The following is a 239,840-nucleotide window of genomic DNA, read 5'->3' on the forward strand; positions in this document are numbered from 1 at the left end:
TCAAATCCTCCGGCCTCCCTTCGGCGGACAGCTCGTTATAGCCACTAGCCGGACCCACCTAATCCGCAACTCCTCTCCCGAGTCCACGGGCCCTGCGATACGGCGTGGCGGACGCCCTCGGGCCCCCCTTCCAACCACTCCTGGGAGGATTTCAGGGTCCAGCCGGGCCCGTTTTAACGCAGCGTCCAGCGAAAGGCAGAGCCGGGGGCCGGGCAGCACAGCAAGCGATGAAAAAGAACAGCCTGAAACTGTAAATAAGAAACATGTTTTTTTTTTCCATTTAATACTAGAATCTCTCAATATTTGAGACGCAGGCTTTTTTTCTTCTTTTTATGCAATTACATCCAATGTTAAAATTGGTAATACATAATTTACAAAGATTAACATCAAAACAATGGTCTATTTAGATATGCTTTTGTAAAAAGGAAATATATTAGCAGCATTTCTTCTCAGCAACCACACGGCCTGTCCCATGCAGACTAAAAAGAGTTTTCGTATCTATCGTTTGCCATAAACGTAGTGCTTTTTCGTTTGCTCCGTCTTCCTGGGCTTCGGGTGAAACACTGTCTGTCTCCTTGGTTAATACAAAATAACGTCCCCCCCCCCGCCCCACAATCCCGATTTTTCTTATTTTTCCCCTCCCCCCCGTAAAAAGTCAGCAATTCTCTACACCGGTAAGAAAACAAAGCCAAAAAACTTTTTTTTGTTTTTGTTTTTTAAAAAGAAAAAGAAAAAGAAAAAGAAAAAAGAAAAGGAGAGGAAAAAAAAGAAAGAAAGAAAAGCCAACACAAATTCTTCGCGCTTCTCTAGAATTTGATTGTCTAAAAATCATCGGCTTTATTTATTTTATTTATTTTATTTATTTATTTACTTGCTTGCTCTTTCAACAAAAGAAAGATTAAAAAATGGCAAAGTTAGTGTCTCATCTCACTTCTGGGCACACTTTTCATCATCATCATCATCATCATCATCATCATCATCATCACTCTTCTTCATCGTCATCAACATCATTATTACTTTCTCTTTAAAAAGGACTTTTTCATCTCTCCCTCTTTTTAGTGTTTAACACCAGCTCGAGACAATTCCCACCCGCTCCCATTTTGAACCAATTGGCGCAACTCAAAACAGCTTCCCCCCCCTTTTTTAAACATGCGGTTTTTTTCTTCTCACTCTCCCCCCCCCACCCCCTACAACACATGTTGAGTATTATATACTCTGGGTTCTCCTATACAATGCTTCTCTACAGTAAGAAAATATTCCAAACAATTTTCTCATTTGTCTTTTTGTTTTTTTAATAAAATATTTTTTTTTATTTCCTCAAAGGGCGTTTGCTTTTCCTCCCCCGTTTTCACCCTGACCCCCCCAACCCCCCCCCCCGTTTAACCGTTTAAATCACCAGGCAAGATCTGAATGGAATGGTGCCTTCCCCCCCCCTTTTTTCTTTTTTTCCCTTTTTTCCCCCGTTGTCGTTTCAAACTAAGGTTAAAACAAGAATTATAGAGTCGACAAGAATGTACAGTGGTGGACAAGCTTGGTCCGTCCGGAAGGAACGTGGAGAGAGAGTTTACCATATTGCTTTACAATCACGCAGGAAAAGGAAGGTTAAGATATATACAACTTGGCACATTTAAAAACAGGATTCGTTTATAAGGACACCTAAAACAGGACCGTAATATGCTTATGAACGCCGAAGAGAGACAGAGCGTGAAGCCGCGTTAAAGAGCCAGTGTAGAACTCCAACCTGTTCGCCGTCGGGGAAGGGGCCGGGCGGGCAGGAGGTCTCCTCTCCCCATGCCAGCGTGAAGAGTCCGGGCAGAGGTGGGCATTTGCGTCCAGCCAGGGGAAAACGAGAAAAAAAACAACACAGAAACGGTTCCTTTGTTCCAGCCGGTGGTTTCCTTTACTTTTCCCACCCCCTGGATGAAGAGGCGAGAGAGAGAGGCGGAGTACAAAATACACTGCCTCTTTAAGAGGCGGACGCTTTGAAGCTGTACAGTTTTTCTCTTAAAAAAAAAAAAAAATTAAAATTAAAACACGAGTAGTGTTATCGGTGGATAAGTTGTCTACAGTTTCGCAACAGATGCTCGCTCGGAAATACTGTTCGACGGTTCGTGTAGTGAAAGGGCTCCCCCCCCATCTTTTGCTGTTGGAGTTTCCCCACCCCCTTTCCCCCTCCCCCCCTCCCCAAATTTTCACGACACACCGGACGCACGAGAACGACAGCTCATTACAAAAAAGGCCGGGAGGGAAGAGATGATTAAAAAAAAGAGGGGAAAAAAAAGGAAACAAGAGGGGAAAAAAGAGAAGAAAAGGAAGATAACCCAAACGGGGTGCCGTTAGGACTGGACCTGCTTTAGAAAAATTCTCTGCAGCGGAAAGAATTGGAAAAAATAAAAAATAAAAATAAACAAAATCACCTTTCCCCATCCCCCTCGAGTTGCACGATGTGGAACCAAGTGCTTCCGAAAAACCAACCATGGTTTCCTGGGGGCATCCATAGGGACGGGACGCCTCCTGTGCAAAATGTCCGGCAACCAAGTTCTTCCTCCGTCGCGTCCGGTGCCAACCAGAGACCGGCTTACCAGTGCTCTGGATGCAAGAGACCTCTGGGGCCGGGCGGTGCCACACGCCGTCCCCTTTCACCCCCCAACTCGGCTGCCCGCTGGAAGGCAGGCAGGGGCAGAAGCAATGAGGCGTACGGGCAGGAGGGCAGTTCCGAACTCGGTGCTCTGCCGCTGCCCCCCCTCCAGGGTACGCTTCATTTTCCTTCCTCTGAACGCGGCCGTCAGAGCGGGGTGGGGCAGGGGGGACCAAAAAAAAAAAAACCCAATAAATTAAATTAAAACTGTGACCGTCCCCAGGACAAAAAACCCCAAGGTTTTCCTTTAGTACCTTAACAGGGACAAGAAGGCATGCCGGGCTCCCCGCGCATCGCGCTGCACGCTCCTTGGGGGGGAGAGCGGCGGCTTGCCTGCCCAAGCGCAGGGCCTAAGTGCTACAGAACCGTTTCGTCAGTTTCCTTCTGCTCCGCCGCCTCCTCCAAGCTCGCTGAGAGGCGCGGGAAGGCGGTCAAAGCCTTGCCCAGCGGTCAGTCTCACGCCCGGCTCACAGGAGAACTCCACTCGGCGTCCTGCATCCGGGGCCACAGGCTCACTTCCTGCAGCTGCTGTCTGGGAGGACCAGCGTGCGACGCCGCAGCTTCCTCCCCGATCCTTCCTCCAGCAGGTAAGTGACGTCGATGGCTGCAGCGGGGAAGCAGAGACCGACCGCAAAGGCTAAGAGGGCTTCTTGTAGGCTGGGGTGGACCTCGGGAGCCCTCGAGCGGAACGGCGCCACGGCCTTCCGGGGTCTCTCCCAGCGGGAAACGTAACCCAGACCTTCGGCAGGCAAAGGGGCGCTTGGGGGGCGGGGGGCTGGAGAGTCCAGCTGGAATTCGGAAACCCTTTTTGGGGGCAGGCGCTCTTCCCAAGCGGTTGGGAGGGACGGGAGAAGTTGGCTCAATTGCAGCAAATCGCAATGAAAAGGAACTTTAAGAAAAGCAAAGCCAGAACCCCAAAGCCGGTGGGTCACGGAACCCAGGAGGGGGGGACCCAGATTCCTTTGGGGAGTCCAACGGGGACTTCAGGAGCATTGCTAGTGGCCATCTCCCCAAACGTATTGCTGGCAAGGGGGCTGCGGGGAAAGGAAGGGAGGGAGGGACATCGGCAGAGCAAACTGCGAGGCGCTGGTTTTCGAAAGGGTCTGTGGAGAAAGGATGGGGGCCTGCTGGAAACCTTACCGTTTTTTCCTGGGATTTTCTCTAGGAGGGTGAGAAGTATTTGGTTCAGCCGCTCACGCTGCATGTGCCGGTGTTCTTCCGGGGTGCAAGGCCCTCTGGGCACCAGGCTGCTCTCCTCCACCTTTTTATCCACTTCGCCGTTTTCCTGGGAAGGGGCCTCTTTCTCCGGTTCCTCTGGGTGGGCCGGCTGCTCGCCAGGAGGCTGCTCGGGGTTGGCGATCACCTCTTCCAGAAGGGGAAGGGGCTCTTCCTCCTGGGTCAGGTCTTTATTTTGGGACTTGGAACGGTCGGACTTCCAAGAGGACCTGGGGAGGAGAACATGGAGAAATGAGGCCGGAGGGCCTCCAAGAGCGTGGGGGGGACTTTCTTTCCAGTTGGAAGGAGGTGATGCGTGGCCCCCCCAAGGGTCACCCAAGATGGAAGAACTGAAGGTGCTCTTGAGAACCTGAACCTGAGAGCCTTGCAAGAATGAGACAGGCAGGAAGAAGATGTGGCGTGAAAGACGCAAAAGTCATGCGCTGTGAGAATAACCTTGGGGGACAGGAGGAAGAGCCACAGCCTAGACCAGTGATGGCAAACCTATGGCGTGCATGTCCAAGGTGACACGCCACGTTTTGGGTGACCCGCCAGCGTTTACCAACACCCGACGACTGTTCTCCGTTTGAGTTACTCAATAAACTGAGTTTGTTTTACTCATGCTTCATTTTTGCAATTATCTGACGTTTCTTTATATAATACATAGCACCCCACGTGATTGGACTGCATTTTTTTAAAATAAATGAACATGTAAAGAATGGTTTCTCTTTTGTTCAGGGTGGGGCGTGTGTGTGACATGCCAGCCGAGTCAAGTCAGGCATTTTCTGAATTTTTGACATGCTGAGCCCAAAAGGTTTGCCATTCCTGGCCTAGACAAAGTTCTGATAAGAGAAAGCTAAGTCCGAAGGAGGCATGGGGGTGGAGAAAGCATCTCAGAATTTGGTTTCCTGGCCTGGACTACCTCGAAGGGCTGACATCAGCGCACGACCCTCAAGGGACTCACCTGCCTCCGTTCCTCTTGTAGTTGTCTGGGACGTAATGAGGCTGAAATGGAAAAAGCAAATCGCGGTAAACCTCCATGGCGCTTTGGGGTTCATCATTTAAAGAGAGGTCATCCCAGGGAGGGCTGGGCTAGGGAAAGCTCTGGTCGTAGACCAAGGAGCATGACTGCCTAGGACAGCTCCTCCGAACATATGGAGGAAAACCTTGATGAAGATGGCTATTTTTTAAAGGAACGAATCAGACTGATTAAAGGGAGAGGGTCAAGGGGCCCGGTGGCTTCCTTGCTGAGGGCCACGTCGGGCATTACAGGAGGGCGCCGCTTACTGAGAAGTCTCTCTTGGGCGTCAGCCTTTTCGGGAAGTGGTCGAAAGCGTACGATTTGGTGCACACCGGGTAGCGGTTCCGGTGGATCTTGTAGAAGAGGTGGGCCGACTTGTCGAGGCGGTAATCGCAGATGTACACATCCTGCTCCTTCACCCCTTTTGGTCTTCCTGCAGGGAGAAGCCCCGAGACCATCTCAGCCCCAAGTCCACAGGGCACCGTTTCAGGCCCTTCCTTCTACTGGTGTGTGTGTGGGGGGGGTGACTGCTCAAAAAGCCTTTTTCCAGGCCAGAGTTTAAAGTGTTTGATTCATATTCTTCTTCCCCTCGAGGGTCTAAGGGAGCTTTCACAGGGATCAGCCTTCGTTTGCAACAACAGTGACTTCAGGACGCAGGCTGCAACAAGAGAGACCAATGGCCAACTGCCCCCCTTCCCCAAGTTACTGGGGCTAAGGGTGGTCTTGAACCAGGTATCCTAGTCTGACACTTTAACCACTCCACCACACTAGTTCTTAGGAGTGTTGGAAGAGCTCTGATAACTCACTCAGAGCTCAGGCAGGCTGTGTGATGGTATGTGGGAAAGACCTTGGGAGACTAGGCCAAGAGACGCTGCCTGGGGAACGGTCAGATAAGAGACGGCTTAGCCCTCAGCTGCATAATGGAAGGAGAACGAAACTCAGAAGGGACCCTCCCTAGTTTCTCGGGCTGTAAAGGAGACGGAGGGAGAACTGTACTTTCAGACTTGCAAGATTCTGTCAATGCAGTTTTACCATAAAGTCGAATTAGCTCATCCGGTTGTGATTTGTATCTGGTTTACCCTGCAAGGCCGACAGGCTGGGAGCAAGTGCAGTTTGGAGAAAGCCCCTCCTGTGGTTCTGCTGACTTGCCTTTGCAGTAAGTATAGAGATCCAGCACGCAGCAGGTCCCCACCACGGCCTCCAGAGGGATGATCTCGTACAGCGGCACCCGGAAGAGCTCGTTGTGGTAGAACTTCCGGGAGGGGGAATGATGCGTTTCGTGTGGGCGGAAGTAGTGGTGGCCGAAGGCGAACCGTTCCCCCCTGCAGGAAGGCGAGAAACAGGGATTTCCCCGTAAAGCTGGTGCAGCATAAGAGGAGGCTCCTTTGTGCAACCAACACAGGTCTTGGAGGAGCTTTTTAAATTAGAAGTGAGAGCTCTTGGTTACTGATCATTGCTCTAAGGCAGTGTTTCTCAATCTCAACCACTTTAAGATGTGTGGACTTCAACTCTCAGAATTCCCCAGCCAGCCAAGCTGGCTGGGGAATTCTGGGAATTGAAGTCCACACAACTTACAGTGATCAAGCTTGAGAAACGCCGCTGTAAGGGATGAGGGCAAATTGTCTATCCACTAGGGGAAGATTTTATATCTTCAAGAACCGCTATCTGCTGGTCAAAAGAAACAGGGAAAATTCTCCATGTTCGTCATTCAACTCCAGCCCGGCTGAGAGGCACGGGATCCGACTCCTTTTCCTGCAGGAGAGGGACAGACTCACTTCTCATTTTTCCAGAGCTTCTCAATACGGAAGATATCGAGCCTCTCACGGTTGATGTGGGACAACAGGCGATACGACTGCCGGACGGGGTGGCCGTCGGGGGTCCTTCGGCTGTCTCGCATCAGGTACACACAGTCTCCTGCGGGCAGGAAACAGAGAAGGGCCTCAATACCCTGGCCCGGGTATAAAAAAAAAAAAAAAGAAATAAAAAAAAAGGGAAGGTGCAAGACAGAATCCCAATGGGATCAGACTACGGCTCCATCTAACCCAAAAGCAACAGAAGAAGGTGGCCACCTTCCCCATGCTGCGTCCTTGGGGCTGGACGTGGAGATGCCATTTACTGAGCGGTCTCTCTTCTGTCCAATTCTGGTTTTCCCGTGTCAAAAGGTCATCCCTCATGTACAAGAGGGAGGCATTAGAGAAAAAGCATGTGTGGGGGAAAAGAAAAAAAAGAAACGGACAGTCGAAAGAGAAACAACCGAAAAGGAGAGACGCAGCCGTTGCGTTCCCGGATGAGTAATTCCTCGGCTCAGACTACCCGGCCTCGTATCTAGGTAAGCTGAGCACCCTGTGCCCACGTTGGCGCACAGACTAAGTTTGGTTTCCAGCTACAGTGATCACTGTTGCTCCCGTAGCCGAACCAGAAAACCAAGGAACGCTCCTAGTGGGCAAGTCTCAATGCTGGGGCAGGCCCAGCGCTCCAGGACACCCTGTTAAAGGCAGCTTCATATTTACCTGTGCTTGGACACCCTCACCAGTGAACGAGACAGGCTCAAGACCCGAACACCCTGGGGAAGGGCAAGAGATATCCCAAAGCCCTCCTGGCTGTCTCTCACTCCCCGAGGGGCAGACACCCACCTTGGCGTAGCAAGAGATCATCCCGTAACAGACAGATGAAGTAAACGCAGCCGGGCTGAGCGTAGTGAGGCCGGGGAATCATTGGCACTTCCTGCAGGGAGGCAAATACCAGAAAGGGCCAGTGAGAAAGTCGGCGTTTTCCCATCCCACAGAATTCAGTTGTTTAGAGAGAGGGACAGGTGATCTCCCAGACGGTTCGCAGCCCTGCCACAGGAAGTAATTCAAGTGCTGGGCCAGGGAAGAGGAAGCTGCTTTTAGGAGCTCTGTTGTGAATCCAACAGAGAAGGCCTCCGTGCTCTCTAACAAAGTCAGGCAAAAGCTCCTGCTTTTAGCCCGTTTAGCTTTCAGGTGGGTTTTTCTTTTGCCCCCCTCAATCTCTCTGCTGGTGGCAGGCCAGCAACAAGGAGATGTGACCTTTTGGCGCCTGGGAGCTGCAATGTTTTTGAGGAACGTGAGGGCTGCAGCGGAAATAATATTTAAAGGATTTTTTCCTGGGTGCTTGAGTTTGGTGGGGTTCCCCCCTCCGCTTTGTCAAATTCAAGCTGGGTTTACAAGGCTGATGCTGCAATTCTGCTATGTTTCCTGCCTCCCCACAAACGGGCTGGAAACCACAGAACTGATTTTCAGCAACTGTGCTTGGAAGGGGGCCTGTTTGGCGCTGGTTTGTTCCAATGAAGGGGTGTCTTCTCTCCTGGCCACCCCAAAGACCACCATCTTGCAAAGCCTTCTCCAGCAGGCAGAAGTTTACAATTCTTAATGATTCTTGCAGGGGAAAAAGCTGTTGGACAACCCGGGTCCCTTGTTCTCAAACCGCACATTCGTGAAACCGAAGGATGAGACGACGCTGACAACCCCCTTGGCAAGGTGCACTGGCTGAACCCAGCTTACCCTATCCACCGTGCGAGGTTCGCACTGTTCGCACAAATAGTGCTCAACGTCCGAGTTCACTCCCATGCAGTCACAATGCTGCCAAACCTACAAGAAAAAGGGAGGGATCAGAAAAAAAGGAGAAAGAAATCTTGCCTCTCTAAAGGGTTGGCATAAAAGCCACGCTTAGGGACCGCAGCTCATCCTTCTGCATTTCAAAGCCGGACTTCCCAGGCACAGGGAGAAACAAATAGCAAAAGAACAGCAGAATCTCCCTGCTCAGAAGCCTGGGATATTTCAGGCTAATTTCAGCCGAAGCTGGTAGTGCTGACCTAGCTGCTTCGGTTACTGAAGGCTGCTGTATCTTGCAAGAAGTTCAAAAGAGATTCCACCAAACAGGGTGCTGCCAACTCCTACATTTCAGAGCAGGGGATCCTGCTGGTTCCAGTGAGGGTGGAACCCTGGGGGCTGGTCTCTCGTTTGGAGATCTGTAGCGCGAAGCCTGCCCCTCTCCCGAGGGCCCGGGGAGGGCAGAAGCTCCTTGATGCGCTCACCATGCACTTGTCGCACTGGATCATGAGCCCTTCGTCTTTGTACAAGCCGCAGATGCAGCGGATGACGTCCTCGTCTTTCTCGTGCCCGCTCTCCTTCTCGCACATGGAGGTCTCGCTGCTGTCCGCCTCGCTTGCCGTCTCTCCCACAATCTCGTCGATCTGAGTGGCGGCTTCGTGGCGGGCGTTGTAGTAGGCCTTCCGCAGGCGGCAGACGTCCCGCCCAATCGGAGACTTCCTGCCGTAGTATTTCTGCCGCAAAACAAAAAGCCGACGGTCGTCTCCTCCGGGGGAACGCATTCCCAAATTCCTGGCTTTCCTTGCCATGGAATTCCCTTGCGTGCCCCTGGTCACACTAGACTCTCTGCTCCTGGGGCCCATGTTATTCCTAGCCCTAAAGGGAAATCTTCCTGGTTCCGTTAGCATGGGAAAAAAAGAAGCTCAGGGAATGGAGGTTCTGGGGGAAGAAAATACCTCTAGGCAACCCCGCGGCCGACTCACCTCGGCATTGCGGAAGACCTTCAGCATATCCCCGTCAAAAGCTTCCACCGTTTTGTAATACCCCGTCAGGATCTGCTTCTCAATGGTGGTGAGGTCGAGGGGGTCGGAGATCTTCTCATAGTAATCGGCATTTCTGAACCAGAGAGAGGTTGGAAACACAGAAAGTGACTGCCGGCTCGCTTTGGACATTCGTTCCACATGAATGGCAAGGCCGCCTCCGCCAACCCAGTCACCTTTGGCAAGAAGGCAAGAGGACTTACTTTTTTTTCGGGGGAAGAATCAGCAAAGGAGTTGCCAGGACTTGCCTGGAGGAATCTGGAAGTAAACAAGGAAAGGAGCCGTGAGGATGTTGGAGAGATACAAAGCCTCTGAGATGTCACCAGATGGGCTTCAGCCCAGCCGGCATTCCTCTGAATGCCATGGGACTGGAACTCCAGTTTAGGGTGGCTGATGACCGGGGATGGAAACTATAAATTGAACCATGTTGGGGAGGGACGGAGGAATGACTGCTTAAGCCCTGATTTAGAACCTTCTACCAGGACAACCTTCTGCAGAGACCAGCTCCCTTGAGAAGTCTATAATGCAGGAAAAGGTGGAAGGAAAGAAGAGAAAAGGACGACCAGCAGCAAGGGGGACGGATTCAATCACAGCGGCAGTGAGTACGCTGTTGGGGGACCTGAAAGACCATCCAGCCCCAGATCCTTACAGTGCTGCATAGTCTGTCAATATTTATTAGGAAGGGCAATGCTGAAGACTGGGATGGAGAAAATAGCACGCATTCCCCAAAGGCCATCAGCAGCAGATGAAGAAGAGAATCTGATCCCATGACAAAGTAAATCAGTAATCTGGATTTAACAGCTCCAGAAGAAAAGTAAAGAGTTACAGCATCGAACCCCTGCAACTCAACCTGTCCTTTCCTGTTTCATGCCCTGGGGAACCTGTGCTGGGCTCAGGGAGACCCTGCCAAAGGTGTGGGTCCGACCTCAGCTCCTCGGCTGCTGTCACCTTTGTACGCGATGATGCCGTCGCAAATCTCCTTGAAGATCTGCGCAAGGCGGGCTGCCCGGGCAACTTCGAGGTTTTCTTCGGCGGCAGCCAACCGTCGGGTCCTGACCGAGCGGGCCGTTTGCAGGGCGGAGAACTGGGTCATGAAGACATCTGAAAAGGAGGGGAAAGAGAGAGGATGTTGCATTTTACTTATGAAAAGCCCCTTTTGGGGGGCAGTGACTTCGAGGTGCTCGGAGAAGGGGGTTCAGAGAGCTGACCCTCACCGGATTTGATGTTGCCGTCGTCCCGACACATCCCATTCCAGCGGGTGTACAGCGAGGGCGAGTGAAGGTTGTCGCTGACGTGCTTGACTTCCTCCTGCTTCTGCCGGATCTTATCCCAATTGCGCACCAGGAAAACGTGGTGCTTTAGCACAAAATTCCTAGAAAGGAGGGGGGGAAAAGTGAGACAGCGGAAAGGAGGACTTCCTGAGAAACGAGGGCAAGTGGGGAAAAGTTTTAGCCGTTGCTGGAGACGGCAGTAGTAAGGGGTCGCTGCTTTCGAGGGCTTACAGCTTACAGGAGGAAAATTCAGGCTAGGGAGAATCAGCGGCCAGGCACAAAGACTCGTTTCCTTTTAAAGGTTTGATTCCGACACGCAGGCTGTGGGTTCTCCATCTCTTGACAGTGTTAGGGGGAGGTTGGACAGCTCCCTCTCAAGCATGATTAACTGCTTTTCCTACACACTGGGCCAGATAATCCTTCTGGTTCCTTCCAATTCCACAATTCTAGGACAGCAGGCAAGCTCCTAGTGCTAACCTAGTGTGAACTGCTTGGCTTCCCTAATCTATTGCTCCACAACTTTTGGGCTGTAGAGTTAACTTGCATATTAGAACCAACCAACCAGCCAACCACGTTTCCCACTGCTGGCCGGCTAAGCTGTCGCAAACCAGGACTGGTCAATCCTGATGCACCGTGCTGAGGCTCGAGAGTTCCTTAGCCCATAGCACTGTTGCAAGACACACAACCTAAGTGGCAATACAGCCCTGATGAAGGATTTGCTCACCCTGGTGTTGAGGCTGGAAAGAGCGGAGGCTGAGAAAAAAACAGCCCTTCCTTTCTCCTCACCTTTCCCTGTTGGACATGGGCTTCATCTGCAGTTGGGGAGTCAACCGAGTTGGGGGGCTTGAGTTTTCACTGGGCTCTTCAGGAACGTGGCCCTTCTGAAAAACAAGAGCAACATCTCTTTGAAGAGGGAATCTTGGGGGGGGGGGAAAAGAATCTCAAGGTCTAGAGAGTTAAAATTTATGGTTTCACTACGCTACAAACAAAACAGCAGTTTGGGGGAACTTCTGAAACGTTCATGGGGGCAGTTGGTGATCGAGGGGAAGGGCAGAAGTGCCAATGGGAGCTTCCTGCTTTCCCACATTGGCTCCTAATTCAAGCTACCACTGGGGTGATATTTAGGTGCAAATGTGTCCCATGTTAGTCATTTGGACTGGATGAAGCGACGCAGGGAAAGGGCACACGAACGTACTGTAATCCCATCTGCTCCCTTTCGACAAAGGCAGGAGAAAGGTCTCTCCGTGGCACTGATCAACCAGGACCACGATCTCCTGCAATCGGTTGGGAAGATGCTCATGCAGTGAAGGAACGTTTAAGGACAGAGCCAGGTCAAAGCAAGGTGTGAATTTGGCATTCCCGGGAAGCCAATCTGCGAAGGTCTCTGACGAGTACCTTTCTCTGAAATGCTTTTGGGATGGAACCGGAGACCTTCAATCGACACGCCGGGACGGCGTCCTTGAGCCTCGCGTACCTCCGACCGAAGCTAAAAGCCAATGGTGAACGTTTGGGGCACACTCACCCTCTTTTTCAACTTGTGCTTGGATTTCCTCTTCTCTTTGGACCGGCTTGGCCGCCTCTGGGCCGTGACCGTCTGGTTGGCTTTGCTGAGCAGGCCGTTCATTCGCTGGCTCTTGCCTCCGATGATCCCCCTGCACTTGTCGAAGCCGCACTTGCAGAGTTGCTTGGGAAAGAAAAACGTGGCCTGTGTTTAAGTGGGTGGCCCTCCGCGAAACAGGGGAGCCCAAGCAGCTCCGAGCAATAGACCAACCTGCGCACTCGTGTTCAACCGCTTTCTGTGTGGCTGTTGTGAAATAGACCCACCATAACCAGCACTGGTGGAGACCCCTAAAACCCCTTGGTTGCTCCCTTTGGCTAATGGGTTTTACTGGTTCTTCAACTCCACTCTTTCGCCTCCTTTGGATTTCGAATTCGGGTGAAACGTTACTGACAAACCGCTGATGCGTTTTATGGTCAGACTAGATTTTTCCCCCCCTTGCCACCTTTCTTGGTGGAACGCTTTGGAGGTTGCGAGTTTGGCTTTGCTGTGTTGCCTTTTGGAAGAAGACATGGGGTGCAAATGAGACGAAATGACTGTGGGCTCAAATTGCTTAATTCCCTTCAACTGGAGACCTTGCGGAATCAGGAAGCATCCTTAAGTATGATCGTTGGAGTTTAAAATTTTGGGTTAGGGTTAGAAGAGTCCAAGGCTGGGTTTCAGTTGCATATAATTCCCCATCCCTACCGTAACCGATATCAATATCGATCAATATCTACAGCTTCTCCATACATACGTGGTCAACTTCTATTTACAATTTTCAAGACATTCTGGAAGGGCTTAAATTCAGTGCAAGGATCGCCCTGGCAACCTCAGGGGATGCAGAAGATGATCTGGAACAGAGACCCCAAGCCCTCACCTGCTTCTCCACGTTGAAGGAGTGGAAATTGTAGTCGTACGTCAGCTCGGTGCCAGCAGGCATGTCCTTCAAAGCGTAGAGCCCGATTCTGTAGACGCCGTTGACGGACCTGTAGGGAAAGAGGGGGAAGGAAACGGATGGGTCGTTCAGAAGTAAAAACTCACTAAGGCGTTTTGATGGACTTCTTCGCATGCTTTCGAGCGGAATGCTCGCGTCTGCGCTTCGATTTGTGTTCCCGCGCGCCCGAAGACGGGGCACAGTTTCCGCCAGCAGCCGTGGCGCACTTACCACTTCTGCATCTCGCAGTTGGGGTTGCAGCTGTGGTTGATGAAACGGGCCTCGTTGCCCATGCGATAGCTGTCGATCACCATCCCGCTGTCCAGGTTGAGGCAGTAGTGATCGCTGTGGTTGTGGTATTGCTCAATCATCCGGTTCCTGAAAAGCCAACACTCTCGGCAGGGGCAGCCTCGGCATTTCTCTCCCCGCCGTCCTTTCCTGCGCAGGGTGGCTCCAGAACGATCCCTCGTGCCCGCAGCCAGCTCTTACCTGAATTCCTGCTCGCTGACCACCTCTCCCAAATACTCAATGATGAACTGGCCGGCTTTCAGGGACTCCTTGGTACGGATGCCCCAACCTTTCTCCTCAGCCCGGAAGCGTTCGAGGCACTGCACCCACTCGTGCCTCTGAATCCGCTGGTTGCAGCATTGCTCCCCGCAGGGACATGTATTGGGGGAACACTCAGCAAAGATCATCCTGGGGGGCAGAGAGATGGGTCAGGGAAAGCAGGTGGCTTGGCGAATATGGGCAGGGCTATCCAACGTCAGTCCAGCTTCCAATTTCTGCTTATGATTTTTTAAAAAATGATCTTGGCTACATATGCACAGCCCCTTCTCCATATCCTCCTCAGAATCACTCTAAGAAGATGGGGAGGCTGGGGGACAGCATAGGGCCAACTTCGGGTTGGTGTTTTCAAGCAAGAAGGCATGTCTGAGCAGAGAACACCTTCTGATGGCCTGGGACAAATCAATGGGGGGAGTTTTTTTAAATACATATAATATATGTGTGTGTATGTGTGTGTGTGTAAATCCAGTTTAAGGAAGAGAAGGTTGCACGAGACTATTGGATGTCCACTTTCAGGGGAGCCTGAAAAGGTATCTGCAGAATAATAGCTTCGTTTTGCCAGGGACTGGGACTTTGCAGATTTGCTCGTGCCAATTACAAGAAAGGCCTTAAATTAAGCTTTTCCAAGCAAAACATTCCAATCTGAAATTTAGATTTGGGAATCCAGACTGCAGAACCAGCCCTTGAGAAATTGAGAACAAACGGGCAGACTTGGTTCTCTAGAGCAGCGTTTCTCAACCTCGGCCACTTTAAGAGGTGTGGACTTCAACTCCCAGATTTCCCCAGCCAGTGTGGGAGGGGAGGGGACGGAAATGGGAGGAGAAAGCATTCTGGGAGTTGCTTTCCACCCATCTTAAAGCGGCCAAAGTTGAGAAACACTGTTCTAGGGTCCACTGAGAAAGCTTATGCCTTTAAATAAAATCTTTCAGTTGGAAAAGGTGCTACCAGATTCCTCCTGATTTGCAATTAAGCAGGTCAATTTTCCCGCCAAACTCATTTAACTAATTAAAAACAAGCCCCATGTTAGAGTCCATTGCTATACCTGTTCAAACAGTCATCCAAGCATCCGCTTTTCCTACTGTCTTCAGGTTTTTTGCAGTTGCAAGTGGTGGCTTCGTAACCAGACAAAGGTTTCACGTCCACGTAAACGTCTGCAGGTGGGGGGGAAAAAGGGGTGGGGGAGATCCTAAATCAGTCTCAGGATGGGGGGCTGCCAATTTCAAGGGCTCTCCCACCCTCCCCAAATCTCAAGCCATCTGCCGAACAGAGAGCCCAACGTGACACAATTGGGGCCTGTGTACGTAGGTCAAGGGGTGTGGGTTCAAGTGAAGCGAGGGGGCTGACATGCTCCCTGGTTCTGCGGACCCCTGAAAGCCATTATAAACATAAGCGGACTTACTCGAACGGATTTTTTTATAAAGTGGGACGTCTGGCTTTTTGTACAGCTGAAACGAAAAGAAGACAGGCTCTTGTTATTACACTGCAGAATGAGGGCCTCCCTAGAAAAGAAGCACGTTTTTAAAAAAGGAAAGCTGTTTGCATTTTTCATAAAAGGGAGATTGGACTGCTGCCAGAGGGCCGAATATGTCAGTTGAGATACAGAGCCCTGATTTTTGCTGCCGTTTGTTAAAAAACTAAAAACAAATATAGATTTTGAGCAGCTCGAGGAAGGGGAAAGAGAAAAGGTCTTTGGCCTGGACTGTATATTCATATACAAGAGCTGATGGAAGATTCCTTGTCCCACCCAGGTAAATGCGTCTTGCTTTGCATTAGAGGAAGAGAATTTGGGCGCGTAAAGACCGAAAACAGGATCTCAAAAAGAGCTTGGGAGTGATGACATTTTTCTTGCACAAGACCAACACAGCTTGCTCCACGCAGCATGGTTATCCTAAACCAGGGTTTACTGCAATGGCCAACTACAATCCTTGTTGTGTGGATCTGATCCATGGCTATAGCTCATTACAGTAAACCCTGGTTTACGTTAACCATTCTGTGTGGAGCTAACTATGCGAACACAGCGAACAGTGGTGTCTTTCATCAACCAGGCTCAGCCAAGAACCGCTCGGCTGAATGGCCAAACCCAGGTCTGGAGACAGGATGAAGGAATCCGGTTCTCCAATCAGTTCTGCTGCTCGCCTGCGTGGAATTCTGTTACCTAGGGCTACCCCATATATGGTTTAATACACAGCTGGGTTTGGTTACCCAAAGGACACACAAGGATGTACCCCATCATGCCTGGATCTGGTGACCTTCAACTGTGTTGAGATTGCTGGCTGGAAATTCTCCCCAACATTTTGGAGAGAGCCAGCTTGGCGAAAGCAGAGCGAAGCCATCATGATTCTAATTTTGCAGTGAATTATCCAAGGGAGAAGGAACTTCACACTCATTTTTTTTCCAGCAACACTGTAACATCTGCTGGCTGCAACTGAGCAAACTGATTCCCCCAGGCAACGGGCGGGAAAGGACAGTGACAGCAAGCAGGCTGGGCAAAGCAAAATCTTTGGGACGGAGAGAGTTTTTTCCCTTTCGTGTACGGACCCCCGAGGAGGGTTCTGAATCAACACAGAAGGAGCTGCTCTGCACGCTCCTTCTCCTTTCGAAAACTTCGGCTTTAAGGTGGAATAAATAAAATTAGGAAAACGAAAAAAAAAGAAAGAAAGAAAGAAAGAAAGAAAGAAAGAAAGAAAGAAAGAAAGAAAGAAAGAAAGAAAGAAAGGCCTTTCTGCTTGGGACTCGATCCAAGAAAAATAAGGCCTGAAATTTTTCAGGGCTGTTGGCAGAACATCTGAATTCTCCAGAGGGGTGTCTCACTCTCACTCACTCACACACACACACTCACACACACACATCCTTGCAGAAAGCGCTATCAGAATAAAAGTCTCCAGCAGGATGAAGAACCAGCACGTTTGCCAGGCGAACAACTGCTACGCTGCACGGGAGTCAGGTGGGAGGGGGCCGAAGGAGGCATGGCCAGAGGTGATGGAAATGGTTTGTGTTAAATATATATCTTCAAGATTTTCCCCTCCTTCTCCTTTTCTTCACCACCGCCGTTAACAAAAGGCTTCTGAACGTACGGCTGAGTCCAGGGCAGCCCCAGCAGAAGCCAGGTGGGTCTGCAACCTTCTCCAAATGCAAGCAGAGCACCTGGGACATTTAAAAGACACCCCGGTCCCTTACCTGATTATGTTTCCACTGCCAGAGAATGTCATAAGGCAACTGAAAGTCTATTCGCTTTTGGCGAAGGTATTTTCCTGCAAGAGGGGAGGGAAGAAATGCATGCAATCATTTTATTTTATTTTTTTGCAAACACGGTATGCTTTTTCTTTTTTTTTTTCTTTCTCTCTCGCCCATGCACACAGACACTGAGCTACCAACAGATGTGCTCTTGGAAAGATCTTCCAAACCTTTCTCCTTCCCTGATCTAATGACAGCGGCATACGAGCAACCAGGAACTAGTTCCCGGGCGCACTGCAGGGAAACCCACAATTCTTCCATTGTAGGAAGGGTCGGCTCAAACCACCTTGCCGTTCCCTCCTTGAAAGCCGAGAGACAGCTTAGAAAGGGAGGAGGAGCCTTCTTCCTGGCCCCTTGGACTCCTGAGGCTGGTTGCCAAAAGCAGACGTTTGCCAGGATGAGGAGAAACCAAGAATGTGCCACACATTGCTGAATTAACATCCCAGAAGGCCCAGCCAGGGAGACCGCACCGAGAGGAAAATGAGGAATTTGTCTGGCCACAGCTGCTGATTTATACCAAGCCTGGACAACTGAGAGGTTTAAGGACTAAGACGCATTCTTACTCCTTTCCCACCGTCCCTGCAAACGGCTCTGAAATCAACCGCCTGCGGTCCTCCATGTCCGAATCCCGCTCTTGGATTAGGTGCTTCAACCCCAGTACGTGTTGCAGAATTACCCAGCCGAGTCTCCTGAGAAAGTTTTGATTGCAACTTGGCACTCATTCAACAGGCAGCTGTTCCACAGCAGTCGTTTTCTTTCATTTTAGCAAGGGACCTGCAGCTGGAGAGGCTCCTTTAAATGAGGCGCCTTGTGCTTACGGTTCCCAGAATTCCCCAACCAAGCTGGCCGTGGCTGAGGATTCTGGGAATCAAAGCCCAGACACCTGGAGGGCGGAGAGTCATAGAGAGGGACGAGGATCAATGAGTGGGACCTGTTTACAGTCGTGGCTTCGTTAGGAAAAAGGCAAACAGGAGGAGGGAGAGCAGCTGACATGTTGTCTTTACAACTTGCTCTTCAAATTTGTTCTTCTTTTTCAAAGCCTCAAGTTGTGCTTGGCAAGTTCCAGGAAGCAGCCAGGTCCGCTGGGAATCTGTTTTCACTTCTATGACCTCACTGGATGAAACAAAAGGCTCTTTCAAGCGCCTGGCAGCCGGCCCGGAGAATAGGGAACGCTCTTTCTTGCCCTCAATAAAGGAGCCACCCAGACAAGCTGGCCAGGCAGAGAAATAATCCTCGTAACGTGATTCGGGGAGGCGAGACAGGGTGGCTGTTATGCCAGGCAGAGAAACTCATTAAAACTGCCTTATCTTTCGTGTATGCATTTGTTGGTGTCTCTTGGTCCAAGTAAGTGGCAGGCTGTTCCCGGATGAGGGCTCCATCTCCCCCCCCCAATTCACAAATTCCCCTATGGGGAATTCTCCAACAGGCTGTTTAAGCACAAGGGGGCAAAGAAACATTGTCATCAGGTCTCCTTGCCTGCTGATGCCCCTCGGTCTTTTCGTTGCTGCAAACAGGTACGCTCAGCTTTGTTCATCAAGGCCTTACGAAGGCCAGCACCTAGGCAAGACAGCTCAGGGGAACCAGGACGTGCTGGACCCCGATGTCAGATGATGGGCAGAAGCAGCAGGGAAAACCAGCTGTTTTTCCCTCCAAGGCTGTTGTTAATCTGGGGGAAGGGAAGGAAGCTTATGGGACTGTGCGAGGCAGAGTCTCGGCTGGGGGAGAGGAACCTCAGACTGGTGTCCAGGCCGTGCCTCCTCCATGGCCCCGTTCCAGCTTATTGTTATCATTGGCCCCGTGCCTCCGTCCTGTAACTACAAACCTGGTGGAGGTGCTTTCCATAATTGGGGAAGAAAACTGGCTGGGTGCAAAAGTCTGCCCCCCCTCTTCCACTGCAGGGAAAAGTCATGCCCACACCCACTTCTGGAATGCAAGGACAAGCTTCCTCTCTCATCCACGGCTGCAAGCCCTTTAAGGAAAATTTTTACTGAATGCAACGAAGCACTACGCCGCTGGGGTTTAAAGTGGCCAACTGGGAAAACGGGGACTTGCTTTACCCCGTAGCCTGCCCTGCTGAGCTCAAAAACACGCACGTTTCCCATCCAAACCCCTGGAGAAGGCCAGATGGGGGCAGAATGTCGTTTCTGCCTGGAAATACAGCCCTGCCTGTAGTAAAGGAAGGGCTGGGTGATCTTGGGGGCCCTGCCTTGATGAACAGCAGTCCTCTGCTAAAACCTGAATCCACCAGCCACCTCCTTCATGAGACCTGGCCCCCTGCTCCAAAGAAAACTGGATCCCATCTCGTAGCTTGTAACTCCTCTAGAGTCAAGTCAGAGAAGAAGGCCTTCCATCAAAAGCCAGAGAGATGGTGGTTCTCACTCACCTACGTGAATAGGCGCAGGGAACAAGCCGTACTCATGTTCTCCGGGCGTGTACTCCAGTTTCTCTTTCTTTAACTGGATCAGGCGGCTTTTGGGGCTAAAGAGAGAGAGTGTGTGTGTGTGAGAGAGAGAGAGAGAGAGAGAGAGAGAGAGAGAGAGAGCATGGGGGGGAAGACATCCAACTCTACAAAACAGACAGGCAGGGCGCTGGCGAGTCCTCTCTTGGACATTTCTTTGGGTGGTGTTAAGAAAGGACCCAACTAAGTGAAGGGAGGCTGGTAATTGCAGAAGGATCCAGGTAGTCTCCAAAGCTAGTTTATAAACATATTCGTGCATTTAACCGTCAATATTTTGCGAGACTTCCATAACTGCACCTAGATGTTCCCACAGGAAATCTCTCAAGATTTCAGAGATTTACATTTTCAAAAAGGATTATTGTATCGTTTGCTGACAGTCCGTAAGAAGGTGGTGGCCAATCCATCCTTGATGTAGATGTTAATTTGTTAGCATTCATGCTCTAGGTTAAATTATCAATCAATCAATCAATCAATCAATCAATCAATCAATGGGATTTTCATTAGGACCGCAATTTGTGAGATGTTGAGGTCTTTTTTCTCCCTAGCTACGTTCCTACAGAAAATCCCCCACTGTAAGATGCCAAACAAGTATAGCAAGCAAAGTGTCCCTGCTTCAGATGTTTCCGTTTCCCTGAAAACTGTCCCTCCATTTAGGCATTTTTTATTTTTAAAAAAATATGCTTAGGGTGCAATCAAATTAGCCTAAGAATCTCTTTCCTAGGCATCTGAGGAGTGTTCTAAGGAGCACTTTGGACATAAGATGACAACATGTGCAAAAGCTCAAAAACAGAAGCACTGTCACTAGTGAGTTAACAGAGCCAGCAAGGCTGGAGTAGTGTGGTCAAGGTTCGATTCACCAAGTCCTTCTAAGGGCTTTTTCTTAAAGAGATGGGCATGTCATCAAAGGATTCCCGGAAATGCAAGACAGAAGGGCCAGTTTGACTAGGACCTATTAAGATTTTGCCAAGGGTACGAAGTTCCTTTCACACTTCTCGGTAACAGACAACGTCCTACAGTAGAGTCGACACCAACTTGACAGCACATAATCAGTCAATTAAAACAGATCAATATCACGTCTACCAGCACCAATCCAGCATTTTCACAGTATCAGGTCTGCAGGCTTAATCTGCTATATATAACTATGGAAGCCTCGCTGTCTGTTTCTGCTCTCTGCTGACCAACTTTCAATGGCCCATTCACAATTAATGGTGCAATTAACTGTACTGCCACTAGAGGGCACGCTGCCACAGCAACAATTGTACACATGCACACCCACCTAAGTGTGCCTTGTGTGAGGAGCACCACATCTATTGCTGGTAAGATGAAGAATGCAGCAAACTAGGATCACTACATAGGGATCACAGCCCCGCATCTCTTATTTCTATTCCTGGACCTCCAATGTAAAACGTTCCAGAGAGGTGCTATGTTCGCTCTGAAGCACCTTTCTGGAATTAAATCCCGAGGGCTGCAGAGTCTGGCATACCACAATAACCTTGTCCTGGAAGATCTGCTTCCAGAACACTCCTGAACCAGCCCTACATTTATGCATTTCAGGAGAAAAGCGAACAGCTCCACTCCCAGAACAGTGAGCTTGGCACTCAACTGTTCTGTGGGTGCATATATGTGTCTGTGTGCCTTTGAGTCAATCTTGGCTCCTGGCAATGGCCTGGACAAGTCCCTGAAGTTTTCTTGGGCAAGGTTTTTGGAAGCGGTTTGCCCTCACCACCTTCTTCCTAGGGCTGAGAGAGAGGGACTGGCCCGTGGTCCCCCAGCTGGCTTCGTGCCTAAGGCAGGATTAGAACTGGTTTTTATCTCCGTGCCTTTAATCATGACACCAAATGGCCTCTCCCTCAACTGTCGGACCTGGAAAAAGGGCTGGGGAAAAGAACGGGGAGCCAACGGCAATGCCTGACCCTGCAAACGGTGCTCTGCTCAGAGGTAGCCGGATCACTAACAGCCCAAGCGTTTCAATCAAGAGTCTTTTTCAAGGTCATCTTGGGCACGCTGAGGTTATCTCAACAGACCGGCGCAGACACGATGCTTGAGAAGGATTCTGCACTTCCCCAAAGAAAAACAATTATTCACAATTATTCTTCTGAAGGAGCTGCAAACACACTGACGTGAGCTCTCTCTGCTCTGCCTCTATGGAAGACTTGCATTTCAGACACTGTGAACTGGAATGATTCCTCCAGCAGCCATTTGAAAAGTGGCGGGGAAGGAAACCGAAGGTTGAAAATGTTTAGCACATTTATTCCTCAACATACACATGCCTTTAACGGGTTATCCCAACGCCATCCTTCTAACAGAAGCAACTCCGAAGTCTACGGATGATTAAAAACACACGCAACGACTACAGCCCCAACAAAAGCCACCGTATCCAGAAAGAGAACATTACATTCTGGAGCAGATGCCATACAGAGGCTTTCTGTTTCGGGGCGGGGGGAATCCAAGTCTGCTTTAACTTGTTTCACTCTGCAGCAGGCGGTGCCCCTCCCTCCCTGAAAACCACACTGCTGCCAAGGAGTAATCAGAGGCCACATGATAAACCTCTTCCTCACTCAGGGGAACTTCTTTATATGAAGGAAACATTCCTGAAAATGAATTGCTTTCTGGTCCTAAAGGAGGTGCTTTGGAACGATCCTTGAAAGAAGAGGGGCGGAGGGGAGATAAAATCAAATAGGAAACGCTGATGAGTCACACATCTTGCGAGCAGAGTATTCTTTAACTTGGATGTAGCTCAGGAATTTTGTGTGTGGGCTCCAGAGAAGATGGCAAGTTGCATCCAAGAGCATGTCTACACTTGATGTCCCCCTTGGGCTAACAGGGGTTGGGGGGGGGAACACAAACCAAACAAACTCCAATTCGACTGTGCAAACCAGCAAATGGAAACTGCATGCTAAATGCTCCAATTATCGATTATACTGCATCCTTTTCATTCTACAAAAGTGCATTGGTGTGTCTTGGCCTGGTGGAAACAAGATTTATGTAAAGTCTGGGGCCTAAACCAGCCGCCCCTCCCCTGGAATCGTATTTCAGGCTGAAAATGCAGGGCCCAAAAAGCGTAAGTAAATGAAATAATATAATCGGCCTCTGTGATTGCGTCAGAACAGTTTTGCAACTAGGAACGAGAGACTTATGCAGAAGCTAGTCATTGAATGCAGTTTTTCTTCGGTTAGCTTTGCTTTATCTGTATAAATTTATGCACAGGCATAACTGTGTTTCGGACAGAATGTTTTCTAGGAAAGCATGTTTACTTGTGAATATAAATTTGGTTAATGTAAGGAACGGGAAAGACTGAAGTTGCAGAATGATAGAATTAAAGACTGAAGTATTGATAGAAACTGTTACAGTTGAATGTATTTTGCGAGGAAACCGAAGTCGAGATCCATTATCCCTCTGCGAACAACCCAGATCTCATTAAGAGCATTAACAGGTCCTGAGGAACGGTTGATCTCTACTTCATTTAATAACAAGGGATTCTCATCCACGTTAACACATACTTTTTATATTAAGCCTGACAGATTTTCCTGAAGGTCTTAAAACAATTCTGGGATTGGGGGATTGAAGGTGATGCAGCTCCCTGACGTTTCTCATGATGCAGCAAGGCTTTTGTGTCAATGTCACCAGGCACTGACCACAAAAGAGAAACCTAGCAATTGTCATCTTTCTGGATTGGTGGGCACGGAAGCAAAGGGGAACACGCTAACTTCTTAATCAACAAAGGGAGGTTCAGGGGAACGAGCCACTGACACAGCATTGCGATGAGACGTCAGCAGATCCAACTTACTCAGTGGTCTTGTACACGTCCGAATACAGCCCAGCCTTCTGGTACTTCTTTTTCGGAGGACGCGGAGCTTTCTTCTCACGCTGGACAAGGGGGGCTGGAGGCTGTTCGACACTCTCCGGCTCACGTGGCTTCCCAGCAGCCTCCACGGGGGGAGGAGGGGGAGGGAGGGGAGGGGGAGGATGAGGGGGAGGGGGAGGGGGAGGAGGAGGGTCAGGGGCGGCTTCCGAAAGGCTAGAAGAGGAAGTTTGGGAAAAGATCAATGTGCTGGAGGTCAGTTTCTAGGAATCTGGTGTTACCCATCAGCTACTGCAAGCCTCTGCCAGAGAGAGAGGGGTGTGTGTGTGTGTGTGTGTGTGTGTGAGAGAGAGAGAGAGAGAGAGAGAGAGAGAGAGAGAGAGAGAGAGGATGCTACAATCCAACCCGTCTAGAAAGCTGCCCACGCATGACAAAAAAAAGCCCAATCAGAAGGAGTCAAACGGCTGCTCTGCACTGCGGGCATTTCCACTTAAAAGGGACCCATCCATTGGTACTGGGAAAGGCCACTGGGTATGGTCATGAGGTCTACAAACTCTTTCCTCCCAGCCTCCCACAGTTCTATTCCCAGGCAGCCCTCGCCTCCAAAGGGCTCACCTTTTATGGCTCTCCTGCTCATCGGTGGGGAGAGGCTTCTGCTTCTTCCGGGCCTGCTCCTCTTCCAACCACCTCTTCCTCTTTGAGCCTTTCACGTTCACGCCCTGAACCACCGACTCGATGGCATCAGTGACGGTGTCGGGGCCCCGGTGGAGGAGGCAGCCCGGTTCCCGGCTGCTGAGGTCCGGGCTGATGAATCGGCTGGCCTGGAGCACGTGCGCAGAGACCGCTGGCGTCGAGGGGTACTTCCTGGGCCTCCCGGGTCGGCGCTTCACAAAGTTATTGCCAGTCCGTGATTGTCGCTGTAGCTTCTTGGCCTTGAGGATCTTGTTCACGTGGTCCAGGTTCTTCTTGGTGGCCAAGATCTTGTCATAATTGCACATCTTCCGGGCCTGGCACTGCATGGCTTCCACCATGCTTCTCTTGAGGTGGTGTGGGGAGCAGCCGCTCGACAACCGGCTGGAAAGGAGCGAGATGCCCTCGCTGCCTGAATTCCCGGGGATCAAGAGCTCGCTCGACTTCTCCCGGCTGGGGCTTCGGCTGGGGCTGTCCAAGGGCAGGGCAGGCGCGTTAGCCATGACAGACTCGAGGGTCTTGTCCAACGCCCCCTGGCTCTCATGGTGAGTCATGCGTTGCAGAAGATTATCCGCAGGATCCTCCAGGCCAGGGCCCAGTCTTGTACTTCGGGCGGGGATCCCAACTCCTGGAAAGAGAAAGGAACGGTCAGGAAAGGTATGTGGGTTTTGTTCAGGTTTAACAAATCACTTCGCTGGGTTTCTCTCTTCAGCAGAAGTGGCAGTGGCTCCTGGTTAACGGCCAAACTGTTAGAAGTACAAGAGTTTCGAAGGACGTCCCCACAAAGCATCAGCTATGAGAGCAACACAGACTGAGACTTCTCCAAAGTCTCCTTCACTGGCTGACCAAAAGAATCAGCAACGGGGCCAGGCGGGCTTACCTGGAGAAAGCACTGTGCAACAATAATTGAAAGAACCCGCTGTCTTGTGCCCCACACCAGAGCAGGGGGAAAAAGCAGTATTTCGGACAGGGACTTAAGTATATTAAGGAAATGAAACCCAAGGAGATGTCGCAAGATGAAAACTGCCGACAGCACCAGCCGGGATGATGAATGGTCAAGGATGCTGGCAGGCCACAGGTTCTCCACCCTGAGCTTTAGAGGCAAAGCCAGGATTTTGAATTAGCTCAGGAGACCAACAAGGAAGCAGCGAAGGTGGCAAAGGTAAATAAAGGCTCTGTTAGGTCAGCTCCCGTTCTGACGGCCAGCAAACAGCATTTTGGGGCAACTGGACATTTTGAGGGCAAAAATAAGGGAAAGCAAATTGGGATGGTTTGAGTATCTCTAATCCAGTGTTTCTCAACCTTGGCCGCTTGAAGATGTGTGGACTTCAACTCCCAGAATTCCCCAGCCAGCCATGCTAGCTGGGGAATTCTGGGAGTTGAAATCCACACATCTTCAAGCGGCCAAGGTTGAGAAATGCTGCTCTAACTTCTGACTACGCTCCCTGATAGAGGGTGAAACGATTTGGGATTCTCTGTGGGTGTACCATCTGTTGAGGAAACAGAGCTCCCCAACAGCTGCATGAGCGGAGGACGGTCTTGCTGCACAATATCAGGGGTGGGGAAGGACACGAGTTGCTGACGGGGAGGTACAGCGTGTTGACAGTCTCGTCCTTGAACAGATGCACCGGTTCTTGGAAACGACCCAAGAGCATCAGGCAACCGAAGCAACAGCTGTGGCTCGATCTGGGCACAACCAGAGGGCCACTTCATTAAAAAGAGAGGAAGACATGAAACAACGTAGCAGTCTTCTGGTTTTACTGACAGCTTTCAAGCATGCTGTTCTGCTCCCATTTCTACCCCACCAGCCGTTCTCCTCTGCCCCTGCGTGGCGCCTATGGCCAAAATGCCACTTCTGCTCCCTTTCCAGGGAGAGCTCAACCACTCTCTCTCCTGGGAGTTAGCTGTCAACCAACAGCCGGCAGAATAACTCTTCAAGAAGGCAGCCCTGGGAAGTTTCTGTGGTTAGTTCATCTTTTTGGTTGTGTCTGGGGCCAGGAATGGGAGAGACAGAACACCAGGCTAGGATGGTGATGAGAAAAAAAGGAAGGAAGGAAGGAAGGAAGGAAGGAAGGAAGGAAGGAAGGAAGGGAGGGAGGGAGGGAGGGAGGGAGGGGGGAATCAGGCAGTGTGAAGAAGCCAAGGAAGAGAGTGGTTAACCATCTGGGAGAAATGACCCTTGGCGTATGTGGCTTTTAGGCAATTAACCTGTTGATCTGAGAGAAGCAGCAATGGCAAATATGGCTGCTCCTGTCTTCCTCTTCATCCTCCTCTTTAAGGCTAACCAATTTTTGAAGCTGGCTGGTAAGAAGAGAGCCAAAAATTAGCCCATCTTTCCCTTCTTAAAGGGAAGACAGGACATCCAGTGATTCAACCGAGGCCAGCACGCTGTTGAAAACCCTTCTCTAGTGAGGTCCGGTGGCTGCTTCTCTTTTTATAGCACAAGGGAAGGGCATTTTTACTTTCTCAGGCCTTTTCGTTTGCTAATTCTGCAATGCTGTGTTCTTTAAATACTTTTATCCATCTGGCCTTTTAACGGGTGTGTTAGTCCCTGCTGCTTTCTGCAAATTGCTATTTTCATACTGATTGCTCAATTAATCGTCCCGATTCTTATTCTTATTATGTTTTTATTATATTTTATATTATTTTATTATTCTGATTCTGGTTATTATTGTACATGATCCTGAACATTTTTTGTTCCTCACTTTGGGGTGGTGTTCCTGACTTTCTTTACTGTGACAAAGGAGTCAGTAATTTCCTGACCGTTAGAATTTCTTTCCAAATTAGTTCATATTGAAAATCAACCAGGAAAAAAGAATCACAGAATTCACCATGCCTGTAAAACCCACTGATCATTAATCTTACATAAAATCAGGAGTCTGGTGGCACCTTTTCCAATTAACACATTTGATAACTTTGTTTTATTATTTTTGCCATTACAGGCTAACATTACTCTTGCATAGTTTCACTCAAGGGTGGGAGGCTTAAGACAATTGCTACTGATCAATACAACTCTGCAACTATTTGATTTCATTCTGTCTCTATTCTGCAATCCTGCCTCCGGTTGCACTTTCTCCTACCCAATGCCAACACTGATCTCTGGTGAACCAGATTGTCAAAAAGCTCCCCAAATTGGAACTGATCAAGAAAGGTAGGCTCTAACTCAAATGCTGCAAACACTTTCCTGCTGGGGCACTGTTGGGTTAATTTATAGCAGTGTTTCTCAACCTTGACAGCTTTCAGATGTGTGGACTTCAGCTCCCAGAATTCCCCAGCCAGCAACCCCAGTTGCTGAGGGTGAGAAACACTGGCTTATAGTTAGAATTCAGTGAGACCTGAAGAGCTTCCTACGCTTATATTAGAAAAGAAATCAGATCTACCTGTGGAAGATGTGCTCTCAGATGAAGACCTCTTCCTGGAAGGGCTGGAATTGGTGCCCTCCACTGATCTCTGCGAGAGCTTTTCCTGAACTGGAAGGGTGCCTGGTGAAGAAAAAAAGACAGATCAAAAAAGTGGGGGGGAGTTTGCTCTGCTTATCAACTGGCAGAGAGAAAGGTGCAGATAAACATCGCAAACCACCCTCACGTTTGCTGTTTCGACAACCACTGGTGGGAGAAACGTCTGAGGCAGAAAGACAACTCTCTCCAGGGACTGATTCTACCCAGGTTCTAATGTCATCTGCCAATGAACAAAGCTTGAGGTCTAAAAGGTGGTTTAACCAAAGGAACCGAAAGGTATTCTGAGAGTAGGCTTCGCCTCTGAGGGACACCAAGCAAAGTGTCCTCTTGAACAAGCGGGGAGGCAATGGTCTTATCGAGCAAGAGCTGGCGAGCCAGCACAACCTAAAAGTCTCATCCTAAAATGCTTCACACCTCACAGAAAGCCACAGCGCAGCAGGAAGACCTGTAGTCCTCAGGTCTCTTCCAGGCCCCTCTTCTGAGCCCCTGTAACTCGCAACGCACCCCAAGTCTATCTTTATCCATCCCAAAGAACTAAGGTGAAGGTAGAGGTGGGCACAGTGGGAAGCTCACGAGCAGAGAACGCTTGCCAGGTGGCAAGGAGTTCAGGGCTAGGGGTCTAGCAACAGCCAGCATCTGTGGCACCTTATGTCCAGCTGCTGCTGGGTCTCTGTCTGACCTTTTCTGGTAAAACCGCTTCTCTGTCTCTCATGACTCCCGGCTTCCGGTTCTCATCTTTGATCCTAACCAGAACTAGTTCCGATCTTGGGCTGCCTTCCTATCGCACGCTGAGCTTTCGTTTATGCTATTATTCCAGCCCTCTTTTCCATCTAATCAATCATTCCAGGTAGCGGAGGGCGCCCTGACTTCGTTCTCAAATGCTCAGGCCCGTGGCCGGAGCAGCCAAACGGGCAGTGTGGCAGCAGGGAGCGCCAGATGGCTTGGAAGTCTCCCTCGGGGACCTCTGGGGAGATTAAAATGCCAGGTGTCCTCGCAACCCAGCTGACTAGTCTTTGAGGGATCTGTGCTGGGGTGTCGAAGCCTTGGCAACTGTCCAAGGATACTGCACACTGATGCCGCCTCTGTAGGCAGCTAATAGCTGGTCCCCAACCTGGTGCCCTGGTGAGCACCCACTTCCATATTCCGTAGCCAAGATAATCAAAGGTCGTGCTGTTGAAGGAGAAGGAGACTGCCAGGTTGGGGGACGCTGCAATTTATCTGCCCTACCAAGGAAATGCAGGAAAATTCCCAGCTTGAAAGATTCCTCCTCATTCAGGGATTCAGCATCAAGGCTTTAGCTGCTGGCTGTCCTGCTGTCAGGGTCTTTAGAGGATGGGCCCCAGCAGGGTCAGCTTCTAGAGGGGCCCTACGATGGCGTTCAGAGCTCAAGAAAAAAACACCCGCTGCAAGCCGCCTAGCAACCAGAAAATGCAGCTGTGGTTTTGCAAAGCAGAGCAGCCATGGAAGATGAAAAGGTGGAGCTGGCCACCAAAACCCGGTCAGAGGAGCAGCCTGGAGGAGCCTTGCAGATCCAGCCAGGCAGAAGCAGCTCTGAAACCTTTCCTTCGGGGGCAGTGAAAGGGATAACACACTGAGGAAGCCCTCGTGGACATAGGTGCAGCCCCATGCAGATCGGGGAGTCCTCTGCTGAGAACGTCAGAATAAAACATAGGGCTTATACCTAATCGAATGATGGCTTTATCTGGCTAAATCCTGCCTGCTCTGCTGGCAGCAGCATTTTAAAGCCCAAGACAGAGAAAAAAAGCCTTCCCTTTCACCTGCTCCCTAAGTACTTATTTAGATTTTTTTAAGCCTAGATGCGGGGAACTTGGGATCTTCGGCATACAAAATAAGAGTTCTGACATGGAGCTAGAGTTCTTTTGCACGTGCCCGCTTCCCACTGCAATCATTAGAGGAAGCCTTTTGGCCTCTGGCCCAGTGAAGAGGAAGCCCAAATACATATTAATAGCTACTGTTTACAATCAGCTCCCTTGCCCCTTGGACCACTTCTTTCTCCCTGCCTTGTTTTTGCTCCCTCTCAGCCTTTAAATGCCAGCCAACCAGCTTCCAAGCGACTAAGCACCTGCCTCTCTTTACACTTCCTTTTCCACATTTCTGCCTCCATGTATTTTTCCACTGAAATCAACACCTGCCATATTTAATATTTTACCTGCCCCTCAGCTCTCTTTTTGTGAGGCTCCTTCAAGGGCTAGGCCAGATGTGAGGAACCTGTGGCTCTTCAGGTGACACTGAGCTACTGTTGCCAACATCCCTTAGTGGCTGGGAGTTGCATTTAAAATATGTAGAGCAGTGCTTCTCAACCTTGGCAACTTGAAGATGTGTGGACTTCAACTCCTGGAATTCTGGGAGTTGAAGTTCACACATCTTCAAGTTGCCGAGGTCGAGAAACACTGATGTAGAGGGTCCAAGGCTGGCTGGGGAATTCTGGGAGTTGAAGTCCACACATCTTCAAGTTGCCGAGGTTGAGAAACACTAATGTGGAGGGTCCAAGGCTGGCTGGGGAATTCTGGGAATTGAAGTCCACACATCTTCAAGTTGCCAAGGTCAAGAAACACTGATGTAGAGGGTCTGAGGCTCCCCTCACCTTTGAGCTGGGTCAAGACACCCCAGCTTCCTTTCACACAAACTGTTCTTCTTTTCTAAACTATGCCGGGGGAGGGGTCACTTAGCCTTCTCTCAATAATATATACAACAAAAGCAACCCTGAAGTTAAGCAGCACAGGAATAAGAAATCTGACCCATTTCCTTCATTTGTGAACATTGTTTTCAACATCTGGAGAGCAAGCCACAGTAACAGAAGAGGCAGCCACTGTTCTTGCTTGGCTGCGTGCCCCACCCCGCCCCCTTCACATGTACAGCGGGGCATAGGAGAGTCTATTTTTATTATTGTTTTTTTTGCAACCAAGGGGGGGGATGAGGGTAAGGGACAGCTGAAGCCCCTTTTTCCCCCTCTCAGGCACGTTTCCTCCATACCTGTTCGGTTATCTGAGATGAGTCAGGCAGGGCTGAAGAACGCCTGCACTGGCAAAACACGGGGAAGAGGAGGGATGGGAAGGTGGGAGAAAAATGCTCAGCTCTCTTCGCATTGAAGTGACTTATTTTGACTAGGGAAAATTAGATCAGCCCAGCCTCTAGATGAACAAACCAAAACATGGCTGCAGCCAGAACGTGAAGCCAAGTGTTGCTTTTTTATTTTTTTTTTCCACAGATGTGAAAGGTAGCTTTCTTGCTGGAGAACTCACAGACATTTTAGAGTCTACCCTGGCTTTTCTTGCTGGGGAAATGTGCCTGGAGGCCTCCAAGCTGGGAGAATCCATGACCCAAAACTCACGATCTGGAGGTTTTGCTTCATGTTGTTGGCATAAAGAGGTTGAGTTAAACCAGGGATGGGCAATCAGTTGCCATCCAGAAGTCCAGTCATCATCCCCAATTCACTGGGTTGGCCAGAGCGGCCCAGGCTTGGCCAGTCTAGTAGGTTGCTTCTTGGGTTCTGGACTTGACCACCCCAAGCTAAGGTAGCCCGTGGCAAGGCACTGCCGGAGTTGTGCAAAACGAATCTAAAGCTCCAGAGGGGAGACTTTTAAGTCCTTTTGGCCCAATGTGCTTGAGATGTGGCAAGGGAAGGGAAGGAGTAAAGTGCAGGACTAAAACAGCATTTCTGCTAAGAGAACAGATGGTTCCAATTGCTGGGGGGGGGAGAGAGGACGCTTACTGAAAGGCGATACATTTTCATCTGACTCACCAATTAAATGCGCTAGCAGAGAGGCAGTGATTCAGAGATGGCACTCGGTGGGCTAGAGTCTGAAACGTCTCTGTTTTCTTTCTAATTAGGGCTGTTTCTCATCAAATCCAAGTTCACTCACTCATGCTAATGGAATTCCGCAGGAAATTCCCAGAACTCTACTAACCAAGGCAACCTGTTTTCTCCTCCTGCTCTTCCATTTAACCCATTGGAGATGCCACACTCAGCAACACCAGCGTGGGGGTGAGCGTGGGGGCGCGTGTTTATTTATTTGCACAGCCGCCCTTCTTGCACAAGGGATCTCCAAACTGGATGCACAAGAAACATTATAAAAGAAAAGGCTGAAATAAAGCAACAATGGTAACATGACGTTGGCTATGTTCCTTTTTTCTTTTCTTAAAAAGGCATCATAATAACTCGAGCAAGGCTGGCAAATTCCACAGAGGTAGCTGTCTTAAGTCTGTTATATCAAGGACAAAGAAAGAGAGAGAGAGAGAGCGCAAGCACCTTAGGCGCGCACAGATTTATGACAACATAAATGTATCTGTGGGCTACCGCCATGAAAAGTTATGCCCCAATAAATCTGGGCAGCCTTTTCTAATAGAAATGTGAGCAACAGGGGTCAAAAAGGGACCAGTGGGACTGATTAGAGCCACCGGGGTATGGTTCTAACAGTTAAGCTCCCTGCATTAAAAAAAAAACACCAAAAAACTGTTAACCAAAGTTGCTCACCTGCCAAACCAGAAGTTGTCTAAAAGCAAAGGATGAGCAAAGGAAGAATTATAGACTGCAAAGCTGAATGAATAATTGCCAAGGAGCCTGCATCAAACGTCTAGGGGCCTCGGCCATTAAAACACTCAGCAGCCAAGACTGGATCCCTAACGGCGGGGAGCCGCCACCTCCTTCACCAAACCCATTGGTGCTGCACAGTCAGTGTGCTGGCACTGAGCCTTGTGTGACAGGGTAGAGAGGAAAGAGCTAGATGACCAACAGCCCATCTTGTTCGCTCAGCAGACAAGAAATGGGAAGCCTCTGGATTGGCTGGACCAGGTATAAGCAACCTGGTATGTTGAATTTTCTGGCTCTGGTGGCTACCGAGTTGCCAACCCCCATGCAGACACTTGGATCTTGACCACTGCCCCTCGCTTGATCAATACAGCGGCATCCTCTGCTTAATTAATTACGTTGCAACTTGTTTAGCAACAGTGATGGAGGGGGCACTGTTTCTTTGTTTTAGCTCCAGCTCTGTTGGATTTTTAACTCTAGATGAAGGAATTTTGGTTGCTCGGCAATAGCTCCCTTCAGAACTCCAGGTTATGGGACAACCAACAAATACAACAGACACCGTTCAAGTTTCCTGACCCTGATCGATGGGGATCACCTGCTGCAAAACACCCTGCGTTCATCTAGGTTTATGTTCGGCTGTCTACAAACCTAGCCTGTTCCTGAAGACTTCCTTCCCAAGGAGGAAAAGCCATCTATCCCCTCAGGAATCAGTTTAGAAAGCCTGTTTTATTCAGCTTCTAAAGACAGGGGTTGTAAAAGTAGCCTCTTACCTGAAAGGGCTTGCACGGCCTTCTCAATAGGAGGTAAGGTCTCCTTTCGGAGGGGTCGGCTGAGCGATGCTTCTTGGGGGCTGAAAAGTCCTGAGCCCTCAGACAGTTTCTTACGCCCACTGGCACCAGCAGTGCCAGTGGAACGGCAGCTGCCTATTGCACTGGTAAAAAGGTTGGTGTGTTCATCACTACTGGCTGGCTCAGAACTTGGAGTGAACCTCCCCAACGGGAGGTTGGGGGGAGAATCTGAACAGTCTATCTGCAAAGGTGTCGGTAATCCCAAGGTAAGGGGGGTTGCTTCCGCTGGCTCCCTTCGGGCCCACTGCTCCTCTCTGCCGAGCAGGCCCTTGGAAGGGGACAAGTGCGGGCAAGTCATGTGACAGCGATGCTTCTCCTTATGCTTGTACCTCTCGCCCACGGCCTCTTTCCCAAACCGGTAACGCTTCAAGGACTCCAAGACGGTCCGCGAAGAGCCCGTGGGCGCCAAGGCATCGATGGAGACTTGGGGCTGCTCCGAGGAGCGGTGCTCGCGGTGCTTGTGACGGTGACGGTGCTTGTGTTCCAGCATCCAGCTGTAGGCCATCTCGGGCGGGACGCTGGGGTGGTAGGTGCTCATAGAGAGAAGGGGGGCCCGGCTGGCTGTGAGGAAGGCCTCCTGGCGCAGCAGCTTATGTTTCTTCTTGTGATACTTGGCAGGGTTGAGGAGCAGATGGCCCGCATGCATGTAGGATGGCGGGGGAAGTGGGGTCGTAAAAGAGGGAGAGGGGGGAGGAGGGTAAATGGTGGGGGGGTACCGTCCGTAATAGCCCAAGCCAATGGGAGCAGCGAGAGGCGAAGGAGAGTAAGGCATTCCATAGGAGGGGTAGAATCCTGTGCCGGAAAGGGGGAAACTGAGGCTGTGCATGAAGGGCATTTCCGCCATGGCTTCCCGCATTTTGGGGGGACGGCCCCTCTTCTTCTTCAAGTCTGGCTTCCGGATGTAGTGCAAAGGATCCAGGGAGAAGGTGGGGTGGGTGTAGATGCTGTTGAAGTTGATGCGGAAAATGGTGGGCAACAGGTCCCGGGGGATGAAATGGTGGCTCCGGTGTGTGATGCGGATCTCGCTCAAGCGGCTTATCAGCTCCTCCAGCTCAGCGAGGAAACCGGGGTCCTGCCGGCCCCGCAGCTGGGGGAACTTTTTCTTCCGCTTCCGCTTCTGCCTCTTCATTTTGTCGTAGGCCAGGTAGTCGTGGCTCCGGCGCTTACATTTGTGCTTGTGTTTCTCCTTGAGGCTGCTCAAGACAGTCGAGGTCTCCGGGGGCACCAGGGAAACGTGGTCAAAGGAGTGCCGGCGCTTCTTCGGGCCGCCGAACTTCTCGGCCCTGTCCGAAGTGCTGTTGTTGTCCGTCCCGATCCCGCTGTCGCTCGGGATGGTCTCGTCGCTGTGGGATTCGCTGATGGGTGATGGCGTGGCTTCCTTCAGGGAGCTGAGCTCGCTCATGTGGGATGGAGAGTTGGGGAGGAGGGTGGGTGGGGAGAGCCTCCTCCTGGCTCGGGAGGCCTTCCTCATGGCCAGGGTCTGAACCACGCTCCCTTGCCTACTGTGGAGATGCAGATACGGCACTGAATTGGGCTCCACAAAGCTCATGTCGCTGCTGATGGGGCTCTGCCCCCCGCTCGTCCCAGAAGACTGAGAACAAACCGGTGAAGGAAGAACCTCCGAGTTATTACTTGGACCTGAAGGTAGCAACGGAGGCCCCGCTTGTCCCAGCATTCCTCCTGCGGCCTGTTGGGCTGATTTGTCGAGGACAGTGAAACTGGCTGAACCAGCAGCCAAAAGGCTGTTCAGACTACCTTTGGGCTTCCGGCCACGCCTCTTTCCTATATAGATCGTTCCTTTCTTGCTAACGTTGATCTGCTGGCCGAGTTTCGTGCTGAACGTGGCCGCGAGCGTCGAGACCGTTGTGTGGAGTTTGGATTGCACTTTCCCCTTATTTGGTTCCGCTGCTGTCGACGAAAGGATTTGGTTCAAGATCTTCTTCCTCTTCAGCGTCTTCATCTTGTTGATTTTCCGGATGATGGTTTTCACCAGCTGCCCGTTGTTGCGCTTGCTCTCCTTGCAGTCCGGTTCTCCCTCGTGGTCGGTCATGCTGCCGGTACTTGACTCTCCATTTTCCTCGGGACCGCCTAGCTGGCTCGACATCTCGAAGAAGTCTTCGTTCGGCGGCTGGTCGATCGTAGCCTCCATCTTGTCTGCACTCTCGGCAGTGACAAAAGGGGCCGCGGAGAGAACAGGGGGCTTCATCTTGACCCCCGGACGGATTTGCCTTTTCGGCCGACCCCTCTTCTTCGGGAAGGCTTGCCCCACGAGGCTCTGGCGAAGGGAAGGAATTTCGACTTCGGGGTGCAACACGGGAGGTTCTTGCTCTTCCTTTGACTGCACCGAAAAGACCTTGGAGGCAGGGATCTTCAGGGTCCGTTTGGGGGGTCCTTCCAGCTGGGGCATCTCTTTGGGTTTTGACCGACCCCTTTTGGACTTGTACATTTCAGGGAACAGGTCGTCTGAAATGCACCCCATGGAAGTCTGCATGTGGCTGCTGTAAAATTTACTGGATTCCTTCTCCATGCTACTGAGCAGAGAGAGAGACTGCATGCTGCTGGTTTTGCTCAGCTTGGGCAAATGACGCTTGAGGAACTCATGCTCCGCAAAGGAAGGTGGGCCTGTGCTTTCAAAGAGCTTGGCCTGATCCAGGCTACTGTTTGACAGCACGCCGCAAGAAAGGTTTTTTAAAAGCTCGGGCCTTCCTAACTCGAGATCTTTGGGAGACCGACAGGCGCTCCTCGACACGACTTTAGTCCAACGGGGCTTCCTCCCTTTCCTTTTCTTTAAGGGCTTGCTCTGTGAGTCAGTGCTACTGCTGCTCCTCAGGGTCTCCAGGCCTTGCCTCGGTTTCCCTAGTGAACTCACAGCTCCCATCTTTAGAAAGGGCTTACTGTTGAACAAGCTGGAGAAGCTGACCACCGAAGGGGCGATTGAAACGTGGATGTTTGATTCAGTGGCCGTGCTGGCTTTTTTGCCTATAGCAGGACCCAGTTTGGAATCGTCCATGCAGGCAGAGTTAGAACTGCTTGTCTCCCTACAAACCCCTTTGCTGGTCGCGTACAACCCAGGATTCACCAGCCTGTTCATACCGGAGCGTGCACCGTCGGAGGCAGACGGAGTCTTGCTGCTCTGCCCGGAAAGGCCGTCTAAGAGCTCAGGCGTGTTGTTTGAATGCAGCGGGTTGGGAGCTACGTGAGACAAAGTCGTGGTGGGGCTGTGGGTTAAAGTAGTGACAGATGCGGTTGGGGAGGGGGAGGGGAGACCCCCCACCCCCACAGCACTGAACGGGGACTTGGCAGTAGACATATCCGATGCGCCTCCTGCTGTCCTGAACTCAGGAGAAGTGCAATACACTGGGAGATGTTTCTCTTGCTTCGACGATTCGGAAGTCCCCCTTTCACTGGAGGAGCTATCTTGCTGACTGCAGACCCCTTCTTTGCCTCCACCGGAAACTTCTCGTTGTACCGGCAACTTTTCGGGGATGCTGTCTTTATTCGGTCTCGCCGCGTGCTTTTCAAAAGGTTTACTGCCGGCCCCGTCCTTCAGAAGGCCTGTAGGGACATGGCTTTCCAGGGTCACCAGGTTGCTGCCACAACACCGCTTGTAAGGCTCGGCAGGAGGGTTAGCGGTATCAGCTTTCAGAGCCCCCAAGTCCTTGCTGGCTAGCCCACATAAATTGGTGCTCCCTGCCAATTTCTTTCCAGAGTCCTTCGAAGTCAAAGAGACCATAATGCCCATCCCCAAAGGCTTCTTTCCAGACTCTTTAACCATCAACCCAATTGGGCCATTGGCCCCCAAAGGCTTCTTTCCAGAGTCTTTGTTAATCAATCCGCTTGAGGTACCGAAACCTGGCGGCTTCTTTCCAGAGTCCTTGATAACTGATCCGACAGGGCTGTCGGACCCCAGGTGTCTCTTTGCAACGTCCTTATTAAATAATCCAGCTGCACTCCCTGGCAACGGAAGCCTTTTTACTGAGTCTTTATTAATCAATCCGGGTGGACTGACGATGCCTAGCAATTTTTTCCCAGGTTCCTTATTCACCAGTCCGATAGGACTGCTGGTCCCAAGCAGCCTTTTTCCAGCGTCTTTGCTGGCCATTCCGACTGGCATGCTTGTCACAAGCGGCTTCCTTCCAGCTTCCTTGCTGACCAGTCCCACTGGAGAGTTAAGGACCGGTGGCTTTTTCCCACAATCCTTGTTAATGAGCCCAACCGTGCTTGGGCAGGCTCCTGGCTGCTTTTTGCTCCCATTTTCCTTACTAATTAAACCACCACCACCAGTCGCTGGTGGTTTCTTTGCAAACTCCTTGTTGCCCAAATCAAGGCCGATCATGCCACTTCCAGATGGTTTCTTTAGGAAGTCCTTGCCAACAGAAGATGCTGTGGCCCCAACCATTGGCGGCTTCTTTCCGGAATCCTTAGCGAATCCAGATACGATGGTCATGGGTGGCTTCTTCTGCTTTGCTTTGGAAGACTTTGCTGGAGGGCAGGTGGCTATAAGCTGGGCCAGTTTCTCTGTTACCGTCGGTGCTCCGTTGGCCTGGGCTCTCTCTTTCAAGTCTGGATCACGGCCACTGACCGGAGCGGAGAGGACTGATTTCCCATACTCTGCCCCTTCTGAACGCAGTGGGGAAAGCTTCTTCAAAGCTGGGCTGCTTTCTCTTGTTCTGCTATCAGCAAGCAAGCTTTCAACCGTTGCACCAGCTTCTCCGCTTTTCTTGTACAGCTTTGACGGGTCCTATGAAATAAAATTAAAAAAAAACAACAACTTTAAAGCATCCAGGTAATAAAGAAAAATGTACTCATTCTCAAGTTTTTTTTATGTGGGTGGAGCAGGAAAAAAGGTCCAATATTGTAGGGCCAGGGCCGTAAAATATGTACATCACACGGACAGCCTTAGGTATTTTTTGCAAATGGAGCTACTGACGAGGGGAACACAGGTCTTGTTCACAAATACTCTAAGACTGGAAACCGCAGCTGAGGAAAAGAGGAAAAGACCCTGCCACGGCAGGAACTGAAAGCAGAGAATGAAGAGGAAGACCCACTGTGACAGAAGATACAGTTTTACATTAAAAAAAAAAAAAAAAGACAAAAGCTTTAAGCATGATCTCTTGGGGTTAATGAGAAAAGGAGGATAGAAACAAAAATTCTATTCTAGAATGCAGTAGAAATAGCAAAGATTGTGAAAAAAAAAAATATGATACTTGTTACGTGTTAGCAGCAAAGGGTAGTTGGATAACTGGAGGCCTCATATCAAATGTGGCATTCAGCTAGGCCCAAGATTAAAACAGATTGGAAAGGAAGTGATTTACTACTACTTTGTAGGAAAAAGAAGGAGGGGGCAATCGTATGTCCTCAACCCCCTCACCCAGCAAAACTAGTTGCTGGACAGGGCTACAAGAAGTTTGGGAAACCAGGTCCCTGGGACTTTTTCCAATGCTTATGTTTGCTCCTCTTTTCAAAGATCTCTCCCTATTTAAGAACGCACCTATATGGTATAACCAAGATTGTCCAATTATTGACTCAAAGGGATTCCCTCATTTATCCATGTTGCTAATTAATATTTCATTCATAGGTCCTTGAGCATGCTGGGGGATTTCCAGAACAGAGGAAAAAATAGGACCTGACTATTTAACTGGAGACATAATTTAGTGTACGCAGGGAGACATAATTAGGGAAGGAAAGGAAGCACGTAACACACACACGCTACTGGAGCTGGGCCATAAATGCTCTACAATGAGCCACAAGGCTGAACAGCAGACCTTACGTACTGGTAGGCAGATAAAGCACAAATGGAGCAAGTAAACTCTGACCAATGGAACAGAAACCATGAAAAAAGAGAGATACCATAGTTCCTTGCCAAACCAGAGCCAAAACTATGTGGATTGGGAAAGCAAAGTAAGTGGCCTGCAGAGTTCGTTTTTATTTACTTAAAATATTTATTTCTGAACCTTTCAGCCACAATCAAGCTTGTCAAAAGGCTTACAACAAATGATAAAACAATTCAGTTACAACCACAAAGAGAGAACATAAGCAAACAACATTGTACAGACACCAAAATAAACACTGAGATCTTGGGAAAAGAAACGTATTTTCAATAGGTACCTATCAAATGTGAAGACACCTACAGATTTGGGATGTTTGTGATGTTCTGAGTCTGAAGGCCACAGCAGAAAAGGCCTTTCCTGTATTAGCTGTGCACCTCACTTCTGAAAGACATGGAGCTCTGGAAAGACAGCCTCATATACAAGCAAAGTCCTTGACAGCTTGCCAAAACGTCAAATTCTAACTCTTGTTAGAATTCACACCAGGCACAGCAATAAATTTGAACTACCCAGACACTTCACCCTGTATTCTAGAACTTACAGGAGACGCTTCACAGACACAACACAGTTAGATAAGTTGTTTAACTGCAGACAAGATACAAACCATGTACATGCTGAAGATCTGCTACTGCAGAACATGGAAATCAAGCCTGCCATATATGCCTGCTGTAGGGTTTCAAATTCTAGGCCTTTCCTTCCTGCCTTTTCAATTCCGCAGAAATGTGACCATTTTCCTCCTGGCCTTGAGATTGGAAGCTACCTGCTCCAAGCTTACGTTAATGCTTCTCCCTCGTCTGAAAACCTTTGGTTCTTATCTTACCAGCTTCAGCCCTTATCCTGCTTAGAATACTGCCCAGTGTAGATATGTCAAAAATATGGGTATACGCTGGAAAAATATGGGACTAGGTGGTTCTGATGGCGTCCCAAGCATTTCGTCTTCCAGACAGTGGCAACACTGTGATAGCAATCATGATTTTGCTTCAAAGATTTTCCAGAAAAGGTAAAGGGCAGGAGAAAGACAGCCACCTACATCAGAATGCCTAATGCAAGATCTGAATTTTTACTTTTAAACCATGTACATATTGTTTATAAAATTAGATGTAAACAGATTATCAGAACAATTATATACATATATCAGAAAGTGCTAAAAGGAAGAAAACAAATCAATAAGCAAGCAGGAAATAAAACAAACTGAAAGTCTGGCCATGCAGAAAGATCTCAATTCCCTGCTAAATAAGATTAACACACACTGATGTGGGAACCAAACCCACAACAACAAATGGGTTTAAAAAAAAATGAAAAAGCCAAAACCAAAACCAAAACAATCACTTCTTTACTTGCGTCAATCTAATGTTATTTGTGGGGTGAAAAGTAGACCCCTTAAATATTTAAAAAGATAAATTACTGGGGTCAAAACTACAGGCAATCACCTTGGAAAATCAGAAGTGATTACCTGCACGGGAGATCGCCTGCAAGCTGGACAGACTTCTCTCTCAAGTTTCACCCCGTCAGAACGGCAGAATATCACACCAGCCAAAGAACAGTGGCTACTATTCAGAGCAGGAAAGGCAACTTGAGGCGGCCCAGACATTGATGGAGTTCAGGCCCTTGGATCTCTGGCTACTGACCTTAACAGCCGCAGATTACCACAGATGACCTGCCCCTAACTGCAGAGCACTTGAAGGGCTTCCTAGTGTAATCTTTATATTACAACAGCCCACTGAGATAAGCCACTCTTAGGACTCCTGCTTGTTCAGACGGCGAGCCAAGTCTGAGAAAGCAGCAGATTTCCAAAGGGCGCTCTTCAAACTATGGTTCAGGTGGGATGCTGCCAAAGGGTGCTAACAGCTTTAGTCATTATGTCACACCATCTTTCAATTAGTTTAGAATTGGTGGGCTCCACCTGGCAGGCTTTGATCTCTTCTTAAGCTTCCTTTCTCATCTCACCAAAACTCGCCCTGAATCCCAAATAGGCTCAGTTGCACACTGTAGGCCCTGCTGTGACAGACAAGAGGTAGATGCCTCACGGTCCCACTCTGTTGTTTATCTTGAAAGCTTTTGGTCCCACTCTGTTGTTTATCTTGAAAGCTTTTGGCACCGGGGAGGTTTTGTGGTGGGGGAGAGAGAGAGAGAGAGAGAGAGAGAGAGAGGCGAGTCTGGCATTCAGCCGAGCCTCCTTGCAGTGGCAGCTGCTACGCTATGCAAATTTTCATCAGGGCCCTACAGTTGCAGGCCTGGGACGGTTCTCCTTTCTTCACGCACACATATGGAGCCAGCAGCTGAAGAGACAGCCACAGTCTGCCCTGTGGCACTGGAGTTGAAATGACAAGCCCGTGCACATTCCCAAAATAGGCACCCAGAGTGCTCCGGGCTCCCTTACATGGCCAAAGGGACAACTTTCAAGCTGGCGCCTTGGCCCGGCCCAGCGAGGCACACTCTCAGGGGACAAAACATGACTCTGACTGTGCTCCAGAGCTGGTTTGGTCGGGTTTTGTAATTCTTCTGCAGTGCTATCAGCTGCACTCTCTCAGCCTGTGGCTTTCATTTTCTCCTTCCAAACTTCAGAGGGGCCACGGGCAGGGCAGAAGGTATTATATTTTACTTCCTCTTGTGGCGGTTGGGTGGAGAAGAGGAAGCAGCCTTGGCCATCATTGGCATGGCAACGTCTCTGGAAGTTATACCCAGCCCTCCTGAAAGTCATCAGCCACTCACTCAAGAACCCTTGTCAAAAAGCAGCAGATAGAAACGGGGTGGGGGCGAAGGGGGTGGGACCTGCATATACGGGTTATCATGGAAATCCTGAAGGTCTCTATGCACTCAGGATGCAGTCATCTCTCTCTCTCTCTCTCTCTCTATGGATAGCATAGTGGTTAAAGCGCCACCCTTTGATGCAGGAGACCAGGGTTCAAATCCCTACCTTACCAGTAGGGTTCCTTGGGCAAAGGCCCCCTAATGCTTTACCTACCTACCTCAGATACGAGAATGACACAAACTAAGAATCATGTAGGCTCAGACATCGACCAGATTAACAAGGTCTGTGCCAGATGTTGGGGAACCAGGACAATCTGACAATAGGCGGGCTACTGGAACAAACCATACATGGACGAGACAAGAGATCCTGGAATTGATGGAATGCTACCACAACAGTAAACCGAATGAGAGGAGATATATTAAACATATGAGGAAACTATGGATGGACAGAAGACCTACATCCACACTAACTGAGAAACAGCTAGTTACCAACGCTTCAACACAGTGAAGAGGAAGCTGCTCTCACAACTCGAGACAGGCCAACTACACATTACATATGTAAAGAAGCAACTTTCATCTTCTTTACAGTAGTTACAAACACACTTCATTATCTCTCCTCCCTCTTTAAAGTTGCAACATGGTTCTCTTCTTCCCATGTTTAACCTTTTTTAATCGGCAAACCCCCTAGGATGCAGTCTCAACCTGGCTGCATAGCTGCAATTCATCAGGCGCTCCCTCAAGGGACAGATCTTGACCCACCAAGCTCCAAGTGACTCTAGCTGCAACACTGTTTGCAGTCCGGGCAACTTCCTTTCAAAGCCTAAACTCCAATCCTTCTTAGTGGCTACACTGGAATGCTTGTTCTGCTTCTGACCCTTTTAATCCCAGATTGCTGCCCGAGTCTCATCTTTAGTTAGGCTTGTGTTCCAGCTTTGGAACTGCTTGGGTTGGCTGCAAGTTGCCCACCCTAATCTCCCAGTTCCAGAACCTAAACTTTGCGGAGGCCCAACCTTACAACACCTCTTCTCCATACCAGTAATTATGGTAACTAATTACTTAGATACCTTTCAAAAACAGATTAGAGAAGATAATGGAAAAAAGATCTGTTAATAGTTGACAGGCAAGTAAGCAAATCTCCAAGCAGAAAGAATTTTCTTTGGAGTTCCAGCTACTGACTGGAAATCAAAAAGGCTCTTCTGCTCCCTCAAAGACTGGAACCTCAGCAACAGCCGTCCGACAGGTCGTCCCTGCCCTATCCCTGATGCCAAAGTTGGGAGAAGGTGGAAGATTGTTTGGGAAACTGTATGGCTCTATAAATCACCTCGTTCTCAACCCAAAGGAGCAACTGGGGATTAACAAATCTGACCTATCTTACAAATCTGCCATAAAACATGAGATGACAGCTGTAAAACGGGTAGGCAGTATGGCACCAATTAACAAAGGGTAAGCCTCTTTCTCCACCTAACTTTATGCCTATGTTAGCCATTCAGATTTTAAAACATTTAAATACATCAGCGGGAAGCTGGCATGTTATAAAGCAGTTAGACCAGTCAAGACGGCTCATGAGTCCCTATAGAGATTCTTACAAAATGAAACTGGGGGTGTCTGCAGCATAACAGTTTGTTTCATAACAAAAAAAATGATATGCTGGGTGATGGGACAGATAGGGAGAGTGACGGTTCGGACTGGCTCCTGTACCAGGGCAGCCATTTTGTGAAGACACAATCTTCTCCCGTGGCTGTGCTCTGAAAATTCCAAATGCGTCCACCAGCCCAAAAAGGAGTGCACAGACTGGAAATAAAGTGCTTTTAATTCTGCAAAATGCAATCGTAGCACCTGTGTGTTATTTCTGCAGAATTTCCCGCAAACGGGGACTACTCCTCTCCCTGGAATCCAGGAAAAACTTTATGCAGCTGTCCGGGAACGAGAAGCAAATGAACGGAGACCGTCGTGAGCTTTTGACCGGCATCTGCTTCAACACAACTCTTGACTTATCCCAATGTAGTTCAAATTAGCATTACTGAAGGGTGAGGGTGTGTGTGTGGGGGGGGGGGTGTTGCAGGATTGCTTACTATCAGCACAACATCAGCATGAATGGTGTGAAATCCAGACTGTGCTATTAGGACTGACTCAGAATTTTCCCTGCACAAGTTGTTTTATGCATTACTAAGTAACGCCTTTGGAACCCTTTCTAGGAGAATGGTATTCCTCAGCTGAAGTGTGTTTCGCCTTCTGCTCCTCTTAACCCTGAAACTTCTATGTAGGCTGCTCCATGGATAACCGAGGCAGCCTCAGAATCTAGAACATTTGCAAAAAAAAAAAAAAAACCCTTTAAGGATTAGCTTCTAGCCCAAACCTATGGCCTCTCCCACAACTGGCTTGGAATGTATGGATATGAAACAGGCAGGTAGACATACGAACACACCCTACTGAATGCGCTGTATCTTTGTTAAGTGTTCCAACAGAATGTTGGCTCTAAAGAAAATTCTCACATGGTATTTTTCTCAATAGCTATGAAAGCTGAAGGACAGCCCACGGCGGGGGGGGGGGGCGTTCTGCAGGGTTCACCTGCATTATCCAAGGACGTTGCAGGGACTGAAAAGATACCTGCGTTCAGCAGTTTCTCGGGGAAACAAGGAGCTCTAAGAACAGAAGCAGGTTCCATCTTGTTTCACTGCTTCAACTGCATCACGTTACAGCTGTCAGCGCAGAGCTGGCTGCTGTCACCTTCGGGCCTCCATATCATCCCACAGACCGGAATAGTCTCAACACGGTTTGGCTATAAATAGGTGGAATATTCCAGGGACTCTGTGTTTGCCCATCTGTGCCTAAAGCAACTCGCTGCTCTGCCGTTGCCGCAGCTCCTGGATCGTGATTTCCCAAGGAAGCAAACCCACCAAGCACGGCTGAGCATGTTACTAACGGAGACAAAGGAGGCAAAAAACGGTGAGGCCTTGGTCAGAGGCATTGGTATGCAGACAGCAAGCAGTGGATGTGGGTTGTAATAAAAGCCCAGCCAGGGTGAGCATGTGAGCAATTATGTGCAAGAATCAGATGGGAGACAAATTTTGAGCCTGTTTTGTTCTGGTTTCCTGAAGGGCAAACTTCTAGCCCTTGTGGTTGAAGAACCACACAAGAAGTGCTTCGGCAACCACGTGCTGCCCCGGCTCTCCTCTCCAGGGATTTAATTTGAAACAGGGCCTAGCCCTGGAGTGCCTCTTTCACTGAGAGCACTTCTGAGGACATACAAAGTTCTGTCCCTCAGGAGGAAATCTGAGCAGCCAATATCATCTCCGTGATCAGACTGAGGCACTGTTAGAGAGGGGTACAGCTCGAATCAAGCTTGACCAGGGTAGCTACCAATTTAGAAATAAAAGCAGAGAGAACAGGTTGACTGCAAACCTTTAGGAGAAGCAAGATGACTGTAGCAGTCGACATCTGAAAAAAACGCCTAAGACCTTCAGGATTACACATTTTATTGCTGTACGCTGCCACCTCCAGTAGTAAAAAGCAGGAAGGACAGGAAATAAAAGCAGTCGGTAATTCGTGGACAGCTAGTGCGGTGTAGCGGTCGAGAAGCTGGACTAAGACTATGGAAATCCACATTCAGGCCCGTCCTCAGCCATGGCAGCTTCCTGGCTGACTTGGAGCCAGTTAGTACCTGTAAGCCCGACCCATCTCACGGGATTGTCTCATGGGGACAAGGGGTAAACCAGCCATCTTGAACAGGACATAAAACTTAGTCGTAATAATTTGACCCACCCCGTTCCAACTGTTGTGCATATATACTTGACCAATCATACCAAACAAATAATCCACCCCCAAAATTCCACACAGCATTTGAAAAGCTACTCTAGGTAGGCTTGTATATAAAATCTGGCAAGAACTGATTCTTGTATGGCCCACTTCCTCTCTCCCCTGACCTCTCAGATGCCCACCCTTTACGCTTCTTGATGCACCAGAAGGCTGGGACTTCCTTCCGCGTGGAACACGCTCCCCTCAAAACCGAAAGAGACCTATGCAAATCCATCAAGCTCTGTTGCATCACGCAAGCTCCAGATTCTACTTTTAGCTCCATCGCAGACTTGCTCATCGTTAGCAAATTTCACTTTAGGCAAAACAAATAAATAAATCAAAAGAAGCCCTAGGGATCAATGAATAATTCTGACAAAACTGTTGGACAACTTACTGCCCTATTATGTCACACAAAATCCTCGGCCTGAGGCAGCTTTCTTTTTCCTTAGCATTGTAGGTGCACGCCCGCATTTCTCACACTTCGCAACTTATGCTGCAAATTGCTGCACTTTGCAATTTGGGCATGCATCTTGTAGTGATATGCTGCATAAGTCAGTCTTTTAGCTGTGCTGGGACTACAATCTACATCATGCCAGCGGGGAATGATGAGACTGAAAGCTCCCTATATTTGGACAGCCCATGACAAGGAGAAGGCTTATTATGTCAAGAGATAAAGATTCAGAAGCATTCTGGGTGTTACACTCAAAAGATAATTTCACTTTTAATAAAAGACTCCACTTACGCCAATATCCCCAACTTTAGTATTAAAATTCCTTGTTATTTCTTTTAATAACTTATAAAGCACTTCTAAAAATAGCAAGCAGAGGAAAAAGGGAAGTTGCTGCCCCTGAGGTTCACAACACAGAAAATAAACATTCTGAAAATAGCACGGAAGTGTGAGATGACCAGAACGTTACCTGTGAACCATCCTTTGCAAATAAAGATTTTTTAAAAAAATTATTTAACCTTCCTTTCTTCTTCAAATTTCAACCGTGACCATGGCTGTGATTTAAAGGAGGAAACATCCCGATAAACAGTTTGTTGTGAAGCATCCCTGGAGGAGAAATTTGCTCACCAGAGGGGGCCATACAAATAATGGTAAGTGGTGTGTAGAAAAGAACATTAGAAACTGTAGCATTCTGTTTGGTGAATTTATTCCCCAAGATGCCTGCTTGGTTTCTACTCTTGTTACTCTTTACTTATTTATTATTTCAAATTTGTCACTGCAGAGCGACTTTAGGTATCAACCAACCCTTTTTTTTCCAGGCATATTAGATTTCAGCCTACTAGTTTTATTAACTGTTTGTGTTTGTAATGACTGTCTTCGTGCTTTTCCTAAAATGTCTATGCTAAACACTATGATTTCTCTTTGATAAGGGCTATGCATACGTTCCTTAAATCTGCCTTTCTCCCATACATTTACATGCCAAATCATCACGTAGGAGATACATTTATATGCAATCAACAAGAGGTATCAAGAAAATCACACTGCTAATGTTTTGATCTGATAGACTGTTCTAATTTTAGAAGAGGCCTTCCTCTTAGCAGATGAGTGGGGGAAAAAGACACAATTCCTCTTCTAAAATGGCTCTTGCTATGCAAAAGTACAACCGCTCAGCCAAAACAGACATTGCTCAGGGATAACAGGTGGTGACCATCCAACAACATCTGGAGAATGGTAGGTTTCCTCTCCTTGCTCTGCAAAATAATGAAGAGAAAGACAGACCCCTGTCTCAACAGGTGGGCAGTATAAATATTTATAGAGAATGCTGGACAAAAGAAAAAAGGGATGAATGCAAGTATTTTGCCTTTTCTGACAAAATTCCCATTTTGATGTCGCTATCCTTAAAGGACAAGATATGGATTGGTTCTTTTGGCTGGGGGACTTAGATACTGAAATTGTAACAGCGGAGGAATCGGAGTTTTGCTCCTGCTTTCCTACAATGGCCCGGTTACAGGTACAGAAGATAAATCATTTGGCTAATTTTAGCATAGTTACGTATTGCAGCAGTTTGAAGATTGCCTGCTAGCAGCGCTGGTCCAGCTTATATGGAGAAACGTCAGCTAGAGGCATGAATTATGGAAAGCAATTAAACAAAAACTGTCTACAGAGTCACAAGAAGCTGGTGGGCATATTTTATCAGGTGGTTCATTTCTGGAATTAAAACATCTGGATTTTCTGATATTTTTAGACTCACTAAAAATCACAGAACACTGTCATGTCCTAGCAAAGTTCCCAAAGTATCTTTAAAGCATAAACAATTGCATGGGTTCAAAACTGCTCACACAATTAAGCTGTTTTGAGAAAAGGAACACAAATATATGTATTTTTTAAAAAAATGTATTTTTTTTGTATTTAAAAAAAAAGCTTTTTCCAATGGAGCTGGTTTTGTCATCTATATATACTTGGAATCTAACTTTTCATTTTATACGATCAAAGAATCATTCAAAGCTCAAAGGAACCTGACAATTTAGGAATGCATGGCTCGGACAAAGTCCTCTCACATCTCCAATCTTTATAATGGGAATATTAACTTTTAAAGGACTCTGCAGTAATTTTGAAGTATGAAAAACATTTTAGGCACACAAATGAAAGCATTAGATAAATGCCACCATGGGATTACTTTAACAAAAATAAATTGATGGGCGCTGAAAGCAGGGAGAGATAAACTCTAGTCCAATCAGAAGGTATCACAGACATTTGTTTACCAATATATCTGAAATCCAGGTTTCCAAAGACATGGGTATTTTGGTGAGGCCAGAATGAACATGGGTGGAGTTCTGAAGGTGAACCAATGTCACCTGGGAGAAAGGTCAGAATGGAGTTTTAAACCTTACCACACACATATGCACACTCAGCCTCTACAAGACAATTCCCCATTGACCTTCAAAATACAATGATTGGAATATGGGCTTTCACAATCTCCTGTCCCCAGAGAAATGATCTCTATTGCTAGTCAACTACCAAAAAACTCTTGCAGTTCACAATGAACTGATATACGCTACATCATCCCTGTCTTCTTTACACTACATTTCTCCTCTTACAACTCCCACCTGCTCTAATTCCATATACATACACACTTGCCACTGAGCTCTACAGTTTATGCATCTTATCCGGTGGTCTTTAGGAAACAAACGCGCATCATAAGAAGCATTTGTCTTTAAACTAGGTCTTGTTGCTTGTCAAAACTTATGAGCACAGCAGGGCATGCACACAGTTTATATCAAGAAAAGCGAAATATAAATTTAATAAAGAAAGATTATCTTAGTTCTTCAAGCAGCATGATCATGCTCGTTTGCAGGTGCAACTGGAAAGCATAGACAACTGTCTTTGAGAGACAACTATCAACCATTAATTGCGTTTCTTATCAACCAAACCCTGATCAATTGCCAAGATCTGGGGCTACTTGATCAATGGTTAAGAGCCTGAGCTACAAATCAAGAATCTGTCTGTCTAAATTTCATCTTTCTCCTGAACTTAGCAGGAAATCAGCCTCTTCTCAGGTGCTGCATTTTTATCCACAATACTGGGATAATACCAACCAGCCCTACAATGTTATAAAAACTGCAACAAGATAAATGCTGGGCAAACACATTTAACCCTCAAAATCTCTTCTGTTACTATTGCTAAGAATGGGACTCTTGGAATTACAAAACTGGATTGCAGGTCAGTCTAAAACAGAATATAGAACGAGCGCAGCCAACATCAATTTGGTTTTTAAAGTGAAACAGTTGTGACAAGGGGAGGAGAGAGACTGAAGAGGGAGAAAGAGAAACAGAAAGCCAGTCCTGCATCATTAAAAAAAAACAAAAAACACAGTCCTGAAGCAGATCCTGTACAGCAAACTAGAATTTAAACAGAAGCACAACTCACTTGCTTTGCAGATCCAGGATCGTTCTTCTCCTCACTCATCTTCACAACTTTCTGCACCCTCCTGGGTTGTTTAATAGTGGTTTTTATGGCAGGACGACAGACATAATTCTCCAAATTCTTGGGAGGTTTTTTAGTTCTCTTAGCCTGGAGGCCAATTTTCAGTTTTAAATTCCCTTCTGAAAAGTTTGTTTCCTTCACAGAAAACTGCTGCTGGGCATCTGACAGATTTCCATCCTTGCCAACCCCATCGCTGCCACTCTTCTCACGACTCCTCTTCTTCTCCTCCTCTTCCTCCTTTGCATTACCATCTAGCTCTGTTTCTCTCCTAACTCCTGTTGCACCCGTGGCAACTGTAGAGGGGCTTTTCCCAGAAAACCCTTCAGAACCAGAGCCCAACCCTAACATAGCAGTATTCTGAGGGTCCATCACAGTATGTGCCGTTGCAATGTTTCTCTTCTTAAAAGACAGCAGGCACCCAGTCCATGGGTAGGTCTTCCCAGAAGTTTGTAGCCAACATCTTCTCACTGTTGACAGAAAGACAGCACAGAGAATGATTTTCCTTCAAAGAACAGGGATTCAGAATTATTGTAAGGTAGACCTGAAAAAAAGGGGACTAAAGCTTATGTGTACTCTAGCTTCGCAAATACAAAACATTAGCTTTACACATAAACATGTTAAAAAAACACTTAAAATGTCAAAAAATGCTTAGAGACAAATGTCTTGCCCTCATAATTCTGGAAGTATGCTTTGAGAAGGGGAAGATGCAGGCAACACTCGCATGAAGACCCTCGTGTCCTGCTTTTGTAATTGTTTTCCTCTTTTCTGTTGCACACGTCTACATCTAACTGTTGGTACCGATACTGAAACTGAAGCATGAAACTGAGCAAACTCAGGGAGGCAGTGAAGGACAGGAAGGCCTGGCGCAATATGGTTCATGGAGTCACGAAGAGTCGGACACGACTTAACGACTGATACTGACTTGCTTCTCTTCTACTTAAAGCCAATTTTATTTAGATAGGTATCAATCAGGTTAGCTGTTTTTTTTTTTAATGTATAAACGCCATTGGGAATACAGCTGGAATTATGATGCTGTTTCCAAGTGGTGTATTTGGTAATGCTGTGAAATTTTGGGGGCAGCCCCCCTTCATTCAGTCAGATGGAGATCTGATCTTGCTATTGCCCCCTAGTGGTTTGGTCTTAGAGCACCGACTCTCAGCAGGTGAACCATTCGCTCTGCAACACAAGGAGGAAGGTCCCAGTCTCTAAAAGCCTTCCAGCTGCACACCCACATTCAAAAGCTGTGAGACACTCTCCCTGTCTCTCCTCCATTCTTGATGGCTGAAATAGCTGGGGATTCTGGGAATTTTAGCCCTAATAGTTCAGGAAGACCACAGTTCATAAGAAGACAAGATTAAGGCTGTTTCTGACAGTCTATTAACAGGGAAGTAGCTAAGTTTTATTACATATATTGAACCCCAACTAACAGGATTTCTGGGACAGATGGGCAATCATAACCCATCACATCTGGAATTCCCCAAGCTGGGGAAGGCTGGCTTTTTATTCTGTCCAAAAAAATAAAAAATAAATCAAACTCCGAACAATTCAATAGGAAGTGATACATGGTATGAGTGATAAGTAGCTGTAGATCCAAGGATGATAGGAAAAGGAAAACAAGGAGAATCCTTATACATAATCATAATGATAATAATAACAAAAACAACACCTCTGAGGCTTAAAGTTTTGTTTCAGGGACAAATAGAAGGCAAGCTATTTATTCCCACTAGATGAGAAAAAAGCCACACAGAGTTACCAGCCTTGATAGCTTATTTTATTTCCAAGTAATATAATGAGATGACAGTCCTGCTTTCCCCTCTGGCTGGCCATTGCAGGACATACGATACTGAATGTACTTTTAAGTCTTATACAGCACAGCTTTTCTCCTATTTTTTTATACAGCCCAAAATGATCTGCAAAAAGAACAGGCCCATGGGAGCTTACGTTTTGTGGCTTACTAAAACAAACATTGTTAACAATTTTCATAAAACTGTCTGCTCAGGATCTGCGCCTCTCTCTAGGGCAGTTCTAGACAGGTAACCTGATTGTCAAGAATCTCTTTTGCCATATGGGAGCCAAAGGCTACATTTAAATATAAAATTAGCATGCAAAGCACATGTAATCTGTCATGTGTGATGATCTATTGTGGTGTGTGGACACGCTAGGAAGCAGTGATTGGCTGAGAGTTTTCCAACATTTGTATATCAAACAAAACACGTGTGTGTTTATGCATGAGAGTGTGCACATCGCACACTATGCTACTCCCAACAAATGAAATATATTTTATGCAAGATATATGGCAGCTCTGAGGTAATTCCAAGAAATCAATCTTCAGCATGTACATAGTGATCAAGCTGGGAGCACCCAGCAATAGTTCCTGGAAATCAAGTTTACCTAGCAAACTTCTATCAAAGTTTCCAACTATGGAAATGTGTGGTCAAGAGCCACTCCCACTTTACAATGTTCAACCATCTGAATTCCCATCTTATTGATGACCAAAAAGAATTTTTCTAAATAAATTTACCCAATACCTAGAACTAAAAGTCTACACATAGACACACAAAAGAACAAGCACACACAAATACCTCACAATTAAGAAGAGGAAGACTTCACGCAAAAGCAAGAATTCTGGGATCGTATCAAAACCTCCAGTGTAAACAGTGAGGATCCATCCCATTCAACACTTCCACACCCACTTACCTACGATGAGGCTGCAAGAATCCGACAACACAAACTCCCAACACGAGGGAATCCCACAAGGATTCCATGTGCAAATCCCCCTATTGCAACATACCCCACCTTGCCCTCAAAGCTGTAAAAAACCAAGGACAAGTGTGTGAACAAAATCCCAAAATGCTTCACATGCAAAGTAAAGCTGTGAAGCTGCAACCAACTCAGCCAAACTCCCCCAAAGAAGGTAGCCAGGAAGCCTCCCCACCACACCAACACATGACAAGTCCCCCCCCAAGATCCTTTGCCAGAATAGGGCCCCCCCTTCCCCCAAGTGGAGGTCAAGCAGCTCTCTTAAGCAATCCTCTCTGATATATATATATATATATATATATATATGGGGGAGGGATGTATTGTGCACAGGTATACAGGTATACACCTATGCATATATAAATGCAGATACACTCACATGCACATATATCATTGCAAGTACACTCCCACATGCATGTATCAACGGATGCACACAAACGCACACACATACAAATTACACCCCCCATAAACGGGTGCACACAGACATAATATACTCACAACGTGCGCACACACACACATAATACACGCTCAGATAAAAGTGTGCACACACATCACACACACAGGCAGGCACCTCACACAGCGGGCGTGCTTAGATACCAAACCTGCACTTTGGAACAGCAACAAGCCAAACTGGGGCAAATCCAGGAGCTTCCTCGCGGGTTCCACCCCTTCCCCCCCCAAAAATGGGATTTTCCTCCTTTTTCTTCCTATCCCGCCTCTGCAGGGAGCCCCCTTTCCCCTCCCCACCGCAGCCGAGAGGGGCCTGCGGGCGGGCGAAGCAGGTACTCCCTCCCTCGCCCCGCGAAGTCTGTCAAGGAGCCTCCCCGCCTCGGCCCAGGCAGGGGCCTAGCTGTCAGGGCGGTGGCACGGACCCCGCCGCCGCCTCCCCGGCTGGCCCTCACTCACCGTATCACGGCGAGGCCCGGCTCGGGCGCCTCCGCGCCGCCTCATCCCGCAGGCCGGGCCCCCCGCCCGGATGGCTGCTTGATGCCCGCCCGCCTGCCTGCCTGGCGGTCGGGCGAGGCCAGAGCGAGGGCGGCTCGCGCTCCGGCAGGGGCGGCGGCGGCGGCGGCCCGGGCTCGCTCGCCCCTCACTCCGCGCCGAGGGCGGCCGCGGATCCAAAATGGCGGCAGCGAGAGGGGACGGCGGCGGCGGCGGCGGCCGCTTTGACGACGACGGCAACGGCGGCGGCGGCGGCAGCGACGGCGCTCTTGCCTCAGCGCGCGCGTGCGCGCCCCTGCCTCGCGCTCGAGCGCGCCCTGGCCACGCCCACGCCTCCCTCTGATTTTTTTTAACCCCCCCTCTTCTTCCCTCTCTCAACGCCCCCTGCGCTGGATGTCGCCCTGCCTCCCCGTCTCGGAGGGGAGGGGCGGGGCGCGGGCACCTGCCAATCAACGCCGGGCGCCCGGCGGACGGGCACGCCCCCCAGTCCGGCCGCCAACCGACGTTGCCTGCCAGGAGAGCGGAGGCCGTCTTTCTGTGGGAGGCGCGCGCGCTCGCGCGGGGGAAAGAGCCCGGACGGAGGACTTCTGTCCCTTCGGAGGACCCGTCGGTCGAACGCGAAGACGCCGTTCGTCTCTCGCGCGCGGCGGGTTGAGATGGCGGCGCCCAGGAAGGCGGAAAGCTCCTGAGGGAACTGCGAGATTTAGACTTTAACAGCGAAGTAGCACGTCGGTTGGCTTTCCCCCCCGTTTTTTGTGGGCCCTCTTTCGTCTTTCGCGGAAGGCGGGGCCGGCCAGTCCTTTCTTCGGAGCTGTTTTGCTTTTAGCCCAGTCTCTCCTCAGCGTTTCTCCTCAGTTGGCGGGAGGTTTGGGGGCCACAGAACTAGACACCCCCGCCCACCCGTCCTGTCTTTCCGTATAACGTATAGATACGAACGCGCGAGCAACCAACGTCTCGTCCTTGAGCCAGTTGCTATTCTGTCGATCTAGCCTACCTCGCAGGGTTGTTGGGCAGGCTTTCCCAATTTGGGGTCCTCCAAATTGGGGCAGGCTGCTGGGTGTAGGAGCTAGGAAGTGGAGAGTGGACAGCTTTCTGTGTTCTGCCCAGAAGTTCTCGGAGGAAGGGCATGATGCTTCGACGGTGGGTCTTTAGTTGGCTGTGTTCACACAGCCTTAACAATGAAAATGTGGATTGCCCAGGTGCAGGGCCATCCTCAGCTATGGCTGCTCACCAGGTGACTTTGGATCAGTCACCTTTTTTCAGCCTAAAGAACCTCACAGGGATGATGTTACGGAGAAAAAGGGGAGGAGGGAACACTGTGTGGTGTCTTGAGCTCCTGAATGAAACGTGGGTTATGTACATAACCAATCAATAAAATAAAATAGCCTGGGCATGCTGACTTGATTTGCACAATACCCTGGCTGTGTGTTAGAGCGAGTAGCTGCAATGATACTATATGCTGAATTTGGTTAGTTTTCACCTTGGATTGTTTAAGCTGGTTTAGCATGTTGTGTGAATCCCACCCAGTTGGTTAGTTTATGACCCAGTATGTTGTGTGAACCCTGAAAATGAGTGAATTCAATTATCAAGTTAATGCCTCACTTGAGCCACAGATAAATCAAAACCATTTTCACTTGCATCCTTGATGGTCAACTATTGTTTCCATTATTCCTGTTGCACTCCCCAGTTGGAACAGGAAAAGTCTGTACTGGGACTCTATTCACACAACATACCTATTCATGACAGGGTTTACTCAGCTATCTGAAACTTGCACAATACATTCAGCCATGAACTAACCACAAGCCAGATTCACACAACTCACCAAGCTAAAATGTGGCTGGCTGTTTTGTGGTTCTCCAACTTGCATTAAATGTTGCAAGTTTTGTTCTTGGAAGCTATGCAGCAGTTGCTGGTTTTGATGGTTGCATTTACAATAACACATTGCAAATGTTCTAATCTGTCTTCAGATAATAAAGTTTAAGTACGTTTGTAGTGTTCCAGATAGAGGTTATAAACTAGTGGGGTGTTTAAAATGGGCAAACTTAATCTCTCTACCTCTTTGACAAAACAGACATGTAAAACATATTGTCAAAGTTCCTTCTGGCAAGTTTGCACTCAGGTTGAATCCATCATTTTTTGCTCTTTGTAGAAATAATCCTGCTATAACAAGTAATCATGTTTTATTTCTTCCATTATAGGTACATTTATATAACCTAAAAAACTAGTCATCAAGAGGTTAGTAACTTCAGAACTAAAATCTTGGAACTGAGTTTATTTGAAAAAAAAATGCTTTGGTTTGTTCTCTCTTTCTGTTTTTGCTGTGTGAGCAGATGCTAGAAAGTGTATCAGAATTTGGAATTCCCTGCCACAGAAAGTGAATTTAAAATGTACTCTTAAAATATATATGAAAATAGAGCCAAGAGTGGATTCCTAAAGTCCCACGCATAAGAGGAAGGTAACCTTGGAGACTGCAGAAGAAACAAACTTGAAGGGAAAAAACTGCACTAAACAATCCAGCAAGAAGCCCCCCGGAGTCACCCTCTGGGGGAGATGGGCATCATATAAATTTAATAAATATAAATACATAAATAAATTGATAAATAAATAAAAGAACCAAGTATGTTCAGTGCTGGAGGTTGGAAGGCAAAGCACTGAAAACTGAGAGTTAAGCTGCTTGGAAAAGGCATGGTTGAATGGGAGCAGTGCAGAATTTTCTTGGAAAACCCATTGTATATTTTGTGATGATGAAAGGCAATGAAGGAAGACAACTTTTGTTTCTTACATGTTTTCTAAAGGTCGTTTGCTGGTCTCTAGTAGACATGGACACTGACTTTTTCACTTAGGCCTTCAAGGGAGTTATCTAATAGCCTGTCAGTACTTGGCTTTCAGAAGATTAAAAAGTGAAATGCTGCCTAAAATAAATGTTTTGCTACCTTTTGTTCAAAATAACTGCTGTTCTTATTGGCAGGGACAATGTTGAGGAGTTTGAGAAAACTCATCCTTCAGGGATGCAAGGTGAGTTCACCCACCTATCTCTGATCTTGGCACAGGGAATGGCTTTTGGGGAGGGGGTATATTCTGGCTGAAAGGGATCACAATCATGCAGTTCTTTTAGCTGTTCTACAGCTGGAAAAACAGGAAATCTTGGTTTCTTGTGAGTGGCTACCTAAATCAGGTGGCTAATGAGGAATGGAGATCCCCTGTAAAAACAGCTCCACCTTATGGGTTTTTGGTTTCAGAGTCTGCTTGCTTTTGTTTGGAATGTTGGCCCCATCCTTGGCAGCTGTATGAGATTTTCCTTCCAGCAAAAGTAATCTGTCTCCTCCCCTGAAGAATAGGATGGGGTGCAGGGAGGAAAAAAAGGTGGACCTGTCCACTGGTAGCTCTGGACCCACCCATATTAGACAACTTCTGAGATAATGTAACCTTCATTTGGGGGGAAAAAACTCTTTCTGCTCTATTTGAATGCCACCAGAGGGGGGAAATCTAACCTGTACTCTCTGTGAAACAGCTGTTACCTTAAGGAAACTCCTGCTCTAATGCAGAGTCTGGAAATGCAGAATTCTGAGTTGAAGTCCACACATCTTAAAGTTGTCGGAGTTGAGAAACACTGCTTTAAGGAAGGAGAACAAATTGCCTATCTATTGGGGGAAGATTTTATATCTTCAAGAGCTGCTATCTGCTGGCCAAAAGAAACAATCCACACATCTTAAAGTTGCTGAGGTTGAGAACCACTGTAGAGAATAAGTTTGTCCCAACCTCTGCATGGCAATCCTTCTCACATTTTAAGGCTATTCTGTTACCTCCCTTTGATCTTTTCTTCTTCAGGCAAAGCAAACCCAACTACTCCTTTGTTTTTAAATAGGCCATTTTATTTTTTTAAAGAACTAGCAGCTCACTTTTCCTGTTATAGCTGTCATTTTGAAAGGCAAAGAGATCTTCAGTGAGAACCACTCTTTACTAAGGGAGAATTCAGTCTTCTCACTCACGCAAGGCTATTTCTCTCCATAGCTGGAACAGGACGGCTTTCTCTATCCCAGAACCTGGCACAGGACAATGACAACCCAGAATGCCCAGCTTCAGCCAGAAAAGCTCAGAAACATCTTCCTCACCAGTGAGAGTGACCCAGTGAGTTAACATTAGGAGGTGTGGAAGCTTGGAAGGGGTGTTTCAAATGGTTTGTGGACTCCGGCAAGGGTTGGAGCCAAGCAAAGGAGAATATTTATAGTTTGACTAGGCCCATGTTAATTTGGGAAGCTGACTGCCTTACCCAGACTGAGTTGTATTTGTACTGAAGGATCTGATGTAATCCGGCAATCTTTTTAGAACGCATGTAAGCAACCGTATGCTTCATTGCTTAGCCTTTTCTCCAGCATCTTCTTAACTTGGATTGCTGGGGTGGGGATGTCATCCCTTTGGGGTAAACCAGATCAGGAAACACACAAAGACTTGCAAGATTATTATTTTTTTGGTTATGTGCCATCAAGTCGTTTTCGACTCCTAGCGACCGCATAGATAGATTTTCTCCATGATAATCTACCCCTAACCTGTTCTTTCAAGTCTCCCATTGGCGCCCCCATCGCCCCTGTAACTGAGTCCATCCCCTTGCTGCTGATTATCCTCTTCTTCTCTTTCCTTCCACCTTTCCTAGCATTAGAGCCTTCTCCAGAGAGCTGGGTCTTCATGTGTCCAAATCTATTATTATACCCTACCAAGAAAGTAGACTTCTAGTCTTCTTGTGGAGTTGATTTTTGGTTCTGGGCTGCCTTGTGGGGCTGACCCACAGCCTCCAGAGGGTTTGCCTGGGAGATCACCTATAACAAAGCTGCAAGCACCCCCTAAAAAAATCTGGAATTAAGTTACTTCTTTATATAAAGAGCCAAACATGCTTGAGATGTCCTGTGAGTTGCCAACGTGCAGCTTTTTGATGCAGATTTTTTGAAAGTAAGACCGTGGGGTACCTAACAGCCATTCACACCCAAGGTCCCTTGTGTGGCTGTGAAAATAATCAAACAGCCCTGCTGTGAAAAGGGAACATGTCCTAAAAATCAGGAGCTCCCCTTAGGTGTGTTTCTGTAGGGGAGAAGGTGTCTTCAGTCACCTTCATTTTTACAATGTGAGCCACGGCCACACGGAATGTGGCGGGCAAAACTGTCCTTGGGAGGTTTTATAGCCGCCTCTGCCATTGGGAGTTTTTTCCCCCCCTTGCTGAATCTTCTGGGGGTCTCCATGGAAACCGCAACAGGCAGGCAGACCCTGTCGCGTAACACACGCACACACACACACCCTCCCAGCATCTGCAGAAGCACAGGGGCAGCCTCTGCCATCCAGAGTCTATCTGTTGCCAGGCAACTGATCTTGCATGTTGCTTGGAACAAATGAACCCAATGTGGATATAGGCACCCAAAGCTGATGCTGGAAAGGGATTTAAACCTATTTTTCTCAGCTCGAGATTGCCAGTGCATCGAGAGGCAACTCCCAGAAATCTTAGCCCGCTGGGCTAAAGGCATTCTCAGTCCCACATTTTGTTGTACCCCAAGACAGGAAGAATAATTGGATGAAGGCTTAGTTGCTCATATCCAAAGCTCTCTAGATACCCCTACCCTGTGGAAAAATGACAAGATGTCTTCTTCTTGCAGCAACACATTCCAGCCATTCGTAATTCCTTCATGCAGTTCTCCCAGCTCCTGGGATTTCGTTGTAGTTTCCAAAACAAAAGGACCAGAAAACAGTTGGGCTTGATGAGCAACGTGGACTGATTTCAGCCTCACGTGTCCTTCTTTCAATCCTGCAGGCCAAGCATAGTGAAGAGCATGTAGGTCACTATTACAGCATCTCTCCAGAAGAGGTGAAGGAGATTTTCCCTCATGGGCTACCACCCCGCTTCAAGATGCAGGTGACGTCCCTTCCTTTCTAAATTTTACAGCTTGGGCATACCATTAACCCTGTGCTGGGCCATCAAGGGTTAGCTATTCCTCCCTTGAGCCAAAACTTTACCTTTACCTTGCTGAAATGATCTTTCTGAAGGGCTTGACCTTCTGTTTTCTCTTTTCCCGACAGATGAAAACCTTCAACGAAACCTGCATCATGATTCGACAGCCAGCTGTAGAACTCCTCAGCTACTTAAAACAGACCAACTTTGCTCACCCGGCCATCCGCTATCTCATCTGTATCCTTTGAAATAGAGCTGTGACCCTACTATGTATCTTGTTGCTGTTCTTTCACTAAATGAATAAGGCAAGTTTCTTGTCCTCATGATAAAGCAGTTAGACTGAGTGGTCTCCAGGATCCCTTCCAGTTCTAAAGACCTGCGATCCTATAGCCATGATTTTGGATGGAGGACTCAGCTTTCCTTGCCATTCATCATAGAAAAGAGACTTATCTGTGCACACACCACAGATAATATTACATTCCCTCTTCACTCTGCCCTCTTAATGGTATGTGGGGATGACCTTGGGAATCAGGAAAAAGCCACAGATGAGACTCTCATGCAAAACGTATTTCAGCCCACAGGAGGAAAAGAGGCGTGCACATTCTCCCACAGTACAGATGATGGGTACAGCCATGGTTTCCTTAACAGCTTGTTCTTGAAGATGGGGAGAAAAGTACAGGAAAAACCATGGTTCTTTGTCACGCCGTCCATTATTGCGCAAGGCAGAACTGGGTCATCGTTCACATTCCAGACGGTAAGAGCAGCACATCGTCCGCGTTGGCCAGAAGCTGTGGCTTCCGTGCAGAAGCCATAACGTGATGACCCGTAAAAGTACTCTGCATTTTTATGTTCCCAGGCCCTCTAACTTTTTCTTGAGCTTTGTGTTCCGGCCATTAGCTTATAGGGATCCGGGGGCAGTTAAAGACACTGTGCATTTTTTTTAAGGTGTTCCAAATAGTTGTCTTGGAAAGCAGAAACCATTTCACCCACGTGCCTAAGAAGCAGAACCTGAACAAAATGTTCCCCGTGGAAGCCTGATTTTCAGGACGCTGAATTCTTTCTCCTGAATTAGTCCAAGCCTGCTTTTCTCTCTTCTGGAGTTCTTTTCATCTCAAGCCCTCCCTTGGTTGAACTCCACTTTTCCCAGTCCAGCTCCCATGGGGGCAGAGAACTGTAGCTTGAATAAGTTATGCAGCGGGGGGGGTTCCTTTCATATTGTTAAAGTGGACTTAGCTCTGTTGGGCCTCTGCATTTTGATCGTTTGGTGACATACCCATCGATCGATTAAGTGATGGACATTAAGAATAGCTTCCAGAGGGGAATACATCCCTCAGAGTATATTTGGCCATGCCAATATTCAGTTAAGCCAGTTCCATTCAGGCTTTGGAGTGATCTGTGCAGGTAAACAGATAATCCTTCTCTCCTTGAGCTTGGTTATTCCTGCCCCCTAAGACTGCTTGAGATAACAGCAAGCTGCTTAAACCCACCATCTTTAAATGCACTTGATTCCCCAGGTCCCTCTCTTTATGCTTTTCCTGGTACCTCCACTGTCAGCATCACGAATTAAAACGGACCTGCTAGGGCTGTGATCTGCCCTCACTTTTTAAAGTTTGGGAAGTATCCTTGAGAACAGAATCCTTACGAAGCCCAGGGGAAGATTTCTTAAAAAGAAGGCCATTTCATTTGTCGATGCTTCAACAGGATCGGTGTCTTTTCTGCCGACGTGTGGCAGAAGATGGACCTCTGATATTGGAATCAGACACTTGGGGTGTTTCTTGGCCCCACGGTCTGTCTATCTCTTTCTGCTACAGCTCACCTCTGGGTGAAGAATTGTAAAGAATTGCTGCCATCTTCCTACAACAACGAGCGGTTCGACCAGCCAATTGAAGCTGCAGACTGGCTGAAGAATTTCAGAATCACCAACAAACAGATTTTGACCCAGGTTGGCAGCAACTCTGTTAAGCTTTTGGAAGCGAGAGAGGAAACTCCCACTCTTCACTTCCCGTTTATTACATGGAGCCTGATTATATCCCCACCTCCTTTCACAACCCAAAGGGGCATTTTCCTAACAGAAACTTTTTGTAATACATCTGTAATCTTAAACTCACATTCTTCCTTTCTTCATTTCTGACTTTTATCGGAGCAAAAAAACCAAAAAAAACAAACAAACCACCTTCTCCTCAAGAAGCAGAGTGATCAGGTATCTAAATTTAGTGGATTTTCCCCCCCCAAAAATGTAAGGTCCCTTTCATTCTGTGATTTGATGTGGCAAAAAAAAAGAAGATTCCTTCTACTTCTGCCCTAAGATTGTTTTATTCTGTCAGCTTCTTTTTGGAAAACTATAATGGAGCCTCCAGGTATTTCTGGATATCTTTTGTTTTTCACGTCCTGCTTGTGGGCTTCCCAATAGCAACCCTACCTCCAACCTGAGTTGCTTCATAATCAGACATTTCCATTTCATTTAGTGAGACTTTTTTCAATTGTCTCTCTGTACTGCAGATCAAAACACAACAGAGGTACACGTGGGGCAAGCGAGATGTCACAGAAGAAGGCTGTCCTCTGATAGACTTGACTGAGAAGGTGAGGTGTACATTAAAACTGGAGGAATCGTGGAATTCATTTACTATGACTGTTGAATTACATCAAGCTCATATCACAAGGCCTTGGTGGTGGGGAAAACAGGAGGCGGAGGCATTATGGAAGCCACCTTGAGTTCTACAAAATGAAAGTGGGATTTCATCGTCATCCCAGAAACAATGGAGGCACGGGTTTGTAGCACAGTTATGCTAGGTGGCAAGATGGCCAGCCCGTTTCTCTTCTTCCTCCTTAGGGATTGGCTTGGGTGAAATATGCCAGCGATACCGTCGGGGTGATCTTGAAAGAGCTGAAGCAGCAGTGTTGCCAGGGATCTTTCCGAATGCTTGTGGCTGTGGATGGAATCAACACTCTTTGGGGAAGGACAACATTGGAAAAAAACAGGCAGAATGTAGGTTCCCTTGTTGATGTGGCCTGTATATCACCTTAAGTGACGTTTGGTTTAAGTATGGCTAGGCCATGATTCCCCGGGCACACCAGTAACCTTAGTAGCACAAGGTGGAGAATCTGGAGCCTTCCAGGTGATGCTCAACTACAGAGCCCAGGATCTCTTCCCATATTGGCCAAGGCTGCTGGAAGTTGTGATCCAGGAATTGCTGGAAGGCCCACTTGGTTAGGTCGAAACATTTTAAACAGCAATCAGCTTTCTGGGTTGAACATTGAAGTGATGACAGCGTGAGTTTGGGGGTGAATGTCTAACCAATATACTGCAGCAAACAGACATGGTTTCTACCGCTGCTTGGAGAATTAAGGCTCTTCCCCTCACCTCCCCCTTTTTATCCTGGTCTGCCACTCTCAACATCCACCCTCTGCAGCCTCCCAGACTTTAGGGTGGAGTCCTTCACGAGAGTGGCGTAGTGTCTTTTTCCAAAGTTACCATCTTGCTGAATATGTGGGATTTTTCTCTCTGTTCCTCTTCAGGTCTCTGTGGAGGAGCTGACACTGTTACACCATCTAAGGAAGATGGTGGCCAACGATTGGGTGAGGAGAAGGCCTACATTTTGGGGGATAGTGTCTTCCTACCAGGCTGCTAAGGCAATGCAGAGCCAAGGGAGACGCTGCAGCTTTTAGGAGGCTGACCATGGGTGGGCTTGCGGCCCTGACGTGTTGTTTTCTATGTGTTTTCAGACAGGCGGGGCCATCGTGGTCACTCTCAGCCAAACAGGATCACCCTTCACACCCCGCCGACTTTACTTGCCCCATGAATTGCTGGGACAGGTGAGTTGGGCTGGTTTGCCTTCATGGTGGCAAAGGGGTGAGTTGGCAACCAGCTCTTAACAGAGCCCAACTCTCATCACCCTAATTGGCCTGGTTAATGTTCAGAAGGAGCGACTGTTGTAGTCAAACAACGTGGGTTTCCCATTCAAGTTAATTCCACTCATTCTCTTGGACGAGCTGAGAGAATCTCAACTATCTGATCTCAGGGCATTCAGTCATTCTCACTTTTCCCATTCTTTTCCGAACTCCAGAAAGGCTTCGCCGCCCTGGATCCTTTTGTTCCTATCCAGGTTTCCAACTACACAGATCTGGAGTTTGAGAGCTGTTATCAGTATTATCTGGAACGCAAGTGGCTGCAACATGAAAAAGGTGAATTTAGTTCTTTTCCGAGCCAAGCAATCCGTTTGTTCCCTTTTGGTTTCCTGCCCCATGAAAAGGGTAGAGCGCTAAAAAACAGATTTGTTCACCTCTGTACAAAGCCACAGGCTTGTAAGATGATATTTTCTGTGTTTATTCAGGAGCCATTCCTAACCTAACCCTTTTTCTTTCTCTTATATTAAATCGTCTCCATGCTGAAATAGCCAGCACCAGCGAGGGTCGGATGGAGCTCCGTTTTCTTTCTGGACGTAACCCTGGACAGTTTGATCGAATCAGCTCTTTCTTGTAGCAAAGCGTCCCCCTTCCAACACACTGATATCATGGCTCAAGAAATCCCCTTCTAATAAATGTTTTAAAAGCTTCCGCTTTGGCATGTGCTGTTTGTACACTAACCAGGGTTTTGAAAAGGAGGTTGGAGCAAAGTTCTCTTTGTTGACTTAGAAAAGTTACGCTCTTTTTTTCATCAAGCGAATTCTACCTTGTTTGCAGACACTGCCTTGTTTTAAATATTTTTAAATCCGTCAAACTTAACCGAGTGCATTAAGAAGACTTGGCTGAAGTAAAGTTCAGTTATAAGGAGATGGTGTTTCCTCATTTATTTTTATGATACTGTTTTCCTGTCTCCTAATTCTCTTGGATGTTGTTGGCCAGGGAAGGAAAGTAACCTTATCAAACTAAGGAAAACCCAGAGTCACCAATAAAATAGATAATTAGGTAGTGACTAATGGTCTGGTTAGATTTTTAAAAAAAAAAATCAGTTTCACGTTGTTACACCAGAAGGTATGAGAATAATGGCCCCATCAGGCTTTGGACTGATCAATTTTGAGTCTAGCTGCTCATTATACCTAATATTTAGTAGTGGGATCTGAGTTTTCCTTTTCCCTCCTGGTGTTTCTTCCTTTGGGTTGGTAGTTTTAGATGGTGGGCTTGCTGAGAGGAGCTGATTTGTCACTGAACATATTCCGTGTATTCCAGGAGCATTTTTGAGTAAATCATGGAATAAACGTCCATTATTAAATTTGCAATGTGCTCGATCAAAACAAAACTCATTCAGATCTGCTGTCAGCCATAAGCCGCGCCTGAGATCCAATTCGTTCTATTTCAGTTCCTGGGGCTATCATAGAGATGCTCAGGGGCAGAGTGGTTCTCTGCAATTTACAAGGACGACAGTGGGCATAGGGGAGGTCCGGTCCTCACCGGAAGTGCGACGCGAGAGTCCCTCCCCGTTCCTAACCACTTAACCAATGAAGTTGCAATCTACGCCCGAGGAAGCTGCGGGAAGTGACGAGTGGGCTCCCTACGGGTTGGTGGTCAGTCAGAGCCAATAAAAACACCGCGTTGTTTTTTCCCCTCCCCTTCAGGCGCGCGCGGCGGACGGATCACCATCCGCTTTCGCGCCTGCGCAGACTGAGGGTATTTTTTTTTTTAATCCTTTCCCCCCCTTCTCCAGCGGCCGTTCTGCCTATATCGCCACCTTCGTAACTGGAGTACGAAACCAAGCGAGACGGGGGGATGTCGAGGGTCCGCGAGGTGGTGACGCTTCAGTTGGGCCACTACGCGGGGAGCGTGGGCGCTCACTGGTGGGGCCTTCAGGTAACGGAGAGGCGAAGGGAGCGCGGGGCGGAGCGCGCATGCGCCGGAAGGGCCGGGGAACGGTGTTGATGGCGTCACTCCAAGGGAAACGCGTGATTGGGCTGAGGTCTGCACGGTGGGCGGGGCTTATATGTCTGCGCGTCAGCCTGTGTGTCTCTCTAGTGGAACTTCTGTATCAGCAAACGTACGAGTGGGAGGCCAGTATTTGCACACGCACACGTGTATGCACACGCGCATGCATTATATCTTCTAACCATTAGTTTAAGGTGGCATGCATGGTTTTTTTTTCCAGCCCACCACTGTGTTATCCTCTTAACACCCCTGCAAGGTAGTCCACAAGGAGCTTGCCAGCATAACAGGGCTGCCTGATCTGGGCTTGCAAAAGTCCAGGCGGCCACCAGACGGCTGCAAAGGGTTCTTCCCGTGTGTGTCTCCTGTGCTGCCGGCCCCTGGTGGATTTTTGCAACTCAGACTTGATCACCCAAGATTCTAGGCTTGGCCATTGAACCAGCCACTAGCCTTAAAGGGCTGGGTTCAGGCAACACCCAAGACTTGGCTGATCTGTGGCTGGGGTATCCCGGGATCACAATCAGTATGGTTCGCTCCAAGTCCCCTGTGGCTCTTACTGATCCCGGGAAGCATACTCTGTAAGGAAAAGCGGGCTGATGGAGGAAGAAGAACGGGTCCCTTCTCCACGAGGAGCACGGAATGGAAAAGAACTGTGCCTGTGATTCTTGCAGGACAGCAAGGATGTATTCGCCCACGGCTGACCCTTCTCCGTTGGCCTACATCTAACCTTGGTGCCCTATTAACTGTATTATTATTATTATTATTATTATTATTATTATTATTATTATTATTATTATTTATTGGATTTCTCCCCCACCTATCTCCCCCACAATAGGGGACTCTGGGCGACTTACAGAAAACATTAAAACTATAAATATATCTAAAACACATAATACATCCAAAATTTAAAACAATACTAAAAAAAGGAAGATCCCAAGAAGATGGAAAATCAGGCTGCGGAGAGCTGGCCACTATGGAGCTAATCATCCCCCTGCTTGAAGTATTCGCCTGTAGTCAACATCTCTTGAGAAAACAAAGATACGGGGATGGGTCCGCAGCACTGAAGAGATCACAGGGACATCCCAGTTAAGGTGATGAAGGACTTCCTGTAATCTCTGAATGGTATATCTCCTTGAAGCAACAGGTATAAAAACCCTGATCTCTCGGTGTTCGGGGAGCCTCTTTTCATAGAGGGATCCCCTTTATTGCTGCGCATCAATAAAATAATTTTGCTCTAAAGGGCTTCTTGTGTCCGGCAAAGTTATTGGCAGTCATCTCCGAGCCAGAACCCTGTTTTGGGTCCAACATCCACATAATGTTTGCAGCAAACCTGTGAGATATCCTGGGAGGCAGAGAGCGTGTAGTCTCTGGATTCGTACCTATCGCTGAATCCACAAGTCAGCCTGTTGCAGTAACAGACTCTATTCGCTGCTCAGCTTGGAAGCCGTATGTACAGCTGATTAACTTCTTATCCTTCCTTTTTAACTTCTGCATCCTAGGAAGCGCTGTTCTTATCCAGCGCCGCTGCTTCAAACCCAGATGAAGGAATTCTCCACGATGTCCTGTTCCGAACGGGGAAGACTTTGCAGGGACGGGAGACGTTCACGCCCCGCCTCATCCTTATGGACCTCAAAGGTGGGAGTTGGGGTGGTTCGTTCCGTTCAGAAGCAAGCTTAATTTTCCTTCCTGTTAACTATTTACCAGAGGGGAGGGTTAGCTGCCTCTCCTCCCCTTTTGAGAAGAAATCTCAATGGCCCTATAAAATTGATGCAGGTTCTGACACAAGCCTTCTCTAGGAATTCTGTCTCCATCCCTTATTCCACCTCCCCCTTGAGGCGTTGTGTTTGAAAACCCCGGGGGGGGGGGACTGAATGAGCCCCCAGCCAATTCTTCAATGCCTCCAACTTAGATCAGGCGCCTGCAGATGGCTGCTGTTTAACTCCAGCCTCCTAGTTTCCTTTGCGACAGCTGGGAGGACTTAAAATCGCTCACTTTGCCTTGGAGCGGGTCACCAGAGAGACCACATCAGTCCACGAACCAAGGGAGTGGTGAACTGGGTCAGCCACGCAATGAGCATATCGCCAGGATGCAACGGAAGGAGACGCCAGGGGCGTCTTCTGAATCAGAAGGCTCTATGTGAATGTCTTTTGGCCAGAAAATGTCTCTAAAGCGATGAATTTGTTTTGTTTCTGTATAGGAAGTCTCACCACTTTGAAACAGGAGGGATACCTGTACGAGGACCCAAAAGCAAATATCCCCATCGCTTGGTGAGCATACTCTTCCAGGGCTGTTCAGTTATTTTGAACACAAACTGATCTTTGTGGCAGATGGGGTCTGGGTTACCAATATGGACAGTGATCGGCAGGCAAGTGTCGTTGACAACTCACTGAAGGGGAAAACAGGCCATTGAGATTTCTGATTTGAAAACGATCTCGTGGGGTAGGGAGGATTCTGCTAGGCCTTGCACTCCGTCATGGGATGGGGACCTCCTCTTTCAAAGAACTCTTTAGAGAAAAGTCTCCCCATCCTACGAGCACTGAAGTTTCAGCTTGGTGTCCTGCTTTGACACACACACGTTACCCGATTTCACCAGCCTGCTTTCTGCGGGCTCCACGGGAGCAAGAAGCGAGTGAGCCAATCATCTAAGGGAACAGGAAAAGAAAAGCAAGAACCCCAGGCAAATACTCTTAAAGCCTTTTTTTAAAAAATCCTAGTGGCGAGATTTAAGAAATAATTGGAGCGATCGACCCCGCGCAGTTCAGAGTAATAGTTGAACAGCATTTCAAATATTTCCTGCTCTGGTTTATACGAACCTTTGTCTTCTCCCTTCAGGAAGGGGAACCTCACCACGCACCAGCAAGACCCAGTCCCTCCCAGTCCCATCTTGGAAGGACTTGACCAGCCAGAGGTGAGACTCTGTTGCTCCCCTAATTTCCAAGAGCCTTCCCCCCCCCCCAAGTGTGTATTTATACGAAGCAAACGCTTACTATACCTTGGGCAGATTTTCCCTTTTTTTTTCCCGTCCAAATATTTGCACCATCCTTGAAGTCAGGGAGACGTGACCTCTGTCTTTGGGACCGATCCACTGGGCCTACAGATCTGAGTCTCTTCCCCCCTGCCCGCCCTCTCTTTGTTTTCCTCATTTCAGGGCCCCAAGTCTTCCAGCGGCACCGTGGCATCTCAGACCCTCGCTGGTGGTAAAGAAGTGTGTGTGCCCTGCATGGCTGACTTTCTGCAAGGGGGGCTGACCGGGCGGGGCTGTTGGTGAAGGAAATGTATGGACTTGTGGAATAAGGATTGAAAGGGGTGTTGGAGATCATCTAATCCAACCCCTGCCCAGTGTAGGAATCCCGCCCCCTCCACAGCCTCCCCGACCGATGGCCACCCGACCTCTGTTCAAATCCTCCGATCCCTTCAGGCATATCCTAACATTTGGGTTTGCTTCGTGAGGGGTTGAAGGCATCCCCAAACTGCTTCTTCGAGTTGCAAAGAACAGGAGTGGGAGCGACTGACCCTCGGGCTGAGCAATTTCAGAAGGTCTGGGCTTCGCTCTCATGCTCATGATAGCCTTTTTCCCCCCTGGGAGAAGGGCCTCTCCGTGTTTGGGGCCCGGGCACAAAGCCACAGAAGGGTTACATTTACATTGCTTTCATTCACCCTGAATAACGCGAGGAAGACTGTTGTTTGTAGATTCACTCTTTTTCCTCCTGGTAGATTATGCGTTATTTTAGGAGCTGCTCTTTTTGGGGGGAGGGCGGCTGGGGGCTTTGGACTGTACAGAGGAGGAGGAATTTGGTTTGCCAGCAACAGCCCCCGAGCAGGAGGGCTCGGTCACCAGTGCAAAGGCTCTCCCCCCAGCAAGCAGGTAGAGCCCTGAGGATACGTTGCCTATGCAGCTCGTGGTGGCATCTGTTTCCAGGGAAGCAGCAGCAGCCCGCAAAGCCGCTCGCTTCGGAGGGCACCGCGCCCGCTTGGTCGGACTTCCTCCGGACCCAGCTCCACCCGCGGAGCATCCTGACCATCCATCAGTACAACCACGAGGAGTGAGTTGGGTCTCTTGGCCTGATTTTACGAAGGCAGGGGAGGCAGGGGCAGCTGTTCTCCCAGCTTCTGGGGAATCCTCTCCCCTGCCCAAAAGGAGCTTTCAGGATCTTCCTGTCGGCTGCAGGGAGTCCAGCCGGCTGGAGGCATTCGCCCAAGGAGAAAAGCTGCTGCAGGAAGGCCCGTACCTCGAGGAGCTGGAGGACCGGCTCCACTTCTACGTGGAGGAATGCGATTACCTGCAGGTGAGCCGCAGAGGCCGCACAGCACGGATCTCGTCCCTCTGAGCATGACCATAAAGCACAGGTGGAAATCTCCCGGTGTTGCTACGGTCCAACTCCCAGCAGTCCCTGCCAGCATGGCATGCTGGACGTTGTAGTTCAGCAACCCTCGGAGGACCACCAGTCCCTTCTCTTGCCTTCGAGGTCGTCTGGTGCCGATCCTGGATTTTTGCACGTGTTCTCGGCCGCCCCCTCTTGCGCTGCGTCTCAATCAGCACGGTTTGGAAAAGGCCACGTGGCAGGAACTCTCCAGAAATCAACTTCTCCGTCTTTCCTTCTTGCCCAGGGCTTTCAGGTGATCTGTGACCTGTACAATGGCTTCTCGGGGGTCGGGTCCAAGGTGGTGGAGCTCCTGCAGGATGAGTACACGGGAAAAGGCATCTTGACCTGCGGGCTGACCCCAGTACTTCAGTCCAGTGTAAGTGGGACTCCGTCTTCTGTGCTTTTCTTCTCAGCACCGGTGCTGAATAGGAGCAAAAATAGTTCCCAGGGCTTACTGAGGACTAGCGGCATGCGTAGGACAGGCTTTAGGATGCTGACACTGTTGAAACCGGGGCTCACATCCTCTCACGTTGTTGGATGACCTGTCTCATTGTTCCTTTATGTTTTTTGATCTCCTGGGAAGAAGGTTGGGCCAAGCCAGCAGGAGCGGAATACCTTCTGGGGCTGGAGGTTCACGGCACATGGTTCTGCATTAAGCAGCATTTCCTACCAGCAACTCCAAACAGTCTGACTACAGACCGGCTTTTTCCAATCTTACTCCCCCTCCACCCGTACGCTGGGTCTCAACTCCCGCTGTCCTCAGTTGAGGAAACGGGGTACAGCGTGACGGGATCCGGCCACCGTTCTCCCCTCCTGCAGATCCCCCAGCGGAATTTTTACCGGCTCATGAACACGGTCCTGGGCATCGTCCATCTTTCCAGCCACAGTTCGCTCTTCTGCCCCTTGTCGCTGAATGGAAGCCTGGGGCTCAAACCAGAAGCCCCCGTGGCTCTGCCTTACGTCCACTACGAGGTGAACGTTCGTACAGGCAAACCCCTTTCAGGCTACGGGGTGAGGGTGGCGTGGAATTTATTGGGGGATAGAAAGGATCTGGGGCTGTGGGTGGGCCCCCTTTCTCCCTCCCTCCCCCCCCCAATCCTGCTTTTGGATTCCCTGCTTCAGAAGGACACTCAAAAGTAACTTTCCAGGCATTTATGCAGTGTCTGGCACATCAGCTTTTTTGACAAGCAAAAGGTGTTGGGAATTATAGTTAAAGCCATCTGGAACATACTTTGCCCTATCTCTGCAGAAGAGCAGAAACGCTGATGATGTTATAATTCCACCTAGGCCTCTCTGGATTATCACACCAGCGCCATCCTCGCTGCGGCCCTGGACACGCTCACTACTCCCTACCGGCTCCAGACCTCGGCTGTCTCCATGTCGAACCTGGCCGAAACCCTGAATTTCTCCGGGAGAAAGGTACCTCCAGATTTGCCTTGACGATCTCCTTCCTCTAGCTAGCTCCTTTCTTAAAAGCAAGCAGGTTTTGCTGCTGGAGATGGGAACGTCCCATTCTCCCTTTAAATTGCTAGATGTTCAAAACGTAGTGGGTCTAGAAAAGCAAAGAAGGAAAAGAGATCCTGTGGGATGACAGGTGCCAAGTGGGGGGACATCCCCACCCAGGGGGATCCTTCTGAAAACTGTTGGAAGTTAATTGTTTGCAATTAGGCATCAGCTCTCTGGTGCACGGTTTGAAGGCTGCAGAGAAATACTTATGTCTTTAGACCAGTGTTTCTCAACCTGGGCCACTCGAAGATGGGTGGATTTCAACTCCCAGAATTCCCCAGCTGGCTGGGGAATTCTGGGAGTTGAAGTCCACCCATCTTCGAGTGGCCCAGGTTGAGAAACACTGCTTTAGACAGTCTTTCCCGTAAAAAAGATTGGAAGGCACCCTCTTTCTTCAGATCAGATTGCAACCTAGATAGTTTGCTGGAGTCCTGGTTGATACCCTGGTTTTTTCCTGCTCTGTTTTGGGGACATGGGTCCCCAACCCCCCCCGAGGGAGAAATCTTTACCCCGGTTGCTCTTCCCCAGGTAGCAGAGGCAGTAGCTGCCGTCCCTTTCCCTGTGGCAGAAGGCCAGTCGCTCCCCGACGTCTTGTACGGCCAACAGCCCCGGACGGCCTGGAATTCGTTGTCTTCTTGTGGCAACCAAGGCGATGTCCACTGCTTCGCTCAGTCGGTGGTGCTGAGAGGGATCGGCAAGCAGCAGCAAGTGAGGTGGGAATCTTGGCAGGGTGCGCTCGCCTTCACATTCTTAGCATGGGTGTGTTTATACGCCTCTTTGGAAATGACGTTTGGCCTTCCTGCTTGGGGGATTACAGCTTCCCTCCTTCCAGCTCTGGCCCTTGTTTCCATTCAAGCAACAGGACTTTTACAGACCCTTAGAAAGACTGTCTGCCTCCCCCATAAAACCAGTTCCCCAGTGGTTCAGCTGACTTCCGATCAGTTAGAAGGCCTGCTAAGCACATTCGTGGAGGGCAGAGGGTATCCAGCGGGGACTCGCCCTGAATCAGGAAATCCTTTAGCTGAGATGTCTCTGCTACAGCTCAGTTCCTACAATGCAGGGCTCCTGCGTGCCCAGTTTTCATTTTTGACCCCCTGCATCTGGAAAGCTAGCACCCCAGGGAATAGTTGCAGCAGCCTAAAACCAACAAGTGATTTTCCAGTTTAAAGCAGAAGCATTTATTTATGGGGGAGTGCAGCTTTATTGATCTTCTCCTTCCACAAAACAGGGCAACTTGTAAGGCATGCCTTACCTCAGCCGGGGACAAAATCCCTTTGGATTTGCAAAATCGCTTTGCATCTCAGGATTTGCTTCTCTAGCACCACTTTGCACAATCGTCCAGTCCATCGGGGCATTTGCCACTTAACGCCGTACTGCTGGGATTTTAAACACGTGCAGAATTTTACCCTTGGGTTAAACGAGTATCAATTCGCTGTTGAACTAAGCATGGCTAAGTAAGCAAGCCTGCTTAGGACTCTTTGAAACAGCCAGACGATTTGAACAATCCGGTTCTTGGCCACTTCTCTGATTTGGAGATGGTGGATGGGATGTGAAGAGGGCAGATAATGACCCAATCCATTTCTGGGGTCTCTCCGGAATCCCGGTTCAGCCCCTCCTTGTAACTCACGGTCTCTCCCTTCTTATTTTACTTGTAGCAACACCCCCCCGGGCACCGAACCCAAATCTGTTCTTCACATGTGTGAGACCGGCCAGGAGGTGCTGGCCCGCTACTTACACACAGACTCCCCCAGAACCATAAGGTTGGTGGTCCGGCCAGCCAGGGCGAGAGGAGGGGAGGAGATGGGGGTGGGGGAATGTTCCCGCACAAACCTTCCTGTCCTTTTCTCCAACAGCACCTCGCTCTTGCTGCAAGGCCCTTGCAAGCTGTTGCCTCCGTATCCCCAGTTCTTCTCCCCTTTCCTGAACAAGCACGGATTCCTCTCGGAGAAGCCGTCGCGTGCCCCGGCGAGTAAGGACCCTTGGCTTGGCTTAAGGAACGTATCGGGGGGGGGCCACGTTGTGTGCTAGGCCAGAATGTGGTTTGTTGTGGGGGTTGCACGATCCCAGACACTACTGTTTGTGCACCGTGGGGTACATGGCTTCAGCTGGGGTGTTGAATTCTGAGGGTCGCAATGGTGATCAACTGCGGGGGGGAGAGAAGACAGGGACCAGCAGCAACCGTGAATCCTGCAGGTCCCAGGATCGGGAACCGTGTGGCAGGAAACATACGAATGAAGCTGAATTCTGAACCTGGAAGCCTCACCGCGCTGTGATTTCTTTTCTCTTCCAGAGGTCGAAAGCATCCCCATCTTAGCTGCCTTCCAGGCCTCGGCTGGCTTACGGAGAACCCTCGGCGATTTTTACAGAGAGCTGTGTCGAACGGACTTGCGGCGGTGGGTGAGTTTTTTCTCCGCAGGCGTGGAGATGGATGACTTCCAGGAGGCTCTGGACGAGCTGCGGACACTGTCCCAGCGCTACAAGAACAGCAGCTCAGCCGACGACTCGGACGACGATACGGACTAGCCGCCTTCCAGGAACGCCTCGAATGCTTATTGGCTCCGATTGCATTTAAAATAACCGAAATAAAATGTGCCAAGGCTGCCTCCTCTGCGTGTTTTTAAGGGTTTTTGCGTAGTGTTCAAAATGGCGTGCAGAGGAAAACGCCAGCCTCAAGCCTTTGGCTTTCACAACAGGATGCTTTTATTCCTTAAAATACAATCACGCAATAAATATTCACCCCAAACTGGAATTTACACATTCCCCTACTTTTTAAAAATATTTACATCGACTCTGACCCAAGAGGCAGGGGGCTATTTCTCCCACAGAGCAGCTCCAACCCACCTTTTCAGGGGGAGGAGAAAAACCTTTCAACAACGCTTCAGCGTTCTGCAGTCTCAGGTGAGATGTTCGGGAGCAGAGGTGGTCCAACACCCGCCGGCCCTGGAAGTTTCTCTCGGCTGCAGAGGAGTTCTTGTCTCGGACTAAAAGCCTTGATCTTCCCGCTCGTCCTCCGAGATGGCGGGGTCTTTGTCAGAAAGCTGGTCCGTGTTGCTGGTGCTCATCCCGTCCTCCTCGTCCTCCGAACTGACGTCGCAGGCCGTGTGGAACAAGGTCATCAGTTCCCAGAAGCGATGGGCCACCTGAATGGGAAAAACAGCCGTTACAGGCAAGGGGAAATGGGAAAGGCAAAACTCGCAGTATTCTCAGCCGTGTACGTTGGGTGAAGGCGGTTGACGTGGCGTAGGGTCCAAGGCGTGCAGCTCAATGTGCGTGCAGCGCCACTGAAGTGCTCCAGATAAGGGCGGCATTTGAACATAAGCCCCTTCCTGGCCTATGCCTCCTCTGGGGAAAGGCTCCACGCTGCTCTCAATCTACACCAAATAAAGGGGGGGAGACCGCTTTGGCCTTTCTGAGTGTTTTCAGGGTGCAGCAAAATCATAGCCCAGCAACAACAGAAAAAGAGGAGCGAGAAAAGACGCATTACTTCTAAATCACAGGTCATCTTTCCACTCGGTCCAGATTTTGAACTTTGGGTTTTTGTTTTTTTTTGCATTCTACCAGCAAGCAATTTGCAGTGTCTGGCACCCTATGGTTCCTTCCAAGGGACTTCAGGGATCCTCTAAGTTCGTTTCTGGCTCTTTCCAGATTCACTACACTGCTGAGCAACTCCCAGAGACCCATTTGACCCAGATCAGGGTGGGACCGGAGAGCATCAGGAGAAGGAAGGCCCACCTCATCTGGGGTCTTGTTGCGCAGCTGTTCAGAGATGGCGCTGAACGTCTGTGGATGAGCCCCTCGCTCCTGGCAGGTGGTCAGAATAACGCGGTCAGCCTCCCTGTAAGAGGAAGAGTGCGGTTGTAGGAAGGGAGCTCAGCCAGATTTCATAAACCCACAAAAACCCACACGCCGGTTTAGGTTGGTTTCAGGCCGCCCTGTAGTTGAGTGGGTTGTGTGAAGCCAGCCAACCCTGGTGACTCTATCGGCTTAGAGCTTAACGTCTTGTGGGCAAACCACAGTGAGCGACAGGCAAGCCTGCCAGTGTTGCCAAACTACATCTCCCAGCATCTCTTGTGGTGCCCCAGCAAGGACTGCTGGGAGTTCTGGTTCAGCACCTTCAGGGGGTCGCAGACGCATAACACTTCACGTAGAATTTGTCAGGTTCATTTGTTAGCTGGCAGATTGGGACATGTTATACATACTGTCAAGCTGCTTGCTTTTATTGCACCGCAGCCCGCAATTAGTTCTGGGAGTGAAAGTCTGCGTCAGAGGAAGACAGCAACGCATACCGTTCCTTCTGCGTCTTAACAGCCTGCTTGTCCTCCCCAGACCAACAACTTTCCCTTCCCGGTCTTATCTGCGTGCGAGTCTGAGGATGCCGATGAGAAGTCACGCCTGGGTATTTTTGCTACGACTTTCCCTCTGTCCACCAACGTAAGGCGCTCTGCAGAATTCGAAGGCCCGATTATCGGAGGGCAGACGCCGAGCCTGAGTTTGAAGCCAAGGGGATTCTAAAGCCAGCCTACTTCTACGCTCCCAGAGAATGACTCTCCTCTAGGATGAGCATCTGAGCAGCAGGGAAGAATACATACCTGGTCCACAAGACCACCTTCTCCCCTGTGGAGCTGACCTTGATGTTCTTGGCACACACAGTGGGTTCGACTGTTCTCGGCTGCAGGTCTTCTCCTAGGACCGGGCCACTGCGATCCCCGCTGACCGCTACGGGCACCGACTGATCCTCCTTTTGTGAATGGTCACTCGCTCCTGAGACCGCTTTTCCTGTTTGATTAGTGGCCAGGGTGTGCATGCTGCCGGTTCCAGAGATCTCTGCGTCAGTCTGCAGGGCCTCGCTCGCCCCCAAAGTTTTCAGGGCAAGGTCTCTGGTGGGCGCTGACGACATCTCCCTTCCTTTGGACTTTGCCGTCACCAGGGGGGGCAGGCCGTGTGACTCCTTGAGACTCGGTCGGGCAGGAGCAAGGGTCCCCCCTAACTGTGGCGGAGAGCTAGGATCTGGCCCGGCCGTCCTTGAAAGAGCTTCGGTCTCCAAGCTGTCACGGTTAGGGCCCGAAGAATGCTCCCCAGTCCTCGGACTGAGTCCCACCTCCCTTTCACTGTCACTGGTGTAGCAGCTGCTTTTCAGGCGATGTGGTTTGGGTAGAACAGCCCCCCTTGGGGGCAGCGGCGTGGCCACGGGAGGAGCAGGGGAGCTCTTGGCAGAATCCACCCCGTTTTGAGGGCAGGGAGGGGCAGGGAGAGGACACGGTTCAGCTGGTTTGCCGGCTGACGATAGGCCCACGTCCAAAGAGGGATCTTTGGATGAAAGCAGCTTTCCTTCCAGACGAGAACCTGGTTTGGAGACAAAGAGAGGCAGGAGGAGGAGGACAGTGAATTGAATTGGACCTGCTGCCCTGGTGCAGAAAACCCAAAAGACAGCTGGGCCATCTTTCACCCCGTGCCCTGTTACTCTCTGCTCGCTGCTCACTTGCAGGAAAACGATCTCAATCCCTAGTTTGCTCTAAAGCAGGATTTCTCAACCTTGGCCGCTTTAAGACGTGTGGACTTCAACTCCCAGAATTCCCCAGCCAGCATCTGGGAGTTGAAGTCCACACGTCTTAAAGCGGCCAAGGTTGAGAAATCCTGCCCTAAAGAGACTAAATGGAGACAGAAAGGGCTTTTTTGAGCTGGACAATTTGCAAGCCAGCCTTCTAACTCCTTCAATGGTTCCACACTCGAAAAGAACATCACAAATGTTTGTGCAAGGAAGGTGTCCTTGACAGAATCCAAGAACCAGGCAAAAGGAGCCAAAGCATTTTTAACATACCTCCTCCAGCAGAGTCCCCTTTCCGGCCTGTGGCTCTCATCCTGCTGGGGATAACGTCCCCCTCTTCTCTCCGCTCCAAGTTTCCCTCGGGCGGCTCCTTGCCTTCAAGCCGAGGACTTGGCTCTCGCTGAGCACGGCTGTCTGCAAACTCGCAGAGGTCTTTGTTTCTGGAGAGTTTGGTGTCTCCCACCTGCAGGCCAAGCAGAGTTGGTCCATCTTTCAGAAGACCGCTGGCTTCTAAACTCTGGAAACCCTTTCCAAATTATCCCACTCGGCTGGTCTAGGACTCTCCAGGTGGGCTAGATCTTGACTCCCCAAATTTCAAAAGCTTCGGCTCTCTGGGTGTAATGGTATGTGGGAATGACCTTGGGAGACGGGGGGAAGAGATGCTGCCCAGGGAACAATCAGGTAAGAGAGGGCATAGCCCGCAGCTGCATAATGGCAAGGCAAAGAAACTCAGCCTTGCAAAATTCTGTTAATGTAGCCTTACAATAAAGTAGAATTAGCTCATCTGGTTGTGGTTCCTGACTGCTCTACCTGATAAGGCTGACACTGGGTGATGTCAAGGCTTGATTGCATTGACATGAATAATTTTGGTTTATTTGATTTTACTGCCATCTTCCTTTGGGAGTTATTAGAAGGGGAAGGTGGTTTAGATCAAGTTTAATAGAAGTTTGATATATTATTATTATTATTATCCCAGAGCATGCCCTCTCTCTCTCCCCGACACACGGGATCCATCCTGACCTTGCTGCAACAGTGGGCACAGCTCCTTCGCTTGCTTCTCTTCAGCCGGAGGTCACCGCTGTTTTCATGACAGGAGCTGCACCACTCCTTGTTCCCTTCTGGCCACTCGGCCTCCTGAAAATGGATGGAGAATCCAAGATGAGAGATGCAATTGATCAGGCCAGAGTATCTGTGGGAAGGGCTGACATGCTTCCACCCAGCTCCAGCATGTCCCTTGAAGAGTTGCTTTACTCCTTCAGTGAAAGTCTCTCCACTATATAACTACAGGGAGTCCTCGTTTAACAACCCTAATTGGGACCAGTGACTTCATTGCTAACCAAAGTGGTTGTTAAGCGAGATCCTGCGTACCCACCCCGCTTTGTGACAGCAGTTCCAGCAGTCCTGGTTGAGGTCATTAAGTGAATCACTTGCATCATTAAGTGAGGGCCTCATGTGATTTTGCTTGTCACAAACTGGCTGGGATGCTGCAACCATTGTGAATGTGTGACAGTTGCCAAGCAGCTGAATCACAATTACGTGACCACAAGGATGCTGCAATGGTCATAAGTCACTTTTTTCGGTGCTGCTGTAACTTTGAATGCTCACTAAACAAACAGTCGTTAAGTGAGGACTACCTGTATTACAACAGGCATCTCCAACACTTCTTGCCAAAGGAAGCTTGGCAGGCCCTCCAAAATGACCCAGAGTTGAGACCAAGCATTTCCTGCAGAAAGGTCCTGCAGTTGTTCCATTTGTACAGCCCAATTCTCCAAGAACTGGTCCGTGCTTCTACAGCAACTTTCCCCAACCGTGGCATCCTCCAGATGTGGGGACTTAGCATTCTCCCAGCATTCCCCAGCCAGTGAGGCTGTGGCTGTACATACCAGGGCGTCCAGCAGAACTATACAGCTCACAACTATGGGCCACATAGATATATGGAGTCCTCAAGACCTAAAACCTTCACCCATGGTTAAAAGCTAGGATGATGAGGACTCCCAGCTGTGATGGCACCAAAGCAAGTTTTCTTGCCACGTTGGGGCTTTGATTAAGGACTGAACTCTCACCTTGTCTGTATTCTGGCTTCCCAGCTCCTTCCGCCTCTTGTTCTTCGAGGCAGCGTGGATTTTGGGGGGATCCTCATCTTCTTCCATGTCTGGCAACGAGACTTCTTCAAACCCATCAAACTGGAAGAGGCAGAACGAGGTTACCTACTGTAGCTTCATGCTTGCTCCCATCAGCCTCCTGACCTCCACCCTCAATCAAATAACTCTGTTTCCCCTTCCCAAATGGCCCCAAAAAAGGCAGGGGAGATCTCCACCTCGTATTCTTTCTCCTCCGTCCAGTTGATTTCCTCAAAATCTCCCAGGCGGCTGGCCGAGGGGCGCAAGTGATCAAAGAAGACGGAGAACTCATCCTGCAGGTGATCGTGCCCTTTCAACAGCTGCCACATCTGGTTCTTCAGCTAAATCCAGACATTCAAGATGGTTAAAACGAACAAATTACAACATAAATAGGAAGAGAACCATCTACTTTGGTGGGGAGGAAGCGGTGTCCTCATCTGGAAGTCACAAACCGCAAAGAAACCATATGCAAGTTTGTTCCTTGTTTGCCGTGTGCAAAGGTAGGAATTTTCTGGTATTATTATTTTTTTTTTTTTTCCAGGTTGGAAAGTGGGACAACAATACTTCAGGTAAGCAATAAACATTCAAGGTGGGCTGGCAGGGTGTAAGCCAAGCTCTGAGAGAGTGCATTTTAATCCACCGCTATTCTTTGCTTCTTTTCAATCGGTTTTCATTTGGCGGGGACTATTTTTCAACCTATCCGATGACCTCGAAGGTTTCTCAGTTATAACTCCCGTGACAAGCTACTCTGAAGGCTAACTGGAAGAGGGAAAGAGGAATGCACACGGAAGAACACTGAAAATATTGATCAGGATGGGCACGTTTGCGCGCAGCCAAAAGCTTCTAGCCTGCAGACATTATTGTTGACTTCCATAGAGTTAACTTGACCCTACAATAGAGGAGAAGTCCAGCATCTGGGGCAACCTGCTGTGGGTGGCAGGAAGTGGGGGAAGAAACCTCCTTACTTCCATGATCTCCTGGGGTACACAGTCCGCACAGTTCTGCAACACCTTGATGATCTTCTGGTGGTGGGAAGGGTTTTCAGCAAAGCAGATCTCCAGCCGTCGAAGGAACGTCCGGCTCTTCTCAAACGCCTGCTGCTCCTCAAACTGATGGCAACAAGAAAAGGAAGGGGATTTTCTTATCTGCCTGAGGAAGGCCCTGGCGCTGACCAACTGCCCCTTGGATCTAAGGCTGGAAGGGACCCAGGGCAGGTTCAGCAGTTTTTCTTGCCAGCTGACAACCAACGCAGGGCAAATGCTGCGTTTTGCAGGCAGCACCAAATATCAGCTGAGTTTCCACAACAGGCTTAACCAGGTCAGTCAGAAACCTGGCAACGCGCTGAGACAACGTGCTTAGTTTGATTAAAATTGATCTTGCTCGTTTTGGGGTGATTTAGGGTCTCTGGTTAGTTTAGGTTTCAATGCTGCCTGAAAATTGGGCCCACCGAGCACCCAGATTAAACAGACAGGCAACCAGTGACCCACACGTTTGGCCAACCAGATTTAGTGTACTGCACAGATCCAAAAAAAAACAAAACCCCAGGTTAATCTAGTAATCAAGTTGAGCCATTGAATGGATCCCAGAAGTTCTGGGGGCTCCTCCCCCAGCACCCGCCCGCGACACTAAGCTGCCCGCCCCAGCTGACGCACCAGCCCACACTCCAGAGCTTGCTCTGGCAAAAGGAAGGCTGCGAAATCCGTCAAGAGCTGAGGCCAGTCCTGGAGGAGGCTTTGCAGCCGGGCGTAGAGGTCGACGGCCGTCTGCTTCTGGAGGTTACTCTCAAACTCGTAAATGTTGCGGAGGAACTCCTCGTATTTGCCAGGAACAAGGCGCAGGGCCTCACGTACCTGTGGGGTGGGGGTACAGATTAACATTCGCCGGTGGGGTGGGGTCACTAAGATAATTCTTTCCCTGCAGGGTTCTCAGCCATGGGTAACTCACGGAGATGGCCTCTGAAGCTTGAGAGACCATTCAGACATCAGCTCAGCTCTCGGGAAATTTATCTAGTGTTTGTGCTGGCTGGGAGTTAAAGTCCACACCTCTTAAAGTGGCCAAGGTTGAGAAACCCTGCTCTAGAGAAACCGCCCTTGCTCCTGTTCTGGATAAGTCCCTCAATCTGGACCAGGCCTTCTGCGGCCCAGCACCTTCTATCCATTTGGACTGAGGACGACCCCTGCTTCCTAGCCAATCCAGCTGGGGGCGATGGGTGCTGCAGCTTCACCACCCAGGAAGGGTGCTTGTCTAAGCGCTCCCCGGACGTGGGGCTGTCTGGGAAACTGGGCTTGCGCTCAAGGTCCCTTCGTCCAAGCGCCCTCACCCTGTTCAAGTAAGCTTGAGCAAAAGCGAAGTCCTTCTGCTCGCGCAGCGGGTCTCTCTCCAGAATGTCGTCATCATAGAGCAGTAGCAGCTTGGAGGCATCTTTGCTGGCGCGAGTCCGGCCCCGCTTGGCCCGGGCTCGGTGGGAGGCTCGGCTCTTGCTGGCGGCTTTGGGGTTCTCCCCTAGGACGAGGCAGCCAGAGGGGAAGAGCAAAGGAAAGGCGTTCTGTTCAGATCCCTTGGCATAGGGAGGCCTAGAGAGGAGTGGTTGGGTGCAACCTCTCAGGCAGTATGGAGTAACCATGATTGGTTGTCCTAACCCTGCCTACTGGGCTTAGGGGAAAGCCAGCCTCAAGCCAGGATGGTCTCTGCCATCGAGAAGGGGCAGGGAGGGAAGAGAAGAGGGCAATCGCTCAATGTTATAACCAGAGATGCGGGCTCCAACATTTTTCTGGGTTCAAAATTCCCTACTTCAGATCAGTTTGGCTATTCCAAAGCTGTCCGATGAGGACTACGTTGGGGTGAAGCTGAGAAGTTAAAAGTGTGCCGTGATTGCATATTACAGCATTGTCTGTTGCCCCCATGCCCCTAAAAATGATTTTCCTTCACCCATAAAAGCTTTCTGTGTCTTTGAATGGACTGATCAACTCCCATAAAACAAGCTGGATTCAATCTCTCCCCCTCAAATAGCGTAAGCCAAATACCCTGAAAGGCATGTACTAATTGCAGCCGTACAGATTTGCATAAGGGGGTGGGAAAAAAACCCAACTCCATCTTTCTGGACAACTCCCATTTCTGGTCATAACCCGGCATGAGTAGCTGAGGATATTGAGTGAACTGAAACCCATTCCCAAGTAAACCCACGGTGGTTTGCTCCTAGCTTGAAGGGTGGCCCTTCTGGTTTGCCAACTTATAGTTCAGAGGAATGGGAGAACTGAACAAGCCACATTTAAAACAAACCCTGGCTTAGCACAAGCCAGCCAATGCCTCCCTGCTCCTTAGAAGCCCTTGCAAGGGTTTGATGTCCCTGGCCCCACCTTTCCAAAATCAATCCTTTGACGATTCGTGGGGCCCTTGTTAACTAAGAGAGGCCACGCAGCAGATCCTGACAGCAGCTTCATTTTGAATCCCCCCAACCCCGACTCTTCCCCTCCCTCTCTGTCACGTTCACCTGGGGGGCTGTTACTGGCCTCCACTGTGGGCGCAGCGCAGGTCAAGGCGAGAGAGGAGGCCGGCCTGTCTCCTGGATCAGCAGTCTCATCAGCCATTTCATCCTCCTTCTGTTGGTTCTCCAAGTGCTCTCCTTCCCCTTCCTCCTCCTCCTCCTCTTCCTCCTCCGGCTCCGAGTTCTCTTCCTGCGAGTTTTCCTCCTCTGAATCTCCCTCCTGGCTCAGACGCCGCTCAGACGCCAGCCACGTCAGCTTTTCCATTGTCTCCTGAAGACCCCCGAGAGCACAAGTGGAGGCTTGCTGGATCAGGATCAGGACCAGGCCACCCCCAACTTTGCCTACCCCCTATTCTATCCACCACGACTTGGGTGGCCTGCAAGTTCAGCAAAGACACAATATCCCCTTTTCCTACTTATTATGATTTATTTGATTTAATACAGCTGCCCGCTCTAAGGGATTCTGGGCGGCTTACAACATGTAACTCTAAATTAAAACAATTAAAAACAAAGAAAACGAAACCTGGCTAAAAACAGCCATTAAAGCAAAGCTCAACAACTCCCCCTTCACCGGCCGTTAGATGAGCACCCCCCCCCGCCGACCTTACCTGAAGTTCTGGCACGGAGAGCACCGATTCCTCGGAAGCCGACGACATTTCGTCTTCCTCGTCCTGGATGTAGTCATCAAAGTCCTCCTCCTCCTCCTCTTCCAGCCCATCTTTCTCCCCTCCAGCCTCCTGGCTGGCTGACACCACCCCTTCAGTGCCGGTCCCCGGGCCAGCCACTTCCTCCGTCTTCCCCGAGGAGCTGCTGGAGTCAGACGCAGCCGCAACGGAACTGCCGACGTTCGTGGGAGATGTGCTGCTTCCTTCTTCGGCGGAAGCCGCTGCTTGGAGGCCTGTGGCGGGTGCCCCTGAATTCGCGGTCTCCTCCTCCTCCTCCTCTTCCTCCTCGCAGCCAGGTTGGCTCTGCGTTTCTTTTGGCTCCTTTCTGCACTCTGAGGCGGGCTTGACCTCCAGGCCCTGCCCAAGGTCCAAAATCAATTCCTCTTTGATTGGGGAGTCTTCTGGACCAGGCTTTTTTGGAAGGGGGGCTGCTTCAGGAGGAGCCTCCCTCAAGCCTTCCAAGTCAACCTTGACCAGCTCCCCTAACTCTGCCAAGGGGGAGAAGGGAGCTGGGGCTAAAAGCTCAGGGGTTCTGCCTTCACCTCCCTCCGCATAACCCTGGACGCGAGCTTCTGCTTGGACTCCACCATTAAGATCGGAGGACCACGGGCCTGGTGGCTCTTCTGGTTCCGTTTTGGGCTTGGCCTTGACCGGCTCTAGGACATCCCCACCGGATGCCAAGCGGCTGATGGGTTGACTTGACAGCTCTGAGTCTTTGCCCGCTACAGGAGCTGGGGAACTGCCTGAATTTGAGGCGACCACCAGGGGCAGGGCTGGGGAGGCCGCAAGGGGCTGGTTCAGCGGGCACGAGAACGGCGTGGGGTTGACCAGCAGGGTGGTGATGGGAATGGACTGGGTGGCTTGAACAGCGCTGGTTGCCGAGAGGGGCTGTAACATGTTGCACCCGTTGGTGATGCCCAGCACTTTGACGGTCCCAGCAGGAACGGTGAAGATGACTGGCGTTGGATGAAGCACAGGGGCGGCCTTGAGCAAAGGAGCAACTCTGGGGGTCTTCTTCTTCTGATACCCCCTTGGGAGAGCAGGCTTACGGACCCGCGAAGCAGGCAGAGCCGGGAGTATCATTTTGGGCTGAAAAGCGACAGGCAGGGAGGAGACCAAGTTCTGGGGCACCGCTGGCACCAAGCAGGGCTTGGGCCCCGACCGCTGAGCAGAGAGGACACCTTGCAGCTCGAAGGGGGCGCTGCTCCCCAGAGCAGGTGGCAGGTTCAAGCGTGGCACACCTGACAAGGGCTGGACCAGTGAGGCGGGTTGGGACAAGGGGGAGACGTGACCCGCCAATTTGCCGGGAGCTGCTTCCGGCTGGGGCTGCTTGGTGACCATCTTGAGAAAGCTGCCCGTCCCAGCGGGGGGCAAGCAAAGGCCCGGCTGGACGAGGAAGGGTTTGGTGGGGGCCGGCCGCTGCCATCTCCAGATTTTGCGGCAGAACCGGCTGGATAGGGGCCTCAGGATGAGCTGTAAGCCCTCTGGCACACGCAGAGGATACTCAGGGCTGGCTGGACCGGCAGTCTCTCTTCCTCCCTCTCTGAGCTTGGGATCTGCATCAGGGCCCTGGGAAACCTCTTTGACACGCTGCTGCTCTAAGGCCTCTTGGATGGAGGGCAAGCTAGCCTGGACGAAGAGAGGAGAAAGGGAAAAAAATGGGGGTGCATATCTGTGTGCGTGGGGGGGGACTATCAAGCCCCACTGCTGGATAAGACCAAGGAAACAGGAACTAGAGCAAGGTTTCTCAACCTTAGGAACTTTAAGATGTGTGGACTTCAACTTCCAGAATTCCCCAGCCAGCCAGGAATTCTGGGAGTTGAAGTCCACACGGCTTAAAGTTGCTGAGGTTGAGAAACATTGAATTAGGTTATAAAAGCTGACCTGATTCCACCTGGAAGGGCTGACATCAATCTTGAAAGCTGGAAAGCACTTCCCCTTCCCTCCCTCTTACCCCAAAAAGGGTCAAGGCAGGGCAATCTTGAGTTTCTTTCTCACCTTTTCCTGTTTCCTTGGGGTAATCTCAAGCTTTACTAACAGTTCCCCCCTTATGTCCACCAAGGTCTCTCCGCCTAGAGCCGTGGCCTAAGGTGAAAGAAATACCTTCAACCAGAATGGCAGGCGATGTTCTTCCTGTTCTACGGGTGGTTTCCAATCACCAGGTTGAACCTCTTCGCAAAGCCGGGGCAATACCGGCAGCTGCTTTGTCGTCTTATAGTACTGAAAGTCAGAAGGGAGGTCGGGGACAATCAACAAGCCATTATCAAGGTTTATAACCTTGCCCACTATTCCCAGTCCTGCATCAGCTCAGCGATCTAACGGGTCACCTCCAGAAGAACTTGGTCCACATTACATGGTAGGTACAGTTTGGGCTTCAAGGCAAACCGCACCTCTCTGGTCAGTAAACCAGGGTAGATCGTCTTCTGCCCAACCTGAATCCAACCCTTTGGGAATTCATCAGCAAACCAGGCTTTAAGCAAGCTGCAGCAGAAAAGGAGCCAGAGGAAAACCCAGACCACTCACTCTGATGATGTTGTCGGGGACTCGGTTCATGTTACGGTTCTTGATCCGTCCCGTCAGCTGGTGGGCCGTCTTGGTTGTCAGCAGGTACTTGCTGATCAGGGGTTTGGGGAAATCGGTGCCTTCGAAGTGCTTCAGACCCAGTGCTAACAAGCTGAAATGGGAGGCCCAGCTTGGTCAGGAACGACTGGGAAGGGACCGGGGCCAGGGGTCCCAGACCCTCGGGCAAAAACATCTCCATTTGCAAGGGGTGGGGAGATAAAGCGGGGTGAGACCGTTGCAGGCGGGTTGGGAATCCGCAGAAGGAATGGCGATGTTTTGTGGACTCCAAACAAGAGTTAAGCCAGGGCTTCAGTTAGGTTTGAATCTCCTTTTGGCCCTGCTCTGCAAAGCGAGCCTTTGTTTGGATGAAATGAAAAGCGATCACTGAGCCTACACACACCGCCCAGCTAGAATGAAGCTTCTTTACTTTTAACTTCATATCAAGCCCCAAGCCAGAAAGACACACTGCCCTGCACTGTAAGTGGTCCTCTGACTTAATGTGTTCTGCTGTCTGGAACTCATGATTCCTGGCCTAGCAAGATGGGTCATGGTGTTTAGGGCGGTGTTTCTCAACCTTGGCCACCTGAAGATGTGTGGACTCCAACTCCCAGAATTCCCCAGCTGGCTGGGGAATTCTGGAGGTTGAAGTCCGCACATCTTCAGGTGGCCAAGGTTGAGAAACACTGGCTTAGGGCATGGATCAGGCCACACCAGCTTGTTCAAGAAGCCTTGGTTTAAAACCATTCCAGTCCTGGATGAGGCCTCAACAAAATCCTGATTGAGAATAGAAGGACGGAAGCCAGAGGGTCCCCAACAGTTTATTCAGTTGCTGCTTCCCAGTTTATTCTTCTGCTTCCCAGCTCCCCCCAGCCAGCTGACTTCCTAAAGCACGTACTTGTCTTCTCCCTTGGTGAAAACGATCTTGTCCCGGGGTGTTTTCGCCTTTAAGGAGCAGGTGGGCATCAACTCTGGATACATGAAGACTCGCCTTGTGGCCAGGATCCACGCGACTTGCTTCGGCAAGCAGGCAAAATCGTTCACTGAAAGAAGGGTCCCCAGGCAGGCGCGGGAGAGGTAATTGGAAAAGGGAGAGAAAAAGAAAACCAGGTCATTGCCTTGAACTGTCTTGTCACCATCAAAAGGGCCTTCTAAGCAACATTCAGACAAGCAACATCAGGATTTTGGAAGGCCGCTTATATCAATAGAGGCAAATATGTATAGCTCAGGGTTGAACTGTGGAGTCCTTGGGGTTCTCTGAGCTTGGAGGTTTTCTTGCAAACGTTTCGTTACCTGGCTAGGTAACATCTTCAGTGCTAGAAGGGAGTGGGGTTTGCCACCGCTTTCCCCATTCCATTCTAGCACTGAAGATGTTACCTAGCCGGGTAACGAAACGTTTGCAAGAAAACAACCAAGCTCAGAGAACCCCAAGGACTCCACAGTCTTATTTCTTTACTCCAAGAATTCTCCTCACTCTTAGGTGCCAAACTGGTTTTCTGAAGCATCTTAGCGCAGTCCAAACCCTGTGCCTGACTGACACATCCCCCCACGCCATTGCAAGGGTCTGGGTTCGGTTCAGGATGCAGTGCAGATGCTGTCTTTAGAATAGCCTGGCTCCACGGATGGAAGGGCTCACGTTTCTACCCACCCCAACCTCCCAAACGCAAGAGGCCTACAAACTCACTGTTCTTCTTGACGGCTTTACGGGGACTCCACTCAATCTTGACGTGAGTGTGGAAGTCCTTGATAAGCTGTAGAGATTCCTTCAAGTTGCAGGGCTGGAAAGCCGTCTGGAATCGGGGGCTGGAAGTCTGGCTGAGAAGGACTGAGCTCTGGGCAAAATTGTCCAACTCGTTCTGGGGAGTGAAAGAGAGAAACAAGCTGAATGCCACGCCTCAGGGCAAAGCAGAAACCAGAGGGATATCAGGTGAGGCAGTTGTCTTCATCTGTTGGACTCATTCCCCCAGTTTTCCTCAAGCTCCAGAAATGGACTTCATTTCAATCTAAATTATACTGGATAAAGCTCACGGCTTCTTCCTTGATCGCTCTTCGTAGGACTGACAAACAGCTGGATAGGTTAACTGAATGAGGCCTCAAATCCTGACCAGAAATTGAGTATGATTAAAAACAGGAAAACACAAGCGTCCACACAACGCAGGAATAAACAAGTAACTCAACACGCTGAAGAGAAACATTTGGCGAAATAGCCATTATCTATCTCAGTGAGGGCGACCCTTTTGGGCTCAGCGTGTCAAAAATCGAGAAAATGCCTGACTTGGCTCTGCTGGCATGTCACCCCCCACCCCGAACAAAAGAGAAATGTTCATTATTTTAAAAAAAAATACAGCCCAATCATGCATGGTGCTACGTATTATATAAAGAAAGGTCAAATAATTACAAAAATGAAATATGAGTAAAACAAACTCAGTTTCTTTGGTAGCTCAAACAGGGAGAATAGTTGGTGGTGGTGAACGCTGGCGTGTGGCCCAAAATGTTGTGGCGTGTCCCCTTTGACACACGTCTCACAGGTGAACACTGGCGTGCAGCCCAAAATGTTGTGGTGTGTCCCCTTTGACACACGTCTCACAGGTGAACGCTGGCGTGTGGCCCAAAATGTTGTGGCGTGTCCCCTTTGACACACGTCTCACAGGTGAACACTGGCGTGTGGCCCAAAATGTTGTGGTGTGTCCCCTTTGACACACGTCTCACAGGTGAACGCTGGCGTGTGGCCCAAAATGTTGTGGCGTGTCCCCTTTGACACACATCTCACAGGTGAACGCTGGCGTGTGGCCCAAAATGTTGTGGTGTGTCCCCTTTGACACACATCTCACAGGTGAACGCTGGCGTGTGGCCCAAAATGTTGTGGTGTGTCCCCTTTGACACACATCTCACAGGTGAACGCTGGCGTGTGGCCCAAAATGTTGCGGCGTGTGACCTTTGACACACGTGTCACAGGTGAACGCTGGCGTGTGGCCCAAAACGTTGTGACCTGTCCCCTTTGACACACGTGTCACAGGTTCCTCATCACTGAATCTGGATCAAACAGTCTAATGATGGTTAAATATTCAGTCTTCAACCTGACTTTTTCCATTTTGGACTCTCAGGGCAAGATTCAAAGCCCTGCCACTCAAATGACAGGACCAAATCTTTAATTATTTTGGTGAGTGTTTTTCAAATGCCGGCTGGGGAATTCCAGGAGGGGACCCCACGCATCTTAGAGCTGCCGAGTTTGAAAGATACCGCTTTAGATCTTTTTAAAATCTCAAGCAGGCGGTTCCTTTTTCTCACTCCAACTAAAGTACCTGGACTGGATCCAGGGCAAAGTGCAGAATCTATACCAAACCAGCTGAGCTGAACCCATTCAGGAAGAACGCAGCCTTTTCTGCCAACAATGCTACGGAAGGCCTAGCCAATTTTTTTTAAAAAAAAGATAATTTAAAGCACATTCCACCTTGAAAGCCAGAAATTACCAAGAAGAGGCGGGTCGTGCTGCCTTCGGAGCTCAGGCTCGGGTTGCAACTGGAGAGGAGGTGAATCTGCGTCAGAAGTTGCACGTGCTATAAAGGTTGGGTAGAGGAGGTTAGTGGTCAGCATGTACAGGTTCCAGAAAATAACTGCCAGGTTTTGAGTGTGCAGCTTACGGGTGGCGACTGGAGCTCTGTGGAATGGGAGGGACCCCCCCCTTGCAGAGGTCGATTCACCGGGGAGGGAAATGGGGGAGAGAATCGGGGCACGTGAGAGAGAGGCAGAGAGGGACAAGCTCCCACAGCACCTGTTGCATCTGCTGGTGCAACTTCTTCCTCTGCTCGGCGTCCAGGACCAGGGCCTGCGCTACCTTCTCACTCCGCAGCTTGGACCTCTCCATCTCCTGGGGCAGCTTCGTGGCCGACTTCTTCACCCGCAGCTGTTCCAGCTGCTCCTTCACTGTCCGGTGCTGCTCGTTCAGCAAGTTGGCGAGGGGTTCTTCGAACCTGTGCGAGATCAAGGCGGTGCTGGTAGGAGGCTCGGGGATGGCCGCGGCGTGCCCTTCTTCTTCTCCCCCCTCCTCCAGACTGCCAGGACCTGGATTCTGCTGCTCCCAGAATCAGTTTAGCAGCCCCTGCAGAACCACCCTGCCTGACAAACCATGGGGTAGGGTTAGCCGGAGAAGAGCAGGTGGAGGGAGGCCATCAAGACTTGAAGGGCGGCCATGGCGAAGCAGGAGAAGGCAGTCTTACACTCATCGCGGGCTTTGGACTACAGCAAGCCAGCATACCTTGCTGGGGGCCAGGCTGGGATTGCCGGCTGTAAGGGATCTAATTACTGGATTTCAAAGGCCGCCCAACTCCCTAAGGCTCTGGACAGCGGACAACGTTAGAAGATCATAAAAAAGTAAAACGGTAAGGTATGACTTTCATCCTCAGGAGGGCCACTGGCTCCCCATCTTTTTCAAATCACCAAAATCACTGAGCATCTTCCCCTCCCTCTCCCTTCCCCGAACAAGCAAACCGGACTTCCTCTTCTCCTCGCACCCGGTTCTCCGGCTGTAGCTGGGCAGAGGTGATCTTGCCATCCCCTTCTAATACTGCTCGGTCAAGAAGAGATGGCGAAGGCCCAGCCATTTCTCTGCCTCCCTTCCCAAACAGGATCGCCGCTCCTTTCGGCCACCCTGCCCCACAAATAAGGAGACCTCTCCACTCAAACAGGCTAAGCCAGAGCTCAAATCAAGTTACATCGGGGTCAGTGCAGGGCCGGGCAAACTGTGCTGAACTACAACTCCCAACATCACTCCCTACTGGCCAGGCCTGCTGGGAGTTGTAGTTCAGTGGTGTTTGAAGGACCATCGCTTGCCCCCCTGCCCACGAAGCTACTGACTGGCTGTGATTGGCAACAGCTAAATGCTCTCTTGATATATGTATGGAAATGAGGTTCCCTGAAAATAGAAGTAGGGGGAAAAAGTAGAAACGTAGCATTCCCTAAAGAAGCACCTCTAAACAGTGAGCAACCCCCACCCTCCCTTGCACTGATGATGTTACCTAGTCGGGTGATGAAACGTTTGCAAGAAAACAACCAAGCTCAGAGAGCCCCAAGGACGCCACGGAGCACCTCTTACACCCTTTGGGGGAACCCTGTCTGTTAACACAATCGTTAACATCAGAGGCCAGGCCAGACTGTCCTACCTGAGCACCTGTGGAGTATTAAAATTTGGCCGGGCCTCAGCAGCCCCGTCTTCGTCCTCCGGCCCATCATCCTCCACGTTAGAGAAGCCGATTTCATCCTGAAACTGAGCACAAACACACAGCTCCCTAGTCAGAGATGCCCTCGGGCAGCTGGGAAACTCAACAGAGCCGAGATTTTATAACACGGCAAGCGATGCCTCCTTGGGGACCAGCGACTTCCCTGGATTTATTCCAAAGGAAGGCAAAGAGGACTCACCGTTTCAAACAGTTCCTCCATCAGCTCGTTGACTTCTTTCTCTGCAAGACACAAAAGAGAGAGAGGGTCAGCTCTCTGACTGCCACCACATCAATTCAATCACTAATCTTCTGGCTTTGATGTCTGGAACGTCTTAAAAGCCAATCAGACGCAGAATTCAATTCAAACTGGAAACCGTTCCCACACTTAATAGATGGATTTGTACCACATCAAAAATTGGGATTTCCCTGGGTATAGACTCTGTATTTTAATTGCACAGGATGTCAAAAACAGATTCTTACTAATAGCGATTTAATTTATCTGTTTTACTCAGTGGTTCATACTGGGTTGAGCACAGTTCTTGATATTCCTTCTTAGTTGAGAGTTTAATAGTGATCTTTAGTTTGTTAAAGAAATACAGCACACTCAGTTCTTCACAGCTAACTATGCTGTGCTGGAAAATTATAACCTCTGTGACATTTCTAAGCCCTCCTTGGTTCACTTGTATTTTATGTCTGATTCCCTCTTCTTATCTTCTTTTTATGCTTGATCGCATATTTTCTTTAACATTCAATAAAATATTATTCTTAAGCCACAGATTTGGAACCTAGCTAATTAGCAAATGCAATAGGGGACTATCCACAAGGTTGTAAGCTGGCCATAGTGATTTTTTGAATATAATAGCTTTATTAAGTTTTAAAAAGCGGAAGGATAAAAATTAACACAAACAGGTAATCAAGAAAAAGGATAGAAAGAAAGCTAGAGGTAAAGAAAGAAAATGAAAGCGCTGAAAAATAGAAAAAGGAGAAAAACAGAAATACAGAAAAAATGACTTCTGACTTCTTATGCAACACATATAAATGAAACATAAAAGAACCTCTTACTCTAAAACTACATCTTAACATAGATTTTTTTCCATAGTCCATTAATTTTATTAATCATCAAATCCATACGCCACCATTTCATTTTTTTCTGCTTCCTGGAAAAAGTCCAAAAGGGGCTTCCAATTTTATAGACTTTTTATGTACATAATCTTTTTGTATAGTACTATTTTTAGTACTAATTTAGTACTAATTTAATACGGATATTTATATTTTTAGTGTTTTTAGTGTTTGATTTTAATTGTGAGCTGCCCAGAGTCACCCTCTGGGGGAGATGGGCGGCATATAAATTTAAGAAATAAATAAAATAATAAAGTTAGCCCATGTTTTTTCTCTGACCAAAGCTGTCAGTTTCGCCATCTCGGCTGACTCACATCGCTACAGTGGTTCTGAAAGCCTAAAAGAGCCTCCCATCTTTTAGAAGCAAGTGGTTAAGAATAATGGGTATGGTTATCCTGATACTGAGGGTTCAAGACCCCTTGTGCAATGACAACCCCGTAGACTTGACCAGAGGGAGCTACATGCTACCCCAGGAGAACGTACTTGTGATTCTCACGGCACGGTCATTCCTGAAGTCCTCCGTGTCTGGCTCATCCAGATCTTCCAAAAAGTTGTACTCGGGGTCGTCCTCGTCATCAGCCTCGTCTGGAGGAGAAAAAGTGGTTACCTCAAGGAGAGAAGGAATAACTACTCTGTGAAACACTCTCTTCTTAGTCTATCCTAATCCGATTCCTCCTTGTCCCGAGGAGTTAAGAGGGAGCAGCCAGCAGAGATTTCAGAAGGTAACAAGGGATCACAACGCACCGTGATGCTTTGGAAAATGGCTAACGAAGAGGAAGTGAAAGTTCCTCTCTAAATATTTCCAAAGTTCACACCAGTACCTTCTTTCAAGCCCAGGTGTGAAATTCAGAGACCCGCCCCCCCCAGCCCAGCCCAGCCCTTCATGCCTTCATTTTCCATGTTGTCATTCATTAGGCCACTCAGCCATCTCTTCCACTCTTCATCGTCCGCTGTATTGGGGTCATACATGTCCGGAGTGATGTCTGGAGCACGAAGCTCGGCCTCCAACTGGCCAAGAGGCACGTCCTTCAGGGGTCTCTTTGATCGCGTGCGGAAGGCAATTAAGCTGTCTTCCAAAGGCTGGGAAGTAAAGGGAGTGTTAAGCTGGATGGGAGCATCTAAAATTGAAAGAGGTTCTCGCAAGCCCAATTCTCACAGTCTTCTTTAACAAGATTTATTGAGATGAAAAAGATGGGGTTACAAGAATTCCGGCATCTGAACCATTTCCCATTCAGAATGAATAATAGAGCAGAGGCGTTCTGATTTTCTTCCTTACAGCCTTCCTACAATCCAATGAGGCGGCATTGGTGCCTTCCCTAAGAACGACAGCCTGCGTAAAAACAGTCTCCAGAAACTTTATCAATCTGGGAACTGTCTTTTATGTCCGGGTATGGGAGGTGAAACAGCTCTTTCAAGGCAAGCAGGGAAAATATAAAATGGGCAAGAAATTAGGGCAAGAAAAGTGCCAGCATGTTCTTAACATCTCTAGATGGTATCCGCAACCCACTTTTTAATCTAAAAAATCAAAATTGCAGCCATTCTTGTGAGTCTTAAGGTGTGTTACCCAGGTGCTCCAGAAGGTCACTGCCCCCTCTGCCAGATTAGGCAGCATCAGGTTCAGACCCACCTTCCTTTCAAAGGACCCACCTCAAACAAGACAGCATCCCATTTAACAAACGGGACATTCCTGATGGCTTCTTAAGACCTCCTGGACTTGACTCCTACAACATACTAACTGCTCAGCTCCCTTTGGAACGGGCCGAGTGGAAGTTGCACTCTTCCCACCGGTATGACCAAGGTACTTGCTAGACCTCACCTGGTAGGCCTCCATGCAGACGGGACTAGAGGCCAGCTCCTCATCGACGGCATGCAGCTTCTCCATGAAAGTGCTATCCTTGTTTTGCTTCGGCTTGGGGGGCGGGGGCGGGCCCATCGGAATAACTTCCGCACTGACGTGCCGCTGGACGGGAGGCGTGGAACCCTTCTCTGCCTGACCAACAGAAAGCGGAACTGCTTAAGTAGTGATTATAATCCCCTGGGTTTTTAAAGTTTCTGTCCATTCCTTATTTATCGGTAATCCTTTCTGCAGGTAGGAGGAGTGACACTTTGGAAAACTCAAAAGTCTTGTCTTTTCAACTATCCTTCATCACGGTATTATTGGGAACTAAGAGCAAAGCTAAGATCATGCCAACCACAAATGACTTGTAAAAGCGAGTGAATAAACTGAAACATCTAGACCAGCCATCAACAGCTCTCATGGTTACCTCTTCAAGGCTCTCCTGAACAACAGCAGAGTGGGGTCCATCTGGATCTCAGGGAGAACCTGATTCCAGAGGGCAGGCACCACGACAGAGAAGGCACACTTCTGGGGTCCCAACAGATGACACTGTTTAATGGAAGGAACCCAGAGCGCGCCAAGATCGAATTAGCCAGGCAGATATTATGGGACCAAGGACCAAGCGGCTGCATTTGTGCAACATGCAAAATGTGGTTAGGGCTAACCTTGGTTGGTTTGCTCCCGGCACAACTGCTGCACAAACCCAGCCAGTTGGGTGAGTTTATGCGGTGGTACAAATCCAGAAAAACAGTGAATGCAAGAACCAGGACGAGCAAGTTGAACAAAAGCAGAGGACTGAGGAAGTTAAGGGGCCTTCCTGTAATGGTATGTGAGACAAACCTTGGGGGTTGTGGGGGGAGGGAGAGATGCTGCCAAAAGAACAGTCAGATAAGAGAGGGCATAGCCCACAGCTGCATAATGGGTGGAGAAAGAGACTCGAAAGGGACCTTCCCTAGTTTCTTGGGCTGTAAAAGAGATGGCTGGAGCATTGTATTTTCAGACCTGGAAGATTCCGTTAATGCAGCTTTACCATAAAGTAGAATTAGCTCATCTGGTCGTGTTTCCTGTCTGGTCTACCTGGTTAGGCTGGCACTCCCTTACCTCCAGCGGTGCCACTCCCTCCTCGTCGGTCTCCACCATATCAGACTGCCTCGAACGAGACCGCTTGGCCCCCCGCGGCGACGAGGCGGTGCTTTCCACATCGCTCTCCAACAAACTCTGCCACAAAGAAACAGCAGGAAGGAAATCCAACGGGGGAGTGGTCAGCTGCCGATTGGTCTCCCCCGTCAACCTACCTGCGTCGCACTGGGAAATGGCAACAATGGCAGAGCTAATGGGAAAGTTGCTTGTCCCACCCTTTGCAATGCGCACCCGTCAGCCAAAAGCCCCTTGCAGGACAGTGAAGGAAAATGGTACACTACTTTTCCACCATGTGCCCAATTCACAGCTGGTCAAATACTGAACCCTGGATGCCAGTCTTTGCACAGGTAGGTTCACTTCCCCAGCCTGATTTTCCCAAGATAAAATGTGAAAAAATGGATGACTTAAAGCAAAGAATCAATGTGAGGGGAGACTTATCCCATATACTCGCAAATAAGCTGAGAAGTTTAGGTGCCAAGATACACCCCCAAAATTGGGTTCAGCTTATCTGTGGATGGGCTTATCCATGAGTATATACAGTAGGTTTTTCCCATCCGTGGATAAACAGACCCTTGAATTTTTAATCAAAATACCACGCCGATGAGCCCATGGTGAAAATTAAAACATGAAAATTTTGAGGGACAGCTTACCCGCGGGTGGCACATTTTTCAAGGTATTTTGGTTAAAGATTCGACAGTCGGTTTATCCACTGATGGGCTTATACGTGCGTATATACGGCATCCTTCGATTATGGGTTAGAAAGGAAAAGGGCTGCCTGCTTTCCCAGTTAATCGAATGCTTCTGAAAAAAATTCCCTTCCAGCAGAAAACTAGCCTTTTCCCTGTCATGCTAGCCCTCTGAATGCAGGGAGACTTTCTTCCCCCATTGTTCTAGCTGGCCCACTCGCAAAGAGCAAAGGCAAGGCGTACCTCCTCCGCCGTTTCGTCCCCTTCATCCTCTTCTGGCTGGTACTCCTCGTCGGAGGAATCGTCGTCTTCGAGGGGGATGTCCACAAACTGAGGGGGCTGCAGCAGAGAGAACAGAAGGCCAAGAAAAGGGAACAAGGACACAAGGGTGAGTTGGGAAAGCAGCCTTCGTGCAACGGTGAACTGGGCAAGCCAGAGAGGGTGAATTTAAGGCAGACTAACCTTCACTTCATTCGCTTTCTTGATGGGGGAAATATTCCATGTCGGAATCACCTGAGGAGGCAACAAGCACCTCTGTCATGAATACCAAAATCAGGAAGTGCATGAATTTTACCCAGGACCCACCTCCCCATTCATTCATCCATCCATTCATTCATAATCAGTCCTTCCCAACAAAGGCCCCGCTTTTATCCAACACGTTTCAGCAAACAGGGAGAATCCGTTGTCTTACAATACTTTTATACACTACCATTTATTCCAGGGGAGGGGGGAGAAAGAGAGAGCCCTTAGGTATGAATGAATGAATGAATGAATGAATGAATGAATGAATGAATGAATGAATGAATGGAGGAAGAAGAGGAAGGAAGGAAGGAAGGAAGGAAGGAAGGAAGGAAGGAAGGAAGGAAGGAAGGAAGGAAGGAAGGAAGGAAGGAGGGGAGGAAGGAGGGGAGGGGAGGGGAGGGGAGGGGAGGGGAGGGGATATAAATCTTCTAAATATATATATATTCTACTTACCACACCTTTCTCCACCACTTCTTTCAACTTGGAACGTGTCATTTTTGGCTCCTAAATGGGAGAGAGAAAGAGAGAGACACAGGGGAAAAAAGATGTTTAACAACAATGCAGAAGCTGATGTGACTAGATCTGGTGTCTCCTTTTCCTTCCTTCTGGAAAACGCCGCTTTCCACTGCTTCTAATTCTGAGGGCAGCAAGACTTACAAAGACAGGGGCGTCCTCCGTTTCAGTGATCGCAGCTTTCATCATGGCCACCACGTGCTCGTTGGTGATGACTTCCTGCAGTGCGGGGGGGGGGGAAGACAGAGAAATACAGCTCTCAGCTCTCTTACCACCGAGCTAAGAGCAGCCACCCTGTGCTCTCAGCTGCCAGCGAAGGTGGCTGCAGTCAAGCAAGGAAACAGGAGCGCCACGCTGCTAGGGAGCAAGTGGTGAGAAATCAAGCACAAGGACCAACACCGCCCCAGCCAATCAGCCGCTTCCCTCCCACGCTCACGTGAAGGATGTTCCGCACGTTGACGGCCGTCAAATTGTGCTGCTTCGCCCCGTCTTCCAAAGTCCGGTCCAAGGTGTCGTCCAATTTGAGGTCACAAGCTAAAGTTCTTCCTCCTCCTCCTCCTCCTCCATCTTCCTCCGGGCACTTCCCTTCCCATTTCCTTTTAAGTGTCTTCCGGCGGTTTTTCTTCCCTCCTTCTCGTTCTTCTGGAAATAAGGAACCAAGGGCTGTGTGATCATGACAGGTGGGTGAAGAAACCAGAGGGGGCTGGATCAGCTACCCCACTCGCCCCAGAACTTTTGAAGCACTTGGTTTCTCGTAGGGGATGAAATGGAGGAAGACAGAATCTGAGCCGCTAATAAGAGGTGATGTAAGCATGAAACCGATAAATCCACCCCACTTCAAAAAAAATGGTATTTGGTCCATTCAGTACTCACCCACTGGAATAAAAAGGCCCATCTCCTCAGCTTCCTCCTTAACTTCTTGGAGCGAATCGACACTCTGTGTAGCCCCGGGGAATTTCACATTTGGAGAAACTTCTCCCTCCTCCCATTCCGTCTCTGGCTTGGGCAAAAGGGGGCAAGCTAGAAGGAAGAGGGAAAATCCGTGGAAACGCCACTTACAATCGACAGCATTCCCAAGTCATGCTTTGGAGCATAAACTAAGGGGGAACTGACATGTTTCAGAGGGGCTCAGCATTTCTGAGCACAAAGACGACGCCTCCCAGGTCTCTTGGATATCCAACTCGACTTCCCTACCTCATTAAGCTGATTATCCAGCACGGTCCCTGGAAAATGTGATTTGCTGGCAAACCTGCTGTGTACCCCTGAAATGAAGATTCTCCCTGCTTTAGTTAACCCCTGGTTTTGCATCACCTAACATCCTCTCGACAGTAAGAATCTATATGTGGCTACATATAGGAAGGAAGACTAATTATTTTGCAAAGCTAATATGGTGTAGAGCAGTGTTTCTAAACTTTAGCGACTTTAAGATGTGTGGCTGGGGAATTCTGGGAGTTGAAGTCCACACATCTTAAAGTTGCCAAGGTTGAGAAAAACTAGTGTAGAGGATAAGGTGTTGGACTAGGAGCCAGGAGGCCCTAGTTCAAACCCTCTACAGCCACAGAAGCTCCCTGGGGGACCCTGAGCCAGTCCCTCCTGCTCAGCTCTACGGACAGTACAGTTCAGGGGTGACGGTGCTGGAGAAGAATTGGGGACATTCAGGTTCAAGTCCTCCCTTAGCCAAAGAAGTTCCCTGGATGATTTGGCCCGTCAGTCTTCCTCTTCCCAGCCTACCTTGCAAGTTTGTTGTTGGGGAAAACAATAGGAGGGATTGCTATATACACCGCCTTAAGCTCCTGAATGAAAAGGCAGGGTAGGCATCAAATGAATAAATAAATAAACTCGCTTGATCTGTTGGCTCTGCTGGCTGATAGGAGTGGAAGTACACTAAACTGAGAAGGAATCAATTTGACAAAGGGCCTGATCTAGCTGTCTCACTAGCTGCAGCTCCTCTACAGCCATTACAGAATCGGGGGTGATAGAAAAGGGGCCATCCCCAAACTCAGACTGATCAATGTCTCCCCTTTGTTCAAAGCAGAGTTGATCTCACGCCAATCCCCAAGTCGGTTCGCCGCACCTGAAGGAGAAGCCTCCATCGGAACAGGCTGGGCTTCGGAAAAGGGATCCATCCGGATGGCTTTCCTCTTCTTGCATGGCAGCATTGTTGGGGAGAGAGACATTGCAACTAAAGCTTTCTTGATGATATGCTGCAAAGACAAAAGGGTGGATTTGGAGGAGAGGCAACCGCAGCGCAGCACGTACGGGGCCAGCCTCGAAGACTGTCACAGAGCGTCAGCGGATTTACAAAAGGTGGTGCTTTGCGAACATCCCGCTGCTTACAAACAGGCTAACGTAAATAAATTCTATATGCTACTGAGACTTGCCCAAATGTCCTGCAGCGTGCTTTTCCCTAAATATTTTCCCTTGGGATAGGAGATAGCTATTTCAAAGGGGAAAGGTTTCTTAAACACACAAGGTGTTTATGTGCAAGAATATACCAAACGGACAATGTTTGACCCACCATCCACATCGCTTTAGAAACAGTCAGTATAATTATGCTTAAGTTTCAGTGTAATTCATGCTCTTTGCAGAGTGAATTACATGAGAACATTCTGCTAATGGAGTTTTCTTCTTTCTGTTTCACCCCCTTCAGAGCATATGTCGTTTTGCACTTCAGAAATATCAGTGCACTATAATTGTATGTTTAATCCCACTGTACCAACAGGGAGCCTTTTCAACAGAGTCAGGGGAAAAAATACTTCTGTTCTTATGGTCAAGGGAAGAAAACATTCAGAAAGGAAATTCAGTGGAAGAAAATAGCATAGGTCCAACTGATTCTCCTCATAAGGAAGCCAGGCTTGCCTTACTGTTGTTCCACCTTTGCTCTCTTGACTAGGGTTCTTGCCTCAGCAAAGAAATGGATTAAATGACATATACAACCATATACAATCTGTTGTTATTGTCCACTTCACATGCTGGGTGTTCCCCTACTATTTGGGGGAATGAGAGATGTTGCCTCACTGCCCATTGCTCACTTCTAAAGCTAAAGGTTTGGCAATCTCAGAAATGACCCGCCAAGCCAGAAAACTTTTCATTAGGCATCTGAGAGAACCACGGTTTGGTCCCTAAAACTTTGCAGCCACCTTAACTTTTTAAGATGCCACAAAGATCTTCCCTGCTGTTTCCGGCTGTAATACATGGACGAGACCACCTTGCAGGGTCCTTGTGTGGATAAGGATAGAGGGAAGTTATCCAAATAATATAATTAATACAATATAATAAATATAATAAACTACCCTGAACTCCTAAAATGGGGTTCTTCAACCTTGGCGACTTGAAGACGTGTGGACTACAACTCCCAGAATTCCCCAGCCAGCATGGCTGGCTGGGGAATTCTGGGAGTTGTAGTCCACACATCTTCAAGTCGTCAAGGTTGAGGACCCCTGTCCTAAAAGGAAGAGAGTTAGGTGGGTTTGATCACAATTAGACTTGCTGGATGGGGATTATGGGTCCATGAACCAAGGGCACCAGGTTAGGAGACATTTCCAGTAACAGGACGGGAAGGAATCACCCTAGGATGATGGGTGTTGTAGTCAAATGCTTTTAGAGGATGCTGGGTTGGGCGAAGGCTGCCGACGGCTGAAAAAAACCCCATTAACCCCAGCAAGCATAGCAATGCCTGCGGCTGGGGAGGATGGGAGTTGTGATTCATCCCAGCTGGTGACCCCAAACGGGGGGGAAGGCGAGTTCCAGGCATTAGGAGCCCGCCTGCCCCCCCACACCGGCCCCCACCCAACTTGCCCCCGCGGCCTCCAACTGCTGCCCCCCCCAACTAACCGAGCTCCTTCCCCGGCGTTTCCCGCATCGCGGCGGCAGCTCACTCCAGCCATTTTCCAATCCGGAGCCCCCGCTTCTCCGGCCGGAAGCGGAACTGACGTGAGGAAAGGCGGGGAGGCGCGCGCCCGCTCGCACATGCGCGGCTGAGCCTCGCGCCGCCATCTTTGGAGCTGGCAGCGGGATCGGGAGGGGAGGTCAGCAGAAATCGCACTGCAGTTTGAGGGCCGGCAAGGGAAAGATGGTCGTCGTCGGCTGCCGACGAGGCTAAATCTCTTTCACAACCCCGAGAGCGAGACAGAAAAGGGAAGGGAACCTTAGAAGAAGCAAAGGCCACCATGTTGTTTGCTGGCACGGCCCTTTTTTGCGGGTTGTTTTTCGTCCGCGAGCCCCTGGAAGGCCACGTGACGCGAGGGCGGGGCCAGAACTCCGTCCCGCGCGACCTTCGACGTCAGACTCCCTGGAGTCCTCCTTCGAGCGTCATCTCGCAGTGTTATTATGGCTAAATAATTACTTTATCATTATGGACCAAGATTCCTTTGCATTTTAACGCTAACGCACTGCATTAGGGTATAAAGTTTTTTCCTGGGTGGCCACCAGTTTCCGAATATGCCATCTACTTATTATTGTTTTAAATTGCCACAGCGCTGCTATTATTTTTGCTGGATGGCTCCGTAAGAAATGATCCCATACACTGCATTGCCCAAAATTGAAATAATAATAATAATAATAATAATAATAATAATACCACCTGATCCTCAGACCTGGAAAAAAACCTTCCTCGAGCTCTTGACCCAGCCTAATGTGAACCGGTGGTGGCCGGAGTATGCATTTCGTGCGAGACCAGATACAGTATTTCCTGCCTATACAGGATCCTTCTTTATTGAAAAACACACATAATTCCTCTACGCTTCCAGCTAAAATAAAACAACTGCCAGGGAATGCCCTAAACCCAGACCGAGCTCCAAAAAAAAGTTCTTGACTGCAAGGCAACCGGGGAACGGCTATTAGAAATAGGCGTTTTGTCTCCAAAGGGTGCTCAATCTCCAGCCAGCCCATTTGGGTCCCCCCCCCAGACTGCAATCCTCCGCCCCGCAGCGACCTCCCAACCGCCCCCCCCCCGCCTGCTCAGTCACCCTCGGGCGGCTCCGGAGCCCGGCGAAGGCGAGCGCGCTCCGTTCGGCGCGGGCGGGGCCTGCCCGGGCTTCGTTCGAAAGGGGTGGGGCCTGCCCGGGCTTCGTTCGAAGGGGGCGGAGCTCGGGCAGCCGGAGGACCAGTCGCCAGCGCCTGCATCGCGCTGGGAGCCGGAGAGCATCTTCAGCGCCGCGCCCGCCGACGGGGACCTCCTGCGCGCCGCGCCGCGCCTCGCCGCCCTCGCCGCCGCCGCCGCCCCCCCGGCCGCCATGGCAGAAATCGCCAGCGTCCGCCCCAGCTTCGGTGAGTGCGCCGGGAAGAAAAGCCGCTGCGCAATGCCCCTCTTCTCCGCGGCTTTCGCGCCCCCTCCCCGGCAAGGCGCCGACGCCGGGCCTTCGCCCTAGGCCGGCCCCCTCCGCTGGCGCTGCACCCGCCGTGCCCAGCCCGGGCAGCCTCCCTGGCCTCTGGAGCAGGAGCCGGATCCCCGGACCCCCCTCCCCCCAGTAATAACCCTGGGCCCGATCAGCCACCGCGGTGTCGCACAACGGCCTGCCCGCCCGCCCCCCCCGCTGGGCCCCTGCCGGCAGGACCAGCCACGCAAAGGCGATGCCAACCGCTGGCGAGCAGGGCTCTCTCCTTGCCCTCTTCCCTTGCCCTGAGCATCTTTGGATCGGGCTGATCCGGCAGGAGCAAGAGAGGAGGGGGCTCTGAAACACCCACCCACACAGAGCCCTGCACAATCCGAGGACCCCACCACCGAAGACGTCTCCCGCACCCTCGGCCTGCCCGCCTAGAAGGAAGCCCCCCTCAACCCAATCCTTGCTTCCCACCGTACCCCTTGCGGTGTCATTATTAAGGTGCCGTTCAACGCAGAAAAGCATCATGATGTGGAAGAACTCCCCCTTGGCCAGCTGGGCATTGGCCATGCCAGCCTCCCCTTCTGCATTTCCAGCTGAGTTCATCGTCCACCCAGTCGCCCTAGATTCCCAACTGGGGAGGAAGTCCGAATGCACGCCAGGCCAACTCCAACCCCCCCCCCCCCAAATAAGGGTGATGCCTATGGCTTGCGGCCTCCCAGGTCCTTGGTGCTGTCCCTTCATTGCCCTGCTCTCCCCCCCACGGGCGTGCCCGGCTAGGGGAGCAGGAGAGGCCGATCCCACAGTTGCCGAGCCCGGAAGGGGGGCAAGCCAATCCCCTTTTGGATGGATCTCCTCCCTTGGGGGGGGTGCTGGTGGAAGGAGGGGGCAGGTGCTGAGCGGGGGCTCTGAGAAGGCGGGATGACGTGATGTCTATTCTGGGCCAGGCAGCGCCCCGGCCCCTAGTAGCTTGGGAGGCAGGGAAAAAACAGGAAAAGCCTTTGTTTGTTGAGTGTGTGTGTGTGTGTGTGTGTCCCCCACCTTCCCTTGACAGCCATTGTTGAAGGATCTGGGCCTGGAGTGTGGGGAGGGAGGTGATGTTGGGGTGAGGCCAATCCCAGCGGCTGCAATCCATGCATTTCTGTCCCCCCACCCAACTTTCCGACTCCTGATGCCCCCGCAGTCCTGACCCCCTCCCCACCCCCACCCTTAATTGCCCCCAGGAGCATTTGCCCGAGGCAGAATGCAACTTCCGAACCAGCCGGCAGGCGCCTGACGTGCCCAGGGGGGTTCCCGTTGGGAGACTGCTAATCTAGCCCGCTGTGATTTTTTTCCCCTTAATTCAGGAGGGCCTTTAAGTGGCTCCTCACCATTATTAGTATTAGTATTTATTTATTTAAATTTATTAGCCGCCCAACTCCGAGGGACTGCCCACCGACCCGCCCACCTCTTCCACCTGTCCGTCACGGACCACGAGGTCCAGCTCCACCGTAACTAGACGGATCTTCCTTACCAAGTTAAGCAAACTTTCCAGCTAGGATTCAGAGAGAAAACATGAAAAAATAAAACATTGTGGAGGCGATTGATTTCTCAGACCCCTTAAAATACATCCAAACGCTCCTGGGTTGTTGTGTTATATCTCTGGTTGCTCCCTAAAACAGTGTTCCTCAATCTCCACGACTTTAAGAGGTGTGGACTTCAACTCCCAGAATCCCCCAGCCAGCCTGCTGGCTGGGGAATTCTGGGAGTTGAAGTCCACACATTCAAGTTGCCGAGGTTGAGAAACGCTGCTCTAACTTGTTCCATCATTCTCGCCAAAACACACCCAACCTGGCCTCCGCATACAGATACCAAAGGAGATTGGACCATTCATTCACAGAAAATCACTGTGGGGATTATAACTCAAATACGTGCAGCTGGCTTGGAGCTTGGCACATCTGTACGATTGTTTGTCAAGAACAGAAACTTATTCTTCTTTTTTTAAAAAAAAGAAACACCCTCATTCGTTGATGAAAAAAATTGCAGATTTGCAAGAAATGAAGGAACTAAAACAAGCTCCAGAAAAGAATCGTTTAGCATTTCTCATTGCCTTCCTAAAACCCCATTTCAAATTTGGAGAAGTACCTCATGTCTCATTTCGCCTATCCATTTCATAGAAACAGTGACTCGGTCAGCACTCGATCCTAAGTCATGGTTTATTAATAAAGTGACATTGTCTACGTTCACTCAATATGCTGAGCCGTAAACATGGATGTGCAAACCAGACAGGCTGGGTTCAGACGACCTCCCTGCCAACCCCAAATCAAGCAAACCACATTTTGGACGACGTGTGAACATGGCCAGAGGGAGGTTTTGATTTCAGTGATGCATTTTCCCGAGCAGTTTTTTCTCTTTTTGAAAATCCTTTTCTTTTCATTTAAAACCAAGTTTTAACAAAACCCTATTATTATTATTATTATTATTTAAAACAAGTTTTTTTTCCTAATTGTCCCACTATGCCTTGGAGGAAAATCCCTTAAGCTGCATAATTTTTCTTGACACCTTCAATCCCTAAGGTAGAACATGGGGTTAAGATGCATTTTGATTCTGGTGCACAGAGACAAGGACAAAAATCCCCTGCTTTGCCAATGACTAGCTACTCAGAGAATAAACAGGGTTGAAAATACTCATCTGCATTATTCGGTTAGAAATACACATTTCTACTATGCAGAACATCAAAACTTCTTAAAGGGTTTGGTCCAAGCCTGTGTGTCTAATTTGGAGTGTGGTTGGAGCTTACAGACCCAAGGGTTTTCCTGCTCCTGGAAGGAGTAGAGGGCATTTCATGCCAACTATCAGGCTGTTTTGGGCAATGGCACTGGGTTTTGTAGTCCAGCATGGTTTTGAAACAGGCCCAGTTGGAGGAACAAGCTGTCTCCTAGACCTGATGTTTCTTTGAGGAACATCATTGTCTACCTAAGAGTTCTTCTGCTTCTGCTGTTCTGTTCCCCTTTTAACTGAGAGGGAGATCCGATTTCATGGAGGTTTTGCAAAGTATATAAAATGTAGAGATCTTACATATACCTATAGAGAAGAAGGCCCCCCAAACAATCCAGCAAGGGCAGAACGTGGCCACTGAATATTGTCTGGCTGCTGGGATGGTGGGGAAATAGGGGAAAATGAAATGAAGTGGAAGGTCTATCACATTGCAAGTCTACTTATGATCATATGCTCCTGAATATGTTCCTGGGATCTGGCCTATCAGGAGCGATCGCTGCCTCCAGGAGCTTACAGAATAAATGTCTTCTTTTTGGGGAAGGCGGTGGGGAAAGGCGCCAGCAACTCTTATCACCAGGGTAGGAGAAATAGAAGGAACAGAATAATATTACATACATGCAAGTCAACAGAGATCTTCGTCTGCCCTCCGCTGGGTCTTTTTGCAATGGGCAATAGAACCAGAAAAATGAAAAAGATCAGCGGCTTCCATGGAAGTCTTTTTTATATGCAATGCCTTGGCCCTGTTGGTGAGATTTTCTCCTAGTTTTTTCTACTTCTTCTTCGGCCAAATTCCTCCCCAACAAAAACACACGGAAAAGGAAGGGTGCCAATGGGGCGGAAGGGACTGCAAGGGGGAAAGAGAAGACAGAGGCCGTCCTAGTGTTATCTGTGTTATTTCTGAGGTCTTCTGCATTCAATCCATGGTGGTTGGCTATTTTGAGCTTTTAGGCTTTGTTTTTATGGCTTTGGGGGGTTTATCATGGTGGTGACACGCCCAGAGTTGTGCTCTAAGATGGACAGACGTGCAGATCTTTTCAAGAAATAATACCAATACTTTTAATGGCCAAGTATAAAACATACACAAGGAATTTATCTTCGGTGATAACAGCAAAATCTTTGCTGTTCAAGAAATAACACCCTCTGAGTTCAATACAGAGTGCAAAAGTACATCTATTCTCCCCTAGATGACTCTGAAAATGTTGGTCTATAATCCCTGTCCCATTTACTTCCTAATCAAGGTAGCCAAGAACAGACTCCCTTTGCAAAACCTACTTAGTCTGGGTTCAAACCCAGGTCGATCTTGAATTATGGTTCTTCCCCATGTTGGCTGGGTCCCTAACCCTAGATGAGGCTGAAGTGGGGTTTGTAGTTTAACATCTTGCAGGAAACCCAACCCTTAATTTAGCAGGCTGGGTGAACCAGGCTGTTATTCCACCGTAATCAGGTCGGTTTGGGTATCGCATCTTATGAGAAAAGGGCAAGGGTGTTTTGTCAACCTCAGGTTCACACCACCTCCTGGACCAGACTAAAAGGGGATTGGCTGGTCTGGGGTCCAGCGTCTTGAAGGAAATCCAGCTGTTCTTTTAGGCTGTGTGAACCGGGCAATCCGTCTGCCCTAAGGTGGCTTATTTCTTAGGGCATTCTTGATGATCTAAACTCAGCCATTTTGTTTTGCTCATCTGGAATTAAGATTTAGCAACCAAGGAATTGCAAGGTTAACGTCCCAACCATGGTTGGAACGGTGGGAGAATGGTGTGTTTATGTGTATAAACAGCCAGTGGGTTTAGTTCAGGGTTCCTCAACCTTGACAACTTTAAGACGGGTGGACTTCAACTCCCAGAATTCCCTAGCCAGCAAGGCTGGCTGGGGAATTCTGGGAGTTGGAGTCCACCCGTCTTAAAGTTGCCAAAGTTGAGGAACCGTGGTTTAGTTGATGCAAACAGTGTTTTGGGGTGACGGTGGGCGAAGAGTTACTTAAGAGCAGAGGATCGCTTGCTCTCCAAGGCAATTTTATGCGGAAACACCCATGGAATTGACAGTGGGATCCTTGTTTGTGTTGGTAGAAGCCGGAATGCCAAACTAGCTTAGGAAAAAGGCAAAAATACAAGGGATCAAGGAGATGAACAGCTCCTAGAGTCCATTGGCAGCTAGAATCCTCAGCAGACATTGCAGGCATGTTTAAATTAATCGGCCTCCCGAACATGTGCGTTCCTGCTAGGCTGGCCGCAGACCGACCTCACCATCTAACCGGCTGGTCTCTCGGTGTCCGAAACCTGGTTAACTCATTGTATCGATGATCCTACTACCCTAAACTATAAACCAACTGAGTGTTTGCAAAGCCTTTTTTTTTTTTTAAGCAAAGCAAACTACAGTCCAAACGTTCCAGACACAGCACCTGGTGCAAATGCAGATGCTCGGTTCGAAACTCCCCGGGGTTAAGCGTGTTGCACGGCTACAACCGTCACACGCTTTGGCATGAATGTCCGAGCCTTGGGTATTTGGGGATGACGTGTAGAGCCATTATATATTTTCCAACATTTCTTTTTGAAGCTTCATCAATTGTTCTGGAAGTGAGGATCCTTTCAGAACAATTGAATTGTTCACAGGCAGGAAGACTGGAATCTTAATGATTGCAGTGCCCACCATCCTATATAAGGAAGTTTCCTTAAACCAACTTTAAGATATATGGACTTCAACTCCCAGAATTCCCCAGCCAGCATGCTGGCTGGGGAATTCTGGGAGTTGAAGTCCACATATCTTAAAGTTGCCAAGGTTGAGAAACACTGCCTTGAATCAAGACAGACAGTAGCTCCGTGTAGCTCCAGTAATATGACTTTTCACGTGCGAGGCATCTCCTCTAATCCTCAAATTATATTAAGTACTCAGAAAGAGGAAAAGACAGCTGTCTTAGACAGTTGCTTGACTGAATGCAGGTTTATCTGCCCTACTTGGCAGTAGATTTCCCAAGTTTATGATCTGTCCTTCCCAAGCTGCATTTGCAATGGGGAGGTTTCACATGCAAATGACTGAGTTATAAAGAGGAGGGGGCTTTTGGCCTGCACCTGTTCACATCTGGCAGGTGGGGTGGCCCTAGGGTTTTTTCCTGATCCTTTCCCCGCTTCTGCCTCCCCAGATGTCTCCCCAATTGTGGCTGGTCTCATTGGTGCCACCGTCCTAGTGGTGTCGGTCTCTGTGACGGTGTTTGTGTGGACCTGTTGCCACCAGCAGTTGGAGAAGAAGCAGAAGAGTCCCCCTTACAAGTTCATCCACATGTTGAAAGGAATCAGCATCTACCCAGAGACACTGAGTAACAAGAAAAAAATCATACGGATCCGGCGAGACAAGAAGGGCGTTGCCAGGAAAGACGGGAACGGTCACCTTCTGGTGGATGCAGCCGAAGCCGGGTTGGTGAGCTCTGACAAAACGTCCAATGGGTTAAATGCAACTTCTTGCGTCAACCAGCTCCCAATCAAAGTAGAATATGGAGAAGAACTGAGTCCCAATCAAAGCTTGACCCCGGCGGGTAGCAAGACTTCCTCACTGTCTTCTCCAGAAGAGGAGATCATGCTAGGAACCCTAACCTTCTCTGTGGATTACAACTTTCCCAAGAAAGCCCTCGTGGTGACTATCCAAGAAGCCCACGGCTTGCCAGTGATGGATGAACACAATCAAGGGTCGGATCCCTACATCAAGATGACAATCCTGCCGGACAAGAGGCACCGAGTGAAGACACGCGTTCTTCGGAAGACCTTGGATCCCGTCTTCGACGAGACCTTCACCTTTTACGGAATCCCGTACAGCCAGCTGCAGGATTTGGTTCTTCACTTCCTAGTGCTAAGTTTTGACCGCTTTTCTCGAGATGATGTCATCGGAGAGGTGATGGTGCCACTCGCAGGGGTGGACCCAAGCACTGGGAAAGTCCACCTAACCAGGGAGATCATCAAGAGGAACATACAGGTATGGAAACTTGGTCTTCAGGTTTCACCTACAGGTTGTTCTCTGCATGGAACCTGGGAGATGGGTTCGATTTCAGCTCTCGTTGGGGGCTAGGCTGGCTAGGGAATGAGGGGAATTGTAGTTTGACACATCACGTTAAGGAAGGAAGGCAGTCGTAGCTTTTTGGCTCTTCAGCAGGAAGGAAGAGGGTTTGGAGTGAAAGCCTAGCAACGTTGAAGTGGACGCTTCATTTCTAGCCCTGACAAGTCCAGAGCAAGCAGATTAGGATCTGAAAGGTGGAAATGGATGGAGCAAGCTAAGATGGACTGAAAGGGAAGAAGGCAAAAGAAGCCATAAGGCTTATTTTGCCTCTTCGCTCCCAGAAAGTTTGCCCGGTGCAGGGGACCAAGTTGAGAAGCATCCTTATTTAATTAAGATAAGGACGATCTGTAATCATTCTCATCGGATTCTTTCTGGACGAGCGAACAGCACTTTCTCTTCCCAGCACCAAGGAGGGCAAAACTCACAGAGCAAAGATTTTTGGAGGTAGCAATCACATCTAAAAATCTGGGAGCGTGTTGCCAAGGCCGTGGGGCAGACACGCAGCAAAGCCTATCCTGTGGGACAGAGAATCAGACCTGTCTGCCGGCCATTGCGGTTACTACGGATCAATCCAAATTATGCCTTGGCTTCATTAAGTATGCATTAGGTTTTTGACGTATGGCATTTCTAGAGGTGTAGTCGAGTTAAATCTCAGCAATATCAGGGGTTGGGGATCACGCTGTCATCAGATCCACAAAAGGTAATGGAATAATAAATCTTTTAGTCTTTCGAGTGCCCAATCCCCCCCTTTTTTTTTGGGTGGGGGGCTAAATCCATTAAATGGGATTGTGATTTTTCAAATAAAACCCTGATCCTTTTGAAGGATCTCAGTCTCCCCTCACTCCGGTGCCCCCTGGCTAGTCCCAATTACAACTCCAACGGGCTGGGGAAGGTTGGAGTTATAGTTTAAGGCCGAGAGGGATTGTAGTATTTTTAAGACGTCTGGAACCCACCCGTAAGGAGGGCTATTCTGGGCAATAGAATTGCTGTCCCACCCCACCCCAGTCATGAGCAATAACACAAACGGGCTTTGCTGAGAACAGAATTTAGAACAAGGATTGGGGTCAGCAGGCTCAAAAGCCTCGAATGCAATCAGGAGCAATCAGCCAGGTCAGCATTTGGAAAACCGAACGCTGCCTGGAACAGATGCTAAGATTGCAAAAAAAAAAAAAAAAGGAGAATCGTCGTTCGAGCACTGTACAGTCCTCAGTCCCGAACAGAGCTTTCTGCAAAGTGGTCCTGCCTGGGATTAGAATCCCCATCGTCCCCGGGAGAACGATGCCGTAGTCCAACCCCACCTAGCCCAAAGGCCGCTGCAGGAAAATAACAACACCGTGTCTTGATTGCACCAATTGCCTCTATGGAATTGTAGCTGGGGGAGGGAGAAGTCAACGCCCAGGACCTCGAGGTTTTCTGAAGCCGTGATGCTCTCGGGGTGGGAGTCCGACGCGAGGGTTTTCCTCCAAGAAGGCTCTGTAGGAATTGCAAGGTTAACGTCCCAAGCGTGGCTAGAACGGTGGGAGAATGCTGTTTTTCAGATAAAATCACGCGGCACAGCTGTTAAAAGCCTGGGCTGCAATTCAGACTTGGATCCGTAATTAAGCGAAGTGTGCTTGTGTTAATTAGCGGGGGTTGAGAGATGCGGCGGCTCCTCTCTCCCTCCCCAATTAAATCCGCTAATCGGCTCCGCGTATGATATACGTTGCTTAATTTACATAATTTAACCCCAAATTTATGAGCGTGTTTATTTTTGATGACTCCGACCCGCCGGCGAGCAATCATTTGGGGCTGGCGGAGCATGCCAGAATACAAGTTTTTAAATAACTTTTTTTTTTAAAAAAAAGAGCTTCACCTTCTTTTCTTTCAGTTGTGATCGTACCCTTCCCTTACTGTTGGGAGCACCCAGGGCAGCTGATGATCTCGTAGCGTAACCAAATTGTGAGAAAAAGAAATTAAACAAGCTTTTTAAAAAAAAAAACAGGGAAAGGAGACAGAACAGGCAGTGAACAGGAAAACAGCAGTGGGTTTTTCAGGCCTACAATTTAGCCCCCTGGATCCAGATCGAAGGCTCTCAGGAGGAGCCAGAAAAATCCTTAGAAGAGAAATATTAATATTAGGGAGGATTGCTGTTAATCAAGTCAACTGTACCTTCAGATAAGGTGCAATTTACCATAGTTAGAATGACTGTCACGTTTACTCCCTTGTTAATTTCTTAAAGGACTGACACACATCTATAGCACTGTAGCAAGCCATGGGCAGAAGATTCCTTTCATTGCATCAAGGCCACCTTTAGCCTCCTCCAAATTTTCAGACAGGTTTCCCCAACCCTGAGTCTTTCTCCTGCCTTTTCCAGAACCCTCAGCCAACATCTGGAGAAGACCGCTCTTGATAAAACAGCAGCCTTCGGTGCTTGCTCTGTTGAACGGCTCCCGGGCTTGAAACATGCCTCAATCAGAGCTCCGTCTTGGAGGCCAAACGAGGCCATCGCGTTTACACGCACCTTTCTGTTTCAACTGGAAGGGTTTGGGTTTGGTTTGCAAAGCGGATCCGCTGGGAAGAGGGCTGGGGTGCAGAGGAGGACGCAGAAAGCTCGGTGCGAAAAAGAAGTGGGATTTGCATCCGTTCCTTGAGGTCTGTCGAGCTTCCAGTGCCGTACAGCGGCAAGTCTCCAGGTGTTTCTGGAGAAGGATCTGGCTTCCCAAACTCTAACAGAAACGGCTTCCTCTCTTGATTTTAAGCCCTGTGAAAAGTTAAGAAAATGATGGACGTGGGCAACGAAGCCTCCTTGGCATCTGCTGGAGGAGGGGGAGTTTGCCACTGGGCGGCGTTTGAGCGTCTCGCTGGATAATACCCAAACTACGTTTGGGGGCCGTCTCTTCAAGCCAGGGCACTGGCTAAGCCCTGAATGTAGGGCACTCAAAACCATGCCAACGTGGCCACTATTCACAGGATTAATAGCAGCTTTGTAACACTCGGCAAGGTTCCAGTTTAATTCCGCCGGATGAACTCGACAAAACCAGATCCTTCCCTCCCACCTTCCTTCTTTAAAAAAAAAACCAAACTCTTCCAGATGAAAAATTCTTTAACCGTAAGTTTTTAAAACAAAATGTCCTCCTTTCCTACGGCTAGCACAGCCAGAAAGGATTAAGTTTTCACAGGACACTGCAAAGGCTCGATAAAACACAAAGCCTTGGGATGTGTGCCTGTTGTTGAGTTTGGGGGAGATGTAAACACAGTCTTTGGGGCTGGATTCGTTCCTTGTCTTACTGGGCATGAAGGGGAACCTCCTTTGGGTAATAAGGGTCAGATCCTGTATGTAGCCAGATGGAAGAAGGCTGGGAACTCTGTTCTGGGGCGATGGAAAAAACTCCTAAAAAGTGACAAATAGAGCTTTGACAAACTCAGCATGGGGTCAAAATTAAGCAGGTCAAAGATAAATTGGTATGGAGAATGGAGAATAAGCCATCGAAAAGGTTATCACCACTGTGACCAGCACAGGAGTGAACGGTTGTGTTAGGTTTTGATTTCATTTCCTGATTCAGTTGCAGTTGTGAGTTGTTAATGTGGTTCTTTTAGCGGGCAAGCCCTGGTCAGGCCAAGCTGTCCAAATTCCGAACGTGCCTGCTGGTCCAAAAGCTTGGAACAGGCAGACAAAATGGTGGGAGAAGAGCATCTCTGGGACAGGCAGACACTCAACAAGGATTCCATTGGGTCTTCTCCAGAGGGCTGAAAATCCTCGCCTGTTGAACACCCTGGGAAATTGAAACAGGGTAGCAGAGAAAGAAGAGCTAGATAGATGACCCTCCATCTGGACAGCGTTGAGAGGATTAGAGAAACGCAGGGAGGCTGGTGCCATCAACAGACAGTGGTCAATAAGTTGATTTCTGGCATCAGAAGCTAGTTTTGGGAGAACGTGAGCAAGAGAATGCTGTGGTATTCTTATCCAAAGATGCATCTGGGCGGCCACCATGAGAACAAAATGCTGGAGCACATGGGGTGGAGGTCAGATCTTGTCAGGTTCCCCTCCTACCCAAGCTGCAGATGTTCTCCTATGGTTGCCCATCCAGACTTTGAGCGTCAAAGTGACTCAGGATTGCTGGTGGGAGATCTGAAGAAGTTGGCCAGATAGCCTTGGATAACGTAAGGTGGTCATTCAGGACATCAGGTGATGTCTCCTCTCTTTCCAGAAATGTGTCAGCAGAGGGGAGCTACAGGTATCCTTGTCCTATCAGCCTGTCACCCAGAGGATGACCGTCATGGTGCTGAAGGCAAGGCAGCTGCCCAAGATGGACATCACTGGCCTCTCAGGTAGAAGCTATTTTCTTCAGCTCATCCTTGTGTTTCCTCACATGCCTTTCAAAAGCACTTTCAGCAGGTTGCTGCAATGTTGATTTACACCCCTTCGACCCCAGCCCATTGTATGATATTTTGTATTATTATATTATTTAATGCGTTAGGGAAGGATGAATCAACTTGAGCCCAGGTTCTCTGAAGAAGAGAAGCTTCATTAACATCTTCAGAAGAAGCCCTGCTCTTGGCTCCATCGCCAAATCTTGGTGGCTGCTTCCAGATGTTGAAGCTCCCTGCCAAAGGGAGTTAGACCAGCCCTCTCTCAGAATCCTTCTACCAACAAGAAAAAAACATCCTTATTTAGAAAGGACCTGGATGATACCTGAGTGGATTTACTGATAATTGACAGCGCAGTCAATATCTTTAACTGACTGGTGTTTTTAATCATATTTGTTTTAATTCTATTCCTTTAGTCGATCTTGCTTTTATTAATCTGTTTAGCTGCCCATCTCACAACTTTAGCATCTTTGGGTGGCTAACGTTAAAAAGAAGTTAGTTAAGTGCCACTGGTTGCAAGGTGAGATATGAGTCCCATAAATAAGTTCCTTCTTCGTGCCTGCTGGAAACTTAACACGTCCCCCAATTTTTGAGTGAGATGAGCTCTTCTGTTTTCCACCAAAAGGAATCAAGGAGAACCAGGGTGCTGTAAAACCTTAAAACAGTGTTTCTCAACCTCAGGAACTTTAAGATATGTGGACTTCAACTCCCAGAATTTCCCAGCTGGCTGGGGAATTCTGGGCGTTGAAGTCCATACAACTTCAAGTTTCTGAGGTTGAGAAACATTGCCCGAAAATGTGATTAAACAATCCCGATCTTTCCTGCTGCAGGAAAGATTAGGGAGAATAAATGTGGGATCTTTGAAGATGCAAGACTGAATCTGATGCTTGTTGCATAGCCAAATCCTTACTTAGCCACTGACCCTAAATTATAAGCTCCAAACTGAGTAATCTCTTACATCTGTCTTGAGCTCCTCAGATAAACAGCCTTGTTACTGGACTGTGTTATTGGCCTCCTTTTCTTCTTCTCTTCAACAGATCCCTACGTCAAGGTCAACGTGTACTATGGCAGAAAGCGTATTGCCAAAAAGAAAACGCACGTCAAGAAATGCACTTTGAACCCCATCTTCAACGAGTCATTCATTTATGACATCCCTGCCGATCTTCTCCCTGACGTCAGCATCGAGTTTCTGGTCATCGACTTTGACCGCACCACGAAAAATGAGGTTGTGGGGCGGCTGATCCTGGGGGCGCACAGTGTCACAGCGGGCGGAGTGGAACACTGGCGGGAGGTGTGCGAGAGCCCCAGGAAGCAGATCGCAAAGTGGCACAGCTTGAGTGAATATTAGCAGGGTATGCGGAGGGCGCTGGGTGTTGACTCACACCTGTGCACGTAAGAGACTCTTGACTCCCCCCCCATACCTTCTATTTTAGTCGTAGAACTAAAAGTTTCCATAAGAAGCAGCTGATTGGTTCTCTGTTGTGACATTAACATTTACAGGGCGCGCGCACACGCACACAAAGGTTCTACAAACCGAGCTACGAAAAGTGGGGGGAAAAAAAAAGAGTGCATTAATTTTAATAATACCACAAAACATATATAAGAGCAGTGTAATCGCACTATTGCATGCCGAATACAGACGTTTAAAAAGAAAAAGAAAAAAAAAAACAGAAAAAAATTAGCATAACTTACCAATATTGAGATGCAGTTTTTAATGCAGTTTATCTGTCACTATGAAAGTCGTGTTTTGTGATGAACTGTCTTTGCAGGTATTCACAACTGGTTCTATTCAGCTTCTCTTCCTGACTTCGGGTGCCCCCTTCCCTTTTTTAAAAAAAAATTCTGATGTCGACTTGCTGATTCTTTGCTTGCCCTGTCTCGGTTAAGCCTCTGCTGTTTTGTACGATTTGGATGAATTAACTTTGCTTGTACATACGTGCAATGGTCTAGGCATTTGTCTAGGGGCAAAAGAAATACCTTTCTGAAGTGGGTGTAAAATGCCTGAATGGCAGTTGCTGCTTTAAAACCATTTCCTGTAAAATAAATAATGGGATTAACCCAGCAGTGCACATGACCTGAGCTGTTCAAAATCTTTGCCTCGGGTAGGAAAATGTCTGTGGCCAGAATCCCTCCCCCCACACTTTAATTGCTGAACACCGTTCAATTTAAGAAGTCTTTTCTCATTTGCACTCAAAGCAAAATGCGTGCTTTTTAAAGCCTGAAATAGTTGTCAAGGAAACGTGCTCAGGGTAAATAGTTTTAGGGTTATTTCAGGGGTGTGGAACCTGCCAGGGACGGCTGGCCTCTGGTTTCTCCGAACCCGTGCTGGCATGTCAGATAGACAAGGCTGATGGGAGTTGTAATCCAGCCATCCAGAGGACCCTTGGTTCCCCACTTCCAGCTTTTCAGGCATATGGAAACAGTTCTATTCCTCCACAGGAGTAATGGGAAAACGAAGGAGTTCAGATTTTTTTTAAAAAAACCACCACCATCACCATACATGGGAATGCTTTGTGAGAGCTGCTTCGCCATACAATTTCCCAGATGTGAATCATTTTTTTTCTTCTTGTTGTTGAGTTCCTCTTCCCCTTTCTCCTTTTCTTTCCACCTTGTGTCTATTGTAAAAAATTAAAACAAAGCGAAACTTGGAGAAGTTACAACTTTGTGTCAAAACAAAAACAAACGAAAAAATTTTAAGAAAAAAAAATAACTGGAACCATGTACAACTGCATAATGCTGTTATACTAACCTAACAAACATGTAATGCTATCTGTAACGTCAACATTGTTTTAATGCACACCCAAACATTCAAATAAAGATGGAGTCACTTTACATTTATTGATTGCTCAAATTGATCTTAGCCATTCAAAATGTGCAGGGGCAACAGGGGGTGCTGATTTTGTAACTCCCAACAGGGCTGGGGAAGATGCACGTTGTAGGCCGGCCTCCCCCAAACCTGGGATCCCTGCGCTACCTATTTAGCCAGTTTTGTGGAATCAATCACATTTGACTCAGTTTGTGCGAAGCCAAAACCTCTGGTTGACAAACCAGTATGGCTAACTCCGCTCGACACTAAGTCTAAATCAAATCAGCCACCTTAAATCTTGGGGGGTGGGGGAAGAACTGAGTTTTTCTAATTTTGCACCAGAAAGAAAACGGCCAGGGTCAGGATCTCTTGTGCAAACTGAGTGTGCGGCTGCCCTTGGAACATCAGTCACGCCCACGTGACACGCCAACTAACCAACATTTTAGCCCAGCGTCCTGTATAAACCCAACTTGCTTTGTGGTTCAGTGTACCACGCCGATCCAGAAAAACGAGCAAAGGGGATAACCCTGTCTCCATGATCTACAGCCCTGCAAATACAGTCCCTCGGTAGATCTCTTAAAGCATTTAGCTGCAGGGGAGATCAAAAGGGGGACACCTATCTCCTTTCTTCATGCTAGAACTGGGGATCGGGCTAACAATGGCTTAGTTATTACTTTTCCCACCCACCCTGCTGTATTCTCCTTAGCTTGCAAGACTGGTAAGCCACTGATCTGTTTGCAGCTCGCCTCGTGGGCATGCCACCTAGCGGCTGGCTCCAGCCACAACCAGTTATCACATAAAAGCTTCTCCCACCCATTGTGCCCTTGCACGCGGGGTGCGCAGTCTCGCTACAAAGGCATTACCTCATCCTTTCGCTGCTGCCCCACCGTGACAAGAGGCACCGAACTCTCAGAAGAGATGCAATTTTTTTTCCTCCACCCCTCCGCCGGAGACAACAGGAAAAACCTTCCGGGCTTTTGAGCTACGAGGAAGTTTAATATCAGATTGCAAAGGGGCAGATGCACCCCTCGGTTACAGAAAAAAGAACTACAACCGCCCTGGCATTAAATATTAGGAACAGCTTTGCAAACAACAACTATTAATAACAGGATTACAGTGATTCTGCGCACACGCACGCACAAACACACCCCTTTAACTCCAGACATACTTCCTGTATCTGCTGAAGTACACCGTAGTTGACCAAAAAAATAATAAAATGCCATAATGGGTATTTTCTTGACAAGGAAAACAATTTCTTAAACAGCTTTTTAATTTAATTAAAACAAAATGGTTCCAGCTGACTCGCTCTTTACGAGGTTGCTATAAACAGCCAATTACCAAGAAATCAACTGGCATAGAAAGTATTTTAGACTGAAACATAATTACTTAATTACTTTTCAAGAATTTCAATATATCTGCACCAGAGCAGCCAAAAACACTTGATTTTCCCAACTTGATGTTCAGATGCATAAAATTATCCCCCAAATAGCATAGCTGACTAGAAATTACAAAAACAATGTCCAAAGGTCTACTAAAGGACTACAAAATTTCTTGTGGCAAATTAATTGTTTGATTCTTGAGTTTTAATTTTTAAACTTCTTGTTGTGTAGATTCCCAGGATGGCAACTCAATTTCACAATTCTTATTCCACTCCCTTGCACTCCAAGCACTAACGTATGTTTTTATCTTCAACTTTAAAGTTAAAGAAACAAAAGCTTAGGCTTAAAAAAATATTTATTGTATCAAGGGCAGTATATATGTGAACCATAAAAAAATATGAATTGTGTCCAAAGAAAGTGCTTAATATTCAGATGTAATCATGCCAGGAGAAAGATTTCACCATTAGCACCACAAAATACTGTATTCTGCTAAGGCACAAATTAAGGAAGTTTTTGTTTTCAGTTTGGCTTAAACAGCAGGCTTTGAATCCACTACAATTCACACTTGTTTCAAGTCATTTTTGTCTTGAATATGAGAACTTGAAAATGAAAACAAAACAGAATTGAAACTCTGGCTCGTCCTTCCACAAATGTTAGCTATGTTATTTATCTCAAACTACTGTAGTCTCTTAAAAAAAAAAAGATATATCTACCACATTATACAGATATGTGATGAAACCAAACGTATTAAAATTAGATTCAATCTGCTCCTAAATTAATAGTTATGGAAAGTATCCAGCATTGTTCATAAAGTTAATTTACTAATTTTAAATACACCATATATTGCTACAGTCAATAAAATACATTCAAAATAATCCTTGTTAAATGGAATGTGATTTTTTCCCCCTCCCCGACTATCAAACTTCGCAGTAAGAGTCTATAAATACATACATATATAAAACACTATAATTGGTAACATTTGGAAATCCAAGAGCAATAAAAAATTTACCTAGAAGAAATGTCTAATGCTTGTTTAGTCTCTTATGGAAGTAATAAGTTCCATATTTTCTGTCATTCTTTAAATGGAACAGTAAGAAGCTTGGCAAGGGGCTGTTGTATTTCCTATCTGACCCCCCTGTAAACACACGCAGCTTACAATACTTTGCTTTGTAAAAATTGCCCCACAACGTGTCATGGCTACTAGACAGGAAAAAAGGGATCCAGGCAAGACACCAAGACAGGAGACCCCTGGTTTTTAAGAGTTAATTCAATTTAAAGCAATTTATTTTTTGTCAAGGCTCAAAAAATTGAAGAGACTGACTGGGGGACTGATTAACTATAACTTGCACAATTGAAAGACCTCTGAGACACACACTCCTCTTACCTTCTACCCAACCTTTGCTCCATTTCAAGGTGAGCCTCTCCCATTCCGCCTTGCAAGCATCCCGCACAAAGAACTCGCTGTACCAAATCTTCCATATTCATTCATGTGGGCTCCACTTCGGTGCCCATCCACAAGGGACCCCAGGAGAAAACTTGACCCAAATGCTTTTAGGGGGGGGGGGATTGCTGTAATAAAAGCAGATGAGGTGGTCTGGGGCCCTTAGCCCAGCATGGCCACAATAGCTCTCAAGACTCTGCTACCAACACCCCTCATGAGTGAGGCCACAAACTGGGCCCTGGACTCTTCACAAGCGAAGTATGTACCTCCCCCCGAGGTTTGCAAACTACCTCCCAATTCCAATTCATCACTGAATACGACATGCCCTACCACTCTCCAACTTTCCAACACGCTCCAAATCACACACTCTTATTGCCTCTCGGAACCCCTTCCTATCATTTACCAGCCACACAGCGTTATCCCTCAGAAGATGGGTCACTTCCCAACCCACGGCTCTCCCTTGCTCTTGCCTAAGTTACAGAATCAGGGTCCGAGCCCCCAACAAGGTTGCATAAACTACATGCAGTTAATACTTTGCAACTGAACCCCTAGCCCCACCTTTGCATTCAGACACAAGCATGGGGAAGAGGGGAGCAATCATCTTTTCTAAAGGAGTTCCAAGAGGTGGCAATAGAAAGAGAAGCTGCCACAGAGGAAGAACGTAGTCTAGAACAGTAAAGACTGCATGTACTACAGAACGGGCACAACCGCCCCGCGCAGCAACAAGGTCCATTTGCATCCCTTACACTGAATAAAGATTTAAAAACTTGGTTTACAGTATCCCTCTGCCCCCTTGCCTCACCCAACAGCCTAAAGGATTTGAACTGCTTCTTCTAAACAGCGTCCCACCCTCAAAAGCCAAGCTGTAAACCTCCAAACCGCGGCTGAAACGCTGGCCCGCAGATCCGGACAAAATTAGCAACAGCATCAAGCAATGTCAGCCTCCTCGTGAGGCGTGAAGGTGGTTACTCGTTTGCCAAGATGGTTCACGAGTTTCTAGGTCAATGGCTTCTTGTCAAGCCTCCTCCAGCTTGGTAGGCAGAAATTTGAAGCAGACGCTGCAGCACGACAAGGATGGCCTTCCAGGGTTTTGCACACAACAGTAGTTCAGTTCACACACTCAGCAGAAAGAGAGGCTCAAAAGCTGCTCGGCTGCCTTGCCTCTCTGTGGGGCTCCTCACTTCTCTGGCTAAGGGACCCCTTTCTTTCAGGTTACGGAATTTTTCTTCTTCCGGAAGGGAGATCTCAGGGTTTTCCAAACACTTGGGCGCGGCTTAGACTTCTTCTCCAACGCCATGATGATTTCCTTCTCCTTCCGCCGGATCTCCCGGACAAGCGTGTGAAACACGTCGTCGATATAGTAGCGGAAGGCAGCGGAGGTTTCAAAGAAAGGGCAGCCAAATTCTTGGGCCAAAGCTGAACCTTCTTCCTTGGAGACCTTAGAGCAATAAAGCACGCACAAGTGAGAACAGTGAGGGGGAAAAAAATGATTTTACCAGTAAAACATCTGCCTTGACTCTTCCTGTCCTGCATATGCATCACTGTGGCTTCTGAATCACCTCTTTTCACTTTCCATTTCAGTCACTACAAACTCTACTTGGTGCTGATATCCCTGACATCTGGGCAACTTCTAAGCCACTCAAAATGTGCAAATGTGCATTTATTGATTTAAGAGCATGGGGGGCTGACATCTCTTTCTCTAGCACTTCCCTTTACAATAAGCCACATTTATACAAACCCCATGTTATTTATCACACATATTTTCTCAAGTTGCACCTCCTAGGCAGAGAATACTTTCCAGGATCACTGTATGACGTGGCTTTCTAACAGCTGTCTCTTCAGAAGGCCTTTTCTCACAATGACTCCTCTTAGAATTTTTTTCCTAACAGACACCTTCTCTCTGCTCCACCCATCGGTGAGAATATCACACCACAAAGCTTACTGGAATCTGCTTCCTCACATTCTTTTGCTTGCCTCTCATCGGGAACACACGCACAGTTCCATTTGTCTGCTGCTCTGCAAATCACACCAATCAATAAGGCTAGCGTGAGTTTCGAGGCTTTTTACCTGCCTGAGTTGAGTTAGATCAGACTTGTTGCCCACGAGAACCACCGGAGTCTCATCCGTACGCCGGACACGGTAGATGAGCTGTTTAAACTCGCGCACTTCGTGAAAACTTCGGCGGTCCGTGATAGAATAACAGATGATAAACCCTTCACCAGCTCGCATGTACTGATCTCTCATAGCAGTGAATTCTGCCTGTGGGGGGAGGGAAAGTAGGTTTTTGGTTGCTGGACAGAGAGGTTTCGACACATCACATGCTTGCTCCTGTAAGCTTTCTGATGTTAGCAATGCGCAAGAAACAGCTGGGGTTTCAGGATAATCTGGAGGGTTATTGTTGTAAGTAAAGGTCCCATGGAATGACTGTTAATAACAAATAAGAAGCCAAACTATGTAAACAAGTCTACAGTTCAAACCTTGTCTCAACCATGAATTGGATGAATAAATACACTAAAAGAAAGATTTGCTTTCAGCTATCCATGCAAAGCTATATGAATCCACCCCCCAGAGGATTGTTTAAAAACAACTAAAGCACCGAAAAAAACACAACATGAAAGGCTGCGTAGTTGTTAAATACCTGGCCTGCAGTGTCCAAAATATCCAGATTAGCAGGTTCGTCATCAATCCGGATCCGCATTTTGTAAGCATCCTCTAAAGGGAGACACACACTCAGAAAAAGCCAGACACTTGTGCCTTCAAACTTTTTCATAATACACAGACATGTGCAACTGCTGCATTAAGGGACAGATATGCTCAAGGCCTTGTGCAAACGTAATTTCCCTGAACACATCAACAGGAACACTTTTGCCATCTGGGTTAACAACAAATGCAGCTGGCAGAGAAGACCAGCAAACTTGGCTCACAAGCCACTCAGGAACTAAGCCTTCTTCTCAGATGCTTCAGTCTCTGCTCAGTCATTCTGTTCTGCAAAATGCCGTGCCATTTTCATTTCATAAATGAAGGGATACGCTTAGGGTGGCTTGCCAGAGATTAGATACATGTACAATATGAATGAGGAAGAGTCCCAGAATCAAATACAGTAGTCGACAGTTTGAGTTCTGGGGTATTTTGGGGGTCTCTTATTCTGTGATTCTATGTGCACATGTGGTAGTAGTGGTGGATGTATTGACCCCTACATTTCTGAATTACTGTAATGGAAAATAACAGTTCCCTGAGTCCCAAGTTTCTGTTTCTTTATTCAGCATTCATCCTTAGCTCCTCCCACAGAGCTGGATCAGGCACAAAAGTCATCTGTTCCTTTCTTCCTCTATGGCAACCCGTCCCTGGAGAAAGGCATTTTCCTTATCAAGAGTGCCATATCAGAACTGCCTTCTCAGCCATTCACTGAGACAACTTCTGGCAGTGCAGCCTTAAAGGGTAATGAAAAGCAGGGCGCGTCCCAAACTTAACAGTGATCTCGAGAAGAACGTGAGCTGAAGTTTGCCAAGAAAAGGAGGCGGGAGGAAAAAAAACCCAGAGCGCCTTTTTCAATGTGGTAGGACACAACAGCCAGGGTGGACTTCTCCAAATTCTTTAAAAACAGCAGACTCTGAACCTCTTCACTCCCAACCAGCTGTCCAATCCACAGATACTGTAATCCCACATATTTACAGGATGATTTGAGAAAGGCTGGAACTCCCACCAACCCCAGCTAGACAAAGCCTCCGTAACCAAAAAAGAAAAAAGGGGGAAGCAGCAGCCAGACCCACTCACCGATAGTGGGATCGTGATCCTCTGGGAAACGATGACTGATGAACTGCATGGTCATGGCTATAAGGAAGAAACAAACAGGTTAACACCAGACAAGAACAGCGAAGGTGGCGGTCGCTTTGAGACATTGCATTAGGAGATTTTGATGAGAGGTCGCAAATTTAACTTGACTAATAATCAGCAAGTATCTTACTGAGATCTTGTCTGAGTTCTAGAGCTCTATCAGCTGGTAGTTCATTGCAAGCAGTTTCAAAGCATGGGCCGTGATCTTTGAAGTCTACATAATTTAGAGTCAAAGTTCCCCCCAGGGACTCCTCTCTTGCTCAAAACACAAACCAAATATGAGAAACGCTAGCTAGTAGGGTCACTGGGGAGAGAAGCTGGAAATTGTAACTCAGCAGCATCTGGAGGGCCAGGAATAACCCAAATCTTGGAATAACAGAATATAGCACCATATGAATTAGCCCTGATATAAAAACTAAGGGAAAGAATGGACGGAAGTTTGCAGATCTTTCATCTGGTCAAAAAGCCCAGCAAAACGCTATTTGGGGCAGGCAATCATACAATCCCACTGAGAAAAAGAGGAGGAAAAAACACCATAGATGCCTTTTTTTGCTCCTGAATGGCGGGATACAAACCTACCAAATTAATAAGCAAAATTAAAGAGGAAGGCCTTGAAAACTGGGTTTTGTGCCCAAGCCTGGGGCCCCGCTGGTGTGTGTGTCAAACCCTGTCTCCTGGCTGTGTTTATTTCATTTATTTATTACATTCACCTAGTCGCCCATCTCACATAGCGACTCTGGGCGGTGTACACATTAACCGTTGAGAGTTCTTTGATCGTGTTGATAGTTGTTTGGATAATGCCTGGCTGTGATGTGTTTTAGTTTTCTATTCTATATTTTATCCATCTTACTGTCAGCTGCCCAGAGTCAGATGTGAGATGAGCGGCTATATAAATCGAATGCATATCTATCCATCCATCCAGGTCATCCGGCTGTAAATAAAAACGGTTATCCTAAAAAGCTTCTGGCAGGTCAATCTCAGGAATCAATTGCAGGGTTTCAGCCCCAAATAACAAATACTCAGGTCTTCTGGCCGTACGTAAAAACGGCTATCATGAAAAGCTTCCGGCTTGTTAATCTCGGGAATAAAGCACGGCTTCAGCCCATAATTCCCATTTTACCGAGGCAACCCCCTTCGCAGCACGCCCGGCCCAAACAGGGGTTTGCCCGGCTCTCATTTAGCGCGTCGCGCGAACCCGGCTCACTCTGGCTTAGGGGGCCCATCCATCCTGGTTTGTGCAATAAGCCAGGGTTTAACCGCCCCGGCCCCCCTTCAGGGCCCGCGGTCGCCTCCCTCAGTGCCCCCCGAGACCCTCGTGCGCCGCGGCCGCCCTCAGGGGGGCTCGAGAGCGACCCCCGGCGGGCCTCCGGTGGCCGGGAGTCCCGCGGGCCGCCGAAGGGCCCTTCCCCGCCTCACGTACCGCTCTTCCCGACCCCGCCGGCGCCCAGCATCACCAGCTTGTACTCCCGGGGCTGCCCTGCCGGCGTAGGCGGGCCCGTGACGACACCCGCCGGGCCCCGCGGCCCGGAGGGCTCCATCCCGCCTTAAAGGCCTTCCGCGCCGCCGGGGCCTTAACGAGCCTGGCTCGTCCTCCCGCTCCGGCGCGCGGCGGCGGCGGCGGCGCTTTTCCGCCTCATCTTCCCGCCCTCCGAGGCGGACAAAATGGCGCCGGCGCCAACGGCCGCCTCGACGGCGAGGGGCGGGGCGACGCGTGGCCGCGCCTCTCCTCTGACCCCGCCCCCCGCTCCACGCCGCCGCGGTTTCTTTCCCGGCGGCGCTCTGCTTGCCCCGCCAAAGGGATGCAGTGCCTGGCGTGGGAGCCAAGCAATTCCGGTTCTCGAGTGAAGCGGCGTGCGGGGAATCCAGCTTCCAGCTGCAGCGGAGGAACGCGGCTTTGCCCTAACTGGACAGCGGAGCGCTGTACATTTAAATAAATGAATGCAGTAAACACGGCTCCATCGCTCCTGGGAAGGGGGGGGCCGTTTGCAGATGGGAGCGAGGGGAAAGGGAAGGCTGCTCGAGACTTTAAACAGACGGTGGCTTTCGCTTTTATACCGGACGTCCGCATTGCAACAGATCCCGGTCCCTCTTTGTCCTTCCGCAGCTGAAGATTCAGAAATAGCCAAAATTGAGGCTCCCCTGCAAAAACCCTTTTTTCCCTTTTTGTTATAATTCCAACTGGCTGACCTAGGATGCAGGCATCTTGACCCCGTGCATCTGGATAAGCAGGCTGCAAACCACAGCAGCTCACGATCCTGGGGGTGGACTCCCTCCAGAATCTGCCATGCAGGGCTAAAAATGGGGTCAGCTGGCTGGCAGACCAGGATGCTGAGCAAATATGGCCCAAACGGTCTTGTCTGACTTTGGCTTCACGTGGGACACCATCCTAGGCTAGTTAGGTTCTCCTGGGCACAGCTGCAACTTTAAGAGGTGCAGACTACAACTCCCAGAATTCCCCAGCCAGCATGCTGGCTGGGGAATTCTGGGAGTTGAAGTCCGCACATACAGGCTGGGGAATTCTGGGAGTTGAAGTCCACCCTCTTAAAGTTGCTGAGGTTGGGAAACCCTGCTCTGCACATCGGTGGACATGAAGCACAAACCTGTTTACGAGTGGAAATTCAGCATCAATCATCCAAGCTGTTGGCTGCGAAGAAAACTCACAGAGGTCACGTAGCTCTAACATGCCACGGGTGGCATATAAATTTAATAAATGATTTATGATGAAGGAACCGGATGATGCTCAGCTGAAAGAACCCTAACTGCTCTATTTATCCTGCCCAAAAAGCAAGCACAGAATAAAAGGGACAGAAAATCTGGCATGGAACGACGTCGTGGCTGGGTTGACACACAGCACCCAGCCACATTTGTCCGATTCTGGGTTCTCCTGCAGGGTGAACCCAGCCGTGTGTTGGTTTTTCAACAGGCCATGGTGTAATCTGATGTTTGAACCCCAATTTTGTGCATGTTCAAGAGACAGACTCTTCGGATTTTTTTTTCTGGCTTCAATATATTTGCCCAACGCATAATTAGAATTCTGTTAAGGTGGTCCTCCCAGGCTGCGAATGCTGAAAATTATAATTTCCATGTACTTGGAGCACACCCCATTGAAGAAATTTAAAATCAGACCTTGGAAAATCTCTTCCCAAGTTCCTCAGCCAGCCTCTCCCCCACAAAATCTTCCCCAAACAAACTACGATTAAACCCACAATGACAAAGCCGGGGCGAAGCTACGGCTCGCTAGAAACTCGAGCTCACATTCGCAAGGCTGCCTTAAAAGAAAACAGGCAAGAAGGGAGTAGAACATTTGTACATTTATCGTGAAATTATGGTTCAATTTATTTACAACATGTAGAAAATCAGAGAACAGGGTGCATTTGGGGGGAGGTTGGTTGGTTTCAGGCCAAGCAAACCTGCCAGATCGTTTTTTGGAAAAAAAAAAAACCTGACACTTGATCCAAATTACTTTAAATATTCCTTTGTGGTTTGAACACACAGCAAAAGTTGAGTTTCCGTGGTCCCCACTCCCAAGGCTGCGTATTCCATCGTGCAAAAAAACATGTTTGCCACATAGCAGCCCCGCACGTCCGGGCGAAAACCAGTTAGTTTTGAACCACTATAAAAACAATCTTAAGAATTTTATCTCTTCGGCTAGGACAGCATTATACCAATTCCCGAAGATACGTTTAAAAAAAAAAGGGGGGGGGAACCACCATGAAACAAAGTTGGTTGTGCCACTTGCATTTTGGAACAGAAAGGAGATTGTAACCATGCCAAAATTAACTCCATGCTGATGGCGGGTGCCAGGATGAAAAACACAGAGGGCAATTCTACATCTGAATTGTCTGAATCGCCCGTGTTGGGAAGCCACGGGTGTTGTTCCCTGCCTAAGGTGGCTTGGTACGATGGAGAAAGGCCAAGAAAGTGAAGATTTTATTCAGCCAGCCCAAAGAACTCCAACGGAAGCCAACAGTGCCTACAGCTAGGAAAGCTGCATTTTCCAAAGTTAAAAAAAAAAATAAAAGGATGCTGAGGTGGAACAAAGAAACACGTTCTAAAAGAGGCGAGTCTAGAGTCGAGGTTATCCAGCCAAGGATTCATCTTACGCGCAACTGAAAAACTCTCCTTTTCCAGAGAGGAAGAAACATGGAACGTCAGCTGGTTAAGTGGTGCGGCGAGCTGGCGGGCGCCTCTTCCGACGGCCCCGAGAGATGCCCAAGAAGGTGGAGGAGGAAACGCCAAGACAAGGACATTCCTTCCAAGGATCACACAAACACGGATATCGGCAATTGTGTTCCAAGAAGCCGGCGATTTTAAAGTCGCTCCCTACCGCAGACGTAGCGAGGGGGGGGAGGAAAACAGCCCGGCCACGAAAGAGGCGTACTGCGTCTCAAAAGCATGTGCAGAGAGCAGAGGCGAGGTCCATGTTGCAAAGACTGTTTGATCGAATACATGCGTTATTGCTTGAGACGGATGACCGACGGGAGGGATCTAAGGTGCCATCCAAAATGGCATCTGTTGCTTCGCCCGCTGCTGCGAGGAAGGATATTGGTACCCTAATCTCCACGTTTGTGAGTAGTTACTTGCATTTTTAAGACCCCCGTGGTCTTCCTCTTCGTCCGAGGAGTCACCGGCATAGGCCACCAGTCCGAATTCCTTCTCGCCGGTTTTCATCTTCTTCGCTGGATGATCTAAAGAAGAACGAAAAGGAGGGGGGGGGAAGGACACCACGCCCCCATCCCACCCCAAAAGAGGGGGAAAAAAAAGGGAAGAGAAAGGTAAAACAATTCCCCCAAATGTGTTAATTTCAATGAGAGCCAAAAAAACACGTTAGTTGGACACCGTTTTGAAGTCCCCGAACCAACGGTCACCCCCAGGTTTGGTGGTCGAGCGACACAGCGTCCGCCAACGGTGTGTTATGATCCGTCAGAACCATGTAAGAGAACAGAGAAGAGAGAAAAAAAAGAAAGACACAAAAAAAGAAGAAAAAAGGTAACGTTAGCAAGGCCGGGCGGTGGTGAACTCCCCGTTCAAGAATATATGTCAAAAGGAAGAAGCCAGCTACCATCCTTTGCCCAAAACGTTTCGAAAAAGAGAACGCCTGCCCGCCAGAAACCTCTCGGGAGCCAAACCCTGACTGAATCCTAGGGATCCAAAAGGAGCAACGCTAAGGGGTGGATTCCGCCCTGGCTTGTGGGACCAGGAGGGCTCGCTCGGTTCTTGAAGGCTCCTGAAGCGAGGGAGGCACCACGAGGCGGATACTTGGAATGGAGGAACAGCGACTGGATCCCAACATCGGCGTTGGAGGAAGAGGAGGCTTAGCTAGTGGGGGAAAGAGGAGATGACCTCTCATTCTGTCCTGTTCCAAGAAGTCCACCAGGAGAACCGGAGCTTAAAGCACCAGAGATCCCACCTCTACGGCCTTCTTGATACTCCTCAGCTAAAAAGGGAGGGATCAGCTAACGGCAGCTAGGGAAACTGGGGAGTGGAGGTCTGCACATCTGGAGGGCTCCAGCCGTGCAAGGCTTCGGGGCAGTCTCTTTGATTTGGCTCTGGCTCAACGCCCGGCCTCAAAACATGGAGGTCACCGCCTTCCAGCCTTGAGCTGGGCTTCCTGGTGTTGCCCGACGAGGGGCCAGCGCGGCTTTCTGAGAAAAAATGAAGGGCGTCCTCGTGGCTGTAAGATGGGGAGGCCGTGGAATCATGACAGCAGGGGGAGAGGAGAGAAATGGGAACTGGGCGATTCGATGGCAGTCGTGGTACATTCTGCAGTTGGGCATTTAGGTGAATGAGAGAGATGTCTTACACAGAGCTGAGGGATCCTTTCCTGGAAGGAAGTGTAAGTGTGTAAGCGTGTGTATGTGTGTTGCTAATCTTGAAAGAGATGGCAAATACAACCTAGCTTCCGCTCTGGGCTTCGGCGGAAGCTAAGGCACTAAACCGAACAGAGATCTTCCCGGACGGGCCGCTACATCAGAGCGAGAAGCTGGAGGCGCCTCGTGGCTTAGGGCCGGGAGGCGGTGCCAGCCAGAGCAGGCCCCCAGGAGCCACTGCAGGACAGAAGGCCAACACAAGCCGAGCCTCTCGGCCGCGCACGCTCACCGTTGCTGCCCCCCAAGGACCCGTTCCTGTCATCAGACTCCGGTTTCATCCCGGTCACTGGTAACGCCGGCGGTGGCATCAGTTGCCTGTTTGGAGACACGCAGACAGAAAGACGGCACTTGAGAAGGGCGTTTCCGGGGCTCCGAGGGCAACACCGGTCCTGAGGAATCTTCCCACCCCCACTGCAAAGCGGGCCAGCCGACGTGGGAAGAAGAAGGGGAGGAGACCAAGATTGTATCTCCAGGACAGAGGCTTCTGTTTTTGACAGCAGGCCACCCCTCTCCTAACTCAAAAATCCTGCATTCGGTTGTCAAAGCCCAATTCAAACGGGGCTGGATCAAGCACTGCCCAACACGGCCGGCCGAGCCGTTGGCAAGGCTGTTTCGGCAGCAACAAGAGCATAGGCTCCTCCCGTTGAAACGAAACAGTGGAAAAGGCAAGCAGCGAAATCTGGAGAAGCTTGAAGCTCACGAACCACCCCATTTCCCTAGGTGATTCTCTGGGATGACCACCTCCGTAAAGGGGGAATGCTAAGATGCAGAAGGAACTGGAAGCAGTTCCCTCCTTAAGTTCAGTCTACACCAGGCTTGGCCCCTGCCAAATGGACGGACCTCAAGTCCCATCATCCCCTAAGGGTAGATGATGGGCGGTTAGGTCAAGGCTCTGGAGGGCACCACGTTGATGTTAGGGGAACAAAGGACAGCACTCAAAACAAAGGGGATTTTAGCTTTTTCTGTCAATGTTTCTTTTTGACTGAAATGGACTAAAAACGCTACATGGGGGCATAAAAGGCCCAGAAAGGAAAAGAAAGGAGGGAGGGAGGGAGGGAGGGAGGGAGGGAGGGAGGGAGGGAGGGAGGGAGATGGAAAGGGAGGGAGGGTGGTTCATCTAGCTGCGAGAGATGCTAGAAAAGGCAGTCAGGGTGATAACATGTGTTTCAGTAAGGCAACTAGCTTTCTTGCTCTACTGCTTAACCTGTTCACTACTGACCTGTTCACTACTGACTATTGTCCCATTCTAAATCTTTCTTCACCCAATGGAAACACATATCCAAGAAACTGCTGAAAAGGAATGAAGGAGGGCAACTATGTTGGGCCTGACTGAAGAGCTGAGCTACCCACCATTCTGATTCCAAGAAGGATCACCCAGTTATCTGGGGGGAATCCTAACATCCAGAATTTCGAGACAGATCCCGTTCCAAACCCAGCCCACCAGCAGTGACCAAAAACCAGCAGTCGCTTGACCCTTCCTTCCCCACTTTGTCGAAGACCCTCTTTCAAGCCAACTGGGCTGCGCCAGCAAAGCCTCCCTCCAAGCAGACCCATTTTTCTCCTGGCCTGGCTGGCCAAACACCCGCTTACCTGTCCCTCTCTCTCTCCTTTCCTGAGGAACCTGCTGGCTTCGAACCTGTTCCGTCCATTTCAGTCGGACTGCAGAAGCCTGTACCTAAATTAGTCATATGAATGGGTCCATGCTATGAGCAGAAAAACACAGCGGCATTAGCAAATCTAAAACAGCGACGTGAGCTATTAGCTCCTTAAATGAAAAAAAAAAAAAACTTCTCAGGAGGCCCCACTTTTTTTTTTGTTTTCCTTAAATAAGAATAGGGCCAGCATGCTACAGCTTTGGAATTCGAGTTCTTTTGCACAGGACTTTGGAAACGCTGTAGCTACTGACACTAAATCTGGCCAGGAGCAAACAAGGCTCAGGAATAATTCTTTCAAAAACCCCGTAAACCAGGGTTCCTCAACCTTGGCCGCTTTAAGACGGGTGGACTTCAACTCCCAGAATTCCCCAGCCAGCCAGGCTGGCTGGGGAATTCTGGGAGTTGAAGTCCACCCCTCTTAAAGTGGCCAAGGTTGAGGAACCCTGCCGTAAACTAGACAATTTATTTCTATTCTGCGGTTCAGAAGCCTAAGGCAGAGCAATTTTGCAGCTTAAGAAGATCTCAAGACAGTTCGCAGGTGAGTTAAAACTGGAGCCACCTTGACCCCCCCCATGCTATAGTGGAGCTTGTATTTCAATTTAATTAAAGATGTATGGAATATTACAAAGCCCTTCTTAATAAGAAGGCATCGAATCATGTGGCTTTTAAAAAAACTGCACTTTTCCAACAGAGGAGTTGTCGTTTCTTTTTGAGGCGCCAGCCTTGAAAGAGGCATGGTAACACCCTGGTCATCTAGGGTGAATAAGAATGCTCCGCCAGGTGATCAGTCAAGTGAGTCTATTGTAAAGGGTGTTTTTTTCTTTCTTTCTTTCTTTTTCGCTCTGCCTCCTTTCAGGCTGATGTTTCTATGTTACTAGGCGTGCAAAGGCAGAAGGTGTCCGTAGGCCACAGTATCTTAGTCTGGTTTTATCTAACCTGGTTGGCAGTGACTTTCCAAACCGTCAGGTTGAGCATTGTGCATGGAAAGAACAGCTGGAACTAAATGTGAGATTTAGTTTTTCCAATACGGGAAGGATCCACTGAATCGCAGCTCCGGATAACAATAGTTAAATAGTTAAGTGGGAGCTCAGTGCAACACATACATGACCTAACCTTACAAATACCTCATTGTGGTCTTTTCTAAAAAGGTTAGGAGAATCTTCATTAAGCAAACTCTCAAGGCTTTATCAGCCCCGTTTTTTTTATGTTGTTGTAGTCCGTTTGAAAGAGAAACTTCGGCATTGGAAAGCAAGCTGGATCTTTTCCTTAAATTAAGAATATGCAACTTCAGATTGCTTAGAGCAATCTTATCTTATTACCCCTTTTGGCAACATGCAGAGGATGGGGGGGGGGGGTGTTTCTGTAGCTTTCATGCCCCAGATGAGAAATTCAAGTTGCTGTGAGTTACAACACCCGGCAACTTTTATTAACGTGGCAAGCGATGAGGCAATCCAGAGGGCTTCCCTTCCTGTTTTATATTGTGATTTATTCTAAACTAGATCAACCCCTTTGAAGGCAAAGATTGATCATCAAGTTTAAAAGGCAATCTTGCGTGCAGATTTTAAATCTGCTCATGTTCAAAAAGAATACTTAAAACTCCCACTCCAGATTCCTTCTTCTCACCCAAATTCAAATCGCCCGCTACCTAACCCTTGGTTTGAAACTCAAAGCTTTGGCTGCGCATCTCAGGTACGGCTCTCGGCTTCAGAGAGATGAAAGCTGCAAATATCTGCCTCTCGCAAATCTTAGTTTTTCATCTGGAGATGCAACCTCTCCCCTGGGTGTTTTTCAACCGGCCACGTTCACTCTTGCAGCCCAACAAACTCCAAACGGGTCAAGCAAAGACCATCCTCCCCAGTCTGGAGAAGGCACAGAGTGACCTCCAGCCCAACGCTACCCATCTTATGGTCACTTCTTCTGCAGAACTGGCACCTACAGGGAAACATTTGGCCCAGGTAACGTTTTGACGGCCTTGAAGGAATGACAGCTCCAGAGGTCAGCCTACAATCACTTTGACCGCAAGGTAAAACTGGACTGGGGAGGAGGTAAAAAAATGATTGTGGCTTACTGCACCTGGTAGCCCAAGAGTCCGGATTCGTGCTCATCCGGTAGCTCCTCGGTGAATCGTCTCTTCTGGCCTGGCTGAGGTGGGGGCTGTACGGGGGGCTGCGTCCCACTTGGCAGGTTCGTCTTTCCAGGAGCAGCAGGCAAAAAAGGAGTGCTTAGCGGAGTCTGGAAAGAGACCCCCCCACACACAATTTGCGAATGTAAGATGGAGGGGAACAATCTGAGGATTGCAGCCTTGGCTGCAAGACGCACACGGAAGGGTTTTAGCTTGGCTGTGCTAGGAACATGCCATTGCAAGCAAAGAAGGTGGGCTAAATTCTCCTACGCCTCTCGAATCCTATCGTTCTCCACTTCAAGGGGTTCAGCAATTGCCCAGGCTCCCAGTTACCATCAAAGGGGAAATGCAAATAATTATTAGTTTCAGAGCACGCGATGGATGGTCTTACCTGGCTGGCGGTAGCAGCAGGCTGGACTTGTGTAATTGGGTACTGGGTTGGCACGGGTGGGACGCTGGTGGGGAGGGCCAACACGCCCGGCGCCATTGGGACGGCCGGAGGTCCGATGCCCGGCACCACATAAGGAGGCTGGCCTGGCTGCTGAGGGGGCGGAGCCACGGGGTAGCTGGCCTGGAAGCCGTTGGGCGGGTAATACGGCGGCTGGGGAGGAACAGTCGCGATGGTTGCCGGCTGCGCGAAGCCTGATGAGAAAAGAGAAAAGCAGGAACGGTAAAGGTTGGCCGCTGAGTGAATCCAACTGAAAAGAGGAAGAGATGGACCTCTCAGGTTTTCAAAACCTCAAGATTCCAGAGAAGAAATGGCGTAGCGTCCTCGCCTTTGTGCTGGGCTGGCCAGCGAGGAAATCAACTCCACGGGAAGCCTAGAACTATACTTCATTGAGACAGGCTACCACCACAGAATTTGTGGTTCTGTGGTTGTGGCCTGTCTCAGTGAAGTACAGTTCTATACTTCATTGGGAGATTTTACAATGGCACCCTTATTTATTTTATCCCCTCCTATTTTGTGTGTTTTTACAGTTTTTTTCTGTGTAATTGTTTTTAGGTGTTTTTTTTTAACTGTTTTACGCCACCCAGAGTCACCTTGTGTGAGATGGGTGGCTATATAAATATGATAGATAAAATAAATAAAATCTTGCAAGTCTGACTGCGCTCCTCTCCCTTCTTACACTCCAGTGAATCAAAGAGGGGTCTGTTGGATCCACTTCCAAATATAATCCGGATGTTCTGGACTTAAAAAATGCTTTTGCCTAGGGAACGGTTCCTACATCTCCATTAAGACCCTCTTCCTGGCTTTCTACCCCAGCTCAGTGATTCCACTTTGGGGGTCTGGCTGGCTCTAGGCACGCAAGAGGCAAAACTGAGAAAGACCGCCCCGAGAAAACCATCTGCTTTGCAAAATGTTCTTCTGCATGGCTGTGCACTCAGAAGCAGAGCGCGACGGCTGGGAGGAACTGGATCAAACGGTCGGAGAGTCTGTCAACTCTGTATCCAAAGACTCGAGTTCCCAATCCCCTTCTTAAGACCTTCCAAAACCTCAAAGAACGGCCAAACGTTAGCCTGTGGGAGAACAGCTTAAAGTTGAGCACGGGGATCAGAAGCGAGTCACTATTCACACCCACGCAAAACCCCGCTGGCAAAACATGGCTGTTCTCTCCCTGAATTTCAACAGAACAATCTCGGGAGCTTTGAGGGGTGGAGAGGAGGAGTTTATCCCTCGTCTATACAAAGTGCCTTCAGGTTAGAAAGCATGTCTATGTTCTCCCAGAAATATGTCTATGTGGGTTAGCTTGGCTTCTCTCTTGTGTAGTTTCTCGTCTCCCCACTTAAGCATCTTGATTTTTCATGTTAACCACTGGATCAATCACTGTTTGGTGCCGTTTAAAAAGAAACCTTTTCCACAGTGCTTCTGGGACCAACCCACCCCCAGCCAGGAACCTGAAATTGTTGAACAGCTGGTCTTTTCAAGACAGACCTGTTAACGGCATGGTGGTGGTAATCTGGTTCACAAACCGCGAGTATTCTGCATGAACCTTGAAGGAAAGCAACAGATTCCGCCATTAGGATCCTATGAACTAACCCACTGCCTTCATCAGAGACTTTCTTAAATGTTCCCAGTCTGGTGGCAGCTGTTCCAATTCCCTAAGCATGGAATTACTACATTTTCCAATCCATCCTGGACCTTGTCTTATATTGACTTGGCCTTCGGAGGGGAGGGATTCACTAAAATGGCCTTTCCTAATCCAGTGCTTTCCAGATGACTGGGGTGACAGCTCCTATAATTCAAGATGACTAACACGCTGGTTGGGAAGTCTAGGAGCTATAGCTCTAAAATATTTGGAAGATGTCATCTTGGGGGCCACCTCAGTTTCTTTTATGCTGATGTTTTGAACCATTCCTTGATTCCTTAAGATTAGTTTGGGGTTTATAAATATATATGGATGGATGGATGGATGGATGGACGGACGGACGGACGGATGAACACACAAATGAGTAAGTGGGTAGACACGTGGATAGGAGTTAGCTAAGTAGGTAGATAGATGGGACATTGAGGGAGATGCTGATCTGAAACCATTATAAACATGGAGAGAGACATCTGTGCTCCCCTCGGCAACTTTCCAGAAATTCCCTTCTGACCATCTTCTCTCTCCCTGTAGGCTTCAAACAAGGTCACCACCAATCTCTTTTTGGGGAGAAGGGACCACTTTCGATGGGATTTGCAAGGGAAGAGGGAGGGTAGTTAAGCGCAATGCCATTTGGGCCAAGCAGGACAAAAACAAACAGCTAACTTACAGTCTGTAGTAAGTTCTCACAAAGCTTTTTCGCTGCTGCGAGGCCTTCCGGCTTGGGGTGGCTGGAAGAGAAACGTGTATATTCAGCATAAGGTATGAAGAAGTAATTCCATATGGGCCCCCAGCAATTTGAACTTGAGAGGAAACACCTTGGGGCATGTAGGTACCAACGCCCTAGAACAGTGTTTCTCAACGTGGCAACTTGAAGAGGTGTGGACTTCAACTCCCAGAATTCCCCAGCCAGCATGGCTGGCTGGGGAATTCTGGGAATTGAAGTCCACACCTCTTCAAGCTGCCAAGGTTGAAAAACACTGCCCAAGAATGCCGTGCTTGGTGCCCACCAAGTTCCCAACATTATTATTACTTTTTCGACAGCAGCGTTTCCCAACCTCGGTAGCTTCCACACGTATGGACTTCCACTCCCTGGATTCTGCGGCCAGTATGATCACTGAAAAGCATTCTGGGAGCGGAAGTCCACACACCTCGGAATCGCCCAGGTTAGGATGTTTTAGAGGTGCTGGCTTCTCTACCCCTGGGGTTGTCCATTGGGAACAGCCATTCTTTACCGCCAAGCACCCAGCGTTCTTAACTGGGTTTACGAACTGCTTTCGCTGGTCCCTTCTACGGTGCCGTGCCCAAACCATGATGCGCCAAGCCTGTGGCCTGGTACATACATTACGCTAAGCCAAGGCGCAAAATGGTTAGCTATACTCCACAAAAAGGGCCACGTTCACGCCCAGGGCAAAACCAAATCTGAGGAAGCCGACCCATAATGGGACGCAATGCACAAACCCGCACATCAATGCAAAGGTTTTAACGTTCCTCTGAAGAAGGTGATCGACTTAGCGCCGCAGCGCCGTTCTCAGGGTAGCACTGTCGATCTAAATGAGATTCCGGCAGATTCCCGACAGCATTGTTTGCTCACCTGATGTAAATGTACATTGGTTCAAACGCTTCTCGACCGGAGGCAGGTTCGATGCAGCCCGAGCCCTTCCCCCGGAGGAACACCTTGGCACCCGTTTCTATCTGGATGTGCTGCAAATACGAGCACCCCGGGCCTTCAACCTTCTCCTTAACGTTGAAGGTGGGGACGGCATGTTCCAAGCCCACAAACAGCTTGTCTTGGACATAGTGCATCTGCGAAGACAGGCATCCCCAACGTCACCCAGGGAGACTGGATTCTCACAACACATTCCCAACTCATTTGTTTTCTTTTCTGTCTATTTTTTTCCATGGGGGGCCTTGGCAGATTCTGCAAACCCAGTTTTGTGTAGCTGAGGAGTCAGGGGCCGCGTTCACACCCTTAACTCAGACCGGATTGGTTTAGGTTCATTTGGGATTTAACGAACGCAGGCAACGGGTTCATCCAGCAACAAGGTTAAGTGTGTGTTGAAGATCCCATAGACCATGTTGGTCTCTCATTCCCCAAGAGAATCGCAGAGAAGAGGGATGAATGATACGGCCCTTCTCTCCCACCTCAAGAGATTCCCTAGAATACTTTCCATTTTTGGTTTCAATCTTCCCTTGTTCTGAACGGGGAGGAATCAAAAATGCACAGGATGTTGGGCCGTCCACCACACCAGAGGGTCTCCTCTGGGGCTGGTGGGTGATTTCTCTTGAAGGAAAAGCAGGAGGTATTGTTGAATGGCGCAGTGAGGTCTCTGCTCTCTGTAAGCTGGACCCCTCTCTCCATTGCATTTCTTTAAGAGGATGGTATCAGCCTAGCCCTGCTCAACAGGCCAGGCCTTCTTAATCCTCTAGCAAGAGGGCTCAGATCGAACGGACACAGGTCACTGACTGGGTGGGCAACCTGTGGTCCAAGAGCCAAACAGAGCCCCTTAAAAGCATTTCTTCCAGCCCCCCAAACTCTGACAACACCGCTACATTTTGATTCCTTGAATCTTGCGGTGGGAAGCCCAGAAAGTTGGCTTAACATTGTTCAAGGATGGAAGAAAGAGAGAGAGGGGGGGGAGGGAGGGAGGGAGGAAAAAAAAAGGAGGGTTAAGAAAACACATGTCCCCCCCAGAAAAAAGAGAAAAGAAATCTCTGCCCTGCACATTTGGAGTTAGCAACCCAACGACCCCCAACTCTGCCCCGATGGCCAGCTTTGCCTAAGATGGCAAGCCCCGCAAAGCAGAGATCAAAATTAAAACGAAGCAGGTCTGCTCAGTGGGGAATGGCTGGAAAAATTCATAATCCTAACCCTTTCCTAATTCATAACCCAAACCCTTTCCTTCTCCGGCAATACTTACTCCCCCAGACTGGAAGGGTGGCTTCTGCCCAACAGCTGGGGGCAAGGGAGTGATGGGTGCAGGCTGGTGGTAGACGGTCACCGTCGCCCCGTTGAAGGTGGGGCTGGACCCAGTGGCTGCTTTGACAACGCCGTTGGTGATGATCTCTTTGATTCGGTTGACGGCTCCTGTCAGTGAAAAACCAACAGAGTCAAGCAGTTTCGCTTCAGACCGAATTCTTTACTATAAAAACAAAGACTTTGATGTACGCTCTTCCCTCCTGTTTTTATTTCATTTTCAAGGGGGCGTTTCATTTTGACGAAAAAGTCAATGAATCGTAACGTTTGTAACGTTAGCATCTGAAGCTGCGATTAATATGGATAGAATATACACTTTTTCTTGCTCTGATCTATATATTCGATACTCCAAGGTATCTACAGAATAGAATATTAAGAATCTAAGTACGTTATATAAATATTGTCATATTGAAATAACGTACTGTATCAAAACTGAGAAAATGGAGCAACAGATGGCCTATTTGGCTAGATTTAATAATATCTTAAAGAACTGAGTGAGTTCTCTATTAACACTGTATGGATGTATTTTTAGTTCCTTCAAATGTCACTCATTTAATCACCATTCTGTACCTTCTCTTCTGATTTTATTACCACCGTTACGTTTTTCGTTGTACCTCTTCCTATCTTTTAGCTGTTATTTCACAATATCTTTTAAAAACTGAAATAAACACAGGCAGCCAAATGCTAGCCTTCGACTGTGGATATGAATTCAATTTTGTGCTCCGCCCCTCTGATGAATCAAAATCGCACGTTCTGATTCCTGCCCAAGGAATCCAAACAGAATCGACTTACGGTCCACCAATTCTCTCGTCTGTCCTTGGACGTGCAAGTACAGCGGACGATCCCTGGAAGAAAAAAAAATGGAATGTGCCTTTCAGTTTTTAAAAAAAACCTGAAACCAAGACGAACACTTGAGACATTAACCTCACCGGTTTAAAAAAAAAAAAAAAAAAGGAAAGAATTTTGGATGGAAACTCAGGATGGCAATCCCACGATCAGCTTTTCGGATATAGCAATTCTTCTCTGAAACCCGTTTGGAAATTAAGCAGAGAGTAAAAGATGAATACGCACCCAGGGCCGACTTTTATTTTTTCTTCCGCGGTCATGTACCTCCCTCGAGTGGAAACGGCCGCCCCGCTCAGCTTACTTATCTGCAGACGTGAGGAGGGGGAGAAAGAGGGAGAGAGAAATGATGATTAAGCCATATTAAGAAAAGCTCAGCTGAAGCCCCAAACTCCAGTTCATGGTGAAGTCCTCTTTCCCACAGACGCCAGGGAGGCGTTTCTAGCAAACCCCAAAATTGTAGCTGTCTTCCAAGATTTCACCAAATGAGCTACAACTTTCAATGTTGATTCTCACGATGCTTCTTAGGAAGATAAGTGGGAATCCCTAGGAAACTTCCCCATCAAAATGAAAAATAGTAATACTACCTAATCCAGTGTTTCTCAACCTTCGCAGGCTGAAGATGTGTGGACTTCAACTCCCAGAATTCTAAATGCTGGCTGGGGAATTCTGGGAGTTGAAGTCCACACATCTTCAAGCGGCCCAGGTTGAGAAATGCTGGTCTAGTCTATCGTAACATGGGAAAAAGGATAAGAAAGTCTTCAGTGCAGATGCAGAAGTGAAAGGGGAGCAACTGGAGCTCTGTCTTACAGCTTCCAGCCCATCTGGCCAATGCTGATGGATGATGGGAGCTGTAGTTCAACAACACCTCAGTTGCCCCACGGTGGCTTTAACGCAGGAAAACAGGAAGACAATAATAATCCTTTATTCAACTTGTAGGTTGCCCAACTCTCCATGGCTCTGGACAGCTGACAACATTCAAACAAGAAAAATTACAATAAAATCAATACAAGATAATGATCGAAGATGACTAAGGACTCAACCACTGGAAAGTTAGGGACAGCGGAGGGAAACAAGGCACAATTTCTTCCACTGCTAGGGTTATTTTGCCTAACATGCAGGCCTACCGACAGTTTAACAGTAGCTGGAAGAACGGTTCCTATGAAACCGCAACGTGTGTTTAGAAAAAATAAAAGCCGTTAAGCCACTCCAGGGGCCAAATGAAATGAGGCGCCAGACCTCATCCTGCGTCTGTCCTCTTGTTAGGAGATTCCGGCACGTGAGCGGCACGTCGTTTATTTCCACTTCAGCCACCACAAGGTCGTCTTTGCTTTTGTTCGTGGCCGGACCTTTCCCCGGAGCCTGAAGCTGCCAAAGATCAGAAGGGAGGAGGATAAAAAACAAAAAAAAGTGAAAATCACACAGCTGGAGCCCAGCCGGCCAATCCGATGTTCTTTTTCTGCTCGGCACAAGGGGACAGAAGACGCTCCTCCTTTGGGGAGGACAAAAGTGAAGGCAAGCAGAGCGGTTTTCGTTTTTTTCGAGCCCTGATTTTGGAGTTGGCCAAAGTATCCTACGTGTGCTCAGTGTCAAAAATTGCTCTGGCATTGCCAGTATCTAGATTTGATGTTTCACCTAAGGATGGATGGATGGATGGATGGATGGATGGAAGGAAGGAAGGAAGGAAGGAAGGAAGGAAGGAAGGAAGGAAGGAAGGAAAGAAAGAAAGAAAGAAAGAAAGAAAGAAAGAAAGAGGGAGGGAGGGAGGGAGGGAAGCAAAGAAGAGGGAGGGGGGATGAAGGGGAAGGAAGGAAGGAAGGAAGGAAGGAAGGAAGGAAGGAAGGAAGGAAGGAAGGAAGGAAGGAAGGAAGGAAGGAAGGAAGGAAGCCCGCCCAAGGCAGCACAGGCCATTTGGGCACGATATTTGGGAACTGAGAACATACACGAAGGAGCAGGAATGAAGTCGAGCCACAAGTAAATAAATATGCAGGCAATCAAGTGCAAACTCCATCTCTGCCCCAGCAGCCGCTAACCTTGTCCGCTGAATTCGTGGTTGGCTTCAGCTTCCCTTTTGCCATTAACATGGCGTTGATTTTTGCTGCCACGGCTGCCGCAGCATCAAGGGCTCCTAAAGGAGCCGCGGAGCCTTCAGAGCCGGACATCCCGTCTCCGCTGCCCTGGACGGGGCGGCCGACCACAGGGGTGGTAGCAGGGAGGAGGAAAAGAGCTGGAGAAGGCCCAGGCTGGTCCCATTTGCTCCGGCGCCTGGAAATCAGGGGAAAAAATTATTTTTTCCAATTCCTTCTGTCAGCTGGGCCTGCTTCTCAAATCATCCTTCCCCTTCTGACATTCTGGAACACTTTACAGTTGTCGTCCCTATTTAGGATCAATCAGAATCGATTAATTCAGCTAGACTGACAGTTTGTCTTAGCATTTAGAGTTAACGCTTGCTTCCCAACCATTTTTTGTTCTGAGGTCAGTGGAAGGCCGACTCAGCAGACAAACCGGTTGGTGCCCAGGGGCCAAGCAATTCAAGTAGCAAGTGGCAATGTCTGATTCCCCTGCCCTCCCCACCCGCCGCTTACAAATTCTCCATTTTCGGCTCATGAGAAATTATCACAGGAAACAGAAAGTGCAGCTGGTTTTCAGGGGGGCTGAAGAGCCAATGAGTCGACTGGACTAAGGGCGGATCAAAAGCCGGGCCCCTAAGGTGCTCCACCAGTCAGCTGACAGCCCGTATGAGTATGAAAAGGGCCACAGTGAGGGAGTTGGCCAGATTGCCCAGAGAGACGGCGAGGGATAGCTTGGAAGAGGAAAGGCTGCCAGGAGGACAGCAGAAGACTTGGAAGGGAAGAGGCGGGAAAGGCCAGGAGAGGAGGCGGAAGGAAGCTGCGGCTCCTGAGGCGGAAAGAGCTAAAGCCACTGCCTGCCTCAGGAGCCCGGAGCAAGAGGCACCTGGAAGCAGAGCAGGAGGCCTGGAAGGGAGAGGCGGCTCCTGAGGCAAAGAGAGCTGAAGTCGCCTGGAGCCGCAGGAGGGCGAGCCGAAGGGGCCGCTCTGGAGCTGAAGTCACCTTAGGGGGCCAGCTGGGGGTCCGCCAGGAGCAGAAGCTGGGCAGGGCAGGGCAGGGCAGGGCAGGCCAGGGCAGGGCAACCCTGAGGCAAGAGATGGAGCCCAGCCCACCTCAAGAGGCCTGAGAGAGCCGAAGTTGTGGGGAAAGAGGTGGCTTTGAGGCAAACACAGCCCAGAGGAGGAAGGAAAAAAAGAGCCAAAGTCACTCCCAACCTCGGGCTGACAAAGCCCTGAGGAGAAAGAGCTGAAGTCATGGGCCGGGGGGGGGGGGGGCGCCGCCCATCTCCCCCCACAGCCAGCAGGGCCCCCCGAAGAGGCAGCCCAGAAGAGCCCCAAACCCTCCTCCTCGCCATCCCGTGAAGAAAATCCGCCCCCTTGCAGTCCCCACTCAAGTCCGACTGAAAATTAGAAAAAGGTGGGGTCTCCATGGAGTTGGTCCCCCTCACGACCATTTCCTCTCGTGCCCAATAAAGTCATTTTTAAAACCTTTCCCCGCTCAATCTCTGAGAGGAACTCCGTCAGGGTAACGCAATTGCAAAGGTGTTTCTTCCCCCCCATCTCTTTTCCTACCTGGGTTTCTTACATGTTTCTGAGGAACATGTTCTCTGGGTCAGGGTTCCTCACCCTCAGCGGCTTTAAGATGGGTGGACTTCAACTCCCAGAATTCCCCAGCCAGCCAGCCGGCTGGGGAATTCTGGGAGTTGAAGTCCACCCATCTTAAAGCCGCTGAGGGTGAGGAACCCCGCTCTAGGTCTCTCAGAGGCAGTAAGAAACATGTTCTCTATGTAAGAGACCCCCATATGGGCTTCTTAGATGCCCCACACGGGTTTTTCCCCACAGGGGTTCCTGTGGGCGAGGCTCCTCGTTCCGTTTCGGAGGAGGAGCCCCCCTGTGAAAAGGAGGGAGGGGCCCCGTCCGCGCCTTCCGGGGGGGCACAAGCCCGCTGGGGTGGCGGCGGAGGGCTCACGCGGCCCCAAGGGGGGCCTCAGCCGCCCCGGGCTGGGCTCGCCCCACGCCCCCCGCCCCGCCAGGCCGCCGCGCTGGCCCCGAGCGAGGGAGGCATCGGGCACCCTGGCCCTGACATGGAAGTCCGCCCGGACGCGGGGCGCCCGAGCCCTCCCGAAGGGGTGGCTGGGGCGGGGCTGCGGCGCCGCGCTGGGAAAGGGGCCCCCGGTCGCGGGGGGGGCGCCTGATGGGAGTTGTAGTCCGCTCCCGGAGTGTCCGCGGAAGGCCCGGCTGCCCCGCTCGTGCGCTCCGCAGGGCCGCTCCGCCCGGGCTCGGCCCCCGCTGCCTCCCTGGGCGCCGTCCTCACCCGCCCGAGGCCCCAGGCTCTCGCTGCCCCGCGCCGCCCGCTGACATGGCTGAAGCCGCCGCCGCCGCCGCCGCCTCCTTCGCGGAGAAACTTCCCCTCCCGTCGTCACTTCCGCCCCGCCGTGTCGTCACTTCCGGCTGTTGTCGCCGCGAAGGGGAAGGATCGGAGCAGCGCGCGGGAGCGAGGAAGCTCCCAGATCCGTTTTTTGAAAAAGGGAAGAGTGACGGCGCGCTGCGACTTCCGGGTTCCCTTTGGGCCTCCTCAATGACCACGGAAAGGGGAGGGAGGAAAGAAAAATTAAGATTTTTTTTTGAGGGCAACAGCAGTTCAAATGCCATGGGAAGGAAGGATGTACTCCGATGGCGCACAGACCTGTGGATCTCACAGCCGCAGGAACCATCGGATCAGTAGTCGGCTCGGGCCCTCCTTTCAGTCCCTAAACACGCGAACATAGATTAGGAAAGAGCCTCGGCCCCTTTAAGAAAATACATTCCGCTCTCTGTTCGGGCTGCCCAGCGGAGACCCTCCCCGGCGTCTCCTCCCAGCCTCTGAGCAATCAAAGCCGCATCAGCACAATTACTTTACATCTCCGTGTGTTCATTTGAACCCAAAGGATTTGAACCCAAAGCCAAGATGTTTCAGAGCCCGGCTTCCTGGATGAAAGGCATAACCGGAAGTCCTCTAATTTTCTTGTGTCTACGTGCAAGGCCAATTCGAACGTCCGGCTCCTTCTCCCCGCCTCCGAGCGCGGGGGTGGATGGGACCTGAGGGAACGGCCCAGGTCACGTGGCTCCCTGCTTCCCAGGGCTCTGGAGCGCGTGCGCTGCGCCCTCTTGAGGCCCAGCCCACCAACATTCTGCCCTATTTTTAAAAAGGAGAGAAAAGAAAAATATTCTGATTTTTTTTTTTCCAAAGCATCCTAAGTAATATACCGCAGTGTTTCTCCACCTCAGCCCTTTGAAGGTGGGTGGAGTTCAACTCCCAGAATTCCCCAGCCAGCTGGGGAATTCTGGGAGTTGAAGTCCACCCACCTTCAAGGGGCTGAGGTGGAGAAACACTGATAAACAGATTGTGAAGTTTCCATGGCTGGCTTTTTGTGTAAAAATTTTTAAAAAATGATTTATGGTTTGGACGATTAAGATAGGTGATAGAAAGAGGAGCGTCACAATGTGACTTTAGAGAGCTCGGTCAAAATTGTCCTCCTAATTGTCCTTATCCCTGCTGGGAAGAGTGTCAAAAACCCATTTTTTTCACCCCACCCCAAACCTTCGGTCTGTAACTTCCTTTACATTTTCCTCTTCCCCCCCGATTCCTTCTATTTTTCCTTTCTTATGGCCCTTCCAGCTTCCTCGGTTCTTTCTCTCTTTCCCCCTTCTTCTGCTCCTCTGGAGCTTCTTGCCGTTCTGCCTCTTCAAGCTTGCCATAAAACCGGCATGAGGAAAACCAAGTTTCCACGGCTAACCGCCTCTCTGCTCTTTCGATGACATCGCCGTAACCCACGGCGCTTCCTTTCGAGAAAACCAGCCTTGCCACGCAGGGCCTCTCTTTTCAGCCGCGGGGCGCTTATTAGGCGATTGCAAATTAACATTCAACCCCACCAAGTAACTCAGGTGGACTCTGCTCTCCTTTCCCTCGATACGAATTTCCTTCTGAAAGTCCAAAAAGAAAAAAGAATTCCTTCCTCTAAATCGTTTTTCCCATTTTACAGAAACGGGGAAGTTTCTCCAGGAGGTCCAGGAGAAACCTCCATCTTTCAAGAAAGAGGGGCCTAAGATCGGGCGATCCCTGATCCTCGAATTCCGTGTCCACAAGACCAGGAATAACCAGGATTCAGGAGGAAAAACAGGATTAAGAGGATGGCGGTGGACACAGGAAAATATTTCTTCTTCTTCTTCTTCTTTCTACATCCACCCACAAACACGCCCACATACTCCGTCCCCAGCAGGACTTTCAGATTCGTCTAAAAGTGCCGTCGTAGGAAAAGTCCAAATAAGAACGGTGGATTTCTCTACACGACGGCTTTTATTTTTTACAGGTTTTTTTTGGGGGGGGGGTTGTTGCTTTGAAAGAGTTTTAGACTTTGGGGAATGGGTGTCTCGTGGTTTTCTCTTTTGCCATGCTGATTTTTCGGTCCGTTTCTTCGCCCCGTAAGGCGCGTGCATCGCAACCCTTCTACCAGTCCAGCTTACCAACGTTTTAAAGCAAGAAATCTTCTTCTCGTCTGAAAATAGAAACTCCTGTATCAGCCCAATGCAGTTGACCCCTTCCGTCTCTAACCACTTCCGCCTCCAATTTCCTATCGCTCGGGTCAATTTCTCTGAAACTGCCTCAATGCAAGCCAGTGTACTGGTCTTTGAAGAGCCAGGTATCTTTTTATCCGTCCATAAAGTACAGGAGGTACAACTTAAGGGAAAAGGAGAATTTAAAAAACTAGGGAAGGCAGAAAGAGCAGAGTTACAGATACAAAAGCCCAATGTTTGCTTGCCTTTAAATTCAGTTGATTCTGGGCTGTGCCTCACCTTAACATGGCTTGTTTAATTGGGGCTCAAAGAGCTCACGAAACACAACCTCGTTGAGGTATGAACCCTCCCAGATGTAGATGCTTCAAAAAAATTTGGCTTAATGCAACCTGTCACCCCGCATTCAAAATCCCATGTATTTCATAATCTGTGCCATCGAATAAGCTTCGGTTTGCAGCCAGAAAGGGCAGAAATCAGGGCTTCGGTGAATAAAGATGCCCGTAGCGTTCAAGGTGGCATTACTGCGTAAGGAGGGCAGGATAAACAAGGCTAGAAATATGGCTAGATTGCTCGATCCTGTGGCAACCGATCTATGTCATTCCGACGCTTCTCCGGCACCGCCAATGAAAACAACATATATTTGCGAGCCTCATCTTCGGATCCTCGGTTGCTTACGTTCGGGAGGGCAAGTTGGCATGCCCATGAGAGAGATTTCTTGCCAGATCCAAGACCAGAGCTCTGATTTGTTGATTTCTTTATTTAAACACTTTATACAGATGCCCCTCTCACGGCAGTGGCTCTGGGCAGAGGATTAAAACTGGCAAAACCTAATCGAGCGATACAGACAACACTGGGTTTTAGCCGCTCGGAAGCAAAGGTTGAGCGTTGTACAAACCATCCTATGGCGGATGGAGTGCTGGTTCGGCCCGTGGGGCGAACCTTCCCATCGTCAAGGAAATCTTTGGGGGGTTGGACTCTCCCCTCCCCAAAAAACCACCATCCAGAATAAGCAAGCAAAGAGAGGGAGTGCGCTGAGCAAAGCAGAAGCCGTGCAAGCCCGGAACGACCCCTGGACGCAGCGAGAAAGAGACATTCCCCCTCCTCGACGGTAGGAAGAAAGCTGTGTGACTCTACAGCAGCAAAAAGACAGGGGGAGTTTGGTAACCCCTTTCCGGATCCCCCAATTTCATGAACAGACCCCCCCCCCCACATACACACTTTCGCAGCTCACTTCGTCGGCTGCCCCTTGGCGTTTCCAAAAGCGGACGCTCTGGAAGGCCGCTTGTGAGTCCGAAAAGAGGCTACCGGAAGATCCATCTGATCTTTTGCTTCACTCCCGGCGTTGAATTCCTCGTGGCAAAGAGCAGGGGCCGGGAAAATAGGTCCAGAAGCCGGAGGAAGAAAGGCGTCTATTCCGTGGAGGAGGTTTTCCTTGGGGGTGGATCTTGGAGGGGCTGTTTTGAAGCACCAAGCGGGGTATATGTTTGCATTTGCTGCACATCCAGCCCCTGAAAGAAGGAGAGTCAAAATGTTACATTAAGGCAGTGTTGTCCAAACTTGGCCACTTTAAGATGAGTGGACTTCAACTCCCAGAATTCCCCAGCAAGCATGGCTGGCTGGGGAATTCTGGGAGTTGAAGTCCACGCACCTTAAAGTTGCCAAGGTGGAGAAACACTGCCTTAAGGGGACAAAGGATGCTCACTTCAAAAGCATCAAAGGTGGTTGGTTGTGCAATGCGCTAATCTGGCTTGTTAGGTTTCAGCTTTGCACGGGGGGTGTGAACCTAACCAGGACGCTGGAATTGGGGTCTCTGCAGCTCGGCTGCAATGATCGAAACGGCCACCAACAAATATTCCCACCAACCCAAATTTCCAATTTCCAAATTTCTAGCTGAGGGCTGGTGTGAAGATGGGTGGGGTCTTCCGTTAGGCGATCTCAGCTGCTTCACAACCGTCTTTCGCTGCGGGACAGGAAAGGAAGACCCCTTTTCGGTGCTGAAATATTCTCTGGGGGTCCCCCCACCCCGTCGCCGCTTCACCAACCCCCCCACGAAGGAGCAGAGAAACTTACTGTATAGACGCCTTCCACTTTCTAGAAAATAGGGGGGGGGGAAGCAAAGATAAGGATTAAAATGCAAAGAAACAAAGTGGAACACCCCCCCCAAAGGACCCTCTGCTGTAATTTGGGGGGCTCGAGGCATGTGATATTTGCCATCAAATAATTTATTGGCGTACCTCATAGATGGGAGAAGCAGCAGCTGCGCTGTCAGCTTTCTTTCGATGTTGGAACTGAAGGAAAGGAGAAATAAGTCAATAAAATCATTACAGATTTGGAGCTCTAATTCTCAATCTGCCCAGAGTCCTCTGGAGCAGGATGGAGAATCATAATCATCGTCATAATCTGATCAATCTTCTCCTCTTATTTCCTTAGATGGAAAGCACATTGGCTCTTAGGAATCGCTTCCAGAAATTAGGAATAATTTCAGGGGGCATTTCTCAGAATGAACTAATGGCAGGCTCGGATTGTTCCTCAGACGCTCACCTTAAGCCGGCAGTAGAGGAAAGTCAGAGCGATCCCATAGAGAAACAGAATCCCATCCAAGATGTAGCACAGCTGGGGCTCTTCTAACGCTTCTGCAAACACAAGAGGCCAAGTCTGACATTTTCCAGAAAAGATTTGCAATTAAAAAAGAAGTTATCATTCTGGGGGATGCAGAATCAAGAAAATAGAAAACAGGTTGGCTTGGAACTTCTAGCTGGAGAGGAATTTCGGAGCATGGCTGGTTTTTCTCCAAAATTAGGTCAAGCAAGTGAAAATGCGTCTTTGGACACGGGACCATCCCGAGGAGGTGATCTGTGACAGATCTCAGTAGAGTTTGGAATAAATCTCCTAAAAGCCAGATTGGGATAGCACCGGGCTCTGCTGCTCAGATTTAAATTCTGATTGGTGTGGCTGAAAAGGAAAAAGTGGTAGGGAAGGAGAAGGAAAAACGTGACTTCACAAAACCAGTTCTTAAATGGTTACACCGGGATTCAACATTTGCCTCTAAAATAACTGCAAGCAACAACAAAAAGAATGATGTTGTTTTGTTGCACTGTTTATGGTGGTTGTTATGGATATTAAAAATGGGGGTTGAAACATCATGCTGTTGGAATATTTTTCTCATACATTTACAATAAGGAAAGAGGACATAGGAAAGATAGTAATGCTGGTTGCCATCAGTATAAACAAGTGAATAGATCATGTAGCAAAATCTGTGTAAAAGAAGACATATAACTTACATATAGAAAAACATATGTATAGGAAAGATAAAATGCCCTTTGTTTAAGCACTAGATAAGGAGACATCTGTTTAACCATAAATAAGAACGTTTGCCATGATTCTAAGATAAGGAAACATCTGTTTTAGCAGACTATGGAAGGAAGGAAGGATTGTACAGGAGGAAGATGTTCGTGCTGGTAGAGTAGAAACTATTGTAATAAGCTAACACATTCCATTCTATTGATAATGATTGGCTAAATCTTTAAACTAAAAGAGCTATAAAAAGGGGACGGAGAAGCAGTCCTGCCATGGCCGATCATCCAAAGCTAACAACAACTTTGGGGGAATAAATGTATTTCCGTTGACTCTCCGCTGATTGGTGTTTCTCAACCTTGGCAGCTTTAAGATGGGCGGACTTCAACTCCCAGACTTCCCCAGCCAGCCATGCTTTAAGACGGGTGGACTTCAACTCCCAGAATTCCCTAGCCAGCCATGCTTACACACTTACCCGCGGTGAACTGACTCATGGTTTACCCAGTTAACTGGGTTTGGGTAATTCTATTGGGGCAAAACATTTCCGGCTGGTGGGTGTGAGTTAATAGCTAGTTAATGGTGAGTTAAGGTCTCCTCTGAATACAGCTGCTGTTTCGTTTCACACGTTGCAGCTCCATTTGCTCACAACGCACACGGCACATTTTATCTGCCTCCCAAACAACCTTGCAAGCTGGACGAACCCGAAAGGGCCAGAAGGATCTGAGGCATGCCAGCGAGGCTGATTTTAGACCCAAAGTTTGTCGCAGAGAACTTTGACCCGTTTCTACAACTTCCAGAAGTTGCAAGAAATGTAATAAATCCAGACCAAATTGTTGGTCCAATGAGTCCGGTTGAACTGAACGTCCTCCCCGATGCCTCTTTTATATCAGTGTTTCTACTGCGTAACACGGATCATGTTTCTTCTTCAGCGCTGTCCTGGGAAACCCAAGTATGGCGCAAGTCGATTTCTGTGAATTTCTGTGAACATTTGCTTGTGGCTTGAAAGGGAGATAAAAAACCAAGAGAGATGCGAGCTGCTGTTGGTCTGGCCTCCGTCCTTGAACACCATCAGATCAGCAAAGCGCTTCGCAAAACCACAACAGTTTGGGTGATTTCTGATGTTGCAAAGTGTAAATAAATATATATATATTTTAAAGCAAAGAGAATACCCAGTTCCTTAATCAGACCACCGAGGGAGCACATAGCCTCTAAAAATCTTGCAGCCTTTCTGAATCTCGGAGGCCTTGAAGAATCCGTAGAGGGAAATTCCATCCGTGTTCAGTTCACGAGGCTGCGTTCCTGCAAATCGTTCCACTTAAGCTACGTTTTGGGGTTTACCGTGACGGCTTTTGGAAAGCCAGGATCTGTGGCTGTCGGATAGCTGACAAATCCATTTTTTCCCGAGTCTCCCCATGAGAGCCACTGCAGATAAGGATGGTGTGCAACGGGTGAACCCGATTTTGTGCATCAAGAGGGACCGGTGGGCAGGGACCCTCTTTTAATTTGATCCAAATGTGTTTCTTTTATACAAAAAAAGATTGCATTCCTTTTTATCCCCCCCCCCCATGCAAGATATTTGCTTTCCTTTGGGGCATTCCCACCCTTGTATCTTTGATTGATCATGGTTTGGGAGGGGCAATCTTTCGATTAATTCTGGGGTGCATATCAGGTCCTTTTCTAAGCAACCAGGAATGGCGCCAAGCATTGTCCTTCTGGACTTTTTGCGTTCAACTTCCTTTTTAAAAGGTCCTTTGTTTCCTTTTTAATCCGTTTCCTCTTTAAAAAGCCATGATGGTGCTAGATTGCCTTGGCAAATGTCTCTTCCCACAGTTTTAAATCTGCTGCGTCAGTAATCTCCAGTTTAGCTTAGCTTAGCTTAGTTTCGTTTGGTTTAACAGGATTGAGGCAGTTATGACCCACCGTCTTGGCTATCGGATGCCAGCCCCAGCAACAAAACCTGATTCTTCCAGACCTTCATTGTCATGGTTTGGACTTGGCAGGAGTTTCAACAAGCCCGCATGGCTAAAGAACGGCTTTATTGCAGACCAGAAGCATTCTCATACGTGGAGAAAATCTCCATCCTACAGAATACAAAAATCAACCCATGTGCAACGCTCAGCCTTTTCAGATCAACACAACGTCTTGCTCTCTGAGGCCCAGGGACAATCTTCTGCCTGACCCACGAAGCCAACCCTGATGTGCGATTCAGTGCGTGGTGGGTTACATGTAACCAGGGTTAAATGGTTTGACCCTAACCCTAACCCAACCAGGGTTAGATTTATCCAACCCTAACCCTAACCCTTTGGATTCATTTCAGAGTCCCTTCCTTTCCCGCAGCATAAAGGCTGGAGGGGCACACGTGGAAAGCCACAGCCCCCAGACCGGGGCTGTGAAAATCCAAACATCAGCCAAAGAATTGCAAAAAAGTGTCTGGAGTTGTGTGGCTCGGATTCAGTAGCCCTCGCTAAGCCATCCTGCAGCCTGGCTGAAGATCAGGATAAGGTGGCCAGGTCGCCGTTGTTCTGCAGAGCATCACATGTGGCTGAGCGGGTTGAACCCGGCTGTTGTAGCCCATCTCCCAAAGAATTGATGTTACCCCCTTCAAGATAGGCCTGGTCAAGAAACCAGCATGGCCGAACCTACAGACCTTGTTGTAGGGTTGGCCAACCCAATCTTGAAGGCTTCTCCAGACCCTTCACGCTGTTCCTTCCGAAGGACCACAAGATCAAGGCAATCTCTTTCTTTGAGTCTCTTCCTCACCCATTCTGCTTTCCCGGGGCTGGATCCTTCGTTCTCCTCTCCCACCCCTTTCTCAAAGCCGGGCTAAAGCAAGCCACGGTTAGGCTTGGCGTGACATATACACCCAGCGCCTTGACGCAATGCTGCGGATTCCAGAAAATGCGAAAGAAAGAAGAACGGAAAGTGAGAGAAGAGATTGGAGAGAGAAACTAAACCATCTGGGAAGAGAGAAATTCCCCTGGAAGGAAGGATGACAACATTTGGGGCTTTGGCACACTGAAACGGGCGGATGCTGGAAGACGTGTGCAGACTCATCAAGATTAAAAAAAAACTTCTCTTCTCCTGCCAAGCTTTCATTTCCTTGCTCACAAGCAACCCCTTATCCCTCCCATCTGCTGATCACATTGCAAAGTATAGATTTAGATTATGCTCTATTCTATTAAATTCTTAGTTTGGGGGCCAAAGACCCTTTGGGGGTCCCTGAACGTGGGTGGGAAACAAATCACTTTATTTTCACTAACCTCCCCTGGACATTTAGCTTCTTGATCGATGGGGGAACACCGACAACCGATTGATGGCCTCTCGACTCCAAAAAAGGTGGCTAACGTCAAGATCTGGGACGATTATACCCTTAAAAAAGCTAGATTTTGAAAGCTCTTAGCTCTCTCGGGGTACTGCCCTCTTCAAAAAAAAATAATAAATGACATTTTATTTCAACTTGCCTGTCTTTCATACGTACTGCATTTGTCCTGATCAATAAAGGGGCATATTTATTATTATATTAGTAGCTTACATCCTGGTGATGTGTTAACAGCGGGAACATCACTGGCACGCTCTGTAATACCAGTTGTATCTATGGGTTTTGTGCTATTCATTTAAATGCATTTTTTTAATGTATGTAGAAAGGGGTCCTTGGCACGAACAGGTGAAGAACTCTGCTGAAAGTTTTTCATAAGAGGCAGGGGGCAAAAAAAATGTGGGGGGCTCTCTTTCTGCCCCCTCTTTCTAAAGCTATCTCAGGATTTTTAGCTGTTCCTTGCTGGGGGCAGAAGACTGGGGTGGACGGAATTTTGATTTGATTTGAAAGGGGTTTTCTTTTCATTCAGTTTAATTTCATTCCCCATCGAATGCAATCACGAACTAAACTAGGCTGTGAAACGAAACGAAACGAAATCAAATCAAATCAAATCAAAGAAAACAAAACATATCTTTTAATTCAATTTCCCTTAATTCCCCACTGAATACAATCGTAAGCTAAACTAGGCTGTGAAATGAAATGAAATGAAATGAAATGAAATGAAATGAAATGAAATGAAATGAAATGAAATTAAATTAAATTAAATTAAATTAAATTAAATTAAATTAAATTAAATTAAATTAAACACATGGATAACACAGAGCTATCTCACCAGCTCTACTCAGGAGCAAGCCCCATTGAAAAAGAGAATATAATTGTAGGGAGTGCGATCTTCCATCCTTGCTCTTGAGCTATCCTATGTTTTAAAAAGAATTTGCTTCTAACCGAGTCGAGCATTAGGAAGTTGGTCTGGGCCGTTGTTAGGGATTAGCTTCAACAAACACGGATGGTTCAAACGTCAACGTGGGGCATCTTCTTGAGAATGTGAGCGCGGGCTCGTCTTGCGAAAATAAAAAAGCAGATTTTCATCTTTTCTATCCTTTCTCCCCCAGAATGGGGAAGATCAGCTCCTTCCTCCGTCGGTCGAAGAATCACTTGCCGATGATTCATGATTTCAAAAAGGGCTGTGTTCCCCTTGGTGCCTTCATCGAGGGTGAACCACACCATGGTTGTCTCGATCCGTCCAATTTTGCGGGTTGCTGCGCTGCCCCCAAAACATGGATGGATGCACACAACGCCCTAAGCTAAAAAGGAGGGTGGCTAACACAACGCGCCGTGCGACGCAGCCTTTCTGATCAACCTGGCTTGGATAATGATGGGAAAGGCTGGGTTTAAACCTTGGGGGGGGGATCTGGAAGCCTACCTCGCAGGGCTGTTGGGAAGAAGGACCTCTCCCATCTTTGGGAAGACGAAGCAACAAGGAGGAACAGAAACCTTGGAAGGAAAACCCAGCATTGCCAAGGTGCTTTGCCCCGCAGCTAACCCTCTGACTTAACCATGGATTAACTCAATGAATCCGGTTGGCCAAAGGGGTCGTGATGCCCCCCAAACCCACTCGCTCCCCTTCTTAGGCTCTTTCCTTCCCCCCCAGATAGAAGAGGCGGAGGTGGGTTTTACCTGCTACCCCCGCCACGAGAAGAACCCGAAGGGCCACGCCAAGGAACTTCATCTTGGAGACCCGTCTCCAAAAAAGACCTTCTGGGCTGACACCCCGCGGCGAGTGCCCACGAAATCCGGCTGCGTCTCCTCCTGCTCCCCCTGACCGGCGTCAAGGATCTGAGCTGAGCGCGGCTGCTCCACCGCCCTGGGCTCTGCAGGGCGGCCACAACCACAAAGCACATGTTTTCCTGCAGGGGCTACGTTCAGTTCTTCAGCTCGCTGATGGCCAGTTGACTCGGGTTCAGCTTCCCGTTTTGGGTGGCAGGGGCTGAAGACCGGCTTGGAGGAAAGAGGAAGGGGGAATACGCTAAAAAAGCAGTCAGGAACCTCGCTGACCAGGCAGGTCAGCGAACGGGGGGGCGTCCGCCAGGGGGGCCTGCTCCTGCCTGGGAATTGGGCCCTGGACCCCAAGGGACGGTCTAACCTTGCTTGACCTTAGAAGCCAGCATCCGAAATCAAGGCCAGCCCGACCCCCTGCCTAGGTGGGGTCTCTTCCAGCTGAGGTCGGGCACCTGGAAGCGCTGAGAAGCTGCAGATGTGCCGATGACTGCAGCTTTGAATTGCAAATGCTATGTTTCTAGTCCATATGGGGGTTCAAAGACAGGCAGGCAATGCCTTAAAACAAGGCACAGGGGCAGTGTTTCTCAACCTTGGCCTCTTGAAGATGGGTGGACCAACTCCCAGAATCCCCCAGCCAGCAGGCTTTAAGATGGATAGACTTCAACTCCCAGAATTCCCCAGCCAGGGAATTCTGGGAGTTGAAGTCCACCCATCTTCAAGTGGCCAAGGTTGACAAACACTGATCCAGTGGTTGCTGGGTGAATCTGCCAGGAGTCAAACATCTGGAGAGACCAACGCTTGGAGGTAAACTCTTCCAGCGGAGAAACCTTTGCCCTGTCTTAGATTTGTGTGCACGGATGGGACAGTTTTTAAAAAAGTTTAAAAAATAAAAAGGGAAGTTTTTTTTTTTTTTTTACAGCAAGATCCAGCACAGGCAGGATCTCTGAGATGGCTCCCAGCGCTTTGCAACAGTGCCCAGAGGACATCCAACTCCTAGCTACAAACCTAGATAAAGAGAATTTGGCCCCTTCTTGCAAAGCAAATCTTACGAATTTCCTCGTGCAAGCCTCTGGACCGTTTCGGTTTGGTTGAGCAGGTGTACGAATTCAGCTGATTTTTTTCCCGAGGATGGAAGAATAAAAGCTAACGCTGATTTTATTTAGTTCCAACTGCTGGCTAAAAGTCGTAATAAATAGACTTCCGGATTGGTATTGAATTCCAACAGAAAATAGTGTCATCGCTCTCTATCCTAGTAACAATCTCCCCTTAAGCATGACATTTTGGCATGCAATGATTCAATTTCCACGTACAATTCAGTAACATCTAACGCTCTCGGAAGCTGCACGTTCAGCCACAATGGGATTGTTTGACTTGGGCTTAGCGTAATGTGTGAACCCAGCCAATTGTGGCTTGTAAGCCGCAGTGCGTGATTTCGAGGTGGTGTGAACTCGGTGAGATGCTCAGTTGTAATTGCTAATGTCTTTCCAGGAAGGAAGGAGAGAAAGAAAGAGGGAGGGAGGGAGACAAGGAGGGAGGAAGGAAGGAAATAAGAGGGAGGAAGGGAGGAAGGAGAAAGAGGGAGAGGAAGGGAGGAATGAAGGAAGAAGAGAGGAAGGGAAGGGAAGGGAAGGGAAGGGAAGGGAAGGGAAGGGAAGGGAAGGGAAGGGAAGGGAAGGGAAGGGAAGGGAAGGGAAGGGAAGGGAAGGAGCAAATCTGATTCGACCTCAAAACACATCCCCTAAGATGAAAACAGCAGGCAATCTGTGTTTAGTTGCTTAAAAAACACAAACAAAATTAAAATTGGCATCTGGGGGAAGACGTCACAATGGAACCACCTTGCTGGAGAAGGGAGTCATTCTGACCCTCTCCCCCTGCTTTTGTGGGCAAGCCTTTTTTTTTTTTTTTTTTTTTAATATTCAAGACCCTTAAGCTTTCTGGAAGGTTCAATGCCTCTCGTTCCCGTTCCCTCCTGCAGAAAACTAGTGAGAAACTGGAGTTTGGGAGTCTGAAAAAAGGGATCTCCAGCCAGGATCTAAGGGGAGATTCCCCCAGGTCCTGCTCAGCCGTGCCTGAGACCGGAACGGCCCCCAACAAGCAGGCGAGTTGGGAAAGGCCTGGAAAAGTTGAGCCACCCAGAGTCACCTGTTGGGGGAGATGGGCGGCATACAAATTTAATAATAAATAAATAAAATAAAAAGTTCCCCGCGTGGAGAGAATCTTGGGCTGAGCAAGGAAGACGAGATAGGAAAAGAAAGAAACAAATAAATAAAATTTTAAAAAGCAGGATCTGGACAAAGATAGCTTGCAGACAAGATGTTGACATTCTGGGAGGCTGTTTTATTATTTATTATTTTGTTTGCTAACCCTGACCGGATGCTCCAGGGCCAAATTACATTGAAAACACACACATAAAACAAGCAGTAGGATGCTGGGTTAAGGCTCCTTGTGGGGGGAGCTGGCGTCCACAGCGAGGGGGGTTCCTGTCCCGTCTCTCTGGGGCCGAACGCCGATCTATCTGTCCACTTCACCAAAGACAATATCCTGGGTGCCTGAAGAAGAAGAAGAAAAGTTTAAATTACGTTTTAGAACATTTGCCAGGTTGGGGGAGGGCCGAGGGTTTGGAGTTCTATCTCCCATTGTCCCCGGCTGGCGCAGCCGACATAGGAACGAAGAGAGTCCAGGGCCTGCTGAACCCAGCATTCGGTGGCCAGGACGTGGTTTTCTCTGGAACGGGTTTCGTCAGCTGTGGCTTATTTCGTCGTGCGTGGCTTGGCCACCCAGAGTGGGATCACGCCTTAGGTCCCCCTCCGCGTGTCTTCAACGGTGGGAGTTGCGCCGTCTCAACCGCTGGGATTTCGTAGCCCTGGTTTAAGAAGACTCCCATGGGAGCTCGCTCAGCCTCGGTGAAGCAGATGATGGGTTACGGCCAGGCTAGAAGCCAACCAAGGTAGGTGGCCAGCTCCACCCACCAGAAAAAGAGGACAGCTGTTCTCTCCTTCGCTGCTGCCTTCAACAGCTGGAAGGTGAGACGAGCTCCTGTTGGCTTCGCAGGCCTTTCCCTGCAACTGGGACCAGTGGCCACGATATTCAACTGAGAATTTTAGGTGCCAAAATACACCCCCAAAACTGAGTTCAGCTTATCCACAAGTATATTCGGCGATACTTCTTAAAAGTATCCATTTATCCTGTATATACTGGTGCAGTGTTTCTCAACCTTGGCCACTTTAAGGTGGCTGGACTCCAACGCCCAGAATTCCCCAGCCAGCATGGGTGGACTCCAACTCCCAGAATCCCCCAGCCAGCATCTTTGCCCAATCTGGGAGTTGAAGTCCACCCATGCTGGCTGGGGAATTCTGGGAGTTGGAGTCCACCCATCTTAAAGTGTCCAAGGTTGAGAATCACTATACGGATGGATAAGCCGACCCTTGAATTTTTAACCAAAATGCCATGAAAAATGCGGGTCGGCTTATCTCTGGGTGGTGCATTTTTCACGGTATTTTGGTTAAAAATTTAAGGGTCGGCTTACTCATGAGGATATGCAGTAACTCGATAACATCCTCTTCCCAGCCAGTCATGCTGACCACAGATCTTATTTTGATCTTAGGGGAGGGACTGTCTATCTCCCGGGGTGCCTCCTCGGCCGATACAAGCGGACAGGGTCAGCGCGCTTCGGGTGCCTTCAATTAAACAGCGTCCTCTTTCATGACCCAGGAGATCCCCCTTCCCCGTTGCGTTGCCTGCCCTCTGGAATGAGGTGGCTTCCACGGAGATCTGGGGGGCTCCCACCCTGATAGCGTCCTGGAGGGTCTTCTCCAGGACCTTGGGCCAGGGTGCTTGGAGCTCCCCATGCGTTTGGTGGCTAAATGGATTCGCCGTCTTGTTCTGGACGTGCTTTTTAATTTCTTTGTGGCTGGTTTGTTACTGGATCGTACTGCATTTTATTCTTTTTCTTATACTGTGAGCCTCCCAGAGTCGAGTCGGGAGGCGCCTGAATCAATTATTAAATTAAATTAAATTAAATTGGTTTCCCCAGGAAACAGGAGGAGAAACACCGAGACTTACCAATGATGGCCACCACGTCTGCGAGCATGTGACCCTTCGACATTTTATCCAAGGAGGCCTGCAGACCGGGAGGAAAGAGACAGAAGGTTTCAGAAAACAAGGCTTCCCTCTACGGTTTTGCCTTCTATGGGTAAATCAAGGAAGGTGAAAAGAGGTGGGGGAGTCGGGGTAGGAGATGTCGTTTTGTGACCGCCGTGACTTTTGAGAAGCGACTTCTCAAAGTGTTGTTACTGTGATGCAAAGGCCTTTGGGGCTGACCGGCCTAATTCCCAAGTGGGGGTGTTCAGAATGGCCTCCCCCAGCGCCGAGGTCACAACAGGAAGCAAGAGAGGCCCTCGGTCCCTTCCTAAGAAAGCTCAACATTAAAAAAAAAATTCATCAGGACTAGAAACATGGCTTGAAAAGATAAAGAAGAACGCAGCATGAGGGACGTGGCCGATGAAGCGACCGAAAGCCATGGGTTGCTAAAGCTTGCAACCCGCGTTTCTGAACACGCGACGGCAAAATCCCACAACTGGAAGAGAACCCGCCGCAAAGGGAAGGAGATCTGAAAAACAAGTGTAGGAAAACAAAAGAGCTTTGCCGAGGGCCTGGTGTTGCTGACAACTTCCTGCGTGGTTCCTGGAGCGCTGAAGGCTTGGCCTTGCTCGCTCGCGCCCAGTGTGGCCACCGAGAGCAACGAGACTCGCGGAGGGGGAGGAAAACGACACGTCTAGTCTACACAGTTTGAGAATAGGGATGTGATAAAAGGAAGAAGGTGACTGTTCACGAGGGGGGCTGCTGGAGAAGAGCGTGCCTAAAAAATGCCTGTTTTGCCGTCGGCTGCCTCCCCTTGAAAGAAACCGCCGATCCGGACCTAACAGGAAGAACCCTGCTTGGATAAGAAAAAGGAAAGGAACTCTTACTGCGAGGGGGCAGTGGCTCCTTCTTGGTCGCTCCCCGGAACAGCTGCACCCATCTGGGTAATGGGCAGCTGGCTTGGCATGAGATTCAAGCTAGAATTCCGGGCTTGTTTTCCTCCCAAGACGCCAGATTACCAAGCCCGGTGCAAACCTGGCTTGTTACCGAGGGATACACCAAGGAGACCTCTCTTCTTCAGAGGATGCTAAACTGAAGCCCGACAGCCAAGATCTGCTCGGGCCTCCTTAGAACGACCAGCCGTGGGGAAGGAGCATCCATGGACCGAATGTCATTTGGTCTGGACTCCAAAAATGTTTCATCTCTCTTTGGCTAGGTACTACCTCCTGCCTCTTTCCATCAAAGTCCCCTTCCTGATGCTCTACGCTGACCTTCACGGGAGCCTACATTTTTCTCTTACCAGGTGAGCAAAGCCGGGCGCTTTGATCTTGCATCGATAGGGACGGCTGGTGCCGTCGGAGACCAGGTACACCCCAAACTCACCCTGCAGCACAAGGAAGTCAAGTTGCGTGACAAAGGAGGTTGAGTTTATTCAAATCCTTGAGAGGCTCAAAGACAGCTTTTACATCGTTAAGCAAGGACTGCCTGTAATATTGTACATGCAAAAACAGCATATCTTATATCTATGCTTTGTCTCTGTATCTGTGATGGAATGGAATTACGAAGGCCGAGCTCAGGGAGATAAGCATTTTCTTAGCTCGCCAGAACCGCGTGGGAGGAACAAGAGGACGAGACTGGCACCTCCCTGAGGAATTCACACTGTTGTGGCTGGAGGACTTTGGGAACTGGGGTTTTAGTCTGGGAAGATTCTTGCTAGAGGTTGTAGCTGATAAACATAGCTGGACTGAATTGGCATGGTCTCTTGGAGTTCCTTGGGCTAGGCCTGACATCAGTCTTCCCAGACTAAAACCCCAATTCCCAAAGTCCTCCAGCCACAACAGTGTGAATTCCTCAGGGAGGTGCCAGTCTCGTCCTTTTGTTCCTCCCACGCGGTTCTGGCGAGCTAAGAAAATGCTTATCTCCCTGAGCTCGGCCTTCGTAATTCCATTCCATCACAGTATCATTCTAGAAGAACAGCAAACATGTTTTTTGTGCAGTGACATTTCCTTTGGACCCAATTCCAAGCGCTTCTGTGGTTCATCGTCCAAAATGAAATTCCGCCTTTGAACATTGCCACAGCGGGATCCAACAGATTCCACTCCCCAAAGAGAGGAAGGCGATAAGGAGAACGCCCCAATTCTCACATCATTTTGGGTGCTATTTCTATCCTCATGGTCAGAAAAAGGACCATTTCTGTTCCAAAGAAATCTCAGGTCCAACCAGGGGAGGGTCTTCGCTTTGAGGGCGTCTCCATATTGGGGAGACATTGAGACTGTTTCCAGAATTCACACAACTCCCACAAATCTGTTGTAAGCAAATTCAGCATTTACCTTGGGAGCTTCAATGGCGGTGTAGGTGGCCCCGGGAGGCACTTGGTAGCCCTCCGTGTAAAGCTTGAAGTGATGAATGAGAGCCTCCATGGACGTCTAAGGGAAAGAGGGAAAGAAAGGTTTACTGTAACATCCAGATGCCCGCTCCTCCATGGGTTTAATGAGGGCTAAGCCTAAAAAGAGAGGGATCTCTCTTCCCAAGCAAGAGGCAACGTCTTCTGGGTGACTCAACTGTACCTTCATCTCGGCTCTCTTCGGAGGGGAGACCTTGGCGTCATCTACTTTGATCTCCCCTTCCGGCATCTTGTTGAGTGCCTGCAAGATGATGCGGAGGGACTGACGCATCTCTTCTATGCGGCAGAGGTACCTGTTGGGAGGAGGGAAGGCAGGTGAGTGGCTCAGAGGGGCCACCAGGGACAGGAAGAGCTTCAGAAAAGGGAGCCAGCCCAAGGATGACAAGTAGGAAGTACTGAGGAACAGGGAGAGCGAGAAGAAGCTCTAAGACCACCAGAAGTTGAAGAAAGCAGGGCCACCTTGAGAATCTGCGTCCTCTGCAGGGGAACAAGGGGCCTTTCCAGCCTGTCTGAAGCTTTGAAATAAGGGTAGCTAGTAATCCAACGTGAGCTCTGGAGATCCTGTCCATGCTGGAAGACTGGGATTGGAGGGGGAGGGTCAGAGTCCCATCCTTTCCCCAAACTGGAACCTCACCTGTCATAACAGTCTCCGTTTGACCCAATCGGCACATCAAACTCCACCTGGTCGTAGACGTCGTACGGCTGGGTTTTGCGAAGATCCCATTGGATCCCCGACCCGCGAAGCATCACACCGCTGGTGAGGGAAAACAAGGGACCGGTCAAAAGGACAGCCATTCACCAGGGGCAGAAGATCAGGGGAGGAGGTGAGTCTTATGGGCTGAAGTTTCCCCATCCCATTCTTAAAGGATTTCTTTCACAGTTCTTTGTGAATATCGCTGTGGCGCTGCCTGAAGACCCTGCCCAGAGGCCCGTCTACTTTTGAAGATGCAATTTCAGGAACATCATTTGCAACACCAAGTACAACCCACCGGATAGTTTTGAGGGTACTCACGATGAGGGGGAAACCGAACGCGTACCTAAAGCCACAATTGATGGCATCTTCAGCTGAGATCACCCCAATATTGATCGTGCGGTTCCTCCAAATTCGGTTGTTGGTTAACATCTGCAGAGGGAATCATCAGTAGAAGGTTCTTAGCTTGGTAAGAAAGGAAAGAGAACCGGTTTTTCTTTCCCTGGACTTTCAAACGGCACAGCACCCTAGTGATGAAGGCACATTTGGTCTGGTTTAGGGTTCTTGTTTTGCTTAGAATTTTTAAAAAAGGAAAAACTGAAGGAGAAGATGGAGAGGAGGAGGAGGAGAGGGTGAAGGTGAAGGAGAAGAAAGAAATGAAGGAGGAGGAGGAGATGAAGAAGAAAAAAATGGAGGAGGAGATTGTTGTACTTAAAAAAAATGGAGTGTTTCTGCATTTGATGATCCCAATAAACAATGTCTTACCATGATAGCAGTGAGCCTGTTTAAGCCTTGTTCACCCATTGCACCAAGCCATGGTTTAAGGTGTTTTCCAGGGTAAAGCACAGTTGGCTGGGCCCACATCATGAAACACTAAGCCCAAATCCAACAAGCCATGATGACTTAGGATCTGTGTCCAGGCTGTGGATCTGACACGCGTGTATTTATTCTGAAATATCATTTCCAAAACATTTGCATTCTTTTGGATTTGGTTAAAAAGGTGAACTGTCAAGAAGGGATAGTTAGAATCGGGATGGCTTTGAACTTTATCTTGTGAAGAAGAATGGACCCCCCCCCAAAATAATGAACGTCCTTGATGGACACAGAAGAGAGACTTATTCCTGGGGAGTGAAGAAGGAAAATGAAAAATGGGGTGAAGTCGGAAGGGTGTATCTCAGAAAAGGAGATGGTGGAAGATTGAATTAGATGATTCCACGGTGTGACATTCTGTTGCATGCCCCGTAAAATTAAGTGTGTCTTCCCCCTGCCAAAATCTCCCCCCAAAAATCCCATTGTCTGCTGAAGCAGCCTTACCTCCTCCACCTCGTCGATCCGGGCAGAAAAATTCTTCATGAATTCATAGATGTCATCCATCAACCCGAGCGGCATATCCTGAGTGGTGGGAGGAAGATGACTTGAAAAAGAGGCTCAGGCCACAGCTGGATTCCCTCCACGCACAACGTGGGATGGTTTGGGCATTGGGGGCTGCAACCCCAGCCCGTTATCCTGGGTGCAGAAAGCCCACGTTTGACGGTGGCTTCGCACGTGATCACAAGGAACTCAGCCAGGATCAGGAGACGTGGAGTTAAGTAAGAAGGTGAGGTTCATTTAAAGAATGCTGCGGGTGACAACTTTAGGAACGTCTCAGGGTAATTCCCAGGGCTTCTGAGGGGTTCCTCGACCTTGGTAAACTGGAATTAAACCATGATTCTGACCTGAATGCTCCTCTGTGCCTGCCCTCTGGAGTGAGGTTTCCCTGGAAACCTGAACCACCCTCACCCTGCTGGTGTTTCAAAGAGGCCCCAAAGACCTGGTTCTCCACCCAGGCCTTTGGTGAGGGTGACTGAAGCCCCTTTTAACCTAGGTGGCTTTTTTCTGGTTGTTCTGACATTTCTAGCCTTCTTTTTGGTTCTTCTTGCTTTGAAGGTCCTGTTTTCATGTTTTAAATCATTTGTAAACCGCCCAGAGTCACATACATTTAATAGAGCACATAGATTTAATAAATCATCATCGTCACTGTTTTTCCAACAAGCCAACTTTAAAATGGGTGGACTTCAACTCCCAAACCTCCCCAGCCAGTCCACCCATCTTAAAGTTGCCAAGTTGGAAAAACACTGATCATCATCATGATGCCGTGGACATATTGATCTTGAAGGCAGTGAACCGTTTGTTGCAAACACAGGCCTGCTTCCTCCTGTGATGGTATGTGGGAAAGACCTTGGGAGACAGGGGGAAGAGACGCTGCCGAGGGAATGGTCGGATAAGAGACGGCTTAGCCCTCAGATGCATAATGGATGGGGAAAGAGGCTCAGAAGGGACCCTCCCTAGTTTCTCAGGCTGAAAAGGAGACTGGAGGGGGAGGATTGTACTTTCAGACTTGCAAGATTCTGTCAATGTTGCTTTACAATAAAGTAGAATTAGTTCATTTGGTCATGTTTCCTGTCTGGTCTACCTGGGAAGGCTGACACCTCCACCCTCAAATCCCTCCTTACCTGGTGGACCCCCCCTGGCCGGACATAAGCAGCGTGCATCCGAGCTCCGGAAACCCGCTCGTAGAATTCAAACATCTGTAGAGAGATGTAGGTTCAGCGAGCCTGCGGAAAAAACGGCTTTGTCGCTTCTCCCTTGCTCAGGGGCTCCTCGGTTCTAACCTAACAGAGGCCGGATCTGGTAGTCCAGCCTTCTGGATCATGCAGGGGCCAGTTAGGTAGAGGCAGGAACTCTTCCGGCAGGGTTGGGGAGCTGAGGGGGGATGTGTTTGCGGGGATTTACCTTTTCTCTCTCTTCAAACATCCAGAAGAAGGGAGTCATGGCTCCAACGTCCAGGGCATGGGTGGTAATGGCCATGATGTGATTCAGAAGGCGTGTGATTTCTCCAAAAAGAACTGGGAGGCAAAGACCGGGATTAGCAATAAAAATAAAAACCTGAGTGGTGTCCCCAGGTGCTGATGCTTTAAGAAGTTTATTGGGGGTTGCTGCTTGAGTGTGCTAGTTCACGTTAGAGAATATCAACGGAGCCAGCTCAGTGGCGGGACGAGCATTTTCCCGGCCCCTGGGAACCTCAGTGTGTTGGTTAACCTCCTCAGTGTGTTGGTTAAAAATGGCAACGTGTAGCTTCTGTCAAAACCGAAGGCGAAAAAAAGAGAGAGGTGGGATCCCTCGAGGAGGAAAATCTGGGTCTCCCCCATCTGCTTTGCTTCACAGGGCCCGCTTGCACCTCCCACATTTTAAAGGGAGAGGTAGGAAAGGTAAAAGGGCCTTGTTTTCAGCTACCATCCCCCTCTTACTGTACGATACGAACATGAAACATGCTAGTGGTCTTTCTTTATTTGCTCTCAATCTTCCCTCTGAATAAGCCAGGAACAACCCAAGAAAGGGATTCATGAGAAGCTAACTTTAAACTAGGTTTCATTGCTACCCCGCATGCCAACCTGAATGTTTCAACTTGGAATACAAAAGACCAAGACTTGAAAGGATCAGCTAGCGACACCTTCTGGAGGTGCTCCTGCATTTGTGCGCTGAGGACCGGTCTATATTAAACCAGGATTCCCTGGCTTAAGGCTTCTTGCAGAGAAACAACCTCCCGAGTCCTTCTAAATATATTTAGAGGCAGGGGAGGGAGGGAGGGGGTGTGTGGGGCAGGAAGAGACTTAAAGTACTGGGTCTTCGCTCACAGTTAACCAGAGGCTCCTAACTTCTCCCAAGGAAAAGTGTCTCCCCCCGGTGCTCTGTAAATATTAAATATTTACATCATCACATCAGTAGAGGGATGGAAGACCCACTCACCCCGGATCCACTGAGCTCTTATGGGGGGTCGAATATTCAGCAGTTTCTCGACAGCCAAAGAATACGCCTGTTCGTTGCACATCATGGAGACGTAATCAAGCCGATCAAAATATGGCAAGGCCTGAGATGGAAAAGAGTAGAAAAACCTTTTAAGAAAGGATAGAAAAATGTTTTAATTGGGGTTCTGTTCTTTGCAGGAGTGCGAGAGGTGGTGGATGAGAACCGAGGGGTTAAAACTACAAGGAAGAAGGTTGAGGATGATGCCGGGGGAATGAGCTGACTGGGTAAACAACTAGCCAGGGGAACAAGCCGCCACTTGATGCATTAAGCTGCATTTTGCTGGAGGATCCTCTGTCTGAGATATCTAGAGCCCGCACTGAACGGGGGTTAGGCTGGATGACCTCAAAGGTCCCTTCCGACTCTACACATCCCAAACGGAGCCGCAGCCCCCCGTGAGAGTCGCTTGGTAGCAGTCGACAGAAGCACTTGAGAATCCGAATAAATGGCGTGAAAGGAAAAGCTACATGGGGGGGAATGCTGCCCCCATTTACCTGGAGATAGGTTTTATACTCTATCAGTTTCTCCGTCCCCCGGTGAAGCAAGCCGATGTGGGGGTCGCACTTCTTCACGTTCTCCCCGCTCAGCACCATCACCAGCCGTAAGACCCCGTGAGCTGCAGGATGTTGAGGTCCAAAGTTGAGAGTGATGTTTGCCAGTCTCCCTACAATAGGATCCTTATCTGCAACGGAAAGAGATCATAAATTACTGACTGATGCCACTGTAGACATACCAACCTGCTGGGGCATTTCCCAGAGCATCAGCCCATCTCGTTCGATCTGACCAGGCTGGCGTGCCGGGGGTCCCATCGATAAACCAAACAACGCCATGAACAGGACTCCCCCTGAAATTTGCACGCCCTGCTCCGACTTGATTCAAAATAGCTCTTCAAACATGTTTTTTCTCCCTTGGGCTAACTGGGATTGTGGAGGTGTTTGGGTTCTTCTGTGTCCCTTGGCACCTTTCCTTCACGGCTGTTTTCTTCATCTGTCGTGAACGCTGTAGGCCACCCAGAGTGGTTTTGAACGGGGCGGCCTTACCGATCCAATTTCATTACATTAAATTTGAAATTGATGCTACGCAAAGCGGTAGGATAATAATAATATAACTTCAAGAGAGAGATGATCTTCTTCTCCTTCTCCTTCTAACAGATAAGCACCTACCACATAACACCCCAGACTTAACCATTGTGGATAAGAAAGAGAAAAACATCTGGATAATGGACACTGCAATACCTGGAGACAGCAGAAGAGAAGAGAAAGAACTGGAGAAAAACCACAAAATACAAGAACCTGGAAATAGAAGTAGAACGACTGTGGCCAAAGAAAGCACAGACAGTATCAAGAGTTATAGGCACTTTATGTTCAATCCCAAAACATCTGGAGCACCCCTTGAAGACCATCGGCATTGACCAAATCACCATCGGTCCATTGCAAAAGGCAGCTTTACTTGGAACGGCTTCCATCCTGCGACGATTCCTTGAACCCCGTCCAACCACGACATCTGCCTATCCCAGGTCCTCGGGAAGGCCTCGATCGGTGGATCAAAATGCCAAATCCAGCCTAAATCTCTGGCCGACTGCCGACCATCATAATATCGCTCCAAAGGAGGTACTCACTGTTCCACGGTGGAGGAACCCATTTTTCTGAGACTTTGCTAGGGTACATGACCGCGCCTTCCAGCTGCTTAATAAATTCCATATCCGGCTGCCACTGTTTTCCTCTGAAAGAAGGGGGAAATGAGAACGGCTGAAATGGCCATCTGCGGCCGTCGCGCGTGCATTTTTCAGGACTCAAACTTCTCAAGATAACTTTGGATACGATCTCCTCCCTCCGTCCTCAACGAACATACGGTCGGCCCCGATCCTGCAGGACCTTCTGATAGGCAGTCAAGATCTGGCGTTTTCCCCAGGCTTTCAGGTCAGGATCAGCAGAATTCCCCACTGGATGAGGTCTAGTAATGTATATTTTAGTCCTGGGGGCCATTATTATTGTTTTAGTCGGGTGGGGAGGTGTTAATGGCATGTGGGTGCTGGTTGACGATTCTCATACGCCGCCCGGAGTCATGCTGTTCAAATTGGCACAAGCTGTTTTGGGCACTTTACACCTGCTCTGTTGGAACTGGGTTTGCAGGCCCAGCTTGAGTTGTTGTTTTTATTCTTTAAAACAGTATTTGTCAGTCTCGGCCCCTTTAAGACAGGTGGACTAGCTCCCAGAATTCCCCAGCCAGCATGCTGTTACCCTAATTTGTCTATGGAAATCTAGGGTTAGATCAGTGTTTCTCAACCTCGGCCCCTTTAAGATGGGTGGACTTCAACTCCCAGAATTCCCCAGCCAGCATGGGTGAGGGAATTCTGGGAGTTGAAGTCCACCCATCTTAAAGGGGCCGAGGTTGAGAAACACTGCTTTAAACCATTTGGACCCTGGATGCATTAAGGGCAACTCCTTGTGTGCTTTCCCCTGCAGGCTCCAGGCAGCATCTGAGGTTGGGCTCCAGATTCCAAACCCGCCAACGCCAAGAGATCCCTTTCGAGCAGCAGGGCCTTTTCGGTGGCGGCCCCCACTCTGCTGAAAATGCCCTTTGCGCTGTTCTCACAACCCCCCAGGACTGTGCCGAGCCAGGGGAGGCTTCCCTAGCGCTGAGGGTCCCCCCCCCCGCCATATCTTTCTCCAAAATCTAGCCTCAGTCCAGGGATACACGGGACGCCACAGGCGCCTGTGCCTCTGGGCGCGTGCAGAGCGCCCTCCCCTCCTCCTTAACCGCCTATCTGCGCGAGCCCTCGGAGGAAGGCGCTTCCAAGTCAGGCTCGGACTTTCTTGAGGACTAGGAACTTGACGTGTCTCCAGAGGTTCACCAGGCACGACCTCCCGCGGAGGAAGGGGGAATTTCCTGCCGGCCCTTCGGAAATCAGAATCCAGCTCGGGTTGAAGGGGCGAGGATTACCTGCTCGGGGCTGCCCCCAGCGCCCTCCCTTGCAGCCACGGCCCTGAAGGTGCCCGCAGCCTCCATAGCGTCCTGAGCGCCGCCATCTTCCCACACTAGAACTCAGGGCGCGCGCATGCGCCCTAGGCAAGCGGCGCTCCGGGGACGCCATGATTGGTGCGGGCGGGGGAAGCGCTCGCTTCCCCGCGGGTGCCCCCTCAGGGGAAGTGACGCCATAACCCGGAAGCGGAAGGCGTGGTAACGCTGGAGGAGAAAGGGGTGACTTCTACGCCGGATCTCTGGAGATCGTCGGAACGAGTCTCGCGTCTCCGCCGGTCGGGAGCTAAGGTTGCCCCCGCTAAATCTTAATTCTGAGCAGGCTTTCGCGTGGCGGCCTGGCTCCTTTGGGGGAGCCCCTTCCGTTTTTGGCCTGCCGCGACAGCCCTGCGAGGTAGGCCGGTGCGAGCCCCAAGTCCACCGGGCAGCTTCCGTGGCCGAAGAACCCGGCTCTCCTCGGGGCCCGGGCCGCACCCTCCCCGCCACACCTTCCCATAACTTTACTATGAGAAGGGCACGGATCGTGGGTGCCCATCAGGAAGCGGCCTTTGCCCAGGGAGCAGATCCCTTTTCTTGGCAACGTCTGGGTTAGGCTGGAGCCGCGAAAGGCCTTTGGGGTGGAGGAAGCAGCCCTGCTTTCCCCTTTCCAAAATCTATTTAGGCTTGTTTGGGTGCAAGGAATTGCTTGAAATTTTGCATTGGATCCCTTGCAGGGTTGGGGGGCGGTCTTTCCAAAAAAGGCTCTGTTCTTCAAAGGTCACCCAAAAGGAATGAAAACCTGAGTAAGGCTTTATTTGCGCGTGTTGACGTTCAGACCTTGAATAGGTTTGTCATCCAGTCTATTTATTTATTAATTCACGGAGGGGGTGATGATGATGAGGGTGATTAGAGTCCTATTCCGCCTTTTTTATATATAGCTCAAGGCAGTGGGCATACCTAATACTCCTCCTCCTCCTCCTTTCCCTACAACAACAACCCTGTGAGGTGGGCTGGACTGAGAGAGAGGAACCGGCCCAAAGTCACCCAGCTGGTTTTCATGCCTAAGGAAGGCCTAACTCACAGCCTCCGAGTTTCCAGGCCAGCACCTTTTCCACTACACCAAACTGGTCCTCTTATATCTTAGAAAAGACACAGGGTTGACTTCTGGGGAAGAAATAGCGAAGTGAAGTGGAGCCAACAACCGCAGTGGAATGAAGAGCCGGCAAGTAGATCGGCTCTCGGCAAGTAGACCGGCTCTTCGTATTTCTTCTCTGGACAAGGAGAGGACTTGAGATCGCCTAGAAGTGCTCCATACAGTTTCTCCTCGTGAGGAGACCACAAGACAACAGTCTCCAGCAGGTTTATAGCTCTGGGAGACAGGGAATAATCATCTTTTTGCTCAAACCGCAGTTGGCGCCTTCAAAAGGACCCTGGGTTCACATACTTCCTTTTCTAATCCCTTTCGGAAATCGCTTGTTAACTGTTTGTCAGCTATTGGGACCCTTTGGATCGACACATTTTACAGCACTGAACGAGTTGCCTTCAATCCTTAGCGAAAGAAGTTTTAAATACAAGTTTAAGGGCTTAAAAATAATTTATTTTGGAATAAACAGCAAAAGGGTGATTAGAACTGTGGTTTTGGAAAGTTGCAAACGGACTGAGGGTCCAGATGGATTTGAAATAAGCTTTTGGAATGAATCATCAGAATCCTTCCCATGGGAAAATGATTTTGATTTGAATTCTCTTTAAAAAAAACATCATAGGATGACACTTTGAAGGTTGGACACTAGAGGAAATGAGAAGAAATTAAAAATTACAGTTAAAGAACACTTAAATTGGACTTACTAATACAGAATGGAGCAAAATACTTTAATGTTGGACATATTGAAGGATATTTTTGAACAGTGGACCCAGAAGTTACTTTTAAGAGTGTGTGCCTCTATAGATAGACTGTGTTTAAATGATGTTATGGAAGAGGAACAAGTTCTAGCAGACAAGACTGAGACTGATCTGAAAGAGGATGTAAAAATGACAGGCTACAAGAATGATATAGAAAAAGATGCTACACTGGACATATAAAAGAAATTGGCTGATGTCTTAATAATTAAAAAGGATATACAAATAACAAACCAAGAGAGTGACCTGGAAATTTTCCTATATTGGATTTACAAAAGAGGCTTGTGAAGAATAAGTTCTAGGACATTATTTAAAGGGACTAAAGATTAAGATTATTAAAAGTCAAAGGAAGGAATATAAAATGGGTTTATTTGATCAAGATTAAAATAGATATGTTGTTATCTCTGGTTACCCTTAATGAACTTCTGCTAATCAGGACTGAACTACAAAGCTTTAAGGATTTGTTTATAGATAAGAGATGGGATATGGGAAGCAGAGATCCTTTGTTGTATTTTAAGAGAAGGCGATAAGTTACTATAATGGTTTGTACTTGCGATGAAGGGGGAAGTTATTTCTTTATATATTTTCTTTTTCTTTACTGTATTCTTCTTTTCTATTTTTTTCTTTCTATTTTTTCTTTGTATTCTCCGTTTTTTAAAGAAGTCTTAAAAAGCACTTTTAAACATTCTAACTCAGTCTAAAGCCATGCTTTTATGGAGGGGGGAGAGAAAGTAATGGTTAAACTATGATAGTTGTATGAGTAGATGGTTGTGTGAAATGCATTTATATGTATGATATATGAATGAAGGAGAGCTGATGTATGATACATGAATGAAGGATATATGTATGATACATGAATGAAGGAGAGCTGATGTAATGCGTAATAAGACGTTGATATTTAGGTTGTCTTCCCCTAAATTACACGTGCAGGCCACTAAATCCCATCATTCAAGGCTTTGTGCACCCTTAAATTTTCCACGTGTGCGTGCCTTCAAGTCCATTTTGATTCCTGGCGACTGCCTGGACAAGTCCATGAACTTTGCTTGGCAACGTTTTCAGAAATGGTTTGCCCTTGCCTTCTTCTTCCTAGGGCTGAGAGAGAGGGACTGGCCCAAGGTCACCCACCTGGCTTCATGCCCGAGGCAGGACTAGAACTCACAGCCTCCCAGTTTATAACCAATGCCTTTAACCGCACCAAACTGGCTCTCTGTGCAAAAATGTGCTTCCCTTCCCAAAGACGTACCAACCTGACCGTTTCATATTCTTCTCTTTTTTCCAGAGCAATCTGCCACGATGGGGAAACATTTTGGAAACTTGATGAAAACGAGGCATATCGTCAGCTACTACCTATCTCCGTTTGAACAAAAACTCTACCCGAGCTACTCTCGTAAAATCTTAAACACCTGGAGGCGATTTACATCATCCATCTTCCGGGTGGCACCTCGTAAGTGGGGAGGGCAGGGAGGTTTCGTTCTAGGTTCCTCTAAAGTTTTGCTTTTGGACTGCTTTTACTCTGGAGGACTGGCCCCCTTAGAAATTAGCACGCTATTACTCAAAACTGGAGTGAGAGGTACTTACCACAGTGGGGAGAGCCAGCGCCTCCTCCAGTGTCCAGGATAGGATGTCTACGCAGCGAGAACACCTTCAATCTGTCAACCCTTCAAGGTAAACCAGACTTGAACACCAAAGTCATGACCACTGAAACAACTTTTATTATACGGTCACAATGGCAGAATCTTGCAACTCTGAATGTGCCTCCCCTCTTCCCTGCCTTTATCCTGAACAGAACTAGGGAGAGTCAAGTCTGAGATGCTTTTTCATATTCCATTCCTGCTTTGGACTCAGATTTCACTTATCTGACCGCTGCGGCTCTCCCTCCTATTCCTCCTGGTTATTCTCACAGCCCGTTTCAAAACTAAATGGATCTTTTCTTGGGATTGGGTGTCAGGAAGGCATTGCCAACAGGCGCTGCATGGGCTCTCACGTTCACCTTGAGAGGCCTTCTTCCATCTTATCTCCGTTAAAAACCATCTAAACTGGGGTCATCCAGTTGAAGAGCAGTGCGTTAAACCATCTCCAACAGAAGAGAAAATCTATAGCTCAGGGTCGAACCGCAGCGTCCTTGGTGCTCTCTGAGCTTGGTGGTTTGCTTGCAGACGTTTCATGACCCAACCAGGTAACGCCATCAGTGCTAGGGAGTGTGGGGTTTGTTCCCTATTTATAGTGTGGTTTTCTACACCCCCACCAACCAAAGTGGTTTTCCACACCCCCACCAACACTGGCAGGGCAAGCTGCTGAATATGAACGGAGCAAGCCCCACACTCACCTGCACTGATGACGTTACCTAGTCGGGTCGTGAAGCGTCTGCAAGCAAACCACAGAGCTCAGAGAGCACCAAGGATGCCCCAATAAACCATCTCTCTGTTCTGTTGAATCCTTCCTTTTTCTCTGGCCTGAATCTCCCCACATTGTGAGAGAGGGAGAAAGCCTTTCTGCTCAGGCGTGCATTTATATCCCCCGACTTTCTTTCCAGATGGGATTCATTTATCTGTGAAAGTTTCTGATCGGAGCGCTAGGTGGGGCAAGAGAGCGGAATGAAATCAGAATCTTCCTGTCCTTTCGTTCTCGTTAAAGGCGTCGGTGCTGTTTTTCCAACACTTTATTCCCTGGCAGCTTGACGAAAACAAACAGCAAGGAGATAGACAATGAAGCAATTAAATTAAAAAACATGTCATTAAAATATTAATTAGCCTGGCTAGGCGAGCAAGCGAAAACAGTGGCTTGGCTATTTTGGCGTCTTCTCTGCCTCCATCCTCAATGTCTTTATTGCAGCGATAAAGTCTGGTTAAGGATTAGTCATCTGCCCTCCTGATAATTCTGGCTGATAGTGTTTGCATATAGCAGTTTAAATATATTCAAACAGCTTTTGAGGCGATTAGTGTAATCCATATATTATAATATGCATTAAGAGCTTCAGGTTTGATATGATTTCGATTAGCATAAGCTGTGCCTAAGTGAGGGTGAAATTCAACTTTGGACATTACCATTTAGACACAAGGGAAGGGAAAACTTGGAAGCAATGGGAAACATTACATTTATCTTGGGGTTTTTATAACTCTCCTTGGTAGGTCTCCAGTATAAGGGTATGTTCTTAGATTCTACTCTTCTAATGACCTTATAAAACTGAACATGGCATTAACGTTAAACTGCATCATGAAATAAAATAGCAATCATTCAGGTGCCGGAATGAAGATTTTTCTACAGAACTGAAATATTCTTTAGTAACAATCAGAGCAGAGAGGTGAACCGGAGAAAGGAGTGACTTGGCTCCAGTGCCTAATTTGAAATATTGTAAGCCATCCAGAGGTGGGCGGTTTTAAACATCGAATAAATAAATAGCACGGGAGAGATTTAGAATTAAGCATTCCTTCTGAAAGTGGAAAACATGGTTACTGTGCCCCCAGTTCTATCATGATTAACCTTCTATGCATAAATGTTCTCAAACAAGGGTAGAGAATTTATAACTCGCTGGAAGTTTAGCTTCCAATGTACACCAGCCCCAGCTAGCGTGGATGGGAGTTATTTTATTTATTAGATTTACATCCCACCCTTTTTGTACAAGAGTTCAAGGTGGCAGACACAGGGTTCCCTCCTCCTTTCCCCCCCACAACAACCCTGTGAGGTAGGCTGACCTGAGAGAGTCATCCAGATGCTTGTGTAGCTAAGGGAAGACTTGAGTTGGGTTTCTCCAGAGCTGGTCCAATGCAGCCATAATACACCTATCCTGGCTTTGCTCTTCATGTCTGTTTGTTATATATATAGATTCCTATATCACTCCTTCCACAAAGTTTCTCTGTAGCAACAGCAGACCTGTGAGGTGGGATGGGGTGATTAAGAGGGTCCTAGTCTGACAATTTAACCAGAACACCATGCTTGTTTTCCTGTTGTAGATCAGTCATAGCTGAGGGACTGTAGGCTCCCCACCCTGTTTAAAAGGAATGGGTTGGGGGGGGGGTCACATTTGCTGGGATAATATGAAACAGGAGGAGACTGTACAGTTAATTATTGTGATTAGGCCTTTTTAGCATATAATTTTAATTTTAAGAGATGAGACTGGCCGCATCCTTCCGGAAGTCCCTTAAAACATGGCTGTGTCAGCAGGCTTGGGGATCTCAAGGAAATGGGGATTTAATGAGACGGCTGCATTGTTTTTAACATCAGTTTTCTTCCACTCTCTTGTTATTAACAGTATTGTTGATGTCTTTGAACTGTACTTGTTTTAATATTTTGATTTTAGGATTGTTTTTGTTGCGCGCCACTTAGAGTCACCTTTCTGTGAGATGGGCAGCTGTATAAATACGATAAATAAATAAAAATGGGGCAAAGGTTTTGGTTTAAAAATGCATTTGTAGCCGGGCTGTTTGGAAAGGTCAGAGAACGGGCATCAAGCTGTTGGATGGAAGGTCTTTAGATAGCAGGAAATGATGGAGCTGGGCAAACTGGGTTTGATTACTTTTAATGCTGAAATGCAATCATCAACTTTCATTTCGTTCTGTGTTTTTAAGCGCTTTTAGTGGGATACCTTGTTTATTCCTGGGGAAATGAGTACAACAGAAAATTGAAAAGGAAGAACCCGGCTGACTATGAAAATGATAAGTAAGCAGATTTGCGGGAAGAAAACTTCTGCCAGCTTTTATTCCTTTTGGTTCTGAAGATATGATGCGTATTTGCAAGAACAGATGGATTCAATAAACGTCTGTATGTTCCATCCGTGGGTGTAATTCTTTAAGCTTTGTCAAGGGACGCACAACTTTTCTCCCCATAAAGAAAATAAATATAAGTTTATTTGTGAGGGAGGCTGCATTTTTTCTTTTAACTCAGTGGGAAATTGTGCTGCTGACATTCACTGTCATACACCAGAGCTAAATTTTGGCTGGGGGATGCCTAGAGGGACTCCCCCTGGCTAAAAAAATTCTGGGCTTCATGAAATTAAAAAAAAAAAAATCATTACATTCACTTATGTGATGTTCTAAAAAATCCCAAGTTTAGAAAGATAAAGATGACCACATAAAGTACTTAATCTTAGCCAAAAGCAAACAGAATTTTCTTATCTATATGCCTACATGCTCTTAAATAGGGAAGAAATTTTATAATTTTATCTGTATATAATTTATAATTGTCCGTGGCTCTTCTTCTATAAGAAGACCACCCCTGGACTATATTCTTTTTTTAAAAAATTAAATTAATTAGTTAAACAACAGAAAAAATCAAAATCAAAGGGAAACGAAAAGAATACTGTAATAAAAATTAAATTGAATTGCAGGGTGGCCGTGCCAGAGGGGGATGATGGGAGTTAGGTGTCCAAAAGCAAGACAAGAATTTGTCCTTTTTGGCCAACCCTTGAAGGGGGTTCCAGTTTGCCCTTAAGTTTCCCCAAACCAAGGAGACCCCATGGGTATTTTTAACCTCTTCTGAGAGCAAAAGGAGGGGTCCAAAGGTGAACCTTACCTGGGGGGGACTTCCTCGCAGCCCCAATATTTAAATTATTTTGCTGAAGCTTGCCTTTTAACCCCCTGCCCATCCCTTGCTTGAAAAACGATTTAAAAGATGATCGTTTTGCCCCCATCCCAAAATAGGATTTTTTGAAAATGAGACCAGGGCTCCCCCTCTCCCCCAGGAGAAAGGGGCCAGCTTGCCCGTTGGAAAAGAAAACTAAACCTAAAATCATCACGCCTCCTTCCTGCTTTTCTGTAGAAAATCAACTTGGGGAGAACGACGAGCTGTGTTTCCATAGGAAGCAGCCTCTGGGTCTGGTGCTGTGTGTGTGTGTGTGTGTGCGCGCAAAAAAAAAAAAATCCTCTCTTTTCCCCACTTTTTGGAACGGATGATGCCTAAAAACAAGAACTGGGGCGGGAGGGGGGGGGGCAAGCGCCGCCTTTCTGCATGAAAGCCGGACGCAAAGGAGAGCAGCCCCAGCGAAGGGCGGCTCTGCTCGGGGGGCGGGGAGGGCGAGAGGACGCGCCCGCGTGGGCGGGGAGAGAGAGAGAGAGAAGGGAGAGACAGAGACGGGCGTCCCGCGGGGCCAATCAACCCGCGGGCGGTGGGACGAGAAGCTCCGCCTCCTCCCCTCGCGCCGCGGCCGCCCCGCCCCCCAGCTCGCGAGCGCGCCGGGGAGAGGAGGGGGGAGCGCCGCGTGCCTGCCCGCGCGGCGCGAGGCGACGCAGCGCCAGCGGGGTCTGCGGTCCGTCCGTCTGTCCGTCAGTACGGCCGCCGCGCGGCTGAGGGGAAACAGCGGACGCGCGTCGTCGCGCCATGGCGGAGCGAGCGGCGTCCGGCGTGGGCGGCCCCCGGGGCTCCGCGGCCGGCCCTTCCCTGCTCCAGCCGGCGCCCTGCGCCCCGGCGTCGGCTCCGCAGCCCGCCGCGGGGCCCCCGGCGGCGGGGGGGACGCCTCAGCAGCAGCTGCTGGCCCCGCCGTCTCTGCCGCCGCCGCCGCCGTCGCCCCCGCAGCCCGCCATGCCCGCCCCCGGCGTGGGGGCCTCGGCCCCGGCGGGCGGCGGCGGCGGCGGCGCGGCGCCCCCGCCCGCGGCCCCGCCGGGGTCGGCGGCCGGGGGTCGCCCGGTCCAGATGAACCTCTACGCCACCTGGGAGGTGGACCGGAGCTCGCCCAGCTGCGTGCCGAGGTGAGCAGCTCGGCGCGGTCGCGGTGGCGGGCTGGAGCCCACTTCCCATCCTCCCCAGCCGCTGCAGGGCGCCGGGTGGGGTCGGGGTGGGGGTCAGCGAGCGAGGGAGGCGACCCCACCCTCCCTCTTCCCGCTGGGGCCCGCTTGGCTCCAGGGCCCCCCAAAAAGGCACCACCCCTTAACCTTTGTCTCTTTCTTTTTTATAAAGACCCCCCATATCTCTAGTTTTGGCCTCCCCCAAACTCTCTTGCCTTGGAGATCCCCATCCCTGCCTTTAAGTAAAGGGGGTCGAGGGGGGGTTGTCTTGAAAAGAATTAGTCCCCCCTCACTTTGAAGCAGCCTTCCCATAGATGGGGGAAAGAATGGGGGGGCTAGGGATATTTGAAAGAGGGGGTTGCCCTATTGATGGTGGGCAGGTGGGACCTGGGAGTGTTGCTGTCTGGGGATCCCGCCTAAGGTCGGATCCCTTCAGAAACCCACAGAAAACGGGGGGAAAGCAACAGAAATGTGGCACGCATCTTCTCGGCTGGGGCGAAGAAGGGCCCCCTCCATTTGGGAAGCCTCTGCGTGGGCTGGAGCTGCTCTTCTGGCTTGCGAGGGGTGTGGTTCTTCTACAGATGTGGTGGACTGGACGTGTTCGGACAACCTCGGCGGGGTGCTTGCTTGTTAACTCAACCCCAGGGGGATGGAGGGGGGTTTGGAGACCATTTTCCCTTGGTGGGAAATAGTCTTAAATCCAGCATGCGGTCTCCCCATGCTTATTGGAGGGGCAGCTGGGGTTCCTTGACAAGAACGTTGTGTCTATTAAGGCAGGCAAAAAACCCCTCCTTCCTTTGCAAGACACAACGCGAGTTGCAGGGTGTTCGGACTAGGCGTGCATTTACAGTGGTCTCCCTCTGATGATCCGGTGAAATTACTATGGGGCATTGCATGGTCCCACTGACAAGCAGTTCCTTAAACTGAAGGGCCTTTGTGCTGAAATGTTACCGAGATGTTCTGACTTGCCTAAAGCTACTTCTGACCAACTTAGGCAGCTGGAGCTACTTGTTCAGCTCAAGCGGATTTGCTTGTTCCAAGTAAGTGTGCTTGGCCTTTTGCACAAGAAACCCAAAGTGTGGTACGGGAGTGCCTTTTCCGATGGCCATGCTTTCTTAAAAGGCAGGCGCTTTGGCGAGCTGTAGCACGCCGTCAGATAAAAATGCCCTTTTTCATGGGTTTGTTACTGTAACAGACAAACTGGGTTTTGAAGCTTTGGTAGGGCCAATGAGGCCCGCTTTTCTTAAGGAAGAGCTTGTTCAGGTGTGTTGGGGTGAGATTATATGAAGCCAACCAATTTCTAAGTAAAAGGGGGTTCTGAGAGCATAGTTTCATTAAAACTCTTATTTTATAGACACATGCCTGCCTTCAGAGATCCAGCCCCCCACCCCGGGGTGAACATTCTAATAAATGCAGAAGTGGCCTTTCCTTTTCTGTCCCATTGCAAGAAGGATGTTTATCTCTCCTTTACATGAAAGCTAGAGTAACAGCGTCCTTTGATTCTTTTACATTTGTTGATGGAGGGAGTTGAAAATGACTCATAGCTGTTCTGATGGCAGACCCGTAAGCCAGGCCGCCCCCCCCCCCCGGGTCCTGCCTCCTTGGCCAATATTTTCCTGCTAACAAGCATGCCTCCAGTGGCTTTCTAATATCCCTAGTGTTGTGTTATCAGCATTTTTGGTTTCTGAGAAAGCTTGTCGCTCGCATCTCACGGGTGGCATTTCCTTTACTCACAACAGGTTTGTGACTGTTTATTAGATAACGCTTCATTGATGATCAGTTTCAATAGTGAAATGCTAATTTTGCTGTTGATTTTTTTTTTTTTAATGTCCATTCAGTTTGAATTCAAGACCTCGTTTCTTGTTTTTCCTCCACCCTCTGGGGGAGGGCTTTTAACTACAGTACATATTTCAAATAGCTTTTTGAAAGCCGTGAGAAATAATCTGAGCCAGACTTTAGCTGAAATCCATTTCAGTGCAAGGCCTCCTCCCTCAGAAAATAAAAACAAAAGCTTTGACATTAGGACTCTAATGTTTCCTCCTTGCACGTTGGAAAAAATAATGTATTTGCAGTTTTTTTTTTAACCTTTACATTTCTTCCAAGCTTTCCAATACAGTACCTTAATTAAAAAACATTGACAAGCCATTTAGTAGCATCATGAATGTTCCCTAGATGACCTTGGGCATTGCTGTCATGACTTTTTTTCATGCAAACATAAACCGATGATTTGAATTGGATGTAGATATGCAGAGCAGACGTATCCTTTGTGAAGAATGTGCACATGATTTCTGCAGTCAAAAATTATCCTTATTATGAGATGGTCTTTATAAATGGAAGGGGGGGGGACAAAATAAACCGATATTCTGCTGCAGAGAGAATATCGGTTTAAGAGCAGAAGGAGTTATTACAGCCATTTCAATGCCATGTTTACTTTGGGAATTAAAAATGCTTTTTTTTGGAGGGGTGGGGTCTAAAGCAGCAGTTGTTGGAAGGGGTTTTTCCTCCCTCCAAACAGTTGAATGTTGCAGTTGGGACTCAATACCTTTCTGCAGCCCCTGCAGTTGATAATCTGTGTAACAGCTGATTGTAACAGCTCCACCTAGTTCACATGGCTCTTGCACCAGAAAGTGTGTGGCACAATTTACTAAAGCAGGAGTTTAGTTCCTGCCGCAGAGGAAGTTACTGAACAGAATGTCTTCTCATTCCAGAATACTTAGCCATGTTATTTTTATAAGGCTGGGGCTTGGCATTTTGTTAATTTGCCAAAACGGCAAAGGGGGTTTTGCTTTTTCCCCAAGAAGAAATAATTGCGCAGTTCAGTATACAATACAGCAAGTGGGACGGTAGGCAATCTGCCGATAATTGCTTTTATGTAAAGCAAGTAAAATGCTTCAAGACAAACAAAATGCCACAAATATTTTTGAAACAGATGGCTGCTATTGCAATTTGAATAACTTTGTCTGGAAGTCACGTCACGGACCATACTCCCGAGTACATATATATGGGATTGCTGGTTAAATTTTATGTCTTTGCTTTTAGGGAATATTGCTCAGTATTAGCATGTATTTGTAGGTGTTCTCGATAAATGGAAACCAGCATTTTTTTCTCTTTGTTTCTTTCTGCTAGGTATAAAAATGTATTTATTATAGTCATGTGTATTTTCTGATCAATTTTCTTGAAAGACAGTAACTTCAGCAGGTGGAAAGGCAGGTTCAATGCATCAGGGTCAGCAAATAACCTGTTTGGACTTATTTTCAGGCAAGGATCTTGTAAGAAGAATAGCTGTGTTGTATACAGGGCTGGTTTCTTACAATGTTTTTGTGACCATTACAGTGCTAAAGACCTCAGAACTGGATGACGTTTGAATTCCAGTAAATGCACCTCTTTTATAAGTTTAAAACCCCACCTTACTCTCGGAAGATAAACTGATTTTCTTGGACTCGCTGGCTAGCCCAGTGCAGTAGTAGAAAGTTGTTCTGATTGGGCACTAGAGTGTCTGATATGTTTGACTGATTTTATTAGCACATTATGCAAGCAACTTGTTTCGCTCCTACTGTTTTGCATTTTATTCGGTTGCAGTAGAATGCAATATGTGATTTCTGGATCATCTGGCATTTCTTTCTGATCATCCTAATTATCCCCAGAAACATCCCTTTTGACCCACACACAGTCCTCACATATTGGAGATTCCCTCTGGACGTTTTTGTTCTTTTAGCACTCAGCCTTGATACCTGCTTGTTAAGCTTGTCTTTTGTTGGTGTAAAGGAATTCCTATTCATTTTTCAAAGATACCGGTATAATACTTTGCTACCTTTTTATAGGGAGCTGAAATACATTTTTCAGTGAGCTTTGCTCTTTCCAGATGAATGAACAGTTTAATGGGACTTCTACATTTCACTGCTCTCTGTGAATGAAATACTGTTTTGTATGACTTTAATGTTGCTTTATGACTTTCATAGGTCTCACAGTCCATTCTGCTGTGCCTTAAAAACATTACTTGTATCTGTCCAGTGGTGGTTGATTATCTAACACATTCACATTTCAATGTAGGGAAGTTCTTTACTTGGTGCTTTTATCTGGAAAATGTGGGTACAGGGGATGGCATAGTCTGTGACCTCTTGAAAAAATGTGACAGGTCAGATCTTTCACCATGTGCAGCTATGAATGTGGATCCTGTGATTATTTGCAAGCCTTTATAATAGGACTGTCACCTGGTTGAATAGATTTTGGTTGAGAACTACCTGTCTGTTAGCAAACTAATTACATTTAAATGGGCATTCAAGGAAACCCTTGACAGTAAAACAATCTTGCAGGACATTGGGGATGGATAAAATCCATGTTGCAAGGAGCTTCTACTCTCAAAGCCTTTCCAGTTTGTTTCAGCTGCTACAGAAGGGATAAGACAAATTTTCCAGCCCCTCATGTCTCAAATTTATTCTTTTTAAAAAGCTAGCCTGTTTTTTGTTTTGTTTTTTGGTGTCTCCTAGGGTGTATCTTGGGAATAAGCTGTCCCATTTTAGGTCGTCCTCTTCATGGAACAACACGCTGTTAACTGAATGAGATTTCTGCTTGTAACATAAGGCAGGATTCCTTAACCTCAGCAATTTTAAGATGGGTGGACTTCAACTCCCAGAACTCCCCAGCCAGCATGGCTGGCTGGGGAGTTCTGGGAGTTGAAGTCCACCCATCTTAAAGTTGCTGAGGTTGAGGAACCCTGACATAAGGAAAACACTATCCATGGGACACATGCTCCAGCATTTATCAGCCCCCGTCCAATCCCATAACTTTTCTGTTGTTGTTGAGACACGTGAGAATTTGAATCTAACAAGCAAAAATAATTTCTGATAGAAGGCCACCTTGAATATTTTCAGTGCCCTTCTCCAAACAAGAGAGTATGTAGCTAAAATAGCTTCAAAAAATAAACAGCCTGCCTTTAACTCTCAGTTCCATCTGTTGTTTTTAATGCAATGTAAAAAAAAAAAAAAAAAACTTTTGCCACCTAAAATAAATCCACCAGTTCATCGTTTAAAGCTTTAGACCTGTTGATGACATTTGCACTCCTGTTCTCTACAGCGTGTAGGAACATTTCCTTCACCAGTGACCTTGATAGGTGCTGACTTAGTGATAAGAGCTTGGTTGCTGAAGTAGTTAATCTGCCCTGGAAGTGGTATGAATGGGGGGAAACAAGGCTTTTGGCACTCTGGTCTTTTGTATGTTGACTTAGAAGTACTGTAAAGACTTTGAGGCTTATTCCCAGACAGTGTATGTCAGGTTGCAGGCTTGGGTGATGACTAGTAGGTTGTATGCGTTGATGTGGACATCATGACGCAAATAAGAATACTAGAACTTCCAGTCATTTCAGGTGATTTTTCAGATTTGATGCATGGACTTCAACTCCCAGAATTCTATGCTGGCAGAAGTCTATGCCAGCTATGCTGGCTGGAGAATTCTGGGAGTTGAAGTCCACGCATCTTAAAGTTGCCAAGGTTGAGAAACACTCGTCTAGACAGTAACAGGGTTAACTTGGCCTAAAGCGTGCCCATGATGAACAGTGATCCATCCACTTTCCTGTAAAAACCTCTCCTTCCAAAATGCTGGTATACCGGTCACATTCCATACATAACCGAGAAAAATTGATTGTCCTGATATGCAGCAATTACAACAATTCCAGCGGCTAGTATACCTTGTGATTTGTTGCCTGTGTTAATTAGAAAGCAGCCTTGGAAGAGTTTATTTCCACAGCTGTCTAACATTGGACTTAGCTTTTCACTTGCTTGCCTCTGGTGAACAAGCATCTCCTCCAGCTAACCAGACAGAAAAATGTCGTAAGAGCGGGTAGTTAATTCTAGATTGCGTGCAAAGATATGAGCAAATTGTTTTGTAACTTTTCTTGCAGAGTAGTAGCCTTTGTGTCCTTGTAAGGTTGATATGACATGTTTCAGGTGCATTATATTTAGATATACAAACCGGATTCGTCATGGGAATATTATTTGGGAACATAGTGAAAGATTTTGCTACATAAACACCACTGATTGCAAGTAAACGTTTTAAAAAAGTAATGATTCTGTTGCTTTTACAGCCTGTGCTCCTGGGATGTTGCGATAAAAACATCTCAAAGGTAATTGCATTATTTAATCCAGTTTGAACCCTGCAGCAGTAAGTAGTACTTCAAAACAGTGAGCGTTCTCTGATTACAGACAAAAGTTAGTTTTCTTCATGAATGGAATTGTAAATCAGATTTTGTTTCTGAGCTGGGCCTCTCTCTTTCTATGTTTTTAAAATGTGAAAGCTAAAAGGAATGCAGGGGCTGTATTAAGAACCTTTGCATATTCTTTCGTTTCTAAAGGCACTTTATTTGGTAGCTATTCTTTGGAATAAGAATCATTTAGAGACTCTGCCTATTCACTTTGTGGTTTCATTGCGGGGATATCAAATGCAAATATAATACATAATTCAAATAGTTTGGTTTATTGTGATAAGGAAATGATAATTAACCCTCTGAGAGGTTAGTTTTTATGGATAAGTGTTTATAATGGAACTTCAGATCTGAACATTGACAAAGGTATCTTTAGCACTTATATCAGATTTCACTAAGTAGAGTAAGTTAAATTTTCTGGAAAATAAATGCCCTTGATATTGTCTTGAGAGTTGCTTAAAGAGAGATTTCTTAAAAGAAATTGGACTGTAATTGAATCTGGTTCAAGAAATAAAGACTTTATAGTGCTAACAAGTAATGTAAATGTGATGACAGTGTTATGCAGAAAGGAGTATGAATGCAAATTAGAACATTAGTTTATAAGAGAACTGTGGCTTAATTGTTTCTTATAAGATAGCTATTTCTGGATTGAAGATGATATCAGTAGGGTTGTGCTCAGCTTTCTTAGGTATACATATACCTTCCCCAGGGGAAAAATACATATGTTTAAACATGGCAAAAAATTCAGGTATCCTAGGCTCAGAAAACTATTATTTCAGAAAATGCAGTAAAGAATGAAGTAATTGGTTGCTAAGGACACAAATACCTTGCTTTTGCTGGGCATAAAAACAAATACAATTTCATAATTAAATGAGACACGTTTTGTACAAGGACCTTGCTTGTCTCAAAGATGGGGTGGAAATTCATGACTACTTCCTAAATCACTTTTCTTTTCTTTTCTTTTCTTTTCTTTTCTTTTCTTTTCTTTTCTTTTCTTTTCTTTTCTTTTCTTTTCTTTTCGTAAGGGAGATTAAATCCCTCAAAGCTGGGTGGAAATAAAAGCTCTTGAAAAGGGGTATGAAGAAATTGTCAGGGGTATAGCCGTAGGATTGCCAGATACCGATCTAGGTATGCATAAAGCTCTTTGCACATTCAAGCTTTGAAACGGGGGGATCAATACTAACACTTGGAAATGGCTGGTGATTAGGATATTATAAGCACCAGAGCCTCCCGTGAGCAGTTCCAAGATGTGCAACAAGGTAGAATATTTAAAGACGGATTGATTCTCTGCGGTTTCATTGACAGTGGTAGAAGGCATGAAATGGTCTCTGTTCAGAGTTGAAGCAGGAAATAAAGTGCAGTTTAGCCCCCCCCCCCGATGCTCCCTAGTCTCCTCTTTAATTTTTCCCACATAAATCAAGGCAGGTTCCCACTTTTGTGGGTCATACATGTACCGTATTGCCCAGCGCGTTATTTTGCTAGAATTTAAGGGATTGCAATTACGTTTCTGCAGAGGTTTCAGTGACACTTCAAATTCGTGATAAATGCTGGGGGAAGGATCAGATTGACGCAGCCTGCCGTGATTCAGTTTTGATGTGTAAATTGCATGAATATTAGCAAATGTTATGATCGGGAGCACGTTGTGCTTATCCTGAAGGTGTCTATGAATGTCAGCGAAGAAACAATCAAATAACAGCACATTGGCACAACGGCCAGGCCCAAACTGGCAGAGATTTGTCTTTTTTAAGTGATTTAAAAGTCTTCCAGCATAACTGCCTGGTCAGAACTATTAAATCCGCCGCTATCACAAAAAAAACAGGATAATGAAATGCAGATTGTGGAAAGGAGAGGGTAATTTAGGGCCTGTGAAGCTGGAGGTTTTATTTCTGAAGTCTTGTTTTGGTGTCCTTTGCTTTGATGGACGTTTATAAATAATCGCAGCCTGCCAAATTCTCAACTGTTCCCTTTGCAGAGGAAAATTGGTCAAAAATGAAATTGCTCTGCTGTACTTAGATTAGTGCTCTCTTGCATATAGGGAGAGGATTCACGCCTTGTGTCTTAATGTGACTGTTTTGACTGTGGGGCTTACTCCACAAGCCATCATTGAAGCAAACCATGGTTAGCACATGTAAAGCCAACCAGGGAATTCCTTTATAATGTGAAACTTGAAAAGAAGCCTATGTATTTCTGTATTAAATTGTTGATAGAGTGTGAGTAGCAAGGATGCATCAACAATGTTTCTATTTTGTTTATCTTAAAATTGATAAAAATTATTCTCCCCTGGAACAGAATACTGTTTTAGGTTGATCAGCAAGTGATCTTGAACGTGAAGGTTGTGACGGTGGCTAATCACATGGCTTCTGTTTGTGTGCTATTGGGTCATAATAAAAGAGGCACGTGTTTCTGGTCTTCGGTTCCCATAAAAAAACATATCCTGAAGGGTTTTTCTGAACTGTAATACTGTGCGGGTTCTACTTTGATCTCAGCAATTACAAGCTCTTTTTTCCCCCATGTAGAGACGGGAAGTGTTCTGTTGCTGAAAACACAGTGGAGAAACTGATTTGATAGCATTTTTTTTTTATTGCCCTTGCTTGTTTGTCACCTACTCCCTATACTCAAGTTGGTTTATAGCAGTTTCAAGTCATAAAACGAAACCCATAAAATTGATCAAACCTCTACAATACACAACGAAACCTCTAAAATCCACAACATCTAACAACACTGTTCTGATTCTATTTTTGAAAGGGAGAGAAAGAACCACATATTTAACCAAGCATTCTGTTACGATTTCAGATTCCGTTCTGGATTAACCCGTGTTGCTGTCTTGGGTAACACAATAACATTCAGCACAAATTTGTACTTCGAGGCACTGAGGCAATATCCTTTGGCTTGTGAAATGTTGGCCTGTTTTTAGGCTTCCTTCTGTATGTAGAGTGAAGCAGCTTCAGGCATATTTTCAAACGGAAACTTACTTAAATATTAAAAATGCCACCCTAGAATGCAGTTATAAAATAAGAAACGGATGTTGGCCAGCTAATTCTGTTAAGGATAAATCACATTCGGGGATTCGGATCTGTGTTGCCCGTTGCATTTTTTGGACTGTTGTGCCTTTTGTCATTAGTGTCTCTTTCACTCTATCCGTAGTGCAATCAACCAGTAAAAGCAGCTTATTTGCATCTGCTGGAACCTGAACGGTGGCAAGAAATCATCTGTGACTCATTCAGCCTATGCACTGGGGCAGAATTAATTTAATTATTCTTAATATTTTTGATAGATGGGTATCAAGCTAGCATTTATCTTTGGTTCCCCACATGGCCTTTTTTCTGCAAGTTTGAGTGGCTAGCCTAGAGGATTTTAGGCACGCTGTTTCAATGAAAAGACTGCAACTCTGCAAAATGGTTAGAACTCTGTGTCTGTAACTCCCCTCTTCTGTCCATAGCTATATTGACTCCATTTTGGATTTTTTTTTTTTCAGATATAAGCATTCACTGGGCAATCACATAACTACGTACAGTAAAAATGAATAATTCCAAAACTGGGTTTGCAATAAAAAACAAGTCAGTGCAGTTTATCTGTGTAGAATTGGCCAGATAAAATGAGAGTCTTCAGTTTTAGAAGTTGATAAATAGATGGCTTGATGGAGAAGTCAATTGCCACCGCTTCAGATTGTGTGTTTATTTAAGGCAGTGTTTCTCAACCTTGTCTGCTTTAAGATGTGTGGACTTCAACTCCTAGAATTCCCCAGTTGAAGTCCACACATCTTAAAGTGGCCAAGGTGGAGAAACCCTGATTTAAGGGATACAATATTCTGAATTCTCTCTCTGGAGTTCAAGACAGCGTATATCTTTCCCCACCCCTTTAACTCTAATAACTCTTTAGCTAAACATAGTTGATGAGCTTCATGGCTGAATTGGGGATTTGAATTAAAGTCTCTCCAATGCTAGCAGAGCACAATCATTTATTATTATGTGGCCATTCTTGTTTGTTCTAGCAGCTCTTACCAGGAGTGTATTGCTTCTGAAGATGAAGTTCTAATTAGCTATCTTAGTTAACAACTCTTAAATCTCTCTTGCTCCATGGGTTTGACTAATTCCCTATAAAGATATCAAAGCCAGTAATGATTACCATATCCTTGACAGTGGATTTTAGAGGTTAATTATGCATGGCATGAAACACTGTCTTTTCTCCCTTCTTCATGGACTCCTGTTTATTCCATTGGACAACTCTGTAAACAGTGAAACCACTACCTTTTTATTATTTCTCATTTATCTCAAATCATTTCAGATAGCAGGCTGTGTTTGAAATTCCATGTCCTCTTAATAACGGCCTGCAGTTCTTCTGATTAAGAACAGAGTGGTTAAAGAAAGCGTGGGCCCCATTTTTTGAGAACACAGGAGCTTCCAATTCACATTCTCGTTTTCCACTCATCTGTACCTTCGCCAGCTAAAATTTCCCAAAAGCCATTCTTTAGACATCCTGTTTCAGTTTCTTGGCTCTCATGTTCCAAGTCCACACCTCACAGTTTCTCTCGTTTGTATAGGTGGGGTGTGTGTGTGGATTTTTGAATAACTACCTCGCAATGAATAAATGATACAGCAGCCCTTCAGCCAACCTTAATGTACCACTTACAGAACTACAGTTACTAAAACGTTTTACGTTATATTACTAGGTGGCAAAAATGCAGATAAGCTCATGAGATTTTTAGGAACGGGAAGAAAAAGTTTGTGTTTTAATTTCATTTAAAAAAAAAGTTCCATTCCGCAGTTTAGTAAAACATTACACTAAAGTGTTAGTTTTTTCCTTGGTTCTTTCTTACCCTTCATTATTATTTGCCGATAATTATAAAGACATGCCTCAGCCTATCTGGAATGATGAAATTGTAGGGAACTATTGGCTATGATTGCAGTAATTGTCTCTGCAAGAAGCAGCTTGAAGATTGTCTCATGAGTTTAGGTTCAGTGCTTTGCTGTTCTTCTGTGGGTCAGAGCTTAGCCATGATAGATAATGCACTTTTGCTGTGATCACAAATAATTTATGCTTGGGGTAATTGTGTTAATCCAGTGACACAGTAGCTGAAGTGGAAAGGGATGAGTGTGATAAGTCTTTCACTATGCTTCACCTATTAGGTCAGTCCCCAGAGTCATCGCTATGAGATGGGTGGCCGTAATAATTGTTTAAATAAATAGATATTTGTAAAGGGTTGAATGTCGAAGGTGCTCCAGTGGTGCTAACTCTTTTTTGTCTATACTCCCAGTACTGTAGTCAAAAGATGAGAGTTTCAAAAGACCACTGTAATAATTTTTGTGAATTCTTGCAGGGCTGAGTATTCCTTAGAATGTCACTAACAATGCATGTCTTAAGAGTAATGACAGTTACTCTCTCTCCCTTGATGGACATCTTGACATCTTTCCAGTCACAGCTGTCTATGTCTTATCCGAACCCGATAGCATAGCCCATAGACAGGAGTTCCACAGTTACAAAAAACCCAGTTGAAAGTCCTAGAGGAACAGACATAGGAGATGTTCTACCCAAGGCCTATTAGAATCGAGCAATAGACCAACTTTTGGAGTAAAAGCCATGGAGTCAACCTGAAATTCCTTGGCTTCTCTTAGATTAAAAGAGTGAGCTAATCAGGAAATAAACTAGTGGAAATTAGGTGCTAATCTTATTTAGTCAATGAGGCTACTTTATGGTTCAGTGGTGGGGCCCAGGCTGGGATTTCGGTTTCAAGATGTACTATGGATCTGGAAGCAACTGACTTTTTAGAGTGATCACTGGACCCAGAGAATAGTTAATAGAAAACATCCTGCTTTACAATAAATTATTACAGGAGTAATTTTCCAACAGTTCTCTGACTTTGTGGCCTAAATTATTTGCATAGGTGGTTCCATTTTCCTCACTGTGGCACATGTATAGCTATGTTTTGTTTCCCAGATGGTAGGATCGGTGTAGGATATAGTCAGGTAGGCAATTCTATTAGAAATGATTTCAAGATTGAGGCACTGTGGAGTGTCTGAGAGAAGCGCTGATTTCCCTATACGTCACTGATGATGTTGCAAGATCTACAAAAAGCCAAGGCAGCGTGTGTGACAATATCCGTAATATATTCCCAAAATAACTTACCTTACTGAAATCTGGCTTCCTTTAATCACTTTACAAGAAATGTATAATTGTGGCAGGTCTTGGAAACAATTAGTCTATCGGAGAACAATCTGTATTCCATTCTGCCTGTACTTGTGAAACATTTACCTTGATTTTATTGTGTTTTGTTTGGAAAAGAAGGTACATATTGATGTATGGGCAATTTCATTTAGCATCCTTGTGGCTATTCATACTTCAGTCTCCTGGGCATGACATTTTTAAAAAAACTGAACATTTGCTGTTTCAATAGATCCCTGCCCTTCCCCACGAGAGGAGTTACGAACATTCAAATGGGATAATTTACTGCCTCCAATTAGAGTTTTGTATTTCGTGTGGTGTAGCAAGCACATGTAAGTTTGGAGATTCCTGGAGTCCTAAGTCATTCAGTTGCTTGCTAGTCAACAGTGTGTGAGGTGTATAGTTTCATCCAGAATCTGCCTTGCTTAGTCATGTGAATTACCTTTAAGAGGCTTGGCCTTCGGTGTGTGAAATGGCTTCTGTTTCCGAAGACTTTCTTTCTGAAAGAGTTTTTCATGCGCGTTCTGCACCATCAGATAGTTGGATATTCTAAAACGCTTCAGGAAGGCAATGGGAACTTTGGGACTATGGCCACCGCAGCTGGAAATAGGTACCGTGTCTCAGATGGTCTCTGCCTTTCTACAGTGGGTAAATTTGTATGTTTTGGGACCTGCTCAGATATCATTTTCTAAGCCTGGTAAGTAAGAGAGAGCCTTTTCTGGCATGTCTTTGCTTCCTCCCAAGTTGAAGACTATCTCTTACCTCTTCATTCTTTCAACTCAGAGATGAAGAATAAACTTCAAGGTATAAAGAGAAGGGTGTTTTTTGCTCTCAGGGCAGGGAGGGAGAGGGGAGGGAAAATAAGTCTGCATCTGTATATACAGTGGAGTGTAATTTGCAGTGGCTGGGTAAGGAAGAAACTGTCTGTGCCACACAGAGAATTCCAAATTATTATATTGACATAAATAATGCTTGACACAATTTAGAATGGATTTTGGGGGGGTCCGGTTCAAACGTTAGGGACAGGAGGGGTGGTAGGAGAATCTGTGTGCAAGTTAAAGTAGAGCAGCATTTTCTATCCTGAGCAACTTTGAGATGTGTGGCCTTCAACTCTCAGAATTTCTTAGCCAGCATGGGCATTGTTGAGAATCCTGGGAGTTGAAGGCCACACATCTCAAAGTTGCACAGGTGAGGTGCTTCAGAGCACCTGCACAGAGCAAGTGCTTCATTCTAACACATCTAGTACAAAACACAGAATCAGACTGGTCCCACATGCTTGACTTTTGGGTGTTTGCAGCTGGTGGGAGACAAGATACAAAAGTGTTGAAGTGTGGTCGGCTTTCACCAGGCTGTTTAAACTGTAACTCATAACTCAAAGTGATGCTAAGTTGGGTTTTCCCCTGGTCCTGCTTCAGGAAATGAAGTTATTTCAAATGATGAGGCCTGATATGAAGGAGTTCTGGGGTTCATAGCTTAGATATAGGTTTTATTTATAGTCATCATTGTCTTCTCAGATGTTTGTGTTTGACTTCTCATTAGCCAGGTATATCTTATTACACTCAATGCTGTTGGCTGGCTGAGTCAATTTCTAGATCAGACATGGGGGTTTTCCATGCCCTCCTGCTAACCTATATTATTCTAACTATGAAGAACAAATAACCTAACTTGGTGTACGTCAGTCTTTGTGGGAACACTGATTGATTGCTGATGAAGATCCATGGTTCTTAAACTCTTCTGCACTCCTGAATTCAGATTACTGTGAGCATGTTTGTTGAATTATTCCATTTGTATTCCTTCCTTATGAGAAGCTCAGGGCGCATGCATGTTTTGCCAAGTTAGGCTGAGTATGTATGACTGGCCTTATGCCATTCAGTGGTCGAACAGAAACCTGTGTGGAGTGTTTCTGTTTTAGCATTTTCCTTCCTATTGTGCCTCTAGTCCTTCAATCCCACTCCAAAAAGGGATGATGTCTTCTGTCTACAGCATGGGATTCTGACTTCTGAATCCGTCAGGACTACTGAAGTGGAAGAAAATAAAAGCAGTTAGGTCTGATCTTTGAACTGGGCAAGTTAGGAAGAAAGTAAAGTGAAATGAAGTGGCGTGTGCCCAAGCCCGCAGAAGTAGCCAAGATTAGGTATTAATCTCGTCAAATCATATTCTCAAGATGGTCTCCCTTACTTTCTTAATATTCATTTATTTCTTCATTCCATTTATACCCGTCACAATCCACTAAGAGTCTCGGCAGTTCACATCACCATCTGCTTATGAAGAGAACGCTCCTTAATCCTTTAACAAGCTGTAATTCTCAATGCACCCCATTTGCTGCTTTATTTTAATCACAGCTGGCTATTGAGACATAGGATCCTCTTCTGATGTCAGACCATTCAAGTCTGAACAAATCTCCTGCTCAAAATCCTAATAAGTAAATTTCCTGGTTGTCAACTTGAGGCTTGTTTCAACTTGGCTTCATGCAGCTAATTGGATTTGTCATTCAGCCGGTACGCCGTTCCCCGATGAGCAATGAGAAGAAGGATCCTTGACATGACCTTGGTTGGAAGTTGATGGCATATGGAAGACGTTTGACTTTAGTATTGCTATTTATTATTATTTGATTTGCATCTTACCTTTCTGCTCTGGTGTGTCCTCAGTGCTGGCCGACATAATGATATATGTATTAGATTGCGAGAGAAGAGGAGGCGATTTGCTGCCAGCTAACTGACATCCCCCTTGGGCCCGAAGTAAGGATGGAAGATTTACTTGAGAAAAAGAGCTGAGACTTTTTCATATTCCAGTACCTTTCTCACAATTGGTTAAGTGTTGAAAATCACAGAGCGACTGTTTTTCAAGAAGGGAACGCAAATCCAATAGAAAGTGCTGTAACGAAGCCAAGGACTTGATTTAAAGAAATGCAATGGAGGGAACCTTCAGTTGAGTTTTGAAGGAGGATTTTCCCAGAACCATACATATCCTAGGCCCCTTTCTTCGGTCTGCAATGTGGTGCCCCAGGTTCTTGTAAACATGAACATCGTTCTATTTTCCCCATTTCTTTGGGTTTCTCCCATCATAATGTAAGTTTGTAAACTAGTTGGGGCCGGCATTTCTATCTGTTGCCTGCGTTGGTACTATATTCATGACACAGTAGAAATTTATAATTCTGTACCCTTAGTAAGATTTCTCACAATTCGGTACCGAGTTGCTGCAGTTTTCCGTATCACCTGCAGTAGCTTGGAAACGTTGCTGTAAGGAAGAAGGAAGTGGTTACAACTGGTTGCGCAGTTGGTTCATAACCGTGCAAATATTAATTTTTTAAAAATCGAGGTAACTTAAATAAACACTTTTTTATAACCAGAGGAAGAACCGACCGTGCTTTCAAAATACACCCCCCTCTCCTTTTCATTTAAAGGATAAGAGAGAACACTGTTCCCTTCACGGTGGCGTTTTTGCAGCTCAGAAGAAGTAACTTTTGATTAAACGTTACGCATTTAGATTCCCCACGCCACCCCGCTTAAATAAAATGCCGCTGTTAAAATGGCTCCCTTTTCAAAAGCACGATTTCTCTACTGCATCAGAGCAAAAGCGTTTTGAAGTTTACAAGATAATTGGACTGTAATTAAGTGGGAAAAAACCAGTCTTAGTAATCAACATTTCCCCTCATTGTTGCACTTTGGTTTTCATGCATACTTGGAAGCTGGGAAGAGCCTCTTTAAGCCTTTATTAGCTCAGCTGCAATGTGGTGAAGAAGCCCTTTCCTTTCTCCAGTCTGTCTTTTATGTGTCTCTGTGTGTGCGCGCACGTGTAGCATTAAAGCAAATCTCGATGCTTTCTTTTAGATGGCACTTGTGGAGAGTTGATGCAAGGGTCTAGCTTTGTATTTTGCAGGGAAAGATTAGGGGGTGGTAAATCAAAGCTCGTGCTGTTGTTGAGCATTTGTGTGTGTTTGCGTGTGAAGAAGCTAAACAAGTCTTCCTGTTGCATCAGAGGTCTTTTCCTTTGCTGGCACCGATACTGTGGGGGAATTGGCCGTTTTGACTCCCATTAATTCTTTAATTTGACTTCTATTACATGGCCACTAGACTGCCTTTTAGAATCCTGATTCTCGGCAACTGACGCTTGTGAGTCTTAGCCATGAATGCTGTTCATTCGAGGTGATCCTTCACATTACTAGTCTGGGGGGGAAGAAATCTGTATCCCACCTACCCGTGCTGAGTGCTAGTTATTTGTGGCTTAACATAAAAGATAAAAATTCCTTGCTAGGCCTGCTAGATTCCTTGCTAGGAAAAAAGCCCCAAATTCCATTTGCTAGTTTTCCATCTGGGTCCTGAAGCAGCCAAAATAGATAGCATCTTCCTCTCAACAAATTCTTTAGGCCCAGCAGATCCAAAATAAATGTTGTACGATGTTTTAAACAAAGTCAGGCCTGTTCGGTAACTCTCCGCTTGGGTACACTAAACAGATCTAGGTAGAAAAATGGGTTCTTACACTTTAAATGCCAGCGCATAGCAAGAGCTGATCTTGTACAGAGTTATTGTCCTTTGTGCATGGCTTATATTATTTTTAGAATCTCTGTTTGTTACGGAATGCTCTATTTTGGGCAAATATTGGTATTTATCTGAGGACCGTATCAAATAAATGAGCTGCAAAGCATTTATGATTGGAATACAGATACAGAAGCCCATTTTTGGAGTTTCTTAGCATCCCTGAAGCTGACAGTCCTTCTCAACCAGGTCTCAATCCGTTGAATTCAGCTTGTCTGCCTACCTGTTGACTTTGCATGCTAGGTATACTGATTCTAACTTCCTAGGATGGGCAGACCTGTTTCTCTCCAGCCAGGCTGTAGGCAAATGTCACACAGAGCTGTTTTGTTTCTGTCTGACTTCAGGATCGAGGGATTGTTACCTGGATGTTTGATGTATCTCTTTTTTCCCCCCTTTGGATAGACTGTTCAGTTTGACCTTGAAGAAGCTCATTATGCTGAAAGAGATGGACAAGGATCTCAGCTCGGTGGTGATTGCTGTAAAACTGCAGGTATGTAATACTGACTGAACGAGGACGTGCCAAGCAGCTTATTGGCCTTAATGGCCACAAGAGTTACCCCTGCTGTGTAGCAGATCTGCTCCAGAGAGGAAAGGGCTATAACTTAGGAGTGAAATGCATGCTTAGCATTCAGATAGTTACTGTTGTATCTGAACTTTTAGCCCCAGCATCTCCTGAGTGAGCCACAAAGCGTCACCATCAAGCAGTATATAAGCTCTCCAGATGTTACTCTTCCATGATTCTCTGTATTCTCCACGTTTGGCTGTTGTCCTTGGGGCTGTTGGGCATTGTGGTTCAACAACAGCTGGAGGATCACTAGTTCACTATCCAAATATTCTTTCTTGGTATGAGGCTATTTTCTCTGTTCCTGTGCTTCTGTTCCCGACTTCCCTTCATTGAACCTAGTTCCAGATGTTTGGGACTGAATTTCCCAAAATTTACTATGCTTTGTCTAGTAAAACGGACTCTTGATGTATGGATAGTCCCATTTCCCTTGTTTGGTTGAAATGATAAATTGCACATGAGTGAGAGAGATGGTGCAGTCTCTCTCTGAGTAGAGAACTGACCAGAATGCAGGTTGTTAGTCTGCTCTTTGGGGCTCCGATCCCAGCATTGCCTCCCCCTTTTTTCAAGCATACGAACTTACTTGTGCCTCTTGCAGGGTTCAAAGCGGATCTTGAGGTCCAACGAGATCGTTTTGCCTGTGAGCGGACTCGTAGAAACAGAGCTTCAGTTGACTTTCTCATTGCAGGTAAGTGCACTTTAGCAGAATGTCAGCTTTTGGCAAAGCATTGGGACTTAACATGGCAGGTGTGCAGTTGCGTTTGAAGCCCAAATAATTTGACTCTCAAAAGCTCCCGATAGTGGTAATCATGGCCTTGTTTGAGTTGTCATTCATTAATCCCCACAATATGGCATAATTGTGGGAAGAGTTCTCCTACTATCTTCAGCAACCACATTGCCAGTTGAGCACCCTTAAGAAATTCAAAACGCAACAGTACAAATACAGAAGCATCCTTGAAATAACATTAGACTCCGCCGTTATTTTTCCAAAATCACTTAGGAGGAGAACATCTCCTTGGGGAGACACTGAAGGCCCACTTTTCTCCCGCTAACAGGACCTGTAGGGAACTATTCTAGTGTGCCTCATGTTAGTGTTTTCTCAGTAAGGTGTGTAATGACTGTCACGTGCTGGAAGGTAATTGACAGGAGATTGGTGTGAAATTGGAAATCTTGTTAAGCCACACTTCCACCTTAACGGAGAGACCCAAGAAGTTAAGTCTTTGGATCTCTGTTAAACTGTAAATTGTATACATTCTGGAGGACTGTGTTTAACTCCTCTGCGGTGGGTGTGCAGTTTGGGTATTTAAAGCATTTGAAATGTTGATCTTCAAAGGGAATATGCCAGGTCTTTTTGTTATTCACCTCTATTTTAATTGCAGAATTTGGTATATTGCCAGTGCTCTGGAGAAGGGTGTTGGGCTTTTCATTTTAGCGACAGCTTTTTTCCCAGGATCATCCACACGATGCTGCTTTGCTGGACCATCTGTCTTTGGTGGGAAAGCAATCTTTGGAACTGCACAGACCTTAGGTGCATTTTTAGATCCCATCCATCTGCTTCCTATTCAGACAAAGCAACTGTTCTTGAGACTTTCTCCCAAATAAGTCGGAAGACGTGAAATAACGGTGTGGGATCCTTCTGTGTTGTTGCTGGGGATTGCAATTCAGGCAGGCGCATGCAGGTTTGGGTGCTGCGTTTTGGGAAAGGTCAGGGTGTGCTGGCTGGCTGGTGGGATCTCTCGAAGATCTCTTGTTAACCCTGGGAGTGTTCTTTCAACAGGAGTGTGTGAATCCCCAGCCCATTTTACCTGCTCCACAGCCTGAAACACGCACTCTAAAGTTGGCCTGTTAAAACTGGTCCTGATACTTTTTTCCCCTGCATTTCTTTTGCAGTATCCTCACTTCTTGAAACGAGACGCCAATAAATTGCAGATCATGTTACAGAGAAGGAAGCGATACAAAAACCGGACCTTTCTAGGCTACAAAACGTTGGCTGTGGGCCTGATCAACATGGCCGAGGTAAGGCAGAGGGAGAGGCAGCTGGATCTTTGAGGAAGAATAATAGGACAGGAGCTGACCACGATGGTTATATGCTCTCAGATGCACAGAGAAGGTCTCCAGATATGTTTGTATTACAGAAGCCAGAGTTCCCAGCCAACTGGGAAGTTGGCCTGGCATTCTGGGCGTCAGAGTTACGACACGCCTTGAGCAAGTGGAAAATATGTGGCTCCATTAGGAGATATTTCTAAGGGATCTCAATCAGCAAGGAAAATGCAGAGGCACGTAGGCTTATGCTGGGGAATTATAAGAATTGATCTGGAGGTGGATAATGACGATGATGCCAAAGCAGAACTCTGCCTGTGTAGACGAATACGAACATGGCCTTGAAGAAGGAATGCAGGGGCAGTTACATCAACGTCACCTTCGCTCTGAAACAGAGGAGGGGGTGAGAAAGAGTGCTCCTCCTCAATTCTCTGGGGTGCAACAGAGGGGACAGTAGAGTAGAGTTCCAGCAATCCATGTGGGGTCTGTTTTCTGTCCTGGCCACCTCCTTCCCAATTCTTGCCATTCTAAAATAGCTGATTTCCGCAGCCTTAGCCTGGGTCCTTCAGCACTTGGCTACTGAGCTGCAGTCCCTTTCCAGAAACACCTCTCTGGAGATGTCATTAGAAATAATTCTTGGGAAAGAGAAAAAAACATGGCTGTGCCTTCAAGGAAGTTGAAGGTTTGCTGGCTTCACACCTTGCAGTACGTTTTTTCAGCAGTGGAAATCATTATGGCTTGGGCCGGATCTCACACAATGCTAAGCCAGTTTGGGGGAGTATTGACCCTTCAGGGTAAGCCACTATTTCTCAGTTTAAGCACGTTTAAGATGTGTGGACTTCAACTCCCAGAATTCCCCAGCAGGCATTCTGGGAATTCTGGGAATTGAAGTCCACACGTCTTAAAGAGGCCACAGTTAAGAAACTTGGGGCTAAACCAGCAGGAGCCACCCACTTTGTAGCTTTCTCTTATCTGGGAATCAGATTATTAACTTACAGCAGTGCCTGGCAAAGCAGAGGTATGAGGGTGATTGAACTTGCCTCCCCAGCCTGTTTAAACTCCTGTAAAGAGCCAGCTTTCCTGGCTGAGCGACCTGTGTGCTTTGCACTGACAACAGCAATACAAATCACATACTGTATGAATCTTTTTCTCGTGGGATTTGAACATCAGTCGCTTAGAAGGCTGGCCTCAGCTTCCTCCTCCTTTCCTAGTTGGTAGCTTTCAGGAAATAGGATCCAAATTTTCTGACCATTCAGCTGTCGCCGTTTTCCTTGTTTTTAAGCTTTCTGACTCTGCTGCAAATCTGCGTTCTGTTTTTCATTCACAGGTGATGCAGCATCCCAGCGAGGGGGCCCTGGTCCTGGGACTCCACAGCAACGTGAAAGACGTCTCCGTCCCAGTGGCTGAAATCAAAATCTACTCTCTGTCCAGCCAACCCATTGACCATGAAGGACTCAAGTCAAAATTATCAGGTAGAAAGTGCGGGCAAATCTCTGGTAGGACGGAGAAGCCCTCTCTCCTAATTGCACATTGAAATTACCCTTGGTGAATCTGGCACTCTTGAGATGTGTTGGCCGGAAGCCCTGCTGCAACACATGGTTGCAGTTGAAATCCAGCACATGTAGAAGACCACTGGGCTCAGGAATGCTAAGGGGGTTCCAGGGAGGGAGAGGAGAGCTGCTGAAGACAGTTGTACAAGTGCTGTTTGGCAACCTGTAGAGTTGCTCGTTCATCTTAAGGCGCACAGTGTGCAGGATTGCAAGCCCAGCAGAGCCTGATGTCCACTCGTTTGCTGTGGCTTGTCAAAACAATTCGGCTTAATTCTGCCAAACATTGCTATATTTAGTCTTCTTTCTTGGAATCTTCTCCTTTTCAGTACTCTCTCCCAGATGGCTACCTAGGCAATAATTTTGGTTGCTAAGGAAACTGATGCAAATGGAGACTCAGGGCTGGATTTATTCTGATATTTGGGTTTATTACCAGCAATGTGGTGAATGATCGGATGGAACCAGGAACTGAGATGAAGTCATCACTTTTTGCCCTCCAGGGCAGCTGATACATATCTGAGCAGAATGCAGATAGGTCCATTTAACTAGAGAGTATTAGTCTAAAACAAGCTGATTTTGTACCCTTTACTTCAGAAAAAGAAGCAGTACAGGTAGTCCTCGATTTACAACCATTCGTTTAGCAATCATTCAAAGTTATGAACGTGCCAAAAAAGTGACAACCAGTTCCCACAGTCATGTGATCAAAACTCGGATGCTTGGCAGTCTGCCCACACTTATGACCACAGGGGCACTTCAACTCCCCCCACCTGCCCATCTCCCCCCATCTATGCCCTTTTGCCCCCTTGCTGCTCTACGCTGGGCAGCCACCCCAGCTGCCCTTCACCATCTTCTTGCTCCCGCTGCTGACAGCGCATGCCCGGCCAGGCTGGACTGGGCTTTTGCTATTTGGCAGAATCTTTCTTTTTACCCCATAACCAACTTTAGAGGGAGGTTAAGGAGAAGGGGAGATTTGAACCCAGTCCTCCCTAATCCCAATCCGGTCCTCAGTCCCTTCCGTGTGAAATGTGCCCTGGTGTTTCAGTGCTTTTGGACGGGTGTTGGTGTAGTTTGATCCCTCTTTTAATCTGCAGTTGTGATTTTTTAAAACTCTAATTGTTTTTAAATTGATTTGGGCCCAGCCATCATAACAGAAGTAGTGAAAGATCAGATCTGATTAGGAGTTGTTGGCCACTGTGTTAGAAGTCTTGTCCTGATCTTAAGGGATAGTGTCAGGTATTTAATAGTTTTCAGGGTCTGCAATTAATCTGAAAACTAGTTTGAACCCTGGGTTGAAATGGTATCCATTAGTATATGTTATTGCCCAGGCTTTACATCCTAGAATATGGGAAACAAAAATGTGGATGCGTCTAAAATTGTTTCCTCTCCATATTTGGGGGCTTAATTTGCTAGGGAAACAGATACAGGTTTTGATTAAGCTTTTGGCTAATCAGGGATGACAGTTATGACGCTTAAAAGGTGCTGGTTTGCTTGCAAGCCTGTCTCCTGAATGAATGATTAGCGGTTGCTTTGAATGAGAAAAACAAACTTTGAATGCCCCCAGCGGGGCTGTGTGGTTGTGAACATTTTCAAAGCTACTTAAGCTGGTCGATTAGAATCGAATGGAGATTCAGTTCAGACAGAGATTGAAAAGCAGACTGGATTCTACTGGGTGGCTTTCTTCAGGACCTAGAGAGATCATAGCCACCTGTTATCATCCTGAAGCTTCACCGTGAGTTTGATCCCGGAGCCCTGAGTGAGTTACGGACCTCCCTGAGCTTTTTTATTTATGCCGTGAATAACTAGGTTAGTTGTACAGCAGATGAGATGGTAGATTCCTAAGACAGCTAGAGTATATTCTCATCACTTTCAGATAGCAGAAGAGGAGTTTTTGTTTTCTTTTTATTGATGATGCTCCTCCACATGGAGAAAACAACAATCTTGCCCCTGGAAGTGAAAAACGAGAAACATCAAGAAGAAACTTTGGTCCAGTTTGCTAATGATTGTGCTTCCTTTCTTCCCTTTCTTCCTTCAAACCTAGCCTAAGCATTCCTTAATTTCCTGCCAGGAAGCTCTAAAGCCGTTTTAGCACAGGATAGGATGATGAATAGCATGAAAAATAGGCGACAAGATGCATTTTTCCCAGGGAACGAAATTTGGCTGCTGTGCCACAGTTAAGCTAACTTGGGTTTCTCTGAATTTGCACATCCCTTCTCCTTTTGAGTTAGCATACTGGGCCAATCTGGACCATGCATTTGGATGTGACATGGATTAAAGTGAAGCTTCCATGGGGTTTGTTGATAATCTGGGCTGTCTTCTAGATCGCTCCCCTGACATTGATAACTACTCGGAGGAAGAAGAGGAGAGTTTCTCTTCCGAACAGGAAGGCAGCGATGACCCCCTGCACGGGCAGGTGAGTCGGGCATTCCTCTCGCCAGCTCTTCCTTGCCCCGCTGGTTCCCTTTTGCGGACAGTGTCTGTTGCAGAACTGTTTGAGTTGGGTTCTGCTGGGTGCCGTTCCAGATCGATCTTTGCTGTGTCTTTGGAGCCAGATGAGACGTCAGGTCTCCTAATAAACCAAAGCCTATGGTGTTTGCCCTGTTTTAGAGAACTCTGGGATAGGTGGTTACTTGCATTCTGCAATGGCTTCTCTGTTTTCTCCCGGTAGGATTTGTTCTACGAAGAGGACGATCTTAGGAAGGTGAAAAAGCCGAGGCGGAAACTGACGTCGACTTCTGCAATCACTCGGGTGAGTCTTGTTGCTAGTGGTATCCTTCTTTTGTCCTGCATGGTTGTCAGGTTCAGCCCAAAGAACTCCATGAGACAGTACAGGTCTAGTTTGATAGCTTTTATTAGCTTCCAACCACAAGACAGATTCCTGCCAGACTGAATCTAAACTTCTCAAGCCAGCAAGCAAACACCACGAATTCCTTAGGGTGGTGCCAGTCTCATCTTCTTAACCTTCCCACGCTCCTGCTGGGGGCTAAGGAAATGCTTATCTCCCCGAGGGGGGCCTTCACCAAACCATTCCATCACAATGGTTCCTCTTAATCCAGAGACCAAACACGGCAAGGCCCGCTAGGCAGCCGTCGTCTGGGAAGATGGAGAAGATGCAAGTGGTTTCCCAGCTTTATCACACATCTGGATGTACCCGGATGGATCTCCCGCTGGTTGATGTGCCTGTGATGCTCTTGTGGTCAGAACCAACTCTGGGCTTAGTTGATTACTGCCAGTGTGGTTTCAGCCCTAAAAAGTAGATATGATAGCTAACCGTTGACCCTTATTTTGGACTCTCTGCTCAAAATCCATGAACTACTTTCAAGAAGAACTTGAGGTAGACCTGTATAGAGGGTTAGGAAGATGACCTTGATGGAAACATGCAGGAGCCATGACCTAGCCAAAGGAGGCTGAAACATTTTTTAAGTCCAGAGCTATGAGATAACATTTGGAAGTGGTTCAGGCAGACCCCTCCCTAATTCACAGGAGTAGAAGGGGGGGGGAGGTCTAGCACAATCAGACTTGCAAGATTCTGTTATTATGGCCAGTAACAATCAAAGTAGTTTTAGCCTTCCTGTGTAGTTGATTCCCTAGTCTGTTCTACCTCATGGGGCTGACAGGACCACAGCTTTCCTCTGAACTCTTGGTGGTGGAGGGGTCATCTGGCCAGTAATTTCCTTTTAACAGGAGGGTTCTCTGAGCAAGGGACGGAAGCAACATTTGGTCTTCTCCTTCCTCTTGCCAACCCTGCTAATGCCCATCTTGCCACCGCCATTGGTTCCTCTCTACCCCGCCAGGGTTCTTATCTCTGGCTGGCAGTCGAAGCAGAAACTGCCGTTTGTGGGGTTTTGTTCTGGGCCACCCAGTTGCTAATTCTTCCTGCAAAGCTGCGGCTCAACCTCAAAAGCCTACAAGCGCACAGATCACAGCCTCTGGCAGAAGAGCAGTCCACCGGCTTTGCCAAATTCAGTGTCACAAGTCAGTGATCGTGAATCGAACGGAAGAAAAGACCTACCCTGCTGGTTGGCTCCCTCGTGGAGCATAACTCCATGCCTCCACTAGGTTTGGGACAGTGTTACTTTCTGGCCTAAGAGGGGTAGAAAAGTCAGACCAAGGGTTAAATTGGGGTGAGTACATTCATTTGGGCTGGAGCTTGGAACGGTCCCCAAAACTGGGACGTAGAACGACGGGTCCCTTAGCTGAGAGGACTCAGCAAGAGACAATATCTGGAGATGATGCATACCTTAAGTTGCAACTCCTCGGGGTGTGAGCCCAACTTATTTATTCATTCAACGTGGATGCCGCCTGACTCAGCTGACATGGGGCGGCTCACCACAACAGAGTAACCAGACAACTGCAAAGTCCCCAAAAAATGAACCCAAACAAGGGCAAAAATAACTACCAAAATTATTTAAATGCCTAGGGAGCTTTCTTCCCAACCAACTTCCCTTTTGATAAACGAAGCACTTACGAAGGCTAATCTTCTCCTTCCGTTATATCTTGCTCCTTAAATGCTTCCTTCTGAAGTTGGGTCTTTGGGCATAAACTTTTGTGAACTGCCCTTCTGAAATACCCACCGTCTGAAGTCCAACCATTAACAGCTTCCTTGGAATCCTTCTGAACGGTTTGCAAGCTAAACTGGGTTGCTCCGGAGCAATTAAATAACGCAGAGATTCTACAACGATCGCTGCTGGAACCCTGCAAGACTGTTTATCTCTCCCATAGACATTTCACAGGCTTGTTATGCACGTTCCTGGGTGCTGCTGGATAGGACATCCTAGCAAAACTTAGGCTAGACTAGAATACGAAGTTACTGTGCGCATTACAAAGTTTTTGCTTATTTTGGCCCTAGTCACTGGATTGACACTTTTCCTAACAAACAAACATCACCTCTTTTTCACAGCAGCCAAATATTAAGCAGAAGTTTGTGGCTTTATTGAAAAGGTTCAAAGTCTCGGATGAGGTAAGTGTGGCGATATTTATATATCTAAGTTCCTGTATGTGCGATTTCTATTTAACTCATGACTATAGAATCTATACAAAATCCTGCTCTCGGCATTTGGTCTGTGGGGAGGGGATGGAACTTATTAGTAGCAATGTATACTTGTAAGGGGTGGGAATATCCTGAGTTTACTTCTTAATAGCTCCTCATCATGTTGGGAAGGACTTCTGTCTAAAACCCCAGAGAGTGGCTCTGGAGCCTCATGGAAAGACCTAATGTGGTTTATTTGGTTTTGGCTTTGTGTTAGCCTTTGGTTACAAACTACAGTTTGCGGCAGCTGTATAAACCCAGCCTGTATCTGTCTGCCTTAAGCGGCTTGTTCCTCTATTTCCAATTCATTTACGGTGGGTAGTTATGGGGAGGTCATGGTTTAGAAAAAGGTGACGGTGGAGCAAAATAAATTGGCTATAGCGTGGCTGCAGCCGGAAAATAAGATGCCTTTTGCTTTGTCTTCTCCTTCAGATTTTAAATGCGTTTTGTTGATTTAAAATGAGGGTGCCCTGGTCAGTGGCCAAGCTAATAACGAAGGCACAGAGATGCTGGCTTCCTTGGCCAGCCAGCCATCCTCCTGACTGTGAAGCCTTTTCTCAACCAGGTCGGTTTTGGATTGGAACACGTGTCTCGAGAGCAGATCCGGGAGGTCGAAGAAGACCTGGATGAGCTTTATGACAGCCTGGAGATGTACAACCCCAGCGACAGTGGCCCCGAGATGGAAGATACTGAGAGCATTCTGAGCACCCCAAAGCCAAAACTCAAGTAAGTGCAGCAAGGGAGGCCGGGAAACAAAGGGGGCTAAACGGAGGAAGCGTTCTTCCCTTACGTCTGCCTGCTGTTGGCAGCTGTAACTATTTAGTAAAATATTCCTAGCAATGAAGAGAATCCCATTTGGGGGAGCTAATGGGGCACACCCCAAGATTTCTAGGCAGGTTTCTTCCTCAGGAAACCCTGTTCTGTTCTTTAGAAATCCTAATTTGTGACAAGTGCATTTTCCAAGGCTAGATCCAAACGCAGAGTGGGGTCAAACACTGGGATCATAGGGAAATGGACCAGGAACCTGACTGACCTGAAACGTTCTGTGTCTGACCTAAGACACTCACATAGAACTCCTTCAATGTCAAGTCCACGATGTCCAACTCTCAGTTCTGAAGCATTCTCACACAACCAGGCTTGGGTCAGATAAATACTTCTTTATTAAGAGGTACATGTAGCTTGTAAACAGAACATTGCTAAAACTAACGCCTTGGGTAAACCTCCCTCTATTTATCCCCCCTCCCCTTATTGCCTGGCATCGTGACTCCTCCTCACCTGTTGTTGACCTCTCTCCTTCCTCCCCGAGCTTCTTCCTGGTTCTTTGGGCCCCAGCTGCCTGGCCGGCAATCAAGCCAGTCTAAATTGCCCATATATGGTTAAGCTGCTTCCCAACTCCCCTTACCACCATTAACAGCCCCCCCCTCCTTATTTACAAGTGGCAGAAACAAATCAATCCAACTCCCAACGAATGCAATACAATGGAAAACAACAACAGTTGGGTGATGCAGGTTCTGACATTCCCAGTTCACTTTTTGTCAGCCTTCCCAGGTGGACCAGACAGGAAACACAACCAGATGAGCTAACTCTACTTTATTGTAAGGCCACGTTAACAGAATCTTGCAAGTCTGAAAGTACAATTCTCCCGCCGTCTCTTTTACAGCCCGAGAAACTAGGGAGGGTCCCTTCTGAGCCTCTTTCTCCACCCATTATACAGCTGCGGGCTAAGCCATCTCTTATCTGACCATTCCCTAGGCAGCATCTCTTCACCCCATCTCTCAAGGTCTTTCTCACCTACCATTACACTTTTCCCCTCCTTTTTCATAAGAAGTTAACATGGAACTAGTCAGGGTCTTCCTGTTTCAGACCTTCAGGGGGAACATGCCATTCCCCCATCTTCGGCACCCGTTTGATTCCCCACCTTGTTCCGTTCCAGGCCGTTCTTTGAGGGGATGTCCCAGTCGAGCTCCCAGACCGAAATTGGAAGCCTCAACAGTAAAGGAAGTCTTGGCAAGGACACCACCAGTCCTGTAAGTGTAAGAAGGAAAGAGCACATGTTGAGGAAAACAGCCATCCGAGCTTCAGAAATTACAGCAAATTGTGGTTCCGGCAGGGGGAAAAAAAAGTTTTGCTATCCTGGTTGGCAGCGTCGTGTAAGATTATACCAGTTTTGGCAAACTGCTATAGGGGCTAAAGTTGCACCACATTATCCCTTTCTCAAATAGAAGGGTTGGCCTGCCTCGACTCGATCAGATCGAATTGCCCTCCTCTGAATGCGCGCTTCGCTTTGTATCTTTATCCCCGCCTCGCTGTGTGGTGGTGGATCTGACGTAGAGGTAGAGGTAGAACTGGATCTATCGCTTGATCTATTTGCAAAGGTTTTCGTGCTGCTTCCATCACTGCAGCTGGAAGGGGCTTAGAAGCATGAGTAGGTAGGAGCACCCCACAGATATTGTCCTGTGATCACAGCCCGTTTGGTGTCTAGCCGAAGACGGCCTGTAGGACTTAAGGCTGAAATGAAATCTTAGGAAGAGGTGGGGAGAAAGTCCTTCTCTGAGGTTTAGGGCCATTCTCCTCTCTGCATGTGATAAGAAAAAGAGGGAGGATGAATTCATTGGTGTGTTGAAAGAAGATAAAAGAGAAAGCTCTGGGGGAATTTCCGAACGTCCCTCTATTTTTAACCCTGTTGAGGGGAAAAGGCAGGGCTCTGTTTCATCCCGATCGTTCAGAGGTGAAAACTCTGAATGGGAAAACTCTGAAGGTTGTACTGTTGGACTGGAGCATCTGTGGTCAAAGCGGTGCGCAGCTTCCTTCATCAAATTCTTGCCTCTGATGCAGAGAGCTGCAGCACATGAAAGCTGATGCCTTTTCATAAAACACATGTGCCAGAAAAGATGCTACCAGATTCCTGGGGTTCTTTCTCCCCGCCCCCCGGTACCGTACACAAGCTCCTGGATTTAAGCTCTGCCGAAAAACAGCTGTTTTTCCCCTTCCTTTTTCTCTCCACGGCTGCTGCTGATCCAGATTGAAGCCTCTGCCGGAGACAAACTGAAACCGAACCGGAGTAAAAACGTTGATGACATCAACGAAACAGACATGCTGGTAAGTGCTTGGAAGTCGCCATCGCCCTCACCAGCAGAAGATCCCTTTTGCTTCCTTTGGATAAAAAAAATTAGTGCTGAACGTGTCTCTTCCCGCTTTCTCTAGGAAGGGAGCGAGCAGGATGCTTTTGGGGACTTGTCCACCACCTTCATTATCCCAGAAAAAATCAAGACGCCTATGAAAACAAGCAAGGGAGACCTTCAGAGCATGGCCTCGCCTAGGTAATAAACGCCGAGTTTTATTCGCTGAAGACGGTTCGTAATGGCTGACGGCCCTAAATTAAAACACGCATCAAACCTTTTTAAACACTGTAAAACTCCCCGGACTTGCCCCCTCCTCATCAGCATCCTTCAGAGCCTGTCTTCTCGCTGGAAAGGGGAAATAAACCCATCAGTGAAAACTGCCTGCAACAGGCATCCCCTAATAATACCAGCTCCCCTGTTTCTCTGCCCCTTGTCGGCTGGAGTAACAGAGAGAGAAAGGCTCTTATCCAACTGGCAGGGAGTGATGGGGGTGGCCCTGGGTGCAACCTGAGGCTATTCCATTGCACAAAATTTAGGCTTTTCTTTGTAAGCTGGAGTGAAAGATTTGGGTGCAGAGGGTTTCTTTTTGGTAGTGTGTGTGTGCGTGCACCCACACACCCACACCCACACCCACAACCTGCTCTGTTCTTTTCCCTGGCAATTTTGTAAAGACTTTTCAGAACTGATTCATTTGGAGCTCCCTAGAAAATGCTTTCTGTGCAGTGGGAATGGGCTGGGCTGGACTGGGCTTGGAAATGTCCACTTGGGACATTTGAGGGGTCTCTTGCACGAGACGTGTGGCTCAGTCCTCTTCTGTGCGCATCTTCATTCTGCCTAGAAACAGAACCCTAACGCTCAGGATTTGGGAGGCTACATTGCTTCTCCTCCAGCACCAGCCAGCGGGCTTGACCCTAGAAATGTACCGTCCTGTTAACAAATGCCCTCCCATCATGGGCTCCGTGGTTGCAAATTGAAATGCGTTACATCTGTGTTTCTCTGGACTCCTGGGGGTGGCCACAGATGCTCCTTGAATGCAAAACATGGCTTGGCTTTCTCCCGGCGCAGAACAGATGCCTTGCAGGAGACGGGTTCTCAGAAGCACCACGTGTGTGTTTGCACCGTTCGCTCCGCTCCCTTCTCTGGGCCCTGGTTTTTTTTCCCCCTCCACCCCTCCAGGCAGTGGCAGTTTGATGACTTGTTTGTTGCAGAAGGCAGCCTACTTCTGAAGCCAATCACCCGGTTTTGTCTTTGACTTTCCAACCTTCTGCTTAAGGCCTCGCCCAAGTAGGTTGGAAGCGCTTTCCATCAAGCTCCCTCCAGCTCACAGCGCTCTGAAAAACAGCACTGAATGGGTAATTTCCACCCAGTGTTCTGCTGAAGATGAAATATATTTGGTTTACAAAGGCAGTTGTTTTCCATCCTGCCAGCATTGCAGATTTCTCAGCTGTGCTTTTGCTGGATCACGCATTTGTAGCAATATTCATCTCCTGCCTTCTCCTACTGCCCCCATGACCCCAATCCTATTGTTGCTCGGAGGGACCCCTGAGCCTGTCACCATGCAAATGAAAATCTGGTGCAGAGTCCTTAGTATGAAAAGACACTTTGTTTTGGTCAAGCCTGGAATAATGGAAAATAAAGTGATTCCCCCCCCAAAGCGGGGGGGATTAAGCTTAGGAAATTTTGGACTAATATGGGTAAGGGGTCATTGTATGTGGGCAAAAGCCTATTTGCCGGTAGCTGGAATGCCTAACACATTTTTTTTTTTTAAATGCTCAGCGGACGTGGTTGAGATATTCTCATTTATGTTCATTTTTTTGCTACGATCATAAGAGCAAGAAACTGGGTTCACTCCACGTAACTGTTGCGATGAAAGCTGGAGGTCGTCAGCCTGTTTTGAGAGTCTGTTGGTGCCTCTGCACCTGCCTCAGATAAAATATTCAGCTTCTGCGTCAAGGAAGAACAACGTTGGGTTCCCCCCCGCTGTGGTGTGACTTTGATTGCTCTCCCTGGTTTACAGCACTTGGGTTATTAATTGCCACCTTTCTTCCTCCGGTGACAGCAAAATGGACAGCGCCATGCACACCCCCCGTCAAAAACGCAGCACTCCACTCAAGGAGCGTCAGCTTTCCAAGCCGCTTAGTGAAAGGACCAACAGTTCTGACAGCGAAAGGTCCCCGGATTTATGTCACAGTACGCAGGTAAGCTACAAGTACAGTCCTCCTTGCTGTGGCTCAGTCCCTCTTTCTTGGATTTTGGGAGATGGGATGGTGGTAGCAAGGGAATTAACTTCCTGTTCTGAATCTTGGGAACATCACCTTCAGTTGGGGTAAGAAGGGGAGGAATATCCTTCCCTGAGCTGTACATACCTGGTTTCACCTTGGAACTAGGAAATGTCCTTCCAGATCTGGTGAGTTGTTCTGAAGTTAGGCAGTGCCTGATTGAAAATGAATGAATGAATGAATGAATGAATGAATGAATGAATGAATGAATGAATGAATGAATGATAGTTATAGTGTCCTCTGTGTCAGCCTTCCTTGACTGGATATCCTTCAGGAGCATTAAGACTGCAACTTGCAACATCCTGGAGGGCTCCAGTTTGATGAAGGTTAGGCTATACCCATTTAAGCCGAGGATCTGCACTTGAAATGGTATGTGGGGATGACCTTGGGAAACAGGAGGAAGAGCCACAGCCTAGACAATGGTCTGATAAATGAAATTTGGATTCAAAGGAGGGTTGGGGGTGAAGAAAGAGTTTCAGAAGGGACCCTCTCTAGTTTTAGGGAGAGTAAAAGTGAGGGATGGGAGAAATACATTCGGACTTGCAAGATTCTGTTCATGTCACCTTACAATAAAGATAGAGCTAGTGCTCCTGATGGTGTTTCTTCTCTGGACTACCTCGAAGGGCTGACAGTACTTCAAAAATCGTCCACCTTTCTCCACCAGATTCCTCGCAAGATTGTTTATGATCAGTTGAATCAGATCCTCGTGTCGGATGCTGCACTGCCAGAAAATGTAATCCTCGTGAATGCTGTTGACTGGCAAGGCCAGGTAAGCAACTTGTCTCTGTGTCTCTTTACAACAACAACAACTCAGCTTCCAGCCAGCAATTTGCTGGAGGGACCCAATTCTGCTTCCCAACAGCTGGGAAGCTGTCGGTGTGTGTGATCTTGCACAAAATCCCTCAAGTAAACTTTCTTGGAGCTTCCCACCTCAAATTTGAGCATCCGGGGATAATTGAGAAAATGTAACGTTCACTTAATCAGGAAGGATCATTTCCCCTGGCCTTCAAACCAGATCCTGCAAGCTTGGACTAACCAATAGCTTGTATAAAAAAAAACATTCTGTAAGTGTTGTTTAACTTACAAGATAGATTAAGTTTTGTGTTGACAAACCAAAGCCCTCAATTGAATCTGAAGCCAGATTCGTGGAAAATGAGGCGCCGGAGGGGAGAACAGCTGGGCGATAAGAGTTGGACATTAAACAGAACAGCGAAGGGCGTCCTCTGCTTGGGCCAGGAGATGTTTTTCCAGCCGCCTGTTTATTCCAGTATTTACAAAGATGGTTGTCCCCTTCAATATATCCTTGCTCTCCTGACATTACGAACCTTTTCTGTCAAACGCTGGCATGTTCCAGGCGATGACCGATTACCTGGTTTTTCTGATGGCCGCCAGGCCAAGCGATGCCTTGAGAATCTGAGTGTGAAAGGACTAGTCTGAAACCTTTTTGGGCAAACCTGTGGCTTCAAGGGACCGAAATGCCATCCTTAGAAAAGGGGGAATGATACTTTCGAACAAAGAAAGCAGTCAGTCAGCGTATCCTGTTTCCTGTCCCTTTGAGCGTTACTTTTCCTTCTCTTGTGCCTGCTAATCCCACCAGGCGGCCTATCTCAGATTTCTATCAGCTCAGGTGTAATCGTGACATGTCAGCTTGTATCCATGGCGCTTATGGGCACTCGTTGCCAACTTCTTGGCTCGGTTCATGCGGCCTGCGATTAATCACCAGGAAGAGGTGTTCCATAGAGCAGCTGAATCAGCAAAGTGCCCCGTCCTTTCCCTCTCTGATCACATCCTTGCTTTGCTTCTAGTACGTAGCTGACCTCCTCCAGGATCAGAAGAAGCCCGTCGTTTGTACGTGCTCCACCATCGAAGTGCAAGCTGTCCTTTCTGCAATCCTCACGAGGATCCAGAGATAGTGAGTTCACAAAGCTCCGGTCAATCATTTTTCTCTCTTTTGGACTTGGCCCCTCATGAGAGGTCAAGCAAGAAATCTAGATGCTGGTGGCCTTCGTTTTCGGAAGAACAGCTGATACCTTAGAACAGCCTTGCCCCAATTGTATGTTCTCTCTCTTGCAAAGAGAGGTTGAACTTCAGACCCCCACATCAGTCAATCAATTAATCAGCCCATCAGTTACTCTCTGGAATGGCTTCAAGATGAGGATCTCCCCTGGGGGCAGGGTGGGGTCACGTCCTCATTAGTTTTCAGAAGCCCCTTGCTATTTTTGAAAGTGGATAAATGCCTTTACTTGCAAGGCTATGTGAGTGCCCAAAGTTTGGTGGCTTGTCTTCAGTTCTTCTTGGTGGCGCTTGCAGGTGTTAGTGAGATCACAATCACTTTCTGACGTCAGAAAGACATAAAATTAAGCCAGTTGCCATCTACTTCTAATTTCTGAAGAAGGTGGGTGTCCTTGTTGCTTAGGAGATGGAAGTGTAAGCCTTCTTAGAAACAGATCACCCTTGTCCCAGCCTTGTGTGAATAGGAACCATTGGAAAACACAGCCTTCTTCATTCAGAACCAGGAGAACAAACTCCTGGTTTCTCTTTGAACCCAGTGTTAGAACTCTGGCAAAGAAGTTTAATGAGGAACCTCTGGATCCTGGATTTCCTTGCGCAGGAAGCTACTGAGATACAGGCTTGGTTCTCCAGTTGAGGCCTAGACTGACTGGCTGCCTGTAAAGCAGGCTTTAATCACTTCCTTCCTCTTTACGTAATGATGGGGAGTCAGGATCAGCATAATTAAAGGCACCTTTTTAATTCCTTTCTTCAAGCCACTGCAGGATGTCCCCATCAGCGGGTGCTGGGGACTCATCACAAATCTCCCTAGAGATGATTCATTCACTGTCTGTCTAATCAGAGGCATAGCTCAACTCCGGAGACTGTGAGGTGGTTTTTCTTGGGCAGGATACCAACATGGAAATGGGCCAGGTGGTGCCGAGGCTGACTTTTGAGCACGTAGAAGCATAATTACCGCCAAGTGTTAGCCCTTCAAGGTAGTCCAGTCAAGAAGCACAGCTATGAGTCCTAACTCTATCTGTATTGTTTGGTTACGTTAACAGAATCTTGCAAGACTGAAAGTATTTCCTCCCTCCTTTCCTTTTACTCTCTGGAAAACTAGGGAGGGTCCCTTCTGAAATGCTCCCCACCCTTTTCCTTCTCTGGGCTGAGCCACCTTTTACACGCTGGTTGTCCAGTCTGGAGCTCTTCCTCCTGTCTCCCGAGGACATTCCCCCATACCGTTACATTAAGCCATCAACGATGGGGGAATTAGAGGATAGATTTTTCTGTGCATAATTTGAGTCTCAGCACCTCTGACCATAGACCCCAAGCTCTGCAGAGAACCTGTTGATGGTGCTTTTAGTTTCAAGTTGGGAAGCAAAACTCTTTGCAGGAATTTGGGGGGAGAGAGATTGCACGGTCTGCAGGACAGGTGCCCAAGCCCTAGGCTAGATTTTGGCCTCATTTTTCTGCGTGCCTGTCCTTCGTGAACCCTGCAGAAGGTGAAAGCAGACATGTAGACAAGGTTCTGCATTCTTGTCTCATCGAAACAAAAACTGGTGTTGTTGGCTTTTACGCCAGTTGGCTAAGGTTCAGACCATCCTGGAATTTTTGTATTATATTCCAGCTCTGGAGCCCCCTCTAGTGGCCACCCATCATGCTGTCAATGCATGCATGTTAAGATGTCTTCTGGAAGCTTTAAAAGCGTCCTTGCTTGTGAGGCCACCCTCCAGATCTGCAGGGTCCACTCTCAGCAAGTCTGAGGCTGAGTCCTCTGGGATCTGAAGTCTCCATCCCTGGAGGTATCTTGGATGAGCTGTGAAGAAAGGAATCTCTGCCAGACCATTATTTCACTCCCTTGAATATCTGAAAGGGATAAGAAGCGGGGTGTGGTTTGTTGGGGGGCCTAGATCCACTTCTCCCATTTCAGGAGAGGGGAGTTCCTGCCTCTCCATTGTGAGCCTTAAAGTGTGAAAAGAGGAACGCATCTTTTCAAGTGGGTTTGGCCATGCGTGCACACTCGCACACTCTTGTGCACTGTGGAACATATCCACTGCATAGTGTCCCCGCCATTCAAGAGAGGGCCCTTAACAAATAGTGCATCAACACCCCTGAAGTGCCGTCAAAGGCTGAGCCGGGCGCCCAGACTCCCGAACTGCCCTTTCTCTCTCCTTCCCTCCAGCTGCAATTGCAATTCCTCCATGCCGCGCCCCGTGAAAGTGGTATCTGTCGGGGGCCAGAGCTATCTCAGTGCCATTTTGAGGTTTTTCGTGAAGCAGCTGGCGAACAAGACGTCGGACTGGCTCAACCACATGAGGTTCCTAATCGTGCCGCTAGGTAACAGAACTGTAGCCGGTGGTGGCTGAAGTCAGGGTGGGAGACCGGTGTGTCCAAAACCAGAGGAAGGGGGGAACTGTTTTCCTCTTGCTGCTTATTCAGAGGAAAGATTCTCTCCAAGCAGCATTTTGGATCTGGCGCTCCTTGGAGGCATCAGAGAATGAGTATATGCAGAAGGTTGCTCTGTTGACTCCCGGCTGGCCATGCCTCAAAAGAGAAAATTTACCCTACTTTATCTGATTACAGATAGTCCTCATTTAGTGACCACAACTGGGACTGGCAACTCAGTTATTAAGTGAAGTGGTCACTAAGTGAACATGGCTGTGCTTATGAGCTGACTCCAGCTTTCCATGGCTTGACAGACCTCCAAAGGTGGTAAATGCAAGGATTGGTTGCCAAGTTTATTTATTTATTTTATTTATTTATTGGATTTCTCTTCCGCCCATCTCCCCTACAGTAGGGGACTCTGGGTGGGTTACTTTTTTGTCACTGTCATAAAAAGTTACTTTTTTGTCACCGTCATAACTGCGAACGGTTGCTGAACAAGGTGGTCGCTAAACGAGGACTACCTGTACTTAACCCCAAACACATTGCATTAATGCAAGCGAGACCCAATTCACAGACTCACCGCCTGAGTCTGTTTCAGTCTTCCACTTTGATCAAAAAATATTTCCTAAATCTCAGGGAGCCGTTTCTGTTGGCTTCATCTCTGCCTGCCCTTTTGCCAATAACGCCTGGCCTTTGTTTTTTCCATTGATCGTGCTTCATCCCAAAGGGGCAAAACTTTTGGAGAATTGGGCCTATTAACGAACTTCACTGTGGCTTCATACTCTCATTTTCTTAATTGATAGCCTCTCCAAATCCAGAAGATGTTTTTCCTAGGGTTGCTAACTGCAGTAGGTGAAACCAAGCCTCTGTTGCTGAAGGCAAGGGCTGATTGATGGGATGGAGAATTCCTTTTTAAAAAAAAAAAAAAAAACCTGGTGGCCTTGTGCTTTAATTCCAACAAGCGACTGAAACAGAGAGGGGAACAAAGTAATTAAATGCTGTGTTTTCTTTTGACGGTGGTTGCTTTTTCTTTCTTAATCTCGTGCTTTCTTCAGTTTGGTTGTGTCAGAAAATAATTGGTGAAAGTAAAAACCAACAGGGGAGGTTTGGGCAGTGTTTGTTGTCAAAGAAGGAGACTTTTCTCCAAGAAGACAGATGTTTCTGAGTCTTTCGGGGATGACTTCTCTACACTGGAAACTCATTTTTAGCTGGGGTTGAGAAAGAGTGCTCAACCGAAGGGCCCAAAAGATGGGTGGATCACCATCTGGGAAGGAGAAGGCGTCCTGGCACGAAGGAGTGGGCGGCTTAGAACTGGAATGGTGGAGCTTGCCAAAAACCGCAGCCATGAGAACAGCCTCCTTCCATTTCTCCCCCAGGATCTCACCCAGTCGCTAAATACATGGGCTCTGTGGACAGCAGATACAGCAATATGTTTCTGGACACCTCCTGGAGAGAACTCTTCAGCAAACCTGAACCACCTGCAATAGGTAAGCAGGTGCTTGGAGCCCCGCTTTTCAGAAAGCTCTTCTTCCCTCTGGCTATAGCCAGCCGCCTCTCCCCACCTGCGTTCTTATTCTGTGGACATTTGAGTCAAATTCAGCCCAGGATCCCACAGAATGGTCTGGTTCTCTCCCTGTGCCCCACTTAGTAGTGTTTTTGTTGCTCCAAGGCAGGGAGTAAGAACTCCTGATAGAATTACTAATGAAAACCGTGGTACAAAGACCATTTGGGGGTCATGGAGGAGCTTCAGAAATGATTTGAGATGGTTCCTGTGTCAAACCTCAGACTTTCTCTCAGTCTATATCAGTGTTTCTCAACCTTAACTACTTGAAGATGTGTGGATGTCAACTCCCAGGATTTCCCAGCCAGCATAGCTGTGGGAGTCGAAGTCCACATATCTTAAAGTGGTCAAGGTTGAGAAACACTGGTCTTCTTTGCTACTCCTGATCACCTGTCTGGGTCTTGTTCGCAGAAGTCCTAACATTTCCAATGACTCTTGAACCTGGGAGCTCAGAGAGTGGGGTAAAGGCTCCAAGTTCCCTTTTCAATCAGCCTGACCTGTTCTTTGGGTTCTTTTCTCCTCCAGAGCCCTTGGACGTGGTCGGCCGGATCACACAGTACGTGAACGGAGCCAATGTGACTCACCAGCTGCCCGTGGCGGAGGCCATGCTAACCTGCAAACACAAATTGTAAGTTCCCGTCAATATCTTTGGGGCGATTCTGCCAAAGGTGACTAAACTGAGCAAAGGCATCTCCTTGGATAAATGAGTAAATGTTTTCAAACTAACTCTCGGCCCGTCTGTCAGTTTGTTGGAATCTTAGACCGGGACAAAGGGGAATTCTGAGAGTTGAAGTCCACCCATCTTCAAGTTGCCACGGTTGAGAAACACTGCTCTTCAGCAATTCAGGCAGGGATCCAGCCTTTGGCCTATGCCTTTCTTGGCAGACCAGCAATTTGATTGCTTAGGCAAACATTTTAGCACCATATATAAGGTTACTCGAAAGCCTGTGTGTAAGGATCAGTTTATTGTTGAAAGCTGTAAAATAGGGAAAGGGATGAGAAGCAAGCCATCAACCGTCACCTTTCCTGTTTCCTTTGCCTGCAGCCAAGATGAAGATTCCTACCAGAAGTTCATCCCTTTCATTGGGGTAAGCAAGTCTTAGATCCTTGGCTATTTGAAGGCCAGTTGATTTCAGATGGCTTTTCCCAAATCCAGTCGCACAGATTATGTCAATAATACAGGTAAAGAAAACCAGCTTGTGGGAAACAAATGGACAGCTGGGTGCTTTTGACCCGGGTAACCCTGCTTAGTTACTGGCTCAGTTGCCAGTTAGCGTTGCCAGGCTGCTGCTGAACGGAAGTTGTGGCAAAAACCCAAATGTGGTGTTCTTCAATTAAGGGACATGATGTAATTTAGCATGGGCTAATTTTATCTTTCTAGGCCAAGAGCTTGGCAGAAGCCCAGAAGGATACCATAAACAGCTAAAGTCAGGCATCCTGTATTGGAAGATCTCATAAACTGATACTATAAAAAAATACTTCTTTACACTTTCTCTAAATCCAGGGCACTAGCGAAGGGTTGGGCACAGCTTTTTGGTTTGCAAGCTGAGGGGCTGGGAAGTTATTTGTTGATAAATGCATAAACCACTTCAATCAAGCCAAGGCTTTTGCAAAGCACCAGCCGCAGTCAATGCTGTAACAACATAAGGCAACAGAAACGCTCTGTATAATTACAGTAAAAAAATAGTTGATCTAATCTTTCTGGCACCAGCAACTCTGCAGCACTCAAGTCCCAAAGGCCTCCCAGAAGTTTTTTTTACAAGAAGGCCACAAGAGTGGGGGCTACCCTGGAGCCCCCGCCCCAAGAATGTCCACCTTGTGCTTCTTCCGACAGTTCAGTTAAAAAAGAATGCTTTCCCGTCGCTTGCCTTCCTGTGGTTAACGTGCATTTCTTGTAAGCTTCCAGCTTGCATGCAGTTGACAACGCTGGCAGTGCAACATGAGCACTGGAGTTATAAAAGAGAATGACACTAATTGTTCATTTGTGCTTTCTGAGTCTGTGCTAGTAGCTGCAGGAAGAGACGGGACCTGCGTTACTGAGTTTTTAACTTGAGAGTTTGGGCTGTGCTCCTCTTGCCTGGGTTCTGTTTTAAAAAGCACAACGTCCTTTGTCTTCCCCACCTAGTGCAGCCACTTCTGGTGCCCCATTAGACCTGGCTTCCTTTCCACTCCCGCCCTTATCCAAACCCATTAAACTGCGCCTGAGAAATTAATCTCTGCTTTGACGCAGAGGCCAGTCGTGGTGGCTCAAGAACATTGCCGTTCCTTCCTAGCGCAACGGGGAAGTAACCATGCAAGAAATTGGCCACTGGGGAGAACTTTTGTCCCTGCAAAGAAATGAACATATTTAGTAGGAACTGCAGTATTCCTACTTCCAGAAAGACACAGCTTTCCGTTTTTGTTTTTTTTTTAACTTCTTTACCTTATGAAGCATAAGGGGAATCTGAGTCAATGTCAGTCAGGCAGCGGAGTGACTCGGCACGCAGTCACCCACGGGTTTCTATTGCGGCTGTTGATGCGAGGGCAGGAGAAATCTCAAATGTACCTCTCTTTGAAATGCAATGAATCCCCTTTTTGGAGGCGAAAGAAGAACAGGTATTTGTTCCATGAGCGAGCAGGGAGCTACCCAATCCAGCTTGGTTTGCTTTCCTGTGAAACTAGGTCCCAGCAGAATTACTAGTTGAAATTCCAGATGGTTGTGAGTCAATACAGAATGGAGAGCCCCGTGTTTAGTGGTAGAGAAAAGGGCATGGTATTTTCACTACTGCACAGGAAGATTTCCCTCTAGCTTAAAAAGCCACAGTAGTCCTGTTGGTTTGTGGGGAAAAAAATTATCCAAATTACATAGGTAGGTAATTTTTTCTTTTTGTATAAGTGTCCTGCCTTAGAAAGATTCAAAGTGTTGGATTTTCACCTGCAGGCTCATGATCTGACGAGTTTTGTTTTGGAAATGATTCACATTCTGTGCTTTCTCTCTTCCTCTTCCAGGTGGTCAAGGTGGGCCTCATTGAGGATTCACCTGCGGCAGCAGGTAGGACTTGTTTCGCCTGTCTGCCCCTTGGAGCCAAAGATTAGTTGTCCTCATTCATCCCCATTTTCTTTCAATGACCTTTGTGGTTCCCTAGGAAATAGCTGGGCCACCTTGATAATGAGGGGAACAAGATACCTTTATGGTATTTTATGCTCTGTGGAGCATAAAGATGCCCTGAGTTGTGGTCTGTTACTCATCTGTGAAACAAGGTGGGAATCCAAAGAACGTCCCCCAGAAGTCAAATCAATGAGGTGATCCAACAGTTGCCCAGAGGAACCCTACCTGTTTTTCAACAGAAAAGGAGAGCATCTTTAGTCTAGCGAAAGGAGGAAAAAAAGCCCCCTGCTACTGAGTCTGTTAAAAGTGGTCCAAACCGCAATGCTCCCCAAAGGTCAGGAAGAGAAGTTGGCTATGCTCCCCAATATCCCTGGGATAAACGTGTCATCCCTTCCTTCCTTTGCAGGTGAGGGAGACGATTCCCCCATCATCAGCCTCACGGTTCCCTCCACCTCTCCCCCTTCAAGTTCGGGCCTTGCCAAGGACGTCTCTGCCACTCCCCCATCCTCTCCATCGATGACCAGCGGACTGGCTGTGGTGGGGTAAGTGTGGAGATTGGGTGCGGCGATGGCCTCTTCTCCCAGTCTTTTTGAAGGAGCTTGATTGGGCCCTGAGCTGCAGAACAGGAATTAACATTTCTATACCGCCCTATAGAATTCCCAGTAGTCTACGGTGGATATTAAAACCACCCCCAAAATTACTAGAGTGACTTGCTTGGTGAGCAGCTTCCTGTTTCAGGCAGGAAGTGACATAAAGTGCTTCCATACTTGACCATCTTTGAGTTCTGGAGTTTTTACCCTTGGCTTGATGGCTTCCTCTTCTGTTTCTCTTCTGCTCATTAGAAGGTCCTGTCTGCTTGCTGTAGTAAGTAGGTGCCTGGCAGTGCCAGATTTGCTCATCCCCCCCCCCTTCCTTTTTTCTCTGGATCACAGGTCTCCCAGCAGCCCTTACGGTGATGTGATTGGCCTGCAGGTGGATTACTGGCTAGCTCAGCCCACGGAAAAGAAGAAAGAAGGGGAGAAGAAGGACACCAGCTCCAAAAACACCCTCAAGAGTGTCTTCCGCTCGGTGCAGGTCTCACGGCTTCCCAACAGCGGAGAGACCCAGCCCTCTGGGACCATGGCCATGACAGTCGTCACCAAGGAGAAGAATAAGAAGGGTGGGTGGTGAGGAGCAGAAGCTCTTTCCAGCTGGGGAGGGGGAATCACCCTGATGTGGTGTTGCAGAGAGGATTGCCTTTCTGAAGGGGCCTTGGAGAAGCAGGAAGGAGAGATCTGGCCAGGAAGTCACCAGGTACAGCTCCTGAACAGCCACATTCTTCTTCCTGGGGCTCCTTCTTCCCATGAGGTCTAGAACCACGCGAGCTTTCTCCAAAGAGCCATCTAACCTGTCACTTTCCAGCTGTGCTGAGTTATCCCTAAATGTAATGGCATGTGGGAAAGACCTTGGGAGATGGGGTGAAGGAAACAGTCAGATAAGAGACAGCTTAGCCCTCAGCTGCATAACGGATGGAGAAAGAAACTCAGAAGGGACCTTCTCTAGTTTCTCGGGCTATAAAAGAGACGGCAGGAGAATGCACTTTCAGACTTGCAAGATTCTGTCAATACAGCTTTACCCTAAAGTAGAATTCGCTCAGCTGGTCGTGTTTCCTGTCTGGTCTGCCTGGTAAAGCTGACACCAACTGGCCTTCATCTTATTCCAGTGCCCACCATTTTCCTGAGCAAGAAACCCAAAGAGAGGGAAGTCGATTCCAAGAGCCAAATGATTGACGGGATCAGCCGGCTCATCTGCTCAGCCAAGCAGCAGCAAACGATGCTGAAAGGTAATGCCTACCTCAGAGAGGCCCCCGATAGTCCCCTGGAGAAGGGTTTCCAAGCGGAGGGGAGATGCAGCAGACCAAGAAGGGCCAATATGAGCCGTGCCTTTTCTTTAAGGCTGTTCAAGAATGCGGCTGTCTTTCAGATGGACGCACTCTGTAAATGTTTATTTCGTTTTATTTCCCGGGGCATGTATGCTGCTTCATCCTTCTTACAAGAAGGTGTGCCTTGCAGGCCTAAAGTCGGTCATAGAGCCAGGCAAAAATACTTGTCGGGAGAGCTTGGACGGTGAGAACCGAACACAGGTTGGCCCCAGGACCACCAAGATCGCAGCTCTCCACATATGGCGGCTCTTTCTGGCTCCTGTCCGAAGCAAGAAGTTTTGAGCCTTGAGGGCACTAACTCAGCTGTGAACAGAGTCCTCTGGTTGCAGCAGAGACCTCTTCTCAGGGGAGAGGCTGCTGTTAAACGAGAGAGCCGTTTCTTTGGGCTGTGGAGGTCATGCCAAGGTTAGCCATTGGCATGAAGAAACCCCAGAGAAAGCTTACGTTCCTAGAAAGCCCCTGCTTGTTGGGCAGTGTTACCTGAGGGTCCGTCTCACCCCCATCACATCGACCCGTCCCACCCGGTCAGGCAGAGAGGGCATGCTGTGGATCCCGTCAGCAAGAGAATGTCGACTGGCAGGGCCCAGGAGGAGAGCCTTCTCTGCCGTTGCCCCCGCCCCCTGGAATATTCTCCCCCCAGAGGTGTGGCGGGCCCCCACTCTCCCGGCTTTCCAGAAAGGATTAAAGACCTGGCTCTGCTGTCTCGCGTGGGGCCAACCCTGGGGGTGGCTGGCGCCTTGAAGATGCTCCCCGAGCCTAATAATTTTTAGTTCACCATCAATATCTTGGAAGATATTTATTATTTGCAGGCATATTGTTATACTGTGTTGTAATCAATATTTATTCTTGTCCTGTAAATCGCCCAGAGTGGCTTCCAGTGAGATGGGCGGCGACAGACGTGAAATGTAACTAAAAAATAAATATAAATGCACTTTTAGACAAGGCCGCCTAAAGTATTCACAAGAACTCTGTTTTTTCCTAGTTTCCATCGATGGAGTGGAATGGAGCGACATCAAGTTTTTCCAACTGGCCGCCCAGTGGCCAACCCATGTGAAGCATTTCCCGGTAGGGCTCTTCGGCTCCAAACCAGCCTGAGGGCGAGGGCAGGACGCCTTCCCGTGCCCTCCTCGCTCTGCTGCGACACGGCACCCCCTCCGTCTGAACCATCTGCCCACCAAGAGCTGCGCCGTGCTCACTTCACCCGTGTTGCGTTCCTGTGTGTCGATCGGGCTTTGCTGGGGGGGAGGGTCCAGGCCCCGAGGTCCAAAAGAGATGCTCGGTTTTCCTATCCAGCCGAGGAGCTGCCCGCTGCCCGCTTCCGTATCTTGTGCTGCTGCATCGTGCTGTGGGCGCCCCGCCTCCACCTGTGCTGAGTGCACTGCCCCTTGAGGACAAACTCTTCTGCCACTTCAAATCTCTTGGCCTCCCATCCTAGCGGGGCCACGCTCCTTCCTTGAGCTGGGGTGGCACACCGGTGCTGCTGAGTCTTCCTGAAGAACGTGTTGGTGAACTCATGGTCCGCAGAAATCTGCCTTCTTAACAACCTTCTTGGGTCCTCTGTTCCAGCGTTGGCTGAGCCATCAGAGAGCTCAGAGGAGCTCCGCTTTCCAAGTTCTTCTTCTCATTCCAGCTTTCCTAAAAGCACAACGCAGCAGAGCTCCTGGGGCTAATTCAACTCCCAGATTCCACCCCAGCTGTTAGCAAGGGGTGCCCGTCTTCATCACTCAAACGTGCAGGGGTGGCGGAAGGAGCATTCGTTTTCAGGCGGCGCCACCTCTTCCTCACTCAACTGGGCTTGCTTCTGTACCTTCGGCTCTCTCCGCAGTCTTGTCGCTTTTTTTTTTTAAACCAAGGAAGGTGATGGGTGTGATAAGGCCTCCCTTCCCCTTATGGGGTCGTCGTGGAGTGTGGGGTGAGAAGGATGGTTCCCCATTTGACCATCTGGCGTTTCCTGAAGCTCATCCCGTTGTGGGCAGGGGTGCCTCCATCTCAGCTGCCTCCCATAATACAAAGAGCAGAGTCTGCAACCCAGACCTCTTCTCCTGAGCCATTCTTCTGGCATGGACATGGACGTGCTGAGGAACCGTTGGCCACCTCCACCGACGTCTGCTGGTCACTGCTGTTCGTACGGTGGCCGTGGGATGCCAGCCTCCTCCAGAGGCAAGGAGCAGCCACCCAGTGAGGATTTGCAGAAACTCCTGGTGGTATCCACGCTCTTCTGCAAGTCCCAACGCCTGCTGGAGTGTCTTCTTCCAGAGCCCTTGGTTTGGAAAGGTGAAAACAACCCTTGCTCTGAGGGGGTTGAATGAATGCCAGCCCACCCATTCAAATAGTCACCTCAGGAGAGATCACCCCACACCTATGCTCCAGGGAAAAAAAAAGTTTTCAAGAGCAGAGAAGCTTCTCCATCGTAAGTCAGAACTGATCCAGGGGGACATCTTCATGAATTTCATGCGGACTCGTTCTCCCCTTTCCAGCCTCTTCCTTTTCACACTCCTATAAAAAGTGAGATCAGAAAGCTGCATTTCCAAGAAATAAATGGAAGCTCTCTCTTTTTTTTTTTCCTTTGGCAAGCTCAGACCTGTCTTGCTTTTCATCTCAACGTAATCAGCAATAAAAGAACACACACACACACCCTCCGTACAGTGCTTGTAACGCCTACCCCTTGGCTTTGCCGGAAAGCAGAGCGCGCAGCTTGTCATCGATCTTTTAGATGTTCCTCACGTTTATGTTCACGGTTTATGAGCAGGCCCCAAAATTCAGTTTTGGATTAGCTTTGTGTAAAGGGGGGGGATGCCTACTCGGAGATGGGGTGCTGGTTTCCAAGCTGTTCCTATGTTGGAAAAAACATGATGATAAGGAGACTGACCATCCAACGCCACTCGGGCATTTTCATTTCTGCTAAGTAGGAAAATGACTTGGAGGTCTTTTTCTTCCAGCTGATCCTCCTAAAGCCACATTCTAGCTTGTCCCGGAGCTGCTGCTGGTGTTTTGCCCATAAGTTACAAAGAATAACCGGAACAAGACTTTGCTGTAGTCCCGTTAGCAGGATCCCCTTCCGATCTTGATGGTAAGCTTACGGGATCATCCCGCTCAGAGAGGATCTCATTTCCCTGGTTGAGAAGCCTCGGTGTCTGGAATCACCCTAGCTCTGATTTTTCCCCCTCTCTCAAAATGATTTGGCACCTCCTGTTGAGGGTTTGCCTGTCTGTCCCCCCACCCCCAAAAGGGACCTTTTGTTTCAAGGGGGAGATGCCCCCGGGCCATGAAAGGGACAGTGAAACCCTCACTCTGGAGCAGAGGACTTTTAATTAAGCACAATTCTGAATGTTCCTGCTGCTCCAGAGGAAGGCTGGTCCGTCTGACTGCTTGGAAAGCGAATTCACCCTTGCCAAAATGCCCGTTCTAAAGGGCATTGGAGACAGGGAAGGGAGAAGCCCCAAGACTTGACACTCTGCATGCTCCAGGGCTTCAGATGACCAACAACACCCCGATCAGAGACTCCTGGGACAGGCTTGTCCGAAGCAGGATGCTCCTGAGCCAAAACGCGGTCCCCCGAGAAGGCACCGAGGGCTTTAAAATGAGAACGGCGGTGGAGAACCCCAACAGTGGTCTGCCGCCCTGGTCGGACCTCCAGGCCTTGCTCCTTTCTCATCCCAAAAGCCCACCCTGGCAACACTCCAAGAAAGACCCTCGTTTTGGGATGCGGGCAGCTCCCGGCAGCCCTCCACAGATACGTGCCCGTCGCTTCCATGCCAACCTCCCGTCTTGACTGTTACAGTGACTCTGTTTGAGGACCGTTGTGTTTCCGTATACGCTCTGTAGATTTTGCACATTCCGAGCTTTTATTTTGTCAATTCGGATTCTCTGAATTCCCACATGGTCTGTATTTCAGCTACCTGTACATAAATATGAGCTTTGTATATAACTTTTTTTTGGGGGGGGGTAACTCTGCTGGTTCTCCTTTGTTTGGAATGCAAACCTCAGATTCCCCCATCATCCACATTCAGAATTTCTGGTTTGGAGCCGGATTGGCATTTTATGCATTTTATTCTTGGGGTCTGTTGTGTCTCAACCTCCTCCCTATTTTTTTTTTCATTAAATAAATTGTGGTTTTTTTTTTAAATGTCTTGAGTTGGATTCGTCTGTTTCTTAAAGGGCTTCAGGTGCTTCAGATTTGGGGGGCTGTTAGCGATCCAGAAAGGGGGAAGAGTGCAAGAAAGACTGTCAGCCGAGGTTTGGGGAAACCAGAATCCCGAGTGGGGAGAGGCATCCCCTTTTTTTGCGGAGCCCCAAAACGGGAGAGGGGGAAGCAGCTCAGCTTCCGAGTCAAATCGTTCGTACGTATTGGAAGATCACACGTCCCCCCTGCTTTTCCTGGTGGTTTAGGGGCTGTCCAGATCCACGGGACATCGACTCCCTGGACTAGGCAGAAATTAAAATTAAATCAGGCATTAGGAGGGTGGGTGGGAGTGAAAGGTTGGGGAAAGGCGTGCGGTGGCTAGCAAGGCTGCAGGTTAGATTTGGGGATCCCCCTTTCCCCCGTGCAAATCGGGGGCTTTCACCCCCGAGCAGCGTCCTTTTCCTAATGAAAGCCAAGGTCCCAGTCCTCATCGAGGACCTCGCCTCTTCCAACGTGGCCTGCCTGCAAACTACACCATCCCTTGCCATCTCGGGACTGGGGATCCAACAGGGAACCCGTCTGGGGCGGGGGAAGGCCGGCTTCTGCAGCAAGCCCCCTACCATTTTTTCTTTTTTTGCTTCGCAAACGGAGCGGAAGGCATCGGAAGATCGCGGCTCTCCCCTTTAAGACGGAGCGGGCGGGGGAGCGAAGGAGCCCGGCAGGCGGGTTATTTGTCCTCCGACGCGCCTTCCCCGCCTCCCCTTTAAGGCGGTTGTTTGGGGGCGGGGCCGCGCGCTCGCCGGTGCCGCAGCGCCTGCCGGGAACGATGTGAGGCCGGCGGCTGGAGGGAGGGGAGCGGCGGCGGCTGCGGCGGCGGCGGTTGGGAGCCGCACCGGCGGGGCGAGGGCTGCGCGCGCAGGTATGAGGGCGAGGTGGGGGGTGTCTCTCTCTCTCTCTCTCTCTCTCTCTCTCTCCCTTTGTCCCCCCCAGCAGTGAGGAGGGGCTCCTCTTGCCCTCCATCAGGCTAAAGTCTCCCCCCTTAAAAGGGGGGATCTCCCCGCTGGGGTACAAGTGAGGGGGCCAGTGAGACCCTAAAAATTAGAAGTGGGCCGGGTGGGGGCTCCACCCCCCCCACCAATTGAACTGGGATTCAGGAAAGGGACAGGGAGCCCCTTCCCCAATGGGGGCAGCGGAAGGGGGGGATGCTTGGAAAGGGCATCTCCTCCCCCCACAAGGGAAGTGTAAATGAGGGGGGTGGGCAGCGCTCGCTAGCCCCCCTCCTCCCTTCCTAGCCCTCTCCTCAAAGGGGGGGGGAAGGGATGGGGGCTCCGGCTTCCAGGGCCACCCAGCCCCTTCACTGGATGAGTGCTTCACTGAAGGATGCTTCAAAGAATGCCAAAAAGCCCCCCCCAAGCCAATTAAGCTGGGGGGGGTCTTCCCAGAAAGGGATGCGGGGAGTGGGCGTTCTCCTGGGTGGATCAGAAATCCCTAAGTGGGTTTAGAGGTCATCTAGCCCTCCTCCAGCTGAAAGCCTGGGAAATCCCTTCTTTGAAGGGGGGGAGGTCTTGTAAACTGAAAAAGGGCCCCCCTTAGTCCTTGCCTTCAGGAGAGGCACCCCCCAAAGAAGGGGAAGCTGCACAGAAGTAGCCCCCAAATGCAAGGGCCGTGTTTGAGCATCAGAGCATTCCTAAAACGGAAAGAGAACCGTCCTGCTTGCTCTTGTTCTGTGGGGTTGGACCCCCCCCATTCCCTTACCTGCAACTAACAAACCAGGGTTTGCTCCACCAACTCAGTTTCCTGACTCTGCCCAGCACGCTTTGTATCGGAGCTGGGTTCGCACCACACGCGGGCCTGCTTTGGGGTTCACTGGAGCAAGGGGGCCCGCAGAGAAACTGGTGGGGGGAGCCAAGGGCATGAGAAAAACCAAAGAGGGGGCAAAAGGGAAAGATTTGCACCCCCAAAACAAAGTAAGGGTTTGCAAGGCCTCTGGGCAAATCTTCCACCCCAAATCTGACAGATTGTGGAATGGATAGAAAAAGGTTAAGAAGGAGTCATTTCCCCACACCCCAAACTACAGTTAGGAACTTCAGGCCTTTCATGACCCCATCATCCCCAGCCACCGGCCCTGCTGGAAAGGCTTATGGGAGTTGGGATCCCAAACACCAACGGAGTCAATTTGCTTTAACTTTTGCTGAAGGCAGAGAATTCAGTAGCATATTAAAAACCCTGGAAAGCTGTTAAAAGGAGGAGGAAGGGAAAAGATAAAGATTCCCGCCCCCCCAGAAAATCTTACAAATCTTAAGTCAGGCGAGGATGAATCCAAAATCAAGGTGATTTTTATTTTCCTAGGGATCCAGGAAGATAGATGTCTTCCTTGTCTCTTTCATTCGATTTTCAGTGGGTGTGTTTTTAATAGTTCTGCTGGCCTGGAAACTGCACAGTGAAAGAAAAAAAAAAAAAGAAAACCTGGGTTCAGGCAACCCTCTGAACCAGTTTGATTAATTATGGTTTACTGAACAAAGGACCACGCCTGGATTAGCATATATGTTAAGAAACTCACCCGAGTTACCTTCTGGCTTGGGCTATTCTGGGAACTCAGCTGTTGTATTTTGGATATTCACTTCTTCCTTCTTTCCATGCAAGCTACGTCAGAAAAACATGATTTTCCTGTTCCTACAGATGACAGGCAGTCATCTGGAGGGCTGGGTGAAAACCCTTTTGCAGAAAAACTCAAGGGGAACAAATACAAGTGTTCCCATTCATCCGAAGAGATATTTACCTGGGGCACGAAGGGGGCTTGGCAAGGCTGAGGGCCAAGAGAGAACACAGTGAAATGTTTTACAACTTGGAGGTTGCGCTCCAACGTCAAAGCAGAGGTTGGGGGTCTTGTCTTCCTCTTGAATTTGTTGCATTTTTGCTTTTGCAAAAGTAAAAAAGAAGGAGGGAGCGTGAAAGGGGGCGGAGACGGAGTCCGAGGCAAAGGCATTCGGACCACTTCTGGTGCAGTTTAGCTCGGTGGACGCTTCGATCCTTGAAAAGTCCTCAAATTCAGCATCGGTTTCTGGGAAGCTGCTTTGAAAAACGAGAGGGTTCAAAAGAGACGCTGGAGCTGGCAGAAAGGAAATGGGATGCTCTGGTGGCGGGGTGGGGGGAGAATGGGGTGGGGCTGGGCTGGTGATGATCCAACCTACACGATGCGACTTCAATTCAGTTGGCCAGACACAGGACTCGGCGCCCGCCGCATTGCGTCTGCATTGTCCGGGGCTGGAATCAGCCATCTCCTGGGGAGAACAAGAACTACATTAAAAGCTGGACAGGAAAGAAAACGGGGGGGGGGGGGGGGAGAACTAATTTCCCAAGCCACTTGTCCTTTTAATTTCTAAAATCCTATCCATAATTCCAGATGCCGTGAAGCTTGGGGCAAGGTGGAGATTTATCACCTGGGTTGTGGTCTCAGGTAGGCTGGACGCCAGCCTGACTGTCTGGTTCTGGGCCTCGACCTTGAATGAAGGGCTGGCCCGTGTCACGTTCCTGTTTCGGAGCAGTTTGATTGCTGGCAAAGCAGGTCCGTCAGATATTCAGAAACACGCTGTACCGTGTAGTAGACACGTTTGGGATTCCTTCTGAAAGGCCTGATTGCTGACGGTTGGCGGAGGAGATAAGAAATGATTATAATCCTTGCTGTTCTTAAGCCGTCAAATCCAAAATGCCCTCAGGGTGGTGTCTAAAATTAAAGACGTCATACAACCGCTTGGCATGGTTCAGGGCTTGAAAGGACTTGACATAGAATGATCGCGTTACTCAGTTGGGATCTCTGAGGCCATCTAGGTGGACCTGTGGCTTAGTGTAGACTTTATGGTCAGAAGCTATATGGGCCTTCCAGGAAGGGACAGCCCACCGCCTCTGTTCTCCTGGCAAGCAATCTTATGATAGAGACATTTCACTTGACGTTGGCTTTGTACCTTTGACAACGACCACGGAGGTGCAGCCAAGCCCTGTAATTCAGATCAAGCTGAATAGTTGATGATTTGGCAAAAGTGGGTTTGGGGCAAGGGCTGAGGGTTGAACCTGGGGCTTCTGAGTTCGTCCTTTTGCCTACTCCCTTCCTCTCGCCCCCTCCCAAAGCCAGTGAGAGGGACGAGTCCTCTGTTCGTTTAGAGGGGAAGAATTGCGTGACTCTTCTTGACTTAGTTGTTGGGAAGCAGAAGGCTTGCCTTAGCTAACTAGCCAGATCTTTAGTGAGTAGAGTTGGGCTAAGATTGGGGAGTCCCAAGTCCAGATCCCCCCTTGGCTGCAGCGGCGAAGAAGGAAAGGCCACCTAGAAGGAAGAGCTGAATCAATCTCCCACTAACGACGCCACCCCCCTCCCCACCCCTCCAGCTTGACATTGGGTGGGTGATGCTTTTCCACTCCATTCCCCCTCACTCCTTTCTCTCCCCTGCTTCGTGAAGGTTCAGCGATGGCAACCATGCTGTACCCGCGTGAGGAGAAGCTGGAGAAGATGAGCCAGGACGAGATCGTGCTCGGTACCAAGGCGGTGGTGCAAGGCTTGGAGACGCTGCGCAGCGAACACCATTCCCTGTTGGCCACCCTGCTGGACACCGTCAGCCGCCTGGAGCAGCAACACGAAACCAGTGCTGCCCAGGAGAAGGCAGTTCTCCTGAGGAAATCTCTGGAGGCCATCGAGCTGGGCCTCGGGGAGGCCCAGGTAACTTCAGCTGTGGAGGCTGAGAGCTGACATGGAGGACAATTCAGGCACCTGCCTCGTATCAGCTCATTCCATGTTGCGGCTTCCGATTCCCGTAGGAGGGTTGGGGCTGCATGTGACTCTTGAAGAGCACAAAGGAGTCTCAGCATTACGTCTCCCTACCCCTGCGCTGAAAAGTGGGGTGGGGGGAGAGGGGGGCGTGCAAATGTGTGAGTGCATGGCTATACTTGTGTATGGTCAGGCTCCAACTGCACAAGCTGTTCTCCCCAAGCAAAATTCTTGCAGAGTCTTCTTTAACGAGATTTGTTGATCTCCCTTTGTCGCTGGTCCCAGGTGATCATCGCCCTCTCCAGCCACCTGAGCGCTGTGGAATCGGAGAAGCAGAAGCTGCGGGCTCAGGTGCGCCGCCTGGTGCAAGAAAACCAGTGGCTGCGGGATGAGCTGGCCGCAACCCAACAGAAGCTGCAGAGGAGCGAGCAGTCGGTGGCACAGCTGGAAGAGGAGAAGAAACACCTGGAGTTCATGAATCAGATTAAAAAATTTGACGAGGATGTCTCCCCGTCAGTAGGTGGCTTTCTCCTGATTCTCCCCCACCTTTTGGCCTTCCTGTTTAGAGAAGGTGGCTTCCTTCTGCTCTGTTAGGTGAGCCTTGAACCCGGGTCCAGAGGCCAAAGCTTTGGGGTTCCGATGGGAATAAGGAGACCCGCCTTCCCCTGTCCCCATGAAGGTCAATTCCGGTTTTGATTGCTTCCTTTTTCCCCAGGATGAGAAAAGCGGGGACGCAGCAAAAGATACATTGGATGATCTCTTCCCTAACGATGACGACCAGGGTCAAGGTGAGCTTGTAACGTTCCCTGGATTCAAACTGGTCTTGGCCAGCCCCGGCTGCTCTTCCCCTCCACGAGCAGCCTGTAATTCCTGGATCAGTTCCTTCCAGCCGTTTCAAGCTGAAGAAATTCAGCTGAAATGAAGAACGTGGTGTCCCCAGTTGCGGAGGCATGTGCAAAACACATTGCAGTGCATGAAAAACTGAATTATTTTTGTCACATGGAAACACCGTTCTCATGATCAGCCCGGGTTCACAATAACCTGAAAGATGATGCTGATGACCATCCAGGTTTTTAATCAGTAGCGAGCTCTCTCCGGTTGCAAAGCCCCAAACTCCTGTGGCTGTAAGTTCCATGGAAAAATAGCATGTCCTCAAACTACAGTTCCCAGCATCCCTCAGTAACGGCCAGGCGGCTAAGCATAGAGCAGGTCAGCTGCTTCTGGAGGACTAAAAATTCTATTTCTTTAATTCCCTGTTCATCGTGAGCCTAGTGCCTCAAAAGCGATGCTTCTAAGGGTTGCTTCTTCATACCGTCGTATGTATGGGGAATCCGCTCGTGGGCTCTTTCCAGCTGATTGGGCAGCTATTGTCAGGTTCAGCCCAAAGAACTCCACGAGACAGTATAGATTTAGATCTATAGCATTTATTAGCTTCCACCTACAAGACAGAATCTCGCCAGACTGAATCTAAACTCCCCAAGCCAGCAAGCAAACACTGTGAATTCCTTAGGGTGGTGCCAGCCTCATCCTCTTCACCTTCCCACGCTCCTTCTGGGGGCTAAGGAAATGCTTATCTCCCTGAGCGCGGCCTTCGCCATACCATTCCATCACATCTATGTCTCTGCAGGACAGGCTCACCCCAGCGGGGAGTCAGCGGCCCAGCAGGGCGGCTACGAGATCCCGGCCCGTCTGCGGACGTTGCACAATCTGGTGATCCAGTACGCTTCCCAGGGGCGCTACGAAGTGGCCGTCCCGCTCTGCAAGCAGGCTCTGGAGGATCTTGAGAAAACTTCGGGCCATGATCACCCAGATGTGGCAACAATGCTGAATATTCTTGCGCTGGTGTACAGGTGTGGAGCTCAACAGGAGGGCGCGGGGTGGGGGGGACTGAATGGCCTTGATTTTACTTTAACCGATAACTATGGAGGTAGAAGAAATCAATGTGGCTATCCTGTGCAATGCTCCAGTCATTGGTTGCCAGTTCGAATGCATCCCTACGCTGAAACAAAAGCAAGGCAGGGAATGCCTTGCATGTGGAAACCTAGCTGATCAAGCAGATCTTTTCCCATTTAGTGTCGGTTTTAAGACAGCATTCAGATTTGGGTGGAATAATTCTCCCCAGTGGTCTGACAAGGGCACGCTCTGTACTGTTTCCCTTCTGAAATACTTGAATGTAAGAGATTAATATGTTTTCCTCCCTACCAGGGACCAAAATAAATATAAGGAAGCCGCCCACCTTCTCAATGACGCTTTAGCTATCCGGGAGAAGACGCTGGGGAAAGACCATCCGGCCGTAAGTGTAGGCTGGGTTCTTCCCTCTTGGCTCCGACTATAATGCCCAATTTATTCACTTTATAAATTACACGGTGTTGTCGTTAGACCAATTCCTCCAGCAAAGGCAAAAACAGCTGTGATTTTTATCTCCCTTTTACATGACACGTGCAAATCCACCCAGCCTTTCCCCACCCCCCTCAAAAAATAAAATAAAATTCAGGTGGGAAAGGCGAAGGCTTTTGGTTTGAAATTTTCCTGCAGGGGGAAGGCCCAGGTCTGCTGCATTTCCTGCGTCCTCTTGTTTGAAAGCAGCTTTCAGGTTTTTACACCAGCCTTTTTTCATTCTTAGGTGGCCGCTACGCTCAACAATCTGGCTGTCCTGTATGGGAAACGTGGAAAATATAAAGAGGCCGAACCTTTGTGCAAGAGAGCCCTGGAGATTCGCGAGAAGGTATTGACAAAGGGGCCCTTCTGGCTGCAGCAGTTTTGGGGAGGTTAACAAAACGAATTAAAAAGTTTTAACCAGAGGCTGGCATGCGGTAGAACCAAGCCCCAGTTCCCAGCCTCGTTTTTTATTTTCAAGAATGCTTCAGGATCCCAGCTAAATCCAGAAGCAGTTTTAGAAAATAAAAAAAGGAGAACGCGGCAGCCCGGGAGTTTGGAAAGAGGTTCAACAGGCCTCAGTCGAAAGCAAAGGTAAACTGGAGGAGCAGATTGGAAGGCTTTTTCCCACTTGGGGTGCTTTGAGGCACCCAATTTGTGAACAGAAAACCTCTTTCCCCCCAAAAGCCATTTTACAGCCCGTGAAGTCAGGTGATCTAGCTTGATTCCCAGGAAATTTAAAAAACAAATCCAAGCATGGGGCAGAACATTTTTTTTAAACAGCACTTTTTATTGCTTGCTGCCCATAAAACAGGTCAAAACCAGCAGGCTCTGCTCTCAAAAGAGTAGATGGCGATTGCCAGCAGAAAACAAGCCGGCTGGCCTGTTTTTTGCTGGCAAGCAAGGAACAAGATGTGCTTTTGTGGCATCTCGGCAGCGATGTCGCTACACGAGCCCCGCCCTGCAACGGCGTCCCGGCACAGGCATGTAAAGGAGGGGCTTGTGCAGTGATGTCACTGGGGGCGGGGCTTGTCACATCTGCTCGGCTGCAGGCACCCCTGCTTGCAGCCCACAGTGAGGCTGTATTAGGCGGCTCCTTCTTAAATAGCCAAGATCCTTGGCCAGAACAATTTTCGGTGGTACAAGGGACAGACTTGGGGTGTGTCCGTCTCTGAAACGCCTGAGCGCTCCTGTCTCTCTTTCTCCATCCAGGTTTTAGGAAAGTACCACCCAGATGTAGCCAAGCAGCTGAACAATTTGGCCCTCCTTTGCCAAAACCAGGGGAAGTACGAGGAAGTCCAGTACTACTACCAGCGGGCCCTAGAGATCTACGAGTCTCGCCTGGGATCTGACAGTCCAAATGTAGCCAAGACGAAGAACAACCTGGTGAGTGGGGCTTAGAGACTCAGAGACGCCAAAGCAGCAGGAAAGGCGTAGAATTGCTAAATGGATCAGCGCCTCCAGCCAGCAGCGTTCTTGCCGTCCCTCTCTGCTACCAGAAGGAGAGAGAAAGAGAGGAGAACCTGTTTTTTCTTCAGCTTGATCAGCGCCTCGACTTTGGAATGACATTTTCACTTCCTTTTGGCAACGTTTCCATCTGCCCAGCAAGTTCCCCCTTAAACGTTGCCAAGAATCATGGGTGAAGCAATGGCATTCACGTTTATAGGGCAAAAGGCATAGCCTGCAAGAAAAGGGGAAGGTTTTTGCCAAATTGGGATGGGGGTGAGGTAGTCGGGACACACCACTGCTTAAAAATACAGGTTTTACTCTGAGGAGCTGGGTGCAAATTCTTCAGAGTTAGGGTTAGTGACGGAACAGATGCTTTGGGGGAGAATAGTTTCATAAAAATGGTGGCGTTGTTTTGCTACCTTGTGTGATCCTCTATGCTTTTTTTTTTTTCCTCCTCCCTCCCAGGCCCTTTCTCCTCTTCTGACATGTCCTTTAGATTGTCAACGCGCAGGTGGCAAATTTAGTAGGGGCACTTGGGGGAGAGGCAGTTTGGGGAGCCAAAAATGGTAGACCGACAAATATAGTTTCAAGAAATAGGCCTCACTTTGGCCCGTTCCTCTTACCTCTGGATTTGTATCCTCACAGGCCTCCTGTTACATCAAACAAGGTAAATACAAGGAAGCAGAGGCTCTCTACAAGGAGATCCTGACCCAGGCACATGAGAGGGAATTCGGATCAGTCAATGGTGAGCGTGGGAAGAGGCATTTCTCACCAGCTGGGGGGAGCTTCAGACAGAACCTGGCAAGGGGCTTCTTAGAAATCTGGAAAAATAGCTAGGAGGTGTGTGTGCAAGGGTGTGTGTGTGTGTGTTGGGGGCTGGCTGGCTCTGATGCAGAACTCTCCAGTCTAGGAGGCCATGCCAAGATTTTGATGGACTATGAGCCATCAATCACGTTTGACTCCTAGTGACCACACAGTTAGATTTTTCTCTACGATCATCTTTCGCTAACGTAGTCTTTCGGGTCTTCCAAGAGCAAAAGTCCTGCACAATTGTGCCTTTTTGTAAAGCGCGGGAGGAAGCGGCTCGCTCCGTTTCATGAATCTTCTTTTGCTAACTTTTCTACTTTGGAAAATGACAGTCCTCTCCCCACTACCTGTTCACAGCCTTTCTATAGCAAAGACCTTTCACAACAATGCAGAAGATGGGCTGGCTTAAAAAAGAAAGAACCCTGGATTTTTTCTATTTTAGCTATGGAGGGAGATTTGTGGAATTTTAACTCTGGAAGGGTCTCTCTCCTGCATTTCCCTTATCCCCCTCCTGCAAGAGTCTGGGATTCCCTCTGTCTTACAGGGCAACGTAATTGTGCGTATCCCCAACTTGGGTTAAGCAGACCTGGGTTGGAATGCCTGATGCCATTGCTCTGACAGCTGCAGGGCTGGGTTGAAAATTCCTTGTTTCCAGGGAGAATGAATCACACGAGGATGTCCCCACCCCCTTTGTTTTCCTTAGTCGTTTTCCTGTCTTAGGTGTGTGAATCTGGAATCTTTGATGACGCAAAGGGAAATGTTGCACAACCCTAACCTAAGCCAGCCGCAGAGTTCACGGCCCAGTTCAGCTTCGCAGCCAGGTTCATGCAGCGGGCCAAGCCGCCCTCTGCTTGCATGGCTTTGAGCTTGGCGTCTTGGGTGAAGCTGGCCGCTACCAGTCAAAAAACCAGGCTTTCTGATTTACGGTGACGTGCAAATCTAGCCGAAGGTGGTTCAGTCAATCAGTCATCACTTAGTGGGATGTGAGAACCCAGGCTGTATGAGTCCTGTTTGTGAGATGGGCGGCTATATAAACTTGATAAATAAATTTATTAACTCATTTACTTAGCTCTGAGCGATGTACATACCTGACATTCGTAAACCAGGTTAAAAATGAACAGCGTGACAGTAAAACAGGTTAAAATTCAACCAGCACCCAATGATAAAGACAGAACAGTTCAACCCAGTGTTTCTCAACCTTGGGGAGTTTAAGATGGATGGACTTCAACATGGCTGGCTGGGGAATTCTGGGAGTTGAAATCCACCCATCTTAAACTCCCCAAGGTTGAGAAAGGGTTCAACCTATCGCAGCGCTTGGCACCTCGAGTTTTCCAAACGGTTTTATTTCTTCCCTTCTATGCAGGTGACAATAAGCCGATATGGATGCACGCCGAAGAACGCGAAGAATGTAAGGTATTTCTGGGTTTGGCTGGGAAAGAGGAATTCAAAGCAGGGTTCCTTTGCCCAGAATTTTAGGACAGAATCCAAACCTTCTCTTTAATATTTTTTACCTCGTTTTCCCATTCAGGACAAATACCGAGAAAACAGCGCACCCTACAGAGAATATGGAAGCTGGTATAAAGCTTGTAAAGTTGATAGGTAAGAAGCCATCAGTGGGAGACACTGACCCTTCAGGTTGATGGAAGAGAATTTGCTCTCGCCCTTTTGTTCCGAGGGTAAGGGAATCGGGGTGGGGTGCGGCGTTCCCGCATTTACGTAGAGAAGAAGACATTGTAGGAGGGGCGCTGGTTAGGAGGGCCAGAAAACAGGAAGCGTCTGGTGGCGCCTTTTCCGACGAACACGTTTTTATGAAAAGGTGGACGCTGTTGTGAAACTGTAGCTCGCTCCATCAGATGGGCAGAGTGTCAAAACTGAGGTCGGATTTAAAGGGGGTGAGGGTGGAAACGAGGGGAAGATAGGTTGGAGAGAGGCAGGTTACCCGTGCGACAGATTACCAGTACCTTTTCAGTTAACAATTGCAATGTGTTAAAAACCCATTGTGTTGGAGGAGGCCCTTTGAGATTGCCTGAAATCTTTACGTATGTATGTATAATTTTCATTTGTTAAGTAAAAGCAGGAAAAACAACACAAAGAGAAAAGGGGAAAGAATAGAATACATATAATTAAATTTTTTTTTAAGGGCCTCCAAGTTGTTGTCGGCTCTCCTTGACCACATAGATTTCCTTCATGAGTCTAATTACAAAAATGAGTATAATAATATAATATAACAATATAATTACCTCTACGGCAATATGATCCCTCTGTCATCCGTGCTGTTATTTACCTTTTTAAAAAAATTTAACCCCGTTCCTGCCATCGCATACGCAGCGGTGCGACCGAGGCGAGGGTTGCAGTGAGAATTCGAAAGGAGAAATTTAAGGGAGGGATTAAAAAATGAAATCAAAATTAAAAACAGGGAAAAAAAATGTTGGCTTCTGATGTTGATGTCGACAGCAAGTAAGGAAAGGACCTTCTGGGGCAGCCCTGAGGGTTTGGATCTTGAGAAAGGCCCCCCAAAATACAGGAAGGTGATCTCCTGGTCCCCAGCTGTGTTTTTCACCCCCAGCCTCACCGTCAACGCGACCCTAAAGAGCTTGGGGGCTCTGTACCGGCGCCAGGGCAAGGTGGAGGCAGCTGAAACGCTGGAAGAGTGCGCGCAGAAGTCCCGCAAACAGGCAAGTGCCGGGCCGTTCTTTCCATAGGATGAAAATATAAGGGTGTGCTTATGGCGTGCCTGATCGCCCATACTGAGCGAGAATCGCCACAGGTGACCAGGCGAAAGGCGAACGGAACAGAGTCGAAGGGGCTTTTCTGCCGTGGGTGAACTTTGCTCCGTGCCCTCTCTCTTATGGGGAAAAACCTTTCTTCTTCTTCTCTCATCAAAACGAAAGCAGGATCCCTTTCACCCACGACTTTTAGCATGACTGCCTTTCCTGAAATCCTTTTGCGCCTCTCCTTTTATTTTCCACCTCTTGGAAGTAACGTGACTGGGTGGAACGTGGAAAGACACCAAAGAGCTGAAACAAAGAACGGAATTAAACAATATATTAAATTCCTTCAAATGGGCGGTCAGCTGGTTCCCTCGATATTATAACACGCGCGTAGTTTGCCAGTCCTTGCGTTTGCTGGCTGAACACTTATATTCCTAAACCTGTCTTGTCGACAGATGGAGGACTTTCTACTGCAGCTAAATAAAAATCCACAGCTTCCAGATCCCCCCTTCCCAGTTCCTCCCTCCCTCTGGAATATGAACCAGGAGGAGATTCCCTCTGCGTTACCGTGTTTTGAACCATCGTGGGCTTTGTGCACACACATACACACGCATGCTTACGCCCATATTCATCATACATGGATTAATCGTTCTACCCTCGGCTCCCTCCTTCTCTCCCTCTGCCTTCCCCAGGGCATGGATGCCATCAACCAGAGCAAAATTGTGGAGCTCCTGAAGGACGGAAACCGCTCCGAACAGCGACCGAACCGCAACAGAACTCCCGGTGCCAAGAAGTGTGAAAATGGGACTGAATCAGAAGAGGGAGCAGCCGAGTGGTCTGGGGTGAGAGAGCAACCGTAATCTGGGGAGTCTGCTTCTGAAGCAAAGAGGGAAGAAGTTAGCCAAACCAGAGTTATTCCAGAACTCACTAAGCCCTAAACTAGGGTTAAGTCCCAAACCATTCAAACCACATTACAGCTTAGCATGAAGGATACTCAAAGAGCTGTTGCTCCCTCAAAGCCCCTTCCTGGGCGTGCAGAAGATTAACGGCTTAATCTGGAAAGGCACCTTGTCTTGCCCCCCATCTCCCAACTGGGGACTCCCCAAATCCTGTGCCATCTGGCTGGGAATTTTGGAAGCAGTGGTCTCAATGCAGCTGAAGGACAGCGCTGCAATTTTGCTGTGGCCTGGCTGTGCTGAGGACCACTTCCTTGTAGCCTTAACTATGGAGGCACCCTGTCGCCTCTTCTCTTCTCTTCTCTTCTCTTCTCTTCTCTTCTCTTCTCTTCTCTTCTCTTCTCTTCTCTTCTCTTCTCTTCTCTTCTCTTCTCTTCTCTTCCCTTCCCTTCCCTTCCCTTCCCTTCCCTTCCCTTCCCTTCCCTCTTGAATAGAATAGAATAGAATAGAATAGAATAGAATAGAATAGAATAGAATAGAATAGAATAGAATAGAATAGAATAGAATAGAATAGAATAGCTTTATTGTCATTACACTATACACCAAGTGCATAATAAAATGAAATTCCGTTGCAGTTGGCTTACAATCATACATTAAAATACAACTGAGATACCTAAGTTACTATAAAATATACATTCTATACATTTGATATTAAACATTCAGACATCTAATAGCCTGGGGGACTATCATTCTATTCTATTCTATTCTATTCTATTCTATTCTATTCTATTCTATTCTATTCTATTCTATTCTATTCTATTCTATTCTATTCTATTCCATTCCATTCCATTCCATTCCATTCCATTCCATTCCATTCTTCAAATTTATATATGCTGCCCTTCTCACTATACAAATGACTCTTTTCCATTCTCAGGTGGGCTCCGGAGCTCTGCGGCGCAGTGGCTCTTTTGGCAAGCTGCGAGATGCTCTGCGGTGGAGCAGTGAGATGCTGGTCAAGAAGCTTCAAGGGGTCAGCCCGCAAGAACCCAGGAATCCAGGGTGAGTTTGGGGTCAGGGGAATCAGAAAAGGTGGGAAGCCGGGCCGAGGTTGGGAGGGCTTCTTAATCGCCTGAACATCTCGGTACCCTCGATCAAAGGCTGCCTAACTATTAAATAGTTTCTTACAGCCTTTGTTTTTTAAAATATATTTTGAACAGGCCTTTCCCCCTAAAAGTTTTATCAACAGACAGTGAAAATGGATGGAAGAGTAAAACAAATGAAGGGTTTACAAATGCTGTAGAGGTTTTACTTTTCCTTTCCAACAAAAGGCGTCTCACATCCTCGCAGCAATTTCAAGATCTTCTCGAGGGCAAACGCATAGGGTTTAGTACAGTGTTTCTCAGCCTTAGCAACTTTAAGATATGTGGACTTCAACTCCCAGAATTCCCTGGCTGGGGGAATTCTGGGAGTTGAAGTCCACATATCTTAAAGTTGCTAAGGCTGAGAAACACTGCTTTAGTAAAACATCCTGCAAATATTGCTGGCCAAAGTGGGAATTTGGGTTGAAAGGGGATTCGGTTCTGAAATGATGATCATCAACGGTGGTCCCCTCGGGGCCCTCCTGTTCCCCTGGCATACCAGGAATCTGATCCATTCTGGTTTCTCTTGCTGCAGGATAAAACGGGCCAGTTCGCTCAACTTCCTGAATAAAAGCGCAGAAGAGGAGCCCAGCCAGGTACACACCTGTTGGGAGGCTACAGTCAGGCTCCTTTGGGGAAGCTGGGATGGGGGGAGGGAGGCAGCGAGATTAGCTTTTCTAGCAGTTTCAGGGCTCCTCTGAACATGTTGTGGCCCGTCCATCTTAACGGACGCGGGCTCCTGCATAGAAAACGCCCAACGTATGTTACAATAGCTCAATCATTTGCATAGAAGAGGAGCCTTTAAAGAAGGAAGGAGGAGGAGAAAGAAGGAGGAAGGAGGAAGAAGAGGAGGAGAAGAGGAAGAAGAGGAGGAGGAGAACAGATTGTTTGAATTTGTGTAAACTTCTCCCACCTCAACCTTTGAGTTGATGGGTGGAATTGCCCACATACAGACAGTGATAACATTGTTGAATATTTTGGAATTGCTCCTCCGATGAGAGCCAGTGTGGATTAGTAGGGAAGGGGCTGGACCAGGAATTGGGGGACTCAGGTGCTAATCCTTCCTCAGCCACAGAAGCTCCCTGAGAGGCTTTGAGACACTCAAGTCTCTCTCACTCCAACCTACCTAGCAGGGCTGTTGTGGGGGAAAATGGGAGGAGGGAACTCTGTTCCCCGCCTTGAGCTTCTGAATGAAGAGCTGGCGATAAATCTAACACAGGAACACACTGCTTCCCTCAGCCCCGTTGTGCGGCCAGCTGACGTGACCGGGAGCCCAGAGCATTCTGGGCATTCTGAAAAAGAAGATCGCTGATGTTCTTCTACCCCCATCCCCCAAATCAAGAAGGCAAAGTTTTATCCGGCCTCAGAGTGGCATTTCAGGACTACCTTTTCCAACATGCGGACAGACCGTCCCCGCTGAAATGAAACAGAATTGGAAATAATCCAACGTGGGTCATTTAATGACCCGCAGGACGCTTTTATAATCGTCCTCTTTGGTCAGATTGAGAGCAATGCTGCAGAAAAGCTTTGAGATGCAGGTCTGGAGTCTCCGCTCTCTTGAAAATTCTGCTGCCTTTCTCTTCTAGGTGTCCAGTAACCTCTCTGACAGCCGAGGGTTAAGTGCCAGCAATGTTGATCTCCCCCGACGAAGCTCCCTGATGGCGTGACGTACAGCGTGGCTTGGTCTCGGCTGGGCGGTGAAGATCTGGACCCCATCAGGGCTTCTAGCTTCTGCCTGGACTCTCTGCCCAAGAGTTTCAAATCCTCTCGCAATGGGGGTTCTGCCATGACAACTCGTGCAGAGCGGTGGAGCGGTAGGCCCCCTCTCACCTTCTCCCTCACGTGTGTGGCGTGCACCACGCGAGCACGCACGCATGGGCTGATGTCTTCCTCTCTCCCCCCCTCCAGCATGTTGCCCTTCCTCTCATTCTCGGCCTTTGCTACTGGATGCCACCCTCCAATCCCTCCCCCCCCCAAGTAATACAGGGATTGTTAATTGCAACGAACACTTAATCGCGCTCTTGTCTGTTGCGGAGGGACCCAAAGCTGCATGATTTTAAAAGCCGCTTCCCGGGAATGTCGAGAAGGACAGGTCTTGGGTGGGGAAGGAGCGCTCGAGACCAAGAGGATGAGGAAAGAGGACCATCTCCTGTGTTTACAGTGTCAAGTTCTGCGCTCAATTGGAGCAAAAACTTGCGGAAGGGGGGCGGTCTCAGCGTGGACGCCCAGGTCTTGCAATCCACTTAATTTGTTCTTCCACTAAGAAAGGAGGAACAGTCATTCTTGGGGATCCTTGTTGCTCTCTTCCCTCCCCCTGCAACTGTTCGATCCTTTCTGCTTTATTCTCATTTGTGCCTGGCCTCAGGGAGTTCACATCCAGCCCACCCTCTTCCTCTCCGTGCTCTTCTCTTCTCCACTCTCTGCACTTTTTTTTTTCTTTTAAAGCCTTGATTATGATATAGGTACCGTGGCCTCTTAACTCAGGGGCTTCCTTACAGGTCGAATGCCACGTGTCCGTGGAAATGTCCCTCTCTCACCCTGTCCCCTCCCTTCTTGCTCCTCCTCCTCCATGTTTGGCAGGCAGGATGTGTTTTCACCACTGCCTGAGCCTTGACGGGGCGAGTGCTAGTGAAATTGCCGCTGGCGCTCGGTTGATCCCCCTTGCCATCCTCCTCCCGTGCCAGACAGAGCCACAGCGGTGCGTAAAGGGACAGAACCCCTTGGCACGAAGCACGAGACATCAGATGCCCCGCTAACTGTAATCTCAGCCCCCGTTTTTCTGACGTTCTTCCCCGCAACGATGCTCTCTGTCTCTGTTCACAACATAATCAGCCCTTTCCTCTGGGCCCCAGCGCTGCTTGGGCGCCCGTTCAGTAATAACAATAGTAATAATACATAGCTCAACATTCAGCAAAAGGGGCCAAAATGTTGCTTGGCAGGTAACAGCTGAAAGCCGGGATAACCGGACGCGGCGATCCAGCTTCCTACAGGCTTCTAGACGTATTCTTGCCTCTGCAAATGCTGCGTCCCTTCCTTCTCATTCTGCTGCTGTTTTAAAAAAGCTTCTAGAGATGAGGGAACGCTTCCGAACGGGGAATTTTATCAGATGCAATTTCTCCATTCGCTGTGTGTCCCTGGAGTGTGTGTGTGTGAAACTGTTTCTGACCATTGAAAACCCATCGGGCTCGGCTCCAGTTTCAAACGAGCCATTTTCCTTTGCTTCTCGGTGGCTCGGTACGGAATGAAAATGCTATTTCGTGAAACGAGAAGAGGGGGAAAAGCCACCCAACCTAAGCCTCTCGCTCTTTTGCAGCCCATGGGGGACAGTTGAGTAATTTCTTAAGTTTTTTTTTCCCCCTCCCCGTGAAAGGACTTCAAAGCGGGCAGGGCCCCGGTAACTTATATCACATAACTCTGTGTGTGTGTTTGCGTGCACGTGTCTGTGTGTGGAGGAGAGATTAATGGCTGCGTTGGGGTGAAACGAGAGGAACAGAATTGTGCTCTGTATTTAATTATGTTGCTGTAGAAATAAAACAAGAGGAATATTCTCTGCTTTGATTTTTTTTTTCCTCTCCCGCCTTTCTCTCCCGTCCACTGAGCTCTGCGATTAGCAACGCCAAGTCCTGTGAATCTCCAAGGCTGTTTTTAGGGAGCTGAACCAGGTGACTAAATGTCTCCTCTCACCTCTGTGATTCTGTGCGGCAGTCCGATCTGTGTTTAAATTTCTGATTGTGTTTTTTGAGAGATGTACACACACCCTGTGAACACACCCGTATTATTGTGGAGAAAATATCTTTTCCCCATCCTTAAACCTCAGAGACGTGCTCCATAATGTGGATTACTTCTTTTTCACTTTGGAGCGTTGTCGGTTCCCAGATGTTGCGGTCTGCAGGTTGTGACTCATTCAGCAAACCAGGATTCACCAAGCTATGGCTAAGAGTGAGGTGCAAAAGACAAGCTCAATATCTCTTCGTTCAGAGCCGCCGTAGTGTAGCGGTCCAGATGTTCAGTTGGCACCAGAAGACTCGGGTATAAGCTCATCCCCAGCCTTTCCGTGTCAGCCCAACCTACCTTACAGGGTTGTTGTGGGGAAAAAGCGGGAGGAGGAGACACTATGTAGGCTGCCTCGGGATCTGTAAGGAAACCAAGATACAAATCTAACCAATTTACTAGCCAGCCACCCAGCGGCCTATTCTAAGATAAA

The 239,840-nt window shown here is 48.3% G+C and overlaps 12 protein-coding genes, 1 long non-coding RNA gene and 1 other non-coding gene across 33 annotated transcripts; 6 read left to right on the forward strand and 8 right to left on the reverse strand.

Annotated features, from left to right (window-relative positions):
* Positions 1-2,007: 2,007 nt before the first annotated feature.
* On the reverse strand, positions 2,008-53,201 carry ASH1L (ASH1 like histone lysine methyltransferase). 2 transcript variants are annotated; one of them, XM_088137291.1, is made up of 28 exons: positions 52,800-53,201; positions 49,080-49,603; positions 32,754-37,572; positions 27,357-27,458; positions 23,902-24,604; positions 23,272-23,502; positions 19,410-19,504; positions 16,970-17,043; positions 15,192-15,237; positions 14,835-14,943; positions 13,718-13,924; positions 13,460-13,606; positions 13,172-13,280; positions 12,277-12,438; positions 11,541-11,635; positions 10,698-10,855; positions 10,432-10,584; positions 9,687-9,741; positions 9,427-9,559; positions 8,929-9,177; positions 8,396-8,482; positions 7,508-7,598; positions 6,650-6,788; positions 6,024-6,196; positions 5,141-5,307; positions 4,818-4,858; positions 3,779-4,083; positions 2,008-3,242 (listed from the first exon to the last, which is right to left on the reverse strand). In XM_088137291.1, exons 2-28 carry the CDS (start codon positions 49,503-49,505, stop codon positions 3,151-3,153), a joined length of 9,168 nt encoding a protein of 3,055 aa, XP_087993417.1. In that variant the 5' UTR covers positions 49,506-49,603; positions 52,800-53,201; the 3' UTR covers positions 2,008-3,150. The 2 variants fall into 2 exon arrangements, 1 of the variants encoding a protein (XP_087993417.1); XR_015795536.1 differs by lacking the exons at positions 2,008-3,242; positions 3,779-4,083; positions 4,818-4,858; ... (3 more) ...; positions 7,508-7,598; positions 8,396-8,482 and having other exon boundaries at positions 9,038-9,177; positions 9,427-9,558.
* A 227-nt stretch (positions 53,202-53,428) lies between these two features.
* On the forward strand, positions 53,429-63,321 carry DAP3 (death associated protein 3). Of its 3 annotated transcripts, none has more exons than XM_007435757.3 (14): positions 53,429-53,563; positions 55,034-55,070; positions 55,804-55,850; positions 56,847-56,963; positions 58,630-58,731; positions 58,896-59,004; positions 59,429-59,521; positions 60,579-60,709; positions 61,267-61,347; positions 61,598-61,753; positions 62,284-62,343; positions 62,491-62,580; positions 62,832-62,949; positions 63,162-63,321. In XM_007435757.3, exons 3-14 carry the CDS (start codon positions 55,809-55,811, stop codon positions 63,245-63,247), a joined length of 1,185 nt encoding a protein of 394 aa, XP_007435819.1. In that variant the 5' UTR covers positions 53,429-53,563; positions 55,034-55,070; positions 55,804-55,808; the 3' UTR covers positions 63,248-63,321. The 3 variants fall into 3 exon arrangements, with proteins under 3 accessions (XP_007435819.1, XP_007435820.1, XP_025027272.1); XM_007435758.2 differs by having other exon boundaries at positions 53,433-53,567; XM_025171504.2 differs by lacking the exon at positions 53,429-53,563 and adding an exon at positions 53,588-53,975.
* A 983-nt stretch (positions 63,322-64,304) lies between these two features.
* On the forward strand, positions 64,305-73,150 carry MSTO1 (misato mitochondrial distribution and morphology regulator 1). Of its 4 annotated transcripts, none has more exons than XM_088137297.1 (14): positions 64,305-64,551; positions 66,120-66,255; positions 66,818-66,887; positions 67,453-67,528; positions 67,769-67,817; positions 68,540-68,663; positions 68,789-68,906; positions 69,229-69,360; positions 69,804-69,956; positions 70,272-70,403; positions 71,019-71,203; positions 72,146-72,250; positions 72,344-72,459; positions 72,781-73,150. In XM_088137297.1, exons 1-14 carry the CDS (start codon positions 64,471-64,473, stop codon positions 73,011-73,013), a joined length of 1,710 nt encoding a protein of 569 aa, XP_087993423.1. In that variant the 5' UTR covers positions 64,305-64,470; the 3' UTR covers positions 73,014-73,150. The 4 variants fall into 4 exon arrangements, with proteins under 4 accessions (XP_087993423.1, XP_087993422.1, XP_087993424.1 ...); XM_088137296.1 differs by lacking the exon at positions 64,305-64,551 and adding an exon at positions 64,562-64,772; XM_088137298.1 differs by lacking the exon at positions 64,305-64,551 and adding an exon at positions 64,665-64,735.
* Positions 73,151-73,166: 16 nt separating this feature from the next.
* GON4L (gon-4 like) lies at positions 73,167-99,848 on the reverse strand. Of its 3 annotated transcripts, none has more exons than XM_088137294.1 (32): positions 99,731-99,848; positions 97,971-98,100; positions 96,770-96,916; positions 96,333-96,535; positions 96,041-96,115; positions 95,837-95,887; positions 95,324-95,374; positions 95,105-95,200; positions 94,137-94,253; positions 93,015-93,188; positions 92,086-92,278; positions 91,682-91,783; positions 90,279-90,319; positions 90,023-90,126; positions 88,636-88,834; positions 88,334-88,420; positions 86,548-86,719; positions 85,762-85,906; positions 84,828-84,978; positions 84,408-84,524; positions 82,248-83,933; positions 81,646-81,910; positions 80,476-80,657; positions 79,808-80,005; positions 79,121-79,264; positions 78,353-78,496; positions 78,099-78,218; positions 77,056-77,169; positions 76,309-76,498; positions 75,080-75,833; positions 74,223-74,325; positions 73,167-73,630 (listed from the first exon to the last, which is right to left on the reverse strand). In XM_088137294.1, the coding sequence occupies exons 2-32, from the start codon at positions 98,071-98,073 to the stop codon at positions 73,472-73,474; spliced, it is 6,387 nt and encodes a 2,128-aa protein (XP_087993420.1). In that variant the 5' UTR covers positions 98,074-98,100; positions 99,731-99,848; the 3' UTR covers positions 73,167-73,471. The 3 variants fall into 3 exon arrangements, with proteins under 3 accessions (XP_087993420.1, XP_087993419.1, XP_087993421.1); XM_088137293.1 differs by having other exon boundaries at positions 96,333-96,538; XM_088137295.1 differs by lacking the exon at positions 88,334-88,420 and having other exon boundaries at positions 96,333-96,538.
* Positions 99,849-100,867: 1,019 nt separating this feature from the next.
* Positions 100,868-115,205, forward strand: SYT11 (synaptotagmin 11). Of its 2 annotated transcripts, none has more exons than XM_088137302.1 (4): positions 100,868-101,164; positions 107,108-107,931; positions 112,200-112,320; positions 113,397-115,205. In XM_088137302.1, exons 1-4 carry the CDS (start codon positions 101,131-101,133, stop codon positions 113,705-113,707), a joined length of 1,290 nt encoding a protein of 429 aa, XP_087993428.1. In that variant the 5' UTR covers positions 100,868-101,130; the 3' UTR covers positions 113,708-115,205. The 2 variants fall into 2 exon arrangements, with proteins under 2 accessions (XP_087993428.1, XP_087993427.1); XM_088137301.1 differs by having other exon boundaries at positions 100,869-101,164; positions 112,200-112,323.
* A 1,996-nt stretch (positions 115,206-117,201) lies between these two features.
* On the reverse strand, positions 117,202-123,513 carry RIT1 (Ras like without CAAX 1). Its single transcript, XM_088137303.1, has 5 exons — positions 123,240-123,513; positions 121,760-121,816; positions 120,624-120,697; positions 120,053-120,244; positions 117,202-119,423 (listed from the first exon to the last, which is right to left on the reverse strand). The coding sequence occupies exons 1-5, from the start codon at positions 123,355-123,357 to the stop codon at positions 119,193-119,195; spliced, it is 672 nt and encodes a 223-aa protein (XP_087993429.1). The 5' UTR covers positions 123,358-123,513; the 3' UTR covers positions 117,202-119,192.
* A 1,598-nt stretch (positions 123,514-125,111) lies between these two features.
* KHDC4 (KH domain containing 4, pre-mRNA splicing factor) lies at positions 125,112-141,897 on the reverse strand. Of its 5 annotated transcripts, none has more exons than XM_088137305.1 (14): positions 141,750-141,897; positions 139,401-139,632; positions 138,607-138,735; positions 137,596-137,675; positions 137,317-137,369; positions 136,469-136,635; positions 135,142-135,353; positions 134,218-134,278; positions 133,400-133,457; positions 131,858-132,108; positions 131,418-131,576; positions 129,280-129,392; positions 127,919-128,004; positions 125,112-126,498 (listed from the first exon to the last, which is right to left on the reverse strand). In XM_088137305.1, exons 1-14 carry the CDS (start codon positions 141,794-141,796, stop codon positions 126,308-126,310), a joined length of 1,839 nt encoding a protein of 612 aa, XP_087993431.1. In that variant the 5' UTR covers positions 141,797-141,897; the 3' UTR covers positions 125,112-126,307. The 5 variants fall into 5 exon arrangements, 3 of the variants coding, with proteins under 3 accessions (XP_087993431.1, XP_087993430.1, XP_087993432.1); XM_088137304.1 differs by having other exon boundaries at positions 125,112-126,507; XR_015795537.1 differs by having other exon boundaries at positions 126,445-126,507; positions 129,280-129,364.
* Positions 135,852-135,978, reverse strand: LOC112540408 (small Cajal body-specific RNA 4). The gene has a single exon (XR_003084489.1).
* A 1,866-nt stretch (positions 141,898-143,763) lies between the features above and the next one.
* FCER1G (Fc epsilon receptor Ig) lies at positions 143,764-152,552 on the reverse strand. 2 transcript variants are annotated; one of them, XM_007426115.3, is made up of 5 exons: positions 152,277-152,543; positions 146,531-146,622; positions 146,224-146,277; positions 146,060-146,080; positions 143,764-145,497 (listed from the first exon to the last, which is right to left on the reverse strand). In XM_007426115.3, the coding sequence occupies exons 1-5, from the start codon at positions 152,326-152,328 to the stop codon at positions 145,399-145,401; spliced, it is 318 nt and encodes a 105-aa protein (XP_007426177.1). In that variant the 5' UTR covers positions 152,329-152,543; the 3' UTR covers positions 143,764-145,398. The 2 variants fall into 2 exon arrangements, with proteins under 2 accessions (XP_007426177.1, XP_007426178.1); XM_007426116.3 differs by lacking the exon at positions 146,060-146,080 and having other exon boundaries at positions 152,277-152,552.
* Positions 152,553-154,694: 2,142 nt separating this feature from the next.
* On the reverse strand, positions 154,695-166,505 carry NDUFS2 (NADH:ubiquinone oxidoreductase core subunit S2). Of its 2 annotated transcripts, XM_007426117.4 has the most exons (14): positions 166,340-166,495; positions 165,015-165,118; positions 163,891-164,078; positions 163,340-163,460; positions 162,326-162,438; positions 162,046-162,120; positions 160,868-160,945; positions 159,900-159,985; positions 159,497-159,616; positions 159,026-159,155; positions 158,789-158,884; positions 157,759-157,842; positions 156,441-156,498; positions 154,695-154,927 (listed from the first exon to the last, which is right to left on the reverse strand). In XM_007426117.4, the coding sequence occupies exons 1-14, from the start codon at positions 166,423-166,425 to the stop codon at positions 154,890-154,892; spliced, it is 1,377 nt and encodes a 458-aa protein (XP_007426179.1). In that variant the 5' UTR covers positions 166,426-166,495; the 3' UTR covers positions 154,695-154,889. The 2 variants fall into 2 exon arrangements, with proteins under 2 accessions (XP_007426179.1, XP_087993434.1); XM_088137308.1 differs by lacking the exon at positions 165,015-165,118 and having other exon boundaries at positions 166,340-166,505.
* Positions 166,506-166,528: 23 nt separating this feature from the next.
* UQCRQ (ubiquinol-cytochrome c reductase complex III subunit VII) lies at positions 166,529-173,102 on the forward strand. Of its 2 annotated transcripts, none has more exons than XM_088137309.1 (3): positions 166,529-166,666; positions 169,530-169,694; positions 172,816-173,102. In XM_088137309.1, exons 2-3 carry the CDS (start codon positions 169,544-169,546, stop codon positions 172,908-172,910), a joined length of 246 nt encoding a protein of 81 aa, XP_087993435.1. In that variant the 5' UTR covers positions 166,529-166,666; positions 169,530-169,543; the 3' UTR covers positions 172,911-173,102. The 2 variants fall into 2 exon arrangements, with proteins under 2 accessions (XP_087993435.1, XP_007426182.1); XM_007426120.4 differs by having other exon boundaries at positions 166,632-166,769.
* A 1,308-nt stretch (positions 173,103-174,410) lies between these two features.
* PACS1 (phosphofurin acidic cluster sorting protein 1) lies at positions 174,411-219,942 on the forward strand. Of its 2 annotated transcripts, none has more exons than XM_088137310.1 (24): positions 174,411-174,930; positions 192,259-192,346; positions 193,017-193,106; positions 194,309-194,434; positions 195,786-195,930; positions 198,324-198,415; positions 198,671-198,751; positions 200,903-200,962; positions 201,597-201,757; positions 202,965-203,058; positions 204,053-204,130; positions 204,236-204,351; positions 206,213-206,351; positions 207,097-207,201; positions 208,238-208,344; positions 210,607-210,761; positions 212,186-212,296; positions 212,896-212,998; positions 213,416-213,458; positions 215,359-215,401; positions 215,865-216,000; positions 216,391-216,617; positions 217,161-217,280; positions 218,362-219,942. In XM_088137310.1, the coding sequence occupies exons 1-24, from the start codon at positions 174,563-174,565 to the stop codon at positions 218,472-218,474; spliced, it is 2,901 nt and encodes a 966-aa protein (XP_087993436.1). In that variant the 5' UTR covers positions 174,411-174,562; the 3' UTR covers positions 218,475-219,942. The 2 variants fall into 2 exon arrangements, with proteins under 2 accessions (XP_087993436.1, XP_087993437.1); XM_088137311.1 differs by having other exon boundaries at positions 200,906-200,962.
* Positions 219,943-222,298: 2,356 nt separating this feature from the next.
* On the forward strand, positions 222,299-239,183 carry KLC2 (kinesin light chain 2). The gene is made up of 16 exons (XM_088137312.1): positions 222,299-222,421; positions 225,954-226,210; positions 226,544-226,774; positions 226,974-227,046; positions 227,886-228,108; positions 228,464-228,551; positions 228,882-228,983; positions 229,847-230,020; positions 230,729-230,828; positions 232,254-232,303; positions 232,419-232,489; positions 233,457-233,565; positions 234,294-234,443; positions 235,432-235,556; positions 236,172-236,232; positions 237,223-239,183. Exons 2-16 carry the CDS (start codon positions 225,962-225,964, stop codon positions 237,301-237,303), a joined length of 1,887 nt encoding a protein of 628 aa, XP_087993438.1. The 5' UTR covers positions 222,299-222,421; positions 225,954-225,961; the 3' UTR covers positions 237,304-239,183.
* Positions 222,968-225,545, reverse strand: LOC148216358 (uncharacterized). 3 transcript variants are annotated; one of them, XR_015795541.1, is made up of 4 exons: positions 224,943-225,545; positions 224,694-224,783; positions 224,063-224,571; positions 222,968-223,935 (listed from the first exon to the last, which is right to left on the reverse strand). It is a non-coding gene; the product is annotated as an uncharacterized LOC148216358 (long non-coding RNA). The 3 variants fall into 3 exon arrangements; XR_015795540.1 differs by having other exon boundaries at positions 224,063-224,145; positions 224,282-224,783; XR_015795539.1 differs by having other exon boundaries at positions 224,063-224,783.
* Positions 239,184-239,840: the final 657 nt, after the last annotated feature.

This window comes from Python bivittatus, unplaced genomic scaffold (genome assembly GCF_059951505.1).
Source record: "Python bivittatus isolate LINGU-HERP-01145 unplaced genomic scaffold, Pbiv_v1 ctg000180_np1212, whole genome shotgun sequence".
Lineage (NCBI taxonomy): Eukaryota > Metazoa > Chordata > Lepidosauria > Squamata > Pythonidae > Python > Python bivittatus.

Coding starts and splice junctions, on each gene's coding strand:
- PACS1 (XM_088137310.1), top strand. CDS start 174,563: ATGGCGGAGCGAGCGGCGTCCGGCGTGGGCGGCCCCCGGGGCTCCGCG. Junction 201,758..202,964: donor ACCCCAAAGCCAAAACTCAA/GTAAGTGCAGCA, acceptor GTTCCGTTCCAG/GCCGTTCTTTGAGGGGATGT. Junction 210,762..212,185: donor GTTCCTAATCGTGCCGCTAG/GTAACAGAACTG, acceptor TTTCTCCCCCAG/GATCTCACCCAGTCGCTAAA.
- UQCRQ (XM_088137309.1), top strand. CDS start 169,544: ATGGGGAAACATTTTGGAAACTTGATGAAAACGAGGCATATCGTCAGC. Junction 169,695..172,815: donor CATCTTCCGGGTGGCACCTC/GTAAGTGGGGAG, acceptor TGTGTTTTTAAG/CGCTTTTAGTGGGATACCTT.
- FCER1G (XM_007426115.3), bottom strand. CDS start 152,328: ATGAAGTTCCTTGGCGTGGCCCTTCGGGTTCTTCTCGTGGCGGGGGTA. Junction 146,278..146,530: donor TCCTCTACTGCCGGCTTAAG/GTGAGCGTCTGA, acceptor CCTTTCCTTCAG/TTCCAACATCGAAAGAAAGC. Junction 146,081..146,223: donor CTGCTTCTCCCATCTATGAG/GTACGCCAATAA, acceptor CCTATTTTCTAG/AAAGTGGAAGGCGTCTATAC.
- ASH1L (XM_088137291.1), bottom strand. CDS start 49,505: ATGGACCCTCAGAATACTGCTATGTTAGGGTTGGGCTCTGGTTCTGAA. Junction 17,044..19,409: donor CCCTGCGCCTATTCACGTAG/GTGAGTGAGAAC, acceptor CCCCTCTTGCAG/GAAAATACCTTCGCCAAAAG. Junction 14,944..15,191: donor TTATAAAAAAATCCGTTCGA/GTAAGTCCGCTT, acceptor CCCCACCTGCAG/ACGTTTACGTGGACGTGAAA.
- GON4L (XM_088137293.1), bottom strand. CDS start 98,073: ATGTCTCTCTCCCCAACAATGCTGCCATGCAAGAAGAGGAAAGCCATC. Junction 95,888..96,040: donor CGGAGGACGCCCCTGTCTTT/GTAAGTCTTGCT, acceptor TCTCCCATTTAG/GAGCCAAAAATGACACGTTC. Junction 85,907..86,547: donor TAAAGCCGTCAAGAAGAACA/GTGAGTTTGTAG, acceptor CCCTTCTTTCAG/TGAACGATTTTGCCTGCTTG.
- KLC2 (XM_088137312.1), top strand. CDS start 225,962: ATGGCAACCATGCTGTACCCGCGTGAGGAGAAGCTGGAGAAGATGAGC. Junction 233,566..234,293: donor CGCAGAAGTCCCGCAAACAG/GCAAGTGCCGGG, acceptor TGCCTTCCCCAG/GGCATGGATGCCATCAACCA. Junction 235,557..236,171: donor CAAGAACCCAGGAATCCAGG/GTGAGTTTGGGG, acceptor CTCTTGCTGCAG/GATAAAACGGGCCAGTTCGC.
- DAP3 (XM_007435757.3), top strand. CDS start 55,809: ATGTTGAGGAGTTTGAGAAAACTCATCCTTCAGGGATGCAAG. Junction 58,732..58,895: donor CACCCCGCTTCAAGATGCAG/GTGACGTCCCTT, acceptor TTTTCCCGACAG/ATGAAAACCTTCAACGAAAC. Junction 62,581..62,831: donor CCCATGAATTGCTGGGACAG/GTGAGTTGGGCT, acceptor TCCGAACTCCAG/AAAGGCTTCGCCGCCCTGGA.
- NDUFS2 (XM_007426117.4), bottom strand. CDS start 166,425: ATGGCGGCGCTCAGGACGCTATGGAGGCTGCGGGCACCTTCAGGGCCG. Junction 158,885..159,025: donor CGAAGAGAGCCGAGATGAAG/GTACAGTTGAGT, acceptor TCTTTCCCTTAG/ACGTCCATGGAGGCTCTCAT. Junction 154,928..156,440: donor AGACGTGGTGGCCATCATTG/GTAAGTCTCGGT, acceptor CTTCTTCTTCAG/GCACCCAGGATATTGTCTTT.
- KHDC4 (XM_088137304.1), bottom strand. CDS start 141,796: ATGTCAGCGGGCGGCGCGGGGCAGCGAGAGCCTGGGGCCTCGGGCGG. Junction 137,370..137,595: donor AAAATAAAAGTCGGCCCTGG/GTGCGTATTCAT, acceptor TTTTTCTTCCAG/GGATCGTCCGCTGTACTTGC. Junction 132,109..133,399: donor CACCACCATGCCGTTAACAG/GTCTGTCTTGAA, acceptor TTTTCTCATCAG/GCTTCGCGCAGCCGGCAACC.
- SYT11 (XM_088137301.1), top strand. CDS start 101,131: ATGGCAGAAATCGCCAGCGTCCGCCCCAGCTTCG. Junction 101,165..107,107: donor CAGCGTCCGCCCCAGCTTCG/GTGAGTGCGCCG, acceptor CTGCCTCCCCAG/ATGTCTCCCCAATTGTGGCT. Junction 107,932..112,199: donor TCATCAAGAGGAACATACAG/GTATGGAAACTT, acceptor CTCTCTTTCCAG/AAATGTGTCAGCAGAGGGGA.
- RIT1 (XM_088137303.1), bottom strand. CDS start 123,357: ATGGAGCCCTCCGGGCCGCGGGGCCCGGCGGGTGTCGTCACGGGCCCG. Junction 121,817..123,239: donor CGGCGGGGTCGGGAAGAGCG/GTACGTGAGGCG, acceptor TCTTCCTTATAG/CCATGACCATGCAGTTCATC. Junction 120,698..121,759: donor GGATCACGATCCCACTATCG/GTGAGTGGGTCT, acceptor GTCTCCCTTTAG/AGGATGCTTACAAAATGCGG.
- MSTO1 (XM_088137296.1), top strand. CDS start 64,590: ATGCGCCGGAAGGGCCGGGGAACGGTGTTGATGGCGTCACTCCAAGGG. Junction 69,957..70,271: donor TGCCTTACGTCCACTACGAG/GTGAACGTTCGT, acceptor AATTCCACCTAG/GCCTCTCTGGATTATCACAC. Junction 72,460..72,780: donor GCCGTCGCGTGCCCCGGCGA/GTAAGGACCCTT, acceptor TTTCTCTTCCAG/AGGTCGAAAGCATCCCCATC.